This window comes from Diceros bicornis, chromosome 14, assembly GCF_020826845.1.
Source record: "Diceros bicornis minor isolate mBicDic1 chromosome 14, mDicBic1.mat.cur, whole genome shotgun sequence".
In the NCBI taxonomy this organism is placed as follows: domain Eukaryota; kingdom Metazoa; phylum Chordata; class Mammalia; order Perissodactyla; family Rhinocerotidae; genus Diceros; species Diceros bicornis.
The window spans coordinates 11,377,921-11,636,710 of NC_080753.1; the positions used below are offsets into that span (position 1 = coordinate 11,377,921).

The window sequence follows — 258,790 nt, forward strand, 5'->3', positions numbered from 1 at the left end:
AACACAGGGTAAGAAGCAATTGTAGTTAGTGACAAGAGAGTACATTTGTTGGGTATTTTTCCATGTTTTCACTCCTCTAGTGGCCCATATGAAAGTCTTATTATACTCTGTGTGATTCCCAGACTTTTAGATTTCGTAAGCCAATAAAATTTCAAATTTTATGGGCATAAAGTTGCCAGATTTAAAATTTTTTATTCATTTTTGACAATTAAAGACAATAAAAAACAACAACTGCCATCTGCTATCAGTATAATGTGCTGACATAATGCATTTTAATATTAGAAAAAGCAGAAAAGGCAAAACATCAGAACAAAAAAATAAAAATAGTCTTTCCTAAGAAAGGACGTTTTACAATTATATCAATACCTGAGCTTAAATTTGTATACATATGCATCTATCTATCTATTGATGGATTGATCGTTCTATCAATCTATCTTTTTTGTTGTATCATTATTGCCACAACTTAAGTTTTTCTTGTTTTGCCATAAAAGCTTTGCTATGGACTTGTACAAGACTGATAATTAGCATTTGGGTCCTGAGGAAGTGATATTTCATCTGAATTCTGAGGGAATAGGTCTAACTTAAGTGCGTAGATGTGTTCCAGAAAGGTCTTCCAGGGAGAAAGAGCAGCAATGGGAAAGCCCGAGAGCAAGCGAGAGTGGGGCAAGTTTCAGGAACTGAACGAATGCGAACATGACTGAAATGCAACGGCTGGCATGTGATGATGTGGAATCAAGCCAAAAAAGAGGGCAGGGGATGGGGGCAGAGGCTTACAGTGAAATGGTCAGAATTTTTTCCTCTTGTTGACTCTGGGAATTGGAATGGTGAGGAGACGGGGAAGTGTACTTGGCTGAATAGTGTCCTCAAAAATTCATGTCCACCCAGAACCTCAGAAGGTCTCTTTATTGGGAAATAGGGTCCTTGTAGATGTTATTAGTTAAGATGAAGTCATACTGGATCAGGGTGGGCCCCTAATCCAATATGTCAAGTGTCCCTATTAGAAGAGGAGAGAGAGACAGACACACAGGGGAGAAGGTCGTGTGTGAAGAGGGAGGCAGATGTTGGAGTGATACATCTACAATCCAAGGAACACCCAGGATTACTGGTAACCATCAGAAGCTAGGAGAGGCAAAGAAGCATCCTTCCCCCAGAGCCTTCAGAGAGAGCATGGCCCTGCTGACACCTTGATTTCGGACCTCTAGCCTCCAGGACTGTGTTCTGTGTGTTACAAACCACCCCTGCTAATTTGTTATGGCAGCCTCAGGAAACTAACGCAGGGAGGTAAGAGCAGCGGATTGTTTCTTATTGCAAGTTGTCATGCGCTGGATTCATATTCTCTGGGCCTGCAAATGTCCAACATTGACCCTCCCTTTTCTCTTGTGAAGTACTTTTGTGGATTATTCAGACCCGCTGCTGCCCTCCATCACCAGGGCCCTCTCATTTGCTATCTTGATGTAGGTGATGCTTTCACTTGTGATTTGTTTATTCTGTAGAAATTCTCTAAGATTCTCTAAGAATCCACGGGTAGCTTCAACTTCTTTCTACTGTAGCCAGTTCACTCTTTGGGTAGCCTTCGTGGGCTAGGTTTTAACACAACTCACCATACTGACTCTCCCCCATCTGTGGCCCAAATCTGGTCTATGGGAAAACCTCAAATATCTTTTGCTTTATTGAATTCTGGAAATACAGGCCCATCTCAACTCAGCTACCTCCCTTTGCCCCACCATCAGACCCATTAGCCACTGCTTTCTTGCCTTTAACATTTCCTAGGTGGGAGTAAAACCCTGTCCATTGCAACTCCCAACTCTAAGGTGCACATATCAATCAAGGTCTCTGAGGGGACTCCTTGAAACCCTTGTATTGAAGTTTGATGTTAGAGGCAGACGCCCTCCCCAACTCTTTCCCCTGAAAAGGAGGAAGGACTCGCAATTCACCAGCAATTTTCTCTGCTTTTGACCCCTGTCTACTCTTGAGGTGAAGGACTTATGGGATGTTTAACTGGTTTTCATAAACATCCTTTGAAAATTTTTATGTTTGTTTAGCACTCCCCTTTGATGTCTGATATCTCAACCATTTTAAGGTGCTGATTAACATTTCCAGTTATCATCTTTTTACAGGTGATCAGTTGTTTAATATTTGCTTCTTCCTTACATGGTTACTTCTCTGAGAGCACAGATACTTTCTTTTTCTAACAAATGTATTCCCAGTACCAACCTAAATGTCTAACTTATGGTAAGACAATAAATAAAATATTTATTGAATGAATGAAATTACAGAAGAAACATGTTTCCCTGGTACTAAATTTTAAAATAAAAATTTAATGTGATGTTTTAATAGGGCTATATTTAGAGATGGATGATGTTCTCAACAGCAGGGTTATAGAAATTCTAAGCTAATATAGTTTATTTTACATTTTATCCTTAGATCAAGTTTTCTCAAGGAGTATATGGATGGCATGTCCATTGGATTATCTTTTCTAAATAGGTTGTTTCTTAGCCATTTTTTAAAATCAGAAAACAGATTTTTATATTAATTTCTTTGATGAGTAAAAAATGTTTATCTGTAAAGTTGATTGATGGCAAGTACATGTTCTTTAAAAACTGGACCATCAGGTGATATTATTTAACATTCCATTATGAATGTTGAGATACTGACACCAATAATTTTCCTAAATTAAAGGACATCTTACTCATGTAAGAAACTATCCATTGCTACATAAAAATAACCCCCAAACATTTATTATTTCATACTTTCTGTGTGTCAACAATTTGACCCCAGCACAAATAGATGCCTGTGGCTCAAGATCTCTCTTGAGGCTGCAGTTAAGCTGTTGGTGCTGGCTGTGGTATCATCTGATGGTTTGATGGGGGTGGACAGGGGAAAGATTTGCTTCCAAGTTCATTCATGTGGCTGTTGGTAGGCCTTAGAAGATCTGCTTCCAAGTTCTCTCATGTGGTTGCTAGTAGGCCTCAGTTCCTCACTTCGTGAGCCTCTCCAGAGGATGTCTGAATGTCCTTGCAACAGGACAGCTGGTTATTCAAACAAGAGAGCCAGAGAATGAGAAAGAGATAGCACCTGAGATGGAAGCTACAGTTTTTTATAACCTAACATTGGAAGTAATATCCCATTACTTCTACACTTTACTCATTAGAAGCAAGTCAATAAATTCAACCCATACTTGAGGGGAGGAGATTACACTAGGGCATAAATACTAGGAAACTATTTTAGAGGCTGCTGATCATACTTATGAGGACCTAAAGCCAAAGATAGAATTTTCTTGAGGAATTCAGATTTCTACAATGTAGAACATGTGAAAATGCTTAAACAATAATTTAAAAGCCACTCTTACTATTTGGCAACTTGCACATAAAAAATTTTCTATGATTATTCCAAACACTATCTGAGACTGGTAATTACTAGGGTAGTTGTCCCTGAAATCTGTTTATAAATATTACATTGAGACAAACAGCCTAAATTTGTTGAAGAGAAACCTGCCATAATGTTTTGCAGAGATATCTAACACTTCCTTTTCATATTTCTTTCTCTTTATTTTTTTGTAATATATATGGGTAAACTTCCCAGATCTATCTTCTAGTTCATTAATTTTTCTTCAGCTATGTCTTGCTCGTTGTTTAAATCATTTATTGATTTTTTTATTTTGGTGATCATACTTTTTATTCCTATTAAAATTCTTTTTCAAATCCTCTTGGTTTTTTTTGATGTCCTGCTTTAAAAAAAAATTATGGTTTCTATTTCTTCTGTTGTCTAACTATTTTAAGTGTAGTTTTAAAATAGTCTACTTCAGGTGGTTTTATTGCCTCCAGTTTTTGGATGTGCAATACCTCCTGCTGTTTTATTTGATGACTCCTGCTTACGTTAGATTGTTTCCTCATGTGGTTTGTAAGTTTTGATTTTGAACTTCTCTTCAATAGGGATTTTTTTCCCCCTGTTGGAATACTGTGGACCCTAGGTTGTTGAAGTGATGCTATGTAGTCATGTTTGTTCAGTGGGCTTAGGCCTAGTTTTTAGTTTCTAGACTTGAGGCTTCTACTACTGTCTTGGAAGATAGTGTAGTAGCATGAAGTCTTTTGTTTTAATTTTTTAAGGAGAATTTTATTTTTTTCCACTTAGATCCTCAGGCCAAATCAAATATCCTTGTTACTTCCCCAGACTACCCCATGTGTAATTTTATCCCTCTCCTCTGTCACTCAGGAGTCACTCTTTCATTTTCCTAGCTTTTTATAGGGATCTCAGGTTCTACCTCTAACCTCACATATGTCCAGGTCACGTTCATATCCCAAATGGACATTTAACCTGCAGCCCCTAGAAATGAGGCTTTACCTGAGCCTGATAACCCCTTGAACATCTACTGAGTCACTTTACAAATCTCTAGTTTTACACGTCTTTTTTGTTGTTGGCACTTAAGAATTTCTCTTTCTTTTCTTTAAATTCATATATATTTTTTTCTTATTTTGATTATATGTTATTTACTGTTTCTCTACTTTTATAGCTAGAGCGGCTGTTTGTTAGTATAGTTGGCCAGATTGTGGGAACTGGACTGAAAAAATAGTATCATTTTTCATTCAGACAGTTCCTGTATTTATCTTATTTATTAAGGCTGTCTACTCTCCTATTCTTGATTTTCCTTATTTGTTTTGTCCCCATGCTTAGACAACATCATAATTTCAAGTCCCGCCCTAAATGAAATCTGTGTCTATATATAGCCTTTCATTTCTTCTCACCCACCAATTAGTCCCTATATCTGCCTAGGCACCTACTGTATCATTTCGTTTACCCTATAATTTAGAACTGTATACATAAAACACTTACGGGGTGAGAAGGCATAAATCCTTCTAGCTGAAAGAAATGCAATTAGTGCTTTGGGGAATTTGAGTGTGTCATTGCAAAATCTTGTTCTGTAGGGTAGTGGTGTGATTTGGTATAAAGAGAAGTAATACAAATGCTTGTGACAGAGCCCTAGGATATAAAAGTCCCTTTGTGTTTTTCATTACTAGGTCATTACTTGCCATTCTTTACAAAATAAACAGGAGGAATTGTTTCCAGGTTTTAAAGTTCAAGAGTTTTGGGACACACTTGCAAAAGGGAAACTGAAATACTCAAAAATAAAGGACTAGAACTGAGAAAAAAAATTTAAAGACGGATATTTTCATACCAACAAAGATAGGATTACTATTTCTAAAAGCTGAAAGTATGTCTAAACATTTTCATTCAAAAGCCTACAGTAAACTGCAACTTTACGATTTATAGAACCGAAAGGTGGCAGTGTTCCATTTGGTTTCCTCTGGAACCTCATTTTCTAGAGGTATAATTTTCAGATGTATTCTGCCTCTAATTTACTTTTAAAACAAACATTAAGCAATATTACTATTATCAAGCATGCCAAAAGATAATTATGATTGAGAATAAATTTTTTTTGACAATAGGAGCTTTAAAGGGTTTATTGTATAGAATGCTTTAATCTGAGTAGCCCCCCAAAAAAAAATCAACATTTTTAAAATGTCAGCATATGGGTATTTCACATCTAAGATATTTTATTTGTTATTAGATTATCTCTTTGGTGTTCTACTCTGAAGAATATTGATTGATTCATTTTAGAACACTATGCAAGCACTGATTTATTTTCAGGTTTAACTAGTTCATGAGAGAAACAATTTGGCTTTTGTATTCATAGCAGACAATATATTTTCATCAGCATGATTAAAAGTTTTCTTCAAAAAGCAAATAATAAAATTTATGGCTGTTGATGAATAGGTTGAAAATATATGCAAATATATTCTAAAGCTATTGGTATTACAATGAAAGCAACAAAAATAAATAATTGAAAAAAGATTTCAATCCCAAATCCTAAATCTGTTCCAAAATCTTAAATGAAAGCTTACTTGAGGCAAAAATTCTCTTTTAACAAGTATATCCTGGCAAGAACTGACCTAACAGTCAATTATTATAAACAAAGTCCAGGTTTCTTAATTAAAATACAAAATATTGGCTCTCCTCCTTAGCCTGAAATAAGTTATGTCTTAAGGAGACTGCAATTATGGGTGGCGCCTTCTAATGCCACTGATGGTCAGAGCCTGTCAGCGTTTGTATAAAACCCCATTTTTTTAGAGCTTTGCAACAGTGCTGTGGATTGTTACTTTCTTAGCTAAAGCTTGGCATCAAAATTCTAAAACAGAAGTTTAGGGATTTTGTTTTGAGTTTGGTCAGAACACCAAAAGACTTTCATTTTTTATTCTCTTAAATGTGGGAAAAAGTAAACTCTCCTATTTATTATAGTTACATTTTTGGAATTGGAGATTTTATCTCTGTCCACCTACTATATATAAAAGTTATAATTGGCTATATTTGGCAAATAATACTAAATACAAATTAATGAACCATTCGTGGCACTTTTAATTTTCAAACAACTTGTAAAGAAAGCCTTTATGTATTTGAATGATAGCTATTTTTAGTTGGGGAATCAAAATTAGTTTTTATAACTTTTTTTATCAAAATGAATCAAATTTATTTTTCAGTTATCTGTGTTTGTGGCAAAGTCTTTTTAAATGACTTTACTCATTTCTTTAAAGCTCCTTTACCACCTAACCTAAGAAAAATTTCTAGGACAGAACAGGTTTGACTAGTACTAATTTCGTCTTTCTTCTACTCCTTCACGTCCCAACTGAAAGAAGGCAAATGACAGTAAAATTATCTCCAGTTGGTCAGTGAGAGGAAGAGAAAGAGGAAAAGTCGTGAACTGATTTTTATACCTTAGAAAATTATCATCATTTACTTCTATGTAGAATTTCTCAAGGTATTTATATAATTTGAAAAAGTGAAACTATCTTTTCAATTCAAGAAAACTAATGTTAAAAGCACATATTTCTAGATTCATATTTGTTGTGCTTCATCTGGTGTACTTGGTAGTGTCATAGGGCACACTGACATAAGAAAACGTCCTTTAGGAGATAAATATTTTGACGTATTAAATTGCAGGATGCATTTTTTTCAGCTGTGTTATCAGTGTGATACCAGTTTATGTGGACCAGTCACAACGTGACCTACATTTCTTAGACTTTAATACTACATTAGTAAAGTAATAAGATGTGTAAATATTTATTAACATTTGTTTAATAGTTGCTGTTGTTTAGTTATAGGTAGATGCTTAGTAAATATTTTTTAAATAAATGAACACTCATTCTATTGGGCACCTATATGCCAAACCATGTGCTAGGCATGGGGATATAATGATACATAAAAAGAAAATCCTGTCCTTCGGGAATTGGTCACTAAGTAGTGCAATCTAACAGTGCCTGATGTATTATTTATTATGTGCCAGGCCCTGTGCTAAGTCTTTTTACATTTATTAACTCATTTAATCCTCATCAAACCCTATATGGTAAGAACTGTTACTATCTCCATTTCACAGATCAGGAAATTGAGGCAGAGCATGGTTCCACAGCTACGAAATAGTGAAGCCAGGATTCAAATTCAGTCTGGCTCCTGAGCATAGGCTCTTAACCACTGTTTTATCTTGCCTCTCCAATTAGAGCAAGGCACAGATTAACTCCTTCCCAAAATGTGCTGGTTGGAGATCAGTTCTAGGATGTGTTTTGCAAAACAGCAATCGGCTCCTTAAATAAATGACTCAATGGTAAAATTTGTTCAGAAAATACTGCACTCTATAACTCCCCTTCATCACCACCACTCTTAAAATATCCTTATTTATTCTAAATGTGCACTAGCCTGCTAAATGCTTTGGACAATCTCTCTGTAGAGGTATGAAAATTGTTCAGCACACCTCTCAATGACAGTGTTCTGAATAAAAAATGCCATAATGATTGCTTTACACTTATGAAAGAATATTCACATACTATGCCATTTAAGAATCATAACAATGCTCTAAAATAGATATTAATATCCGATTTTTTTAAGATAAAGACACTGAAGTGGAGGTGTTAAGTGATGTTTCTCACGTGTAACGAAGCAGGCCGTACCAGAACTGCTCCTTGAAACCACTCTGATACAAAACCCAATGCTCTCATTCTGCAGAGTTAATGTCTCCCTAGCGGGACCCCACAACTTTGCAGGCTTGCCCACATGCCTTAGATGATCCTTGTTCCCAGCCCTTGGTCATATGTTGTTTACTTCAGTCAAAGCTGAACAAGCTACCTCTTCCTCTCTTTTCACTCACCAAGTTTCCATTAACACTCATGGAAAACCTCAGAGTAGATGTGCTTTTAAAATTTTCTTTGTCGTGCAGTGGAGGAACAGTTAGTTCTTCAAACCTGTTTTTTTGCCACTGCACTGGGATACCACAGGGACAGATTTGAGATGGACTGATAAAACAAGGAGGGGATGTCACCAAGGAGAGAGATGCTTTACGTTCTTCAAGATGTTAGGAGATTGTGCATAAAGGTAACAGCATAAAATCCTTGGCTTTATCTAACTTTGTCTATCTGTAGCCATAACAATCTTTTTGGGGGGATTGATCTTTTAATAGTAATTCTTAAATATTTTTCTCCCCATCAAGTGATTAAACAGAAACACAAGCATTGATTCTCAGTTTATCAGTGTACACCAACCAATGGAAAAGCTTACAAGAATCCAAATTCCATTGGGCCACGAGCCCATGATAATAAGTTATGAAACACTGATTTTTATGAAGCGTTTTCTCGTATATTCTCTCATTTTAATGAGTTCAGCTACCCCATGGTGAAGTATTGTTTTTCCCCATTTCACGGATGAAGAAACAGCTTCAGAAAAGTGACTCCTTCCTGTTACTCCCTAGTTGTATGATTCCAAAGTGACCACTCCAAGGACATTCAGACAGTAAGTGACAAAACCAAGATGTAAATCTATTTTCCTGGCTGACATTCTCTGAGCACATGTTAAGTGATGAGGTGTAATCTGAACGGCATTTGGAGACTTGCAAAGAAAATAGTATACACATTACAGGGCAATGAGTTTTAAGCTGATGCCTGTAGTTATTGATTTCATCCTTCTAAGTGATTTTGATTCCAGTGTATATGGATGATTCAATATTTCAGCTTGGTAGAGGAATCATGCCAGCATATTCTTTGGCTTATAATTATAGAACCAGCCACCCATTAGCATCTGTAGATTTAGAAAAGAAAAAGCTTAGAGCAATGGTCTGCTCCAGAGTTCCATGGAAATAACTTGCGTCACCTAGAGAGTAGCTGGGAATTGTGAATGTTGACATTTGTACCACTCTGTTTAAGGGACATTATCAGATTGGTCTTTGTCTAATGGGTCTTTCTCACTGATTTAAGAAGCATGTTTGAAAATATATGTAAATGAGTAGTATATCTACATGTAAGGAATTCCTGAATTACATTAGAAATTTTAGACGATTTGGCTTAACTTTACTTAAAAATGGTTGGAAGATAACATATGATTGATAAATATTATATCTAGAGAATTTTCCAGAAAAATTCTTAAAAGACATTTTAGAAGACAGTATTGAGTGAGACTGCATATTGGATTAGAGCCTCCTATTAAGAGAAATGTGTCTCATGTCAGAATATAAAAATATTGAGAGTAAGAAAATGGTTTGAACTGAAAGATGACTATCCATTATGCTAAGTGTGGACAGCATTAGGATATAATTTCAGTAGCTATTTAGGTTATTTTCTTGATTTTTCACTATAAGGCTGCATATCTCATTAAAATTCAGAGTTACTGTTATTCATATTATTTTTAACCTTTTGGCCACAAATATTAAAAAGTTGTGAATGTTTCAAAAGGATTTATATCTGCATCTAAAAACACTGATAAGGAGTTGGGTTGATAGGCTACAATATTTTCATCCATTTCTACAGAAGGAGCTTAAAGGTAAAAATGTATTCATCAGAGGGGAAGAATCTTATTATCCTGCAATTTGATGTTATCACTGCCTTGCTAATGAACACGCAGTGATAGAAAATACAACTGTTCTAGAAGGAAGAAGAAAGAACTGGAGATTAGGAGGGGGAAGGTAGGATTACCCTGAAGGAAGAGAGGGGTGGTGAAAGGTGAGAGATAAAGAAAACAGTTACACACTTGAAAGAGAGTTCTAGATAAGGAATCTAGGAGGGATAGGGCTTTTAAAAATGGAGACACCGAGATAAAGAGTTTATTGTAAGATGGAGGAACAAAAGATATCAAGAGACTGCAAGGTTTAAGAGGAGAAAATCAATAGCGTTTAAATACAGAAAGTGCCTGGGAAATGTAGATGGATGGAGATCTCGGGTGAGTGGGAACTTCAGAACTACACACGCACATCTGAGGAGCGCACGCTCACATGCACGCACGCACGCGCGCGCACACACCCCCCTCTAAAAGCCAGGAAAGCAGGAAAGTTTCAGAACTGGGCATATCTAGTACAGGCATGAAAGGCACCTGTCGTGTGAGTTCAGCTGACTGTTTTAAAATTGAATTTTAAAGAGTTACGTAATGGAGCAGGACTTGTGATTCATGTTATTTTATAATCCAAGAAAGAACTACGAAGAGGACAGTGTGATAGACAGATGCCGTTTTGAGAAATACATGCTTATTCATTCTGTGATACAATAGCATTTTGTGTATAAGGAATTGCATTTTGGGCTCAGCATTCAAATACAAATATCTAAAGAAATTGTTCTAGAAACAACTGACCTCTAAATTTGGGAAGAGCAGGGACTGTTTTATTTATTGCTCTAGTAGGTGCTGAATAAGCGCTATTTAGTGTATAAATAGGTGCAAAAGGTTTGCTGGATGCGAGTATTGTGTATTTGTTTAAATAATTTATTACATCATGGAATCTTAGCAGCAATCAAGGAAAAATCAAAGGTCTTGTTCTAATTTGGAAACTCTATTATGGTACTGAAACATACTCTTATTATGTGTGTATTGGTTTAGAGGTTGCCAAGGCTATTTGTTAGGGGTTCTCAACTTCGGCTACATATTAATCAATATTAAAAAAATACTAGTGCCTGGGGCCTTCCTCAAGAGTTATAATTTAATTGGTCTTCAGTGTGGCCCAGCCATTAGGTTTTCTTAAAATTCTTCCTGTTCCCCATTTGTGATTGTAATGTGTAACCTGGTTTGAGAACCTTTGTGTTAGAGTGATATTATATGCTTACAGCTTGAATATTAATAATTACTGTCCATCGTCCTCATTATAAGTTATATTTCATCAGCAAATTGTATCTTAGGAAACAGTTCATATCCTCTCATGTTGCAGAATATTAATGGGTCTTGGGTGACATATACACAAGTTTTTTCTGGTGCTGATGGACAATTTTTGTGACATAGTTGGGGCTAATTTATTAGGCTCTAAATCTATCCTAAAGTTTTTGATGAGGATTCTATGAAATATCTGTTTTGAATATACATTCTATGAAATGTCTGTTTCCCTAAAAAAAAGAAAAGATGCTATGGAAAAGTAGGGCCATTTAATTAAAGAATTGCAGATAATAGTAAGAATGCTATCAAGGCAATTTTGTATTAGGTAAAATAATTTTTAAATTTCCTTCAAATTGTCTCACTTTGAACATATCATGACTAGTGACATTTATGGATTTTATTTTCCACTGAGGATTAACTTGCCGTTCATGGGAATTATTGGGATAAATTGGCAGTTGTACCTTTCTTTGAACTGCAGATTTTGAATTGGTCCATATGTTGGTAAGATGCTTATAGAGTCTTCCATCTGCAAAAGTGTAAAGTAGGAAAAGTGTGGGTTTAATGACTTTTATGTTGCTACTCTCCAGTTTGACTTATCAAGTGCCTTTTCCCACGCTCCAGGAGTTTTCAGACGTCACCTCATCCCAGTGTCTACTGTGTGTCTCACTCTGCATATACCTGCTTGAGCCTTAGGAGGTGTGGTGTTAATTGCTAACAGTTGTTAAACAAAGTGTGGTCACTTTCAGAGCTTCTTGCATTGTAATATGGGTCATAAAAACAGCACCAAAAAACCAAACCAAAACAAAACAAATAAGCCATTACAACTCAAAGAAATGGGGTATTAATTGACAGGAACAGAAGTTGCTCTTTTGGGTCAAGGGCCACTTTAATTCAGTCACCTCATCAGCTCTCCCTGTAATGACAGACCACGGTATTTTGCAAGTGCTAATGTGATTCATTACATGATGCTTTTCCTTCTGAGTCATTAGGATGGTCTCATATTGACAGAAGTGTGTCCTTTGATTCATAACTGTGGGATGAGGCTGGAAAAAGCACATTTCTTTATGAAAGGAACCTTTAGTAGGTTAGGTGAGCCTACCTGTTAAGAGATACAGCAATTCGTCCACTAGTGTGCCTTATAAATCCTTATAGCTATGCTTCCAGAGAGTGTTGCTCTTAAAAAAAAATCTCTGAAATATTGTTCATCTTTGTTAAAAAATCAGTTGTTTGACAAATATTAATTGAGCTGCTGATATGTACTTTTTGATACTGCTGAATAAAATAAATTCAGTCCCTACTTTTATGCAGCTTACATTCTAGCTAATCACTCAAGAAAAATAGAAGTATCTCAATTAATAACCACTTTTACATAATAATTTTATGCTGTTAAATCAGTTGAAGTGGTATCATATGATTATAAACTGTGAGTACAAGAGCCTTGTTTGAATTTTTTTGTTGTATTTAAAGCAGATAACACATAGTAGTCACACAGTAGGCACTGAATAAATATTTGTTGAATGAATAAATAATTCCAAATGTTGGGTTGTTCTGAATAAGTTTTTAAAATTATAAACTGCTCTACAAATGAGGATATTCTTTCGTGATTAACTATATAATTGCTTAACCGTCAACCTATCTAACTAGTTAAAATATTCTGTCCATTTGGATGATGGCATAAAACATTTAACCTAATAATTTGACAGACCAAATGTTCTGGAGTCAGTTAATTGTAGTCTATTTGTCAGATACAATCCTTAGACTGGTATTTCATTAACAGTGTTTGATTTTTAATGATTAAATGCCGGTTTATTCTCTCTTTAACTATTAGAATACCTATTCTCATGAAATAGTGTAAAACAATCTTAGGAACGTGTAATGATACAAAGCATATTGAAAAATCCTATTCACTTAAAAATATTCAATAAATGTCGCCATCCATTAAAAATAATACCATACATTTCAAAAGATTTTGGTGACTGTACTTTATTATTCATTTCCAAGGTTGTCTTAATAAATATTACTTAGGTAGACAATAAGTGTAGACTGCTCACAATTACAATCCCTTTCAGGTTACTGCAGGCAAACCTAAGTCAGATGGTGGTGGTGTAGCATTGCTCTGCCTGCTTTTGGACTACTAGTATGCATACCATATTCTCTGTTTATATATATGCTGTGTTTTTCACTCAGAAAAGAGTGAACCGAAGTCAATTTAATATTACAGATGCTGCTCTGTTCTGCACTCGTGCATGTATTCACCAAAAAAATTCTAGAAGGGGACGTCTTTCTTGAATTCTTCCCCTGCTGCCGGCCTCTTCAACCTCCTAAGTGTTCTCCTTCCCACTCTTGCCCCTTATTCCCACCAGTGCCATCTAAGATAGCTCCTGCGTAAGAATTTTATGATCCCATTCAAATAATTTGGGATTGTTTTCCAAACTTGAGAGATAATTTAGGAATGCAGATACCATTTACATTGGGTATCTGTCTCTCACTGCAGTCGTATCTTTCAATTAGTAATTTTTGTTTCAAGGAGAAAACAACCCAACGACAACAGCAACAACAGAACCAGAAGTGAAATAGAAAGACCCTTCCAGAACAAAATGGATTTACAAATGCTTCAACTTTCTTATGAGCAAGTTTCTGTTGAAAGGTTGGGAAAAAATGGAATCAGTCTATTGGACATAGTTTACATATTCATGGGCTAAATGTGTCAAATTTTAGTGAGGGAAAGAGAAAAATGAACAGAAAGAATGGCAGTGGAGAAATACTTCTCACATGGATTCAGTTGTCTCTATTCTCCACCAGAAGGTCACTTACATTAGTAGATACCCCAGGCAAATACTACATTGTGAGGGGTGGGTGTTTATGAAGGCTCTTCTTGAAATGTATTTATCTTTAAGAACAATTCTTGTAACACTCTCGACGTTTCTCCTGTCCCAACGCCTTTCTCAGCATATATTTATTCAGTATGTTCAATGACTTATACAACTTTTAAATACATGTTCTGAAATTTGAAATGTTTATACCTTGCAGTTGCAAAATACTTTGTCTTTCAAATTGCCCTCCTACTTAGATACAAATCTACTTGGGATTCCAAATGATGTGATAAAATACATTTACTTTTAATTGAAAATGACTCTGACTTTTCCTTTGGTGGTTAGTATTTCCCCTTTATTCCTGGTAGGTTTTTTTCGTCTTTATTTTTTTTCCTCTCGTTGCACATGTTGATCCTTTTGAAAAATGAATGTTTGCCAAATCTAGTCTGAGTTGGAAGGGAAGGTGGAGGGAGGGTGGATACTCAAAATTCTGACCAAGAATATTAGCAACTGATTTCCAATATAGAGGTAGGTTATATGCCTGGTTAAGCAATTAAATTACTATTACACTGATTGATATTATAAATCATGCTTTGGGAAAATGAGTTTATGAGACTTGTCACACCTAGACTCATTTTTATTTTTCACTTGTATCTTAGGAAAAAATCCTCACATGTGGGAGACAGTAAGAATTCTTTCTTCCTCTAACGTGGCCAGTTTTTACTTGTAACTCTATGCTGTGCTCTAGAGGCATGAAGCAAATTCATAACCTTGATAATTTATTTTAAAATGTGGAGGAAAACTGTAGTATACTTTATCTGGGATATGTTTTATAAATGCAGAGGAGAAGCTTTTTGTCTCAAAGTACTTGATTTGAATCTGTACCAATGACCAAAAAATTCTTAGTTTGGTTTGGATATGAAATAAACAATTTCAAGAATGTTAGTGGTTTAAACCATTTCTTATTGAAAAGATATTCCTTCACTTACTTCCAAACTGCTCTACTGTTATTCATGTGATATCAATTTTATAGAGGTGTTTCACGTCTGTCAGTATGTGAGTCTGCTATTGTGGCATCCTACATGGCTGTTAACAAAGAATTTTCAGTAGGGCAAATATTAAACAGCATCATCAAGTTTTAGTGCAGTGAGTTTGTATCCGAAAAAATGGTGTGTACATTAAGATTCTGCAAGCTCTTTCACTATCTTGCCTTCACCAATAAACTGAAGACTTGTGAGAAATATGGCTTTGCTTTAGACACTCAGAGGAAATATTTAAAAAGAAATTAAACAAGAAGCCAGGTGCCTCCAGGTAGAGTAAAGGAAAAACATTAAAATTTCATAATAATTCTAGAATTTGCTCGATAAATCTACACTGGTATCAGAATCCTATCCCAGACAATGAAAGTACTGTGAGCCCTAAGGTTAAATGAGAGCTTGTAAGGAAAATTATAGCTGCACAAAAACATTGCAGACTTCCAAATTTTAAAGGCATTAAACATTAAGGATAAACACGTACTTTGCTCATTTCCTTGGATTAAGTACAGTATTTTAGAAAGGTGTGCACTTTCCCCATTATACCCATCAAATTTTAAAAACCCAAATTTCAATCTGCATGTAGTCATGAAGAATGCTTGACTTGTGTTTATTTGCATGGGTTAAAACAAATCAAAGTACTGAATACAATTTATGGGAAATATCTAATTTGTAAGTCTGTTTACATTTCAACTGAAATGACTTAAAAGAATGTTGATATTATATCTTAGAGTATTTGTATTTCAACTGTACTGACTAAGACAAATATGAATATGCTTTCCTACTTAAAATTTTGATATTTAAAGACTCTTAAAGCTGGGCTATCTAATCACCGTTATTGAATTATTATAACTACTGCTTTGGGAGCTAGAATATATTTACTAGTGATTAATTCTCTACTGTATTTTATTCTGAAAAGATCTGGCTGTCATTAAGAAACAACAAATTAACCTCCATTTACAACCCCTTCTTTTATTTCTTAAGAAGTAAACTTTAATAACTTATAAAAACTAGAAATAACCTCAAATATAGACTGAGTGAGACATATCTTGTTAATTTAGCCACAACCTGAGACTTAATATAGAAGTGTATTAAATATGTACTATTAAAAGAAAGATCTAAAAGAGTACTATATAAAATTGGTGGCAAAATTTTCAGTCTGCTGCTTAAAAACTGGCTTTTCCCCCCCTAGAATTTATATACCCTATGCATCATTGTGCTTTGTTTGATGCGTGGCTATAAAATTGCGAAAATGGAGGCTTTTCTGGTAGCAAAAGGGTTAAGTTCTTTTTGCTTTACCAGTTTCAAATTACAATGAGAAGCCTCTTCTTTCCCAGCAGGGTTGTGCTTACATTACTCTTTAGATCTCCCTTGAAGAGGGCTGGTATATTTGTGCCTGCTGGAGGTGGAATTAACAGTAAGAAGGAGAAAGGGATTGAATGGACTTACAGGAAGGTTTTCAAGTAAATTCAGGGAAACACATTTACTTGAATAGTACAACCTTGAGTCTTATTTTACACTAAGACGATACAAAAGATGTTAAAGTTATCACCAAGCTGCCGGACAAATATATATTCCAACACCAAGGTGCAGATCAGCATAGATCTGTGATTCAGAAATCAGGATTTGTCTTGGAAAGAGCTCAAGGGTTGAGAAGAACTCAAGAGCAAGTGAAGATAACTCTGGGAACTACAGTTTATCGGAAGATCAACTTTCATTAATTCAAATACCAAAGGCCTGATTATCCTAAATTCATATAGGAATGCATAGGTCATCTGGTCAAATAATAATAGCCGTCTCCTGCTACATCAATACAGCAAAAACTCTTAACAACTGTGGATAATTGGAAATCCGAGTTTCAGCTTTCTTAGAACTAACTACTCTTGACATATTCCGAAATATTTAAAATAGGGCAGGAAAATCAGTGAGGATGTTGTGTTCAGAAATGTCACTGTCATGAAGAATAGGTGAATTTGTTTTTTCAGCTACTGGAAAAGTGTACCTCCTAGGAACTTAGATTCTTTTTTTTTTAAGAGGACAAGAAGGACTAAAAATATCAACTTTTTGCTTTTGGACAAAAATGCCTCTGACTGTACTTTTACTTAGGGGTATTGTGGGTTTCCTCTGGAGCTGCTGGGGTCTAGTGGGTTATGCACAAGGAGGTTTGGGAGACAATCATGTTCACTCCAGTTTTATTTATAGAAGACTACGGAACCACGAAAGACGGGAAATACAGAGGGAAATTCTCTCTATCTTGGGGTTGCCTCACAGACCCAGACCATTTTCACCTGGAAAACAAGCTTCCTCTGCACCTCTCTTTATGCTGGACCTATACAATGCTATGGCCAATGAAGAAACTCCCGACGAGTCGGAATATTCAGTGAGGGCGTCCCTGGCAGGAGAGACGAGAGGAGGAAGAAAGGGATACCCAGCCTCTCCCAATGGGTATCCTCGTGGCATACAGTTATCTCGAACGGCTCCCCTGACCACCCAGAGCCCTCCTCTAGCCAGCCTACATGATACCAACTTTCTGAATGATGCTGACATGGTCATGAGCTTTGTCAATTTAGGTATGTTGTTCATTTATTTGTTAATCTATGTTATTACAAAGTCTAAGTTTTCCTAATGGGAAAGTAGCTGCCTGGTAGGTCGTCATGTTTATATAAAGTCATTTTCTTTAATTCTCCTCTCCAGCTTCTGTTTCCTTTCTTTCATTGATGCAATGTAAGATTTTGCCTTAGGCAACAAAGTCATATATATAAATTTTTTTTAAAAAAAGGAAAAGGTAAAATTAAAACACTTATGATTTGGGTAGACTTGGGTCTTTTCAGATCTTGTTAGAATTTCAGCCTTGCTTAAATGTATGAATAAACAAGCAATAGTCTAAAAAAAAAGAATTTATGAGCATAGCTATGCTATGGGCAAAAAATAATGATAAAAATGAAAAAGACATTTACAGATGGTAAAGTAAAAATGACATTCTGAACCATTTTTTTGTTAGTAATTTCAAAAACATATAAGTATATATTTATATGCCACTTACAAACTCTAATTTAGAGGAGGCAACTACTGTGAAAATATTGAGGTGAAACTAAGATCCAATAATATTGTAAAAGATTACTATCAAAGATTTTCGCAGGAGACTGAGAAATTCTGAGAAAAATGTTTTAGGAAAGAAGTTTCAATCTAACATTTCTTAACTGTAATGATTAAAATATATCATACTTATTTGATTTTTTTCAGAAGCAAGAGGAATGTAAAACATGCTATAATGGTCTTTATCTATACAAAACTTTTCTTTCCATTTGAGATAAAAAATTAATTGAAAGTTCTTTAATTAGCAGCATTGTTAGAGAATAATTTTGAAAATTATGTTTTTCTCAATGCTAGTACTGTCATGGTAGTTTTTAAATATTGACAATATCAAATGGTAAATTAGTGCCCAACATTTCATCTCATAATAATATTAAAGAGTGCCCAATTTAAAATGATTTTACAAGGGCTGTAATTTTCCTTAAATGTTTTAGTAGAGAACGAAGGTGAAAATTTACTCTCTTCAGACATTTGAAAAAAATACCATAGAATATATTTATTTTTAAAGACAAAATTTTATCAACAAATTTAATCAACTTCAAAGAATTGACACCATTTTAATGTAAGGACTTTTAAAACTTCGTTTTAAAAATGCAATCTGCTTTGACTTAAAATTGACAGGTTTTATTATACACTTAATTAAAAACTTCCTCATATAATATCACAAAGAAAATATTCTTTGAAAACTCAGATAGCAGCAAATCCTAATAGCACACGGATGCTTTTATAATATATGTTGCTTAATATACTCTGCTCATTTGCTCTTGGCAATTCTAGGGTGAAGGATAAGGTGCCTAATAAATCATATGTTTCACGTTAGTAGAGACAAAGCTCTCATTATTAGTTTTAGTAAGTCATCATTGGTTGCCCTAATCGAGTGTCCTGGAGGCCTTTTCTTCTACATATACTTAACAGGTTTCATTTGGAACTTTCAAGCCATTAAAATATAACTTAATTCTAAATTAGTTTGATTGTTTTTTCCTAGTATAAGTGGCAGGCAAATATGGCTCATGGTATATTTTACTTTACAGCAATTTCTAAAGTATTATTCAATAATTTAATTTAGTTTTAAAACTTTAATAGAAAAATTCCAATCCAGCATGATTTACATATTCATAAAATAAATCACTGAAAAAATTGGTTCAGATCATCTAAAATCCAATAGGGGAGAATGTGTTACGTACTATAAAAAACAATAGCTCAATCATGAATCTGTTCTAATAATATGTCTTATTATAATTGAATATTTTGGTCATTTACAAGAGAAGTGTATTTGCTTTTTAGAAAAGAATTAAGTATGATTTTTGAACCTGTGTGCCATTACCTTTTATAAATCTACATAGAATAAGAAAACCAAAACCAATAATAAGCAGTTTTATTCAGTGACTTCCAGAACCATTTTTATCATTGAAGAATACGTATAGTTTTAGTCAATGAAATTTTGGTTACATTGTTTGGATTATAGTAGCAAAGCAGTTTATTAACTATACCACGAAATGCAATTATTCATTACTCTAGAGAAACAACAGTGGATATAAGCTTCAGAAAATTTTCATTTATTTTTATCAGCCTTGAACTGCTGAGTAGTGATTTATCCTCAATAATAAACTTTATTGTTTTTCTTTATTTAATAATTCTGTACTAAATGTCTCACATGAAATTACTGACAAATTGATTCTGATACTGAGTTTTTCCTAGTAGTCTCTGAGGAAAACTGAACCACAATTTCATTTTATTATCCTTACACCATGCCTTCTAATACATCCAAAACTTGCAACCAATCACTACTTAGTAAAAAGCTTTAACTTCTGTATTTCTTACATAATAAAATAGGTCAAAGCATATTTAGAAAAGGTAAAAATATAACATCAATAACCGCACTAAGAATTTCAGAGTTTCTTAATGTAACATTCATCAACAAATATTATCTGCAACTTGTTTCATGTCCTTATAAGACTCAAGAGAATTTTATTGTATTTTTTTAGTATTTTAAAAGATATGTACCCAGGGAGACTAAGGGCCAATGATCCAATTAGCAATAGGCAAGGGATTTGTACGGAGGAAGTCACCTGGACATATAAATGTGTGGAAAGAATCTGTTGACATTTCCCACAATAGAATGAATGATATAAAAAGGATCTAGTAGGGTCCTTTTTATTAATGCTTGCATGTGTCATCTTCAAGTCAAAGGAAACATTTTCTGCAACTAGTTTGTCATCAGAAAAACATTTTTTTCCAACACCAGTTTTGCTCATAAAGAGCAATTAAACTTAATTCAAACTCTGAATCATATTTAACAAAATATTTTTTCAATTTCAGATGAGATTAGTTTTGTGTTCATAAGTGAAAAGTAGATTAGAATTTACTAAAAAAAGAAGTGAATAACTTGCCCTAAGGCCAATGTAAACAGCTAAATATGAAACCAAGCACATTATTTTTACCTTTAAATTAGTTTAGTGATTTGTTCATTTTGAAGAAGCAAATATTAATTATTACTTATGTGAAGAGACACTTTCCACTCTATTGTATTTATTATTCTTAGGCCAACTTTTATCAATCTCCTAGTATATAGCTTTTACAGGTTGACTTCTCAGTTTTGTTCTGAAAACTGTTGGATATCAGTGGAATCTTTGCTTAGTCAATACCACATTATTTTGTTAGTAAGAAAAATATCTTTCTGGTAATTTTTTTTAACCATCTCTTTTTCAAAAAATGTTAAGGGTTGGTTTATATATCAAATATCTATGCAAATGAAAGAATGATTAGGTAATTTGCTTGCCTTAAGTGTATCTCCTGTTTACATAAAGATAAATACAGAGTGCCTTTCTAAGGACTTTTATTTAGAAACCAATTTTTATTTGATTACTTGGTGATAGTATCACTAAAATGGCATAACACTGTAGATATTTTAGAGGAAATTACAAAAAACAGTAAACACAGGAAATTTACTTTTTATTGTTCTTTGTCTACATGTATTTCTCTGATAAAGAAGAACTTTGGGTTTATTAATGGTTTTTGACACACTGATCAGTTGGCTTGGGGTCAAGTACTTAGACATACTTCAAGAATACGTGTTAATTCTCAAGCGTAAAAGTATATAAATGTGATGCTTACATTTTGTTATATTTTATAACAACATATTTAGCATGTTAAAAAAATACTTTCAGAACTTTAAATTAAACCCTTATCCTTTTACTTCCTCAAGTCATTAAACTCTCCTGGTACTGGAAGGAAAAAATGCTCATGTCCTCAGTTGACAGATTTGAAAGACACCATTGATATTTGTCATTGTTTTTGGCTGACTCAAGTGCCTGGTGAAGAGGAATTTATATACAGATCTACCTAAAGATGCCTATCTATGCAGTCTCTCCAACAGGGTTATTAACACTTGTGTAACATAAACACACCCATAAACACATGCAAGATATTTGTTTGAGGGGGAGGATGGGATGGGAGAAAAGATGATCTCAAACCATTATGGTGCATATTCATAGATTATGCCTCGAATAACAAATGCTAACATTGAGTAAAACAATCATTCTTTAAAACTGTTAACTTTTGAAGAGAAAAGAAGTTGCTGAGGACGGAGACCTTTTTCTTTCTTCAACAAACCTTGGCATTCATAAATGTGACTGAACAGATTCTTATTCTCTTTTAAAGCTATTTTATTGTCAAGTGATGGGCATGGCTGCAGAGAGAGTTATAATCATAGTTTAATTAAAAGTTTTTTGCACATGTTAATAGTCACTCACAAATAGCCAGGTTTCAAAGTTTAATAAGCAGTTTAACAGCTGGAAGTGAGAAGGTGTGATAACACACTCTGGAAGGGCTTGGTCTGCCTTGCCCACCTCCTCCAGCTCCTCCCCTTTCATTCTTCCATTTTTTTACTGTCACTTCGCTCTCTCCTCACCCGGCTCCCCTCACACTTGGTGGCCTTTCCTCTTTGGTTCTGAGGTCTTTCTAGCCTCAGGCTCTCTTGGCACCTCTCTCTTTACTGCCCCCACCCTTCCTGGGGTCCGTCTGTGGTCCTAGTTTCTCCATAGCTGGAGGCTTAGATGAGCTGAAAATCAATTAGTTACAGCTTGATCATTTAGGTACAGTCTCCTGTTTTCTCTCTAGTCGAGAAGGAAAGGTTATGATGTGCCAAATCACCCATCAGGAGAAATCCTCCCCGGGGCATCAGAACAGCTCTAGCTGTTGCCATCCCCTATAATTGTTTCTCCACTGTCCCATTCTTCTTTGCCTCCTCACATCTCCCTGAGGATCCCGTTGACAGAATTTAATTGTTTTTGCCTTTACTCTTTTATAACATAGTTAAAATTTAAAAGGGGACACTTAAGGGAAAGTAAAAACACAACAACACTAATCAAAAATGCCATTCTCTATTAGTTTATAAAATGCTTTTGCTCATATTATTTTTATTTAATACTCATGTCATGTCTGTGAAGAAATTATTCTTTCCTTTTTTAAGTTGAAAAGAAATGATGAGAGAGGATAAAGAGATCAAGAGTAACAGCTGGAGGCAGAGAACAATGAGGATGAGACAGAGAAGGAAATAAAATATTTTTTAAAAAGCCCTTGGAAGAAAGAAAATGAATGAAATGCGTCATTAGAGGCTGGTCTTCGGGCCGTGCAGGTGGAGGATGTGTTGGGAAATCCTCAGTCTACCTCATACTGACACAGCAGCTAATTCAACATCCCAACCACATCAGCTCCAGGGGAAAACCCTTTCATCCTTCCACACTAAAATGCCGAAGTGGGGAGAAGGGAGGGGGTCTCAGTGTGTGTGTACAAGGAACATACAGACGGCTACTCACACGGACAGTCATAAATAATGTAGTAGCACAGCTTGAAAAAACCACAGGTTAGGGGAAGAGGCTTCCCTGACGCACAGAGAGGGGCTGAGATCAGAGGAGCCACTGAAAGGGTTGGAGGGAAACAATGAATCCCTTGTTCTAAGCAATATTTATGAGTGCTTCTTTGCACCTTAAGTTCACATTTTATTGGCTTGGCTGTGGGGTCTCCCCATTTGCTCATCTCTTAAAATAATACCCTTGGCTAAGATATCCTTTAAAACACACCAGACAGCCCTGACAACCAGCTCATTTATTTGGGGGAGGAAGGGATCTGTTGTGATTTTGATGTCAGATTGGGATGTTTAAGATCCAGTTACGGATCTTAACATTATGACAGTAAGATAGAAATAATAGTGGGAGTATTCACCTGCCTTTTTCCGAGATGTTTACAGGAATCCACGTAACCAAGTCGTAACCCCGGATTTGTACGAGCCTCGGCTAAATGGTTGTGGTAAAATTATAATCTAAAAAGCGAGAAACAAAATCTACTAAAGCGTATAACGTTTAAAATGAAAACAAAAAATCATTTGTAGATTCTAAGAAAGATCTTTAGTGGTTTTGAGAGAAAAGAAAACAACAACAAACCTCCATAACCAAAGAGAGTGCGTATCCTCTAATTGGAGTGCATATCCTCTGCGTGAAGGACATCAATATTACATACAACTTAGGGACCAAGACCTTGTATAATGTTAAATCGTTTGATTGATATCGAAATTAAACTAGGGTATGTGTTATTTTGTAGTTTCTAAGATGAAGAGGATCCCTGTCTTCATAATATGTATTCTTTCATTTTTCTTTTCATAAACATTAGAGCATCGGTGCTTGCATTAGAAAAAACAATTCTGGATTTTAGAAATAAATGAACCAATTAAATTTTCTCTTAGAAATGGTGTTTATTTAATTTCTTCTTGGAAGTAAATAACAACTTTTATTGCTCTTGTTGTTTTACAGCTTTTCTGGTGTTGTTAGGAATAAAGAAAATATTTTTTAAAAGTCAGGATTACCAGATGTAAATCTCATTTAGATTTTACTCAGGACTATGAGATATGTCAAAATCAAAAGATTTATTAACATTTAGAAACTGCTTCAGCTATTCTTAGGCTGTCATGGCGTGAGAAATTCAATATTCTTTGTTGTGCACTGTCTCTATTGTACCTTTGTGATTAGCCTTCCTAGATAGGAGGCACAGTATATTTTCAGATCTTAAGTCCATGGCATATTACTGCTCAAATGGCTTTAGGTTTAATTTATAATTAAACCTAATTGCTTGCCTTTCTGTGCTTCCACCACAGAAGCAGAGTAGCACAGAAGAAGCCAGAATGCCTGGACTGGAATCCCATATTCTACACTTTCTGGTAGTGTGACCCCAGGGGCAAGTTACTTAAATTCTCTGCTGCCTTAAATGCCTCTGGTTCCTTATCTAACAAGTGCTGATAATGATAGCACTTTCCTCAATGGGTGTTGAGAGGATTAAATGAGTTAATATGCATACAACTTGAAGGACAGTATTGGGAACATAGTGAGACCTCAATAAATGGCCATTGTTGTTATTAGAGTTGCATTTGTATACGTCATCTGTACCATATTTGCAGGAGCAGCTAAATAATTTGTGGAGCCCAATGCAAAATGAAAATGCAGGGCCCTTTGTTTAAAAATTATCAAGAATTCCAAGATAATGGCAGCAGATTATTAGACCAAGCGTGGGGCCCTTCTGCGTGCGGGGCCCTGTGCTGCTACACAGGTCACGTGCTCATGAAGCCGGCCCTGCGTATCTGATGACTTGTTGTGATGGCAGGAACCATGTCCTGTTTATCCTATTTCATCCCTAGTGGTGTAACAGGGTCCCAGAGGGAAAGAGAGAGCAGGCACAAACTGAATCATTTGAGGAGAGTTCAACGTTATAATGTTTGTAATGTCGTGGGCAGGGCTTTTTGGCAAAACGGGATAATGCAGTGCCTGGAACAGTAGGGGAGCCTTCACCACTCCGGGGCAGGGGCAGAAACAGTTACCAGAAAACCCAGAGGAGAGCTGTATGGGGAGGCTAACTGATAGGAACTGTGTCCTTTGTGAGAGATGCCATGCAGCCCACCCTTAGATACTCAGCAGGGAGGGAGACTAAGGAATGAATACCTAGAGGATACTTCTCTGCCATGCTTCCCATTGGCTGATCCTTACTGAAAGCCAGAGGGCCACGGAGTGCATTTTGCAGCTCATGAGAGTCAGCCTCTTAGTGCAGAGAGCAGAGAAGAGAAATGTGGAGAGTGGATCTTGAGGCACAAACTGAAGATATTTGGCACAAATAGATAAGTGAATATTGGGTGTTAGGTCAACAAGAGTTCTAGAATCACTTCAATTTCAGTGTAAGTTACAGATATATATGTTAACCTTCGTCCTAGTTAATTTATTATAAAATTCAAGAGATAATCACAATGTAGTGTGAGAGTTAGTTGCTTCACAAGTTAGTGAAGTAAATTGGCAAAAACAGGCATGGTATGCTGAAAAAAATTCTTTTTTTTTAAAGTCAATAATTATTTAAGTAATTTCACATGTTGTGGTTCCTTCCACTGCCAGTCACCTTAGTTCCTCCAAAGTTTGAGTCATAATCTTCAAGATAGCCCTTTTAAAAAAAAGATTTGGGGGGCCGGCCCAGTGGCACAAGCGGTTAAGTGCACGCGCGTGCCCCGCTTCGGCGACCCAGGGTTTGCAGGTTCAGATCCCGGGTGCGCACCGACGCACCACTTGGTAAGCCATGCTGCGGTGGCGTCCCATATAAAGTAGAGGAAGATGGGCACAGATGTTAGCCCAGGGCCACTCTTCCTCAAGAAAAAAGCAGAGGATTGGCATCAGATGTTAGCTCAGGGCTGGTCCTCCTCACCAAAAAAAAAAAAAATTTTGCTCAATCCACGGTTGTCATGTCAGTCAGTTCATAATTCTTCCCCTTGGGGTTCTTTGATCCCCACTTGAATATGCACATACTTTAAAAATTCCCCACCTGTAATCTTTGGGATCTAATTTCTTCAACCAATTTACATAAGGGTCATGTTTAGGGTCGATTGATGGATCTGCCTGGTTCTCGATATCAGACACCTTCTAAACAGAAAAAGTTCCAATCATATTCACTCCTAAGCTAGCTCATCCTAGAATAGTATAGATCTTGGGATATGCCAATACTTAAGATAAAAAAAAATTGACTACTAGGTCTTTCAGATGGATCAGTAATTTCACATTGCATATTAAAACTATTTTAGAGCAAAGTGAAATTAAAAACAAAAACCCGGGGGGAAGTACCACTTTCGGATTATAGCGCTAACAGTAGACTATAATTGCTGGTCAAAAAACTCAGTATAGGAAGCACTAGAGAATATGCAAATATGTAGAGCAAATATGAAGACAATACAGGTTTTCAGTCTTTAGGCCTGTTTATTCTCAATTCTATGTCATTCTTCCTGAATTGATGCATGACCGCGTGTTAAAGCTTTTTGAATTCTGAATGGAATTGTGGTATTCTCCACAGTTAATGTTGCAGGCAGAAATAATGTTAGGATGAGGTAAGTTGGGATTATCGTCTTTCCTCTTTGCTACCTTTCTTCTCCTCTGGCAGCGTTGCTGTGACTCACAGAGGCAGAAGTTAGCGGAGGAGCAGGTATGTCTGCTATTTAGTTCTCATAAATAACCCACTGCTAAGCCTTGAAGTCAGAGCCGTCCCCCTGCCCTGTAATCACAAGCATTGAGTAGAAGAGCTCCTGTCTAGTATAGTCTATGTTCCCCTTCAAAGCCGCTAAGGATGGTAATTTTAACCTGATTCTACTTCTATAATTATCAAAAGCAGAGGAAGAGAGAGTTCAACTTGAAAATTGTGTAGGCTCCTCTACAAATAACCTTGATGCAGGTGTTGAAGACTTATTTAGTGGGGAAGAAGTGAAGATCAGTTAAATAGGCTTTACGATTAAAGTTTCATAGATGTTTTCTTTGCTTAGAGAAGGAACTATTTGGTTCTTTATGTCAGTAGGGTTTAAGTGAAAGGGCTTTGGAGTCAGACTGGTTTGAGTACCAGCTTTGCCCTAACAGCTACGTATCCTCAAGCAAACTATTTCCCTTCATTGGAACTGTTTCCTCATCTGTAGAGTGGAGGTCATAATAAAGAATTGTAGTTAAGATTTAATAAGGTTAGGACATAGGCCTTTAAGCCTACACAAGAAAAGTACTCAGTGATCCTTACTACTACCACAGCTGCTTCTACTGGAGTAGCGTCTGTGGCATGCTAATGTTGGAGGAGATCTACACCCAGTCCACCAGACTTTGTCAAATAAATGCCTTGCTGAAATTGTGCAACATTATGCACGTGACTTTTCCTCCCTCCAAAAGAAAATGAACCCTTGAATTTCATTGACTCTGCCTTCCAGTTGGACTGTGGATGGACTGTATTCCTTCGTCAGGATGTCCTGGAAAAGATCAGTCCACGACAGAGCCTTCAGGTGACAGTGGGGCTTCCCTTGGGGCACACAAAGGCAACATGTTCTGTGATGTGCTGCTGAAATGTGCTTTTCGTATTGCCCTTGGTCAGATTCATAGAATGAACCCGTGGCTTTACTTCAGTTTCAGATATTACCTCTTCCATTTCCTTGCTTGTTATGGAGAAGGGGAAACCGATTGCAGGCCAAAGTAAAAACATACAATTAGAAAATATTTAGTTGTGAAGACATGGGCACTTTCTAAAAAACTCTTTGAAAGAAGGAGAAAAAAATGTTAAAGAGTTTTTATGCTGATTTTCAGTAAGCCAACTTGTTTTTTTAGTTTTAATTTTTTAAAACGTGGATTCATGATGAAAATCTTGAGTAAACTTCTGAACTCCTATTAGGAAAGCCACTCTGCTGAAATGGTCATTCAATTCTGCAGCTTTTTGTATTGTCTGTAGGGAATTAGACTAAGTGATTTGCATGCATTATTCCAATTAATCTGCATCTCAATGATGTGGGTAAATATTTTTCTATTCTCATTTTATTTATGTGAAAATTGAGGCTTATCAGAGGTTAAATGACTTACAAATTTCCCCCAACTGGTAAATGGCAGAATCAGTCCTGGAACCATAATCCGGCTACAGAGTTTTTGCTCTTTCCCACTATTCTTTAGCTTAGTAACCACTTTTGAAAACTATAAAAAACAGGTCAACTTTTAACAACAATAATGATAATGGTGTATACTTTCGAAAGCATCTTTATGTATATTATGTGGTTTCATCTACGTTACTGCAGTGTATAGCACTCAGAGAGGTAAATATGATCCCACAATATACATCCGTGGAAACTAGAGTTCTGAAAGGTCATTCATTCAGTCATTCGACAAGCATAAACTGATTACCTACTATTGGGCCAGGCACTGTGCAAAAGCCTGTGCCTGTTTTACTGCCAAGATCACAGGGCAAGAGGAGCTAGGTTTAGGCCCAGAATCCCTGATTCTTGTGCCAGGATTTGTTTGCTCAATGTCACATCCTTTAAAGAAATCACATAAAAATTCTAGCACCAAGTAAAATTAAAAGCACTAACAAACATTATCTACAAGAATGTGTTCTTTTGTTATTTAAATAACCAGGTAGAATTAACCTCCTGTGTATACAGAAAATATTTTTCAAACCTCAATCCCTTTAAAGAAATTAAAAAAGAAAAAAAGCCTATTACTACTAAACAGAACCTAAGGAAGCCTTTTAGTCTGAAAGGCATAAAGCAAAGGTAGACTCAAGCTTCAGCAAGGCTTAGGGACTCTGTCAGAAACCTGCTTGCATAGCTGTAGGGCCTTATTAATATGGAGTCTTCAGTGGTTTTAAAGGAAATACTTAAAAAGAAGGTTTATGTTTTACACTCGATGCTTAGTGCACATTCCAGAGCATAAGTGCGGCCTAAACACTCATTATTTATTTGTGTTGTACTCAGGAAATAAGGGTAAAAGGTCATAGAATTTTTCAAAATTCAGTTGTTTGATCTAAATCTTGACCCCTGACCCTACCTTACTTCTTCAATCGTGTGCTAACAATGTTGTGTTCATTGTTTACTTTGTTACTGTACGCACTGAACATGATGTGGATTCAGGTTATAATAAGAGTCGATGGGGGCACATTGTATGATGTGGAAAATAACAGAGAATTCCAAGAATTGGTATAAAGACCTCTTTAATACATTGCTTTGAATCTACTCAGGATATCGGGCATTAAGGAATTATTACTTCAAGTTGATTTTTGAGAAAAGGACCAAAATTTTACAACTATTTACTCTTTACCAACAATCTGCTGTGATTGTGAAATGGATATTGCAGCAAAATGTGGGTCTAAATCCACTGGTACACCATCACAGTTCTTGGTGTTTACCTATCAATTCATATCAACAAAACACCAGATCATCAAAATGAACTAATAAAAGTAGAAGAAGAACTTAAGACTTGTCATGCTTTCTGCTCTACTGGAAATGCACTGTCTTCCACAGCCAGCATGTATTCAGTGCTCATGAAGTGCAAGACAGTGCGCGAATAGCATTTCAAGTGCTAACATTTAATTCGCACAAAAAGTGACCCTATTTTACAGATGAGAAAAGTGAGACCCAGAGATGTTCTTTGTCCAAAGTCCTACATCTTGTAAGAGGAGGAACTGGATTCAGAGTCTAGGCTCTTCACTGCTATTCTGTGTTGCCTTTGTAAATGCTATTGGGAAGGCTGTCGTTGGGACATTGTTCAAACTCTTTGAAAAATCTATATGTTTTTCAAACATTTCATGTATTGGTTCTGGAATATTTTCACTGCATTAGTAATGCTTTATATTTTAGGGAAAAGTCTGTAATAATGAGTTTACTAAGAGTCTTATCCCTGGAGTTGGGCTCTTACAGGCCTTCTTCTGAACTGGGCTGCTGTGGCCTTTGGAAGGAGGCAATTACAATACTCACAAGGCAGAAAGGAAGAAGTACTTTGCAGACAATAAGGGTACTGACCTTTGTGCCATGTAACCTGACTGGTCAGTAACAAGGAATGGAAAGGTGATCTGTGTTGATTCCCACCTTCAAAAGACAGATGGCGTGAACAAGAGTAACATTTGGCAAAATAGAAAAGAGGCAGAATATTGAAGTTGCAAACAGTAAAAGGCCTCAAAAACAGTGGTTGGAGATTGGAACAAACTAATAGTGAGTTCATTTGGATGCTGGAAAACTGCCAACCTGCTGGCCAGTGTCGAAGGCCACACAAGCAGGGCTGCCCTGCCACGAAGTGTGAGGGCCTTGGCCAGCTTTCCTGACCCAATCACGGATGGGCCAGTAAATCTCATGAGAAACCTACTAAAGTGAGAGTTTGGGCTGCAAGACCATCTATAACCTACAAGTTAGGAAATTCCTGCTGCTGCAGATAGAAACTCTGGCAGATAGCCTCTGCTTCTTCCTGCTAGTTATGGTGGCAATCTCTGTGTTCTATATAATGTTGAACACTCCACATTTAATACACATCTCTGGATTTGTAGCAGCTATGGCCCTAATCTCTTGCATGTATAAAGTGAGTTCTTTTCACATAGTTCTCTCATTGCCCCTGTACCACACAAAAGCTAAATATGTTATTTCTGCTCCTCAGGTATCTTACGAATTAAAGGCTAAGGCCTTGGGATAATTAATTTTTTTTTTCCAAAAGAATATATTTCTGGGACGACAACATTTCTCAGAGCAAAACGCTGAGTGCATGAGGACAATTCAGTTTCAGCTCCCCTCAGCTCTCAAGCAAAAAGGGAATTGTAAAAAGCAGATATCATTGTGATTATACAAACTTTTAGCTAAACTCCTGGGGACTAATCTCTGTTTAAAAAAAAAAGCCAAGGGGCCGGCCTGGTGGCATAGTGGTTAAGTTTGCATGCTCCACCTCGGTGGCCTGGGTTTGGATCCCAGGCGCAGACCTACACACTGCTCATCAAGCCATGCTGTGGCAGCGCCCCACATACAAAATGGAGGCAGACTGGCACGGATGTTAGCTCAGGGACAATCTCCCTCACCAAAAAAATAAATAAATAAATAAAAAGCAAGCCAGGAGGTAGCTGCAGGGTAAAGATAAGCATTTAGGATGTCACCTGCCCCTTCAAAAAATTCTACTTTCTTTATCTCTCTTCTTCCCTTTACCTAACCACTCCTACCCAATCTACCTACAGCCCAATTGTAATGTAGAGAGAAGTGTAAAGAATTTCAGTATCTGATTTCTAATTATTTAGACTGAGAGGTATTTAGGAAGTCAGATGATAAAAATATTGTTTATGAATAGGTCAAAGATCTTGTTTAATTTTAATTCAACTAACTTCATTGACATATAATAACTAAAGCACATGCTTAATCATAATTATTCAAATATCTTGGGCACTTCGATTGTTTACTCTTGTTTTTTTTTTTTTTTTTTTTGTGAGGAGGATCAGCCCTGAGCTAACATCCGATGCCAATCCTCCTCTTTTTTGCTGAGGAATACTGGCCCTGGGCTAACATCCGTGCCCATCTTCCTCTACTTTATATACGATGCCGCCACAGCATGGCCTGACAAGCAGGACGTCGGTCCAGGCCTGGGATCTGAACCTGCGAACCCTGGGCTGCCCAAGCAGAGCACCTGCACTTAACCACTATGCCACCGGGCTAGCCCCTCATTTACTCTTTTTAATCAGAATTCTTTGTCAGTATTTCCTAAAGTGTATTTCATTGAAAGCATCTCTACGTCCTTTTAAGAGGTGTCATCTGAAATTTTGTAGTCAAATAAATTTGAACTATGCTGAAAAACAATAACTTTAATGGGTTTTTATATTTCTAGACAAGCCTTCTCAGTATCTTTATTATGCTAATGAGCATTGTGAGTCTCTGCAAGGAGGATATGAGTTGTATGGTTTCACATGCACATTGGACTCTGGAACTCTCCTAACAGAGCACCATGAGTGCCTAGTGTTACAGAGACCTCCCTCTGAGAAATACTCCTCCATGTGGAAATACTATTCTATAAAAGCCATTTTAGAAATATGGCAAGCAGAGCTTTATGATAATCTAATTCATTGACACTCTGGTCACTTTATATCCAAAATTAAAAAGCAGGAAAAAAGTTATAATTCCATTTTCTAGAACCAATCATTGTTGATATTTTTGTATATTTCCTTCCATATTTTTTAAATACATCTTTTTCACAGAGTTGAGCAGTGTTTATGCAATGTTGTACCCTTGGTTATTCTTGATTTTTAGTATATGACTTTTCTTATTCATTTGTTCTTTATGAGTATGTTTTTAATGACAATAATATTTCAGCTAAATCATCCATTATAACTCACATAAACATTTTTTTATTGTTGGGTATGCAATTTTTCCAGTTTTTACTGTCATATACTCTGTTGCAATGGATATCTTTATACATAAGTGTTAGTAAACATTTCTGGCAATTTCAGATCATTTCCTTAGAATTTATTCTTAGAAGATGAGTTATTAGAACAAAAGGTATGATTCTTTTTTAAGTCTCCTGAAAAAGATGACTAAATTACTTTTTAGTAAATTGGGGGGTCTCAATTTCTATGTGCACGAATGCTAGTGCTATTTTACCAGACTGAAACCTAAATTAAATGTGATATACTAACATTCTTGATAATCTAAAACATAACTTTTTTTAATTTGTATTTCTTCTGAGATTGATTTTTTTTACACGTCTCTTGGCCATTTACATTTTTTCTTCAGAAAGTTTTATGTTGATATTTTTGCTCATTTTTCTGTTTGCTTTATTTCACTATTGCTTATGCTTAGAAATTTTTCCTGTGACTAGGTATATAACAATTATTCAATTTTATTTTTTATATTTTTCATTTTTATGCTTTGATTCCTTACTTTCCACCTAACTTGTCATTTGTATATAACAGTCACAGGAAAACACTTCCAGATATTTAAGAGTTTGGAAAATATACCACCAACTTTACATTCTGAAATAATTGCTCTAAGGTGTACTGTAGCTGATTGCTGGAATAAAAATTAAGAAGAATGGGGAATTCATAGTCTTCAAGGAGCCATAGTTTGAAAATTAAAATCAGCTGAACAAATGGATTTGGTCTAAATAAGCTTATGCCCAAAAGACCTTCTGTAATTTAATTATAAAACATGTATTTACATATGAACTAAGAACAATTGGGATGGTAGAGTTATAATAAGTATCTCATTGATTATCAGACTTAATGGTGGCATTTTGGGATTGGAAGGAGGGAATACTAAATAAATGCACACATTTTTTAATTTACTAGCAATTGCCAACATTTACCCACAAATTATATACTTTCTAGTTTAGTATCAAGTTTGATTGTCGAGTCTAAGCCTTTTTCACAGAACCTCAGGATGCTTTAGAATCACCTCGGCCATCAGGAGTTGTTTAGTGGTCACAGTGATGTGGAATATTCTCAAACCACTTTCATCACCTTGACCTCTTTAGCACCTTCTAGGTTGATAGCTACCTCTGAGGTTATGGCAGAGTGCCCTTGTAGGCCTGCATTCTTGTTTTGGCTAAATCTGGTCTCTAAATCATGGTTTTTCATTACACATGTTCATCTTCTTATCAACCTCTCTTAGCTTTGAAAAGTTTTCAATCATACACAATAACTTTTTGAGTTTCAATGCTGTATCATAGTATAGTTAGAAATCTAAAGAAATCTAAATTTAAGTAACTCCACTGAGGTGACAATCAAATAATTGTATAAATTCTGAATCAAGGAATAAGATATATCAGGACTATACAAGCAGAAGAAAGCAGGGGTCAGAATTTTATTTCAGCAAGTCTACATTTCAAGGGAAAATGAATGACATGGAACAGAACGAGTTGCTATTATGATTGTAAACTATATAAAACTCAGCAAAGCTCCAGCATTGCCAAATCTTTATGTGGAAAATAATAGATGAAAATGCACAAAACAAAAATTGTTACAAGTGTAAGTAAAAATGGGTAGAAACAAAATTATAGTGTGAAATCTTACCATACAATTAAAACTGCATACTAAACCACCTAGTTTATGGTATTAAAAAAAAAACTGCATAATAGAGCGCACACACACACACACACAGATGTCAAGAATATACTTGAATAATACAATTAATAAAGTTAAATTAATTGATGCATCTCAAAGATTGTACTTTGAAATATGTTGATACGTATCAAACTGTGTAAGAATATACTTTTTTTGAGATTCTGTGGAATGTATAAAGAAATCACTTATCATATGATACATAAATTTAAAAATATTATAAAAGTTATGGATAGCCAATAAGTACATAGAATCATGTTCAACATCATCAGTCATTAGGGAAATGCCAGTTAAAACCACAATAAGATACCACTACACGTCATAAAAATGGCCAACATGGCAAAAGAAAAATAAAAAAACAACAAAACTCACACTACTAGGGCTGGCAAGAATATGGAGCTCTCGTAAATTGCTGGTAGGAATGCAAAATCATGCAGCCACTTTGAGGAAATCTTGGCAGTTTCTTATAATATTACACACACACTTGCCATTGTGACCTGGAAATCTCACTTGTAAATATTTTTACCCTGGAGAAATGAAATCTTAGGTTCACATAAAACCCTATACCTGAAACCTGTAGGAGCTCTATTCATAATTGTCTCCAAATGGAAAGAACTTAAATGTCCTCCAATGGCTGAATGGTTAAAAAACAGTGGTACATCCATTCAGTGGAATTCTCAACAATAAAAAGGAGAGAACTATGGAAACATGCTAAAATATAGATAAATCTAAAATACCTTTTTCTAAGTAAAAAATACCAGACCCAAAAGGCTATATATTGTATGATTTCATTTACATGAAATTCTAGGAAAAGCAAAACTATAGGGATGGGGCACAGATGATTGTTTGCCAGGGATTAAAGATAGGCAAGAGACTGACTACAAAGGAGCCGCAGGATGGTGATGGAACTACCTATTCTGTATCTTGATTGTGGTGGTGGTCACAGAGCTGTGCATTCGTCAAAAGCCGTAGAACTAATAGCAGGTTTTATTTGTAAAAGTAAATTACAAAGAGGCAGACATTTTCTACACCATATTTACAATGAAATATTCATAAAATATAGAATAACTATCTTTTTTATATAAATCTCTTGACTAAATTAAGAGAGAAATTAAATGTTTAAAGAATAAGGTTTAGAAAATATCATACACGAAAATTTATCAAAACGTGAGTGCTTGCCAAATCTATACGCTATGAGAAATTTATGCCTTTAGAACTTTTGTACAAAAAAAAAAGGAAATTAATGCAAATTAATAAATTAAGCATTCTATTCAACATGTCCCATTAAATCCTGAAAGGAAGACATACAGAAATAAAGACAAAATTTACTGAATTAGAAAACAAATTGTAGAATTAATTCACCTAAGGCCTGTTAATTCAGAAGACCAAGTAATCAACAAGCTTCTGGTAAATATTATCAAAATACAAAGAAAACAATTAAATAAAAAGTGTAATGATATATTATTATAAATATAGATTTAACAATTTATAGATTACTACATTAACTCTATGCTAATAAGTTGAAAATATTAATGAGATGGCTCAGGAAGGAGAAAAACAAATAGGTAAACAACATTGATGTTATTGGAAATTTGATCAAAGCATTATTTTTTCCAAGATTTGGAGCTTTGTCATTTTGAGGGGAGGAGTGAAAAAAAATTAAGAGAAAAGCAAATGCTACATAAACTGGTCCAGAATGCAAAAAAAAAAAAGTCTACATAGTAATTTTTAATACGTTAGCTAACTTGGATAGGAAAATACAAAAAGAGAGAGAGCTTTTTTTTTTGCATGGCAGAAAATTTAGTTAAAATTACTTGCAAATCAAAACAAAAATCCTGTAGCAAAATCTTAATTATTTAATTGCAAATTGAAATTAAGAATGATTTTAAGCAGTCATTAATCTTTACCAGTTGAGTTTGATCCTAGAAGTGAAAGGATGATTTAGTATCATGGAGTCTATCAATTCAATAAATTACATGATCTTAGTTGATGGCATACCTATTGTATTAGACACTCAGAGTAGATCATTTTGACACCTTGCTCCTCTGTGTGACAAATTGTTTTCAATAATCATGAAATGAATCCAGTAAAATAAGACCACAAAGGAAATACAGTCAAGATTTCTTTATTGAATGATATCTATATATACACATATATACATATGTATATATGTATGTATGTATATCAATAAAATAAAAAATAAAAAAATTACAATATGATAAGAAAAGAGGTGCTGGATAAACACTTTTAAATGACATTAATGCATTTTTTTGAAATAAAGGAAAATAAAGAAAAATATTGACCAATATCAACATTTGGTCAAATACATAAGAAATGACATTACAGTTTTTATTTTCAAGGCGTCTGCAGATTTTTCAATGATGTTGTTAAAAACAATCTTTGTCTATTTATGTTTAGTAGCAGTATAGCCATTTTTGTCCATCTGTCTTCACACCTACTTGATCAAAAAATAATTTTTATAAATTTTAATTTCAAGAAGTTCCTTTCATGTACAGCAACAGATATACAAAAAGTCAAGGAAAGTCTTAAAGATATGGATAAATTTGTTTGAGATCATAAAAATCCAATTTCACCTTTCTAGAAATTGCACAACATACTGTCTGTTTCTTTGGATTGCTTCTAGCAGCTTTCAAAAGTTTTCGTGTTTGAAAATTTTCTGCTAAAATATCCTCACCAGAAAATTCGTAATAAAATTCTGTTGTATTTGGTTAAAACTCCTAAAGTTCATAGCAGTTCAGAATTGCTCAAGCTTGCTCTGGGCGCTATTTACGTCATGCGGTACTACACAGACCTGCATTTGAACAGTAGATTCGGTATAAATATTGATAGCACAGTGATGGTAAAGAAAAAATATAACTGAATTTACAATCTTACCCATCTGCATTGGGATCGACTGTACAACCATCGGTTCTCCACATTAACTTCCGCAGAATACAATGTTTATTACAGGATAAGTAATAAAAATGTGCTAATTTGAAGCTGACATATACATTATGAAAATACGACAGTAATCATAGCAATTTTTTTGAACTTTGATCAACACAAAATTTTTTCTGGGAGGAGTATTTTATCACTGATACTGTTTAGAATTGCTGAGGCATGGTGATAATAAAAAGCAGAATGACTTATAGTTGATTTTATTATTGTCTTTAATGAATCCCTTCCTTCCTGGACCCGTTGTGGATTTCTCCAACTGCCTACTCTCAGTACACCAGTGATCTTAATAGAAAATTAATGGTGCACAATAAAATTCAATTCCCGATACTGTTAGAGGGAACTAGGAATAGAAAGATATCTCACTCACACAGTAAAATCTATCACAAATCAACAGCAAATATTTTAACACTAAAGCCCTGTCTATCAAGGGAAAAAAAGAACAAATTAAACTATAAGAACACAAAAGCAAAAACAAACAAGTGTCCTGGTTTTCACCATCCTTATAACATAGGTCTACAAGTTCTGAAAAAAGCAACAAGTCTAACTGTATACAATTAACATTATTGCTTACTTCAGGAATCAACTGAAAATGTGTTAAAATAAATTGGTTTGGCTAAATGAACAGAAATCAAGCTACAAATAAAAACACACAGATTTCTTGAATATAAACAACAATCAGAAACTATAATGAAAAGATTACATCCCAATGACAGTAGCAGTAAAACCAAACACCAACATAATGGTGTACAAAGTTTAATTGGAACCTTTAAAAATAATGTGTATAAGCTTTATGACTAAAATGTTACATAAATAATAAAGGTATAAATAAATTCAGAGACAAACCATTTCCTGAATGAGAAAAGAGATGTAAAATATTGGCTTTCTCAATGCATATAGATTTACTATTATTCCAATTAAAACTCTTAACTGGATCTTTCTTGATCTTGACAAAATATACTAAAATTCATCTTGAAATGAAAATTAGCTAAGATCTAATTCAAGAGGAAGTTTAGGTATCTTCCTATCAAATCTTAATATACATTGTAAAGCCCTACCAAGTATTATAACATAATATAATGCTATAATAGTAGAAGCAGTATAGTATTTATATATAACAGACTATATATCCATGAAAAAGGATAGTAAGAAAGAAACACTACCATACATAATAATTTAATATGCAATAAATGCATACCTACAAATCAAAATAGAATTAATATTTAATCAATTAATTTAATCTATTAATGTTTATTTATTTTTGACATATAACATTGTATTAGTTTTAGTTGTACAACATAGTGATTTTGATATATATATATATCATGTAATGATTACCATAATACGTTTAGGTAACCTCTGTCACCACACATAGTTACAATTATTTTTTCTTGTAATAAGAATTTTTTAAGATCTACTCTCTTAGTAACTTTCAAATATGCAGTACAGAGTTGCTAACTACAATACTCATGCTGTATATATTAATGTTTATTCTGAAGCAGTCATTGGGGGAAGAAGTTCTACTAGTAATGGAAATGGAAAAAATCTTGGAAAATAAAATAGCTAGATTTAACTATATCACAAATGAGCAATTTCTCCACCTAAGAAAAGGGGAATAGAGTTAGAAGGTCAACAAGCAATTGGATAAAAAAATTATAATAAATATAAAATATAAATTTTACATACTAAATGTAGAATGATCTTAGATAAATTAACATAAGCACTAAGACACTAATAGATAAAAGAGCAGGGAATATATAGAGCTGTGGGTCAAACTACCATTAAGGAATATGCAAGTACATCTGCATATGTTTTGAAAATGTGTTACAAAATGACTGAGAAGAAATGAACCAACCTCCTAAGTAGCTTAATATTTAGGAATTAATTTATATATAATATAATATTTTTAATATATTTGTTAAATTATATATTATTTATATATAGGCTTCATGTCAGGTGAAAATAGTTAACTTTTATATACTGCTTGCCATTCACCAGGCATGTTCTAAGCAATTTATATCTATTATCTCATTTAATCCTCAATAACAAAATACAATATAAATACTATTATTGATCCCCATTTTACAGATAAATAAAATGTAATATAGAAAAGTTAAGTAATTAGTCAAGATTTTACAACTAGTAAATGGCAGCTGGTTATTTTAATCCAGATCATTCAAAGAAAGGTGATGTATTAGAGATAAACTTGAAGTTTTGCTCTAAGTCAAAAACACGAAGAAAAATACAGCACTGACAGATTTTAACAATTACCATGTGTGCTGAAAAAGACTCCAAAATGTTCTTTGACCCTAAGTTCAAGAGGAAACAAGTTGATAGGTCCACCAGAAAATTTAACGCGAGCTTAGACTTTATTAAGAGAGTAGATTATCAAGAGGAGGTGGAAATAGTCCTATTCTAGTTATTGATCAGATAAATGTAGGATTGTTTTCATTAATTTCGGGTCCCCATAATTTAAAAGACGTGTAGAGAAAATTCGATAAGTTCATGGGAGGTGAATACAGGTTGTGAGGGTGTTCTAAGTAATTTAATTAGTTCAAGAGCACTTGAAGGAAATATAAAAGCTTTCCATCACACAGAATAAAATCCAAACTCCTTATTCTGTCCTACAAGGCCCTAAAGTAATCCAGTTTCTGGCCAGCTCTCCTACATTTTTTCCTTATTCTTCCTACAGCTCACTTGACTCTAGTCTGCTCATCATTAAACAAGCCAAACACCATCCTGCCTCAGGGCCTTTGCACCTGCCATCCACACTGCCTAAATGTTCTTCCCCAATATATGTATGTGTCTTACTCTCACTTTTCTAAATTGCCACTTTCTCAGAGACCCCCTTCCTCAACCATCTTATCTAAAATAGCACCCGTATTACTTACTATCCTCTTATCTTGATATGAATGCATGCATGTGTACATGCATGTATGTATGTGCGTATGTACATACATAAGGTGGCACTTATCACCACTTGATGTTATTTATCTATTCATCAATTCTTAATCATTGTTTTACAGTTTTTGTCAGCAGAATATGAATTCCATAAGGACAGAGACTTTCAGTCTTGTTCAGTGCTGTACCCCAATCCCCAGAATTGTGTCTGCCACATAGTAGGCTCAGAATAAATATTGATTGAAGGAAGAAACAACTGACCATTCAGCCTGGAGAAGGGAAAAATACAGTAGGGCTCATCATTACCCACAAATATTTGAATCGCTTTTGCGTGGAAGTGTGGTTGAACATCATCTGGAAGAGTGCTGAGTTACTGGTAATCACGCTTGAGCTCCAGATGAGGGCGGATTTTGTAACAGTCCAAGCTGCCCTGAGGCGAAGAGCACGGTTACAGGTGGTGTTCGTTCCCTGTTACCAAAGATATTCAAACAGCGTCTGCCTCATTTCTTAGTTAGGATTTAGAGGGGACTGTGCTCAGACTAGAGGGACTTGAAGAGCCGGTTTAACTCTGCACCCTTTTATGTCTGGGAAGAAGAGAAAAACGACGCCTGCAGCATCTTTTGTCCCACTCGCTGTGTGGTTCATAGTTACAATCATAACATTTTGGGGCTGACTGACTAGTGATCTTACAGAAAGTGAAGTTGAAAACTAGGAAATACTGTCCTCCTGCCACAAGGCCCTCTGTGGCCGTCCACAGACCACAGCATAAAATCCCAGCTCCTCAGTTATCAACAAATATTTACTAAGCTCCAACTGCATACCAGGCACTGTTTTCAACCCTGGGGTTACAGCAGGAAATGAGATAAACAGGGACTTTCTTCTCATTGTGATGCTATCCATCATGTGGTGGCTAGACTTGCATATATGTGTATATATTGCATTTATGAATAGGACGAATCCATTGAATTATGAGTAGTGCCCCACTCAGCTCAACTTTGTGTGTTCTTACTAAGGACAAAGATAGAGAAGAAAATGTAGTGACTGGGGCGCAGGGCTTTCTCTGTTTACAAACTTGCGTTCTTGGGGCCTTTAAATGATTACACCAAAGTGACAGCAATTGGTCAACCAGAAACCAGGAGTCAGCCGAATTTTTGCAGGATATTTATTCATACATTAGGGTGGTCTTCCAGGAAACAGAACAACAAACAGAACATTTTACAAGCAGTGTTATAGAAACATACACAAAGAAGCTTTCTGGTTGAAAGTAGAAACTTGGGGCCTCACACAGGGAAGTCTAAATGTAACAGGCTACACCAGCAGTTTTGGCTAAGAAAGTAAATAGGAGTCTTTAAAAAGTTGTTTTAAAAATAATGGCTTAAGAGTCAAACTGCATATGTTAGAATCAGTTATCCTTCTAAGGAAAATTAGCTGGAATCGAATGAAAGCACTCTTCACTGAGAAAGTTAGTGGTCTCTGGAAAAACCAGAGGCGTGATGTGATTTGCCCTAGGAGTCTTTCAAAATGTTGGGGTGCAGTTTTCATTTTCACAAATATATCACTGATATTTTGTAAGTGTGGTGCTAGACACCCTGTAATAATAAACATTCTGTGCGATGAAGAATTTTCTGCTTCCTACGCAAATTTCTAATCTCCTACTGGACATTCATGTGGGTGAAAAACCAAACTAGATTCTAAGCCCATTTAACATTAAAATATGAAATATTTTTACATTTTTACATATATTGATTTCTCCATTAATGTACTTATTTTATAAGTCAAAGGATGACTGCACTTCGTTGATTTTGTCTGGAATTCTAAGAAGCACCGTCTTCTGTTTGGATCAATTATATGGCTGATGGCAGTGCAACTGTATCAGCCTACATTTGAGGCTGTCGCATTCTTGGTGATGTAAACTTCTGACTGTTTCTACTGTACATAGAAATTACCTTATAATATTGATTTTATATTGATGTTTGGAAACTATGCGGGTAGGTAGAATACATTATTAAGAGTTTTGTTTCAAGATAGAAAACGACACATTACAAAATATTTAGCATGAAAGGAAGTGTTGGGTCCGCCTGGGCTGAGAAGGACAGAAGATGAGAAGTCATAGATGTTTATCCTGGGTCCGGTAAAGATGGCTGGAGGGGCTCCGCTGTGTTTTAGAATGCATTGACTTTGAATCCCAGTTCCAGTACTTTCTAGCTGTGCAAACTGGGGCAAGTAAATCTCTTGGAACCTCAGATTCCATATCTATAAAATAGGAACTGTAATTCCCACTGTATGAGATAACGGATACATAATGGATATATTGTGGGTAGCAATGCTTGGGACAGGTCTGGTCCACAGTTGGCCCCTGGTGGTTACTTTCCTCTCTCTCCCTTAGAGCAGTTATTGCATCTTGAAACTACCTTTTAACCATAAATATTTACTTTCCTGAAATGAAACTCATCAAAAAATATAATCTACTTACATATAATTGTAAAATATCAGCTAATGCTTAAATGTAATATAAAGAATAAGAAAATAATTTATTTTTAAATATTATATATGTAAAGACTTGGGTCTTACATCAGTATGTGAAACAATAAAATAGCTCCTTGCACCTACTAGGAATGAAAATATTTGAATTTAAGAGACGTGATGTCAGAAGCTATTCCATTCAAAACGCATTGACATGAAAGAGCAGACATTCAGGGAAATATGAGCATGTAAATTAGTGTTAGGACAAGAAATATAAAACTATGCCATTTGCACATGATAAGAGAAAGAGGATGGTCACGTGTATGGGTAAGAGGTCAAGTTTAATTGAAGACAGGATACAAGGAAAAATGAGGACTATTGAAGTGGAGAAAGTGAGAGACTATTATAGTGTCTCAAGTGAGGGTGCAGATAATGTTGTCATGAGCCCTTTAGGTTGCCAGCTTTTCTAGCCTACTGTGGGCAGCACTGCTCTCTGATAACATAATGAGGACCATCCCAAACAACTACTATGTGTCTTCAGTAACAGTAAGTAACACATTAACAAAATGAAAACTATCCAATCAGCACTGGTATTTCCCTTTCCATTTTATTCACTATCAGCATATCACATTTAAATTATACATTGGTTACAGTATACACTAGCAAGTAAATAATTCAATAATTTCAAGACAATGCCTTTATTCCACTTAAGCTTCCCTCTGCATGTTGAACTTTTGCTGAATTACTGGTATTTTCATGTAAGTTCAGTAAAAACTCTTCAGTATTATTATGTGCTAAAGAATGACCAGTTTTTGTTTATGGAGGTTTAGTCTGGTGGCTGTTCAAAGGCTGTGTGGGGCCAAGACAATTCTTCCCAGTGAGGGACTCTGGTGTTGCTCTTCGTGCTAAATGTCAAGGCTCTGTAAATTTCCGAACCTCTCTCTAGGGACAGCAGTGCTCCCTGAGATTCTCTGTGCCTTAGAACACTGGGGCTGGGGGATGGATTTGGTGTCTTCTCAAATACTTTGTTCTATAACGGTATGGGAATGAGGAGTTAAAATGGCTCCTAACGGTACGATCTATGTTTTCCAAGAAGACTGACCTGGGGAAATTTGATAAACTGAGCCCTGAGGGTTCATAGCATACCTTCCAAATCAGGGAGAGAGGAAGCACCATAGCCTTGCTCCCTGTGTGAGAGGAAACTGATTCTTGCTTCCCAGTAATTCTCTGAAAGGCTTCTTGCTGTGGTTTGATGATAGGTCAACCTCATGTTTTAATCCAGGTAAGTATATCAGCTATTTGAGTAATTTAAAAGTAACAGTACACTATTGCTATCACCCATAGACCTGTATGGTAAATAAAAAACATCTTAAAGCTAGTAGGGATCGCTCATCTTTACAACAAAGGAAGTGTTGCGTATCTCCATACTCCATGGAAATCCCTCCACCTTCTGATTAGATCACTACACCAAAGCATCTAGACCATGATTTTGTTTCAAGAGTTGCTCCACAGACCCATTTTAGGTTTCAGGTGAATTCGCTACAGAGTGATTTAGTTACTTGCAGATGTCAAGTAATTTGTATGGTAAAAATCATATCTTGGAATAATTCATAAAGTCCCATGTTTATTTTTTATTGTCTCAGCATATCTGATTTGTTGTGAAAGTTAAATTTCTTGGCAAAAATGTAAATCTCATTATAAATGTCCATTGAAGTAAATATGACAGCTCTGTTTCTTATTATGTGCATGTGCAATGTAAATATATTAGCCATAAAATTTGGTGAATGTCCTCAGGGGATTTCAAACTTTAGTATGTTTCAAATAACTTGCAGAATAGCATTTGTTTATGGTTTTTCATGTGTATAGGAAATAATAAATACCAATGACAGTCATGTACATGGTGAATTAAACTGAAGCTATATGATATATACAAGATGTCATTTTTTCGTTTTTGAAATGGAATTAAAATGAATTTAATGTGTCAAAGTCAATATTTCAAAATGTACATTTTTAGCTAAATGTTTAAGTCTTAGAAAATATTTTGGTAGGTGTTAAACAGCATTATTACTTTTTTCTTAGATAAGTTTTATATCTTGAGTATTTCGTTTGGTAAAAAATCATAAGTATTTTTCTGTAGAATTTCAAAATTACTTATAGCAGGAGTTAAACTGTACATTTACTAGATTTTAAAGGGCAAGAAAAATTTTCTGTAGATTATGTAATTCATAAAATTGTTAATAAAAAGTATTGGTATTCTATTTTTTGAATACGCATTGAATTTTAACCATCTGCTGCGAGCTATTTTGGAGTCTGAAGTTTGGGAAACAAGGTAATCTGCTAATTTGTAGAATTCACAAAATCACTCTCAAGGAGAAAGCCCATTATCAAACGGAAATTACTTCTAATTTAAGTATATAACATCAAAAATGAGTTCACAAATATGCATAATCTGTTGTAGCTATAAAATTGTATAACTTCATGATACTCTATCTTCCCTCTGCTGATAGTTTTTATTTTTAATTAAAAAAAAAAGCATGCTATCTTTAGATTGATGTTGCAAGAAAGAAAACCTGACAATGTTTTTATTCAATTATCCAAATTAGAATGAGATTAATGAGGCACAATGACTGCAGCATAGTTAAAGGAACTGATAAATTGTCAGTGGATCATCTCCAAACCCTGCCTGCTTTTCCTCTTCTGAATGCAAAATCTTAGCGGGGAAAATGGCTTAATCGAGACGACAGAACAATCAAATCCGAGGCTCCTGCTGTGTTTGGAAAGATAATATGATGCTTTATCCAAAGGGTGAGTGGAAACTTCATTAAAGTAAAAGCAACTTCTCCTGTAGCATAAATACTGGTTCATAGGTAGGCTTCTCCCTCCGGGTGTATGTTGTTGGTAGAGATGTGAATGGAGCTATTTAGGGTCATTTGACTTTTTGGAAAAGACCTAGTGACTGGTGCCTAATTAAAATTTAAAGACAATTCCTTTTTACTTAAACAAGAGTGCCATAATCTGAATTTTAAAATTATTCAGAGAATTCAAGTTTCTTTGCAGGATAGTAGGATATTATTCAGGGCAGGATATCAAGAGTACCAATTTTAGAGTCAGGCAAACCTGCGTTTGAGTCTTGGCTCGGGCAGTACTGGAGAGCCTTGTCAACTTATTCAACGTTCATTTATTAAGTGAATACTATGTGTTAAAGATTGCATTTGATATGATAGTAAGCCAGATAAATCATTTCTGCTATTTCAGATTAGTTATTTTTTCTCTCTGAATATCAGATTATTCGACAGTGCAGTGTGAATAATAATTCTTCCATTTTGTTAAGAATAATAATTATATAAAGCCTCCCCTCAAAACTAGTACCTAATTTTAGTTATTATTAGAATAAAAAATTCTACCAAAGTAGAAACTAGTCTATTATTTATTTTTGTTTTTCAGTTATTAAAGTTGAAATTATAACCTGAAAAACAAATATTATATAACAAATTCATCAGTGTGCTCAAATCTTCCTCAGCTAGCAGCTTGACTCATTACAAACCCTTTTATCTAAATACGTTTACAGCTGATTTGGCTTCCACCGTTCCTAAATGATTGTGTTTGCAGAAACACCATGTAGTTCTTTAAAGAGACAAAGCCAGGCTAATCAATGTGAAATCCAGGGTGGATACGTTAGACTAATGCAGAAAAAAATGTAACTTCGAATTTGGGAAAAAAACCTATGTTCATTCTGATCAAATGGTTAAGGTGGTATGCAAGTTTTTGAAATTTTTGCTCCAATGTCATTATAGAGATGTACACTTATACTTTAGTTGGCTATATTTCTTGACTTCAAAATATATTAATTTATATATTTTATAAAATGCTTAAATATGTAAAGGAAAATTTTAAATTTTATACTTGTACCAAGCAATTTAATGAACCAGCAAGTCTGCTTTAAAAGCTAATCATTTATCAGTAAGTCTAAAAATCATATATCCTAACTGAGGTTACTTAGAAAATAAAAAGGTGTTTTTACCTGGTGAAATGCAACCATGCAAATTACTGTTTTTTTTTTTTTAATTGGATAAGCCTACAGAAAAAGGAAATTTGGAAAAGGCTTATTTTATTTTTATTTTTTAATTTTTGGCTTTACAGTTTTCATAAGAATCAGTATCAATGGCCAGGGAATAGAGTTAATAATGTTTATTCTTAGGAGACTGCATCTGGTACGGGCAAGCAATTAGGTTCTTTTCAATCTCATAGCAAAGGAGAAGTAATTAGATGAGTGAGGAAAAATAATTCTTTAAAGTTAATCTATTATTATTTTAGCTCAAACGTTTAAAAAATACATAAATGATATTTTTTCTTCTGACATGACGGACTAGTCTTAGACTTACATCATCAAAATTGAAAAACAAGATAAAGCCAAATAAAATAACCTATGAAACTGAGAAAAAAAATATATGAAGCAACTTTTCTAGGTGTTGAAGAGCAGGCAGTGGAGGCTTATAATCTTCAGTGGAGTGGGTACACACGCGGTGAGACCCACACTTGCCCCGGTTTTCTGTGTGGAGGAATTTTTTGGGACCAGGATGCAAGAAGCTGGAGCCTAAACTGAGAGCAGCAGCCGCTGAGCTGAGGAGGTAGTGACTGGAGACTGGGCTCCTGAGGCAGTTGGAATTTTCAGGGAAAGCTACCATGGACAATGAACTGTGTGGAGGCCCTGAGCTCCCCTCCAGAACTTGGCCAAGGGCTGGGCTCTGCGTGTGCAGGTTGAGACTCCGTGAAGCTGTTGCAGCGATGACTATTGCACCAGAGGCCAGGTCGTGGGAAACAGGGGAGATCAACCCAACCAGAGTGGAGAGACCTTGCTGACTTGCTGGACACTCAGTTAGGACTTCAGAAAGGCCATACTTTAGGAGTAAGGATATCTGGGGTAAGGTTCAGACCCTACAACTAAAACAAATCTGCTCTAAGAAATCATAATCTCATAATGATGAAACTTGACAGGATTAAGAGGATTCATCAGGAATTTAATTTTCTATCAAAACAAAACTCAATAGCATTTAAAGAATGAAAATGTACAGACCCTCTACAACATAGCATTCACAATGATGGCTAAAATAATGATATATTTTAGATGAACGAAAGTGGAGATATTTCAAAGCAAGGCAACCTGCATTCTAGAAAATGCTAGAAGAAAATCTTCAGGGTCAGGCAAATGATATCAGTATTGTAAAGGACAGCTACACAAAATCTACAGTTAACATTATACCAGAAGGTGAAATATTGAGTGGCCTCCCTCTAAGATAGGGAATAAAGAGTATCTATGCTTACCATGTCTATTCAACATTGTATTGGAGTTCTTAGCCAATAAAATAAGTCAGGAGGGAGAAAAGGCATAAAGATTACAAAAGAAGAAGTAAAACACTCTTTATCTGCAGACAACATGAGCATGTACAAAATCCTTTAAAAAATTCTACGCAATCACTAATAGAAAAATTAGTGGATTTTGCAAAGTCACAGGATACAAGGTCAATTTAAAATAGTAATTGTATTTTTATATCCTGGCATCAAACAATTGAAAAATAAAATTTTAAAACACTGTTTACTAGAGCATAAAAAATAAATTTAACAAAAGATATATGAGACCTCTATACTAAAAACTATAAAACATACCTGGAATAAATTAAAGAGATTTAAACAAGTGGAGGGATAGAGTGATTTCATGGATTAAAAAGCTCACTATTGTTAAGATGACAATCTTCTCCAACTTAATTTATACAGTCAACGTTACGGCAATTGAAATACCAACAGTCTTTTAAAAAAAATCTAAATTGACAAACTGCTTTTAAAATATATATGGAAATACAAAAGACTTAGAATAGCCAAAATAATCTTGGAAAAAGAAAAACAAAGATGGAAGACTTGTACTGTTGAATTTCAGGATTTAGCGTAAAAGTTACAATGATCAAGACAATGTGGTATTGGAGTAGAAATAGACAAAAAGAGCCATGGAACAGTGTAGAGAGTACTGAAAGAAACCCACAGAATTACACTCAAAGAATTTTTGACAAGGCTGGCCCCATGGCATGGTGGTTAAGTTGGGCACATTCCACTTCGGCAGCCTGGGTTCCCAGGTTTGTATCCCAGGTGCGGACCTACACCACTCGTCAGCCACACTGTGGGGGTGACCCACATGTAAAGTAGAGGAAGATTGGCACAGATATTAGCCCAGGGCTAATCTTCCTCAGGAAAAAAAAAATTTTGGCAAAGGTGCCAAGGAGGAAAGGCAATTAAATGGAAGAGGATCATCTTCTCAACAAATGGCGCAGAAACAACTGGACAAACATATAGAAAAAATGAACCTCACCTCCACCCCCACACTATACACATACAAATGAATCATTAGAGATGGATCATAGAATTAAATAAAAAAGTTAGAATTATAATACTTCTGGACAAAATAGGGCAACACCTTCATGACCCCGAAAGACTAACTTTCTCTCCACCCCTCCCTCCCTCTCTCTAGCTAGCTAGACTATAGATAGCTAGACTATAGTTAGCTAGACTAAATTGGACTTTATCAAAATGAAAAACTTCTGTTCATAACACACCATTAGGAAATGTAAAATAAAATCATACCCTCAGAAAAAAACATTATCAATATACATATCCAACCGAGGACTTGCATCTAAAATGTGTATTATTTCCCTACAAACAATTAATAATAAGATAAACAATCTGATAATATATGGATAAAAAGATTGAACAGGCAATTCACAAAGAATGAATGGAAAAAACCACGTGAAAATGTATATGAATATTTATGAAATGTTTATGAACGGCAAAAAAACATATGAAAAGGTATTCAATATTATTGGTCATTAAGGAAAGGTAAATTAAAATTACACTCACTAAAACAGCAAAATTTAAAAGATAGCTAGCACCTGCTGTTGGTAAAGAAGTAGGGCAACTAGAAATCTCATACTTTGCTAATGAGAGTGTGAAATGGTACAACTATTTTGGAACATTTTCTGGCAGTTTTTCAGAAAATTGAAAATACATGTACCCTGTGATCCAGCAATTGTACTGCTAGGTGTTTATTCCAGAGACATTAAAAATCCATGTTCACAAGAAAGACTTTTCCTAGAACATTTATAGGACCTTTATTAATAATATTCCCAAATTTGAAATGACCCAAATATCCATCAATAGATTTATCCATTCTAGATATGTAATGGTATATTTACAAAATGAACTAATATTAGACATACTTAGAGAACGAACACTGATAGATACAGAAACAGGAATGAATCTCCAAAACATTTTGTTAAGTGAAAGAAGCCAAAAATTCAAGAACAAGCAAAACTAAACTTTTAAGATAAAAATAAGAGTACGGAAAGAGACATGAGGGAACCTTCTGAGGTGATGCAAATTATATCTTGATTGGGATGTTGGTTGTGAGTGTATTCATTTGTCCACATTCACAAATTGTACAGTTGTACACTTAAGATGTGTGCATTTCGCTGTGTATCAATTTTATCTCATTTAAGAAAAAGTCCCATTAAAAAACTTAAATATAGGAATTTAAGCAATTAACTCCTCATTTTTTTGTGTGTGAGGAAGATCAGCCCTGAGCCAACATCCATGCCAATCCTCCTCTTTTTGCTGAGGAAGACCGGCCCTGAGCTAACATCTATTGCCAATCCTCCTCCCCAAAGCCCCAGTAGACAGTCGCATGTCACAGTTGCACATCCTTCCAGTTGCTGTATGTGGGACGCGGCCTCAGCATGGCCGGACAAGCGGTGCGTCGGTGCGCGCCCGGGATCCCAACCCGGGCCGGGCCGTCAGCAGTGGAGTGCGTGCACTGAACCATTAAGCCACAGGGCCGGCCCGAACTCTGCATGTTTTTACATGAATGTGAAAATAACTCTCTAATTGCAAAATGCTTTGGTATAAGAAAAGTGTGCCAGAGCATACTTTATGTGTGTGTATTGTGTAGGTGTTTCTGTGTGTATATATAGTGTGTATGTATACCTATATGTATATATACATACACACACACGTATGCACAAGTGGTCCTTGCTTTTGGATGGTGCTGAGTTAACTGAAACTCATGCATATCAGAACTGTGTCCTTGCTTTGCACGGTTCCATGGCAACTGAGACCATGACAGATTAGTACAAAGTGAGGACATAGTTCCAATATGCACAAATTTAAGGTGACATGGTACCATGTAAAGTGAGCCTGTGTGTGTGTGTGTGTGTGTGTGTGTGATGGGGGCGGGGAGAGAAAGAGAGAGAGTTTTTGGGTGTGGATGGCCTATAGTAGCTTTTAGAAGGTTGTCATTTTACTGTTTTCTGAGTTTGCTGGAATATCGTCTACTTTTATCCAATGTCCCTCTAAGTCCCCTGTCCCTTTTTTGGCTTCTGCCAATATTTTAACTGATTATGAAGCTTTAGGGAGGTACTTAGGACACTGCCACAAGAAATGAAAAAGTGAAGGCATCTCTTACGCAATGTGTGATCCTCGACATGTCCTAGGAGCTAGGATAGACAGGAAATTGAGCATGGATTAGTGATCAAGTATGAAAACCAAATATCATTCTCTCCATGATTTAATATTTTCCATATTTTTTTGTTTTAGAAAATATTTAAAACCGTCCAATTTACAAGATAAGTTTAGAAAAATCAAATGAAATAATAATTAGTAAAGGGTCTCTAGTGAACAGATTACACTGGGAAAATTGTCAAATTTCCCTCCCATAAATACCGTGGTATTAATAAGATCTACTAGAGAAAGATTTCTAACACTTCATCTATCGAGGCATTTTTTTTTTTCAAAATAGTTCAATATAGTAACACTCTAGGACTTGCCCTTTATGTGATTTCTATATACCTATTTGTTAAAACTTTTTAAAAAATTGTGTGAAATTCCAAAATACAATTAGAAGGAAAATAGATGTGGAACATATTGTTATTTATAATTTATAAAGTTCAACAGAGATATGGCAGCAAAAGCACCATGAAAAAGTGATTCTATAGATGTTTCTATGGGGAATAAAAGGACAGAGAAAGATTTTTTAAAAAGATATAAATAACTTGGAGAAGGTCCAGATCTGAAAAGCACTCCCAGAAATTTTTAAAGTTGTATTTAATGAGACAGCTTAGAAAGACTGGAATGATGTAGCCCAAAATAAACTGTCTATCTGTCTATCTATCTATATTTATCCTCTATCAAAATTAGCTGTATTTTATAAAGATATAAAGGATTATTTTAAAACATTCTAGTTATATAATTTTTAGCAGTTCTTCCCATACTTTGAATACCAAAAAAACCACATTTGATAGCCTTACAAATTTGAAGAACTTTGCTCATAATTAATTTATTTTAGTCTTCCACAATATGTCTTCTGATGTGAGTTTTTATGTCCCTCAAGTTCAATATAAGAAATGTTTCAAAATTGTAGTGTGAGATAGTATTTAAGAGAGATCTGTGAACTTCCTAACACTGATGTTTTACACTGGAACAAGAAATTACAAAAGTACAGCTATGTGAGTCCAGAATTGACTGCACTCTCTGGAATATGTTACTTGGCACCAGTATGGAGGGTGGGAGAACAAACTAGATAAATCTGGGAGGTCTTCGAGAGATACCTACTGATGTGTGTGTGGGGGGGATTAAGGTCTCTACAGCCTAGAGTTTGTCAACTAGGAGTTTATGAAGTCAGCGGACAGAAATCTCATTCTTAGGACTGATTCATTGCATAACTTGGTTCACCAAGAATTATCAAGTTAGATTTTCATGTTGGACCATGGAACTATTACTTCTAGACCTAAACCCCTTTAGAGGGCTGGAAGAAGATTTTTATTTGTTTGTTTATTTTTGCTTGTGAAATAGGCTCTTTAGTCTTTGCGAAATAGTTTTATGTGTGTACAAGTTCTAGGATATGATTAACGTTTGCTACTTTTTTTTTTTTTGGTGAGGAAGATCAGCTCTGAGCTAACATCCATGCTAATCCTCCTCTTTTTGCTGAGGAAAACCGGCTCTGAGCTAACATCTATTGCCAATCCTCCTCCTTTTTTTCCCCAAAGCCCCAGTAGATAGTTGTATGTCATAGTTGCACATCCTTCTAGCTGCTGTATGTGGGACACGGCCTCAGCATGGCTGGAGAAGCGGTGCGTCGGTGCGCACCCGGGATCCAAACCCGGGCTGCCAGTAGCGGAGCGCGCGCACTTAACTGCTAAGCCACGGGGCTGGCCCCATTCGCTACTTCTTAATGCTAACAATTATGTTGCAAAAATTCAATAACAATCACTTTCAAGATTAGTTTGAATTGCAGTTATGGATTTTATATAGTATTTAATTTAAAAATGCATCTATAGCCCTTCATTCATTGCATGGCATACTTTAAACTCTCAACACCAGCTGTAATTATAACAATTGCTCCTTCTCTGGTATTTTTATGTCTTTTTAGATACGTTAATCAACTTCACAAATATGTTAATTTGTTTTGTTTTGTTTTTATTGTGGAAATTGAGCCATGCAGATTACACTTCAGTAAATATTGAGATGGTGTTATGATTCCATTTAATATTTAAGAAAAAAATCCAAATTCCGTAGTTCATTTGTGTTAAATAAAAACGTATTGAAAACATACCAATACTGGTGTAGATTATATGCCTATTTTTTAGTTCTAAACTAGTGCTGTTTAACTTTAAATTCATCTCTCATTTCGTTTTAAATTTAAATTGAAAACTGTGTGTAACACTTTCCCCCAAACAGTTTCAACAGAAAATTCATTTCTTAGTCCCTTACCACTGAAGTGTTTTCCAAGCATTGCAAATCTGTTCTATCTGTGGCCTTTCCTCTTGAACACAATGAGGGCTATAGTTGGCATTCTAGAAAGGAAAAATAGGTTACTGGAAGTTGGACAGAATCCAAGCCTCAGACACAGGGAGCTGGGAAAACAGAACTATATACCCCTGAGCCCTGAACAACGTAGTTTAGTCTTAAGCACACAAGTAGTGTCTGTAATATGTATTCAGCTCCTCCTTTCAGCGCTTCAAGCTGAGGATCTTGTACAAAATAGGTGCTCAGTAAATATGAATGGAACTGGATTTGCAACTTGAGTTTATTTGCAAGATAGTATGTAGTGCAAAAGGTAAAACCGCATTGCCTAACCAAGTCAAAGTGTTTCTGAACACGTGCATTTTAAACCCAAGAGATGATCCCTGCTCAGTTAGGAAGTTTTGCTCCATCCGTGATGTGCACTTGTTTGTGTAAGGTTTTGATGAAATCTTGGGTTTTCTTATCTTTTTATTGTTGAGGATTTGGTGGGGGGAATTTGGGACAGGGTCTTGGTTCTCATACAATTATTTTTTAGATGGTGTATTAAGACGAAGGTGAATGTTTCCCTGCAAATAGAGTTGTAGCAAAAGACTCAATAGAGACTGCTGTTCTCAAGGAAGTCTTCTAAAATTAACTGCACCAGAATTTTGTATCCTTTGTTTGGTATATTCTGAGCACATATAGAATCTGTTTCTGAAGTCTCATCTCTGCTGTCAACTTAAATATATTCTTTTATTTATTTTTAAAAATAAATCAGTGAGGGTATATAAACTATGAGTTTCACTTTTTGGAGGAGTATATTCCCCGTGACACCTAGTATAGTATCTGTCACATGCAAAGGTTCAAGACAATGACTGATTGAATTTTTACAGCCATAACCTAAATGAATGGCTATAGACCAGAAAAAACAAATGCATGAACCAGCCAAGTAAAAGTTTTCCTTTGAGACAATTCAGAATCCTAAAAAAATAAAGACGGCCTTCTATGTCAGAGACAAGAGGCAAGGAATGCTAAACACGAGTATGTAGTTTTACTTATCGATCTAATGCAGATAACATTAATAATATTACTTTCATTGAATTCTTTTCTCAGAATATAACTAGGAGTGAATGAAAAGCAAGATTCAAGGAGAGAGGAAGGGAAGTGCCTGTTCATGAAATCTAACCTAAAGTGGCTTTGGGAGAACAGACAATTTCTTATTTCAACAAGCAAGACATTAATCACAGATGAAAAAAAACTTCTAATTTAATTAACACTAATTTCATGTTCCTTTCCAGGATCTTTATTTCTTCTAGAATCCAGCTACTTCAGAGAGTAATGAGACACTTGACTGCAGGAAGATAACTCTTTCTTCTCTACTCCCCCTCCCTCCCCTCTGCTCCCTAATCTTCTCTGCCTAAAATGGTGGCTGAATAATAAACATTCAATACGCGCTAGCTGAATTTCTCTCTTCTCTCACTAAATACATATTATATTAAATAAGATTACGTGCATTTAGAATAATGTCTCCTAAATGTTAGTTATTATAATTTTTATAATCATTATGATTATTATTATTGACGTTCTGAACATTTTAAGACTTTTAAATATCTATCTAAGCTTTATAAATTCATTAGGGTTCCATGATTGAGTATGGAATATCCTGTATGATTTTGCATAAGAAGAAGGGACACTGTAGCTTCTAATTTCTATACCATTATTAACATAGTTAATGACACAGACTTTGCTTTATTCTTCTGAGGTTGCTGTCCTGTCTGCATGTTCTTTGACATACCTATCTCGAATTTATAAGGTAATGAATATTAATAAGGTTTATTAACACCTTACTCTCTCAGATGCATTCGGTTTTTCTTTCAAATGAATTCCCTTAACCATTTCCATTACCATTGTTAGCTCTCTTCTGTTTAATGATTATTTACATGGCCGTTTTCAGCTTTAGCTGATTACTTTCAAAGGCAAAAATGAAGAAAGCTAGTTATGCCTGGAAATATGTGAAACATAGCATTGAGATGACTTTTGCTTTCACTAGGTGCTAAGAGCAACGTAGAGGGGATTGCTTAGTGGTGTTCATGTGCTTTCAGGAGTATATGCCTTGTTTGCTGTTGAGAACACACATCGAGGAGTGAGAAAAGAAAACAGAACTCGAAGTGTATTTTCTGTTTCTTATACAAGAGCAATTCTTGGTGTACTTAGATGTGATGGTAGGAATAACACTTGCATTTTGCAGTCTCAGCATCCTGTGCTGTGATCAATGCCATGAGGATTACTGAAAATGCTCCCTAGTGTTTGATATTCCAAATCACTCTAAGATTGATTGATTGATTGATTGATTGATTGATTTTTGTGAGGAAGACCAGCCCTGAGCTGACATCCGATGCCAATCCTCCTCTTTTTTGGCTGAGGAAGACTGGCCCTGGGCTAACATCTGTGCCCATCTTCCTCCACTTTTTATGGGACGCTGTCACAGCATGGCTTAACAAGCGGTGTGTTGGTGCGCACCTGGGATCTGAACCCACAAACCCCAGGCTGCCGCAGCAGAGTGCGAGCACCTAACCGCTTGTGCCACCAGGTCGGCCCCTCTATGATTTATTTATAAACGAAAGACGTCCAAAGGAAAAGTGAGAAACAGTCAAATTTTGGAATTAGTGTAAACACTGAGCCAGAGCATAAAGATAAAAGTTCAAAAAGAAATTTAGTAGGCTCTTGGAACTTCTCCTAAGAGGCACAAATGTGGTCAGACCTAGATTTGAATCTGTCCTCCATGCACTACTGTATATTTGAACTTGGATAAGTTATTTTTCTCTACCTTAAATACATATTTTATATTTTATCAGATATTTTTGACATATGAGTAAATGTAAAACCAATTACTATTAAAACTAATAGAAACACAAAGCTAGATATGTAAGTAAAAGTGTTTAGGTGAATACTTCCAGAAGATGAGCTAAACATAGTTTCTGAATAAAATTCTGGTTTAGTTTGCTTGACAGTTTTCTGGAGAGGTAGTGTCCCGGGAATTTTGAGGGTTGCAGTGTGGTGAGGCCAGGTACGGTCCAGTCAACTGAAACATGGTGAGAAGGTACGAGCTTTTCTGTAGTCTCAGCTTCTAGGCTTACTGTGGTCAACAGCCAGCTCTGAGGAGTAGGGCAAAAAAGAAAAAAAAATTTCTGTGGGAAGAAGTGAGTATTCTTGGATGACCTAGGCAGCAGGACTTGGAGGAGAGAGCAGGAACTTCATGAATACGTGTCAGGAAAACTACTTTCAGGTACAAGTCGGGATCAGGTTCACCTAGACTTTGTCAGATTCAAAGGATAGTACGAATGAGAAATGAGATCCTTGTGATGGTAGCCTTAAAATATCTTTCTGCTGAGTCGCACCGTTCCAATATGGACGGTTTGCCTTCCATTCCTACGGCACAGCTGTCCTGAGCTCTCCTTTCATAATCTTTCTGGGAATTATCTTTGTTTCTCTTGTGTTAAACCTTCTCTTTCCTGTAGCCCATGCCTTCGTCTTCTTTCTGGCTTACTTGTTTTGGTGGATCAAATTCTTTAGTAAATTCCTAAGAAATATATTTTGGGAATCAAAGTTTTGATACTTTTATGTCTGAAAGTATCCTTATTACACCTTCATATTTGATGGATAATTTAGTTGAATATGAAATTCTAGGGTGGAAATCATTTTTCGTCATGATTTTGATTTTGTTTTCTAGATTGCAGTGTTGTTTTGTGGAAGTCTAAATCCATTTTGATTCCTGATCCCTATGTATGTGATTTGTATTTTGTTTCTGGAAGCTAGTGAAATCTTCTCTTTTCCACAAAGCAGACATTTTCAATCTTGAAGCTTTTGCACTTTGGATCAGTGAACGGAATTATTTCTTTGAAGATTTTCTTTTTTTTCTGATCTCTCTTTATGAAACCACTATTATTAGGGCTAATTCTGGACTAATCCTTTTTTTTTTCCCAGTCTTCCTCTCCTATTTTCCACTCCTTTGACTAATTGCTCTCCTTTTTGAAAATGTCTTCAACTTAATCTTTCAAACTGAGATTGATTTTCAGCTTTATTTCCAAGAGATGTTTTAGCATTGAATATTTGCTTTTTTTATAGCATCATCTTCTTGTTTCATGGTGCAATAGCTTCTCTTAACTCTCAAAGAATATTGTGATAGTTTTTTAGTAGTTTTTTTCCCCAAAGTTCTTCCAAGTTCCTTTTTTAAAAATCTACTTTTGTCTCTATATTTGAAGGTAGAGAATTTTCTCAGATATCTAGTGATCTTTGATCATTTGCTCTTATTTAATAGTGAGAGATTAAAAAGCTAATTAGAAGCTCTTAGCCTATTGGTGGAATTTGTCAGTGTCATTTTTCTCTTTAATATGTTCTTGCTTTGCCATTTCATGTAAACTTAGTCTTTCTCCTCAGAATGGTTGGATTTCATTCTCTTGTCTAGAAGGTACAGGCCTGGCTGTCAACACTCTGGGAACAAAGTGGGGAAAGAGGCCTGGGATTCAGCACTTGGTATGCATAAGTTTGTTTCCTCTGTTTGCAATATGCCACCACACTCTCAATGGTGCTGGTGAGGCCAGCTTTCCCCCTCCCAAAAACTTCCAGATTTCTGCTCATGTGTGGAACAGCAGCCACTCAGCAGCCCAGATGTGGAGTGCAATCCAAGAATCCACCCGCTTCTTAAACATCTAATACTCAAACATCCTTATTTTAACCCTACGCTCATGCCTGCTCTTCATATCCACTTCTGAAGGTACTAGGTATCACCAGTTCCTGACCATTTTGAGGAATACATGGTTTAAATAAGGTTGGTATTCAGCTTTTCCTGTTGCTGAATTTGGCTGTCTGTGTAGCAGTACATATGGGTTAGTTGGATGGATTATTAAATAATGTTATGAATAAATCAAACATTAAGCAACCAAAGCATCAGAAAATAGGCCATCTGATAATTAATATGAAAGTGGCCTGGAGACTCAGGAAGTTATTAAATTTGAATCTGAGATGAGATCGTCTGACCTGGATCTCAGAAGACTTGTTGTTCCTTCCAGGTGTGCATCCTAAGAAACTTGGAGGATTTGTATAGTTTGAACTCAAAACCAGATACTGCTCAATGATTCTTAGCTGGATTTTGCTCTGAGTTTTGTAGTTGACCTGAAATCCCAAAACAAAGGAAAAGCCCAGGAGTGTGAAACCAGATCGACCAAAATATGAGACTGTTCATATGAATACTCGGTGACCTGAGACCACTAGGGGTCCCTTGACTCTAATTACAATGTGGTCTTATTCAATAAATGTGGCAAGATCATGTGATTTCTTTATTGATTCTGGTATCTGCTACATCTCTATTAAATCTCGCACATGTTCTGAAGTAGGTCTCCAATTATAGAAAACATCTTTTAATTCAAGGTGTTGATTCATCTACTCACCATTTTAATGTTGTGCTATAAAGAAATGTTCAGCAAGTCAAGACGTGTACTATCCGTAAACATACAGACTGACAAAAAGAACTTTCACTTTCAAGGATGATGTTAGAAAAACAAAGCAAATAAAAGCAGTTATAATAATTTTTTTCTAAACAATAAAGAAACTAATAAAAACAAAACAAATTTTTGAAGGGACTAACTATTTTCAATATTTTAGGAAGAAGATTAAAAACTTATGAGCATATTACCAAAGATTTGGTTATATTACATATACATATTGTGGAGGAATGAAATTCTTAAGTGTTTTTGTGTAAATAAGAGAAAAATCAATGAGAACATATCTTATATTCAAACTGAATAAATCTGTCTTCTACAACACACAATTCATTCTGGAAATTATTTTAAATACAATTCTATTAATAACCATAAAATAAGAGCAATGTTATTTAATTTTTCTCTTACCTTTTGCTTCTTCCCAAAGAATAATACATCCATTTAAGAATCATAGAGATTCTATTAGTCTAAGCATATGTTTTTAAGCAACAATATAACTAGTGGAAACTGAAAGTAAGTATATGACATTAGGATTCAGTCCAAGTTATTGCTATTTATTTGAATTTCTTTAAAAGAAGAAAGGAAAAAATAAATATACCATTAGGAATAATACTATTTTGTAACAGGGGCAAGGCTCATTTAAGAGTCTGCATTTACTCTCCTTCTTGTAACAACCAAAAAAAAGAGAAAGAACTGGAACTAAACATATATTCCTATATTCATTCATTCCACGTATATATTGCACATGCATCATGTGCCAGGGATTGAGATGGGAGCCAAGTGTATAGTAATGAACCAAGAAAAGTGTTGTTGTTGTCAAGCTTAAAATCAAGTGAGGGAGATAGATAGCAAATAAGCCCTTTGTAGGAAACAAACATGGATCATCAGCTACCCTTATATGAGTTATCGAGTATGTATGTAATACATTCTCATACATCATTTTGTTCCTCTTCTTAAAAGCCTGTAAAACCAAGTCATTGTGTGTCTCATAACTTTATCCATCATTAAGTGTAATCACATTTCTCTCTGATCTCCTTCCACGTACCAAACTTCACTGATGCAACCCATTTGGCAAAAGAAATTTATAGTTTGCTTTTGTTTCAAATGACAGATTGAACCACAAATTGAACTTGAGTGAACTCTATAAAAGTTATCATACTGATTTAAAAGTTAAAGCAGTTAATTTGAGAAAGATGTTTATTTGTTCATCTACAAAAATTCTCATATCCTTTATACTGTACAAACTCTATCTTAAACCTACTTTGTTTTTTCTCCCATAGGGAAATTCTTAACAAATTTAATATAATGTCAAGTTTTCTAGTTTTTCTTTCTTTCCATTAAGTATAATTTTTTTCTGGATAAAATGTTCCTGAAATTCTCCAAAATGAGCATTGAATACACTAAAAATGTGATATGAAAAAAATCTTTATTATTTAAATAAAAATATGCAGAGCTAACTATTGATACTCTTAGGGTGAGTGGCATCACTTTGACGTCATGTGTATAATGACGTGGAGATTATCTCTGAGTTATAACCAAAGGAAGTGAGAATGGATTTTAGGCTTGGGGAAGAGCGATTAATGGGATTGTAGACTTCTGATGTCTGTCTTTTTACAGGAGCACAATGGCTAATTCCTGTGACTCCTGACCTTTTGGTGTCTCCTAACCAAGTATCGGCATTAATCTACTGCTTATCTGTCACCCACCACATTCGATAGTCCCAGTCTCTGTTTTCAATTATCGGTCATTAGAGAAGGCACTGGGCAATTTCAGAAGAAAACTCGCAAAACCTTTGACCTGTTTTTGTCAGATAACCGCAAATATTCACTGTAGATAAACTATCATTTCATTGTATTCAAGATGTCAGGGAAGTTTCTTTGCTGTATATCGACTTACTGTAACCTCTGTCACCTTCAGGTGGCTAAAAATGGACTGTTTTATTTTACTTATGGAGCAGTAGAATTCACGAGGTCATTCAGTGAAATCTGGTGAGATTAGAATGGTTGACCTCTAGCTGCCAGGCAATCTATAAAGCCCACAGATTTTTCCACTAAAGAAAACATGAGAACTAAATATTTACCAAAAGGTGATTATCAGACAGTTGTGCCTTTACGTTGACTTCTTACAGGCAAACAAACTTCTCTCAAATATTTGTACACAGTGTGATTGAAATCTATTATTTATATGCCAAATATATTCACTCATTATTAAGTAACCATTTTTATTATACAAAATGAATTAATCACATATCATCTGTAATTATTCAAAACTAATTTTTGAAGTTTAATACGAAGATTCAATCTACAAAAGATGAACGTTTATTTTAAATTCCAATTAATAACATCCTGTATAAAATACTTATAGTAAAAACAATAACAAAATATTTTCTACACTTCAGGATGCACTGTTGATTGTTGTCTTCAGGGATAAAAATAACTAAGTGACTTTCAGACTCCTTAAAAGAGGAGTTGTGTCAGAACAAGCAAATTTGTTTAGACTGATGGGCAAGATGTGAAAGTCAAGATACGTGCTACAATATATATTCTCCACTTTGCAGATGTGAAATATCTAAACAAGGTGTCAAGTAAATACAATTGTTTCTATCTGTCCACTGTTGTAGAAATCTAGCCTAAAGGTTTTTTTTTAACTCCACTAGAGTAGTTTTTTAAAAAAATAATAATATTAATCACTTTTATTAATAAACCTATATTCCAGATAAAGAAATTGACATTTTGATAATGAAAATGGCTGTGTTTTAGGTCAGGTAGTAATTTTATGTAATTAAACTTTTATTGACCATTTTCTATATAAAAAGTCCTATTTGGAGTATGTGCAGAAATACAAAGATAAGAAACAAAACAAAAAGAAAACATGGCTATTTCTCTGAAGTTTCTTAATCATAGGGTAAATAGGAGGTGACATAATTATAATGCAAGTGGAAAGTGATTATAGCATGATAGCTACTGCTTTTTGAGAACTTGCTCTGTGCTGGGCACTCTGCAAAGATTCTCTCTCAAATATCATTTAACCTTTACAACACACTGTGGGGTAGGCCTTTTATTATCTACTTCCATTTTAAAGATGGATAAATAAAGGCACAGGAATGTTGAATAACTTTCCTAATACTACACTCTTTACTAAATTAGGGAACTCAGATTGAATTTAAGTTTTTCTCACTTCAAATCTGGCACTCTTAACTATGGCACTGTATCATCTCCATTCGCAAAAGGGAGATACGGAAACAGAGCTACGGGGTTCCCAGCAGGAGAAATTAATTCGGATAGGAATTTTCAAAGTAGTCTTTGTGGAATCAGAACTGGAAATTTTAAGTAGAGGTAAGATTTGGATCTCTGAAAAATGGGGAAAGCATTTTAGTTAGAAGAAAGGGTGAGCAAAACCATCGAGTAAGGAAAGGGAGATGATGATTGAGGAATCATTAATTCATTCAACTTTCATTCAAAACTATGTGTGTGTTGACTATGTGCTCACCTGTGCTAGGTGATACTCATTAAAGAAAATGTTTCTGTCTTTAATTATTAGAATCTAGAATGTATTGATGGGATGGAAATACTGGAAAATATTGATCAAGTCCCAGGAAATTCATACTATTCCTCATATTCCACTCCTGACGCCCTGGGCCCCGTAATGTGCAGTCACAATGAACTATTTATTATTCACTACTTTGGCCATAAACTTTCACATTTATTTTCATCTTTATGAACTCTTTCCTCTACCTGGTAATAATTCTTTAAGACCAAGCTCAGAATGATCTCCTCTTGAAACCTCCTGCACAATGTGTTGTGCCTTCCTTTATTATTCTGCCTCACATTACACATATCCCAAAAAGCCTCAGCACGACTGTATCATAACTGTACTTTTCCATGTCTGTCTTTCCCATCTTGAGCTCCTGTCTCTTTGCTTCTTATGTCTTGTTAACTATTAGGATTTGGCCTGCAGCAGTTATCCAATAAATATTTTGGGATGGAATAAACGTAGAAGTAGCACAGTAGCTATTTTTAGGGTAATCAAGATGAATATATATGGAAGGTGAGAAAGAGAAAAGCAGCCGTCTGACAGACAGGAGATGGACTGGACCTGTCAGCCAGGCATTGAAGTTGCTGGGAGCTGACCTGGCACTCACAGTTGTCCTGTGGAACTTAAACAATTCACAGAACACCAGCATTGGACAAGACCACCCTATGACCGTAAGAGAGGAAGACAAAAATAGGACCACTCCACAGTCATATCTGAGCACAGGTTAAAAACAAGAACATTGTTCAAAATGTTCGAAAATGACCAAACATTCTCTTTCCTGGATAGTATTAGTGACTGTTGCTTCTTGACAAATTAGAGTTTTATCCTACTTTTCTTCTTCTCACTTTCTAGAAGAACTTATTAAAATACCAAATGATAAAATTACCTCTGCTTCCTGAGTGCACCCAGTTCCAGAGTAAAACCTTGCGTCTTTGAACCTTTGCCCAAATCACCTTACATAATCCCAACAAATCCCTTTTACTGGGGCTCCCTATGGCATCCAGGCCATGACATATGTTGAAACAAGTCAATAAACCCAACTTTGTTCATCCATAGCTGTGCTCCCAGTGTTCTATTGTCCAGGGCACCAACACAAAGTAGAGAGAGAGAAATTGAACACACAGGAGGAGAGAATGTGCTGACAATGAGCACAGGATGTTGGGAGCAAGGCTCAAGTGGAAACACCGGCCTTGGAAGGGAAGAGGAAAACTTTTGCCCTGAGACAGAAGTTGTGGTTATTACTGGTTGAAACTCTGGTGCACTGAACTTTAAATTAGGAGTCATAAGGTCTAGATACTTTTCCTGGCTTTTAGTTAACTAACTTTGTGACGTTGAGGAAGTTAATGTTTTTTATCTATACTGTGGGGAAGATAATGGAGGCTCTACCTTATCGGGTCAAATAAGGGAGAAGAAACAAAAATTTGAAATGTATTAATTTTATGAAATTAATACCTAATTTATTGTTATTATTGTTTATTTATTAACTTAATTATTAAATATATCAATTTACATAGCAATGCTTGATATGTATAGCTGTTATCTTTATAGTATTCTAAATAACCACTGATGGCTAAGTGCTGGGCCCAGCAGATCTAAGGAGGGCAGATAGATCATGTGACCATCTTCATCCCAATTCCAAAGCTCTCTTTATATAAGACTTAATTCTTTGTGTCCCTAACTTGCTTATATTTTTTAAAACAAAATAATATATAAATATTGGATCCTTAATTACATTTTGTAAATTTGAAAATTATGTGCATTGCATTTTAAATTCATTTAGGGAATCTATTTGTTTAGCTATCCTATTATAATATTTAAAATTATTTAGCCATCTCATCTTTCTTTTGAGATTTTCCTTCTTTACAAAACTGTATTCATGAAGCATTTATGAGTCAAGTAAAAGTATTTTAACTCTTGTACATTTGAAAGTCATTTGAAATTATTCTTTGAAATAAAACATTCGGGGGACAATTTTCTCTCCTTCAGGTCACACATTGCTGTGGTGTTAAGAGGCTCTTAGGGTTTCTGGAATCTGGAGTTTACCGCACTCTCTGGAATGGTTATCCATTCAAAGAAACTTGTACATATACATTCACTAACCAATGAATAGGCCTTTATAGGACTGAGTATATATTTCTCAGTGGGCTAGTCAGTGAAGAATGTCTTGCAAAGTGATATATCTTGGTAGTCACATGATAGCATTGCTTTTTTTTCTTTTACACTAAAATGCAATGCAGATAAGTAATAATTCTAAGAGTAATCTCTTAATGATTTTTTGCACTCAGCAGCAAACAATGACCTATATTCTTTCAACAGCTGGCTAGGCTCCTGGGAAAGTGCTATCTTTTCCTTGCAGCTACTGATTCTATTTGTGTCTTCCAAGTTACAGCCCTTGTGTGGGAGATTAAGACTGATTGCCCATGAATGCATCTCCTTAAAACTGCAAATAAATCACTAATAGATAAAACTGCAATCCTCTGTTAATTAATTCTACTGTTCAGATATTGTAGATGTGAAAATATTCAGTCAGGACATTTCTATCCAATTTCTGTTAATGATAAAGTCATTCAGAGAGGTGTCTATTTGGAACAAAAAAAAGAGACTGCAATCAATCATTAACTTCTGTTAAGTTACATCTCAACAATAAAAGGTTTCAGTGTATGTCTTTAAACACAGGAAGCTTAATCTTTGCAGAACTTTGGCAATTTAGAACAGTTAGAATGTAGTTTGGTGCTTATAGAAGGCAATCCTGTTTCTTTTCACTCTCAGCCCATTAATCATGGAATGTGAATCTTTCCATTCATATTTTCCCTCTTGTGTGCTTTGATGTTGCCACTTTTTAAAACCAAAATGTAATAAATTCTCTGGTTCTGTCAGTATGGGTGAGCTTTCAGTTGCTCTATGTAGTTCACATAGATGGAAAAATTTGGAATAGACAAAAACCTGCCTCCTAGAAGCAGAAGGAAGTGCATTCACCACCAACGTTATGATTGTGTTTTGAGCGGTAAACAATGAATTTTGATGGCTCATTTTCTGTTAGTTGGTGTGTGTATATATGTATATATGCAATAAAGCAACTCTTTTTAATTTTTGTAGATGACCTTATTGGCAACCAACAGTTTAAATAAATAAACAACCCTATGTTGATAGACCTATTTAATTTTTGTGGTGATATTCATTGGCTTACATCTAGAAATCTTCAAGACAAGCGCGCATCATGAACAGCAGTGGGAGCAGAGCATGTGGTGTCAGTTAACGTGTTGGCCAAATAAAGGCTGTTGATCGTGTTAGACGTGTGAGCAGATATGGAAACAGCAGTTAGTGCAGGTTGCTACGTTCTCTTTTTAAATACAGTTTTCATAGGTGAATTGATTGATACAGGATGTGTGTTTTAAATCTATTTTATTTGCTCCTAAACTCCCTTTTCCATTTCACATGACAGAAATGGGGTCTATGGCATGGGATAAAGGAGTGGTCTCCACTAGAGGGAAGTGCTCACCTCCTGATCTCAGTGTTGTAACACTCGTGTCAGGCTGGCCCCTTCGACGAGTCTGGGTCTGACACCCTCTTGCTTTTTTCGTTTTCTTTTGTTTCATTTGTTTTTCTTTGTTTTGTCCGGTAATTAAGAGAGTCTTTTCTATCACTAAATAGAAATTTAATTATGGTTTTTATGGAGTCTTGCATATTTTAATCTGGTAATACAGGTTTTATTACAAATGATGATTAAGAGGATTTAGAAAACTCATAGTATTTAGTTGATATAACATATAAACCAAAGAATGCATTGAAAGGACCAAATATTTAATGGAATATGAGTCAAAAACCAAAAATAGTATACATTTTTTTGTTTACTTGTTTATCTTTTAAGCTTTTTAAGGCATTTATAATTGCAATCAGTGATAGCACACTAAAATATGGAGAAATAGAATGCTTAATATTTATCAAAATGGTCGCATGAACAAGGCAAGGATATCTCCTATAAAAAGCTTACATGTAAGGAATATGAAATGGATGTATGTTCTTTTTCATCAGTTTTGGGAGTGATGTTTTGGAGATGTTTGGAGAAAAGGTTGGAGTGTGGAGGGATCCAGCTGGTGAGTTATAATTATTTTAAAATATGGTTGTAGTAAAAGGATGACCTTGCATACAAATATATATATTTATATAATATTAATTCAAGTTATGAATACAATCATTTGTTTATTCATAAAAACTTCCTTATATAAGAAATGGAATCAATAGTAAAGTGAATAAAACAATATTTGCTAAGATAAAGATTGGAGGGAGTGAGTTCTAGAAGAATGAGCAGAGTTCAAAAAGTATGGCATCCTCTATCTAGTAGGAGCATCATAGAAGAGAATGAAAGCACTGAAAGAAGATCAACTTTCTTGAGGGACAATTAGATAAAACAAACAAACAAGCAAAACCACATTCAGGAAAAACGAGCAAACATAGTGCTGTGTTGTTGGGGGCTTGGGAATTGAAATCTTGACCCTGGGAGGAAATCTGTTCTTTCCCAATTATACATCCTGGGCTCCTGAGCAAATTATAGAAACTAATGGACATAGGTAAGGTTGTGAGGATTAAAAGAAATACGTGCCAAACAAATGAGAGTTAAATAAATGATCATGCCTTCCACCAATGGGGAATGAAGCAGGATGACGCTGAGTGAAAAGATAGAACCAGATTTTGATCCGTTCATACAGTCTTTCATTTAACCAATATTTGCTAGAAGACTCTGTGCATTAGGCATTGTATTGTGTTAGATGCTGATTACACATTGGAGATCAAACCTCTGATTCTCCAGCCTGTTTTCCACTTTTTTGTATACTGCTGAGAAACATTGTTTATATGCTAACCATGAATGAGTCTCTAAGTACAGAACAGTAAGATGTCATTCCGTAGGTGGTATGGACATTGAACAAAGATTTATAACGAGCTTTAGAAGACAGACATCTGTTACCGCCTAGCTGTCATCACCCAATTTCTTATTCTTAAGTCAGGGATATTAATATTTGACACCTCCCCTAGCTTTACTCTTTGAGGTAACTGAGATTACCTTGTGAATATTTGTGAGCATCATTAGAAGTGCAAGGCTGTATAAATACAAGTTTTATTCCGTTACTCACTCCAACATGTCCCGTGAAATTTACTAGTGCAATTATAATTCAAAGCAGTGGGATATAGGAATTTGAATCATTGGACAAATTTGCATTGCAACTTTATTCTGTGTGGTATATTTAATGTAAAATTTTATTAAACTGTTTGAAAATTTGCCCCTTAAGGGGTTAGGTTAAATAGCCTGGATTAGAAAACTGAAATTTTATAATAATGGCTGAAATTCTAGCTTTCCATTTTATTACACTAACATCTCACAGGGGATTCCAGAACAGTAGATGACTTTACATAATATGAATTCAATACTTATCTGCATTCTGCAGGTGCATGCTTTAGATTGGATCCTAACAAACTCATGTCAAAGCTTTTATTTCCAGGACCATAGTTTTTTTCGGTCTAAATTTCAAATATAAAATTGATTGTAAATGCAAAATTGAATAATGATTGTTATGACTTAAAATTTTGAATATTGACTTTCCGAGTAGAGAAAATATATTTTTGAATGGCTGGTCGGTGCATATATCATAAAGTATGGAACTCCTCAAGCAGACATGGGGACAGCACCACCTAGTCAAACACATGAACATTTCTGCAGCAAAGCAATAAATATTTATATCAAGTGAGATAGAGACTTTAAACAGCCTCAGATCAGTTAATTTCCAGTTCTTCTGCCAAATGATCTTGAAGCCAAACTTTCAGTTTTCAGAGATTTTTGAATTTTGGACTTGTGAATGTGAGATTTTAGATCTTTATGAAAGCATAAATACTTAATAAATTAGGACAAAGTAATTGTCTATCAGCAGAAGCAGCATATCTTGACATTTAACAACCATAGCTTCGTGGCATCGCATGCTGGGATTCAAATTCTTTAGCAAGGTATTTATTTTCTACGCCTCCTCGGTTTCTTCGTCTTCAAAATGTGGATAATAACCGAACCTACCTCCTAGATTGTTACAATGAGTAATATGTTAATATTAATAAAAAGCTTAGTACAGTGCCTGGCATATAAAAGGACTATTTAAATACTGTCTCATAATATCATCTACTTCATTCAACTTAGGATCAGGAAAGAACAAGTTTACAGTGAATTAAATTTTGTTCTCTGGAAACAAAATTTGCGTCTAGTTTTCATGTTCATACACGTCAACTTTCAGTTCTTAGATATGCAGCTTGTAGGTCTTTTCTTCCCTTACACTTTCCCTCTCATGTGGGTCTGTGAGGAGAAAGGACAGACAGAGATGAAAGAGATATGTTCATAGCAGTCTATACTCTCGCCAGCAGAAGTTGAGACAGAAAAGAGGTTTGAATTATGGATCAAAATAGGATCCTAAAAACAGCGTTATTTTCCTTATTTAGGGAAAAGTTATTAATGATCTCCCTGGGAATGGACCTCTCTTGGGACCAAGATAATGATATTTTAGGAAAGCAAAACTTCGTGAGTCATGGGAGGTGGTGTTAGGGTGAGCTAGACAGCCTGAGAGCACCATCCTTGCCAAGCGCCACAGGACTGAAATGCCTTCAGGTGTAGCTTATAGTTTTCTCTTTGCTAGCTTAGATGTCTCAGGGGCAGGTGAGGATGAGCTCCTTGCTCTCCTAAACCACCTCCTACTCCTCTGGGAAAAATAAACCAGAGATTATTTTGGAGAATGAAGGCAAGGAATCGTGGGTTCCTTTGTCATAAAATTCCTCTCAGACGTGGACCCCATCTGGCACTGGAACACAGAGGTCTAGCAGCCTCGGCTCCCCAAAATCACCAGATGATCATGGTCCTCTTCTCTCTTCCTTAGTCTTAATCCTTCCTCCAGTTTAGGACCCCAAGTTTCGTGTATCTATAGCAGTGTTGACGTAATTTCAATTAACCTTCTAAAGATATTTTTGTATCTTAATCCAATTTTTGAAACTTGTGAATTCATTTATACAACTTGTACATTTTTTTATCTTTTTCTAACAAAATTTTAGCAATGAAACGTCATTGAAAACATTTAAAAAACATCATTGTAGTCTATAATTGTGAGACACCTTAAACACAGTGCTTTGCAATGGATTCTTTGTAATCCTGTCCTATATTATCCTAGATAACTGAGATTTTAAGAAACCTACCAATAGTGAGAAACTTAATGCCATCAAATGATATTACATTACTAAAAATGAGCCCTTTCAATAGGTAGTTCCTTTTAAAAAAGTTTTCGATACCCAGTAGGTATAGACTGTATCAGATAATACACTAGCTTACAAAGACAGATTATATAACAACATGCCTGACACTTACTGTCCTGAATTCTTCAACATTCCTTAGTATTCCCAAGAGGAAAAGTTCTCTGGCTTCATTTGGTAGGAAGATTGCTGAAGGAGGAAAATATATTCCTCTCTCAATTCTGAGTAAGAACAGACAGAGGTCTTTGGAAAGCTTTAAGCTGCACCATGGTTAAGGAGGTTGTACTAAATAATCTATAAGAACTAATGAAAATGCATTTAAAAAAAAAAAGAAGAAAAGCATTTCATTGCTGAAAGGAGAAAAAAACTCTTCTGGGGAAGACATTTTAGAAATAATCTTTCTTGTGAAAATGAATTTGTTTTATTTACTTGACCTCTAAAATATCATAAACCCAGTCTTCTGTGCCTGCAGTCCCTCAGTCCTCCTTCCTATTTTCCTCCCCTGGCTGTGCTAAATCTTACCACGACTTCACCTGGAACTCTGGAGTTTTCTATAACATATTCCTAATTTCTGTATGAACCCTTCTGTGTTCTGGTACTTGATGCATACTAGTAATTACTTTGCAACCATCACTTTTTAAAATTTTTTTGGATAGGTTTTCCATTTAGGATCCAGGAATTTGTATAAAACCACAGAGGTTATATGGCTTTTGAACTAAAGGCTGTTGGTTTGTGGAATTTCCTTCAACTGGAAACACGTATGAGCCTGTGGTTTTAGTGTTTTCCCAGTTTTATAATATCCTGCTTGTTTGTTTTTATTTTCAAAGCTGGAGAATTTACCATTAATTTCCATATTTTATAAAGAGCTAAGTTTTCTCTTTCCTTGTTTTTTTTCAGTTGAAAGAGACAAGGATTTTTCTCACCAGCGAAGGCATTACAAAGAATTCCGGTTTGACCTTACTCAAATTCCTCATGGAGAAGCAGTGACAGCAGCTGAATTCCGGATATACAAGGACCGGAGCAACAATCGATTTGAAAATGAAACAATTAAGATTAGTATATATCAGATCATCAAGGAATATACAAATAGGTATCAATTTTATATCTAACATTATTCTAGCAAATAAATGTTCAATTGTAGTAAAATGCATTGATGACCCATGTGATCTATCAAATCATGTTTTCTTTGAGAGTAATGACGTTCAAGGCCAGGTATAGACACATTGAAAAGTAAGTGAGATTGATCTGAAAAGTGCCTCATACATTCCACAGCTTTTCCCTGCTCCTGACACCAGTTTGTGTACTAAATGGTCTCATGCTTCCCCATATGCGCTTTCCAGGCCCATTGTCTCATTTCGTAAATGAGAAAACTTTTATTCTGCACACGTGAAGTTTATAATTGAGATGATGTAAATCACTGGTGTTTTGTAAGTTAGAGAAGAGGGGCTTTATTTTTCACTGGCATAAGTGTAAATTGTATGTGTGTTGTGTGTATTTTGATGTAAGACATTGTATTTGCAACGGGTTCTGACAGTTAACCTGTATGTCTTCTGTCTGTAAAAGGCTTGATTCAAAATGGTACAAAAATGGACAGATAATCGGGAATACTAAATGTATGAAAACCTCAGTTGATAATTACTCCCAGGGAGCCTCCAAATATAAGAGTTAGAAAGGGGCCTTGGCAGTGTTCTCTGACCTTTCGCCTAGTGATGAACTCACTTGGGTAACACCTTTTGCAGGTGATTAGCCAGCCACCTTTGTTGAGCAGCTCTTACATTTTAAAAAAAATTCTTATTGAAATGTTATATTGAGGTGAAATCTGTCTCTTGTAGCCTCCATTCATTAGATCTAGATCTTCCCTTTGATAAAATACTATGTCCTTCTTTGATGAGGCAAATATTGAAAGACAGCTCTCATGTCCCCTCTAAAGCCCCTTTCTCTCTTTGTTGAATATTTCTAGTTCCTGGCGTTTAGATTTTTCTTGGTTTTCTAGTGTGCAGAGTTTCCCAGTGGGTGTTCCATGGAACACTAGCCCCTCACAATACTCAGTGAAGAAAACAATAAAAACCTTCTGAGGTTAAATACATTTGAAAAGTCTCCATGTTAGACCATCCTCTAAGAGATTCACAGTGCATATTAGAATGTTAAGGTCTTAGAAAGACTTTATAGGGAAGAAACTTGTTGATTTTGTTTTACCTAATTTTTCTCAAAACTATTCACTATGGAATCTTTTCATTTGGGTGTATAATATCCTATGAAACACTGGTTCAAAAGGACACAGTAATAAACACTGATCTATATACACTGTTATTTTAAGAGCAGTAATTCCAACGCAGAAAGATCTGTGTTCCTCTCTTAGTTCTAACACTTACTAGCTGTTTGTCTGTGAGTGAGTTTTTGTTTTTGTTTTTTAAATCTCAATCCAGTGGTTTCATTTATAAAATAAGGATATTAATTTTTTTTCTCAGAGACAGAGCCTGGCATCCTTAATACGTTTTTTATACTAAATAATGATGGTGTCTTTTAAAATTAAGTGATGAGAATTGAACATAATACTCCAAATATTATTTAATTATATTGCCGTAATGAACAAATGTTTTATTTATAATTGTCTTTTTTTGTATCTGTTTCCACGCTTGGACTGTGAGCTCCTTAAAGAAAGGATAGTGTCTTAAGTAATTTTTTTTTTTCTAGCCTCAGCACTACTAATTTGCTTGGTATGAATTAAAGTTTTGAAATCATTATTATCCATGGTTGGAATACTACTTCCATTAACATATCCTAAAATGCTTGAACTATCTTTATTTTTGGTCATTCACAACATATCTTTATGCATGTTAAATTTGTAGTTGGTTACTTAACGTCCCAAGTATTTTTAACAGAAACCATTGGTATGCCAAGTGTCTATTATCTGGAATACATTTATTGATTGAATCTAAATACAGACTTTTACATTGATCACCATTAAAGGTCCTAGCTTATATTTAGGTCCATTGTTCTATCTTCTCAGGATATTTTTGACTGTCATCCATTGAACTAGCTACCCCTTTGAGCTTTCTTTCATCTCTATTTTCTAAGTATGTGAACTGTGCAATTTAAGACAGATAAAAAAGATGAAAATAAAGGACTAATAGATGAGTTTATTGATAATAATTTGTAGAGTTATTTCTAAATGAACTCATGCTGATTTTTATTAATAATATATTTTGGAATATTTATGGTATTGATACTTAGCTTATCAGATTTCATAGTTTTGAGAAATTTCATTTCTCTTAAGAGATGGGACATTTGTCTATCTTGAAACTTTGAAATTTCTCTAATTATACCTGATTTTAAAAAATTACTTTCAATGTTTCTACAATTACAACTGCATGCTCTCTCAGTATTCTTGGGTATAAATTGGCTAAGTCCTTACTTATTGTAATATGTCTTTACATCTACTCTAAGATCCAGGGTTTCACTGATATTTTACCTAAATATTTGAAAAAATGATTTCTGACATCTGAAGTACATTTATATCTTTAATTGGTATTCTCTTGCTTTGCCATTCCAAGCTCTAGGATGGCATAGATTGGATAGGTTCCTATCCAACTTACTGAATATTATTTTGAAAAATTCAATTCAGTATTAATTCATTTCTACCAAGTTCACATTTTTGAACATTTACTATTAAGTATTGTTGCTGAATTATGATTTTCATCTTGTAGGGTTATACTTTACCTATTGTCTTCTGTGGTATTTGTTTTTGTTAATGTGTATGGGATGTTTTTCCTCCAGTTATCTTCTCCAATCTCTGAAGCATACAAACTCACACGTGCATACTCTACATTTCAGTTTTACATACAACAGGTGAGAGAATCTCTGACAAATGCCTTCCTTGTCTTTGAAATAGGCATTCGTCCATTGCCAGGGGTTCATTAATCTGCTGTGGAAGAAAATGCAATTCTGTGCCCTGTCATTGTCTATAGAGCTAGGATTCACTTTTTGCACTCCACTTTCTCTTCCAAAGAAAGACATTTGAGGGACAGAAGATATAAAAAAAACAGCACATATGCCATTTTATTTCAGGTTTCTATGTAGAATTTCAAAGTCACCATAGAAAATAGTAAAGTATAGCAATAAGTGCATAGACTTTGGAATTCCCCCACGGGGAAATTGCTGGACATCTTGGAGTCTCAGTTTATAAATCTGAAAAGAATAAATGCAAAAATAAGTGTTTGAGAACAATAAAAAGTATTTCAGATGACTTGGGAAGGACTAATTCTTATCACAGTGCAAAGACCACAGTTGATACTTACTAAATACATCAGTCAATATACACTCGTATAGCTTCATAGAAGAATCTATTTTACTAGAGAGTTTAGAAGATTGTATACAAAGGATAACCAAAAGTAGGTGGTTATTATGATAACAGTAACTACCATTTGCTGACACCTACTTTTATGTAAAGATACAGTAAAATGATGCTAGGTGCCTTTACTTAATACAAAATTACCTGATCTTTGATTCATATAAAAGGAATTGGTATATTTTTAAGCTAATAATGAAATGAACACCGTCCAACCTAATAGCAATACTGTTGGGGCCATCTATGAACTTGTCCTGGAAACACAAGTTCTAGATAGAGAGTTGAACTCATCTTTAAAATATAGTTGAAGAGGTATGGGGATGGGAAATTGCTTATTTATTAATTTACTTACAGAAATATCAGAGATGTAGAAAAATTAGACAAAGATTCACATATAAATGTTTATCACAGTGTTATTGTTTACAATTGCATAAATTGAGAACATTTCAATTTTAAACAGAAGAGATAAAGTTACACTCCATTTCCTGGAAAGTGGAAAAGCTATTCTTCATATGGCAAGTAGAAATTGTGTTTTAAAAATATTCGATAGCACTGGAAAGGGCTCAGATTATACCATTCATTGACCAAAAGCAGGAAACATAGTTATACATATTATTATACTTTTAATAATACATATTATAATTTTAAATAAGTTCATGTGGAAAACAGATTGGAAGGAAAAGCATCAAGTGTTCATTGCAGGCTTGTGGGTAATTTTAAATTTTAATTCTTACCCTTATCTGTACTTTCTAGATTTTTATAATGATCGATATTTTTGTAATCAGAAACAAGCATAATTATAGTTGAGAGATAGAGAAGATAATGAAACAAATTTATGTTACGCATTTGTTTACAAAATAGCATTCACAACTTCTCCAGGTAGAGAGGGGCAAAACCAAACCAAAAGTAAACTAAACAAAACACCAGGATTTAAATAAGTTGCTCTTATTTTTTCTTAAGTTATGGAAGGCATTTTTTCCCCACAGAAAATGAAGAAAATAAATTTTTTTTTCTTTCCTTTACTCTGTGGAAAATTTTCTGCCAGTTGGGAACCTTGACTTTAGTTCATCTAAAAGTGAAGACGAATAGATTAAAAATAATTTATATCATGTGATCACAGTTAAAACTGAAAGAATTTCAACTTGAAAAAGCAATTTTAAAATCCAATTATTGTTATTACTTGTTTAGTATCAATTATCTGTGGTTTCATATATTTCTTAAGTCAAGAACTAAAATGGAGATAGGAAAAGAAACTACTTAGTACCTCTGGCTATTTTCAAAGCTGGGGTCACCTCTTAAAACTTCTGTCTTCAAACTTGTGGATTTTATCTACTCAGTATTGTGAATTAAAATCAGAAACAATTGAAAAGTCAGTGCAGACTACACTCTTTATTGCAATGCATTTGACAATACATACATACGTGTGTGTGTGCGTATATATTTTTTTACATACATATATGTCTAGGAGTGTTGGTGGAGATTCTTACAGTAATGTAGACTGATGTTTTGTAGATAAGTTTTATATTCAAGATGTTGTCTGATCTATTAATCATCTAATATATGAAGTCTTTGACAGTGTTAGGTAATCAAATAAAAAAAAAGATAGACCCATTATGTCATCTTTTTCATACATATTTATCTTAGTGAGACTTAAAACTCTTAATATTAGATATTTTATTCCTACAATTTCCCACCTCCTCCATTTCTCCCTACTTATATTTAAATGTGTGCAATTTAAAAGAGTGTTCTGATATTTATCCAAATCTTTATTTTTCTTGGTAAAAAGTTAACAGACTTTGCATCATTTCACTTATTTAATCTTTTCATATAAGGCTGGCAGCCCCAGATTCTCTATAGAAGGCACTGCTCTTCAGTCACACCTCATATATCTGGCATTATGGGGAAATAAGATTTCCACATGATTGAATTTTCCAGATAATTCAGCTGAGTTCGGTGTGCTTGTGCTGAGTGCCTACCATGGGGCAAGCACAGGGGATATAAGGCCGAGTAAATAAGATCTCAAAAGCTCATAGCCTGAGGGCCAGGGGCTGCGGTGGGCCTGCCGCACACGGACTTTAATAACTGTAATGCAATGTGCTAAGTACTATGATGTAAGTATGTACTAAGTGTTGTAGAAATACAAATGAAGGGAAAATTAATTCTTCATGGAGGGTGAGGGACCTTAGAGGAAGCCAATGAGAGGAGTTTACCCTTGAGTTGGACATTTCAAGATGAGTGAGAACTAGAGAGAGACAGAGACAGAAAGAGAGAGAGAGGTGTATCCTAGAAAAAATATTCCTAAGCATTAAAATGTTTAAATGGTGGCCAGCCCAGTGGCATAGTGGTTAAGTTGGCTGCTCCACTTCACCAGCCCGGGGTTCACTGTTTCGGATCCCAGGCGCAGACCTACACACTGCTCATCAAGCCATGCTGTGGAGGTGTCCCACATACAAAATAGAGGAAGATTTGCATGAATGTTAGCTCAGAGACAAACTTCTTCACCAAAAAAAAAAAAAAAAAAGTTTGAATGTATAAAGAATTAAATAATATGTATAAAATTATCAATGCCAGTATGACTACTACCAAGAGTAGTCGCCAGCACTTATCCATTTAACTGGCACTCACCATGTGTCTGGTGCTGCGCTAAGAGCTTTACTTGAATTAATTTTTTCACAAATATATATATTTATATATTCCCCAAAGAAAATGTGCTATATATAATTCAACCTTTTCCTAATGTTCTGCTAGGAATATAAATTTCTGTACTCCGTTGTAAAAACATTTTAAGCTAGCCTGCTTGATGTCATTAGCCACCTTCGTGACTTGGATATATTCAGTTAAGCTGTCATCATTCCAGTTCACAGTCAGCTTCATATTTACATCATCTTCCCCGTCCTGCTTCTCTAAGATTTGTGATTCTTCTGTGGACGTACTTCAGAATGTGCATTGACAGTCTCCACTCAGGAAGATTTCATGGGCTCTTGAGCAATGTAGCAGAGCAGAACACTGGGATTGTCGACGACGTTTTCTCTAAGTATATAGGACAGTACATAGGCACAGCTTGCATTTCTCAACTGGGGTGATTTGGCCCCCAGGTGACATTTAGCAATGTCTGGAGACATTTTTTTTTTTGTGAGGAAGATCAGCCCTGAGCTAACATCCATGCTAATCCTCCTCTTTTTGCTGAGGAAGACCGGCCCTGAGCTAACATCTATTGCCAATCCTCCTCTTTTTTTTTCCCTTTTTCTCCCCAAAGCCCCAGTAGATAGTTGTATGTCATAGTTCCACATCCTTCTAGTTGCTGTACGTGGGATGCCGCCTCAGCATGGCTGGACAAGCGGTGCGTCAGTGCGCGCCCGGGATCCTAACCCAGGCCACCAATAGCGGAGTGCACACACCCGACCGCTAAGCCATGGGGCCGGCCCCCTGGAGACATTTTTGGTTGTCACAATTGGTAAGGGTAGGGGGATGGGGTGCTACTGGCATCTGTTGGGTAGAAATGCTGGAGTAGTGATGTGGTAGGGCTGCTACTAAACCTTCTTCAATGGACAGGACAGTTCCTCCACCCAATAAAGAATGATCTGATCCCAAACGTCTACAATGCTGAGGTTGAGAAATCCTGCTCTGTTTGAAGGTTTTCTTTGACTGTTTCATATTTTGTGTCACAAGAGTCATAGCATCGAAGAGCTCTTAGAAACTTGCACCGGGTACATGGTCTATTCATTAGGCGGCATGAAAAGTGGTTGGACTATCTATGTAATAGTCTCACTTTGTTCCTTGTTGAATGAGGAGATCGTTTGTATATATATATACATCCAGTGGCGCATGTTTAGATTTCTCTGCAGGCGAAAAATAAGGGATGATGTAATGCCAGGAAGCCTGCTAAACATTAATAATATCTTGACAATTAAAAAAAATTCTGCAGAGAGAAGTGATTGAATTTTTATAGTGGGAATTCAACTTCATTTTCAATTTTTTACCATGCTTGTCATTCATGTTCATCTAATACTACTATTTTACTGATTTGCTATTGACCCATCTGTACCTTTTAAATGTAAATACAGCATTGAATCAGATATTCTGAAAACTGCTACTCTGTGAGATTTATGTCATTTTGTTATTTCACATTTATTTTGGGAGAAAAAATAATTACCATTTGAAAATATCAGTCAGCTAACAAAAATTCTAACACTTTTAAGCTAAAGGTGCTCACGAGAGAAACTTTGATGTTATAAACTCAGAGAATATCATTTATTAATTTGTAGTCCTTTGTTAATGTGTTCTGTACATCAGGTTCCTTAAATGGTCTGGTGATATTTATGTCAAACACCCAGAGAAAGTTGTATGCTTTCTCCTTGTGGCCATCATTACATTTTTACTAGCCTTGATAAGCTATTCCAAGACAAAAGGAGATGGAAGGAGGTGGGATAGTTAGAGTAGAAATTTTGGGGAAAGTGGAGATGTCACTGTGGACTGTAAGGTTCATGCCTCATGGAAATAGAGTTGTATTGCAACTTTTTCTTTTTGGAATTTATCTGTGTATCTTCCAGACGATTTCCCAAAGCTTTTCTTGGCCAGGGTTAGTACTACTTGGCTAGACAGTAGAATGATTACGCTCTTGGTAACTGTTTCGTCTCTCTCTCTCTCTCAATATATATAAAATATATGTGTATACACACATACGCACATATGCACACATATACATGGTGGAAACTAACAATCTGAAGAATATTTCTCTTTCATTTTATCTTTTATTGGTGATTCTATAAATAATTTTACTTCCTTTTGATAAATTTTCAACTTAATTATTTTCATCTAATTGACTTTAGGGACAAAGGTTCAATATGGGTTATATGTATCAAGAAATGTTACTAAAGTTAAAGAAAATAAATGAATTCCTGTATCCAAAATTTATCAGTACAGGTTATTAAAGAATCTTTATAGTAATAATTGCATAGATCACGTCTGACCCTAATTATGCCATCAAACATAGTACGTGTAAATTATATACACGCTTACACGCCATAAATGTGTTTTGGTAGGAAAAAAGCAATTATAGTAATTTGCATAGCATTTTTATTTTTGTATCCTGTTATCCCTGCAATAGATTTATGAGGTGCATATTATTTTAATCTTCATTTAAAGAAGAAGAAACAGTGGCCGGCCTGGTGGCATGGTGGTTAAGTTCACATGCTCTGCTTCAGCAGCCCAGGGTTTGCAGGTTAGGATCCCGGGCACGTGCATATGCACCGCTTATCAAACAATGCTGTGGCAGGCATCCCACATATAGAGTAGAGGAAGATGGGCATGGATGTTAGCCCAGGGCCAATCTTCCTCAGCAAAAAGAGGAGGATTGGCAACCAATGTTAGCTCAGGGATAATCTTCCTCACCAAAAAAAAAAAAAAAAGAAGAAGAAGAAACAGAAGTTCAGAAAGAGGACTTAAAAGACATTATTTTTTCTAATACTAAGCAAAGCGTAAGTATAGCAAGTCATTGTTGAAATTAAGCAGATACTAACTCCACCTATAACTATGATTCTTTTCTTTGTAAAGGTAGACTTATAATGAGGCTCTTAAGAGGACCCATGAGTCCTACACCTTCTGCTCGAGTAATAAGATCCAATAAGAAATGTTTGTTAATCATGTTTATTTATTTATTTATTTTTGTGAGGAAGATCAGCCCTGAGCTAACATCCGATGCCAATCCTCCTCTTTTTTCTGAGGAAGACTGGCCCTGAGCTAACATCCATGCCCATCTTCCTCTACTTTATATGGGACGCCGCCACAGCATGGCTCGACAAGCAGCGCGTTGGTGCGCACCCGGGATCCAAATCGGCAAACCCTGGGCTGCCGCAGCGGAGTGCACGCACTTAAGCACTTGCGCCACCGGGCCTCCCCTGTTAATCATGTTTAGAAAAAAGCAAGCGAACTTATTTGTCACAAGTCTATGATACAGTATCCTTGATAAAACAGATTTCAGCAAGAGATGAACGGGAGTCCCATCCAAGGACTTAGCCAAGGCATGTTAGTTTACCCAATTCCCCTTGCTAAGAAGTCATTTAATTGATAAAGAAGTTTTACATGTGAACTCCAAGGATAGTGTTATAGAGAGGTAACCAAGCATATGCTTATTCTGGAAGATTTTCAGTGTTGTCCATTCAATTTCTTCTTGTGCTGAAATAATGTGAGAGATTCTGTCTCCTAAATACAAATTTAAATGTGTCCTATAAATATCCCCATGTTTCTTACATTAACTAAAAATTCCTTTATTTGATTCTGTTTGTTCCTCTTGCCCCAAATTCTACACTATCTCTCTTGTCCATATCTTAGCCAAGCTCACTGATATAAAATTTTGCTTTAAATCATTTCACTTTCTTATATTTTATTCACCCCTCAACCCACTGCAATTTGATTCCCATAACTCTGCTCTAGTGATCATCCACCAACAGCCTTGCTACCAAATCTTACAGACACATTTTCATTCTTCCTGTTCTTCTCAGCATTTGATATTGCTGATTACCTCCTGTTTAATATGTGAAATATTCTGACTAGGGAAGTATATTAGTTTCTTAGGGCTACTGTAACAAATTACCAAAAGGATGGATGGCTTAGTATAAAATTATTAAATTCTCTCACAGTGCTGGAGGCTAGAAGTCCAAAATCAAGGTGTTGGTAAGGCCAGTAATACTCCCTTCAAAACCTCTAGGGGAGGATCCTTTCTTGCCTCTTCCAGCTTCTGGTAGGTGCAGAAGTTCTTTGGCTTGTGTCAACATAATTCCCATTTCTGCCTCTGTCTTCATAAGGCTGCCTTCCCTCTGTGTGTTTCCGTCTCTGTGTCTCTTCTCCTCTTCTTATAAGGAGAGCAGTCATATTGGATTAGGGCCCACTAGACCTCATCTTAACTTGATTACAACTGCAAAGACTCTATTTCCAAATAAGATCACAATCACAGGTGGCAGGGATTAAGACTTCAACATATCTTTTTGGAGGCCACAATTCAACACATACCAGGGAGTAGGTCAGTTAGTGTTGGATAAGAGAAATAGAACCACCATGGGAAATAAGGGATTTATTACAATGGTTTGACTCTTTTGCAATTGTGGGAACTTGTTAAACCGTTTACATAAGGCTGTTGCTTCTGCATCTGGGGACCGGCCTAAAGTTTGTAGCACAGACAACTGGGAAAGAAAATGGATGTGGAGTAGGAGAGAACAAGAAGAATTAGAACCTGGGAGGATAAACGGGAACCCCAAGGACAAACTGGAACCTATTCCACCTCTCAAACTCCAACTTCAGTGATGTGGGTGACCTGCAGGGGAAGCCGGTTCACTTCACACGAGCCCCACATACCCCTTGCTCAGGATGTGGAGACGCTGAAGGACTTGAGATCCAGTGGACGCTGGAAGAGCTGCAGGTGCAGCTGTTCTCCACCACAAGGTGAGCCAGCAGATGAGCCACAAAGTGTGTGAGCGGTGGGAAAGCCTGGCACTCGACCAAGCTTCTGAGCATAAACGAGGCTGCTGCTTCACCTCTGCTCCTGCACAGGTTTCTCATGTGGCTAACCTTAACACAGAACCAAGCAGGGAAGAGAATTCTGGGATTTTTGGTTCCGGTTTAGCTAACTTGACAAAGTATAAAGCCACAGCAGTCCACGCCTGTTAACTTGGCACGGATATACATCTTTTATCATCGTTCATACTTTCCAAAATATATAATAGTAAAATAATTCTGCTGCCTTTTTATCCATCTTTGAATGTTGTTCATTTCTTTTCTAGCTGAGTCACATCCTTCCTTTGATATCCTGTAACTTCAATACTGAAATATGAGGTTAGCTACTATCAAAACTACTTATGCTAGATGGTAGGCAGATGGGGAAGGGAAGAAAAAGAGAATTGGTTAATATGTATAAAAATACATTAATATCAAAATAAGGAAGTAATACTCATAACTATTACAATCCTCATTCTGCCACTTCGCACATGGGTTGTAGCTGCTATTTGTAACTTCCTTTTTCCACTACGCAAGCCATATCCTCTTTGTTTTCAGCAAGCACGATGGCTGGTCGTTGAGTAAGGTAAACCAAACATTTATTCTTAAAGCGTCCGGGCCATTAGCAATAGTGCCTGCATTGAGCGGTAGTTTTCCATTGACTTTTATCATACGACATGGGAGTACTAAGAGGTGTTCCAGTGATCTCTTGTATTTGAGACTTACTCCTCCTTTCCCGTGTTGTGGTAGTACCAACCTAGTTTATTCTTGATATGTAGGATCAATCATCCCACATTTTACACTAGCCTGTTGATTAGCTTGTTGATTCACTAGCACAAGGAACCCAAAATGACCATGTGGATGTCTCAACTTCTAATTTAATGGAAACATTGGCAAGGCCACTAGTGACAGCATTCCACTGTTGGAGACTAAGAGCTATGAACAAACAGAGCCCAATATCTTGAGGCCCAGCAGCAAAAATTTTGCTAATTGGATCAGGTAGAGTGAGTGCCAGGAGCCACTCCTTTTTCTACCCCTTGATTTCCAGATTCATGAGGGATATGGCTATGAGATAAATAGTCCAAATTGGTTGCTGATTTAGGTCATATAAAACTTCCTGAAGGTATTAGTCCATTTGCACAAGATATTGACACCCAACTGGTGGCATAACTGAGTCTTGAAAAGGCCACTGTCCTATCAGGTCAGCTGCCTTAAGGTGATGAGAAACATGATAAGACCACTGAATTCCATGAGCATGAGCCCATTCTGCACTTCATTTGCTGTTAAATGAGTTTCTTGATCAGAAGCAATATTGTGTGGAATTCCAGGACAGTGAATAAGGTATTCTGTAAGCTCATGGATAGTGATTTTGGCAGAAACCTCAAGGGCAGAGAAGGAAAATTCATATCCAGAGGACCTATTCCAGTGAGAAAAAAATATTGCCCTTCCATGATGTAAGTGGTCCAATATAATCAACCAAACACAAGGTTGCTGTCTAATCCCTCTGAGGGATGATGCTGTAAGGATTTATTGTAGGGATTTGACCTTATGCAATTGTGGAAGGTAGTTAAACAGTCTATGTAAGGCTGTTGCTCTGCATCTGATGCTGGGCCTAAGGTTCTCAGGACAGACAAGAAAGAAAGGTGGATGTGAGTTGGGGGAAACAAGGACAAAGCAGAACCTGTGAGGATGATCTGGAACCCATGAGGACAAACTGGAACCTATCTCTAAGCCTCCAACTTCAAGATACAGGTGATTTCCCAGATATCAGATCCTTCCTCGTAGATGTGCTACATGCCTGCTTCTGGATTCAGAGGAACTGAATAAAGAGATTCAGTAGGATCTGAAGGAGCTGCAGGCCCAGCTGCTGCCGCACACCAATAAGATGAACCAACAGTATATCTAAGCTGCAATAACGTTTGATCATACAGAAGTCTTCCAGGCATAAATATGGTTACTGCTTCACTTCCCCTTTCCAAATCTTACCCAAATTTCTATTGTGGCCAACCCCAGTCCAGAAACTTACAGGGTAGTTCCAGCTTAGTTAAATTAATATAGTGTAAAATCATTACAGGGAGTCAATAAATGTTAAATTGAAAGAGTGAATAAATGAATGGATGGATTTATGAAATGTCTCAGGTCACCCCTTGGCTCCATTTCTGCCCATCTTGTTTTAGGCTGGTGGCTCAGCTCAACCTTTTAGTATTCCAATCCAAAAACCAATGATCTTTCAGTACAAGGAGAGCAATTAAAGTATGGTTTGGGATTAAAGGGAGCTGCCATGATATAAAAGTGTTCTGAAAATGAAATATGGAAACCTGGGTTCTGGTCCTCCAATGGCTAAACCATGGGAAATAATTTGATTTCTCTTTAAATTTTCTCATGAACAAAATACCAGTTTGGCTAAGTAATTTATATCCCACTTAATTCTAGTATTCTGTGGTTTATTTTGGTCACTTTCAGAGTTGGAATCCCAGACTAGCTGATTTCACATCAGACATTCTTGGTCATAATTTTTATTTTAGTCCTATAATGAGAATACTTCATTTATTCATCTGTATAGACAGTAGAGAAAGTTCAAGTTTCAAACATCCCAAACTACATACATAGTGTGCTACTAGGCCTGTTTGTGTACTGTATATGCCTGATTATAAGGAGAACACATAATCATGATATGATCATATAAAAATGATATCCATTTTATCTGAGTAAAAGATCAAAAAAATTAGAGGAGGAAACTGAATATTTATAGTGGATTTGTTTACAGACATAGATATATAATGAATGTAGTTAAATAGTAAAAAAAATAGTTTATGAACATAATTATGTATACATATTTTAATCATATGTTATAGAAAATAGTATAGTCACATTCCGTGTTTCACTCTCAAAATATGTATGTGTAAACTTTCTTCAAGCTTTTCACATGCATGTTTGATATGTAAAACATGTCATGTCATGTCTATCTCTGTAGCCATATTTTGAATCATATATCACAGTATTACCAAGCATATCATCTTCAGGTCCATGTGTGTTGTTTGAAGAATAGCATGTTTTGAATCTGTGTATGATGCTGTCATTGGAGATACTATGTTATCAGAAGCACCAGTACCTACGTGGTTCTTGTTATTGTTGTTTCTTTGTTTTTTAGGACTTGCTAGATGAATAAATGTTATATCCATAATGCAACCTCTGACTCTATGCTTATATAAGTGATTTTAAGAAAGTGATTTACGAAGACAGCCAATAGTTGGATTTCCAAGACAATATTCCCAGGAATAATTACTAAATTTCCTTATGTCTTCTTTTTTTCTGCCTCTCCGTATCCTCTCCTCCCTGCTCCCCCCCATTCTGCTCCTTCCTCTATGCTTCTTCCTCCTTTCTTCTTTCCTTGTAAGCAATTCTATCAGGTAACATCTATAAGCATCCAAAAATAACATCGATTGAGGTCATTTGAAGATAATGTGCCTCCCCAAACAATACCTTCCCAAACTTCACAATTAAGCAATTTAAAGCCATCCATATTATGACAGACCATGTAACAATTCAACCATAGTTAGCCTCTCATCCAGATTGATATTCAGATTATGTTACATTTGGTCTTCACAAAATCTTTTAAGGCAGGGTTTTCTTTTATTTCTAAGATAAAATAAAAGGCTTTCTTTTATTTCTAAAAAGAAAAATAGATATTTTAGTAATTGTGAATTATTTTCATCAATATAAATTTACTTTCACATATTTGATTTTGAAAACATTTCAGTAGTGATAATTGCTATAATTTTTATACATGGGGACACTGAGGCTGAGGAATCCCTTAATTGTTCAATTCTCTGTCTGATCCCCGAATCCTTGTTTATTTCATTACAATACACTGATGTTTATACAAAGATAATAAAAATTAAGTTTTAGCTCTTCCATTGTCATATTCTTAGATATACTGACTCAGTTTTCTCATTCCACCAATCTGTATTTTCAGATGAGTTGTAAGAATGATGATAACTCCAATTTTGTTGAATTTTGTCTCCTGCTCCTCAGTCCTTAGTGAAGTACCTGTCCTTCTGGTATTTTGAGACTCCCAAGTCACGTCTACAAAACTCTTTTGTCTCTCAATAAAATAAAAAGCACTCTTGCAAATCCGTTATCTACAAGCCCACCAATTTCCCATGACTAGACACGTTTAAACTTCTGGTTATGATCAAAGTAAGATCTGCTCAAATGTATTTGTACTGTAGAAATGTATCTACACATATACGTGTTATTTTTTACCTTTGAGTAACTATATTTTTCTATATATTTTGTATTCAATAAGTCTATCTGCATGCTGCAAATGCTTTATCTGTTAAATATGACTCTGTGTTTAACAACTGCATGATGACTTCGTTTAGCTGTATAAGAAATTATTATTCTAATCTATGGCATAGTCAAGACAAATGTTCAAATTCTATCTGAAAAAGAAAAATAGAAATGTTAGTAATTATGAATTATTTTCGTCAATATAAATTTACTGTCCCATATTTGTTTTTGAAAACATTTCAGTGTAGATGATTGCTATAATGTCAACAAATGCAGAACATTCACCTCCAGGATTATTTATGCCATTTTAAAAAATATTTTTAAATAGCATTATGGGTTGAATTGTGTTCCCTTCTCTCTCGCAATTCATAGGTTGAAGTCTTAGCCTCCAGTATCTCAGAATGTGACCTTATTTGGAGGTAGGGTCTTTAAAGCGATAATTAAGTTAAAATGAGGTCAGAGTGAGCCTAAGAGTGAGCCTTAATCCAATATGACTGCCGTCCTTATAAAAAGGGGGAATTGGGACACAGAGACACACATAAAGGGAAGATGATACAAAGAGACAAGGAGAAGATGGCCATCTACAAACCAAGGAGACAGACTAAAGATCTTTCCCTCACAATCCTCAAAGGAACCCATCCTGCCAACACCTTGATTTTGGACTTCCAGCCTCCAGAACTGTGAGACAATAAATTTCTGTTGTTTAAGCCACCCAATCTGTGGTACTTTGTTATGGCAGCCTTAGGAAACTAACACCATACCATTCTGAAATATTTGCTTGCATACACCCATGTAAATAGACTTTATTTCCTTTGCTAGAATTCAGATTTTCATTTTAGTTTCATTCTTATAATTGTACAAAATATACATGAATTATATTATGGTTTAATTTCTGCTATAAATAAATATCTTTTTCTACATATATATTTTCTCTCTACTGCATTCCTTTTAAATGCATTAATATTTTAAATTTTCTTTTATTAGATATTGTAAGAATTTCTATAAAAAAAGTCAGGTACAAATGGTAAGACAGGGCAATTTTAACAAGTTTATTTTATACTGTTCATAGGAAATACTTAGTATTTCTACTCTTTCCAGTGATATAAGTGCCATTTTTTAGTGGAGTAATTTTATACTTCAAAAGAAATCACATCTAACTTTCTACGGAATGGGTGGGAATTTATTTTTAAGATACTGTTATGAAATGTGCTACATGAGGGAAAATCACAGAATTTTTACTTTCATGATTATTAGTAATAATAGACTTGATTCTCCCACAGCATATTCTGTTGTCTGTAGGTAATGCAGAAGAGCTTGTTATATAAAAGAAGAGAGGAGAAATTAAAGAATAGAAGTTATCAGTCAAAAATAAAATAGCTTTACTCAAGAATAGGAAACCATGGAGCTCATGAAAGCAATTGAACCTTCATAACTTTTCAGAGGTGAATAGAAGTATATGGATTTCTCAAACCATACTATTTGCCTAGATTTATCTTTCAATCAATTGTGATTTGCATCACTGAAGTTCAGATATTTAGGGCTTGCTTGAATTCTTTGGCTGGTGTTTTTTCTAAATATATCCATTAAGGTGGAACCCTTTTCCTTATAGATATACTTGAAAGTTTTGAGACTTGAACGTGGATAGTTTGGGGATATTTTTTCTGGAAAAATAGCACAATTTAAAAATAATAGAAACTATCACCTAGATAACTACCTAAAGATAGTTGTTAACTAGTTGGAATTGCTCTCAAAATTTGCCTCTTTGTCCTTTTTTGTTTTTCAAGTGCTTATTTATATTATTCCAAGGGATGGCATTATAAGCTTTGCAGAGTTTATTAGAACATTTTTACCATATTTCAAATGAAAGCATCATTGAAAGCAGGGTAGCACTTGAGTATTTCCCAAGTTACAGGGTGATTCCTTCTTCTGTATAAGGAGCTAATAATGTAAGTTAGTTCCAAGATTACAGTCTGAAGGATATTTACCAAATATCTCAAAATTTTAAGGGTAATTTGTATTTTCTTGGATTCTGTTTATGTGGTGGGTTTTCCAATTTAAGAGGAAGAGGGAAAATTTGATTGACATTCCATCACACTGTGAATATAATGGGTGCTTAAAATTCAGATGGGGACTAATTGAATCTTTTCATTGTGTTGCAGTATATGCTTGTCATGTTTGCAGCATTTCAAACTGAGTCCTCTATGGGATATGAAAAAGTGTCTGCAACTTTTCATAGCCAGTGAAACACTTGGTAAACACTATGATTAATATTGTGAAGGAGAATGAAACTTTCATAGTTTGGAGTAGGGTAGCTGGATGATTTAATTGATCGTAATACATTTATTTTAATTTCTCTAGGTTAATGGAAGAATGACATAAATCAAGTTAAAATAAAGAAATGACGATGTAGCTTCTAAAATATTGACTGAGATTCTTCACTTCTATTAAAAATAGTTCAATTTTCAAGTATAATAGAGTATTTTTTCTAAAGAAATAATATATATGCATAATTCAAAATTTGCTTTATACGTTTTGTAAGAGACCTTTGAAGTGACCTCAGAAGCAGATAGACGGCAAATGCATTAGAACAGTATTTAACATAGCTTATTATGACGTAGCTCTGATTTTCCTAAATGAGTAATATGTTCTTAAACACATTCAGCACAGTATAAAAGATCATAAAAATGCATAATAGTGTATTTCTATTCTACTTTGAAGGAGTTCCAATGTTTTGCCATTAACCTATCTCAGCCTCAATTTCAACAACATAAGACAGCTATTGTAAAGAATAAATGTTAGAAATATGTAGCATTTAGCTCAAAGGCTGCCTATAGTAAGGAAATAAATAAAATAATTCATTATAATTCAACAAATATTCATACATTTGTAAATTTAATGCTAAGATTAAGATCGATAAATGTTAATAACAGTAACACTGTGGAGATTATCCTGAAACATACAAGATCATATTCATAGCCATTACTGTCCCCAGGGCACTTAGGCATGAAGAAGATGTTACAGCAAGTGACAGTAGATCTGTGGCTGGGAATTTATGGGATATATCCTTTAATCCAGTGGTGTACCATGTGACCCTCTCTTGACCTTTGGTATCCATAAAATAGTTATGTAACAAAAATGGAAAACGAAATAAAAATATGTATATAATGAAAATGGAGAACTATCTCTAAAACGGATGCTTGCATCACATCCTGCCTGTGCTCCATGCCTTTGCGAATCCATATTCATTCAAACTGGGGAGAAGCTACGTTCACTTGCATCTCTATTCAGTTTAATCCTATCAGTGAACTTGCCAGTGAGGGCTACTTACACATAGTGGTTTCGGGGAGCACTGCTCGTCAGAGACCACACCAGGACCACTAAGTCAGCCTGTACAGACCAGTGAAGAGCAGGAAAATGGAAATTACTTTCAGATATTACTAATCCGCAGCAGGTTTGGGTTGGGAGCCTCGCAGTAAAACGTTCTGTATCTTATTACTCATCACTTGAGTCACTTGTTCCCCTTGTTCTTTAATTAATTCCTGTTATTTTAAAGAGTGCTTGAGGAATGTTTTCACTTACGTATAGGAAATGATGATCTTTGTTTAAACCTTTAACTTTGTTTGTTCTTCTTCTCCATAGGGATGCAGATCTGTTCCTCTTAGACACGAGAAAGGCCCACGCTTTAGATGTGGGTTGGCTTGTCTTTGATATCACTGTGACCAGCAATCATTGGGTGATTAATCCACAGAACAATTTGGGCTTACAGCTCTGTGCAGAAACAGGAGATGGTAAGCGCTGAATTTCATATGTTTTTTGTGGCACTGGTTTTGACACATTGAGAGTTACAGCCTTTGTCTGATTTAACCAATATGTGTTTTATACTTACGAGATGCAACATAGCGAATTCCACAGGATAGTACAATATATTAATTAGTTAATTGATTTACGAACATATTTACTCAACACATGTTTATTGTTAGGCTCTGTGGTGGGGGTGGAGGGGGTGAAGAAGAAGTGGGTACTATTCTTGCTCTCAAGGAGTTTTTAGTCTAGTATTGAAGACCTGTATACAAACAAGTACCACTACAGTAAAAGGAAACTATATACAAAGTACTATGGATCTGCGTCTTGATTGTGGTGGTGGTTACACAACTATATAATTTGTAAAAACCTATAGAACCGTACATTGAAAAACATGAATATTATTATATGCAAGTTATATCTCAAAACCTCACTAAAAAAAGAACAAAGAAATATACATATGTTTAAAAGGTGCTAGGGAAACAGACAAAGGAGCTGCCAATGACACAAGGGGGAAGAGACGATGGGGATGGAACAAAAGTCACGAAAAACTGCAGAAAATAATATCAAGTTACATCTTCACCTATTGTAATATTTGGTCAAAGACAACAGCTTCAGGATCACCTTTGGAGGAGTCCGTAGGAAATCTTCATTTTTAAGATGCTCTAGAAGTTTTCTTTCTTTCTCATACGCTCGCAAGTAATCATTGAGCAACTATGTGCTGTGTGCTTGGCCTGATGCTAGAGATAAAATATGAGCAAATGCAGGGGTGGCTTCCTGAGGCTTGCAGTGGAGTGAGTCCCAAGGTAGTAGTCACGTAATATTATGGAATGCGTGTCACTACACATTGAGAAGAGTCTGATGGACTTCTAAGTATACGAGCTACAATCTTAAAGATCAGGAAGATGTGAATAGGAGAAGTTAGGGGGCAGGCATTTCAGACAAATGGAACAGAATTTGCAAAGACTGTGGTGAGAGGGGTCTTGGCACATTCAATCAAGAGGCCAGGGAAGCCAAGGCCAATTTGTTCAGAGCTTTGTTGTCTTTTGATCGCTCAAAGAGTCCAAAAATCTTAAATTTAAATCAGAACTTCCAGGTCCTTTAAAATTATAATTGTGATGACAGGCGGATAGAACATAATTTATTTAATGATTTGTTATCTTGATTAGTACTTTTTAAATATTTAGAAGTAGACCAAGTGGGCCTACATTATGCTCTTGCCCGACACTCTGCAAATGTTAGGGCCGGCTTAGGGAGGGTAGTTTTTAAAGGGATGATTAGTTAGAGAACATGCCTTATTTAAGTTTTATTGCCTTTGGTTTTTCGCAGGATCAGGCGACAAAAACATTAGCCCTAGAGTCTGCTCACTCATTCCTCCTCGCTGTATTACACTAAAGCCTTGCTTAATAAACCGTAAAGTTAAGTAAAAGTTGAGTCTGTCTTGAGTCTCTTTCAAGGGTTTCATTACTATAAGCAATAGGACTTCACAGTGGTGTTGTTTTATCTACAACCACATCCACAGCCTAAGAATAATACCATAACCAATGTTGTTATTCCAAGAATTGTGTATATGGAATGAGGTTGACAGGCTCAGATTAAATATATTCCAGAGTTAGTCTAGTGAAAGTTTCATGTGCCTCAGATCTTGAGCTAGAAAAAGACAATGCTTAGTGAAAAGGTTATAGATAAGTTTCATTTTCCCCCCAAATCCAAACTTTTCCATAGATTTTAATTATAATGCTGAATTTGAAAGTTTTTTATAAACAATTCAAATATTTTGAATTATAGGTTATTTTCCAATTATGGCTTTGAGATTATCATTAAAGATTTTCAAAGTTCAAGCATTATAAATGTAGACTGAGAAAAGCACATATTTAAATAATCTTCCAAGAATTCCTACAATGTTAAACTACTGTACATTTATGGTCAGAAATGGGACTGGGAAATCGGCACTGTGGGGGTGAGCCAGTTGTTTCTTCCCTGGTATGTGGCCCAAACAAGAAAAATTAAATTAGTGGTATGTGCTTCTCCCAGTCTTCTCCTTGGGGATATGCTTGAAATGTCTAACTAAACAACTCAAGAGATCTGTGAAATATGATCAGCCTGTTTCCTTTTAATTCCCTCCTACCTCCCCCTACTTGAAAATTCTGAAATTTCTCTCTTTGGCTTTTCATTCTTTCTCTTGTATTGGTTCTCTTTCCTTTACTATCTATAAGATTTAACTTCTATCTTGCTCTCATATGATCTTTTTCTCCCCAAGAACTCCTTTATACTTTGAGTTTCCACTCTCTCCTTGATTTATTTCTCTTATATTTTAGGGGTAATTTTACTTTAAATTACTGTTGTATTATTTATGGGTTTTTTTTTTTTTTGAGCCTAAATTAAACTAACATTTCACTTTTTTCAAAGGTTTCCAAATCCTTTAAAAGTTAGGTTTGAGAAAAGCAGCCTTTTGTTGCTTTTCTTTTTCTCTTTAATATTGTCTAATATGAAAATATTAAAAGGGTTAAATATGTTAGGCAAGCTGGCTTATTGCCTTTAAGCAATACTTAAAACAGATTTTAACCAGAGGAAGAGCGTATACACGGCCTTGAAAAGCAAGTGATCCTTCCGGTACCGCAGTTTTATTAACTGCAACCTCATGGAACGTTTACATGTGACATTTCTCTGTAAATGTGAATAATCAGATGCTTCAGCTTATTACTGCTTCGTTCATTGTTACTGCTGATGTTTTCGATGTGATATTGCGATATTGCTTCAAACAGAGCAGACAGACCATCTTTTATTTGAAATAATGGAAAAGTAATTGGAAGTCATGAAAGGATGATACTCAGGATAGCATGCTTTCACATTCATTTGCTGATTATTCATTTATACATTTGTTCAACACAAAATGATTGACTACCTATATATGCAAGATGATATGTTAAAGAACATAACGTGAGATACAGACATATGTAGCTAAGTTTAGAAAGAATAAAGTGCCCTAAATGCTAAAAATAGTGATACAATCAAGACTCTATAGGAAACCAGAAGAGAGATGGTTAAGTCAAAAGGGGACAGAGCCAAAAGGACCATGGTCTTGGTGGCTTTTAAGCTAGGTCAGCTGGATAAGATTTCAAGAAATGGAGATGAGGTGTGAGGGTGTTGTGGGGGTATATGGAGTGGTGGTGGGAATAGGAGCAGAGAATCCATTCCTGGATGAGGAAACAATGTGAGTAAATGCATAGAACGGCAAATGGCATGGTACAGTCTAGAAAAAGTCAATAGTCCAGAATTGACTAGAGCAACTTTCATGTACTAAATATGATTACAGATGCTGTTAGGAAAGTGATTTGGAGACAAATCATGGCAGGGACATGAAATCTCACTTATGTATAATATATATTCTTGTAGCTTGATCATACGTCATAAAAGAAGTGGACTTGCTGCTTTAATTAATCACAGTAATACCATCATGATTACATGTTTGAATGAGTATCCATTTCATGAGGTCATGGGATGTGTGTTTCTCATTCACAGTTGTACCCTCAGTACTTGGTACAATGTAGGTTGTAGGTGTTAAAGACGTCTTAAATGACCATGGAATGAGTTTGTGATTTAAAAGGCCCTTACAGACCATCTGCCACTGAACAGGTAACTCCTAAGAAGACATTCCCAACTGTGATTTTCGGGTGATTATTAACTGAACCAGTTTGGTGTAACTTGGGAACAGAGTTTTATACCGCAAACCACAGTGCAGAAGTTAAAATAGTTTCAATCGTAAGGTGAGGAGAAAGTCAGTGATGTGTATTACTAAATTTTGCTTATCCTACCCCTGCAAAGAAAAAATAGCAGAGAGGCCTAAATATATTTTGGAACTCAAAAGACTGTTGAAATCAAAAGTAGCATTATGATTCCTCAGAGGACTTGTGGAAAATATGTCAGTTTGTGAAATGTGCTTTTTAGAAATTTGACAAATGAACTGTCAAGGACTTGGCAGCAGAGTTTAAAGATATCCTATTGACATTTTTTCCTGCAGAATAGATAATTCTCTGAGCTCCATCTATTTGTTTCAGCAAAATGAAGTGAACATATGAGCAAGCAAACAAGAAAGAAACATTGCTGCTTCTTAATGGCCAAATCTAGAGATTCCAGACAAGTGGTTGTATCCAATTGTGCAAAATCAAAGTTCTCAAGCACTCTCTCATGGTGGTTAATAGACTTTTATGAGAAAATAGGTACTCTTTTTTTTAATAGTAAATTAGTAGCTTAGGTCTCTCCTAATTTATTATAAGATTTTCGGTTCCCTAAATTATAAAGATACATTAATTATCTGACTTATTAAGTCTTTATTAAAATTGTTAATAAACCTATGGTAATTATTATCCTTTACACATATATGCACACAGAGTTTATTACACAGATAGCAATTTAATCTAGCTGTTAAGACTTGGGGTTTTCCCCCCAAACACTATAATTTTCCCATTGTTTGATGCTTTATATACTTTAAACCTTCCAAGTAAATTAATTTTTTTTCTAACTTGGTTTTATAGAATAATTTAGAGATGGAAAAACAAAGATAGTATTTTTGGGTTCATTAGAATGTCTTTTAAAAAACCCTATGCTTTCAGACATTTTAGGTTTGGCAATCCTCAGAATGAATTTTGCCAATGACTTTTTTCCTTTCTATTCAAACCCACTTATACGTCAAGGAAAATTCAATCCGTATGTTTCTGATTCATTTGTATTCAAGTCATCAAAATGTTGTTTTGTCAGAGTGCTGTTTAACGTCCAAGAAACATTATAAGTTTCTTTTTTTAATAAGACTGTAAAATCCATTTTTTTTCGAACAAAGTTGTGGCATAATTTCCAAGTATCAAGGTAAAAATTCAGATTTAAAGTCAGAGATTTCAAAGTTTCACTAAATTTTGTAGCCAAATCAGAAAAATAGATTCAGAGGTATTAAACTATCAAATTAGATTCCATTATAATTGATGCTTAAATATAAGATAAAGAAATTTATAGTTATTGCTGTAGGTAACTTAGAAAAGTTTTGATACTTAATTTAAGTAAGGAGGATAAATAAATAGAATAGCTAGCTCCTTCTGGAAATACAAAGTCTAAGAAGAAATCATTAGGCAAACTAGATTCAGATCTTGTCTCTGACATAATAACCTATATTTTAGCCATAGCATCAATAAAATTAGTGTAATAGCAATTACCTTAGAAGGACAGTGTGAGGCTGTATTAGATGATAGTACCTGGCATGTGGTAGGACAGGAATAAAATAAAGGTCTTTATGCTGAATTGGACTACAAAATGCACAGAGACTTTTCACTTACTTCAAGTGGCACTGCTTTAATTTAGGATCAGGTCTTTTATTGTGGAGGTTGTACAGATGACTTAAGGGAGTTTTAGATACATTCACAAATGATAGTCCATTGGAGAAAGGTAAGATTATTCATGTATGTTCTTAAATTTTGAGTTGGCAGCACAGTGTATAGATGGTTATGTTATTAGACTCATGTCTAATAACTTTGGTTGATAAAACGATTATTGATAGGAAACTTTTAAATTTATTCCAATCTAGGGTATGAAGCCAAGAGAAATAAACATTCAGAGATATATGTCATGATCAATTGATTGCTTATATTGGTTAGTTATTTATAGGTACCAGAGAATATCAAATTATTAGTACTTAATGTGGTAGTTTTCTTGAGTCCCATCCATTTTATTCCTAGAAAAAATAACATAGTTATTTTGGGGATAATTAATTGCGTCAATGAATATAAGGGAAACAAGTTTCTTGTCACTCACTGGGGCTGTACATAGGGATAATTGATTAAAGGCTAGCCTGCATTACCATCAGAAAAATTTTCCAACCCAGAGATGTCTGCGTGTAAATTACTAGTGTTTGCCTTAGTAAACCTATTAGCAAGCCTGATGCATCAAGATGGCTTCTTAAAAAGATTGTAGAATTACAAGCAGTATTTTAGTATTCCTAGCACACATGGTTAAAGAAATAGTGATAGTCTTTGCTCAAGAGTGGGGCCCAAGAGTTCCTAATATATGTTGTGCTGATATTTATAAAAAATTGCATAAAGTCCCCACTATATAAATGACATTTCTTATAAAATAATCAGAAAGTTGAAGATACCTTATGAATTCATTGGAAGAACATCAGAGCAGAGCTCCTTGAAAGTCAAGGAAATAAACCATTGCAATTGTTGCCTCCTTCTCAGATTATCACCCATGCAGCTGTATTTCCCAGACATTGTAAGGGGTAAAGTTATAGCCTTTTTCTGCTTGTTGGTACACGAGAGTTTTCTCTATTCCGTTTTTAGAAATCATACGTATCAGAGCCTTTCTGAAAGCACCAACAATTTCATCCTCTTTTATTTTGACCAACATTATTTTGCAAGCTTAAAAAACGTCTTAACTTTAGTTATTAGTATGATTAAATTGAAAGTGTGTATTTTTAAATTTTTATTACCCAGGGTTTTGCCTTGCTCTCTACTCTTCAACTTGTAGGAGTTTTATTGTTCATTCCTGGAAATTGACAACTGCTACAACTGCGTTAATAAGAAAGAATGGGATTAATCATTTTTTTATACCACCTTGAAATGTTTTTTATTGCTATTGTTCCTTACTGTGTACAGCATAATTGAACATACTGATAAAAATTTTCTTCAAAATCGCCATATCCTGTGATATCTTTTAAATATTCTGTGTTAAAAAAAGCAGATTTTTCAAAAATTCCATGACATCTTTTGAATTATAGAATATATATTCCTAATTAGAAAAATATATATTCTAGTATCTAAAGTCCTCCTGTCATTATATATTAAACAAATGTACAAGTTACTAACTTGATTTTTTTTTACCTTTACTAAATGTGAGCGTGTTTGTGTGGGAGAGATGAGTTCTTAATGTAATATCTGCTTAAATTTAATAAGTCCTGGAATCTGCTGTTTTTAAATAGAAGTATCTGGTTAAATAAGTTTGTTGTATTATTCTTAGGATCCCTAAGACAGTCATTTTTACCTCAGGGGAAAAATCTCCAAATTAAGCCCCGTCTTGTCAGATGACTATTTATCTGTGTCAAGGGTCAGATGATCTATGTGGCTGGTTAATCTGAATATCAGCTGACATAGTGCTAATAAGTAGCAGAAGAAATTCAGAGATCAAGGGTGATATTTTTCTTTTCGTCCTGCTGTTTTGACTACAGTTTCTCATTATTATTTATCTAAGTTCAAAAAGTTGAATTATGTCCACTTATCAGAGGATCTTTTAAACATTTTAAGATTTGATAATATTCTCTTCCCTTATCTGAACTTTATCTTATAGAGCAATTAAGTCATTTTTGTTCATAAAACCATATGGCTCCCTTTTGCTGAATTTACGGTGATGACAATTGGTTTCAAATAAATAAATGAGAGAGTCTCCTCGTCCAAGAAACTGCAAGAATCACATATTTTGCTAAATGTTCACAAAGAAAAAAGGAACGTATACTCCTACGATTTGTTCTAGGTAAATATTAGTCTAAATGAAGTAGTCCCTTATGTAGTGCTTCACGTTAAGGATAATTGAGCAGACTTGCTTGACTTTTGGATGAATATTTAAGGATAAATTAGGAGGATAGTTGAAGAACAGTTATCTTCAAATATTTAAATAAATAAAATGAATACGTAAAGTTGAACTCTTCCCCATAGTCCAGAAATTAAATCAATGTGCAAAAAGGGCCGATTTAAGACACAAGGAAAAAAGTGCCTAAGAAATGGCAGTTAATGGCTATGTTTGTACTGTGAGGGAATGAGCTATATGTGCCTGGAAGAATTCACCAGGTATTTGACCTTTTTTCCAGGGAGATAATTTCTCAGGTAATTTTAACACATAAGCACATATTTACACGTTAAAAATTACACGTGGATAAATATTGTACTCAGGGAGGGTACAATGAATAGAAATGTACCATTTTAAAGGAGCCTGGTATTAAATAGTTACTTTCAAACCAAAACTCAAGATATATATAATCAGAGATAGAGAAACTGGTAAAGAGAAGCAAGAAATGTCAGATACCCCATGAATTTTCTTTTGGGAGAAGCGCGCGCGCGCCTGTGTGTGTGTGTGTGTGTGTGTGTGTGTGTTTGTGTAGAGGGGGAGTATCCAGGCATAAACACATTCTCAAGTAATCATGTGAGGGATCAGATATAAATTCATAGTTGAAAATCTACAATGATTAAGGTATCTAGAAAGCTCTTGTTATAGCATTTAGTAGGATTATATTTTCTTTAAGTGCCAGGGTGTTTTCCAGAATCGTAACGAAACATAAAACTTAAACATTTTATAGTGGCTTCTGTTTCTATCATATTTCTATAGAATTTCAAAAACATTAAAACACAAATTAATTTATGGCAATGCATTTGTTTCTAAAAATCATTTTTTTAATGAATCAAGCCATGGAGAGGTCTTTAAAAGATGTCTAAAAGAAACAATTGCATTGGTTATATTACGTGAATGATTCAGAAAAGCTTCCATTGAGAAGAATTCCTGTGTCTTTATGGTAAAAATGACTAGATTTCTACTGAAAATAAATATGACATAGATTTCCCTTAGGGTTTAAAATCAGCATTTGTTAATTTTCCAAACCCATGTAAGCTGTGACCTATGGGTTTTCTAACTCATGTAATGTCTTAAAGCACATCAGAGAACATAAATCTTTCCTGTATGCTTTAGATTTGTGCCATTTTCCCACTGCATAAAAATGAGTGAAATCATCAATATGCCTTTCATGGCTGGAGTGGCTAAACATAAATATTGGAGGACTGTTAAATTTCTACTTTGTTCAACCCCAAATCTTATTAATTCTCTTATTATTCATGTAAGATTTTCATAAACTATACTTCACGTATTTTCAAACTCACTCTATTTATCAAAACTTTATTTTCTGTCTATATAAATATCTGCTTTTTATACCCTGACTTTGGCAGTACTTCTTACCAACATCGATTCTTCTTCCCTGCTAATATTTCATATTTTTTAGTTCTTCATGATTAATCCAAGTTTTACTTCTTAGGTACATCATTAGTTCATGTTTAATAAGCATTCAAACCATGTATTTGCTGTGATGGTCAATCGAAATAATATTAATAACTAATGGAAACTAACATTGACTGAGAACTTACTAAATGCCAGGTATTTTGCTAAGCTCTTGAAATGGAATGTCTGCTTTATTTTCACTATAATTATCCCATTTTGTACATGAGGAAACTTAGCCTTAGAAAGTTTAAGAATCTTACCCATGAAACTAAAAATGATTTGTTTTCAGAGCCATCTCTTACATACTGTGACTCTCACAAATTATATGAATTTTGTTTAAATTCCAAACTGAAAACAATAAGTGTATTTTTATCATTTCCAAATAAAACCATACTATTAATAATGATTGTTTTGGGACAAAATTGAATTTTATGTTGGATTTGTTGGGGAATTACCTCTGGGTTTTTATATTTTCTATCTGGAATTTAGTTGTGATCTAGCCCACAAAAAGTAACAGCATTTTTACTATATTTTTTGTTTTCTAAATCTAAGTATTTCAATATTTCTTTTAGCTCCTTGCACAATTATAGTTAATTTGATAAATTCATAAAATGAAAAGAAGAAAAAGTAACTTTTCATCTGCCAGTGATTCACTTCAACATATAATTAAATTTAGCTAAATTTAATTTCTTTGTTTTGAATTTGATAATGAACTACCCCCTCCCTTTGTGCCCTATGTCGCTCACTAATGTATTTTGATAGGCTCTCCTCCTCTGTTTTCTCTCCTTCTCTCTTTTACTCTCCCTTAATCCATACACCCCATCATGGAGTCCTCATATCTACCTCCCTCACTGCCCTTTTTAAGTGTCAACTGGTGCCCAAGTTTGTAGTTTAAACAAGGGTGCAGTACACTCACCCTGAGGCTAGTCAAGCATACAGTTTCCAAAATTTATTAATTTACCATTTTGCAACTAGCCAGTATCAAATTTATTCTTTTTCTCCTCTTACCATCCCACCTCCCAGCATCAAAACTGGTAGTAAGTTGATGTTGTTCCAACCCTAAAGAGGTCTTGAACTACTGGAATTGTGTTTTGGGGAGCAACACGTTAGGGTAATTTTTTTTCCAAAAAATTGAAAAGAAAAATCTCTGGCAGGGGCTGGCCCAGTGGCGTAGTGGCTAAGTTCGCATGGTCTGCTTTGGTGGCTTGGGGTTCACCGGTTCAGATCCTGGGCATGGACCTACGCACCACTCATCATGCCATGCTGAGGCGGCCTCCCACATAGAGCAACTAGAAAGATGACTATGACATACAACTATCTACTGGGGCTTTGGGGAGAAAAAAAAAGAGGAAGATTGGCTGCAGATGTTAGCTCAGAGCCAATCTTCCTCAAAAAAAATTTTTAGAAAAATCTCTAGCAATAAAACTCATTTCTAATTTGTCAGTGTGCTTGCCTTTGTTTTTTTCACCATAAGCAGAGCTTAATTGGGTGAACTATGACTGCTTTTCTAAAAACCTCATATTTTGAACAATGTTTTGAATGTAATTTACAGATCCCTTAGTTCTGTTGAAAATGAAGAATCATGACTCTGATTTCTTTTTAAGGTCTGTATCTATTTTTGGTATCTATATTATATTTTTCTCTGATCAGTACTTTGAAATGGGCTTCTCATAGCCTAGTCTAGTCTTGAATAATGAGTAGTAGAAAGAAAATAATTTTTCTTTATAGATAGATGTTGATTACAGAATATATTCAGTAATAAATTGAAAAATTTGAATTTGCTGTTTTACTATGTTCATTATATATACAATGTTTTAAAACTAGGTTTTAAAGGCAATTTTCTTTATTTTAATTTATAGTATGTTTATATTTGAATGAGAGCCATATGGTAAACATAATTTGCTTATCCAAATTTTAGCATCACGACTCAAAAACATACATGAAAAAGACTTTTGAAATCAATGATTTAAAGTAAACAGAGACAAACAGGAGTTAGTCTTGCTTCTTTATCTGGTGACAGATGTATTTTACCATTTTTTAGATTTCCCTTAATGAAAAGGGATATGAAAGTGTTTGGCTAAATCTGTATTTCTGTTTTCGATTTTCCCTAATTCAGAACAGTAACCATGGTGCACCAATCTTGCCAAACAATTGCCAATGTCAGGAGCAGATTCCAGTTTTTGTTGTTTGTTAAATTCTCTATTCTAGACTCTAACTCTGGTTTAAGTAATGATCTGAGGGGTAAATATTTTCATGGTAATACCAAGTTAGGGCCATGAAGAATATGAGATTCTCCTTATTCTCGTAATGCACTAGAGTTAACTCTGTCTTTCCCATTGTTCTTTCCACTGTAAGTTTAACTTATTGCTGGTACACATTTCTTAAAGACATATTGTAAAAATAATAACAGTGCTGGTTTTGCGTCATGAGCCAAGAGCACAATGGGGAGAAGAGAGAATGTTTAGTTAGTATCAGGCAGGATCAGTCAATTGGTTCTTTTCTGCTGAGTTAAACTTGGGCACACCTGGTGTAAGCTCACAGGGGATAGAAAACCGAAAAAGAAACAAAAGCATCTAACAACCAAAGCCAGTAATAGTATGCATTGCCAGTGGTGATCAAAATTTGAAATTACAGGGAAAATGCTTTAATAGGGAAATTACATATCCCAGCTCCTTAAAGATGCATACTAATTTCACTGTAGTGTGACAAGTTTCAATTTAAGTGCAATAGAAACTGGGAAAACCACCTGCCCTTTCATGGCTGGTAAGGAATGTTGAGTCCTTATCTTCCTACTTAGTAAGGAATGTCCGATCTTGAACTTAACAAAACAAGCAGCTGTAACTCTGTTCTTGACAGACATAATGATGGGTGTGTCCCTGGCAGATCTGTGAGCTAGATGCTTTTCCTCCTGTCTTCTCAAGGTGGAAAGCACAGACCCAAGACGAAAGCATCAGCCCTAACCACTCCCAGCGAAGGGGAACACTGTGTACTTGGAGGAATAGCCTACTACTTTAGGATTGACAGGGGGGCTCAGTTAAAAATCTGACCCTTCCCTGAGCCTTATTTTATGCATTTTTAGAATATAACCAATGTCTTGTTGTAAGGAGTAAATAAGATGATGTATGTAATCAACTGTAAAATACCTAGCTTCAATAGATGACAGCTGTTGCTTCTGTAAAATCTCGATTCTCAATTTCCCTGATCCTTCCGCAAGTCATGCTTGTTATTGCTTTTGGGTCAGCTATATTTATATGTGGAGGTATTCACATGATTTCTCTCTGAAGTAATACAACTGACAGGAATATGAAAGTTCTACTTATACTATGAGAGCAGATGATGCTGCTGGGCCAGGTTGACCAAAAGGTAAACACTCTTGGGAACCAGCTATTATTTTGCATGTAGACAGCTCAGAAGGATGCTTTCATTCTGGGGGCCACCATGGCATCACGGTGGTGTGAGATCTCATGTTGTGACTGGTTCCTTACGTGGGGCAGGCCAGTTTACATTCTTGACATAGCCAGAGATGTGAGAAACTGGTGAAGAACAGTTCTGCTTCTCTTCACTCAGAGGAATGTTTTGTGATCCAACCTTCATATGTGAAAGAAAGAATTAAGTCCTAAATGTCTTAACTCTATTTTTGGGGGGCAAAAATAGACACTTATCATGGTATATATATTAAGTATCTCAGTATCAGCGCTTCACTGCATATTTTGGAAAATCTCTTTTCCTCTCTTCACTCTTTCTTCTTATTAGGTGTCAAAATAATTTGTTTGTTTTCCATTTTGGTGGTACGGACTAGTCTAAAGATTCTGGAAGTAGCTTGTGATCATTTCACAGTTTCATGCATCAAACTGAAAGGAAAGGTCAAACATTTAATGAACCATGCTTTTCTGTATGATAAAAATTCTTTTGAATAATATATCATATAAGCTGGCAAAAAAGACTGTTTCCTTTAGATACTCATAAATTTCCCAAGTAATTGCATTAAGTTCACTTCAAAGACCACTTTCATCCACTATAGATAAAATGCAGAGTATGAAATTAAATTAATTTCACTACCATCAAACAAACTAAAACAAGTTTGAAGTCAAAAAGCTTTCCTCGCTGATATCTTAACACATGGAAATAGTTTTTAAAGACTTTTTGGTCGATTTCTGCTGAAACTCTGCTTCCTTATAGTTTTATTTAAATTCCCTATGATTTTAAAAGAAAGAAGTGTATGTGTATGTATACTTTTTATTTTAAAAAGTCACATAATAACTGGAAAAAAAGCTAAAAATAATTCACTCTTTCCATAATTTTGTGAAAAGAATGTTTCTGCTGTCTTAAAATAAATGAGGGTTGTAAGACCAACTGCTAACCAATCGTTTAGGGGCATGCCACAGATGATGTCTGTAAAGCTCATAGGGTCTCAGGGGAAAGGCACTATATATAAAGAGAAGAGCTGTTAAAAAGCAAGTGCGTATGTGAAGGTACACTACCGTTCTTAGTTTGTGATTCATATTTCCACTAGCTAAAAAGAGGGCCCGAGCAAAAGGCGTGCTGGGCTTGTCACGCCTGAGACGTAAGCCTCCTCATTTCAGACTGATGTCCCGTGGAAGGAGACTAATCGTTTTCCATCACCTCAGTCCCACCCTCAGTGCAATAACACATTTGAGCTTTCTGGACAGTTTCCACAACTAGGCACAAACCTCTGGCCCTGTTCCTGTATGGTTCTCAGCCTTTCTTTCCCCAGTCCCTCCTTCCTGGAGTCTCAGGAGCTTCAGTTCTCAACTATTTGCGTTTTTCCCCGTCACTCCTAGGGTCATCATGCCAGTGTTTCTGACCAAATATCTAATTTTCGAATCCCCACCACTTTCTCAAACTGTAGGGCATTACAGTCCCTTCTGCAAAATTTTTGTAAAGAATTTCAACTCTTTTAAAAATCTCTTCCTCCTTTAAACTTCTCTACTCTTCACAAACCCCGATCATAGAGGAAAATGGATTTCTTCTACTGCTGTGTTACCAGGAATTGTAACCACATTTCTTGTCTACAGATAGCTCCCAACTCACAATTCATAGCAGTGCGTCAAGATACGGTTCCCAATGGCCCTTCTTCCATTTCATACCCTTTTCCCCTTTGTTATCAGCCACAGAATCCTATCCACAGTCACATTTATTATTACATTTGTCCCTTCTTTTGTTTTTTACACTTTTTAATGATGAATATACAATTGTAAATATGTGATATCTCATATAAAACAAAGTGGATATGTTTAATTTACTCTTTTAAATGCCAATATAAGAAGAGAACAGAAAGATCTAGTAAAGGCATTGCGTGAAGAGCCTGGCTTGTTATACAAAAACCCAGAATTGCTATGAAGAATCACTCAAAAATTTTACTACCTTGCACTCAAGTTCAAAATATTTTTTTTTCAAATACCACTTTACTGTGAGTTTCCAGTGTCACTGAAATAGTTTAAAATCCCAGTTTTTCCTTGTTGTTGTTTGAGATTATAAGGCAATGTAAACCATCTTAAAAATTTTTACAAAGTTCTGAGCACAAATGTAAAATTCTGTTTGTGATATTTCAAATCCATGTGCTTATATCTTGCAATACATCTGTGCTTTCACTATAAAACTAGAAACTATGCAAATTTTTCATCAAATTATAACCGAGTTGAAATTCATAGCTAGATTATAATGTGCTTAATTTAAGGTTACACTGAGTTAAAATTTATATGGGATTTAAGTAGACAAAATTCTGTCTTCCCCACATTCCTTAAAATCTGATATAAAAACGATTTAGTCTATATGCTGGGCAGAGAATTCTGCACGTTTTAAATCATCTGTTTCTAAAAAGGGTAAAATTCCAGTATAATTTAGAGTCACAGAAACTATAATTTAAGAGCACCAGAATCAAATTTAATCACAGATTGAAAATAAGCAAAGATCAGGAGGATCTGTGAATGAGAAACAATGCACTGATTTGTTTTCTGTGAAATAGTCCATAAAAGCTGCTGCAAGAATCTGTTTTGAAATGAAGGAAAGGTAATTTGTGCACAAGTTTCATCACAGGTGTTTTGGGTTAAGCAGTCAATTACTGTGGGTTTATAGGAGAAAAACCAAACTGGAATTTATGCTAACATCTTAGAGATATCAACGTTTAGTCTCTGATAAATCCTCAAATGAATGTTTTTCAAACTGTGTATTCTGGAGGGAAACTAAATGCTCATATTTGGAAGCACTTATCCTTATAACATCAACATGTCTCTAAAGAGCTGTTTTATGTCAGAGTCTCCTTTAATAACCCTGTTTTTAAAGAAATAAACATTTTGAAAGTCACATTTTCCAAAAAGAATAGTCTGAAATACAAAACCAGTGAGTTGGGATGGATCTTTGGTTTGCCAGCCTACCTTCTCTATGACTCTATATTTGAAATTGTTAGTTGTGTTCTAGGCAGATGTGAATACAATACGCTAACCCCCGGGCTTATACAAAGTCATCAGCGTCAGAGGTGCAGATCTGGAAGTCTTGAACCTCCAGCCTCAGTTACGGCAAAATTAGTAGGTTAGAGCCGCAGCCTCACAAACTTCCCTCTTGATTCCTGTGTGAAAAGAATAATCATTTCTTTAGAAGACGTCATCCTACCCCTATCTTAATTCACTCTGTAGTTAATAAAACTGAGAAATAATACACCCATATATTTGCTGTTCAAATTGTTTCTCTTCTCTCAGTATCTGTATCATAATTTTGAGACAAAAACAAGATGGCCAAGGTATGAATAGTTCTAAAAAAGTTTGATATGCAAAGATTTAATGGGTGTTCTTTTTGTAAATGCAGAAGACAATACCTCTGCCAATACCAAACTGTGGACTCCTACATTTGTTCTCATTACCCCTTTCATTTTATAATCCAAGAAGTGTATGATACACAGACCTGGGATAATTGCACACAAACGATGTTTCTTTGGGTCTAGCTGCCACCAGCGAAATCACTGGAATGCTGGTGTATCTTTCAAGGAACCTTTCCTAACTCCTCTCGCCTCCCATTTGTGTGGAAGAACCCAAGTGTATTTAAGCTTGCACAGTCCCCAACAACCAAGCTTCTTCTCCCTCTCTTGTTATCACTCCACTCATTTAGCAAATCACTTCCGTTCCCCCTTCCTAATGCACAACATTGGAACATGGATATTATGTAAGAGAAGTGTCCTCTTGCTCTAAGAGCCACTTCATCCCATCACCGGCATTGCCTCTCGCTTTGGTACAGTTGTTCGTGTACCTTAAAACTCCCAATGCCATCAGATTGCTGCTCTGCTCACCTTTGAGCTGCTACCACTCCCCGAAGCTAATGCTGCTGCTGGTACAGGAGATAATCTTGGACCTATGTTTGTTGCTGTCATTCTGTGCCAGTGTGGAGCTGTGCAGAAGCCACTCTTCTGAAGTGGGAAGAATCTTTTTCTACCACTTGGTCACACGGTTATCCAAGTTCCAAAGTAGTGCTACCTTGCCCTCCCAGTATTTTACAGGGACTTTGGTAAAAACAGTTCTATTAGATTTTTTGAATCCCTTTGCTGTTTAGGAGTTAGTCGTGCAACCGTTGGAGCGGTGCCAAATGAACTCTGAGTTACGCAAAATCACTGCTTCCTTATACCCACTGGGATATTGTTCTGAATCTATGAGTTAGGGGTTCACCTTTCCTTTAGGATGAGTTGTTTCCCATGAGGTTGCTCCATACTCATTCAAATATATGCCTGGTGAGTTAAGCCTACCAACGTACTAGCTGTGCCTGGACATGTCTGCATCCTAAGGTGACTAAGCTTGGGCTCAAATTGGTATCCTTATCACCCTTTTGATACTCTTTTCATTTCCCCACCTCACTTTCATTTTCACTGCTTATTCAATGCTTGATCTTTATATGTTTTCTATTTATCATTCTATTTTTAACTAGAAATCAAAAATAAGGATCAACTTTGAAAAGTAAATCCATGGTGCTACACACTCCCATATAGTTTTCCTAAATCAAAATGTTTTAGGTAGGCTTTTTATTTATATATTTGCAATATCTAAAACATACTGTACATTTAATAATAAAATTCAACAAATTCAAGTAAATTTATAAAAGATTCACTATTTTCAATACATGCAATATAGTCTGGGTTCCCAATGACACTTCTAACAAAAGCAACTGTTCAACCATTCAAAAAGTTTAGGCAACATAATCAACGTAGGTATGTTGTGCCTGAAGGAGTAGGTCAAATAGTTAATGCTTCTATGGTGTAGCTTAAGACCGAGAGTAACTGAGCAAGCATTAACTTATGGAATCTTAATAGTCACCTCATTGCTGAAGTAAAAAGGAAACCGAGAGGAAACTTAATAATATCAAAAGTTATTTTAAAGGGAGTTCACATTGGTTTGAAGGGTACTTTGCTTCACACACAATATCCACCTTTGTAAAGCCCAAGAAACCCATATTTGTAACATACACACATCTTTACAGTTTTCAGAACATAAATCTTTAGAGCAGTATTATTTCTCCACAGATAAAAATTAAAATATTGAAAGTCTTTAGAATAATAATAAAAGAAACTCTTGCAAACCAAAGGAAACTTGGAACTTTATGTTAAGTGCTTATTTAACTATAAAAGGGTCAGTGTGTGTTATAATGAATGGAAAACCGATCTCAGTGTAGTATTCCATTTGTGAACATTTCGTAGCAACCTATTTCGGTATTAGAAAGATGGTATATTAAAAATGATTTCTGCAGTCATCAATATAGACAAGTAAAAATTTAGTTCCTGTTAAATTAACACTTCATTAAAAAATCAAAATAAAAGCTCAACAAATACTTTTTATGTTGTACTCCAAGACAGAAAAAAAAATCAAAAATTAGAAGAACAGGTTGCCAGTTATTCTATTCCATAACAGTTAAGTTTCTCAGGTCTTTTTTTTTTTTCTTTTGCTGAGCTCTCTGTCACTGGAAACATCTTAAACCAATTTCAAGTGCTACACCTGAATAAACATGTTGTAAAAGTGTTTATGTATTGAAGTGGGTCAGTTCAAGGTATGGTATTTGGCTGGAACTTCTAATTTCTCTTTTTACAGCAAAAGGGCTGCCAGAAGGAGGAAGTCTGAGCTGAATTAATACATTTGTTACAGTGGAAGTAGAATGGAAACTGCTCTGACCACAAATCAGACTGCCTCTTTCATTTATGCCAGTGATAGAGTTTTTCTAAGAAATATAGACTCTGGCCTAGAGCCACTGTAAGTTTGCATTTGAAAGAGAAACCTATATGCTTATTTGTTTAAGGTTTACTGCTTTGATTATTTGTAAGTTCTTTCTTCGGTAGGACTGAGTGTAGTGGCATTTGTAAGGCCGATAGACATTTTAATACTTGTAGGAACCAAATAAGTTTTCCCAATATATTCTAGAACAGTTGTTGAGGATGCCAATACCGTCTGCATTGGTTCACGCACTTTTTTTTTTTAACCAATACCACCACATTTAAAAGACCTCTATGTCCCTCCCAACAGCTGCACAGCCTCACATGACACAGTCTCATTTTCTGACGGTAGAAGGTCTCTGCACAATACAAGTATACACAAAAGTGTTTATGCTGCCAAAATAAATTTTGTTAAGAGCAAGAGTTTATTTGCTAAAATGCATTGATGCTGTTTCAGGCACTTGCTTTCCTTTTCTTTCTTCTAAGGTGGGTCAGGTCTTATAATGGACTGAGGTTGCTCCACAGTCTTTACTGAATAAATATTTTAAGAAAACATGCACATCTCTCAGGGGGCAAGGCAGAGTCAATCATGCACATATTTCAAACCACATTATATGGTACTTTTAAAAGACTGGTAACTTCTGTATCTAGAGTAGAAACTTTGCATGAGTTTTGAGTAATTCTCAACTAAATTTACAACATAAGGTTAAATAGTTCATCCTCTTTGGGTGATTTTCATGGAACTAAATATCAGCCAATGGTTTTCTTTATAATGTATATATGGTTTTCTTTATATATATATATACACACATATATATATTTTTAAATTTATATATATATTTTTATACACATATATACACACATATATATATTTTTAAAAATTTCAGTGATAATTATTTTAAATTAGAAGAGCATAACAAGAGTGAATTATAAAAAGGAGAAAATACTAATACCTAACTCCTAAGATATTTGTGGAATCAAATTAAATAATTCATGGAAAACACTTAGAAAAATGCATAGCACATACATAGCAAGCACCCCAAACATATTTGGCATTATTATAAGTGTTATTATTGGTACTCCAATGGGAAAGGTACTTCATCCACGTCTACTTCAGTCTCCAGGACACCCTGACTCCTAACTCGCTCCTGTACAGGTCCTGGCTGCACTCATTCTCTGATACACAACCACACCAACAGGCTCAGAAGAGTCTGGGTTGCAGCTTGGTTTAGAGACAAAGGTGAGTCTCCAAGCTCGCCTAGAATTTTTCTCCTTTCTGAGAGTCTCCAGGCTTGCTTTGCATCTTTTGAAATCCTTTTGATAAACGTTCAGGTGTCAAAACTCAGAGGGGTAGGAATTCTGAAATGTCCATGTTTACTTCAAAGTAGTTCACGTTGAGAAAGAACTGAAGCTTAGAGCAAACCTCCATCCCAGACAGGGGCTTCTAGAATGACCTGTGAAGAGCTTTAAGTAGAGCATAGCTTTGTAAAGTTTACTGGGCGCAGGCCGGTGGTGAAGGGGGAAGGCTATCAGCACTAGATAACACTTGAAAGGCATGGAATAAGCTGGAGAAAACAGAAAGGCCCAGCCAGCCATTCAGTTTTTATCCCTTAGAGGAAAATTATAAGGCACTGAATGCAGAAGAGCCCTCAGCTGATATTTTTAAAATTGTTATTTAATGCAGACATTCCATTTATAATATATAAATATATTCCGTTGATAATATAAACATTTCCATTTATCATACTGCTGACTTCCAGGTCTGAGAATTATCAGTGAAGGCAGCTCGAGGGTGTTCCGTGGTGGACGAATGATGCAAAATGAAAACCAAGCATGGATAATTATCTGTAATAGTAAACTTTCAATGTTTATAAGAATCTTTGGCCTGAAAAGAAAACATTCTGATAATGTTTTCAAACTTATCCCTTTTTCAAAGTACCCGCAGAGTTCATTCACGTCAGGTAAACGTTCTCTTTTTCTCGTGAACCAAGTGCTTGTGCGTTCTGTTCTAGGACGAAGTATCAATGTAAAATCTGCTGGTGTGGTGGGAAGACATGGGCCTCAGTCAAAACAGCCGTTCATGGTGGCCTTCTTCAAGGCAAGTGAGGTCCTTCTTCGATCTGTGAGAGCAGCCAACAAGCGAAAAAATCAAAACCGCAATAAATCCAGCTCTCATCAGGACTCCTCCAGGATGTCCAGTGTTGGAGGTAAGATAAAACCAGTTGTGCATGGAGAGTTATGGGGTCATATGTTGCAAATGAAGTAGCCACAATAAATTTACCCTCTGGATATACCTTCATTTGGTCTATTAAATCATCCAGCGATGTTTCCAGCATCCCCAGAATGCTTCATCAGTGAATCACTCAGTAATTCATTTTCAAATAAGTATGACTTGCCTTCATATGTTGAAAGATTCAGTTCAAATTTAATTCAAGCTGGCAGTAATGAAATTATGAAATGGCTACATCAACAAACAAAGTCCAGCCAAAATCAAACTACACAACTTGCTGAGCTGACTTCCCCAGGGCCTCTCAAATATGGATGGGTAACCAGGTAAATTCAACAGAAAAATATTTCTTTAGTACTTAATACATGCGAATCATGCAGCTTAAACTTTTTCTGACAATAAAAGCAGGATTGATTGTATGGGAATTAAGATAATATGTATATTTCCAATAATTATTTGGAGGGCTATTATCTAGATAATCTGCTTTAAGTGTGTGTGTGCACACATATATATAAAACCTAACAACAAAATATTACAAATGCACACTTGATCTCAATGTGCTTGTAATTTAATATATTAATTGATAGAAAAGGAGATAAAAGTACAGTTGATCTGAATGCATCTAACTGCCAAAATCTGAAGTGGTTTAGTCATATTATTTATACCAAGAAGTATCTTGTTTAGTCCAGGCTGCAAACAGATTTTCATAAGCTGTTGTTAGATGAAAATGACGACTATTTTATTCCAAGAAATTATCGTTATCTATAAAAAATAAATCCATTCGAAGGGGAAAACTTACTCTTCCAACTTTGTACAACATGTTCGTTCCTTTGTAAAATATGTATTCTTCTGTGTTAATGGCCACCATATGCAGAGGACTTGTGAGGCACGATGGATGGGCTGGTGAACAAAAGACCCTGCATCTGGTATTTCAGCAAATTAGGATGCTGCACTCTTCCAGACAGACACATTCACAGGGATTGCCATTATTCCTGAAATCTTCATTTCTTCCCAAATCACTTGAAACTGACAAATCATGCCGTGATTTTTTATTAAACATGTATGAGTCTTAGATAAGAATGATTATAAATAAAACAAAAACCACATAAGTTTTTTGTTTTTGTACCTGGGACTCTCAACAAAAATACTAAATGGAACTCATTGGAATCTTCCTAAAGTATGTGCACAAGGAGAATCATGTTAGAAAGAAGTCTGGGGTAACTTGCAACAGAAGCAGGCAGGAAGATTTCTATATGGAATTACATTGTACTGAGTTACATGCTATGTGTAAAGTGATGTTTTAAAATGACTTATCTTTTTCACTTGAAAGTAAAATATGATATTAGTGCCTTATTACGAAGCTATTTTATAAAGATCTTCACAAGATATTTAGTTTGGCAAAAATTGTAATTGCCTAATATGAAAGATGGAGAAAAATAACTTTCTAAGACCTTTTCTTCCTTGTAAATACTAGCCTGTCAAAGTTGTATATTTTTCTTTTCATGTAGAATGGCTCTGAAATTGGTTGAAATGTTTTTAATTTAATGTAACAGACTGCATTAAGGAAAAGGTTTGTTAAACCTTGAGTAGAATGGTAAATAATTTTTGAGGAAATTACAAAGGGAAAATTATAAGTCGCATACTTATTACTAGAGCTCGTAACGACTCTGGCAGAGGCGTTCTGGAGACTGAAATCATCAAAGTCCTTTTCCCTGTTGCTGAATTCTATTTATCGTCTCTTCCTGACCACAAGTAACAAATGTACTTCTATAACTAGAGATGAATAAAACACATGGAGTAGAAATCACGTAACTTTTCACCAGTTTCCTAACACCATTTAGAGTACAAAATTATTCTAATATAGACCAATGTTTTCTTTTTAAAAAGTTTGTCATTGGCAACCATTTCTGTGAAATATGTGGTAGATGGTTTTGGAGCGTGTTCATATTTTGATAATAAGAAAAAAGAAAGTAGCTGGTTTGTGTCTATGAGACTTAGCTTTGCAATAGGTAGTAATCAAGCAGACAGGAAAAAGTCTCATAGGATTTGGCCTAAAAGACAGGGGTTTAAGGAAAGGGAAGGCTAATAGAAACACAAAATTTGATACTTAGGAGACTGGAAATGCCAGTGAAATTTTAAAATTATCCAAATGTAAACAATAAATGCTGTAATAGTACTAGGCTTTTACATTAAGATGCTGTTTGAAGACTACACAGCCAAGAGAGGGGTGGGGAGAGAGTTGTATGAGATGTTTGCCTGATTGCATTTTTTCTGCACAGCGTATCATCAAATGTTGAAAGTCTCAGTGCAGAATTAAAATCCAGATCATTCTTGCTGTTTTTATCCCATTTCTTTCCTATTTCAAAGATTCTTGCCTTTCTACTTCTCAATGCCCCTTTATTCTTCTATACTCCTATGGAAGAGCCTAGAACAATGTCTAGCACAAAATGGGAACCCCCAAAATATTTGTTGAATAAATTAATGAGTTGATTGTATGGGAAAAACTAACTTCCTCTTTCAGGTGAAAATGCACAGAAACACTGCTTCCAGATTATCTGCAGAAACTGTCCCTCCTTGCTCCTTTACAGGCTTTTGGCAAGAAGGTTGAACAGACACGATGTGGAGATATTGCTTCTTTCACGATAAGGCCCCACAATGTATGTTGATTTGAATTTGGGTGTGGAAGGAAGGAAATAGGGGGAAAGCTAAATTTTAAGTTACCTACACTTTAAGATAAAAAGGCTCTAAGTTGATAAGATTTTAAAGAACCTACTGAATGCAAGATGATGTTCTAAGGAATATATCAATGCTACAAAGAATAGAGTATTAAGAATTTGGAAGAACTAACAGGGAAAATGGCAAGCCCTGGTTCCCTGCAGAACTGCTTGAAAAGATTGCTTATTGTGTGCAATAATACTAGGGATCTATATACTAATTGATACTAGGGATCTTTGAAGGTAAATTCAATTATTGGTGGCCCTGCCTGAAACCGTGGTGATTTCTTAGATCAAGTCTTACACATAGTCGTTGAAATAGAAGCATTCTGCACTTATTCTCAACTCTGATAGGCACTGTCTCTTGCTTAATGGATACAATGTAAACTTATGCCTCTTGGACAAACAGATATTAATCAAAACCAGGAAGAACAATTAATTGGAATTATTTCTTTAGAATGTTTTATATTATATAATTAATATACATTTTCATTATTTAAACATGATCAAATCATAAATAAAGCTAAAGTTCTCCCATTATCACATAACCGTTTTGAGATAGATTACCTGATACACTGATAACATGGTACGTCCACTTCCAAATCTTTTATATATACGTCTCTTTCGGAGAATGTATTTTTGTTTTGTGGTTTTAATTACATGAATGATATATCTTATGTATTTTTAAAGACTTTTTTTTAGACGAGTTTTAGGTTCACAAAAAAACTGAGAGGAAAGTAGAGAGATTTTCCCATACCCTCTGCCCCCTCACATGCATAGCTTTCCCCATTATCAACATCACTCACCAGAATTGTGCATTTGTTACCAGGGATGGATCGCCATTGAGACATCATAATTTTCCAAAGTCTATAATTTACTAAACCTTAAGGTTTACTCTTGGTGATGTACACTCTGTGGGTTTGGACAAATGTGTAATGACGTATATCCATCATTATAATATCATACAGAGTATTTTCACCCCCTAAAAATCCTCTGTCCTCTGCCTATTCATCCCTCCCTTCGCCTATCAACCACTGATCTTTTTATTGTCTCCATAGTTTTGCTTTGTCCAGAATGTCATATAATTGGTTTTATGTATTCTTTTTAACAATATGTTTCAGCCGTCTTTCAAATTGAGCAACCTCATTCTTTTCAATGCTGGAATATGTGCATGTATCAGAGTTTATTTAATCATGTCATTCTTTAAAGACATTTTGATTGTTTCCAAATTGGGGCTCTCAAAATCAATGCTGCAATGAAAATCCTGCAAGGCTGCACATGTGAGAATATTTCTAATTCACATGATTTCTACAATAATTAACACTAAATGCTGATATCTGTGACCTGAATCATGCAAAATTGTGGCAATCCCTCCTAAAACAACAATTATTTTGGTGCATATAATATCCCGCTCTCTCTCTCACTCTTTCTCTATCTATCTATCTATACATCTATCATCCTCTGATTTAATCCTGGGTTCAACACGTACTAGTTGTATAATCTTGGACAAGATACTTCACCTCTCTCTGCTTCTGTTTGTTCATCTGTAAAGTGGGAATATTAATAGTACCTGCCTCAGAGGGTAAGATTACATGAGTTTTGAGGATTAAATAAATTAGTATGTGTAAAGAACTGAGAACAGCAGTATATGCTCATTCAGTGGTAGCCATTATTATTGTTCTTTTTAAAATAACTTCGTATGGTTTGGTTTTTTAGAAATGGTACATAAAGAATTCAGACTCTTACATCATAGAAAGGTAGAGGGCTCTCTCTCTCTAATAAGAACCCATATCCCTGGTCACCTATTGAGATTTCTTGGCCTTTGAGACGTTAGAAGCAAGAGAGATTTTAGAATCTTTAATGTAATTTGGCCAATCTACCTGGGCAATTAATTATATAATATAAAAAAATTTGTCAATAGACATTAATGCATTGTGTTTGTTGTCAAGTTTCTGTCTAGAGAGAGTCCAGAGAGAGAATATACCTGGGCATGATTTATTATAAAATAACATTTATTCAATATTAAATAAGTACCCATTATGTGACAAGAACAGTATTAACTATATGCTGATAAAAGAGGGACAGCATAAGTTCTTGCTTCTTAAAAAGTGCTCACATAGACAATGGGAAAGACATGCACATTAGTAGTTACTGGGAGATCAATTCTATTAGAGTAGGTATAAGGTAGGTTGAGAGTAGGAAAGTTAGAGCACCAGAAGGCTTCAAGAGGGTCTTATATGAGAAAGAATAGACATTTTCCAGAAATGGAGGGGTGGATGAAGACATTTCAGCCTGATGTACATGGTTATAGGCCATGTACCAGTGTCAGATGGCTGGGTGTGCAAGTATTCTTGTGTGCGAGGGGTGTGATATCAGCCAGAAAATTATGCAGAGACCAAATCATAAAGAGTAGGGGATGTGGTAGTAGGAGCCATGGTGTCTTCCTGCAGGCAATTGGAAAAAGGAGTGCCATAATCAGATATGCATTTAACAAAGTTAAATTTGGCATCAGAGTGAAGGATGGGATGCCAAGGGAGGAAACTAAGAGACTAAATAATGATGAGAAGTCTAGTCCAACCCTCCAAGCAAGAAAGATCATAGATTGGAGAGAGGGGAAGTGGAAACCTAAACATGTGATGGGGCCAGTAGGGGGTGGGTGAGACAGGACTGGGGATGGGAGAGTCAAGAATAAATGGAAGGTGTAGGAAAAAGATATAGATATGAGCCCAAATTGTTAGATGAAGCACAGGACTTGACAGTGCCACAGAAAACAAAGTAAAAGACAAATATCAAGGATGGAGACTCCTGTGGGAACATCAGCACTTTCAGTACAGGCAAAGGAGAAAAAGCAATTCCATTAAAGAGACAAAAGACTTAGGTCCAGGATGTAAGAGGAGAGCGGGGATGAAGTGTTATCCTAGGATGAAGTTACCAGAAGAGGGTGTTGAGGAAGAAGGCGATAATCAAGAATGCAAAGGGCTTCCAACAGGTCAACTAGGCTCGAAATGGGTCAGTTAATGGGGCTTTGTGGCCCAATTTAATGTAGGACAGGAGGGAGAAAGAAAGAAAATCAAGAAACTTATTAAATTTTCTGGCTTGGGCCACTAGATGACTGGTGATCCTGTTAATCAAAAGAGTGAGCACTGAAGGAGTGTGAAGTCAGAAGTGAAAATAGTGAGTCCGAGGTGTCTGGGAAACTTTCATTTAGAGATACCTGGCAGGCAGTTAGAAACTCAGGTTTGTGGACAGGTTTTTATGTCAGTGAGCTGTAAGGTGTAGTTGGATTATCCTCATAGACACTTTACTAAGCAGAGTTAAGCAAACACACCAGTAAGTTATTATTTTGTGGTGTCTGTTTTGTGTCACAAATTTGTACATAGACAGACACAGTTATCCCTACACAAATAAATAGTGGTAATTCCTGCTGGGTTGTGCATAAATTCAAGTGAAGAATTCACTGTCTGTGGAAGAGGGTGATTAAGTTAGAATAGCAGTAGCATTTTGAATCCCCCATCTTTTGGGGAGATTGTTATTTGTTTTGGGCTCGTTATGAATTTCTCTACCCTCAGCGCCTTATTGAAATGTATGTTATTGAGTAGTCTACTGCAGCACCTTTCCTGCTTCTTTATCTCTTGTACCTTCATTCATTTATCAGTTTCATTTTCTATAAGTTAATTAAAATCCTGATGCCATAGCTGCTGACTTCCTTTATCTCCTTTTCCTTTTGGGAATTAAGCATGAGAATGCTGACATCTCTTTTGCTTTGAAACAAAGTATCTCATTATATTTGGTTTGTTTAAGTTATTGCCATGTTTAAATGTTAAATTCTATTTTGGATTCTTCTTTTCTTTTATAGATACATCTATATCGCCTCCCTTAAAGAAGCTAATCCTAGATTTTAAAGAAAAAGAAACCCAAATTGGCCTACGGAGTTGTTGAGATTTGATTTTCTTTTGTTCCCTGCATAGCTGTGCTAGCCCATGTTTATTTATTTGGTTGTTTATTTCAGGGACTAGTAGACAGAACAGGAAAGCCTGAACCCTGATGTAGATTTCAGGATTTTTTTTTTTACCACTTTTTTTATGTGTGTGTGAGGAAGATCAGCCCTGAGCTAACATCTGCCAATCCTCCTCTTTTTGCTGAGGAAGACTGGCCCTGAGCTAACATCCATGCCTATCTTCCTCCACTTTATATGGGACGCCACCACAGCATGGCCTGACAAGCAGTGTGTTGGTGTGCTCCCGGGATCCGAACCTGAGCCACCAGCAGCGGAGCACATGCACCTAACCGTTACACCATGGGGCCGGCCTCAGATCATTCTTTTTTGTTGTTGTTGTTGTTTTGTGAGGAAGATCAGCCCTGAGCTAACATCCATGCCAACCCTCCTCTTTTTGCTGAGGAAGACTGGCCCTGAGCTAACATCCGTGCCCATCTTCCTCCACTTTACGTGGGGCGCCACCACAGCATGGCCTGACAAGCGGTGCGTCGGTGCATGCCCGGGATCCGAACCTAGGCCGCCAGCAATGGAGCTCGCACACTTAACAGCTATGCCACAGGGCCGGCCCCTTTTTTTACCACTTTTAACCGCCATGTATTTTTTTTCACAATCTTTTTCTACGACAAAATAATTTTTTGAAAATCAAACAGAAAAAAATTAAATTTACACTGTTTCTGGAAATCGATCATCAAGAAATTTGCAATAAGGATTTAACAATACTTTCAATATTTTGGCACTGGCTTCTCACTGTTATTGCCATTAAGAGACAAAACAAAGAAACGCTGCATTTATAGCACCTGCGTGTTGGTTGAGTCATGTTAGCATGCTTTTCTAGTGTTGACTGTGGCACCAGAACGTTTTAGTAATTTCTGGCATGACCCTTCATTTGTAGGCAGGCTCATCAACAGTTACATTATATCCATTTCATTTTAACATCTGAAGGGCTGCCAATCAATATTTTTTAAAGATATAAATCTAATTTACTTGCCCTTCCTCCCACAATTTATTCTGCCAACCATTTGTAGTAAACCTAACTGCAGACTTTGCTGGTTTGGGTACAACATTTACTTCACTCAACCTCCATTAATTTTTATTTCTGACAGAATAAACATATGGTCCTAACGCTCTATGAAATCAGACTCTTGGAACCAGATTCTGTTATAAATTTCATTGCTCGTTACCTTTATGTGATGTTACATTATATACATCACTTAGCCTGCATGAAAAGCTGCATAGATGGAACAGATATAGCTTGACTTTTAAGTTTTACTTTCTTTCTTTTCTTTATAAACATGGAATTCAAATAACCATATACGTAGTTTATGGCTTTTCACGTATACTTGTGTGTGTTATTGGCGACAATGTCTTTATTCATATTCAGTGTTTTTAATTAAGACAAGGATGAATGAATAAATATTCTCATTATTGTCTAATGCAGGAATTGGTAAAGTAAGATCTGAAAGCCACATGCAGGCCGTCACCTGTTTTTGTACGGCCCAATTGCTAAGAATGGTTTTTACATTTTGAAATGTTTGAAAAAGACTCAAAAGAAAAATAATATTTTGTTTCATGTAGAAATCATATGAAATTCAAATTTTGGTTACCATAAGAAGAGTTTTGTTGGAACACAGCTGCATCCATTCATTTACATATTGTCTATGGCTTCTTTCATGTTACAGTGGCAAGATTGAGTAGTTGCAAGGGAGACCACATAGCCTAAAATATTCACTATTTGTCTTTTTAAAGAAAAAGTTTGCTGAGCCCTGGTCTAATGAGTAGACTGACTTTTTTTTTTTTAATTCTAAATATCAAGAAGTTAATGCCATCAAACTAATACCAGAATCAATCACTCCTTTTCCCTAAAAATGATACAGGGAATGTATCTGTTTCATGTTATTGTACTTAGTGTTATAGCGTGCTTGTCTATTGCCTGGACAAAGTTAACTCGTTGTGCTATTCCAATTAAGGAAGAAGTTTACTCAAACAATAAGAGAGCTGAATTTCAAATAAATTCTGTTTCCACCATTTTCCATCATTATCTACATATTTAATTTGTTTTAATGAAGGTAACTGCACAATAGGAATAACTGATCTAGAAGTAAAAAGTCTCTGAGTTCAAAATTTAATCATTATCTTGTTTTCTAGACTGACGTTAAATAAATAATTAAAGTAACTGTGAAAGGCAGATGACAGGTTCCGCTAAGACAGGCCCCTTGGATCTTTGCAGTGACTACATTTTCATCAGAGGTTGAGGGTAATTAAACTGGAAGGTGACACCTTAAGACAATCTGCTTCTATGTAGTCAACTGCTACATTGATTTGCCAAAGGCGACTGTCAGAGTGAATGTAGCATTCATTCCTAGAAGAAAAAGTTAGCTGTCTTCTTTGAAAATAAATTATTTTGCTGGCTCTCTTACCCTAAATTTTTCCCTCTTTCACATTTCATATTGGAAATAATCAAAATGGGTTAGCTTTTAGAATACTATTTGTATAAAGTGTGAACAAACTCCAGAGAAGACAATATCGAAAGATTTTCTGTAAAGTTCTGTCTGTCTTCGCTATTTCACTTTATTCCAGATGCAAGACTGGGGCTCTTCATTTGTCCTTAATCCTTTCACACAATTATAAAGGTTATGGGTTTTTCAGATTATATTCCAAAATATGTAGTGGAAATAATGTGTTTCTTTTGCTTCTAATCATTTGTGGAACACTCTGAGGAATTCATTCATTCATTCCTCAAATATTTTTGGAGTACCTACTATGTGTCAGGCACTGTTCCTGACTCTTGGCATATATCAGTGAACCAAACAGAACCAAACAAGATTTTTACCCTTGTGGAGCTGACATTCTCCTGGGAGGAAACAGGCAAGAATCAAAGTACATAATAAATGAGGAAATGGCATAGCATATGCCAGAGATGATAAGTGAAATGGAAAAAAAAGTCAGAGCAAGGGGAAGGAGATCAGGAATGTCAAGGTGGGAGCTGTGATCTTAAACAGGGTAGTTAGTGAGGGCCTTATCGACAAGATGATGGTTAAGTGAGCAGTTGAAGAAGCTATAGGCGTTAGCCATACAGATCTCCAGGGGGAGAGCATTCTAGGGAGAGGGAATAGTGAGAGTGAAAGGCCCCAAGGTGGGAGAAAGCTGACCTCTGTGTGAAAAAGCAAAGAGATGTCGTGGCCAGAGAGGAATGAGGGAGGGAAAGATTAGTAGGAATGAGTGAGAGAGGTAATGGGGCCAAACCATACAGCCTTGTATGCCACTGTGAGGCTATTTCATTCTTAGTGATATGGGGAACTGTAGTGGGACTTTTTGCTGGGAAGTGACACAATTTATTGTTAAAAGGTCCACTTGGCTGCTTTATTGTAGGGGGGCCAGGGCAGAAGCAGGGAGAATAGCAATGAGGATATTGCAATAATTCAGGTGAGAGATGATGGTGGCTTGAACCAGGACCAGTCATGGAGGTGGTGGTAGGTTTTGAACCTATTTGAAGGTAAAATGTGTAGGATTTCCTGATAGATTTGATGTGGGAGTGAAAGAAAAAAGCGAGTATGTTTTGACTCCAAATTTTTAAAATTAATTGTTTTCTGCCTAAGAAGCTGCCATCCGTCAAGAATGGAGAGGTCTAGGTGAGACAGGTTTTAGGGCGATGATCAAAATGTCAACTTGGGTTTCCCGAGTTTAAGATATTTATTAAAATAAAATCAACTCTGTAAGATCCCAGTTGGTACTTTCCCAGTGTCTGCCTCATGGGAGATGTTAAAAAATATTGTATGAATATTTGATATATGTAAATATATTAAGTACCACTATAATGTGAATGAATTAATGAAGAAGCATCCATTGAGCAGTTGGTACTCATGAGTGGCAGGCATCAGACTGTACACCATCACATGAGGGGTCTAACCAAATCCTGGTTAGAACCTCACAAGGTAAATGGTAATGTTTACGTTTCACAGAAGAAGAAACTCAGGACAAGTGACTTGCTTGAAGTTCACATGGTTAGCAAGCAGCTCTAGCTTTAAAATTCACATTCCTATTTTACAACTTCACATACAGCCTCCTATTTATTTTATTAGTGATCTCACACAAGAAATATTAATATACCTGGTAAGCTGCCATTTGTGGAAATCTGATTTTTATCCTCAGATTATAATACAAGTGAACAGAAACAAGCCTGCAAGAAGCATGAGCTCTATGTGAGTTTCCGGGATCTGGGATGGCAGGTAAGAACGGACAGTCAACTTAGATGCTTCTTCTCTGCTTCATTGTAAATCCCAAGTTGCTCGTAATCTTTGTCAGTAATTTTCCCCATCAGTAACTGGTTATTTTTGACATTACTATTCAGTATATGGATTATCCATATCATTTTTATTTCTCCATTATCCTTTCACCTTTGAAACATAGTTATTAGACTTGACAGTAAAAAATAACGATGCTAAAGAAGAAATGTAAGTCTATGATATTTAGAAAGTAGAAAAAGGAGCTGTTGTTTAAATATCCTAAACTTTTAATTTTAATACCAATTTTTCAGATTAACTCCAGCAATTCCATTTGCCCTTTGTGGTCCCAAACTAGCAGATTAGGCAATAGAATCCTCGACTATACTGTCTCTGTCATAAAATAAATACAGAAAAAATTTTTTTTTCTTGCACTTAAAAATCTTGCTGCTGTCTTTTACATATGCTTCACAAACAGCGTGAGGAGGAGGATTTAACCAAAATAGTTTTTACTGGCTCTATGATGTAACAGTTTAAATTGAAGGTTTTAGATTACATTATCCCGTTAAATGGATCCTCAGAATATGAGCTATCTTATTGAGAAGTAATATTAAAATGTAAACATTTTCAAATTTATGATAAACCTTCAATATGCAACATTCAATAATTTTACATTTGGTCCAACTTTTACCTCTCTGGGAAAAAAATCAGGGCAAACATTAGATGTGCCAATTTTTTACTTCCTAAAATTTTTCATGTACACTTTTCAGGAATTTGCTTCAATTCATTTCTTCTAAAGAGACTATAAAGTTAATGCAGGGATGGGAAGAAAAACAGCACAAGAAACAAATATTAAAGCTTTAGGAGGTTGTCAAAATTCTAAAACCAGGAATGAGTTATTAAGAAGTAATGAAAATTATCTCAATTAAGTTTATTCTTTTCCTTTCTCGTTCAGTTGAACTTTCCAGAGTTCATCATTTCCTGTTTAAACAATATTTAGAATGCTGTTTCATGATTATGGTTTTATTCATGAATACACGGATTTAATACATACTATGAATATCTTACATAGCGACCTCTTGGGAGAAATTACAGAGGACAATTTCTTGTGAAAATATTTATACTTTTGTTGTAAACTTCAACTTAAAAATAAATTAAGGGCTTGGAGGAGACTGTCCTATTAGAATAATTGTTGGACCAAGGAGAAACCTAGCCTGATTAAATGTCTTTGAGTATTCTTTAAGAATTATTTTTCCTTATTTTTATTTTGGTGATATTATCTTTTCTTCTTTTTCTGTGCATTTTTAGGACTGGATTATAGCACCGGAAGGATATGCTGCATTTTATTGTGATGGAGAATGTTCTTTTCCACTCAATGCCCATATGAATGCCACCAACCATGCCATAGTTCAAACTCTGGTATGCTTTGATTTTGTAGGATTGGAAATGTTTTATGATGCAAGCATCACACAAAGTTGTTTTAAAGGAAAGGATCCATTTATAGTTATCAATACGTTATCTTCTCTTCTCAAATTCCTTAGGTACTTTTTAGAGCCAAAGTGACAAATTATAGGCATAGTCAGGAAATTCAGGCTGGTTTAAAGAATAACCCTGATTCCAGAATGGAGAGAATTCAGCTAGGAAACTTCGAGTAATCACATGAAGTGGTCACTCTGCACTGATTTCTTCACTACACAATATGACTATCCAGCAGGTTCCCAGGGACTGTTTCTAACCTAGCAATTCATTAGTAATCACTGCAAAAATATTGAATAATCGCTGTACTGAATTTCATCTGAGGGCTTTTACTCTATTTAAGATAGTTCCATGTCATACTTTGGTATTATGAAAGTTCATCAATGTAGAATATAAGTAGAAGACTTATTTCTATTTCTTGATACTTTTTTTGGTAATCTTTAAGGTGGAAATTAATCTTCATGTTTTTCCCTTCCACATTCAGGAATTTAGCAGTGATTTAATCTCTAATAACTTAGGCTTATTTTTGTGAAGAAGATAATGAAATGTTGATTTCATGGCCTCTACATGGTTTACTATATCTGATGAGCTCATGAAACGTCTTGAGAGTCTGATGTATGCCTTATGGAGTATGACTTATAGATGTGGCAGAGGGACAACCTCTGGGAGACTGAGAGGCTCCTAGAAGGTGCAATAGACTATGTGACATAATTCCAAATTAATGTTTGGGTTAACGTGAACATTTTAACTATATGTAATTAGGAGAGAAGAAAGGGAACAAATTATTTTAGATGCAAGTTTAATGATGGGATGGATGGCCATTGTTGGATGGCAGTAAGAGAGCAGTAGCTATTAGGAAAAAAATCTGTCTTTGTAGGTGAGGCTTGTTTATGACCAAAAAAGCCCCCACATGAGTAACTATTAGAATTTATGAGGAGAATTTTGATTCTTAAGGAGGTTACTCCTTTTTTCACAATTAATTGAAAGTGGATAGAGTATCCTAGTTTCCTTCTGAATAAGGAACAGTATCTATAAATTGACAGATTAAATCTTTGAATGACTTGATGTTTTGCTGGCATCTTCTGACTTCAGAGGTACTACAGAATAGCTAGACACCAAAGATGCACATCGATGGCAACTAGAGCATGAGAATTGTCAAAAACGTTGGAAATAGCCTTGGAGTAAGGAAAAACAGACAGATAAAACAAACACGTATTTTGAAAGGTAGTCATTTATAAATGTTCTTTTTATTTAGTCTTGACCAATGAGATTGCCTACTTCTGTGCCATATACAAAGTACAGAGTAAATTCCTGGGGAAATTTTAAGGTCTGGTATGCCTCCATCTTTGCTATCCATAAAGATAAGTCCTTCTTGATACAGGATATCATTTCTGGGGGATGGGGAGCAGGTATGCTCTGCAAGGATGGGTGTGTTGTATTCAAACTTCCATCTGTACCAAGAACCTCTATGAAGTCTAGCCTTCTAGCCTTGTCTATGAGAATTTGCACGACCTGAAAGCTAGTCACATAGAGAAGAATGCTGCTGTTTCATGCCTTGAAGGGACAGTCATGATCACTATCTTTCTGTAGGGTCACAGAGGAACAACCACTATTAGCTTATAGAGAAATGCCACTTAATTTCTCAGAAAATTCTTTGCCTCTTTTAACTGTCATTTCAATGACTCAGAATGTAGACTTTTGCTTCCTTAGATATGTATCTAATGTATCAAAGGTTCCCTCGGGCTAAGCAATGCTTAATTATTGAAAAAACTCTTTGTCAAATACTCCCCCTTTCTCTCATTTTTCTTTTCCTTTTTTTCTTATAAATATGTAACTACGTATTGTCAGCTTTTAGGGCTGTAGTCTAGAAGGGAGTGTCAAAAAACAAACATTTGAAAAAAATCTGACATGGACTTGGAACAAGCCCCTGCTCTGCATTACTGTCCCGGGATGTGGGATATAAGTCAATGCAAACCTTGAAGCCTACATGGGAAGTTTGATTTTTTTTCCTGGCATTGTGCACTCTCTACGTTTGTTCTGTGAAGGACATGAAACAAGAAGACAGGAGTGTTTGTTGTTAAAGAAAAGCATGTTTGTGACTAATACGTTTGAGAAACCGTTCAAGAACAATCCATTTTTTCCGAGCGACTGCTGCGTGAGGCTGCCAAGGCCGTTGAGACAGGGAGTTATCAATCATGTATGTATGGGTCACGGAAGACAAAGCTGATGAGGGACACAAGCTGCATCTGAAATTTGTAGCAACTATCCAACTTTTAGTTTTGTGAGGTCTTAGGAAATTTCAAGTTCATGTCAGATCACCTCATTTTTCCTGCTGTTTTTGTCCACATGCAAGGCTCTTTATATCATTTCAGCCAGGACATTGTGCAGCCAAAACTCCAAGAGGCCGTATTTGCTTTTTGTCGATCTCTTAGGACTCATCAGTGGGACTTCCCATAAACTCCTTTGGGGGAAGCAGCAGAGTAGGTGTGTGGGAAAGGGGGAACCATGTTCTGGCTCCTTGCTCAATTATTGCAAATCGTAGGCAGACTGCCAGTCAGATCAAAATGAGAATAAACCTTTTACTTAAGCATTTCACTTTCCATGTACAGCCGCCTTTTTAGGCTTTTGGGGGAGATGAATATTCAATTTGTGAAATATCTAGGCTTCTTGCTTCTGATTTAGCTTTAGCCTGCATTTTGGCATTTGTCTTGGGGGGAAAGAAAGTAAAAGGATATTAAACTCCAGCCAATCTGGTAAAAAATTCTGTGGGGAAGAGTTGAAATCGTGGCTTTAAGGCAAGTATTGGATTATACCTGGAGTTTATTTTGCTGTGATGTTTATGCTTCCTTTATGATGGAAAATTAAGAGTTGGTAAAACTTTTATGATTTATTGTTTAATTATCCTTTTAAAAACAATTCTTAGATCCACATCTTTCTACAGTCCAATTGTGTGGCTTCACTGATTTGCGTTTATAACTTCTGTATCTCTCATGAAGTAAACAAGCAGTTGTTCTAACCCAAAGCGACTCAGTGCTAGTTACCATGTTCTTTCCTCCAGGAAAGTTTCCACTGAATATTCCATAGAGGGAATTTTCCTTACTTGCTAGAATATTTTTCAAGGCCCCAACACGTAATTAGAACTGCTGGGTTCATTCTGGGTGTTCACGCTTAAGAATACATCTTTCTCTACCAGACTCCCAGCCCCGCCCCAGCCATTGAACATACGAAAGTAGGAGAATGGTGGTCAGCTTAAGTAAGCGTGTGCTGATTATGAATGAGAAAACAAGCATACTATTTTAAAGCTGTAGACAAAATATCTACCTTATTTCTTAAAAAAACAAAACACTTTTTCTTTCCCAGGTGCATCTGATGTTTCCCGACCACGTACCAAAGCCTTGTTGTGCTCCAACCAAATTAAACGCCATCTCTGTGCTGTACTTTGACGACAGTTCCAATGTCATTTTGAAAAAATACAGAAATATGGTAGTGCGCTCGTGTGGTTGCCACTGATTTTAAATAATAATGGTAATCAGAAAAAGATCTCTATTAAGGGCTATGACTACAATAAAAGGTATACTTTCAGACAAAAGGGGAATTTCGTAATATTAGTCTGGCTCATTTCATCTCTCTACTTTTGTACAATATCATGTATATAGTCACTTTTATTTATTTAAAGGTATATATTCTCCTTTGAGGTTACCTTATCAATAAAATCTATTTTAGAGGTCATTACATTATACAGTAGATTGCCCGGTCTAACTTTTAACGGGATACGCTAAGTCCAATTCAATTCCATTTCAACATTTTTTCTGATACAATTTTTATAAAATTTTCTGAAATTAGAACTCCTTTGACTGTTAAATATTGTTGAAGGAAATTGAATGTATTTGGTTATGTTGTGCCAATGAAAACTATGATAGGATATTTATTTAGAAATAAAACTGAAAAAAATAACAACCCAAACAAAAATGCTTTGATAAACATAATTTTCTTTTAGAGTTTCTGCTTTATTAAAGTGAAATGTTGAACTGGATTTGAATAAATAAACGGTAGGCAGAGAATAGAAGCTGAAAGATTGCACATAATTGTTATAACTGCTTGCTTTAACAGAATCCGTGTAACTATAGGAGTGTGTTCCTTCTTGGCTTGTGGATTGTAGATTTTGCAAAGAGCTCAAAGCTTCAGGAATTCTGTGGAGACAGGCTTGAGCCTGTGTCCATAACTTTCCAAGTTAACACTAAAAAATTGTAGTACAACCTTCTTACCTCAAATAAATCATGTCTGCCTATTATCTAGAACACTACTGCTGCAGATTATTTTCAGATTTAAAAACAGTCCAAAATAAAGAAACATTTACATGAGCTCCACTTCCTTCCCCACAGACAAAGTCACTGCATGCGTAAAATATCCCGGAGCAAAGATGCCGACAGAGCCATTTTCTCTAGCTCTCCTTCATAACTGAGTTTGCTGATTGATGTGATGCAAGGGATTTTATTTAGAGTAAAAGCACTGAAACTAAACTGGAGGAAATTACCAAAAATCCCAGAATGGCTTGACAGAATTGCCATTTCGAGAGAACAGCTGAAATCCATTTTTCATATCTTTGAGAATGAGCTCAATGAAAACCTTATTTTGTAAAGGGATTTTGTAAGCCTTCCTCCAAGCACAAATAATTCCAAACGAGAAGGTTCTGTTGTGTGTATGTGCATGTATGTCCTTCCCTCTGAAATTAATTTATTTTCTCTCTGTTTCTCTGTCTTCTAATGCTTTTCTCTAACACATACTGACTTCTTGAAGAATGACATTTAGATGGATAACTTGCTGTTTGTGGTGGCTCTACGGCTAGGCTTATTAACAGTTCGTCTAAAATATTTATAAAGCACCATTTATTAATCACCTTTTTGGATCTTTCAAATAAAACATATCAGAAACAGCTTCAAAAATGTTATGGGTTTGTTTGTAATTGAGGTCTATGGCAATGTTGTTTTAAAATGCAATTTATCTTAAAGAAAATTTGATAATTATATTGGGGGGTACGTTAAGTAATATATTTTTTAATTAATGATGTACCATTGTAAGAATAAGAAACGGAAGTCTATTATATTATTCTTTAAATGTGCTGTTTAAAATATATTTCTATATTTTAAAATATATTAAACTTATGCTAGTTTCTACTGTGCTTCTTGATTTGGCTTTTTATTTAAGAGAGATACAAAATGTAAGGATGTCATAAACAGAGACTATAAGAATATAAGATGTAAAATGTTTGTGGATTACATGATTCTTTATGTTGTTTTTAATTGCCAAAACTAGTTTTTGTGTTGTTAATAAATATCTCACTATTAAATGAACAAAACAAGGATCTATGAATTAATATACTCTTAATCTGTTAAAACAACAAAGAAATTTTAAAAATAGCAAAAAATGATTAGGATAGGAAAATACGTCTCTTGTTCTCTTTGATTAAGAAGGAACATAATTGGCATCAGTATTTTCACATTTTCTCAATTATATATATATGTATATACATATACATGTATGCACAGAAGGTCAGTCACATTATTCTCAAATAACTATTATAATAAATTCTTAGTATTACTTTGGTTACCAGAAATCAGAATAACTTTGCCTATTTTAATAGGATCCGAACTACTCAGGTCTTTTTAGCTAGTTATGTATTGGCTTTTTTGTTTGTTTGTGTGTTTGTTTTTAATTTTTCTGCTTTATGTGGATTTTAGTTTGTAAAGTGGCCCTAATCCTTTTTGAAAATAGAAGGGCATACTCACAAATACTCAAGTTCTTTAAAACTAAGGCAAAAAGAAATCATCTACATTGAACTAAAGAAATAAGGAAAATACAAGAAAGGAAATCCAAAATTACTTTTTTCTCAAGTAAAGAACTGTCATTTTATAATCCCTCTATCACCATCATTGAATCTGAGCCAGAGTCTACTGGCTACTATACAGTCTGGCAAATATCACCTCCCAAGACATTTACAACGAAGAATTAGCTCATGCTGCAGTCCCCTTCAAGGCAGAAGAAATCCTCATTCCCAAACACGAGTCACCGTCTCATAACCATTCAGCCAAATGCTCAATCTATCATCCAATTTCCATCTCAGATTACCTGCTTTTCTATGTTTTCTCTTTTGCTTTTCTCTTTTTTTTGGCCTGAAACTTTTTAAAGTTAGAAGTGAAGATGCCTTTTCTGATAAAGCATCTACATTGCATCTATACATCTGTATTTTATCAAGTTTCGTTAAGATCATAATCGAAGAGAAAGTAGGAAAAATAACAACCAATGCCAGTATTTATTCTTATTTAGGCAGAAAAGTGATACTATATCCAAGTTAGTAATTTAAAAATAGCAAAGGTTTTGCAAAAATTACTTCAAAGTCTGTTGTAATATTTGTTAAAGGCTGTTTACAAGATGGAGATTTCCAGGACAGGAGAGACCGGATCAGATATAGCCTTTTAAAATTACAAAGAAATTTCAGACATGCACCTTGACATTTGCATCTTGGTTTCAATGTGACGGAGGCAGCTATGTATGTGTGTACGTAATGGGGAGAAGGTGGGTAGATGCACCAGAGCCTCACATTCTGCACCTTATAGATAGGAAGATGAGAGAGGTAACGCTGCATGAACAAGGCTTTTTTTTTTTTCCAGTTCATTGTGGCTACCATTCCATGGTGGAATATAATAGAAACTACTTAAAAAGTTGGACTGTGTTTATTTTCCTGAAAGTGCCTCTGGAAAACACCTAAACTAGGAAAATAATTCTCTACCTTGAACCACAAGGTCAATAAGATATCTTAGATTATCTTTATACTTTTGTCAATAAAACACAAATACATACATATTATAAATAAGTATATTTTATGTGTTTTAAAGAAGAGAGAATAAAAATATGAATATAAAATATTTTAAATGATCCAATTGAACTTCTGGGAAGGAAAAATATAAATGTAAACTTTATGGGATGTGTTAAACAGTGGCTTAGATGTCACCGATGAGAAAAATAGTGAGCTAAAAGGTAGATTTGAAGAAATTATGTAGAAGGCAGCATTGAGACAGATAAAGTGATGGAAAATCTAAAAGAACTTAAAGTACATGGGGGTTCTAACATCCATTTAATCAGAATTCCAGAGAATTGGGGACTTTGGGGCTAACAGCTGACCTCTCCATCAAAGCTGGCTTCTCAACTTGCAAGTCAGTCAACAGGTAATTATCATCTTCAAATTGCTAAGGAAAAATAACTGTTGTTTGGAATTCTATATCCAGCAAAACTATTTCAAAAATTAAGGCAAAATAAAAATATTTTCAGGCAAATAAAACTGACAGAGAATATACCATCAACAGCAAAGCCACTGCTAAATGTTATACCTCAGGAAGAAAGAAAATTAACCCCAGAAGGAAATATATACAAAAATGATGAGCAGGAAAGTAAATATGAGCATAGACTCAATATGAGCATAGACTAAAATAAATAATCTCTAATAATTGTGGTTTAATAAAACAAAAGGGAGTTAAATGGCATTAAATAGGGTTAAATATAGTAAAATACGTTACAACAATAGAACATATGATGGAAGATGGATGGTTGGAAATATAGGTTTTGCATATCACTTGATGATGGTGATTAAATTAGAATCGTTAACCTCAGAATGCAAAATAATATATTTTAAACCAGGGTTGGCAAACTTTTTCTGTAAAGGACATGATAGTGAATATTTTAGGCTCTGTGTTTCTGTGTCAACTACTCAACTGCTGCTGTAGTGTGAAAGCAATCATAGACAATACATACACTAACATGTGTAACTGTATCCCAATAAAACTTTATTTACAAAAACAGGTGTTGGGTGGGATTTGGCCATAGGATGCAGTTGGCTAACCTATATTCTAAACCAGTAGAGAGAATAATTGCCATGAGGTAAAATGCAACCAATTCAACAAGATAAAAAAGGAGAAAAGGATAAAAGAAACACAGCAAAGGGGAAATATTAGATATAATAATATGATAGAACTAAATCCAGACACAGTCATCTAATACTAATGTAAATGGACTGAAAAGATTACTGCTAGATCAGATTTAAAATAATAACTTCAACCACTAGCTACATTTTGTCCAAAAGAGGCACACCTAGCACTTAAAAGCATAAGAAGGTTGAAAGTAAAATGAAGGTAAAATATGTACCAGGACAATATCCACCACAGGAAAACTGAGTTAACCATATTAATAAAGTGAATTTACAATTTAATGCAAAACAGCCATTACTAGAGAAATGAGGATCAAAACATATCAATAACACCTCTAATCACTATTCTCATTTCTAAGCTTACATGTAAGACATAGTATTCTATGTCTTAGAACTATATAAGGTAAAAATTGATAGAACTACAAGGAGAAATTAAAAGTGCACCTTTTTAGCGAGAAGTTTTAGGAAACCTCTCTCCTTAATTGATAGATTAAAAGGAAAAAAGATCAGTGAGGATAGAGCAGATGTACCCAATTAACAAACATGACTTAATGGACATGTATAGAATGTTTACAATATATATCGTTTTCCAGCAAATATGGAAAATTTGGAAAATTTCCAAATATGGAAAATCATTTCAACCAACTTCAAAAAATAAGTTTGCTAAGTCAAACCACTTTTGTGACAAGAATATGTGAGTATATTGGAACAATCTAATTTGTCTTTGTCTTTGAAATGTGCAAGTAAAAAATGAGCAGAATGTTCTTTAGAAAGATTGCATCTGTGAGTATAGAGTGCCCTCTTTTTATTCACAAGGACGTACTATGTAAGGACATACTGTTGTTGCCTATTCAATTTTTGGCATATCTCTCGCAAAATAGTTTCTAGAATGGCTTTTAAAATTACCCGTTTAGGGCTGGCCCCGTGGTGTAGTGGTTAAGTTTGTGTGCTCCACTTCAGCAGCCGGGGTTCACAGGTTCGGATCCTGGGCGTGGACCTATACCACTCGTCAGCCATGCTGTGGCAGCGTTCCACATACAAAATAGAGGAAGATTGGCACAGATATGAGCTCAGAGCAAATCTTCCTCACCAAAATAAAATAAAATAAAATTACTGTTTAAAATTAATAAAAAAGGATTTCATCTTGGCATATAATGTCATTCCCTTCTTAAGGTTATTAAGACTAGTGATTTGGAAATCTCTTGTCTTAAAGATGAAAGTCTACAGTATTGTACTCAACGATACATGTCAATGTTAGTAAGCCTTTCTAAGGTGTTCCGCTTAGGAAATTAAATGAAGCCTGTATGAGAGAACAAGCACTTCTCCAAAGATGTTTTGATGAAAAGGAAGACTCTTTGAAAAATCTTGGCTATTGAACTTAATGAGTCCAATGACTCTCACCTCACACTAGCCTCCTATTATCAAGTGAAAATAAAGTTCTTTCTGTATCCACAATGCACTAATACAGCTTCTGGGTCTTGATAACATTTTTTCATTCGTCAGAAATGCCCTCCCTGAATTCCGCCTGCTGATATTCTACTGATTCCTGGAGGCCCTTCTCATTTGCTACTTCCTTCAAAAAGACCAAATACTTGAAACCAGATGTGTTTGATCCCTCTAATAAACCACTGCAACACTCTTGCTTCTGAGACAAGCATCATGTTATACCAGCTACTGTAGTTATTTGGAAAAATCTTATACTCCTTCCACATTGTAAGGTGAAGAAATCCTACCGTGTTCACTCATTTATTAATTCCTTAAGAATTATCATAAAGATATTCTCAGAGTCGATGTTCTGTAAGTGATTTGGAAATGAATAGAAAGTGTCTTAATTTATTATTTTAATGGAAAATAAACAGGGAATACGAAAGAAAGACTGTCAAAATTGAGACAGTGAGGGGACTGAATTCCTTCTCTTACAACAAATGTCCCCAAGGTATCCTTCACTTTTAGGGCATTCTAATCTGCATTTCATTAAGGTTTTTTCCTGAGGTTTTATCTTATTCTTTTGTATGAAACATACCCCCTTTTTCTTCATTTTGCTTGAGGCTCTGTGTTGGTTTCTATGCATTAGATGAAACAGCCACCTGTGCTAGTCTTGAAGGGTTGGCCTCAAGTAGGAGATGAACCTTATCCTTCAACGTGGCCCTAGCTCTTGGCTGTCTCTCAAACCTTTGTGTTTGTCCAAGCAGCCTATTTTACTGTTAATTGTCCCCAGTAGTTGAGGATGTGCCAAGACCCATCAGTGTCCCAAAGGGGAGGACCTCAGTCAACACCTAGATTCAGCAGCTTTTAAAGAATGCAAGTAGGGGCCGGCCCCGTGGCTTAGCAGTTAAGTGCGCATGCTCCGCTACTGGCGGCCGGGGTTTAGATCCCTGGCGCACACCAACGCACCGCTTCTCCGGCCATGCTGAGGCTGCGTCCCACATACAGCAACTAGAACGATGTGCAACTATGACATACAACTATCTACTGGGGCTTTGGGGAGAAAAAAAAAGGAGGATTGGCAATACATGTTAGCTCAGAGCCGGTCTTCCTCAGCAACAAGAGGAGGATTAACATGGATGTTAGCTCGGGGCTGATATTCCTCACAAAAAAAAAAGAGAATGCAAGTATATACGGTCCTATGGGACCACAAGTGTAAGCCTTGTGGCCGCCAGAGCCACGTGATCTGGAGATGTCCTTTGAGCAGCAGTCACAAAAATCAGTGCTCCAGATGAATGTATAAGCTCCTTTCTGGGAGATACTGGAGAGCTGTAGCGAGGCAGAGGAAGAGCACAAAGTTTGTGTCCCTGGACTACATTCCCTGAGAGCTCCCTAGACTAAACCTGAAGCCTGCCCCTCCGGCCAAAGCTCCTGGGACAAGCAGATAGGCCCCCTTCTCAGGAAGACTGCCTGTTCATGTCTGCTGTCTGTGCGGTGCCCTGGGGTTGGTAGTTGGTCAAGAATTGTCTCTCTGATTGTTATAGTCCCAAGGAACTCAGGAACACAAGTCCTCCTGGCCTCCAGAGCCAGGAGGCGTCCCTTGGGTGACAGCTGCGACAGGCATCAGATGCCTGTAGAAGCTCCCCTCCGAGTGATGCTGGCCCTCTGGAGAGCAAAGAGATGGTGCCCACTGGCTGGAGCGAGGCAGGGGGGAAGTGCAAAGATGGCACCTGTCAAAAAAGAAAAAAAAAAAGGAAGAAAAACCAGGAAAAGTAGTAAAAAAAGAAAAAGAAAAGAAATAAAAGGAAAAAAGAAGAAAAAAAAGAGAGGGTGCCCTCCAGCTTTAGCAAGGTAGGAGGAGAGCAGAAAGATGTGACCTACCAGCCTCTGTCCACAGAGAGTATCCCAGAAGGCCCCTGCCCCTCAGACCAATGCTTTAAAATTAACAAATGAGTCTGTTTCACTCAAAGTCTGGGTGCTCTTCAAACGGCTGCTTCTGTGCTGAGCCTGGGTAGTGAGTCTGTGTGCGGGCCCTTTAAGAACTGGTCTTCACACTGCCTGGGGGGGGGGTCTCGTGCCCAAGAAGGGCCAGAGTTTTGGGGGCTCATCTGTCAGGTGTGGGTCTTAAAATTTGGGGTGCACGATGTGGGGAACAAAAGCCTTTGCTGCTCAAGGAGAAGCTCCAGGTTTTGAGATCCCTCCCGACTGTGGGTCACAGTGCCTTGGGCAGGGTTTATGGCGACATTGTTGCCATGCCCGTTTATATGTGGTTTCTCTCTTGTTGGCCCGATGTGAAGGGGTCTCTCTGCCAGTTTGTAGGGTATTTTTCAGAGGCAGTTGTTCCATATGGAGCTGTAGATTCAGTGCGGCCGTGGGAGGAGGGAGTTCAGGATCTTCCTACCTTGGCGGCCTGAGCTGGAACCTGGAGGGCATTCTAATCTGGAGAAAACAAGGAGCGCGATCTGAGCTCACACGGTGATTTAGTATTTCTAAATTGTAGGAGAACAAAAAAAGACCTCTGTAAATGCAGAAAGTGCTGCCTCATGCGTACAGTGGCGGTACGGAACGGAACACGGAGACAGCAGGAGGGAGGTATGGAGATCTCTATGGGAAGAGCATTCCAGGCAAAGGCAGCAGCAATTGCAGATGTATGGCTGGCATTTCTGAGACCTTAGCAAGGAGGCGGTTGTGGTCTTGGCAGAGTGAGTGATGGGGAGAGAGCAGGGTCATGAGTTCAGGCTGGTAGCAGAGTAAGATAGGGTAGGGCTTAAAGGCCACTATAAGGACTTTGAATTTTTACGCTGAGATGCAAAGCCATTTGGAGAGGTTTTGAGTACAAAAGGACATGATTGTGTTTTAAAAGGAATATCGGCCTTTGTGAAGAGAGCCCTGGGTAGGACAGCAAAAGCAGAAGCAGAGAGGACAGTTGAGGGGATAATGAAATAATCCAGTCTTAGAGAGTATGGTAACTTGGACCAGTGTGGTAACTGTAGAAGTAGGTAGAAGCAATTAGAATCTGGAAATATTTCAAAGGTAGAGTTGATAGGATTTGCTAAGGGGATGTGAGAGAAGACTAAGTTAATAAGGAAGACTGCCATTAATATGCCCTGAGGAAATAAACGGAAGGAAGGAGGAATCATTCATTTAATGAGCTTCAGCATAGGAAGAGGAGGGATTGCACCAAGGAGTTGAGAGTTTGACTTTGAGCATGTTAACTTCTGAATGAGATGTCCAGCAAGTGGTTAGAAATATATGTCATGAGATTACAGGAGAAGTCCTGGCCAGAGATATAAATCTGTAAGTCATCAGAATGTGATGACATTTAAAGCCATGTAATCAATGAGCTCACCACTGCAGATACAGGTACTAGTGGTAAATGAGAAGCCTTCTCCAACTTTTATCACCCATAGCTTAATCATGCCTAAGGTCTATCTGTGGAAACAGGTATTGACATGAAGACAGTCGACTTAGTTCTGCTTCTGTCTGCCACAGGGCTGTATGAATCAGGTTATCTCTGTTCACTGAGAAAGGTCAGTTGGAACTCCCTGTAAGTTTTGCAGAAAATAAAATTTAGGTATTAGTTTACGAAACATCTTTAATTTTGTAATACTAATGCTTGCTGTACATCTAAAATAGTCCAAGGAGCTTTGGGAAAGTGAATATGGCAGTGAGAAAAAAAAGATGTATGAAGCTAAGTATCTGGGAACATTTATATAAAACATCCTTGGCAAAAAGCTCTTAAGGAAAACAAAAAAGTAACACGTTATTTTCCATCAATTCTGTATATGTAATGCGGAGGGGAAAGGAGCTTTAATGGTATCATAAAAGGCTTGGGAGAAACATAAGGAAGCCATCTCTGATTTAAAATGCTACTGAATATTAAAATGTCTCTCTAAGAAAGACTGAAAAACGCTTCATATGAGTACTGTTGATTTTTGATCATCCGTATCTTTCAGCATTGACAAGGTACAATTCTGCCTTGAACCTTTTGACTGTAAGTTCCTTTGCATGTTATTAAAATTTCTTTCATTTACATAGCTTTATTTTGGGCTAAAATTATAGCCATTTTCTATTTGTAAAGCTGAAACTTTTTTTGCTTTAGGACGTAGTTAGTAAAGGAGACTGTTTTCTAGAGAACTGTGTATACTAATACAAAAGAATTTACATCACAAGGAAACAACGTGAATATTAGTCCAAAATTTTCTACATGTTGTAGTATTCATGTAACTATTCTGTAGGTGGACAATATTATTACTGGGTTAAAATCTTTAATTTATCTTTAGATAATCATGTGTCATGTGTTAATACTAATTACAAAAATAGAACATATTAACAATTTTTTTCTGATAACGTTTCTTTAATCTGTGCTGGTTGCTTTTATTTCAATTTTACTAGCTTTAAATATCAGTGCCTCAAATTTTGTCTGTATTTTATCTGTTTTATTATTCAAAGTTTCTAACAGCTCTCTTAGGAAGTGCTGTATCCTTGATGATGTTGTGGGAGTTGATTTAGAGGGGCTTAGCCAAGTCAGTTGCATGTTGAACTAGGAGGAACATTTTGAAGAAGTCTGTTTTCTTGCTTTTCCTTTCAAGCGTCTCCTCACTAGGATGTGGAGAATGCCAAACAATCAAATCAGGAAGACAAATGCTTAATCTGTTCTGAAATAAGTGTACCAAACCAGTTTACCAAAATATTAACTGTGAAAAAGAAAATTAAATTTAAAAAAAAACTTTTCATGAAAAAACAGTGTAAATTGACACATGTGATTCTCTATGGTCTAAAAAAAGTAGCTCTCCATGATGAAGAGTTTTGACTTCCTACTTATTAACTAATTTTACATGAGACACACTCTAAAGATAAGAAGACAGAAAAAACTAAAACAATGGATGATAAAAAGTATAGGAACAATCCAATAGAAAAATGAATAAAAATATGAACAAACATTTCCCCAAAAAAGTAAAGAGCAATGGCCAAGTTGTATATGAAACAATGTCCAACCTCAGTAACATTTATGAAGAGGCAAATAAAGATCACAATGAGTAACGTTTCACACCAAATTGGGAAATAGTTTTTAAAGAATGTTTTAGCATTGACTGTTGGAGAGAATATGGATCATTCTGCTGCTAGTGGGAACATAAATTGGTGAAACAATTGACCATAATCATGTAAAGAACATTCACAGACTCTACCACCCAGTGACTTCTCTTCTAAATATTCATCATGGAAACACTCGTGGAGATCTGAACTAGGAAATTATATAAGAAGGTTTATGGCAAAACTGTTCATTTTAGCAAACAATAATAAACAAGTAAAGGTATGTATGTTACAACTAAAAACCCAGACAGGACACAGATGTTCATCTACAGAAAATGGACTAATGTATCGTATTATATAGCAGTTAAAATGAATAAGCCACGACTCTATGGATAAATCTCACAAACATAATGTTGAAAAAATAAAGTACACCATAGAAGATTACATATGGTAATGTATGATGTATGATGGTACGATGTAATTTTTATAAATACCAAAATAAAGCAATGCTAAATTATCTATCTACATACACAGACATTATAGAACAGCAAGGGAGTGATTTTAAAAATTCACAATTCAAGATAAAGGGAGAGGGATGGGAAAGTGATTTTAATTGAGGAGGAAGCTATTTATAATGCTATTTCTTAGTAGGAATTGTAATAAAAATGATTGTTTATTAACATTTTAAAAAATGTATGTATCGTGTCTCAGCTTTTGCTGTGTAAAAGAATACCTGTATATCTTAGTCAGTTACAACAATGATTTATTAGCTCACAATTCCGTGTATCAGTGATGTGGACTCGGCTCAGCTATGATTGTTCTGCTGATCTTGCCTGGACTCCTGCACTGCGGTCAGATTATGTAGCTGCTGGGGCTGCATGGTCTGAGATAGCCCCATTCACGCCTGGCGGTTGGTGCAGGCTGTTGGTTGGTGCTGGCTGTAGCTAGGAGTGATAGGGGTGGCTAGGCTGCACGTCTCCAGTAGGCTAACCCAGGCTTGTTTCCATGCTAGTGGTCACCGGATTCCTAGCAGAAGTTAGAAAGCATAGCCTGATGTACAAGCCTTTTTCAGGGTCTTGTATCACATTTGCTACTGTCTCTTAAGGCAAAGCAAGTCATATGACCAAGCCTGGAGTCCATGTAGCAGGGAAATACATAAGACCATGAATATAAATAGTCATGAACAAACTGGGGGCTATTACTGCAACAATCTGTCACATTTTTGTACTTTCCGTTGCAGATATTCAATATTTCATAATAATTAAAGTCTTAAATTAAAGAAAATGATTAGCCCCTATAGAGAGACATAAGTAAAGAATTCAGTATACTTAATGGAGGAAGGGTTATTCTGCTTGAAGCAATCAAGTCAGGCTCTATAGCAGAGGAGGCGTTTGATATGACTTGATGAATATGTAGACTTAGGGTTTGGGAAGGTGAGAATGCATTACAGTCTAGCAGAATAAATGAGCTTGAAGCAGGAAAGGAAAAGGCTGAAGAGGGATTTGTTTATTGTTTAATTTTACTGAAACAGTAAGGTTTAAATGACAGCTGTTGGAAATAATATTCCGTATGCGGGAAGGTGTCAGCACGGGGAATTGAATGATAGGAGGAAGGGTGTGAAACTTATTTTCTGGGTAATTAAAATAATTGGAAAAAATATTTAAAGGAATGATATATAAAATTTAAGGAAGAATTTTATGCCTCCTCCAAATCTCTTCTCCTCTTCATCTTGGACGCATAACTCCCCAGCTGAAAGCTGTATTTCCCAGCCCGACTTGCAGCTAGTTCTGGCCTCATAATGAAGTTCTCACCCAGGAATGGGAGAGGAAGTGATGTGTGCAACATTTTCCTCGTTTGGATCAAGGAGGTTGATCCCTGGACTCCTTCTCCTTCCCTACTCTTCAACCGGAATGTCGGAATGTGGGATTTTTGAGCCAGATTCCAGAGAAAGAGAGAGAGAGGGACTTTATTTTTATTTTGAGTTCTCTTTGTTACAGAAGTTAGCCATTATTGTAATTAATGTAAACTATCAGGCAGCAGTGTGAGAGAAAGTATTGGTGGGAAACCCATCTAGAAGGTTAAAACAAAATCTTAGCAAAAAAGAACAGCAAAAAGGATTTTATATGCGTGTCAATGCTCATATAGTGGTAAAGTCTGCCTGGGAGATTATTTATTGAGAAAGGTCTTATGGTGAGTTTGCTCACGGTTAAAAAGTAAGAGAAGGGGCTGAAATCCCCTAAAAATGCCACTTTCTTAGTTCTAGTTCCTGTTATTTCTCATCACTCCTATTATGATTGCCTCCTAACAAGCCTGTATCTCCATTGTTGTCTGTGACAAATCAACTAAGGATTACATAAGATCTGTCACCAGAATAATTTATCTAAAACGTAACTCTCATCATGACGTTCACTTGCTTAAAATCGTTCAATTACTCCCCATCTCCTAGAGAATAAAATCCGAGGTTCTTAACATGCCATACAAGACCCATAATGTCCTGTCTGGAGTCTGTTTTCTCATTTTTAATTGGGAATAATAACAATAACTATCTGATTGTTGTTGTGAATATTGCTAATAGTATTTCAAATAATATAGTATGGTTCTTGGCACAAAGAGAGAAATTAGTAAGTGGTAGCTATAATTCTTGTGGCAAAAGAATCCTGAGCAAACTCCACCAAAAATTACCCTGGGGTATGACTGTAGTAAGCAAGAAATTATAAAGGCAACCAGATCGCTCACAGAGTCCACTGCATACAAACTGGCCTTAGAGAAAGCTATTGTAATCATGGACAATAAAATAAAAGCTATTTTAAACAGCACAGGATCTTTAAGATGATTTCTGAAACAAGAATCTGATCTAGTCTCCTGAGTTTCTGCATCTATCAGGATATAATTCTACTCTTATATGTCTTTCTCTTGCATCTTGAACAAGTTCTTGGAACCTTCCTCCTGTGTCCCTGAGATCCCAAGTCCATGTTGAACAGGCCAGTGAAAAGAATGTGAAGATGATCCTTTATCTCCTTCAAATGAACCTACCTGATCCTTGAGAAAGAAACATTACTTAAAGAGACAGAACTTGTGCTTTGCCAAACATTGCACAAAACGCTGCGTGAAATGGTGGGAAATTGGAAAAGCCTGATACTGTAATTTTATTCATGATTATTGTTAGGATCCTTGTGAAAGTTATAAGCTGATTATAAAAACTTTGGAATTGGAATCTAAACAGTTTCAGGGGGAAGAGCTTATTGTTCAGATAATTGTGGATAAATATTTAAATTTGTTCAAACTAAAAGCAATTGCTAAAACTATTGAGATTTGTTCATCTTCATTGGTTACATTCTGTCATAGCAGACGTATACAGCTCTTAACAAAGAATTTAAAAATGAATGGGGGTGATGCAGTGAAGAGAACAATTTTAGAAAGAAAAAGTCAAATATAAAAATTACTCTAGCTGCAAGGGATGGGAAGCAGGAAGACCACATGGGTGAATGTCTATTCCCCACATTCTTTGTTATCCTTTGCTACCTGATTATTGCATTCATGCTGTTGTGCATGGGTGTCTACTATGGCCCCTCATTAAAAGAAGGTGCTTAATGGAGCCGGCCTGGTGGCATAGTGGTTAAGCTCGCGTGCTCCGCTTCGGTGGCCCGGGATTTGCAGGTTTGGATCCTGGCATGGACCTATGCACTGCTTATCAAGCCTTGCGGTGGCAGGCATCCCACATATAAAGTAGAGGAAGATGGGCACGGATGTTACCCCAGGGCCAATCTTCCTCAGCAAAAGGAGGAAGATTGGCAACAGATGTTAGCTCAGGCCTAATCTTCCTCACACACACAAAAAAGAAGAAGATACTCAAGTGCTGACCTGTGGCACCAACCTTTCTCCAAAGAAGGAACTTCGGATACCACCTTCCCTCAAATCTCTTCCCCGAATAGGTGGTTTAGAAGAGGTGTTTTCTGAATGGTGCCTTTATGGATCAAGAGAGGTTTGATTATATTAAAATTAATTGTGAATGTTTGCGTTAAGATGCTAAAGTGATGAACGGTATTATATATGTTTGGAAGTGAATGAAAACCACCAATAACAAATGTGACGGCTCTTGGGGCCCACGGACTTAGAGAAGGAAGCTGTAGAAGAAGCTGGACAGACTCCTGTGTGCTACAGTGGAGGTTATGGTAGACTGTGTTAATAGACCCAGTTGTTCACCCTTCTCTGTGTCCACATCCTTTGTCATTGGACTGAAATTCTTCTCAGTAAAAAGATGAAGTGTATTTGTTCAATCCTTGCCTCTGAACTTGACCACATAACTTCCTTTTGTCTAAGGAAGATTTGTGGGTGTGACATGAAGAGAGCATTGACAAGCACTTGTATGGTTGTGCTTCCTCTGTTGCACATCTGCTAACACAATAAGGATAGGTTTAGGCTAGCCTGCTGTTCCAGGAAAAGGATAAGTGACTCTTGGAGCTAAGGATGCACAGACATATGAAAGAGCCCAGTCAAGATTAACAGAGCTGCCGAGTCTTGCCCAGTTTAGATTAGCTGACCCACAAGAAGCCTCAAGACTTGTGAGTAAATAAATGCTTATTTCCATATCCTGTTGAGATTTTTGTGGTTGGTTGTTATACAGCATTATTGTGGACTTTGCTTACTGATACAGAGTGATAAACATAAGGTAGAATTTTGTTCCAAGGGCTCTCTTCTCCTTTTCAGTGGTGAAACACACTTAGTTGATATAACAAAAGCCCTGAGTATGGGTATCATTATGCTCTGGTTTCTCAGAAATGTTAGCTCTGGGCAAGCACAGAGATCTGTTTTATACAGCTTATTTCTAGAATGAATATAAATGTCCAATATCTCTCAATGTTTATTATTTTTCCATGGGAATTAAACTCAAGATTTACTTTTAGGATTACATCCCACATTACCTTATGATAAAAGAGAAAGAAACCAAAGTTAATTTTTGTTGTATGTGTCAAATAATTTTCAATGTGGTTATCAAATCACAAAGGTAATTATTATTATTATTATTATTATTTTTAAACAAACAGCACTTGCTTACAGTTGGAGTTATTTGCATGATTTCTTTTCTTTTAATTTTGCAGACAGTAAATATATAGTACTATATCATATACTTTATTTCTCCTTAGTCCTCATGGCAATTAAGAACAACTGGTGCATTTCCGTTGAAAGTTCCCAAATTGTCACTCTGGGGAGCTGAAGGTCAAGTTATTTCTCAAGAGTAATAAGAAATTTCTCCCTATTTTGTGTCAAAAGAATAATTACTTAGTAACAATCTTTAAAAAAAAATGGATAGTTTATAGTTTAATTACATGGTAGAAATATCCTGATTCTGACAGTATCTCCTACCAGCTGATATATTTTGTTTCATGAACATCTGTATAGTGGTTGGCTATTGTTTTTTATACATTCTAATTAACATCAAGTTATGTTTTGACAAAAGTGGTTCATTATTTATCCTCTGGTTAGAGATATATGATAAAAAAAATTCATTTTACAAATCCTTATAACTAGAAACTTTTCCAGAGGAGCATACTATGGTGAATAAAATACATTAGAAGAGTATTTGCTGTGTTACGTCCTCCAAGGGCTGATCTTGAGAAATATGGTAGAGTAGAAAGACTACATTGCTCTTCTCCTGTCCTCCTCCGTCTTCCTGAATATTTTCTTCTTAGAATATCATATCAATTCTGGTACTTCTCTGCAGGTGCCTGGAAGGCTCATAGACCTCAAGAATCCAGTTTAGACAAGGCTGCATGGGTTGCTGATGCAGAAACTCCTTTTGCCTCTTCCCTGCTCTACTTACGCAACCAAATACCATATACTACTGTGTACCGTTTTTGTTTCGTCCTGCTCTTATTATATTTGTGTCTGGAAAGTCATAAGGGTAATGTCACTAGTTTAATGTCTCATTATATATTTCAGCAATATATTTCAGTTTCAACAGGTTAAAGATTCAATTTGTGGATATAAACTGTAGTTAGAATTGAAAGGGACTCGTTTGATAACAAAAATCACAGAGACTATTCAGTGAGGAAGATATTTTTGTAAAGGTGGGTCATATGGAGCTACTTACTGTACTTTCCTTGTCCAGGGCTCAACTCTCAAGGACTTAATCTCTGTAACATTTGCCTTGGACCCCTGACTATATTGTCCCTCACAGAAGTCCAAGAAATGGCATTTTGTCTGACATTTTCTACGACAAAAACAACATTAGCAGTAACAACAACAATAAATAACCTCCAAAACAACAACAGCAATGATAAACTGTTGAGACTTGGTTAAAAATTCTGTATGCTGTATAAAACCAATGAAAAGGGAGTTCAATATAAAATAAATGCCTTAGCAGCCTTTATATTAGCAGAGAAAAATAATACTGTATGTGCTGAAGAGAAGGGTGTTAAAAGCAATACAAGAAGAGCAATAAGATATTGATAACGGGGCCATATATCTCCTTTACCAAGCATCTCAGTTAGTAGTTTAATTTAGATGAGGATCCTTTACAAATAATGTATTAAGATTAAAATTTTTTTTTTCCCCCCTGCTCAGGAAGATTTGCCTTGAGCTAACATCCATTGCCAATCTTCCTCTATTTTGTATGTGGGTTGCCATCACAACATGGCCGCTGACGAGTGGTATAGGTCCACACCCAGGAACCAAATTCAGGCCACTGAAGCAAAGGGTGCCAAATTTAACCACCATGGGGCCAGCCCCAAGATTTCAAAATTTTGACTGGAGTAGTTCTGGCTCACAAAAGGGATAATCTAATTTAGTCACAATTTCTCTCACGTGATTTCAACATAGCTAACTGAATTGACAAACCAGAGCTCTAGAGCTGATTTATAAACATTTTATTATAACACTAAAACCTCAATTTTACCCTAAGATCTTTGAATACAATTTCAAGTCCAGGAAAATTAAGTATAAGTGCTTTGGATTTAAGGTTGAACTTTGAATATCTTCAACGAAAATCCTTATAATCAAAGAAATGTAACTTGACTCAATCACACTAAATAGATACAACTTGAGTTTGTTTTTTAATGGGAATATAAGTGAGTATAGTTTACAGGGTAAAGAAGTAGTTTTATTTTGTCAATGGGATCCTTATTTTAGAATCAACAATTCTAAATCTAAGATTGTACCAGTGTCAATATGAAAAACCAATTTCAAACCTCATCTCCTGTACCAATGAGAGTTTTGAATTCCCATCATGCAGTTACTCGGGTTCCATGTTAATTTAATATGAGTAAAATGAAAGATGGGAAAAATAATAAACAGATGGTTAAATCTTTACACATCTAAGTACCACATTGATGTGATGAAATAGACAATGACTTTTTCATATGGTGAAGATGATACATAACATACTTTTTCTACAAAAGCTGATGGAAACTTCTTTGTGGAATCAGGAAGAGTGTGTTGGTGGGAAGAAATTTGTTACCTAGACTGGATATTTTGACTGTCCTATATTTTCAAGGTAATTATTTGACCAAACACAATATCTCTTGAGCCAGTTTATCTTTAATGATCTAATTGCCAGAATTGTGGTTTTTTTTTTTTTTTGAGGAAGGTTGGCCCTGAGCTAACATCTGTTGCCAATCTTCCTCTTTTTCTTTTTTCTCCCCAAAGCCCCAGTACATAGTATATCCCAGTTGTAGGTCCTTCTAGTTTTTCTATGTGGGACCCTGCCTCCACATGGCTTGATGAGCGGTGAGTAGGTCCGTGCCCGGGATCGGAACTGGCGAACCCAGGGCTGCTGAAGCAGAATGCGCAAACTTAACCACTATGCCACTGGGACCGCCCCCCAGAATTGTATTTTTATCAGCTTTAGCCTAATGAGGTCAAGTATTTAATTAATATATTTAATGTATTAAATATTTTATATTTATTCAATATATGTGTATCTTATATTTAGGACTCTATATCTGTCCTACAATATGAGACTGTAAGTTTCCTGAAGGCAAAGTTTTTTTGTGTATGTGTGTAGTATTATCCCTGTTATTTCTAGTTACTGTCCAGGTGCCAATGCAGTCATGAGTCACTTAACAACAAGGATATGTTCTGAGTTGTGTGTCATTAGGCGATTTCATCATTGTGTGAACATCATAGAGTGCTCTTACACAAACCTAGATGGTATAGCCTACTACACGCCTAGGCTACATGGTACTAATCTTATGGGACCACCATTGTATATGCGGTCTGTTGTTGACCGAAACATCGTTGTGTGGCACACGACTGTATATTAACGACATCACTCAAATATAAATGAGTAGATGAAAGAAAGAATGAATGAAACAACCCCATTTAGGTTTTTTCACTTAGGTAAAGGGCAGAGGTTTAGACTTCAGGATATGTGTTATTGGAATTATTCTTTGAGCTTATTATTTAGTATTTAGATGTGTGTGGGGGGGGGTGGTGGTGGGGGGTTCCTGTAAACTTTCCAAATCTAGAATTACTTCTCAGTCTTTGATTTCTTTATACCATTTACACTGTTCCCTAGCACCAGACTCACAATACCGCAGATCTTTGACTCCAAAGGGCACTTGACTACAGATGACCTTAGATAGTACCTGTAATCAGGTGCCATCACTTCATGTGAGGAGCTGTTTGATTCCCATCTTGGAATATTAATGAGACTTTCACTGCCTTCTACCCTATTTCAGTCGGATGACTAATACCAAATTCCTTACATTTTTCTGAAGGTTTTTGTCTGCAATCTATTTGCTATGTTGTTCAAAACTTATGTTGCAAGAAATAGAAACTGACTATATCTTAGTCAAAAAAGGACTTTTCTAGATATAAAACTAGAAATTAGGGTCATAGAGAATCAATTGATTGCTGGAGATCTAGGCTTGGAAAATGGACATTTAGAGAGATATCACCTCTCTAAACTCCTGAACACGTAATGGCAGAGTTTCTAAAAGAAGATTAAGTTCAGGGAGGTATAATGAACAATGTCAGTGCTGCTCTAAGAACCCTTTTTACAGATTTGTGTTTTCCTCACCTCAGGCAGAGAGCCAGAAATACCTGGGAATTTAACTATAATTAACAATCAACAGGGGCAGGTATGCAGTATCCAATCTTTAGGCCCCACGCCTCAGGTGGAGATGACTCTGAGGCGGTTCTTACCCCCCATGGTGCTGCCTTGGGATCAGGCCAAAGATGCTCTCTCATAGATTTTGCCTGCAATTTCACCCTTGCTTGATGTATTAGTTTCCTATTGCAGCTGTAACAAATTACCACAGACTCAGTGGCTTAAAACTATACAAACTGAAAATTAGAAGTCAAAAATTGGTTCGTTTGGGCTAATAAAGTGTTGACAGTGCTATGGTCCCTCTGGACGCTCTAAGGAGAATTGTTTCCTTGTCTTTTCTAGATTCTAGAAGCTGTCTTCATTTCTTGACTTGCAGGCCCTTTCTTCATCTTCAGGCCAGCAAGGTAGCATTTTCAAGTCTCTCTCAGTCTCTGACACTCCTGCCTCCCTCTTTTACTTTTAAGGGTCCTTCTGGTTATAGTTAGCTTGCCTGGATAATCCAAGATAATCTCTCCATCTCAAGATCTTTAACTTAATCACAGCAGTAAGGTTTCTTTTGCCATGTAAGGTAACATATTCATAGGTTCTGGAGAATAGAATGTGACATTTTTTGGGGGGGTATTATTCTGCCTATCACTCTTGGCATCCTCCTTCCCTGCCCCCCTACTCCATACTAGTTTCCTCTAGCAGCATTTCCTCAATAAATCCCTTGACAAGGAATCGTTATCCAAGGATTTGGTCCTGGGGAACGCGACCAAACACAGGGCATTTGACAATTAGAAATGACAAATATCTATTAAAACCAATGTCTGTAATTGATTCAGAGAAGCTTCCGGTTTACATGTTTACCTCTCTTCCTACACATGGATTCATTGAAATAATGGAGACCTACATTTCAAGTAAAGAATCAAAACACAATAATGTTGGAAAACAGGAAATAGAGCTACTAGAGGACCAGAAAGTTTAAACAAACTCTGGAAGCTAAAAAACGGGTGTGATGGAATTAATGGAGAAAACAGAGCAGAAGAATCCAAGCCAAGATTCCAGAAGTGGGAACAATCAATCCTCCTGGAGCCCATGAGAAACTCTAAGATCAGTGACAATACGAAGACTGGGAGAGGGTCCTAGGAATCACCAGGGAAATTAATTAATTAAATAACTGCTTTAGGAATAGCTGGGCCTAGAGAGACCTATTCCCTCTCCTCCCCCTCTGCCATACATGCAGTTGACATGACTGACAGCAGTAGTATTTGCCTCCAGGCTAGAAGCTAACACCTGTGTGGGGAGGTATTCTAGAATGAGTTTAGGCCTGTGAGAGAAGTGGATAAGTATCTGAAATAACTCCAGACTTTTACATCAGACACTGAGAAAACATTTTAAAAAAGAAAGAGAATGAGAGAGAGAGGGAAAAAATGAGAAGAAAAAGTAAGTTCCATCTGGTAGGGAAATACAATAAATTACTTTATCCCCAGAGTAAAAGTCTCTTTAATTTGATAATTGAAGGGAGCTCTAGCTGCCTGATCCGTGTCCAAGTACTCTACAATGGTATTGATCTGTTGACATGACCCCACTATCTAACAGAGAGCAATCGTTGGCCTTCTCATTTAAGCGAGAAGCTCTTGGGAAAATAGACAAAGACAGCTAGAGAGAAGATCCATGAATCAACTTTGCACTTTTTTGTGTAAACGTGAAGGAAGAACTAAGATCAAAACATATTTGGAAAACACACACACACACAACATAAATAGAAAGAAGAAAACAAATCTACTAACTTCAGAGGAATCAAAAGTGATATACGGAACGAAGAGAATTTTTGATTTCTAACATATATTTCAGAGTTTTTCACCTTTCATACTATTGACATTTTGGGCCAGATAATTCCTCTAGGGGGCTTTCCTGTGAATTGTAGGATATTTAGCAACATCCCTAACCTATGCCCACTAGATATCAGTAGCAACCTTCACAACGGTGACAAACAAAAATCTCCAGATGTTACCAAATGTTGACTGGGGGGCTTATTCATTTGAGAAACACTGGGAATAGTCAGAGACACTTGGAAGACTATTATATAAATAAATCAAGAATAAATTGTCACTAAAGAATGAACAATTAGAAATCAAAACAGAAATTTTAAGAAAAAATTTTTTTTTCCAAAATTCAAACAAATCAAATGAATGGTCCAAAGACTAAAAAGGATCAGGCTAAAAAAACCGAACTAGTGATCTATAACATAAAAACAAGACTCTCTCGTAATGCAGAACAGACAAATATGAAAACAACATGACAGAAAATATGAGAGACAGGGAAGATAGACCTAGTAAGTATTAAAAACGTGTAGAAGCAGAGAGAAAGAGACAAAAAGATGGAAGAAACTAATCAAATGAGTGATAAAAGGAAATATCCGCAAGCTACAGCAAGACACAGCTCTTCAAATTGACAAGACTCATAATTGCCAAAGAGATGAACTAAGAAAGTCTTACACATGAATGCCTCCTGGTGAAAAACCAAAATGCTAACAAAGAGGAAAAAAATTCCAAAATCTTTTGAAGAAATAGATTAAATACAAGAAATAGATTGCACACTAATGAGTTAAAGACGAATAAATGAATCAAAGATAACATTGGGCAAAGATAACAATAGAGCAATGACTTCAATTTCTTTTAAAAAATATTTCATCTTAGAATTCCATACCGAGCCACATTATCAAGAAAGTAGGAGGACAAAACAAAGACGTTTAAAGATACACAATAACTCAGAATATTTCCTGCTCAGGTATCCCTAGTAAAGATAAAATGAGTCAAACAGAATGAAAAAGAGCACTATAAGAAGAGTATGTCTTCAGGTAAAAGAAGAGTAATAGCTGATTCAGACCATGAAAGCAAAAAGAAAGCTGAAAACCTTAGAAGAGAAGATTGGACCTTGGTATTGGACACATTCTCCTTTGAGTTTCAGGAACTTCGTGACATAGGAATGCATTTTCATCTCTAGGGGTTTAATTTTATTTCTTAATTCTGCATTATGTTACAATTATATTATCATAATACACTAAAGTTTGTTTTTATTCTTTATATATTAAAATCAATTATTGATCAAATCAAACAAAAGTATAATTGAATTTCTGACCAGAATGCCGAGACAATAAAACTTAAAATATAGACATAACAGTTCCAGTCACCTACTGCTGACCCACAACCTAGTAGCTTAAAACAATATTTTGTTCTTATTACATCTCATGGTTCTGGGGATTGGCTTGACTCAACTACTCTGGGTCTCATGTGGCTACAGTCAGATGGTGGCTGGGACTAGGGTCACCTCCAAGGCTTCCTCACATGTCTGGTGGTTGATCCTGGCTGTCAGCTAGGACCTCAGCTGGGCCTGTTGGCTGGAACATCTGCAGATGGCCTCTCCTTGTGATCTGGGTTTCTTGAGAGAATGGTGGCTGGGTTCCAAGAAGGAATATCCCAAGAGAACCATGAGAAAGCTGTATTGTCTTTTACGACCTACTCTTGAAATCAAGTAGCATCGCTTCTGCTGTTTTCACAAGCATGTGAGATTCAAGGGGAGGGAACGAGCATCCTACATCTTGATGAGAGGAGAGTCAACGTGACATTGTAAGATGACAGTTGGAAGATCTTAGCTTGGAAAATACAATCTGCCACAATCATCAACACACTTGAGATGTAAGTGGAGGAGGGTAATGGAGTGCAATTTTGGTAAATTCCTCATCTTTTATAGTGGCTCAGCAATAGGTATATTCTACATCAAAATAGAGAAGTAGAAATATTATTTAAAGTCATAGCATCAGATGATGTAAACAACAGGATTTGCCAGTTCTGAGAGAGCACCTGGGGGTAGGGAAAGGAGCAGTGGAGGTTTATTTTTAGGCTCTGCCAGTATCACTCTTTTGAAATGTTATATGGATTTTTATTTAGATATATAATAGAATATAATAAATTATATGAACTTTTATTATTATAAAATAATTTCATAAAATAGACAAATGAGATAAGGTCAATATTCAACAATTACAGCCATTTATTTTATCTCAAACAAAAAATATTCATTGGGCACTAACTGAATGCTTGTCACTGCATTTTAGGTATAGGTCAGGAGATTTTAGGTATGGACACAGAATTGGAAAGAAAGTTAACATTTATTTGGTCTAATTTCTTAATTTTTGCACTGGGAAACTATCTAAGGAGAGATGTCTGCCTCACCCAGTACCATGAAATTTTTTGGTAGTAAAACTGTTATAGGCGGTATTCTAAAGGTGTCACCCCCAAGCTTCCCTTCCCTAGGTTATTAAGTCAAACAGTAGTCTAAGCACTACTGTTAGGGAAGTTTGCACATGGAATTAAGGTTGCTAGTTAGGTGACTTTAAAATAGGGAGATTATCCTGGACCATCTGGATGGGCCCAATTTAATTCCAGGAATTCTTGAAAGCAGACGATGAAGATGGAAGAGCCAGACAGGGATGCAGCAGAAGAGGAAGGCTGGAGAGAAGAGGCAGGAGGGGAAGTAAAGTGTGAGAAGGCCTTGATCAACACTGCTGCTTTGAAGATGGAGGAGGGAGGGCATGAGTCAGTGAACACGGGTGACCTCTAGAACCTGAGAACAATCACCAGCTGACAACTGGCAAGGAAATGGGAAACTCAGTCCTTACAACCACAAGGAACAACTCGAATGACCTGCCAACTACCTGAATGACCTTGGAAGCAGATTCATCCCTACAGCTTCCTGATAAGAACCTATCCTGCTGACACTTTGATCACAGCCTGGGAAACTCAGACAAGAAAGCAGTGAAGTCAATTGAGACTTCTGACATACAGAACATGGAGATAATAAATTTGTGTTGTTTTAAGCTGCTAATTTTGTGGCAATTTGTTGTGGCAAATACTAAAACTGAAACCAAGTTCTTCTGACACCTTGTTTTGTTCTCCTTTAAACTGACAAAAACTAGAAGAGATAGTCTCGTCACTGGAATTGCTTATAATTTAGTTTGCTAGAAAAAAACCACATGTACCTCTGATAAGAAAATGTCAAATGAGGTAGTTGAAACCAACAGTCCTTTACATGCCAGACTTTCTATAGGTCACCCCTCAGTAAGTTCCATAAAGCCAGCCTGGGACAACAATACCCTACTAGATGATCATTCACAACCCCTCTCTGCTTGGCTTCCATCTACTTTGCCCACCCCATTTTCTATGCTTCTACATTCTGATATGTCCTCTAGTCTCCTGATGTTGACTCACTTCTTTAGCTTACTAAACTCTATTTCCAGCTCAATTCTTGACTCCTTAAACTTCTCTTATTTCAGTATGCCCTACAGCTTTTGGTAAACACTTGCTTTATCTGCCCATCCTCTGGGATCCAACGAACAGGCCCACTCCCCTCCCAAATGCGGGTATTTGGTCAATGAACAAAGTTTGATTAAAGGTTAACTTTTACAATTATGGCTGACTTTTTTTTTTTTTTTTTTGGTGAGGAAAATTATCCCTCAGCTAGCATCTCTGCCAATCTTTCTCTATTTTTTGTATGTGGGATGCCATCACAGCATGGCTTGATGGGCAGTGTGTAGGTTCTCACCCAGGATCTGAACCTACAAACCCCAGGCTGCCAAAGCGGAGTACATGAGCTTAACCACTGCGCCACCGGGCTGGCCCCTAATGGCTGACATTCTTGAATACAGGAAAGGCTAGACGATAGAATGTGATTTTAAGTCAATAGAATATTTCTAAGACAGGTTACATTTTCCTTTGTGCAACTGGAATTTTTTTTTTTTATTGATGTTTTAATGGTTTCTAACATTGTGAAATTTTTGGGTTGTACATTTTTGTTTTTCCATCACCATATATATGACTCCCTTCACCCCTTGTGCCCACCCCCCACCCCCAGTGCCCCTGGTAACCACAGTCCAGTTTTCTCTGTCCATGTGTTGGTTTATATTCCACACATGAGTGAGATCATACAGTGTTTGTCTTTCTCTTTCTGGCTTATTTCACTTAACATAATACGCTCCAGGCCCATCCATGTTGTTGCAAATGGGACGATTTTGTCTTTTTTTATGGCTGAGTAGTATTGCATTGTATATATATATACCACATTTTCCTAATCCAATCGTCAGTCGAGGGACATTTAGGTTGCTTCCACTTCTTGGCTATGGTGAATAATGCTGCAATGAACATAGGGGTGCATAAGCCTCTTTGGATTGTTGATTTCAGGTTCGTTGGATAGATTCCCAGTAGTGGGATGGCTGGATCATAGGGCATCTCTATTTTTAATTCTTTGAGGAATCTCCATACCGTTTTCCATAGAGGCTGCACCAATTTGCATTCCCACCAGCTGTGTATGAGGGTTCTTGTTTCTCCACATCCTCTCCAACATTTGTTGTTTTTTGTCTTGGTGATTATAGCCATTCTAACGGGCGTGAGGTGGTATCTTAGTGTTGTTTTGATTTGCATTTCCCTGATGATTAGTGATGTTGAGCATCTTTTCATGTGCCTATTGGCCATCTGTATATCTTCCTTGGAGAAGTGTCTGTTCATTTCCTCTGCCCATTTTTTGATCGGGTTGTTTGTTTTTTTGTTGTTCAGTTGTGTGAGTTCTTTATATATTATGGAGATCAACCCCTTGTCAGATGTATGTTTTGCAAATATTCTCTCCCAGCTGGTTGGTTGTCTGTTCATCTTGATTCTGGTTTCATTAGTATTATAAAAGCTCTTTAATCTGATAAAGTCCCACTTGTTTATTTTTTCTTTAGTTTCCCTAGTCTGGGTAGGCATGTCATCCGAAAAGATTCCTTTAAAACCAATGTCAAATAGTGTGTTGCCTATATTTTCTTCTATGAGTTTTATAGTTTCAGGTCTCACCTTCAGGTCTTTGATCCATTTTGAGTTAATTTTTGTGAATGGCGATAGCACATGGTCCACTTTCATTCTTTTGCATGTGGCTGTCCAGTTTTCCCAACACCATTTATTGAAGAGACTTTCCTTTCTCCATTGCATGTTCTTAGCACCTTTGTCGAAAATTAGCTGTCCGTATATGTGTGACAACTGGCATTTTTTAAGCAAGGTCACACTACATAGATCAAAGACACTACAGTGTATGCTTCAGGGCATTCTATTTTGGCATGATTTACAGTCATGACTACATTTTTGTACTGTGACTGTGTGTATAAACATGCAGAAATGGATGTATAGTGTGATTTCAATCATCAGTCTTCTAAATTTAAAAATGTAATACTAATTTGTTTGACTTAAGCCCAAACCTGTATATTGTTGAAATTTTCACAAAGATAATGCTGTGCATATAGAAATAGGAAGTAACTATGGAGTTTATTAAAAATTAGAATAAACATCATTAATAAATAATTCAAAAAAACTAGCCAAGTATTAAAATAAATGTGTAGGACTCCACTATGTTTGAAAAGAACAGCGCCTCTCCCAACTTTTAGAAATAACTTTATCCCTCCCTTTCTCCACTCATAAGCTTTACTTTGTCAAATATCCTACTCTAGTCCCAGTCTATATTTATATTAGTAATATAAATGTATTATTAATAACATTTGCATAGGAAAGAAGGCTGTGTGGAAAGCAGTTTTCAACAAGCAAAAGTGTGTAGTCCAAAAATCTGTACAAAATCAGAGTTATTTTTCTCTTTTTTGTCCCATCTCTTCTTTTTCCCCCTCTTCCTCCTTCTTTTGTTACAGAGTTCCTTGGAGATACTTCAAGGATAAAAGAGTGCCTGGTGCTGCCTAGTGACTCTTGATGTTTTCTTTTTTTGTGTGTATGAGTAAGATTGGCACTGAGCTAACATTTGTTGCCAGTCATACTCTTTTTGCTTGAGGAAGATTGGCTCTGAGCTGTCATCTATGCCAATCTTCCTCTACTTTGTATATGGGACTCCACCACAGCATGGCTTGATGAGTGATGTGTAGGTCCGCGCCCGGGTTCCAAACCTGCGAACCCTGGACTGCCAAAGTGGAGTGTGCAAGCTTCACCACCATGCCACTGGGGCCAGCGCCGATGTTTTCATAGTCATTCATATGTTACGCCTATGTTAATTTCAGATAATTTAATCATTTAGACGGGGATAAAAATGTAATTTTTCCCTCACTATTAGAGACATTCTCCTTGGTTCTGATGCTTCTTTGATGGAAGTAGACATCTTCCTTTGACTCTTCTCCCAAGGAACAAAATAAGATAGACCTAAAATTGAAAATGACTTCCTGTCTTTGTAGTGCTGAAGGCTTCCATTGGAGTAAAGAGTTAAGAGTTTGCAGACTCTGTATTAACACATTTGAACTGGTTCCCAATCAGTAGCATAAGGATTCCAAAACATTGTGTGTCCAGTTCTTATGTTTTTGTGTTTATTTCTGCCTCCCTCACCACTTGCAAATCACCTGGTTGAAACTCAATGAAATAGCTCATTGTTTTTCCATCAGATATTTTCTGGTACTAAAAAAGTTAAACTTTAAGCTGGTTTGGTATCCAAACATATACTCTAAGAAATATTTCACTTATATTCATTCTGGTTGGTTGTATAAATAACTGATACCTTTTGAAGGAATAAAGATGACCCATTATTTGCAATTTATTTCAGTATTTTATTCACTTAAAACATGTTTTCTTTAAATAACCTCTGAGTTAATAAAATATGTGATCTTAGGAATATCACAAATAATTAGCATACTCATTGCTAAATTCATATAGAAGCATCTCTACCATGGCAACTATATAAAAGAATGAGACCTATTTTTAAATGTCAAATTGTATTTCAGAATGAATGTTATCATCATTTACCCAATGAAGTCCTTTTGAGTAACTTTGATACCGAACCTCTTAATCTTCAATTCGTGTGCCCGATGCACAGCAAGCCAAACACTGAGACATTGGTGCTTAGAGATGCAGAAAGATTTAGTCAAATTGGCCAAAATGAGAAGTCAGGAACCTGGGTTCACTCAAATCTGCCTTCCCAAGAACAGAAAGCAAGGGAGTTTTATAGAGCTAAGGGGCTTGGCAGGAGGAGCTTTGGGGAAACAAATGGGTCCCTCCTGATAAGCCTTGGCTGCTGAGGGCCAGCCATCCAGTGATCACAACCTCCCCAAAGGCATTCTCTTTTTTCTTCAAAACAAGCTCACAAATCCTCAAGACCCAGGTCGCTTCTCAAGTTAAACAAGAAAACAGCAAATTCAGACAACATTCATCTATGACTGTGTTGGGAACAACGTCAAAAGGCAATCATGTTCTTATTGAATATCTACAGTAACCCTTGGGTACCCGGCTTCAACTTCAGCAGTAAAAAATTCACACTCTTTAAGAACAGATTTTCTTTACAAAAATAGACTAAGAGAATTGAAATCCAAATTTGAAGAATAAAATTGGAGGTCAAATTCATAACACTCTTTGAGGTCAACAATTAAAAGATGAGAATAATTTTCTTTTGTGGTTAGTGAACTATTTAACACCATGATTTTAAGTATAGAGATTCTCCAGGCTGATACTAGAGAGGGCAACATACAATTGTTGTGCTGGATTTATGAATTCTGTTGATTTAATTAATTTAAAGCAACATTTTTTGGTTTTTATATTACAGTCAGTTTTAGACAAGTCAAACTACAAAACATTTTTCTCTCTTTAAAAATGTACATTGAATAGAATTTACCTCTCAATTTAGAACATATGTTTTTAATATAAACAAATGACAAAGTTCTACATGGGTAAATAATTTAACTATTTAGAATTCATTTCCTTGACTTTAGCTGCAAACCGCCCACTGAATTATATAGGTATAATTACAACTCTTCCCCATGATTGCTTTCTCTACATTCACATTTAACAACAGAAATTGTTGTAACATAGCATTTCCTAGAGTATTATTGCACAGAAAACCACTTCCACAGGACATTAATATGTGTTTCAGGGAAAAAAAAAAAAAGATTTGACATATGTATTTGGGAAATACTGAGTTAAAGAAATTTAAACAGGTTTATTTACTGTAGGATTCTCAGGGCCTTTTAACAGACTGATGTGCATTTTGGATTTCTAGTAAGGAAATGTGATACTATACATCCCTCAAGAATATTTGGCAATGGAATTCTTTTACCACAAAGACTTTCAAGGTAGTACTATTCTTTTGAATACTTTTTGTGAAACACTGATGTAAGGAATAACAAGTGTATGACTAATTTATTCATTCGAAAGTAATTCTTGGATCATCTCTTACAAGTTTAGATAATAAGCCACAGTCTCTGTTCTCAAGACTTTAGAGTTCACTGATTGAAACAAACACAAAACACACTTAAAAATCATTGCGATAAAAATAATAATGTTTAAAAATCTAGTGCAATTTATACAAGAAAGAAAGAGAGACCAGAATAAAGAAGGCCCGAATCTGGCTGAAGAAGACAGGGGACATTTCATCCAATAGTTGGTGCATCTGCTGACTCTCAAAGCATTTCCCAGAGAAAAGAGAGGAGACGTTTCACGTGGACGAATATAAAATGTTTTTGCAAAGTTCAGAACTACAAAGGGCCTAATACCAAAATACAGTTCATGTATTAGAAAATATTCACCTTTCTAAATTCATTTTCTTTCTGTTTAGAAATTTAACCACTCACATACCTGTCTAACATACTTTTTAATAACTGGTATGTTGAATATTGAGAAACCAGAAAACATTCGAAAGCTCCATGCAAGTGATTAGAAACTCAGGTTAAAGAAAGACGCAGATTATATGAATATTCAAAACAATTACTCACAAAGCTGGTATAAGAACATAGATTTGTATAACAAAAGACATGGAACTTTAGTACTTGTATATTTAACCTGATGGCTGATATTGGTCCTCTCACCACCTTACAATTATGGTTATGGACAAGAAATCCAAATTCTATATTTCATGTGATGATAGAAAGATTTTAGACCATTGGTCTCCAAACTTTTAAAAATCAGGTACTCATTAAAATTTGGAGCATGAACACAATACATGTATATTTATTTATATATAAATGATATACATAAACCACTGGAATAGCAGACAATAAACATTATGTAGTATATAAAATATACATTTAAAAGTGAGATAAATTTAATGAGTTTAAAATAAATAAGATTTTGAAATAAATTGATAAAATTTGGAATAAATTAATACATTTGAAGTAAATAATATTTTAATGAATTTTTAATTTATTTTATCTATTAACGGTAGGAACCATTTTATTCGATACTAATATTACAGTGAATGTAATGTAATTGAATTTAGTTTGTTTTTAGAATCTTTGTTTAGTAATACATGAAACAGCAATTTGAATGTCTGTTCTGATTTCAAGGTTTATTTTCAATCTTGGTTTTGAAAGTGTCAGCTAAAAAAAATAACTCACAATGATGAATAGATCCAAAATTCTTGCTGTAACGTGGCTAGTAAATTCCATCTTCCTTGGTATGGATCGGTTTATCTTGCAAACTATTTTGGAGTTGTACCATTTTAACAATTTTAACAAATTAAGTACCCACTGAAAGTCTTCATTTGAAATCTTTTGAAAGTAGTTAATAAATAGCTTTTGATGGTGCTCACGGCAAGCTGCCCCAGGAAGCACCACTCTGGTGTGCGGATTATTTCAAGCTGAAGACAATAAGGACATTTGACCTCCCCAACTAACTGCCTAAAAAAAATCTGACATGGTGGCTCATTCCTGGAACAGATCTTCTATCATGATGGCTATAAAGATAATGTAAAATAGATGTTACAATGGGAGGGGCACCAAGCCCCTTTTATCAAAAAAACTCTGTCTCTCCCTGACCACTTATCTATAGATGACCCCGAAAAGAATTGTCCTCCTGCCCTCTGAAGTCCCAGGCCACTACCCACCCCCAACACGTTCCTTCGCCTTTAGCTGCAATACTTAAGCAAGCAGCTTAGACAGAGGGACGAGTTGCTCATTTCTGAGCTTCTCCCATGTATACATGTTATTAAACTTGGTATTATTTTCTCCTGCTAACCTGTCTTGATTATTTGGCCAGCCAGAAGAACCTTAAGGGAAAGGGCAGAGGGAGATTCTCCCTCTTCCCCCGACACTTTTTTCATGTTTTTTTATATGTACATAATTTTTACATGTGATACTCATTATTTTTGACCACAAAATCTTGTGATGATTAAAAACATTTTCTAAAATGAATTTTCAGTATTCTTTCTTATGTTCTTTTTATAAACATTATCTTTATCCTGAAGGTAAAATGTTCCCCACCACCCAATCCACTTGTGTCTTTGACAACATATAAGTATTGGCCATTTATTATTACAGAAAAGGTCAGCAAATTTGTAACACTTATCTTTTTTGGTAAAAAACAAAAACAAGAAAAGAACTTAATTCATTCTCATATTTTCTCTCTGTCTCTCTCTCTCTCTCCACCTGCCTTTCTTATTTGTTTGGGGAGGGGGTAATTTTTTAAATTATGAAGTACATCATATATACAAAAGTAAATAACACTGTACAGGTACAATTTTAAAACAATATAAAAAGTACATCTCCATATAGCACCTACCAAAGTGGAAGGATAGAGCCTTATACTCTAGAAGCTTCTTTTCTCCTCCTTTACTAGCCTCTTACAATGCCATTCCTCAGTCTCACTCCCAACCATCAGGCTGAATTCACTTGCTTTCCTCGCAGATTATTTATGTTCACATTCTCATGGGCATTTAGTATTGAGAATTGGTGGGCGTGAAATAGTATTTTCCTGTGGTTTTAATTTTCATTTTCCTGATTACCAATGACATTCTGTTACTCAGTCAAGTGGGTTTGCCTCCTGGTAAGTTAAATAAGACTCTACACCAGTGGAAGTTGTCTCACAAAGTAAAGTGTATTTGTAGCAAATAGGAGACCATATGAAACATTTCCAAAGTCATGGCGTCCTCCAACAAAGGGAAGCAGGGACCTTTATTTCAGATGGGGAATGAATATTCAAAAGAGAGAGGCAGGTATTCGCTTGCGCAGGCTCAGTTAGAAAACATGCTTCCACATACACTGCAGGTTACGGTAATGAGGGCTAACCTCCTCCTGGGGAGATCTTAGCATTAAAAGTAAGGCAAAGGTCATGCGCGTAGCTCTAGTGGTGAGGCTTGCTCTCTCTCAGGCTGGTTGGTGGTTACATCTCTTTAACATAACAAAAGGAAAAAAACAACTTGGAAAAACAGTTAAATGCTTCCAAATCCACCTTTGAGTTCCTCGGGGCACCTAGAGGGTGACAATTGGGCATCTTATATGTTTAGAGCCATTTTTCCATCCTATACTGTGATGTTCCTATTAAATTTTATGTATGATGATGGTGGCTATTTAATGCTTTCTTATTGATTTGTAGAAATTCTAAATATACACGCAGAATACTAATCCTTAGTTATTTGAGTTACAAGTGTCTATTCCCAGATTGTTGGTTGCTTTTTCACTCTTTTTTTATGGTATGGATGAGTCTAAATTCTTAATTTTTAACATAGTAAAACATATTGATCTTTTTTATGCTTTTTTCTTTCTTTTTTAAATTCTTTCTTTTGGGTCAAATTCACAGTCAACAACTCTTTTAAATATTTTGCCACACAATACCCGATGAACCTATGTGGGATAAAAAAGATTTTTCCATTTTATATCAAAGAATTGTAAAGATGTTATTTGTAATAATAGAAGCCAAAAATTCACATAAGCAAATATCAATGATCAATCTGTAGCAGATATGCCAAAAACGAATGCTCAGGTGTGAGCTCAACTCTTTACCCTTTAGCTTTGTGGCACTTGTCGGGGGAAGAGCGAGAATCCCCCTCTGCCCTTTCCCTTAAGGTTCTTATGGCTGGCCAAATAATCAACAAGACAGGTTAGCAGGAGAAAATAATACCAAGTTTAATAACATGTATACATGGGAGAAAGCAGGGATGCTGCGTTTCTCAACACAATAGCAGAAATTCTCATCTTAAATACCATGTTCAGCCAATGACACAGGAGGATGTTGGGGGTGGGGGATGTCAGTTACAGGAGATTACCACTAAAGAACAGTAAACAAGAGTAAGGTTATTATGCAGATTTAAGACCTCACCTTCCACATTGATAAGCCTCTAGAAATGAGGCCATCCCCCCCTCTTCCCAAAACAGAGAGGGAGATACCTTTACAAATGGAGATTTCCCTTATAAATGTAAATGATTGTCTGGCAACTCCTCCCACGGCCATCCAGAGAATGTGGCCAGAGAGACAGAGGATAAGATGGGCTTGTTGGTGCCTTTTCTATTGTAACCTCTATCCTACATTATCTTTACAGCCATCCTGATAGAAGATCTGTTCCAGGAAGGAGCCACCATGTCAAATTCTTTAGGCAGTTAGTGGGGGAGGTCAAATGTCCCTCAGAGAAAACAATCAAGGTAAGGAAATATATTTCAGGGTGGCCAAATCTTGATCTCCCACACACTCTTCCCTCAGATTGACTCTAATGCTAGGTATTAGGGGTCTTGGTGTCAACGTATACGTTGAATATTGTAAAAAAATGTATTTTCTTTCTATTTTAGATCAAAATACAAATATAATGTTACTTTATTCCTGCACTTCGGTGGATACGGATGGTTTTGTGCATCTTTTCAGGTTCATCTCACTTTGGAAACCACTGTTCAAGACCAATCAGATTAAAACTAGGGCACTGAATCCTCTGATTCTGGGCTGGTGCAGACTGAGATGTTTTAAAGGACATATCAATCTCCATGTCCTCAAATTCCACTTGTACTGTTGTAAAAACGACTGTGCCTGGACAACACATCTTGCTGTTACTCCTTTCCAACTACCCCTTTCACAATTGCCCTTAAGCCATATTGTAAAAGAAAAACATCCCTCTCACCCGTCCTGAATCTTAATATGACAGATTGCTTTTAAGGGTAAAAACCTCCCTCCAGGCACCAAATTTTTATAAGTTTTTTATTTTTTAATTTTATTTATTTTTTCCCCCAAAGCCCCAGTAGATAGTTGTACATCATAGTTGCACATCCTTCTAGTTGGTGTATGTGGGACGCGGCCTCAGCATGGCCAGAGAAACGGTGCATCAGTGCGCGCCCGGGATCCGAACCCGGGCCGCCAGCAGCGCAACGCGCGCACTTAATCACTACGCCACGGGGCCGGCCCTCCAGGCACCAAATTAAGGGACATTTGCACATGGGGATTAGGAATTGAATATATAAATATTCTTATGATTGAATAATAAAACTTTTTATAATTCAAGCAGCTTATTTTCTTGCAATAAAATTAAAAAGGACTTAAATGAGTTGTAACCTGGTACATTATTAAAAACATTTTTATGTATATTACTCTGCAACTTTAGTATAAACCTTGAGAAAGTACAAAAAAATTAACTGAAGTTGTTGTAGCTGGACTTCTTTTATCCCTATCTGCATATTTAGAGATAACTAAAGTGGTTACATAAAATTTACATCCTCAAATATGAAAACTAGTTATATACTTTATTATGAATCCTGTTTCATTCTAGAAATATAAAAGTATACATCAATGTATACATTAACTAACTTCAGAATCACACTAATTTTATTAAGCCATTTCCAATAAAATTTTATATTTATGTTTAATAATTATATATTAACATATATGTTTGGTATACAATTACACATTAATAATAATCTGAATAACTGAATCCAGAAGAAAACATCTGCAGTTAGAGAGTTATAACCATAGAAAATAGTATTATTTAGATTTTAAATTATATATGTACTTTAATTTTAGATGTTATGCTAGGGTGTTCCATATTTATTATAATTAGATAATATCATGTTTGGATAATATTTTGGGGGGCAATTAGGATGGAAGCTTGATTTCAAGGATAAAGAAAATGGATGATGTAAAATTTCTGATTGTCTTTTCGTGTATTTTTAAAATGCATGATGGTGAGTACTAAATAGCTATGATATTTATGTTCAATTAGTTATATTTAAACAAATGATTTAACAATTTAATTTTAAAATGTCAGTATTTGCAAACACCAACCTCTTTTGCAACTATTTTAAGCTATTAATGCAAAATCAAAAGTGTCAATTTAAAAATAAGCAAGGACTGTTTTCAAACATTTTTATAGGTTATGTGCACAAAATGTTGAAGACAGAACAATCAAGTAAATAATCTATGCATGGTATAAGTCAATCAATGTTTAATAGCAATGGTAGCAGGGTCAGGGTTTAGAAGTACGTCTGTTTTTAGGGAGCTTACAGCAAGTAGAGACCTAACTTATTGAAACGAAATAAATCTGAAAAAGGCTATCTTAATATTTAACATCCACGTTTCTTTCAGTTCAAAGGGAATTAGAAGTTATTCATCTGGCCTTCATTTCTCCTCAATCCTACAAAACCCAACACTTTCCTAGAAAAAAGGAGTTAAGTGTTGTTACCAGTGCTCCTTAGGGAAAATGCTTATAGGTCTCCACTAATCAAAACCCTGGCAGCTAGCTTTTTTTCATTATCCTTTCATAGTTTCTCTAGAATGTCTAAGCTTTTCTTTTATAAACCAATTGACAAAATTTTATACTGTCATATACTTAAATATTTTTTCATATCTCTTTTCATATTCTTTAACTAGTCTGAGAAATATGAATCATACTGAACAAATTATTTCATCTCTTCACTCATCCATCCCCAAATAATCTGGGAAATGTAACTCTCAAATCTGATTCCATCTGTATTCCATATGGCTCCTCAAATCAGACATTTTTATAATGTGGTGTTCTTTCCCTGACAACAGTTGCTTGATACCAAAGAGGAACCCAAGGTGGGCTACTCACACAGTAACCTCCAGTGATTGGTCTAAAGATGAGCTTTACTTAAGTTTAACCAATCAGAGCTCTTCTCTGCCTTTGCGTCCCAGAAAGTTGAGCCATTCTCTCTTCAGTGAGTGAATCTGTAAGAGGTTTCCCTCCAGACCTGTTGGTAGCCATGTTTCCCTCCATGCGGACCAGAGCAGCTGAAGCCTTTAGTCTTCAGAGAGAATCAGAAAAGTGAAGCTGTGAAGCAATGAAGATGAAAGGAACTAAGTTATGGTACATGCTACAACATAGATGAACCTTGAAAACATTATGCTAAGTGAAAGAAGCCAGATGTGAAAAGTCACATATTATATGATTCTGTTTTATGAAACATCCAGGATAGGCAAATCCATGGAGCGACAGTAGATTAGTGGGTGACTAGCCCTTGAAGGAAGGAGAATGGCAAGTGATGGCTAAGAGGTATGGGGTTTCTTTTTGGGGTGATGGAAATGTTCTGGAATTACATAATGGAGATGGTTGCACAACGTTGTGAATTATACACTTTAAAAGAATGAATTTTATGGCATATAAATTATATCTCAAGAAAACTGTTATTTAAAAAAATGAATGAAGTAAAGATTTTGGAGCAGGAGGGAAAAAGAAAGAAAAAGAGAGGTTTGATGACAAACAAGCACCACAAATTGTTCACAAAATTGAGTTGGTTTTCTTTCATTTCAAATGAAAGAGTCTAACTCATGTTATCTTTATTACTCTGATTTTGCATATGAGGAAATTGAGCTCAGGAAATCTAATAAACTTGTCTAAAATAAATGGGAACATATTTCACTCCATAGTTTTATTTAAATTTACTTCTATTGACCTCTTTACAAATTTAAATCTATTATAAATACACTTTTTTTTTTCACATTTACTATTCACTGATAATTTTACTGCTCCTCCCATTTCCCAATGTAGACTATTTTGTTCCTGGGGAGAGTTTTTCCTTCTTGCATTTTTTTTTTTTTTTTCTGCTCTTGCATTAATCAGTAATCCTCCATTTATGTTCTTCACAAAAAGTACATTTTCTTGGAACCGCTTCTTAAAGTACAGATCCGAAGCAAGACTAAGTAGCAGAAACTCACTGTGGCTAGTTTAAGTAGGAATTAATATAAAGATACTACGATATGCCTCATGGAACCAGAAGGAGAAATGTAGCCATTCTATCAAGGTACAGGGCCGAGGTCTTAGGAAGCTATTAGCTTTCCTGTGTGTACATCTCTTGGGAGACTGTTTCTTTCTCCTTTTGCTCTGTGGACCAACTATCCCTGCTCTCCAGGCCACAAAGAACACAAATCTCATTCCAATTCCAAAGATTATACATTTCTTACCTTAAGCCATGGTTTCTAACCTTGGTGCTATCAACATTTTGGACCTGATCTGTTTTTTTTTAATTGAGATATAATTGACGTATAACATTACATTATTTTCAGGTGTACAACACAATGACTTGATATTTGTATATATTGTGAAATGATCACCACAATATATCTTGTTAACATCCATCACCACACATAGTTACAATTTTTTTCTTGTGATGAAGACTTTTAAGATTTAGTCTGTTAGTAACTTAACTTTCAAATATATAATACAGTATTATTAACTATGATTAACGTGCTATACATTTCATCCCCAGGACTTGTGTATTTGATAATTGGAAGTTTGTACCTTTTGACCTCCTTCACCTATTTCTCCAATTCCCCCCCCACCCCCCCACCTCTGGCAACCACCAATCTGTTCTCTATATCTATGAGCTCAGTTTTTTGCTTTTGTTTTTTTAGGTTCCACATATCTGTGAGATCATACAGTACTTGTCTTTCTCTGTCTGACTAATTTCACTTAGTGTAATGCCCTCAAGGTACTTCCATGTTGTCTCAAATGGCAGGATTTCCTTCTTTTTATGACTTTATGACTGAATAATATTCCTTTTTATGTATGTGTGTATGTGTATATATATATATATGTATACATTTTCTTTATCCATTCATCCATCGATGGACACAGGTTGCTTCCATGTCTTGGCTATTGTAAATAATGCTGCAATAAACAGGGCCGATGCAGATATCTTTTTGAGTTAGTATTTTCATTTCCTTTGGATAAATACTCAGAAGTGGAATTGCTGAATCATATGGTAATTCTATTTTTAATCTTTTGAGGAGCGTCCCTACTGTTTTCCGTAGTGGCTGCACCAATTTACATTCCCACAGACAGTACACAAGTGTTCCTTTTTCTTCACATCCTCACCAACACTTATTATTTCTTGGCCTTTTGATAATAGCCATTCTAACAGGTGTGAAGTGACATTTCATGGTTTTGATTTGCATTTCCCCGATCATTAGTGATGTTGAGCATCTTTTCGTGCACCTGTTGGACGTCTGTATGTCTTCTTTGAGAAAATGTCTATTCAGAATTGGTCTCTGCCCATTTATTAATTGGATTGTTTGTTTTTTTGCTATTGAGTTATATGAGTTCTTTATGTATTTTGTATATTAACCCCCATCAGATACATGATTTGCAAATATTTTCTCCCATTCCATAGATTGCCTTTTCATTTTGTTTATGGTTTGCTGTGAAGAAGCTTTTTAGTTTGATGTTGTCCCACTTGTTCATTTTTGCTTTTGTTGCCTTTGCTTTTTGTGTCAAGTCCAAAAAAATCAACTCCAAAACCAATGCCAACAATCTTATTGTCTATGTTTTCTTCAAAAAGTTTTATGGTTTCAGAAAACTTTTTTTAATAAAAGGGAACATTTAGAACCATTTTAAAGCCTGGTTGTAGGATATTGGTTACATAATTGTGGTTCATCAATAATTCTGAGTCTCAGAAGAATATGAAACCCTGTAAATTCAATTAAAAATAAAAAAGAAAACAGGTAATAAGAGAGTAGATAGACTTAAAAAGGTTTACTATCTGGAAGGTGGAAACCAAAATATTAACTGTGGCTATCTTTGGGTAGTGGAATTACATGTGAGATTTTCTTTGTATTTTTCTAGTTGTCTTTACAAGTCATGTATTGAATTTTAATCAGAATAAAGTTATTAACTTGGAAAGCTAAATTAAAATAATATTCATTTAATGAACTCTGTAGTTAAATGCTATTAATTTCTTTGGGAACTTATTGCTTAGGTTTAAAAAATATGTCAGTCCTGAGGTAGTTTCAAGTGAGGTGTGACCTCTGGATGGTCATTTCTCAAGTGAACAAGAAGGGGGCTAACCTCTAGTGAACAACTGGAATAAAAACAATAGATTTCCTGAAATACTGCAAATTTATTTAGTCTGTGTCTGTGTGATACCCGAGAAAAGTCAGTTCTGTCAAATCAGACAATCCAGGAGCCAAACTCAATAAAATGTAAAAATCAGCCCCACGAGGTTTTCGACAGTTGTGAAATCTAACCTGAAATTTCCTTTATCGCCTTGTGTTTGACAATAGCCTAAGGAGATAGGAAAAAGAAAATAATTTGGCTGGATTATATATTTCTTTTTCAACACAAAAAGAGTCTGTTAAGTGATGTTTTTTCTTAAATGTTAGAATAAGCCTCATTGTACCTATTTTTCTTTCTTATTCATTAACTTTAAAGAGAAGGTTCTAGCTTTTACCTGCTATCAATACTCCTTAGGGGAAAAGATGCAAAATATGCTTAGGAAAAACCCAAAATATGTATAAAATAAAATCAGATCTTCTTACTATAGGCTTGAAGGCCCAGTGGAAATTAGTGCTTGCCAAGTTCCCCGAGCTCCTGTGCTCTGGTTATGCTGGCTGTCTCTCTGTTCCTTGAACACATCAAGCTCATTCCCACCCGGGACCCTTGCACCTGCTGCTCATTCTGCCTACACAGTTTTTAATCCGGGTTTTCCCATATTTGATTCTTTTTCGTCATTAAGGCTTACACCAAGAGACACCAATTTCAAGGATGTCTTTGTTGACCTGAGACCTTATCCAAAGCAGGCTGCCCACCCACCCCAGTCACTCTCAGTCATCATATTACTGGGTTTTATTGTTGTCCTAGCGTCAGTCACTACTTGGAATTAACTTATTTATTCATTCACGGCATGTCTCTCCTCAGTAGAATTTATATTCCATCTGAGCCTGCAGAGTTCATTCATCTTGTTCTCAATTGTATCCCCAATGCCTAGAATTGTGCCTAGCAATTAATAGACTATAAATGATATTTATTGAATGAATGAATGAATAATCTTCTCTGAACAAATCACATTTAAAGGTATCAATAATAAATATAAAATTTCACATGGGATATTGTATGAATGTAGATTATCTTTCCTAAAAATCATATTAATAATAACATTGATGCATAAGAAGGGAAAGAAGAAAAACAAATTGAACAATAAAAATTAACTTCATGAGTTAACACATTTTAAAAGATATTTTCCCAATTAAATTTTTTTCCATGACAATTTTCTTCTTGTTTAAACTTTTGGCATTTTCTCTGAGTACTATTCTCTCCTTGGACAAATTATTGAAAATCTATTTTAAAATACTGTGTGTGTGTGTGTGCATGTGCGTGCGTGCGCTGTTTTTAGCCTTCGTTTTCTGATAATACAACTGCTGGATTTGGACAGATGGGAGATTTCCTCTTTGCATTTCGGCCACATTCAGCCCTGATTTGTTATTGTTTGAAATTCTGAGAATGTTTTACACACGTTTACAAAAGAGAAACATTTGGCCTCTGATAAACGAATGACAAGCATGATATAAACGCTTGGGGAAGATCCTTGAGGATCTGTGCAGGAGACCTGCACATCTGTCTCCAGCTGTGCAGCTAGTCAGAACCCAAATGACTAATCCCAGTTTGGCCAAAGTCAGTAATTATTTTACTGTTGATCTGCAGATCAAAGGTTATTCCCAGGAAGTAAGGATAGGGCAATGGACTTTGTTATCTAAAACAGTGGAGATTTATGCAAGCTATCATTTGGTTCACGGCATGCCCATTAACCTGGTGCTAATGCATATGGATGACAGCAGAAATGTAAACAGCCTTGATGTAATATTAATTATAATTGGCTAAAAGTAAATTAATCTACTGGTTTTGAATCATCTTTGCCCTTTTGCCTGGCCTCACATCCTGACCCCAAATGTTAGGAAAATCTACAGCAACTACGTCACACTTTTAAAAGAAAGTGTGTAACTCTATGAATCCTTGTTACTATTCAAAACTTTTTGTGAACTCTCTCCTTATTAAAATCATTTTATGTTGAAATCCCTTACTTAAATAACTTCCACAGGTGAGGACAGTCTAATTCTACCTGTAAATTCATGAGAAATCTTTAAAATGTAAGTGTTCAATAATATTTTTTCATCAAGGAGCTATTTCTTGCAGTCAGTTTATGAGATGTACCTATATTTTCATTGTTTTCTAATATCAAGCCAGACCATCATGAAAGGGAATGCTTAAGTAAAAAATAATGAAGTAGTTTTCAAGGACCTGCTCCATCTGGGGCACATTTATAAACATATACATATACTATGTTATGCATATGTTAAACATACACATATACCATTAAAAATTATTTTAACCTTATCATATGTCATATACAAGAGGAAAATCATTTATGGTTAAGAACAAAATAGTTTAAATTTTAAGAGTGTATACTTTATATGTGTATAGCAAACTACTCAACTTTGATGGGAATGTTGGAGCCTATGTAAACATTGAAAAGGACATAAGGATTTGGGCACATACCATACCTAATAGGGACTTTTTTTCACTTTAATAAATTGTATTAATGCATTCATATTTTAGTTTGTCATCCTTGAGAAAACAGACAATTTATTTAAAAATTCCTTTTACACAGTAGTGAATATACTCCTAAGTGTGAATTTAAAATATCTATATTTAACCATCTTAGAAATAGTGCCAATAGTATTTATTTCTCATAAAATCTCTTATTGTAGTAAATTCTCCTTTGAAATAAAACACTCCCACAGTCAGCACTAATCTTGGTGTCTATAATATGTTCAATGTAACAACATGTAGAGTGGGTATCTCAGCATTGTAAGTGGCTAGATTTGTTATCTACTTAATATTATTAGAATTACAAAACTAATCTAAAACTCTTCTCCTCTCTATTAGTAATTTATCAATCTTTCTAACTTTATTTAAACTAAAAAGTCATTTATTGATGAAATAGGTAGGGAGGAAAGAAAGATGGCCATGTGGTTAATTCTCTCTCTGAGTTTACCATTTTAGCCATAACATTTGCTCCAAGAAAGGCTGAGATGTTACAGGGATTTCTAGCTACTTTCAGGCATTTTTGGCTTTTGTTTGGCAAAATGCTATCAGGTAAATGGACAGTTAAATATTTATTTTTCAAGAATTAATGACATTTAGATATATTTGGTATTTATTTTTCTTGGAGTTTTTTTTTTTTTTTTTAAGTTGAAGATACTGAAAATCATTTAAATGCTTGTTAATATTATGGGCTTTCAATTGTTGTGAAAGCTTGCGTGGTGCCATGAGTTCCTTCTCATTTTGCTTATGAGCAGTAAAATTATTAAAGATCCCAGATTTACAATCAGGGGTTTAAATTTTAATGGATAGCATTTATTTAAAAATTAGCATGCAGTCATGGAAACACCTTCTTTGACTGAATAGTCACAAATATATCTAGGCGGCCAGTCTCTCCTCACCATTCCTGTTCGTGTGACTTGTTACAGAGAATCTGAAATGTACTGGTCCTTTTCCAGACGGAGAAGCTTAGCAGCAGAGAGCTCAACTGAATGTAGCGTATATTCTGCAATCCAGAATCTGCTTCATAAACCTGCCTTTTGAATCCGGAAAAACCATGTTAGTCTCAAAAATACTTGAATTTGATTTTAAGATTTTAGTTGATTATATTTAAGAGTAAATGTTTTGTCTACAGCTGCTCTTCATTTGTTGGATTTCTCACTCCGTGTTCTCACCGTGGCTTATGTTTCACCTCAAGAGATGTGTTAGTGTCTCAGACATATTATTGTAAATGTTATCGAGAAGGTGCTCTTTGACAGTAAGTATACGGGACTATTCTCTTTTCCATAACTCTTTAACTCTCCAGGTAAAGGGGAGTTGAGGAGACATAGAGAGAGGTGATGGAGCTCACGGGGCTCCGTTATATTTTCCTCGGTATTTTGTGGATCATCACCACATGCCTGAGGAAACCAGCCACTAATCATGGGTGCATAGGTCCACACTTTTTCCAAAATGCCTATAATTGACTTCTTGAATCATGGAGTGAATCTGTATTACTTGGCCTATGAAGTAATCTGTCTATTCATGTTCAGGCCTTATATGTATTTGATATGGTTTACCAGGTACACTTTCTGGCTGCATTGAGAATATCATCTCCTCCCTCACTCCTTCTCTCACCCAAGAAAGAAATTGCAGGTGGTGAACCAGACTCATAAAAATGCAGCCCACTCTCATTGCCACCCTCCCCACTCATGTTTCTCTATCATATCTGGTACGTTTCCCTGAAATTCTGCATCTAGCTAATGTGCGACATTGCTTACTTCAAAGGATTTGTAGCTGAGGTCTCAAATACAGATCTAGTTTGGATCTGCCTATCAGTCTGTTAATGATGGCTAATTGCTATTGTGTGTTAGACACCATGTAGACTTTTAATATACCTTATTTCTTACAACTCAAGGTGGGTATTATTGTCCTTAGATAAGTAAATTGAGACCCCTAAATGATAAGTAAAGGACGAGAAAAGAATCTACATCTGCTATGATTCCAAATAAGTCCTTTATAAACTATACAATATGGTCCCTAGCAAAGTCAAAATGATGATTTTAGTACTTATTTCTGTAGTTATATTGGATTAGAAAATCTAGCCTGTTCTTCAGTGAATCTTTAGTTTTTTGTTTGTTTGTTTTGATGTAATTACTACTTTAAGATTGAGAACATTCCATGAAGGATACAACTTCCATGGGTGGCTATATTTTTCCTCAAGTCATTACAATATAAAATTTATTTATCTAAGCTTACACATGAATTTCATCTTCTTGGGAGGGACATTCTTCTTTTTTGAATAAAAATTTTGTTTTTATTTTTGTAGCCCTCATAGTGTCACTCATAGAAATTTGCGTATAACGGCACTCAATAAATTCAACAAATGTTTATACAACAAATAACAATTCCAGTTGACTTTACAAATAGGTCAAGTAGTTAGAAAACCATTTGACTTTTTTCAAAAAATATTTCTAATTGTTTACATAGAGCAAGTATATATGAACAGAAGATTCTCTCTATTATTTGTTCTATAATTCACAATTTTAAATCACTCTTCCTAGGACTTTTTTCTGTGAGGATTTCTTTGATTTTATCAAGTTCAATGAAATATGGAATCTTTTGTGAAAGTGTGGAAGTGTATTGCTTGAGAAAAGGTTTTGTGGGGGTAATGACAACAGGGAACAATTGATTTAGGTAGAAGCAAAGCTACATGAGAAAAAAATAATGCTTACCATGGAACTCATTGCCTAGTGTAACAATTTATTGAGTAGTATGAGGTGACATCCTAAAGACGTAAGGACATCTTATCTCCCCTCCTCCCACCACACACATACACACCTACAACCACAAATCTCCTTACCCAAACCATATACTGTAGTCCCCCTTTATCTGCAGGGGATAACTTCCAAACCCTCAGTGGGTGCCTGAAACCACAGATAGTACCGAATCTATATACACTGTTTTTTCCTATACATACATACCTATAATAAAGTTTAATTTATCAACTAGACACAGGAAGAGATTAACAATAATGACTAACAGTAAAATAGAACAATTATAATAATATATTGTGATAAAAGTTACTATAGATCTTAGCAACCTCAGCATACAAGTTTTTTTCTTTCCTTGTTATGGCAAGAGCTTTCACCTTTTCACTTAAAGGAAGCACTTTACAGTTTCTTTTTGGCGTATCTGAATTGCCAGTATGACTACTCTTGCACTTTGGGGCCATAATTAAGTACAACAAGGGTTACATAACACAAGCACTGCAATACCATGATCGTCCATCTGATAACCGGGAAGGCTACTAAGTGATTAACGGGCGGGTAACATATACAGCCTGGATACGCTGGACAAAGGGATGATTCACGTTCCTGGCGAGATGGAGCATGACTGCGGGAGATTTCATCATGCTGTTTAGAATGGTACACAGTTTAAAACTTGTGAATTGTTTATTTCTGGAATTTTTCATTTAATATTTTCAGACCACGGTTGACCGCGGGTAACTGAAACTGTGGAAAGTGAAACCGTCGATAAGGGGGAACTACTGTACATTACAGATTTTCCCAGGTACACATTTACTTGAGCTAATTAACTACTCTCGTGGGATACAGCCACACTCTCTTTTTCCATTCAAAATCCACTAAACATTTACTGAGTAACTACTGACGGGCGCTGTGCCAAATCCTGGGGATTCCACAACGAATGGCCGTAGCTCTCAAAGAGCTCGTGGTTCCACAGAAGAGACAGACCACTAAAAGATTATCACAAGATACTATTTTTAAAATGCTATGAGAGATGATAATGGGAGCATTTAGCAGGGGCATCTAACCGAGGATCATCATTCAGGGAAGACCTCTTGGAGGAAGCAGCATTTTTGCTGAATTTTGAACCTGAATAAATTGTTTATACTGCAGTGTTCAGTTGTTTTAAGTAGCCTCAGCAGAGAACGAAGCTTTAGTGAATAGGAATTTTAGTTAGAGGAAAGTGATATGAAATGCCTCCCCAGAGCATCTCTTAATCTCTCACACCACCTTCCTAGACCCAGATAACATCTCTCCTGCCTAGATACTGTACAAGCCTCCTGTCTGGTTATTTGATATCCACTTTGCTTCTTGATATCTGCTTTCCACACCGCAGTCAAGTACTAATCTGGCATATCTGTTCATGTACTTTCCTGCTTAAAAACCTTTCAATGACCTCCCAGTGTCCTTAAGGTACAGAGAAAACTTCTTCAAACAGCTAACAAGCCCTGTGATCTACTCCTTTCCCACCTCTCCAGCCTCACCTGGCACCACGCTCCAGTCATTTTCTGTGGTTGGCATACCTGCCCTTCCAATCCACTGTGTTTATCATTCCAGCGGATTGCTGGATTCAAAGCCCCCTTGGTCATCTACCTGCTCTTTATCCTTGGGCAAGTTGCCTAACTTCTCTGTGCTTCAGTTTCTCATCTGTAAAACGGGGATAATGATATCCCCATTTACCTCACAGTATGAAGATTATACAAGTAAATATGTAGAAAGGCACATAATAGGAACTAAGTGTTTAAACTATTATCATTTATTGAGAGCCTGTGATATGCAGGGAACTGTATTAGACATTTTGCATATTCTACTCATTGTTACATTTAATCTTCATTCAGTCTTTCCTTCCTTTACTAGGTCTATGAATGCGAAAATCTCCTATACATTGCACCCCTCCAAAAAAAAACAAAGCAAAAGAAAACAAAACAAAACAAAAATCAAATGGATTCCCAGACATTAGACAAAAAATTTACTTGACATTTTTTTCACTATCTAATTTTTTTTTTTTCTTTGGTGAGGAAGATTGTCCCTGAGCTAACATCTGTGCCACTCTTCCTCTATTTTGCATGTAGGACGGTGCCACAGCATGGCTGACGAGCAGTGTGTAGGTTTGCGCCCGGGATCTGAACCCATGAACCCTGGGCCGCCAAAGTGCAGCACGTGAACTTAACCATTATGCCTCTGGTCCAGTCCCACCATCTAATCTTTTACATCACGTACATAGTCTAAAGGTAGATAAAATCACAAGTTTTTAATACCATAGGCTTCTGGCTCCAAAAGAGTTGTCAGATCAAGATTGGCAATGGTTCCAGACAAGTTTAAAGAATGTTCTCGAATAATTGCCAGCACTTCCTTCCAGAAATGTGTTAAGTACTTTTCAAATGGATAGTCACTATTATCCCCAAACTTCATAGTATGGAACTTATTTGGACTTCCGCCTGGACTAATGTTTACCTACATTTCTGAAAAATTTGCACAGTTTCCTAGTTAAGTATCAGGGAATCTGAAAAATACTATCTCCTTTTTAAATTTAAAAAAAGGCTTAGTTATAAACCCAATCTACCTACTGAAAAGAATCCTGAGGCTTATGTGCAGTTGTGAGTTTGAGTTGAACACTTGCTAGACAAATGCATTTATGCCTGGGATGAAGCATAAAGGCAAATTTCAAACAAGCAGAGCATCCTAAGAATGGAAAAATTAAATAATTGTGGCGAAACTCAGCCTTAATTTAGGCTAATTTCAAAGGAGACTAAAACCATCCTTAAGAAACCTTACCAATCAGCACATAAGTGAGTTAGCAATCATATGATGATTTTGTCTGTGTGTGTGAGTATATGTGTGTAGTTATGAAGTGAGCTTGACAACTACCTATAAGATTCTGGGAAATAAAAGCACGCATATCCATCTTGGTGCCTCTGACTTCCTCTTGCAGCTTAACTGAACCCAGCAGTGCAGGTGTTTCCCTGCATTACTTACTACTTACACTGTAGTAGGCCATAAATCCTGGGAGCACTTCCTCACTCTTTCTCCCATTTGCATCACATCGTCCCACTTCTCCCAATCTTACTCTCCCCCTTGCCTGCCTTTGCCTCATTCCTTTACCTGGTTTCAGTAAAATTCTTCTTGCTGACTTAATGGGTAGAAGGCATTGATTAATCTCTTTAAAAACATAGAATTCTCAAAGTAAGAAGCATGAATTTGGCTCTGTCACTGCTGTTGAACAGAACAGTAGTGTATGCGGTTTGACATTAAGGCAATGCTGTGGGGATATGGAATAGGCTAGTGGAAGGAGTTATGAATGTAGACCTATATCTAAATTTCAGAAAGGTCTTACCGCAAGTGCTTTAATCATGCCACTTTTCAAAAGAATCAGTGTATGTTTCTTCTCTCTATAAAGAAGATGGGTAATTCACAGGTGTTATGTTTTCCAACTCCTTTGAACATGGTAGTGAATGGCTTTTCTAATGCTATACATTTTGTGGTAGGACTTCATACATTCTACATAAAGCACGATAAATAGACCTTTAAAAGGCTGGAAAAAATGTGGAGAAAGTTTCTTTCTATTACTCCTTTTATAACATGAAAAAGCTTGTTTCCTATTTTGTGAGCTTTTTACCACCATCAGGCTCAGGCAACCATTGCAAAATTTTAAGACTAGGATGCCAACGTTCCTTTTCTTTTCTTTGTTTTTAAAATCTAGACTGTATTCCTGTTCTTGAACACATTGAAAATATTTCAACTAATGAGAACAAATAACACTGTGTTAAATTGAATTTTATTTACTTATGTGGAAATGAGTTACATGGAAGCGTACTACAAAAATACTTAAAGAATGTTGTTTAAAAGATAACAGATCATCTGTTTAATAGATCAAAAACCTTAGTAATGAGGAGTAAAATACTGCTCAAATGGATAGAAAATATTAAGTCCCTGTGAAAGAGATTCTGAATTTATTGAGGCTAAACCAAGTCAGGTGTTATAATAAGAAAAGACCAAGAATTTTGGATATATTGTTTATGGTAGTTTCTAAAATAAGTAACCTTTGAGGTTCTCATTTTATGAATAAGAATGCCTATTGTCTTCTAATATAATTTCACAAGATTTTTTAGATTTATGAAAACTATAAAAATAACTTTAAAAAGTAGTGATTTTGGTTAGGTGTTAATATCAGAATGGAATTGTAGAGAGAGGGCTATATCAAGGGCAAGGGAAATAGATACTAGACAAATTGAAGAAGGAAATAATTTAAATGTTCTAGCTTTAGAAAGAAGGCTTTCATAAAAAATGAATATCATCCACCAAAAGATAGCATTTCCAGGTCATACAAATATTTCTAGGTTAAATGATGGATCCTAAGTATCTTTAAATCAAATTAGTTTCACTGTTGTAAAGGAAAAGCTAATTTGTCATCTCCATCATTGCACAGAGGCAGGAACAGCCTAATGTGAAAGCTGAACAAGCAATTTCAAATACTTGACATAACATTAATATAATTTATATCTTTTTGTTAAGCATTACCCTCTTTAGAAACTGTCCTTAAAGTCATAAATAATCCTGGAGAGTCCTTGATAAGGAAGGGATCCTGGAGCAATATGAGGGATTCTGAAATGGAGAAGTCCTCTGAAGGGGACCATGGGAGTTCCAAGCAGACTTTTCATTTGTCCCAGAAGTTTTTACTAGGGTCTCCTCTGCTGGTAGACATGGGGATTCAGGAGCTGGTAGTGATCCTGACTGGGTGTGACATTTTATAATTTCTGTGCCTACTGAGTAGGAGAAGGTAGTACATCCATATATCCCTTGAATTATAATAATAAAATAAAAAGCCAATGTCTGCTAAACAGAATGTTTATTGATTTATTGTTTCCAAATCGAAAATATGGAATTAAAGAGTTTAGAAGTCATTTTTGGATTAGAAGACACTTTGGAAATAACCAAGCTAAGGAAACTTTGAGCACTGGTAGGAAGAAAGATATTTTTATCATGGAAACGTTCAGAGCTTCATGGCTTTTAACTGGGGTAATAATAAACATACAGTTGTGATGGTTTGGTCCTAATTCAATAGTTGAAATGGAAAACAGAAAAAATAGCTCAAGTTCCAGAGTTGGGATGTTTCAGTTTGTAAAATGCCCTAATACCACGTAGGTATGAAAACCAATACTCTCATTATGTCTTATGTGGAAATGAAGTTCTCATGAGCTAATTTTACTCAAGAGCAGAGCACAATTTTCCAGTGATTATCATCAACCGTCCATCCATTGTGTTTCCTTCACCACCTGAGATGTACAGATAGCAGGTATAATCACAGTAAACTGTTTCCTGGCAGTTTTATCCCTACATCTTTTAACATAATAGCAGTTTCTTTTCTTCTTTTGAAACTGGTAAGCTTTCTCTATTGTGTCTTGCAGGAAAGAGGTGAGGTCTTATGCTGACTTATTTCTTTGTGTAGTTTAAATTTTTTGTAATGCTTCCTCTCTGCCATAAAATCATTTTCAAATAATTTCAATGCTGCTTTATGTAGATTTGAATCAAGAAACAGGGATCAAATGCTTGTTTTTTTATTTCACACATTTGGCGATTCAAGGGTAAGTATATTTTTAGCTGGACTTTCTAAATTCTGAGTCTTATTATGCTTTGGGAAATGGAAAAGAAACTTGCATTGGCATTCTACATGGTGTAATTTGGATCCTTGATATTCTGGCTTCAATTCACATGCTAAGGATTTGGCAGAGTGAGGCCAAGACCATTATAAATAGACCCCTGGCTTCTGAAATACTGGGAGCATTATATTCATAATGCAAGGAAGCTTAAAAACATTGCTTTCATTATAATTAGAGCTGCTATAACAATCCTGCAGATGTACTGTTTATATATGGATTTATTTTCCCCAATATTTCTTTGTAAAAGACTTACATTTTTATTTTGTAGATGGCTGAAAAAAAATGGTTAAAGGAAATCAAGATGCGCTGATGCCAGAAAGATGTGTAAGCAATGAAATACGATGACTTAAAAAGTAGGCTTTGTTCCTACATCATCCGGGCTTACCACTTACACGATTCACATACATTGGATACCTGCCATATTTCTACTTTCCAGTAGGAAGAACTGGCCCAGAAGCTTCCTCTTTATATATTTATGTGGGTGGGAAAGGAAATCCTCTGGAAAAGTTACTCTGGTAAAAGTTATTGTAATTTCTGTGCAATGCGATCTCAATACTCATAGATAGAAAAATTTGCTTTATAAATTGATTTCTATTAAACTGAATTGAGCTGATAATTGAATATCACATGGACAGACTCAGCAACAAATTTGGTGACCCCTGAGATGTTTCGCTTAAGCATAATATTTCCCCATTATTGCTGACACATATTCTTCTACACTGATCAGCATTTACATATTCTGCTCTGACACCAAGCCTATGACACCAACTAGGTGTGCTACAATTCAATCTAATTCTGATGTTGACTTCCCAGAGTTAGTGCTGACCCCACAGGTTAAGGGCAAAGTCCTTCACAAGAGTGCCCCCACTTCAGACGCTGTCTGCAAGTCTCGGGGCCAGCCGCATTTCTGACCGACCAGCTAAAAAGTCAGAGGTTCCCACAACCACCCATCAGGCTTGATAGTTTGCTAGAATGACTAACAGAACTCACCCAAAGCACTATATTTATGATTGCGATTTTATTAAAAGGTAGAGATCAGAAACAGCCAAATGGAAAAGACACATATGCAAGATCTGGGGTAGGGAGTGGAGGGATGCAGATTTTCCATGCCCTCTCTTTGTGGAATTTAGGCATGTCACCCTCCCAGCATATCAATATCTTCACCAACCCATAAGCTCCACTGATTCCGTTGTCCAGAGTTTTTATTTGGTTTCATTATGTAGGTATGATTGATTAAATCATTGACCACTGATGAACTCATACTGCAGCCCACTTCCTCTTGCTAGACTTCGGCCTAGCCCAAAGTTCCAAAGCTTTAATCACAGGGTTGGTCTTTCTGGAGACCAGCCCCCACCCTGAAGCTATTTAGGAGCCCACCAGGAGTCATCTAATTAGCATAACGATGAAATTCCTACTCAAAAAATTCCAAGGTTTTTCGAAATGCTATGTCAGACAACAGGGACAAAGACTAGAAATTCTTTATTATACCATACATACATAAGTTTAACTAAAAGTTATTTGATGGATGCTCTTCAAGACAACTTTTTTCCTCAATTTTTTTTTATCTCAATTTATTACAAAGAGACAATAATAGTTTTCTAGTAGGTCTTCTAGAATTATTATACTTGAATTGAATTATCAGGATAATAAAATAGAAAATTTGAATATAATCTTGAGAACTAGAAACATAACATTTTATGTCATATAGCAAAAATGACTGAAGAATGGCTGTTACTAGAACATGTTTCCTGTATGTAACATCTCTTTGCTTTTCCTTTTTGTTTTACTTTTCACAAGTTTGCTCAATAGAAGTATGAAGCCATTCATTCTCTGGCCACTAAATGCATGAACAATATCCAACTGTTCATTATTGGGAACAAGTCGTGGTTAAGAGTATGGGCTGTAAAGTTTTGCTACGTGGGGTCAAATCCCATCTTGGACACTTAATGGTTGTATAACTTTGGGCAGTACTTAACTGCTCTATGCCTTAGTTTCACCTTCTGAATAGCAGGATCAACATATTAAATCCTCATAGCCATGGGAGGATTACAGAGTGGATGTAAGCAATAAACACAGTATAAGGCACCTGACCAAAAAAAAATTGTAATATTTATTATTGCTTTCTGTAGTAGTAGCATTGATGGTGGTACCAGTAGTAATGTTACTACTGGCTCAGGTAATAATTCAAGTAATAATTTACTCAAGCAAGTAATTCACTCCATTAAATAAATATCGCCATGCCACATGGTTCACATTGTAAGCAGACATCCACCTCCAAAATGGGTGAACATCCAGCTAGCCACAGCTGTAAGCTGCAGTAACAAAGATGTATGGATCTAGGGAAACAAAACTGAGCTTGTATTATTATCGTATTAGAAGAGTTTTTCTCTGGAATTGAGTACTGATGTTTATCACCCTCTGAACCCTGCCTCAACCAGCGAGGAGGAATCCATAGGCCTAGGTGAATGACTCTTGGCTCATGTACATAATGTGAAACTCTGCATTCACAGGGGCTTTAGATTTGCTGACTTGATGTGTTTTTTTTTTGTGCTGGCCAGTACCAACTGCCTGGGCAGCTAAAATGTGGTTCTCAGCACCCTTTTAGAATAGAAATGTCTGTGTTGAGATATAAATTCTATGTTCATGCTTTCGTAAGCTCTTATAATAGGAATGCCTATCAGTGAAGACAGAATGTAAATGGCAGTGTGTATTAAACCATTTGAATGTGTTTAAAAAATTAATCTCCTTTTCACTAGGCCATTTTTTTCCTCTTTCTTTTTCTTATAGGTTTTACTTACTTTTTAAATATGTTTGAACTAGTGAAAAAAAGAATTTCCTCTTTCCATCTTGTTTATTACTCTCCAGTTTTTCAATTCTTCTCTTATGTGAGAGAAAGTATAAATACATCAGTAAGAAAGTTTGAAATTGCAAAAAGATTTACTCTCCCCTGAAAAACTGCATTGTTCACAGCACAGCACCCTTTTCTGGGTTATCTGATCTAATTCTTTGGGGGCTCTGTGCCTTTCACTGCCTTGGAGTTATTTCACAACTCTATAAATTGTGCCTAACAGTGATGGAAAGCAATTCTTGTCTATACACATGCAAATAAATTCTGTCAGGTGGAGGTTCAAATAACTTCCCCGCTCCACTATGGAGGAAGCCAGTTTTGTGTCTATTCACAAATTCGTTTCAATGTTCCTAATACACAAATGTATGTGTTTTTTGGCTTCTCCTTTGAACGGGTTTAACATCTGCCTAATTACCTGATTAATAACAAGTTAAATAAAATATTTTACAGATGTTCATTTTATATCTGTACGAGAATCATGACTTTACCTTTTTTTGGAAAATTATCCTTTAGCAGAAATTATCAGGAGATTGATTATGAGGCCTGGAAGAAAGGGGGGATAAAGCAAAACAAATGTGGTTAGTTAGTTACTTTCAAACTGTGACCAGCAAGTTGAACCACCTCAGAAAAATCTGTTTAGCAATGTAATTATTTGGTAATTTGTATTAATTGTTTAGTTCAGTCTTTCATTAACTATTAATTTATTAATATTATTATATACAATAATTTTATTTACTTAGTTAACTAAATACTTATTATTACAGATTGTAGTTAAGATGTGGGTAAGAAATTCATTTGAATGGCAGAATGCTGTTTACAAACAGAAGGGATCCCTTATATAACTATCCTGTTAAATCAAAACATAATTTTTAGGGAAATTCCTTGAAAATCATCTATAGGCTGATAATCCTAACATAGATATCTCTAGCCTCGCTTTCTAGCCCTAATTTTAGATTCCAAGACTTTGAGCCCAAGCAACTAGAAGAACGGAATTGTCATGACTGAGATGAAGAAGACTGCAGATAGAGCAGGTCTGAGGATGAACATCACAAATAATTAGATATACGAGGTTTGAATTCAATAGCAAAGTCTCAGTAGAAATAGAAATTGGGAACTGTCAGCATGTATAAGGAATTTATAGCTAGAAGACTGGATGAGATCATCAAGGGAGTCATGTAGACAGAGAAGAGAAAACAAAGAATGAGCCCTGGGATTCTGTACATTAAGTGTCTGAGGCTGTGAGGTGAAACCAGCAAAGAAAGCTGAGCAGGAAGAGCCAGCAAGTTAGGAGGTAAACGAAGAGATTGTGATGTCTTGACAGCCAAGTGAAAAATGTGTAGTAAGAAGATCAAATGATCCTGAGGGGTCAATTAAGATGAGGATCTAGAATTGACTACTGGATTTACCTATGTGGAGGTCATTATTATCCTTACCAGGAAAAAGAGTGAGGGCAAATACTCCTTTATAGTGGTTTAAAAAGGAATGCGAGTAGCGACAAGTGTAGACAACTCCGTCTTTTAACTGATCTTGTTTATACCCTTGTCTCCTGGTAGACTTTCCTCAAGACGGAAGCTAGAGTGATCCCTTTGAAACCAAACTCAGATGTGAGTTTCCCGTCTCGCTAAGAGTAAAAGCCAAAATCCATACCTGGCTCCTCCGTGATCTTTCTGACCTGATCTCCTCCCCCTCTCACTAGTTCACTCACCTCCAGCCACCCAGGCCTCATGCCTAAAGCCTCATGCCTCAGCGACTTTGTTCTTGTTCCTCCTTTTAGTTGAAATTCTCTTCTTCCATACATCCACATCCTTCAATCCTTCCCTGAATGTCATTTCAGTAAGGCTCTTTCTGGCTATTTTATCGAAAATCATGATCCCCTCTCTCAGCTCCCACACAGATACTTTTTGGACTTAAATTTTGTCCTAAGCACTTATCACCGCTAGCATTTTTTACATATTTATCTTGTTTATCGTTTGCCTCTCTCTCCACAATGTTAGCTCCGTAAGGGCAGGAGTGAAATTTAGTTTGTATCCTAGTGTATTTCCTGTACTTGGAACACCACTTGCCACCCAGTGGGAATGCAGTAAATATTTGTTGAATAAGCAAATGAGATAGATGCCATTCAGCTCTGTCTAAAATAAAGTAAGTCTCTGTTGTAGTTTTCCCATAGCAAAGATAAACACCAGCAAATTACATCATAGTCTATTTTAAAATCATCAGTGAAACAATTATGACTACCTTAAATGACATAAACGTAAGTAATCATTGGTGAACTTATTACAGAAGATCTGTGTTTTGAAGGAAATTCAAAGGTAAAATAAAGAACAGATTAAGGTGCCTTGAAATATACATACGTAAAACTACAAAATGGTCTTATAATTTGAAAACATTTATTAAAAGTGAAAAAAGATGTTCAAACATAAGATATGTGGTGATTATCTCTGCTTCCATGAAATTAGTAAACAATGGGGGGTAGCATTTTTTTGGAGACAGTACTCGGTACACACTTAGACTAAAAATGATCTGAAATGTCTTTTCAATCATAAGGATTGCTATCAGAAAGAAATGTTATTGAATTGTATAACAACATGTAAAACAGAAAAAAGAATTAGATTCCAGGAAATATAAAGATTTCTGTAAGTCAATAAGAAATACTAAAAAAAAAAAAAGAAAAAAGCTAATAGAAAAATGAATGAAAAATATCATAAGCAAATTCCAAAAGAAGAAACCAGAATGGTTATGAGACTATTGACATGATTCTCGACTGTCCTAGAATTCAGAAAAATGCTTGTTAAAACAATAATGAAATATCACTTTATATCCAGATTGACAAATATTTAAAGTCTGGAAATGGCGAGTTGGTTGGAGATATGGAGTAAAACTCTGTTGGAAGGAGTATAAACTGATACAACCAATTGGACAGTTTCTAGAAAAGCCGAAATATGCATATCTTATGATCCAGCTTTTCTATGTGAATAAAGCATTGTGGTCACATCTTAAAATTCCAGTTAAGTTGACTTGGTTATAATCCTAGGGAAGCAGGAATGGAATGTGTTTGGAACCCAGAAAGCTGAAATTTAATTAACTCTGTTGTAGCGTGTTTGGAGGCTTCTGAATTAAGAGATGATAATCAGTCAGCATGGAGGGTAGAAATAGAGAATATAAAAGTAAAAAAAGTATTAAAGTACCTCCACTACTTCCTATGAAAGAAGATAGATGATCAGTTAGGATAAATTGCCTGAATCACTGGGCTAGCGTACACCTCTATTGCGGGGTTTCTAAATCTTGGCTCTGTGGACATTTGGGCTGAATAATCCTTTGTCGTGGGGGCTGCTTCTTATGCAATATAGGGTGTTTAGCTGCATCCCTGGTCCCTACTCACTAGATGACAGTAGAACTCAATCGTAACAACCAAAAATGTCTTCAGACATTGCCAAATGACCCTGGAAATGGAAGAATTTGGCTCCCCTATAGAGAGTCACACTTCTTATCAAATGCCATGAATATTTCATTTAGCATGAAGGTAATAGCTCTGATTCCGTAAAATGGCATTCCTACTAGAGTTGATATTGTTCTCTCTGAACCTTATGTTCACTAGTGAAAGTTCAGTTTCTTGACTTTCAAACCTGGGGGCCAGAACCTAGACATAGTGAGCACATCCACGTGTGGTCACTCTTTCAATTCTGCCTGTATGGCTGGCTAGTCTTCCTGGACAGCATCTCTGTGTCATAATTCTTTTAACTGCAATGCAGCCAGTGAGATTTTGACCCCCTCAGTCCCTTCTAGGAATCTAAGGAAATAGGGAGAAATTCGGACAAAGATTTATGTACTGAGAATTCATTGCTGTATAATTCATAATAGTGGTTATATTAATCTTTTTCTACCACTTTCATTCATATGACAAAAACCCAGTTAAATCTACAAAAGGAAAAACAAAAGAAAACAAAACAAACAAAAAACAAAGGATGAGTAACGTATTTGCACATTCAACAACATTGTGGGAAGGGTAACAGGGAGCTGGAGGTGTTCGTGACTGGATCCAGAAACCCAAAAGATGTCAAGACTCCCTTTTTCTAACTCTGTATCTCCTCTTTGCTTCTATAGTGTCTTCTTTCAAGCTGTAGGTGAGTGTTCCCATATGGGGTGGAGCATGAATACTATTAAAAAGTATTTTTTAAGTCGTCCAGGATCCAAAGATGTGCTCTACAAACAGTTTTCCTTCCAGGCTTGATGTATTTAATCGTATGAACACATAACCCCTGAATAAACACACACAAGCATACATAATTATTTGAGGAGCAAATTGGGTATGTATAATTTTGTAGCCTGCTCTATGAAGATTTCTTTGTTATTAAATTTTATTTGAAAGTGATGTTCAAAGATTGCCCAGTGTTTCATTCTATCTACCTTTATAAAACCATTTTCCTGCAAGGTGTTTTCAGCATTTAAAATGAGTTCAATTTTTCACTAATATAATGCTAAATAAATGCTGAAATAAAAATAATCAGGTACAAACACCCAGCTATAAAATAAATAAGTCCTGGGGATGTAATGTACAGCATGGTAACTATAGTTAATAATAATGTATTGCATAATTGAAAGTAGCTAAGGGAGTAGATCTTAAAAGTCCTCATCACAAGAAAAAAAATTCTATAACTATGTATCGTGACAGGTGTTAACTAGACTTATTGTGGGGATCATGTTGCAATATACACATATATACATCAAATCATATGTTGATTATTGAATATATATATCAAACATATGTCAAATATATATGTCAAATCATTATGTTGTACACCTAGAACTAATATAATATGTCAATTATACCTCATAAAAAAAAAACATAAACACACATTTCTGATCATGTCCTAGAACAAATTCCTAGATACAGAATTAGTGAGTCAAAGAATATGTACATTTTTGAGGTTCTTAAAAATAATTGCCAAAGCGACTTTGAGAAAGTTGTTCTGATTTAAACTTTACCGGCACTATATAAGAATGATTTTATTACTACAAATCTGCTAAGATTAGGTGCTATAATTTACAAATATTTTTTCAAACATACAAATGCTTTAATTTGCTTGAATAGTTCTTTATGTGTTTATTATTAATTTGCATATCTTATTTTGAGAATTGCCTAAGCCTGCATTTGCCAATCTTTATTGGGATGTTTTACCTTTCCTTATTGATTTGAAAGAGATATTTATTTGGCAAATTTATTAACTCTTTATCATATATGCTTTTTTTCAATGTGTTCTTTGCATTTTAATTTTGTGATATTTTTGATATATAATAACTTTGGATTTATATGTAGTCAAATTATCATTTTTTTCTTCTCCACTTACCACAGCCACCAATACCCATTGTCATATTTAGACATTACTATTATTACTGCAGTATCTGCATAGATCTGACTTCAGACATGCCACCCTTTTCAGCTTCCAACTCACTCCCTCTGATACTCTCAACTCTAGTAATTATCTTTCGCTACAGGACTTTCCATCCATCAACCTCATTACCTTTTGCTCTCCTTCAAGTCCTGATTTCCCTCCTTACCCAGCAAAAAGCCCATCAAGACAATAAATCCCTAGAATACATCTTAAGATCCCTTTATCCTCTTATTCTACTTTTTGCCTATTCAACAAAAACCCAATCTTAAATGGATTCAACTCTAAATTGTTTGCCACATGACCCAACGTGATGGGAGGAAAATGCGGCCATGTTAACTAGTTTCCCAATAAATCAATGACCACCAACCTCATCTGGACCTTTTTGCTGCAGTCACACTAGAGTTCCTCAAACCATTAACACTCTTCTCCCCTCCAAACTACTAGCTGATGATCTTGCTTCCTAGTTTACTAAGGAAATAGAACGAATCAGCAGTGGATGGCCCACATTCTGTAACTACCACACCTGTCAACTTGCACGTATATGCAGGAGACACATGGCCAGACGTCTATTCCTTTGGACGTCCTTTCCCTGTTTCTATGAAAGTCCAATATACATTTATTCACTCAATCCCAGTTCTTCTTCCCTGACCATTACTTAATTCCAGAAACAGTTCCCTCTCTCTACTGCATTGTGATTTTATGTAAGTGGTCATTGTCCAGGGACCAAATTACACTTGTGAATCTGCAGCAGCAACCAGAATGGATGTGGCCACAAGCTTTGCTTCTTCACCACATTAAGATGGCCCAAGTCCCTCATTTCTTCTATAGATTCAGACGAAATACTAGAAAGAAGCCAGGGATGGGAGTGAGTATTTGAAAGACTGCCTTTCTCCCCAGAGTCTGAATCATCTGTTAAAAACTGTGTAAACCAGAAGATACTATCATACCTTTCTTACAAAGCTTGAGTCAAATTTTCTCTAGTCTCTTCTATTTAGCTTGGTGAAGACATTTTTTTGTTAGCACCTTTGAATAGTATAATAAATTTTTAACACACACTATGTATTTCTAGTTAAAAAAGTACTTGAGTACCAACCTTCTTATTCTGTCTGAACAGTATTAATATAAACTGATAAACAAAATGATGTAGGTTCCAACTTTCAGTGAATGGAGGTAAAGAAATTCCACGAGTACTTTCAATTAATTATTTCTAGAAAATATTTCTGAAGAAATACTTGAATTCTGAAGTAGAAACTTTATTTCTATAATAGTAAATATGAGGATATTTATTGCCACACTTAGAAGAATCTCTTATATGTATATTCTTTAATAACCTTAATGAATATCCTCTTTCGGAAGTGTATATGACCCACCAATCAAGGTTAAGGTAGGAGTTAGACATAGAGTCATTTGTAACAATAAATATGAACGACAAAGTAGAAATGCAACCAAAAAGGGTGTGTTTAGCATATAATATTCTTGAATATAATAATATTAAAAAACATACACATTTCAGCATTGGAACTCATTTTTGTGAAACTATAAATTCATACATGTCTTTTCTTTCTACAGCATTTTTGACTGATTTCCGTAAGTTTCTCTTTGTTATTTATTAATAATCCTGTGAACATGTATAAAATTTCCTAAGTCTTAACTGGCCAACTCATTCTCACTACATCTATTTAGGATTTGGGCAACTTGAACTTTAAAATTTTAAACATGATCCTAATCATTGTTGCACATCATGAGAATAAACTAGCCCGTATTTTTTTAAATAGAACTTTTATACTTCTCTTTCTGATTCATTTCCTCCCCACATCAATCCACTGCAGTCTCATAGGCCCATCCGTAGCGCTTTTAGCTGCATCATGGAAAACTTTTCACTTTATTACTGGTCACTGCCTAACGTTTCCAGACTCAGTTCGCTAAAAAGATACTATTCTTCCCCAGAAGAACCAGCAGAGAATTTGTTGTGGGGTACAGTGTCTTCAGTTTGCTACCTTGTCTCTTCCTCCACATCACTACCACTCAACCTATGGCTTTATCAGACTTTTTTCAAAATTTGGTGGTAATTATAGGGAATCAAATCACAGGAGATGAAGAAAACATAGGAGAACTTAATTTTATTGTTAAATTGCCCTTCCCCATGCACTAATGAGTTTACTTTGTGGGGTACCCATTTTTTAAAGTCAGCTTTCTCCATTGCCAATCCCCTGCTACACCCTGCCCAATGTTGCTTTTCTTTTAACCTCTATCGTATGAGTATCTATTACCTTTTAGGATACTCCACCTTCTATCTTCTTTAGGATTGATTTGCCCCAAGATTCATCATCTTCCCAGGACCAAACGTTAATCAATCTAGAGATTAATGATTCTAAAGTTCCACATGATTGGCCATTAAAAACCCATATCCTCTGAATGGTGTGGGACATGCAGGACTTTGTCCTTCTATGTCTCAACAGGAGACCTGGACATAATTCTGATACCATTGACATCTCTCCACCAGTGTGATTCTTAGAAGCTCTTTATTCTCCCCATAGTCTAGAAAATAACTGTAGACCCTCCCTACACTCCTCTGTCCTAAAGATAAGTGTTAATTTCCAAAGCAGTCGAGTTTAATTCCATAGTGAAGAAAGACAGTTATCTTTCTAACTGCTTCATAATTGTTAAAGTATTTCCCTCAGAGTAGGAGTTTGTCAATCTTGAGGAATGGGTGATGACAGACGTTTATAATGTAAACTTTTAATTTAAGTCTTCTAAAAATTATTCAATTAATAAAACAAACCTTTATTAATTACCAATTACCTACAGGCACTGTGTTCTAACGGTGAAAACTTTGGTTAGATGCTCTTCTCAGGTATACTCATAGTCTCCTGTACTTCTCAGTACAGTATTTGGGATGCTACACTGTAATTGCCTTGCATGAATCTTCCATCAGATTATACACACAATGAAAGTGGGGATTTATAGGTTCTTTTTTTCTCTCTTATCAAGAGCATTTAGCACAGTGCACACTACACAGTGTATATTACATGTACAATGTTAGCATATTCAGAGTAGTTGCTGAATATGTATTTTTGAATGAATGAGTTGCGGATCTCATAATGAGGTCTTTGACGTAGAGAAAAAAAACAGACATCTCTGTAACTGGTTAAAAATTGTGTGGTGGGATAATACATTGAGAGGTTATTTTGTAGTTTATTTTTGTTGCCATGGAGACAGGAAAGCATCAGAGGCAACTTGCCTCCTTGAAAGAGCCCAAAATTGTATATATTGACTTGTGTCCTGTATTCTAGGCTCCTTTTTAGTGGGGTAGGAAATAAATGCTCATTTGTGTACCTCAGAAATTCTTAATAATAATCCCTACGCAGTTTGTATCTTGGAGATTGAATCCCATTGAGAAACTCATTCTAGGAATTAAGTGGAAGGTGCTAATCTGGGAGGGCAAGACCAGGGTTCCTCCCCTTCAGGGTGTCAGAGGGACAGATGTGTGCCGTTCCTGGAGGCTGGACGCCCAGCTATGGTTAGGGAGCTCAAGACTTCTACTTTGTATGGGAGGAGAAGAGCCATTTGAATGGTCCTGAGGGCCCAGGCCTTCTCATTGAAGACAAGACGACCCTTCTCTGCCCAGTCTAAGTCCCTACAAGTCCTTTATAGCCTCAGCAGTTCCCTAGTAATGGTCTATATTGGGATCTCCTGGCAATTGAGGGCTTGGAACCAAGTTTAATGTGCTGCAAAGTACTCTGAAGTAACACAACCTCATTAACTATAAATAAAGTGATTTAGGAGAGGGCAGAGAACAATGAATTGTTTCCAGAAACTTTAGTGTTGGAGAGAGAAATGTAAAGCTTAGAAGGAATCCGTAAGCTTCGATGGGAAATAGAAGGGGAAAAGAGCATTTGAGGAAGAAGGAAGAGAATAAGCAAATGTGTGGAGGTAAAAAATGTATATGTAAAAAATATATGTTTGGTGTGACTAACGCAGTGCTTACCCCTATTGGCTGGGCGTGAGAATAATCTGTAATATTGTCATAAAGGGTACATATACCAGGGTCCTAAGTGAAATAGTCTGAATCAGAAGGTCTGGAATGGGGCTCTATTATGTGGACTTTGAAGAAGTTCTACAGGTATGCCTGATGCACACAAAAGGGTGAAAAACACAGGGATAGAGAGGTGAGTCAGCAGGAAAGAATGATGGGACTTTAGCTAAAATCTAGATAGATCTGGATTTGTAAGAATGTTGAACAACTTGCTCACAAGTTCAGCCTTCGAATGGAGGGAGTTCCATCTTTCTCTGTGTATTGCATTATATTTTATTATATGGGTAGGTGCCATTTTTGTATTTTATATTGTTACTCATGTTTATCATTTATGAAAAGTGCCCCCACATCCTTATTCCTTCCTTCCTTCCTTCATTTATTTAACAAGCACATATCAGGCACCCATTATCTGTGAGATACAGATATATGGATACGGATATAAAAGATATAAAGAAGTTCTTAGTATGTTTCTCTTAATACTTTACTAGATTCAGTAAAAATTTTATCATTGGTTAACAATTTAGAATTTATATCAACTAGTTACATATGGAGGGAAGCTTAACCTATTTCCAACCAAAAAACCATACGTTCTCACAAAGACATTGAACATTTTTACTTCTGAAAGCAAAATTCTGCATTTCACAGATAGCTAAAGGTGCAAAATACTAACCTAATTAAATCATAAGATCATTGTAATGAAATTCTAAATGAACCTTCTGAAACCCTTACTATCCTGGTTGGCCTTTCTCATTTAAATATTTACTACACATGGTAAATATCTTTAAGAAATTTCACTCTTTGTAGGCTCTTAGAGAGGTGGTTGAAAGTAGTTTTTGACAGTGATTTGTTCTACATAACCTGATATATTTAATGTGTGTGTGTGTATGTGTGTGTGTGTGTGTGTGTGTGTGTGTACACTTCCAGGCAGAATTACAGTCATGAATGGATTTGGCTTCAGATTCAGATCTCAGAAAAGGACTTAATACCATACCCTGACACTTTCCACTGTTATAGGTTAATCTTCTATAAACTCATTTTGAAAAGATTTGTTATAGTTATTCCAAAACTCCTTAAAGTAGAAATATTTCAAAAGTATAAAATGTTAATCGTAAGAGAATAAAAGAACACATTTCTTCCCTCATGAAAATTTTGGTCAGTCATGAAAAGGGGAAGAAATATATTCCATAAAATGCTGAAATAACATATGGAAAATCTGTGAAAGTAAAAACCAACACATCATCTAAGTTATATGCCCATATTTATTTATATAATGAGAGCGACCCTCCATGTATAGAAAATCTCTCTTTGTTTTTGGCTGTGGTTTTCTTGTGTGAAGGAACATTGTGTGGCCTGTATTCTACTTAATTAAAAGTAATAAAGGGCCTTCCCAGATGTTAAAAGGACCTGAGCTCAACAGTGTGTTGACATCAGATGAGTGGGCAAGGCCACCTGCTAGCTCCTCTCTTGACTTTGTGGATGATTTGCATTCCTGTGGCCTGTTGCTCCGCATGACCACTCTCAGCACTTCACAGCCCCATGGCCTGTTTAATGTCATGGATGCCGTCCAGTCCTGAAGTCTCTCTTCTGTATCAACATCAGCACACAATAGCAAGGGGCTTGTTCCATGGTTTCTCTGCTTAGAGTATGATGTTTTTACTTAATTTAGGCCACATAAAAGAAAAGGAAATGCTTTTCTACAGGCTGGATTAAGATAAAATAAATTTCTTCTTGCCTAAAATCATTAACAGATCGTTTGTTCTTTCATGAAGGTAATGGTCCTCATTTTAATTGGCAAATAGTGTAAGTTAGACCAAAAATATCAATCTTAACATTTTAATATCCACAAAATGTTTCAATTTTGTTTTTTTAATTTTTTTTTTGTCAACAGAGTAAATCACTCAAGTGCGTTAAGATTAGACTGCAAAGGCTGTGATGGTAGTAGTCTATAAACCTAAGAAATTTCATGTTTCAGAGAGGAGAAATCTTGAGTGGCAACAGAAGTGAAGGGAATGATTCATAACATTGCAATCTAGAATATATTAAGGAAACAAAGAGAAAAAGAAGGATATTATCAAAGGAACTTGCCAAGCAGTTGATTTTAAATTATTTTAAGAACAGTGAAACTAATGGGAATGTACGTAGGTAGATTTGGTGCATGGCCTATGAAAAATTGACAACAGCTTATACCAAGCACTAGCAGAGGTATTGACATTACGCACAGAATCCATCTTTGTGTTTTTGTAAATAGTTAAGGCTTCATATTAAAATGGAAAATTCATATTTAATTTTGTACTTACAAGTTAAAATAAAATATGTTTGATTAATAAAATACCTGAAACATTTTGTGTATATCTTTGTGGGTTTGAGGTACAGTTATTTAAATTGAATCAACAATATTTAAAATACAAGTGATCTATGAGTGAAAGATTTCACTATTTTGGGGGTTGTCTAAAATGTCAATAATTATCCGTATGTAAACCCCTTATCACAAATTGAGAATCCGTAGGTGATAGAAGATGGCATTTTCAGGCAGCGTTTAAACCTAGTTAGACATTGATTTTAAATAATGTCACCTGTGGCCTAAATAAGCATATATGTGCTAATAGAAAAATTGTATAATAAATTTAATACTTCAGAATATGTTTATAATATTGTTTTAAAAATAATCACTGCCATTTTTTTCCAAAGGTAACCCATTTGGACTTTATCAGTTATGGGGTAATTAAAAAATTGATATAACTGAAAAATTTATGTAATGTTATTATTTATATTTATTACATAGAATATTGTTATTTTTGTCAAATTTAGTTTTCAAGGGATTGTACATTTCTTTTGATTAAGTATTATTTTTAAAATTTTCACTCTGAATTATTTCTTTGTAATTTAGCCATATATTTTTCTTTTTGAAACACTAAGTGGTTTACTTGTTTTCTTTTCTTTTTTACAATAACTCTGAGCTTGTAATAAATATTTTTAAGTAAGGCTATTAAAAGAAAAAATGTGAAGTAAATTCGGTCCTAAGAATGGTTTATTCTTCTCTAGTTTAATTCTGTGTCTTTTGCTTATTTCTTTGTGGGAATTTGTTTTTAACTATAGTGTCACATAGGAAACCAAATTGAATTCTGGCAGCATGGTAGAATGACTGAGGCAGATAGCTTTCCAACTTCTACAAACACAAGAAATATTGGATGAAGTAAAGCTATTAAAAATGCATAGCTGAAATTTCCACTTCAAGCCAAGATGGAATAACAGAGACTGGAATTATGCTCCAACCTAAAATAGCCAAAAATGGACAAAACATATGAAACAATGTTTTTCAAGACAGAGAACATCAGTCAAAGAAGGAGAGGGATCCCCGAGATACAGGATAAAAATGAGGTGAGTCCTATGATTGCCCCAGTATACTGCCCTGAGAGAATTTCTAAGTCACAATGCAGGGAATAGGAACCCAGAAATTTATATCCAGCTAAAATATCTTTTAAAAACAAAGGTGAGTGAAAACTTTATTGGAATCCAAAAGCAGAAAGAATTCATCACCAGCAGGTTCACGTTACAAGAAATGTTAAAGGAAATTCTGCAGACAGAAGGAAAATGACTCCAGATGAAAATACAGCTCCACACAAAGGAATGAAAATTATTGGACATTGTAACTACATGGGTAAATATACAAGATTTTAAAAACTTAAATCTCTTTAAAGGTAATTGACTTTTTAAACAAAAATAATAGCAATATAATATGGGGTTATACGATATGAATAAGTAAAATCTATGCTACAGTATAGTCTGGTAGGAAGGAAATAGCACCTGATTTTAAGGTTTTTATACTGTATGAGAAAGAGTATAATATCAGTTGAATGTAGACTGTGATACCTACTATGAATTCTAAAGCAACCACTGAAATAATCGAGTTATAGCTAACATCAATAAAAGAGATAAATTGGAATTATACAAAGTGTCCAACTAATCCAAAAGAAGGCAGAAAAAGAGGACAAAGAGAGCAAAGAACAGATGGAACAAATAGAAAAAAATTGCTAGATGATAGACTCAAACCTAACCATATCAATAATCACATTAAATATAAATGATCTAAACACCCCAGTTAAAAAATAGACTTTGTCAGATTGGGAAAAAAAGCAAGACTCAACTACGTGCTGCTACGAGAAACAACCTGTAAGCATAAAGAAACAAATAGGTAAAAGTGAAAGGATGGGGCCGGCCCCATGGCTTAGCAGTTAAGTGCGCGCTCTCCGCTACTGGTGGCCCGGGGTCGGATCCCAGGCACGCACCGACGCACCACTTCTCTGGCCATGCTGAGGCCATGTCCCACATATAGCAACTAGAAGGATGTGCAACTATGACATACAACTATCTACTGGGGCTTTGGGGAAAAAAAGGAGGAGGGTTGGCAATAGATGTTAGCTCAGAACCAGTCTTCCTCAGCAAAAAGAGTAGGATTAGCACGGATGTTAGCTCAGGGCTGATCTTCCTCACAAAAAAAAAAAAAGTGAAAGGATGGAAAAAAGCGTACTCTGTTCACAGAAGTAAAAATAAAGCTGGAGTAACCATATTAATATTAAATAAAATAGATTTTAGAACAGAGAATATTACTGGGATAAAGGGAGTCATAATATAAAGTGATCAATTCATGAGAGGACATAACAATCCTAAAGGTTATGCTCCTAATAACAGAGTTTCAAAATATATGAAGCAACAACTAATAGAACTGCAACAAGTAAAAGACAGACCCACAATCATTGCTGGAGATTTGAATATCCGTCCTCAATGAGTGGTAGAACAAATAGAAAATCAGCAAGGGTATGGAAAACTTGAATACCGCTATCAACCTACTTGACTTAACTGACATTTATAAAATACTTCACCTAATAACGACAGAAAATATATTATTTTCTATGAACCAGACCGCATCTGGGATATAAAACGCTTCTCAACAAATACAAAAGCATTAAGATGATACTAAGTATGTTCTCTGACCATGGTGGAATTAAATTAGAAATAAATTAGAATAAATTAAGTTAGAATGACATCTGGAAAATCTCCAAATATGAGGAAATAAAATAACACACTTCTAAATAACTGATGTTTCAAAGAAGAAGTGGAAAGGAAAATTGGAAATTATTTTTAACCAAAAAAAGTGAAAACACAAGATGGCAACATCTGTGGAATGCTGCTACAAAATGGAAAGCAATGCAAAAAGGGAAATTTATGGCACTAACGTTCTCAAATTAATGAGAAATTAATTTCTACTTTAAGAGACAAATAAACAAAAAGAATAAGAAAGGAAATAATGAACACTATAGCCAATATCAATGCAAAGAAAACATAAATAGTAGAGTAAACCAATGAAACCAAAAATGTTATTTGAGAATGTTATTAAAATTGGTAAACTTCTAGCCAGTCTAATCAGGAGTGAGCGAGAGAGAAAACACAAATTACCAATGTCTAGAATGGAGAGGTAGCACAACTAGAGATTCTACAGATGTTGAAAGGACAATAAGGGAATATTATCAACAACTTTATGCCATTGGATTTGTCAAATTAGATGAAATCGACATTTTTTGAATGACACAAACTACCAACGTTCACTCAAGAAAAAATAGATAACTTGAATAGTACTATGTCTATTAAAGAAATTAATTTCTACAGGAAAACTCCAAGTCAAGGTGGCTTCAGAGGTGAATTTTACCAAACATTTAAGGACAAAATAATACCAATTCTACATAGATTTTCAAGTTCCCTAACTCCTTTAGGAAGGCCAGAATTACCCTAATATCAAAACAAAACAAAAATATTTAAATAAAGCAAAATTACAGACCCCTATCCCTCATGAAATAGAATCACAAATTCTGAACAAAATTTTAGCAAATTAAAAACAACAATATATAAAAAGGATAATGCATTACTATCAATGGGGTTTTATCCCAGCAACGGAAAGTTGGTTTAACATTGCAAAGACAATATAATTTACCATATTAACAAACTAACAGAGAAAAACCCTGTGATCATCTCAATAGAATCATCAAAAATTTTTGACAAGGGGCGGACCTGGTGGTGTAGTTGGTAAGTTCCCGAGTTGCACTTCGGCAGCCCAGGGGTTCGAAGGTTTGGATCCCAGCTGCAGACCTATGTGCCGCTCATCAAGCCGTGCTGTGGCAGCGTTCCACATACAAAATAGAGGAAGATGGGTACAGATGTTAGCTCAGAGCCAATCTTCCTCAGCAAAAAGAGGAGAATTGGCAATAGGTGTTAGTTCAGGGCCACTCTTCCACACCAAAAAAAAAAAAAAAAGGTATTTGACAAAATCAAACTCCCATTTCTGATTAAAAAAATATATACAAAGTGGAAAACCTCTCACCAAAATAGGAAAAGAAGTTTATTGTCAAACTAATAAAGGACACCTACAAAAAATCATACAGCTAACATCATACTTAATAGTGTTAAATGTTTTTACACTAAGATCAAGAACAAGACATGAATGTCAGCTCCCACTGCTTCTGTTCAATATGTACTAAAGGTTTTAGACAGTGCAATAAGGCAAGAAGGAGAAACAAGATGTATCAGATTAAAATGGAAGAAATAAAATTATATTTAAGTTAACACCTTCATTTACATAGAATATCCAATAAAGTTAAAAAAGCTGCCAGAACTATTGAGTTCATCAACATTACATGACACAAGATCAATAAAAAATTCAAGTGTGTTCTATATACTACTAATGAAAAATGGGATATTGACATAAAAATAAACAATACATTGAAAATATGGGATAAATCTTAGGGATAAGTCTAACGAAAGATGTAGAAGATCTGTAAACTGAAAACTATAAAACATTGTGGAGAGAAATTTAAAAATACAAATGGAAAGATATACCTTGTTCATGGCTTATAAGACTCAATATTGTTAAAATGCGAGTTCTTCCCAAATTGATATACAGATTCAATACAATCCCTATCAAAATCTTTGCAGTCTTTTTATTAGAAATTGACAAGCTGATTCCAAAATTCATATGGAAATATAAAGGTGTAAAATAAGAAAAACAATTTTGAAAAAGAACAAAGTTCGAGGATTCACATTTTCTGATATCGAGACTTAGAAAGCTATAATAATCGAGACATAGTATTGGTATGAAGTAGACAAATGGATCAATGGAACAGAATAGAGTCCAAACATAGATCCATACATATATAGACAAGCAATTTTTGGCAATGCCCAGGAAATTCTGTGAAGAACTGATAGTCTTTTCAACAAATGAACAATTGTATACTCACATGCAAAAAATGCATTGTACACTTAAGTAAAAAACATAAAATAAGATAACATCATGAGACAAAAATCTTTGTGGTCTTGGGTTAGGCAAATGTTTCTTAAGTATGACTCCAACAGTATGACCCATGAAAGAAAAAAATGGATAAGTTGTACTTTATCAAAATTAAAAACTTTCGCTCTTCCACAGAGACTGTTAGGAGAATAAAAAGACGTGCTATAAATGGAGAGAAAATATCTGATAAAGGACTTGTATCCAAATATGTAAGCTCAATAATAGGAAAACAAACAGCCCAATAAAGAAACGGGCAAAAGATTTGAAGTGACACTTTATCAAAGAAGACATGTGGATGGTAACTAAGCGTATAAAAAGGTGCTCGACATCATTAATCATGAGGTAAATGCAAATCAAAACCACAATGGTTACCACTACATCCCTGTTGGGATGAATAAAATTCAAAAGTTTGACCATACCTAATGTTAACGATGATGGAGAGCTACTAAATCTCTCACACACTCCTGGTGGGAATGTAAAAGGGATATAAACACTTTGGAAAACAGTTTGGCAGTTTCTTAAAAAGTTATACATACATTTATAAATATACAAACACCCCCTGTTACCGTAATTCCAACAGTAGGTATTTACCTGAGAATAAAGAAAGCATACAAAGACAGAATCTAGACAGAAAAGAATACATAGTATATCACTACGTTTATATAAAATTCTACAACATTCAAACTAACCTAAACTAACAGAAAACAGATCAGTGCTTGCTTAGGGATTGGTGGGAGGCACTGGAGGAAACGATTACAGAGGGGAAGAAGGAATCTCGTGGATGATGGATATGTTCATTATTTTGATGGTGATGATGTTTTCATGGGTGTCTGCATATGTCAAGACATTAAATTGTACACTCTAAATATGTGCAGATATCTAAATATGATATTATGTCAATCATATCTTAAGCTATTTTAAAAAACTAAAAAATAATCCCACAATGAGATACCACAACATATACACACACATATATACATATCAAATTGTGCACATTAAATATGTGCAGTGTGTACTATGTCAATTATATCTCAATAAAGCTGTTAAACAATCTGTAGCTAAATTCATAAGGAAAGAAGATGAATCTCTGCATGCCAAAAGCACGGAGAAGGTAAAGCTGGGGTGCTTAGGGGAAATTGTCAGAGCACAGCTGCCCCTCATGGTTTCAGATCAGATAAGGACATTGGGATTGGGGTTCTGGTAGTCATCCCAGTATAGGAGACTTGCTGTGGGCTTTTCTGTGGTGGGGAAATTTGTCCACCTGCTGGAGAAAAGTGGGAAAAGGAAGCTGGAACTTTGGTAGTGGAAGTGTCATCTGTGAGAAATCGAAATTACAGGCTTGTGCTATCTGACATTATTCAACTACACAGAATCAAAACTATAAGAATTTGCTATAAAATCTATTTATGCAGCACGGAAATCCTTGAGGTTTTTGGTAAAATCAAGCACCAAATAATCGTGTAGTGAAACTTCCACAGTCCAGAGCACAGTATTGTTATGTGATACCTTCATATTTAAAAGGAAAAAAACCTGGAAACATAGAAGTCTACACCTAGTGAAGCCATCATTCAAGAGTGAGTGTGAAGTACAGGCGTTTTCAGGCAAAGTAAAAATGCACGAAGTTACCACTCCCAGGTCATCACTGAGAGAATGACCAGGCACTGTGGAAGGCAATTGTACCCAGAAGGAAGGAATAGAAAAAAGCAAGAAGCAACAAATTATAAATATAAAATAAACTTTGACTTTTATGTACATTAACAATAACAATTGCCAGAGGGTATGAAACAAAGTAAAAATAAAATACTAGACAACAATAGCACATGGATTAGGAGTTAAATCTTTTTAAGGCCCTTGTATTCAGTAGCAGGATAGAGATATTGCTTAATTTTAGGCTTTGTTAATTTTTAAAAAAATGATACACCTTTTGAGCCATTACTGAAAGAATAGAAATATAATGCATAATATACAAAACACGAAAAGGAACTTAAAAATTCAATCCAATAAAAGACAGAAAAGGGGAAAAATAGGGAGAAAGACAGGCATAAATAGTTCACATATTTATCAAGTGCAAAAATTGTAAATAGATCATAGACATCTGTTAAAAGATGGTTTCTCAAAAAAAAACTGGATTGGGATACGGATAGAAAAAACTTAACCAATTGTTGAAGCTAGGTGATGGATAAATGAAGATTAATTCAACAATATTACTCTCTTCATTTTTGTATGTGTTTGAAATTTCCCAAAATAAAAATGTAAAAAAATTAAAATTTTCCCATTATAATATTTTGCTATGAACTTTTAAAATTTAAAATCAAAACAACAAATAGATTGGCTTTTAAAAAATTCTTGTTAGATTCTTTTTACAATGGCACCTCCAGAATGTATTTTACAGATTGTTTGTAAGTAAAGAGAAAGAAAAAATACCAATCAAAAGCTGTGGAAAAATTAGTTTTTGAGAAAAATGATTATAAGGTTAAAAATAAAGGTATCAAGTTAGTTACTACCTAACGAGTAACAAAAAATTCAATAGGAAAATAAATTTTATTAGTGATATTACCTCATAGCCGTGCTTTTACTTAAGAGAAAATAAAATGCTTAAAGGCATGAAGAAGGTCCTGGTCTGCATTTTTATGATCAAAACACTCTAACAGTAACAGTTAATTTCATTATTTCCACCATCGTCATGGCCACTTGGGAGAAAAATTAAAACAAACTTAAAGATAACTAAGTTCAAATAGTGGTTACAGGTGATAGGTTTCATTAAGTGTCTAGAGGACACAGACAGAATTTTGGTAGGAGCATTAGAGGGATCAGGGGTTCAAAATGGAGGAAGCACAGTGGCGCTTTGCTGACGTTTGCTCTTTCTGATACTTGGAGACTCCAGTAGGGTGAGAAGCAATTTGACACACTGGCTAAGAGCTCTGCAGTAAGACAGACCTGGGCTTCTATTCTGAGTGCGTTACGTACTAGCCCTGTGACCTTGGACATGTTGCTTAACCTCACTGACCCATAGTTTTCTCTTCTGTAAAATGGGGATCATGTATCTACTTTACAGAGTTATTGTGGGCACTAAATAAGAAAACAAAATGTTCCGCAGAGTGTAATATTAAAGCTGCAATATTGTGCTGGACAAAAAGAGGCTGAGAAGGAAGAGATGTGAGCATTGATCCAAGAACTGGTAAAACTATAATAATAAGTTTCTGGGTTTGTTCCTGTTAATTTTTTATATAAAACTATTTGGGGGACAATTATTCTTACTCTGAGATATTTGTAGTTGTGAAAAAATTTTTTAAATGTAAATTTCCAAAAGTAGAGAATTGGCTATATAAATTACGACATAAGAGTGCAGTGGGATAATTTGCAACTCTTTTAAACCTGAGTTGTTTCATCTGAATAATGAGGATAATTCTTACTCCTTGAAGTTGTTGTGAGGTTATACAAGAAAAGTATTTAGCACAGTGACAAAGCAACCCTGTATTTTATAAATTAATGTATATATGCATAGAAATATATTTGGAAATATGTAAAATCTGTAGGTATAGATTATGGTTGACTTTCTATAAATAGCTTTATAACTTTTTAATATTCTTCCTATATTTGTCAAAGTTCTTATTCTAACGATAGAACCATGATATGTTATTTTATTTTATATTTTTCTAATTTCAACAACAGTAATTGAATAGACTCAATAAACCAAATAATAAAAAAATAAAATTAAAGAAAAGGATCTGTTATTTGGGAGAATTATCTTACCCAACCCCTCTCTCTATGTTCCACAATTTTTTTCAACCTATTGTACCTGCTCTGACAATGCGTTAATATTTTTAAAATTTATAAATTTTCATTTTATTTCCATTAATGAGTTCATATTTTACAACTCTTGCATATAACATACATATTGATATAAACTAACTTAATGTGACTAGTATAAATAGGGGAAAGCAATAATATTTGAATGAAAATGAAATTGAAAAAATCAAACAAGTATAAAATCTTTCAAAACAATAAAGAAATCTGAATAAAAAGTCAAAAGAGATTATAAAACTTCTCAATGATGCTTCAAAGTAACTAGTGTGTGAGATAAAAAAAGTGACTATTGATTCGTTTCTTACCAACTAGTCATTTTGACAAAAACCTGGTCTTATTCAACTAGTTTCTTCTAAATTTCTTTCAACCTAATTGTATATCCTCATTTTAAAGTTGGAGAAAATAAAATAGAGCAGTCAGGAGACTTGTGTCATGGAGCAAAGCAGCACTCATGCTTCATTCCAAATCTTGCAAGTTGTGTTAATAAAAATGGGCTGTTTTCTAAAGCAGTAGAAAGCACTGAAGGTTTTATTGGGCAGGAGAGTAACATCAGAAATGTGATATTTAATCAAAATCGCTGTTGGCGGTGTGGTCAATGGACTGGAAGGGACCGAGTTAATTGAGCTGAAAACCAGTATTGACGAGCAAAACTCCTTTTGCGGTTTACTTTACGTGTGAGGCCCTCCTCTTAGGTTTGGTTTAAGGTAACAGGACATTCCTCCTGAAAAAGTTGTTTTCATACCAGAGGGCTGTCCCAGAGGTACTTACAGTGTGCCTAGCATCATTACACATGGAATGTCTGAGGATAGAAATTCTCTTTCCCATTTGTCTGCTTCATATATTTGGATATTGACTATAGAGAGGAATGAGGGGTTTCACTTGAAAAACAAGACAGCTGCTGCTAAGACTCATTTGAAAAAATCGCACTCCTGTAGACCTGTAGCGTGCAGGTGGACAGCCCTCAGTTTCATAATTCCATGGCCTTTGTTTGAAGCTTCCATCATGAAACAGCCTTTTACTCTGCTTATCGTCTGTCTGGAAGATACGGTGGGGCCTCAGCTTACTCTAGCACAGCTTCCTTTTGCCATAAGTCACTTTGATAATACTATCTGCTTAGAGTGGGGATCTTATTCTTTGAGGATGTAAGTCCTCAGTAGAAGTTTAATTAGGGAAAATATTTAACCTCTTTACTACAATCTATTGTGAGAAAGGAAGAAAGATGCTATTAAGATCTTCACCAAGCTAGTATGGATTGCTTGAAGCAGTGCTACTCACAGTGTGTTCTCTGATCTCCCTGCAGCCCAGACCTGCTAAATCAGAACGTGCATGTTAACATGATGCCCACGTGATCGTGTGCCCAGTGCAGTTTGATAAGCACTGCTCTAGAGAACCACACGGGCACCTGAGTCCGGGGAGTAAGATTCACGGACATGCATGGAGCATATTGGTATTATTAGGAGAAACTACATTCCACTCAGTGGTAGAAAACACCAATAAATATTCAATAATGCTTATGTGTTGAGGATCTGTTTGTTCTCTCTCTTTTCTCTTTTCTCCCCCCTCTAATTTGTTTTCTAACTGGTCAATACAGATAATTCTGTCAAAACCTTGTCTTTTCTCAGGCTGTGTCTAATGACAGTAACAAACTGGAAAGTCAATGAGATTATTGTTTTTCTAAATGATATAAAACTAGCTTTTGGTTTTGTTTTTTTCAAACTAAATGACTGAATTAATGAGTTAGCATCACATAGAAACAGCCACCTTCTCTTTGTGGCCTCTCTTCTTTTCTTCAATGTCACTAGACGGATGAGATTTCACAGGCACCGTAACTGACAATCTAGGTGCCATTTTACTAATACATCAATTCCAGTCATCGCACATCCGCCAGCCCCCTTAAGACCATAAATCAGATTTATTAGTAATTTATTCCCTGTATTTACTTTTATTCTATGTGCTGTTTTTTTGCATGCGTGATAATATGCATTGAGACTCTAAAAGTGTGTACTGTTGACTTTTATCTGTCTCTAGTAAATTCAAAAGTCTTTGTAGCTATATCTCCATTTTTAATTCAGGTGAGGAATAATGATAAAGGACTTGGAGGAGAAAGGTAAAGATAGATCTGGAATGATCTTTCCAGAGTAAATATATAGGATGGTGTCAAGCATTTAAATCCCTACTCAATATTACCTCAGCTATAGCTCTGGTTTCTCAAAATACCAGGCATCCATGAGCCAATGTCCTGTCCCAGAGTGATTAATAATTCTTCACATGTGGTAGCTTTCTGGCTATTAACACATCCCATAGATGTTTTCAGCGTGGCATTATGGGAAGAGTCTGGAGGCTGGAGTATGTCCATGAATCTAGTCTGTACAAGGACACAGTCTCAACTGAGTGCCTGGGGATAAGTCATTATTAACATCAATATGGTTATCGTTGTCAGACACTAATATTAAGTCTTTACACATGACAGATGGAAGCATTGAGTCAGCCAAGATGTATAAAATGTGATGCCTTCTGTAGTTACCTCATTGGATAAATGTGAAAATGAGATGAGATGAATGTGAATGGCCTTTGAAAACAGAGCATATGCCACTGTGATGGTATCATTTGAAGGTTGTGTTTTACTTCACACTTACTCTCAATGGAATATACGATTGAGCTTGAGTAGATGCAATTAGGTTATTTAGCAAAATAAATACCTCTCTATGTAATCATTTGATGGCAGGTGTAGTCTAAAGTAGGAATTATAGCATTCTGTGACACATTTTAATGGAAAAATTACTGTAGCGGAATCCCCAACCAGAGAAATTTCAAAAATTCTTTTGACTCTAAAATAGCAGCCCATATGTATAAAGCAGTTTTTAGTATTAGGAGAAAAACAATTTTTGGTGTTAGAAGTATGAATTTTAACGGAGTAAATTTCTTCTCAGAATATATCTCAGGCTTTAAAAAGTATTATATAGGATATATTTTGTAAAGTTATATCCTTTAACTGTCCTGTTATCTGGGCTTTATCAAGCCCAGAAAATAACAATTATACAACATTTGCTAACACTCAGATTATATCTACCACAATACTGCTTCTCTCCACCATTCTAACTATGTGCTAACTGCCATGGCTTCCAAGTACATGAAATAATAAATAGGCCCTGAGCGCGAAGCAAATGCAAGAGCAAGCAAAGCATTTTCCTTGCATATGGGAACCATCTCTTAAGAACTTAACTTCGATCGAGAAAGCAGTTTGAATCGTTTCTCTGTTTCCTTTGTTAAGAAACTACTTTTATTCTTAAAAACAAGCTTTTGCTTTTGGTTCTTGTATGAGAACAATGGACAACTAGAACATTTTGCAAACGGGAGCATTTTGGTACACAACAATTGTTTCAAGCATTTTTGAAAGAAAGTGTATGGAGATTATTCTGACTTTGGATATTTCAAGGGCTGTAAAGATTAGTCTCAACCTTAGGTCCTATGCTGTCCCTGCACTGATGTTATTCAACTTACGCAAATGTGTAAAAACAGTGAGGGAAATGATTGGAAATGGGCCATGGAGGAGGAGTGAGGAAAAGGGAGAAATTTAGGCTACACTGTTGCTATCAGCACTTCCTCAGTGCAAGGCTGTTTAATGAACTTAACCTTCCCAGATTTTTAGTGGTGTTGAAATTTTGGAAAGCATATGTTTGAATATTCACACTATTTTGCTATGCTATATTCTTGTAAAAGGGGAGAAGAGAAGAAAATTGAAGGAACATTTTCTCCACCTCTCTCTATTGCCAATTCTTTACAGTAGCTGAGACGTAGCTCCATGTTTTTTGTTTATCTTCACCCATTTTTATGTTGTACATTAACTGGGCATGAGAATATCTGTTTCTCTGATGTGCAGAATTGTACTTTGATGGTCATTAAAAGTTTGGAAATGAGTGGTGTTTGGTATTAACCAGCTGTGGCCTTGAGTGATGAAATTCTAAAAATATGTAGTGTGCCTTCTCAAAAAGCATATGCCTTAAATATGTAGAAGTAATCAAGCACATAAGACCAACCTTTAGGCAAAATTGGCTGTAGGTGATATACGCATCCAGTTCTTGATTCCAAGGATTGCAGTTCAGAAGCTGGAGAGTTTGATATGTTTATGGAATGACTGCATTACTAACAATTCCAAAATAAGCAATAAAATTAAAACATTCCTATTTTATTTTATGTTCAGATATAATAAAAATTAGCACACAACAAAGAATGATATAATTAGGTTATATTGGTTAAAGAAGTCTTAAGAATTTCAAAAAGGGTCATGCATGACAGAAGAGAGCACCAATGACCATCACTACGTATGTTTCCTGCCTAAATTCATTTACTACTTGTTATTTCATATTGTTGCCCTTTCAAATGCCTTAGGAGCCTTCCAAGAATCACAATAAGATAGCTAGTCATTACAGCCTTTAAAAAAAAAAAAACAATCTTTGATATTTTGGTCAGTTTGAACATAGCCACTGACACCTGAGAAAATTCATAATTTATTCCAAGGATGGGAAACTTTTTATTGTTACAGGCAATGTCAGCATCAGTTAACTCAGAAAGATAAGAAAAAGACCAGACAAAAATGTGCGTGTTTCCTGGCATTTTTTTCTTTTGCCTGTGTACAAACATAGAGTTTATTCTTGAAACTCCCTGTAAATAGTTTTCAGTACATCGTGCGTCTTAATCATTCCAGTGATTAAGTTCTACCTTCGTCTGTGTTTACATGGAACTTTGAATTTAAATACTTTGATCAAAAATATTTATTTAGCATACTATCAGATGACGCAACCAAAAATACTTCTTACGCACAAGTAAATGTTTTTGTCTCCTTGCAGAATGTATTGGCGTGACTGGATTTCTGTCTTTTAGGAAATTGTTTTAATAATACTTTCAAACATTAACTCATGGATTTCTTCTTTTTTTTCCACTTCCAAAAAAATATGAGGTCATTATATCAACTCAGCAGATGTCAAACCTAAATTTCTCTTGCCACAACTGAAGCCTGTCTCCCCTTGCTCTTGGTTCACTGGAAACAGAGAACAGCTGTTGGACATCACCTCCTTACGATAATAAGTCCCTCCTTAACTTGCTCTTTTTCAGTTCATTTAAAAACCCCAAGCCCCGAATTTTTCCTCATAGGTCCTATTATCCTTGCTAAAATTGTTGGATGCAATCCTATAGTCACATTGTCATTGCCCACATGTGTGGAGCCACAGACTGAGAAGAGTAGTCCCAGGAAGACCATACTTGATCACAAAGGTATGGCTGCCTACCTCATTTGCGTAACATTCCAGGTAATTATGATAATAACATAGAGTAAAGGTAAATTTACAGATTCTGTGTGATCCTTGATTGTTTTTCATGATTTAGTAATTTTGTATTGCATATTGTTTAAATTAGTTATTCTTATTACCTATGGTCTATGTTACGTTTGATATTTTTCCAATCATTTATCCTATTTTAAATTAGGCATCTCATTTGTAAGTAGAAGTCAGAGTGAGTCATACTTGCTTTTCCTTTATATAACATGACAACATACCCTATTGATTCACTAAAGTCCCTGTAGGAATCAGGATATATTAAAAAATGGCATCAAGAGAATAATTTGATAATGGTGACATGTATTTACACCAGTTTCATCTACAAACATTGTGAAATACTAGTAACTTTTGAAGCAATCTCTTTCTTCCCTCCTTACTCTCCAACTCCTGGATCTCATTCTTCTATTTGTATTGATAGAGGTTAGCTATATACAGCAGTTGTTAAGAGCATGTATTTTGAATTTTACCTTGAGCATTTGTTACCTCTCTGATACATGTGAGAGTTCCGAATATTTTCAGACTTCAGTCTCTTCATCTATAAAATGGCATAACCAGAATTGACCACAACATCACACGGTGGCTGTGAGAATTAAATGGAATGATACATTTGAAATACTTTGTAAAATATCTGACACATAATGAATATACAATAAATATTGCTAGCACTGCAATTATATTATTTTTTTATTATTATCATCTTCCCTTAAGTGACGTCACCACTAAAACAGACTTCTGTTACACACTACTCACATCTCATTGGTAGCATATTACTAATCTTAGGAGTACTTTAACATGACTGCTTTCCAATCCTATTTTTTTTATCATTGTTGTTTATTCACTTGTTTAATTCTGTTAATGGTTGTTTACCATCTTTCCACAAGCTGTTTATTTGCACTTGTGCAGATTTAAAACATTATTTCCATCTTGGTTTAACATTTTTTGGTCACACTGCATCATTTATCTTTATGTGGGTAGTTTTTGTTTTCATTTCTTTTAAGTTGGATAATCATTGAACACAGAGGGAGGGCAACCACGACATAAAACATAATATAGGCTCACTGAAGCTCAAAGGCAGAGGCTGGCAGGATGCACACGGCTCTCCACAATATGTCTACTTCGCTTCTAGACAATACGCTTAGGTCGAGTGTGGCTGGATTCCCCACTAAGAAGGGGACCCAGTTTCCTGCCTCCTTTGATATTTATACAGGAACTGTGGGGAGGCAGATCCTTGCTCAACAGAGTTGGAAAACTCTGGACTTTCATATTGACTTTAAAATCTTGCTGGCATGAGAAACACTTTATATTTAGACAATGACTCCCTAAGAAGTTTGCATATTAGTATTTATGTCACCTGGAGGCCTTGAAGCCCATCCTGCTAAGCCGCCTTTTTCTAGATCTCCTAAGGAAGAGCTATAAGGGTCATCGAGTGGCTAAACTGAGTTGTCAATAATGATTGGCAGTTGGGAAAATTGGAAATCTTAATCCTACAGAATTAAAAAAGAAAATCCAGTATTAGTGTGCCTAAAAGTATTCACGGTAATGTATAATTTGCACTTATAATCAAATAGTGCTTATAGCTAAATCAATCATTTTAGTTTTAGCATATAGAAGTACTAATTATTAATAACATAAAATGGAAAATTCAAGTAAGATGTAGACTCCTATAAAGAGTAGGATCTATAGTCTATTATAATACTATACATATATACGTAATAGTAATTTTAGTGAGGTATATACATGTTTGAATAGTACTTATGTTCAAGGCTGATAATAGGAACAAGACACTTAGGTGAAAGTCAGTTGCAAAGCATCTACATCCCAACTTGGCTTTGCTGTTCTTTTCCATAATCGCACATCCTTGATCTCTGAAGGAAACAGGGTTTTTCATGAGGAATGGTGTATCTCTGCCCTCTGGCAAGAAAATGCAAGACGTGTTCAAGGAAAGAGAAAATTTTTCCATTTGATTTTAACAGGAGGCTTATTAAGAAGGACAATAGTGTAGGTTAGGAAGGTAGATTAAGTATAAACGGTGCAGAATCTGGAATGCCAAAACAAGGAATTAAGGTTTACTCTTTAGGCTAAGAATTTGAGCATAACGAACATGTTTTTATTTTATAAAACAAATTCATAAAATTAATTTATGTTTATTCTAGAAAACATGGAAGACAAAGAAAAGTTTGCTGACTAAATTTTAAGGAATCAGAAAATTTTAAAAGTAGTATACTAGTTTATTTCTCTTTACTTTCTTTTCTATAAATGTATTTTTAGATATGATTGCGATCATATGGATTTTTCTTAAGATTAAGGTTAGTTATTGCCATTTGAAAAGGTACTATATTCTCAGAGTTGAAAATTCAAAAAATACAGAAGGGTTCGCACTGAAAAGCTCCCTCTCAACTCTGTCCCCTGGCACCCAGTTTTGTTCCACAAAGGAATCAGTGTGTATTATCCATTTACGCACCCACCCAACTAATCAAGAGCATATGGACACACAAACACACCCACTTACTTGCTGTCATATTTTTCACTTTCGTTTGCACCATATCTTTTTCAACAACTAACAATCTATCTTAGAGATCATTCCATATCAGTCTATAGAGAGTTTTCTCATTTACCTAATGTCCATATGGAATTTTATTATATGAATATTTTGTAATTATTTAAGCAGTACCCTGTTGATGGACTGTATTGACCAAAAGAAGCTAGATGTTGCTGCAGTAACAACAACAAAAATCCCCAGGACTCAGTTGCTTATATAACAAAAGTTGATTCTTCAATCGTGCTCCATATCCATTGTTTGTTATCTGGTGACCTGACTCCATATATTTCTTCCTCAAAGGATTGAGTTGAAAACCTCCACTATTTAAATATGAATAAGTGAAAAACCTCAAGGTTAAGTTCTTATATATCTTTGCCAGTTTTCTGTCTGTTAGTTCTATCTATTTCTAAGAGAGGAGTGGTGAAATCTTTAACTAGAGATTGAAATTTCTAATTCTCCTTTCAGTTCTGTCAGTTTTTGCTTTACGTCAAAGCGTTTTTCTTATGTGTTTGTATTAGTTTTCTGTTGCTGCGTAACAAATTACCACAAACTCAGAGGCTTAAATCAACTTCCATTTGTCACCTCATAGTTCTGTAGGTCAGGAGTCCAGGAGGGCTCTACTTGGTTCAGAAGAGGGGAAACAATTGTAAATTCACCCCAGGGTTGGCGGTACTTTGAATTCCAGTGCATTTCCTCTACCCACCTGTTACTATCTACTTTTCAGAGTCCTCAAAGTATGGCATATTCAATCTGTCCAGATTTTATAGTTGTGTTCAGTGAGAGAGACATGGTGGTGTGTGTTTACTCCCTTCCTATCCAGAACAAAAACTCCCAACTTGGAGTTCTTAAACGTAGGCAATAGGAGGTGACTCTGGCTGATAAGGAAGAAAAAAAATTTTTTTTTTTTTTTAAAGTTTATTAGATAACTTACAGAATTGTTGGGAGTGTTGAAGAATCAGGCTAGAGGCCACGCTTCAGGAACAGCGCTGCTAATCCTGTCATAGAACAGCTGTCATAACCATAAGAGTTGGCATTTACCAGAAACTCAGATTTTCCACAACTGCTACTGCTGTCAGTAGGGAGTCAATCTCCAAATCCAGAACCCAAACCAGTATGCATCTTAGCCTCAAATGCCTTCTTGCTCAAGTTACTCACTTCTAAATCCAAGTCACTCATAGGTGAATCTAGTTTATGAAAATCATATTACGTGCCTGTATTTTTAACACTGAAATGTCGTAGAAGTGAATTCTATGGGTTCTACCAAAAGTCGTAGAAGTGAATTCTATGGGTTCTGCCTCATGGAGGGTAATCCCCCAAGCATAGCCAGGGTAATCAAAAGGTGCTGGGCAACTGGAAATGTGACAAGTGTTGATTGCATAGAGTATAATATATACGGCAAAAGACACTATGGTCCTGCTTTATTTACTAATAATGTGTGATCAGTTATGCTAGTAAAAGTACTAGTTTGTTTTATATACCTAGAAGGTTTAACGAAATTAACTGGTATTTTAAGTGCTTTTATTGTGGCATTCAACATGAGTAGAAAAGGAAAACATTACATAGATACTGGTGTCTGTATTGCGCTTAGAATTCATAATGACATATGTTCCCTTTTTAGGACTGTGCTATAAACAAACAAAAAAACTACAAACACGAAACACAAACTGAATTCTTGTCCTCTGAAATATTTATGTCTTAATATGTAGTGGTTAAGGACACAGGCTCTGAAGTGAAAAAACCTGCATTTGTACCCTCTCGTGTTACTTAATAGCTGAGTAGCCTTGGTCAAGTTACTTAGCTTCTCTGCATCCATACTTTCTGTCTGTCAAATGAGGGTGGTAATATCAGTTCCAAGCTCGTAGACTTACTGAGAGGATGAAACAAGGGAAATGTAAAGCCTGGTCCATACTAAACACTCAGTACATTTTAGTTATGCTTAGTATTATCTATGTTTTTTTCTTAAATAAGTTAATAAAATGTAGTCATTTTACCTTCTAAGATCTTCAGTGTTGAGTAAAATGAAAACTACCTGTTTACAACTAGTGAATATTTTCTGATTCATGATGCATTCTTGGTAAGTGATCAATAAATTAAAAAGCTTCCAAATGTTGAACGTGTCCACCTTCTCCCATGTGGTGGTCTTAGCAGGTACCTAGAATCTGGACCGTCTCTACTGGAAACCCACTTATGCTTATCTTCAAACACAAGTCACAGTGCTCTTCCAAGTTAAGAAGACAGGGCAAAGGTCAATGGAAACTCAGCTCATGATTTTTATAACCCAGTCTGTGTAAGCACATGATGTACAGAAGTCCAAACTCTTGGAAAAAACTGTGAATGTTTCTTGGCATCTATGTACAATGTTATAAAAGCTACCCGACTGCAGTGTCTTTGGGTGCACTCCTACATGTCTGTTTAAGGGGTGTTCCATGCAGTTCTGGCAAGTGATATTTCCAAAAATTGTGAAACGCTTAACTGGTGGAGCTTTCTAAACTGGCTGCTACCCATGCAGTAGGATTTGTTTCCTTTTGATATAAATCAAACATTTAAGACGATAACTCAGAGAAAATAATTTGAGTTTTATTGCTTCGGAAAGAATATCTGTGTGAGTCCTTCATGCTCGGTTAGTTAGAAAATATTAAAGTAAAATGAATGAGTCCTGCTATGAATCGATGATAATTTGTGGCCTGGTCTCCCATAATAAAAAAATAAAAACTCTAATCTTTACAAGGCTTTAACATGTAATACTAGATGTAATAACATGTAATTTCTTTCTCTCACATGGAGGGGAGTGAGAAAAGAGAATGTAACTGCTTTTTCTTAAAATCTTAGAAAAACTACCTACCCTGACTAATTCAGGCACTTCACGAAGTGCAGTAACTAACTTCTGATACTTTGAGTGGATTAAAAAATCTGTTTTTCCATGAAGAGGGTTAACTTATTACTGAGTACCCTGTGGGTTAATTCTTGAAATGCGATCCTATTTTTGGCATATTGTACAGTCTCAGTTAATGCTGTTTTTAAGCCCTATTTGTAAAAATTATTTGTATGGCTAGGTCATGTTGGTTCCTTTACTTTTTAGCATACAATTGGGACTGAAGAATCCACACTTGATTCAGAACTAAAAAAGATCATTCCTGTAGGGGGAAAGCTTGTGATCTGAAAAGTTATGAACATAAGGATTCCTTTCCTCTGCTTCTCTATGTTACTTCATTCTCAGAAGCTTACGTTCTAGTCAGGGGAGCAGGAGTTTCTTGTATGGTTATTGTGAAGCAATGTGGTCCTTCCTGTAGGTTCCAGTTGTATAATTAATAATTTGTCAATTTGTTCAACTTCACAGTATGTATATTATATTAAACTTAAAACTCAGGAAAACAAACATTTTAATGAAATATTCCATCTATTGACCTTGAGAAATTTTGGAGTAGGCTACATCAAGGATTTTTGACAATGATTTAGATAATTACCTCATGTAACGAGTTCAGTTAACATGAAGATCTTTTGCACCACGGTAGAGATTTGAGACAGATCACTTTTCAGTAATGTTGTAATTCCAGTTAAAAGCCCAAGAGGATTTCCCAAGAAGAATAAAAAGAAGAGTTTGGAGCTGGCCTTGGATGGGGATGCAACCTCTACAGCTGCAAAGTCATCGTGTGGGTGAAGGTGCCAGTGAAATTATCAAGAGAGGGGCACCACTTGTTTCTGCGTTGGGATCTCTTCCTAAATCTTAAATTCGCAAGTCAACTATAAGCTGACTAACATCTTCCTGTCCAAAACATAAAGCAACAGCCTAATTAAGAAAATGTGTGCTTAAAAACCATCTTGTGGCTCCTCTGATGAATGAAAACTTACAAATGACTCAACAAGGGAGTGTATTCTTACTTTACAGGCACACCCGTGTTTGGAATAAATCACATTACCTAACTTGATTCTCCAACATTCTCTTCTGATTCTACTTAAAAATATACTTCTCTGCTTCCAAAAATCAAACCAGAAACAGCCAAAGGATTGCCCATAAAGACAAAGTTAAAATTTTCTTGCATTATTTGGATACATGTCTAGCCTCTTAACATAGACATTAAAAAATATGCAGAAGGCAGCTCCTAAGTGGCCCCCAATGATTCCCATTTCCATGTATTCACAATCTGTATAACCCCCTCCCCTTGAGGATGGTCTGAACCTATTAACTCTCTTCTAAGGAATTGCATGTCGTAGAAGTGAGGGGATGTCACTTCCAAGTTTAGCTTATGAAAGGACCATGGCTTTTTCTTGGCCTCTCTCTCTCTCACTCTCGCTCTCGCTCTTGTCTACGTCTGATCACTGGCTCTGGGAGAGGCCAGCTGCCATGTAGTGAGGAGCTGCCATGTGGAGAGGCCAACGTAGAAAAGGACTGGGATGCCAAACACTATGTGAGTGAGCTTGGAAGTGAATCCTTTAGTCCTAATGAAGTTTTGAGATGACTATAGCCCAGCTAACAATCTGAACTCATCTCAGAGAGTCCTTGGGCCAGAGGCATTCAGCTAAGCCTCGTTCATATTTCTGACCCAAAATAATTGTTAAATAAATATTTGTTGGTTTAAGGCCCCAAGTTTAGGGATAATTTGTTACATGGCAATTGGTAGCTAAATCAAATACTTGATTGTTTAAAAATATAACATTTAACTGTGTAGACACAATGTTAATAGTATATTCACTAATGCATATATATATATGTTTTGAGAGGTTCGGGGGATTCTATCAGAGACATAAAAGAAACTTTCCAGTCCAAACAAATGGACTGAAGGTATATTTTATTATAGAGAGGAGAGTTAAGGCGATAGTCTGCAAACAGATCCAAATATGTCAAATAATAAGAGAGAAAAACACCAGCTCAATCGGAAAGGGAAACACCAGATCCACTGAGATAGCAGCAGATTCGAATAGGTCATATAATAAGAGGGAAAAACATCAGATCGATTGGAAAGGGAAACACCAAATCCACTGAAGGGAAATGACACAAATCAACCAGAAAGAGAAACACCAGGTTGACTGAAAAGAGAACACATCAGATCGGTTACCCACAACATCCATGCCCCACTGCTGGGGAGAATCCCTTCAATTGACACGGCTGGGCAGGAATTGGATCATCAGAGGTCCTGGGCAAGGCGTCCCCTCCACAGGTAAGACTCTTACCAGGCCTCAGTTTCCAACAGTTTATACAGCATCAGTAATTTCCAGAGCAAGCAGTTACAGAATTTACAGAGCAAGCATTCAGTGTTCCCATGCACAAATGGTTATCAGTGCCGTACGTGCACTGAGCCTCCTGGCTATCATCCCAGCCCAGCAGTTGTGCACATGCATTGTTTTCCCTGGTTATCATCCCAGCCCAGCACAGATGGCCAGTCTGCCCCGAGCTACGACACCCAAAGAGCCTTGAAATGTTTGCAATTATCTCCGTGGGAGAAGAGCCAGTTCCCGGGAAAAAGGCCAGTTCCCACCACACAGAAAGCAGCTTTATATCTCTTTGTGTGCTCGTGGTTGTAGGTCAATGGAATGGCCAAACATGGCTGTACTCATGTCAAGACAACATATATATAATTTATTTATCTTTGTTTGTAGTTAACAGGTAAGTTTCTCTCTCATCCATGCTCTCTATTATCCAGTGCCCTTACCCAGAGGTAACCACTGTTACTATATTCATGTATCCATCTAGGGATAGTCATTATATATACAAGTAGGTATAGTTGTACATCTTTAAAAAATACATAATAGCCATCCACACAACCATTATACATGTTGCTTTTTAACTTACTGACATGTTTTGGAATCAAGTTATTAGGTGCCTTATTGTTTTTAACAACTATGTGCCATAGTTTATCCATCAAATTCCAAACTCACGACCGTTTTGATTTACAGTATTTTGCTATCACAAACAATGCTAAAATGAACATCTTCTATCTATGCCTGTAAGGTAACTTCTTGAAGATGGAATTGCTGTGTCCAAAGATTTTTTGAATTTTTAATTTAGATAGATACTGCCCAGTTTTCTTCTATGAACTTTGCTCCAATTTACATTCCCACCAACAGTGTAAGGCAGTGCTCACTTTCCCACAATTGTATTAACATTGTTCTCAAACTTCTATATCTTTGTCTGTCTCAAAGTCTAAATAAAAAATAGCTCCCTTTGCCCTTAATGTTCCTTAGGTCTAATTTTAATTTGGAGTGAGGTTGAACTTTTCCTAGGATATTTAAAAGCTCTTTGTATTTCTTTTCCTATGAACTGTATATTCATACTCTTTGCCCATTTCTTCTTCTTTTTTTTTTTCCCTGAGGAAGATTCACCCTAAAGTGACATCTGTTGCAAGTCTTCCTCCATTTTGTATGTGGGTCGCCACCACAGCATGGCCACCGACCAGCACTGTAGGTCCGCACCTGGGATCCGAACCCAAGCAGCTGAAGTGAAGTGTGCCGTACTTAACCACTAGGCCAACGGGGCTGGCCCTGCCCACCTCTTTTTATAGGATCACCAATCTTTTTGTTTGTGGTTTATAGAAGTATTTCATATATAAGAAAATTGGCCTTTTGTCTATTATGTATGTTTTCATTTTTTGCCCCAGTTGGTTGTCTGTTTTTACAGTTTGTTTATGAGCATGTGGACAGGGAAGTGAGAGAACTGAACCATCAAAAATTGGTTAATGGAAGTTAAGCTGTGCTTAGATCACTTTGTGTTTATTGAGAGCCACCTAAATGTGTCAGCAAAAGGGATATCAGATGAGAAAGGGTTGGTGGCTTTCCTTTGCTGATGTCACTGTGGAGGGGCTTAGAAAAGACTTCTTACAAACACTGTAGTTCATGGTTTATTTTAAAGAACAGCCACAACCATAACCAGACAACACTGTTCAGCAGATAGAGGGTGAGGGGGAAGAGAGACAACTGAAAGCACATGAGCAAATTAAAAAATAGAAAAAAAGAAAAAGCAAAGTGAGAGTGCAGTAAGTATATCTGGCTTTGTCCCTGACTTTCTGAGACATAGATAGCGCCCTGAACTACTTGTTAATTATGTAACTAAACTTACATAACTACTTACTAAATAGTTGTTACTCAATAAATATTTTTTGGTCATGCAAGGGTGTCAGCAGCATTGATAAGACAATTCAATTCACTAACCAATTGTTCAGTTGACTCCTCCCTGAATTTGGGGAGAGTCTAGTTTGGATGAAAATACTAAAAGATGCATCTACTTTTGATGTAAAATTGCCCGTCTATGCCACTGGTTACCATAATACCCTGTGAAAGTAGTGAATTAAATAAAATACTAATTCTGCATCCCTAACCATGTGGTCAGAGAGTGGTATTTCCAAAATGTAAAGGAAGATTAGTAACTATTTGATCTTGCAGCTACCTTATAAACTGCCACTTCTAGGAGGAAATGCTTTGGCAACTTTATGTTTAGAGGATATTGTAGGGTAATTTACCTCTCAGTTGTATTGAGGAAGGAATTATCTAGTGCCCCATAAAGCATAAAGTGAAGAATGAGGATACATGTCTGTGGAACCTCACTATTATATATGGAAATCAACATCTCAGAAAATGTGAAAAATTTAAATATATACATAAATCAGTCAATGAAAAATTATACTTCATGTACTTCTCTTGAACAGAAAAAGGAAGAATATGATAGATATGTGAGAAGTCTGGAAAAATCACTTACTTCTAATTGCATTTCCTTCTCTCTTCAGTTACTTGACAACTACCAATTAAGCAATTATACCAGTTATTTTCTTTAGCATTCACTTGACATCTAAGACATGTGTTTCTGATTCTATCACTGTAGAGTGGATTGCCCCTTCAGAGAGAGAGAGGAAATAAACTTAGTTTTTCAGCCCTGAGAGTTTTTGAGACTATAATTGAGACAATATCCAATAAAGTCATAAACTTTCAGTTAGGGGCTATATCATACAATTCTATTGTATTGTGCGTTTGACAAATAGTCATTTGCTCTCTCCTGCCCCCATTTTCTATTTTTTTTCTGTATTATCTCTCTCAAGGAATGACATTTCCGTCCACTCAATTACATAAGCCAGAAACTTAGAAGTAACCCTTGACCTCTCTCTCTCTCAACACCTATATCCACCCATGTGTGATAGATTATTTCTCCCAAATACCCTTGCATTTGTTCACTTCTCTTCATTTCCCCAGCATCACTCAAGATCACTACCATTAACTTCTGTTTATTCCATTTTCTATATGTATATATACACATATGTATAATATGTGCATACATACATACGCATATTTATAATACATTCTTTATCCATTAATCTGTCAATGGACACTTGAGGTTGTTTCCATATCTTGGCCATTGTGAATAATTTTGCAATGAATATGAGAATGCAAATATCTCTCCAAAATTCTGATTCCATTTCTTTTGTGTATATACCCAGAAATGGGATTGCTGTGTCATATAGTAGTTCCATTTTTAAATTTTTGAGGAAATTCATACTTTTTTCCATAATGGCTGTATGAATTTACATTCCCACCAACAGTGTACAAGGGTCGGTTTTCTCCACATCCTTCCTAACACTTGTTATTTTTATCTTTTGGCTAATAGTCATTCTAACAGGTGTGAGGTGATATTTCATTGGGGTTTTGATTTGAGTTTCTCTGATCATTAGTGATGTTGTGCACCTTTTCCTATACCTGTTCATCATTTGTATGTCTTTTTTGGAAAAATGTCTGTTGAAGTCCTTTGCCCCTTTTTTAATTAAGTTATTTGGTTTTTTGCTATCGAGTTGTTTAAGTTCCTTGTATATTTTGGATATTAAACTCTTATCAGATATATAGTTTGCAAATATTTTCTCCCATTCCATAGGTTGCCTCTTAACTCTGTTGATTGTTTACTTTGCTGTGCAGGAGCCTTTTAGCTTGATGCAATCCACTTTGTCTATTTTTCCTTTTGTTTCCTGTGTTTTCTGGGGTCATACTCAAAATATCAATGTCTAGACCAATATCAAGAAGCTTTTTCTTTAAGTTTTTTTCTAGTAGTTTTATAGTTTCAAGACTTATATTTATGTCTTTAATCCATTTTAAGTTGATTTTTTATAAAAGGTGTGAGATAAGGATCCCATTCCATCCTTCTGCGTATGGATATCCAGTTTTCCCAATGACATTTATTGAACAGACTGTTCTTTCCCCATTGTGTGTTCTTAGCACCCTTGATGAAGATCTCTGGACTGGAAATGCATGGATTTATATTTTAGGGGCCTTCTATTCTGTTTCATTGGTCTATATGTCTGTTTTTAGCCAGTACTATACCGGTTCGATTACTATGGCTTTGTAATATATTTTGAAATCACGAGGTGTGATGCCTCCAGCTTTGTTCTTTTTGCTCCAGAGAGATTTGGCTATGTGGGGTCATTTGTGTTTCCTTATGAATTAGGATTTTCTATTTCTGTGAAAAATGCTGTTGAAATTTTGATAGAGATTGAATTGTAGATCATTTTAAGTAGTATGAACATTTTTAAAATATTAATTCTTCCAATCTATAAACATGGGATATCTTTCCATTTATTTGTGTTTTCTTAAATTTATTTCATCAACATTTTGTATTTTTAGTGTATACCTCTCACCTCCTTGGTTAAATTTATTCCTAAGCTATATTCAACAGTGAAAAGCTGAAAGCTTTTCCTCTAAGATCAGGAAAAAGACAAGGATGCTCATTCTCACTGCTTCTATTCAGCGTAGTAAAGGAAGTTCTAGCCAGAGCAATTAGGCGAGGAAAAAAAATCAGAAAGGAAGAAGTAAAATTATCTCTATTTGCAGATTACGTGATATTTTATATAGAAAACTCTAAAGACTCCACCAAAAAACTGTTAGAACTAATAAATGAATTCAGTAAAATTGTAGGGTACAAAATCAAGATACAAAAATTAGTTGCATTTCTATACACTAACAATAAACGGTTGGAAAAAGAAATTACATAAACAATCTCATTCACAAATGCAATTGCCTTTTGACTGCTCCCCCTCAACCAACTTTTACCAGTTGCCCCTAGTCTTTTTCTCCACACAGAAGCCAGAGTAATCTTTTAAAGTTTAAATCATATTGTGTCACTTCTCTGCTCAGAAACTTCCAATAGATAAAATACTTGCTTTAGGGGAAGAAGAAAAGCCTCTGTGTTTTCACACAATAATGGTGTATTTCTGGCCACAACGCAATTCAGTGGGCAGTATTTCTTGTGGTGATTCAGAGACCCAGATTCCTTCTGTGTTGTGGCTCTACTATCCCCTAGGGACTCAGAATCTTCCATTGGACCTTCTGGATCTGACCAACAGATAGACAAAATGAGAGAGATGGGGTAGGGGAGAGGGAAGTATTCAAGATGTTTAAGCGGCCAGGCTTGGAAATGGTGTGTATAACTTCTACCAAATAACTCAGTCACATAACCCCACCTAATTGCAAGGGAGCTGAGAAATATAGTTTAGCTGTGAGCCCAGGAAGAAATGCAAAAGCACAGATACTGGTGAGCACTAACATTATCTGCCCACAAATTGCAAAATTTTCACCATGGCCATAAAGTAGGACTTGGAGAAACTTAGAATTAGGTTAGGGGAGGATATGGTCAAAAATGATATCTAATATCTGACTTGTGAAATGGGTTAGATAGGTAGAGATGTTATTCACAGAGAGAGGAGGAGCATCTTTGGAGGACAGTTTGAGTATGTTCAAGTTGAGCCTGTGATGAGATATTCAACTGAAAATTCTTGGTAAGAAGTTAACATTTCTAACTGGTGAGTTTAGGAGAGAGATCATGGCTACATGTATTATTTAGGAGTTATCAGTATGTGGATAGGAATGGTAATCAAGAGAATATACGGGATTAACTAGAAAGATCAAGAAGAAATGATATTTAGAACTGAACTAAGTAACAGCAAATTTTAAGGGAGGGCCAAAGTATAATGAGGAGAAGGTTAAGACAGGAGTTAAGCCAGCAGAAAGTGACGCGATAGGAATAGATGGTTCTGAAAAAGGGAAATTGTTAAAAATTTCAAATGCTGTTGAGAGGCCACCTAAGATAACATTTGAGAGTTATTTAATAATTTAGCTAAAATAAGCTGTTGCTAACTTTGTCAAGAGCGCATTGTGGACAAGTATTGGTAAATCTTGAAGTGGATAGCAGATTTCAGTGAACTGAGGAAGAAATAGGGGTAGTTAGGCGGGAAAAGGGTCAGTATATATTTCTTTCAATATGTTAGGGTGGTATTTGTAAGGAATCTCAAGGCCTAGGGAGGAAATCTATATCTATCTATCATCTATCAATTTGGTGAAAAAAATGCTGCAGCATGTGTAAATGTTGGGAAGAAGCCAGTAGAAATAGAATACGAAAGAGAGGACATGACATCCAGAGTGTGGCTGAAAGGATTTGCCTTCGGATGAGGAATTCTCTCTAATTTTAACAGGAAGCTGAAGAAATGATACACACTTATTAAGGTAAATGTATAGATTTTGTGAGTAAATTGATTTAATCTCTGATTGGTAGATGATATTTTCTCTAATAAGTAGGAGGAAACTAAAGCAATAAATAAGTAGAAATATCAGAGTTCTGATAAAAGTATGATAGGTTGAAAATATATTGTAGAGAATTGAAAACGTAGCTTATTAGGGAAGTATAGAAATATTAATCAGCGCAATTGAGAACTCAATTTAAGCTGGAAAACTTAAATTTATAATACAGCTAATTTGCATGATTTTGAAGATTTCTCTAACAGTGCTCAGCAGTTGTGTGTGTAGGTGCAAAGAGGATTCAAGTTTGATTCAAGTTTGGAGTGTGAAGATTGGATCAATGCAAGGCCAAGCGCACCTGATTTAAGGATATGAGGAAAAGAGGAGTTGACACAATTAACCAGTCTGAAGTGGATATTGTAAGAAATGAATCTTGGAATGAGTTGACAGAGAGGAAGAAATTTGAGGTGTCAAAATACTTGATATCATAAAGAATTTGAGGACAAAGTGATATGAGCAAGTCAAAGGATGGGAAGTGGTGATGATCAGATCAGATTAATTTTAATACTTGAGAGATGGAGCTATCTTGGGTGTTGAAGTAGGGTATGATCAAGAACTCTGGCAAGGTGGAAGTCAAAGAACTAGGAAGCTGTTCTGTTGGATGTATCATACTCTGGCACTGAAATTACCTAGAGATGACAGAAGTTTTAGTGGAGAGAAAAATAATGAACCTTATGCTCAAGTCTTTAAGGAACCAGAGTGAGTCAATAGATGATCTTATGGTAGATGCATGCTCACAGGCAACTTACTCTGTTGTGCAAAATATAATTTTCTTTATATTTATAAATAACTTTAAGTTTTACCTTCAAGTCCCTATTGAGTTTGAATCATGAACTTTAATATTATAATAAATTATATAAAATATATATTTATATAATATTGTCATATTACAGGATAAACACAGTTAAGCTGGTGAGTATTCAAAAAGTTTCATTATAAGTGAAGTCCAAATCAAAGTTCTGTCCCTTCTCCTCCTCTTCCAGTTTCATAGATTTATGAATTTTGTGGTATCTGGGAAAGACACTACTCGTACATGGTTATCAGGACCTTTTCATGCAGGCTTTTGCTGAAATGTACAACCTGGGGAGTGGCCTTATGTTGTTGGCATTTGTCCTCTGTAGCTAATACTCAAAAGACTGACCCATTCCTGCCATGCTCACCATTAGGATCCTGCCCTCCTTCTCCTCACCATCAAGAATCTCCATGGCGGCTGGTCACCTCTGTCAAACTCAACATAATTATTTTGAAATATGAAAAATTCTCAAATATTTCTCTACAGGAAGTCCTCAGGAGCCTCAGAGGATTCACACAGGTCTTCTCTTTGCCCAGATATACTGGGTTCCATTTCTAATCATGTTCTTTGCAGCCCTTCTGGAAGGGTAACTTCTCTAGGAGATAAGCTTTTCCTAAGGGGCTTCCCAGAACACACACTAGGGTCCCTCTTTTCTGAATTCCCTTCAGCCTCATCCAGGGTTCCTATTGGTTACCCCTCAATGCCTCTGCCTGTGGCTGGGGTGAGGCATGGGGTACCTGTTTAGAGACCCTCAACAAAGTTTATTTAATTTTATTGTTCATCTTTCCCAAATTTTTTTCTTTCTTCAGCTAGATAGACTTTATCTATTTTAGGTGTCACACATTTTTTGCTGTCCTGTGTTTATGATGTAAATTCTACCTACGGAGAGAGCCCTTTGAACTTTTTGTTATTATTTCAAGACTTTTTTTTTTTTTTTTGATAATAAGAAAAAACGTTTCCTTTCCAAGATCTGGCTCTTGAAAATCCAAACTCTTGGATTTCAAAAATGTTGTTTCTGATCTGGACGTAATAAAATCTATTTAAAAATTCAATTGGTATCTTCAAATTCTTTGAGTTCCTTTGTTTGCTTCTGTCCTAAGAGTGATGAAGACCTTTAGCTCAGGGGCAGATATTGCTATACATCAAGAAAAATGTTGCAGAGAAAAATCTTTGTTATTAGCTAAGAAATTTATCTTGCCATAGTAGAAACAAAGAAGCTGAATGGCGTGAACTTTAGGAGAGCAGATTTTTTTTTTTTTTTTTGAGACAGAGATGGAGAAGTAATGGTACGGAATGGATTTCAGAAATCAAGTTGAATATGGATGTCATTCTTCTCCCTAGGAACATGGGTTTTCCTCCACAGAAGACTTATTGGGAAAATGGCGATTTCAGAATAAAGTCAGTTATTTGAAGCAAATAAAGTGAAGAAATAAGAAATGTCCTAGTTGTTTCGTTAGATGAACTAACAACAATAACAAATTTGCATGCAGATAAATGAATGAAGCTATTTAGGGTTATAGGATGTTTAGAAAGAAAGACATAGACATTCTCTGCTCCCCCAAGTAGATGGGGTTTGCATAAAGGCTGATTTGAACACGATTTCTGAAGACCATGAGATTTGTCTGACCTTCCACTCTACAAAGTCAAGTTCTGTGAGGCGGAAACCATGACAGACAAACTGCAGAGCATGGGCATCCTCAGCAAACCTAACTGTCTGCAGAACACCTGCAGAACCATTCAAGAATTCCTTACCACAAACACTGATATCTGCTTTGTATGTGGTGAGGAATGTTGTATTCTCTATTTTCACAATAGCTTATGCTCTTAAATTGTTTTTCTTAAAAATTTTTCTTGTATAACAAATTGAAGTCTCTAAATTTTGTGTAATTCACTATCTTTCACAATAACCTAAAATATACACCACTATAAATGTATTGATTTTGTCACTGTTGTTAACCAAAAACTTCTCTTATTTTCTCTTTCTCTTGTTTTCTTGCTCAATAATATCTTATAAAAAGCTCTCCAAGTAAATTGGTATGGCTCTAGTACATTTTTTAGTGGCTCTATGATATTTCATAATGTAGATGTTCTTTAATTCTTTCAATCATTCCTCCATTAATGAGAATTTATTTATTCTTGTTTTGCTTTATAAACAATAACATAATGGACATCTTTAAACATATCTTTACTTAACTGTGCTTTTAAAAAAAATCTGTTACATTTAATCATGACTGTTGGATTAGAATTCTCATTAAAACAACCTAAAGGTAAAGAAAGTTTGTTTCACGGAAGTAAAATTTTAAAATATTTTATTAAATAGTATATACAATATATAAAATGTAAATTATGTAATACGATACATAACATATTATAAAATTTATGATACACATATAATATATACGTATGATGTGATCAAGGTTTGAAGAATGATGTGACATGTGCCTACCGTGGTGATACAAATCCCCAATGCATTTGAAGGCTCTTGCCTGTCTATCCCCAGTTGTAGTTCTTTCTTCTACCTCCTTACAGAGCTAGTGATAGATGCTACCTTGAACATGAAGTTTTTCATTTTTATTAATTAATTTATATATATATTTAAATAGAACAAAATTTATAGCTTTATATAAAAGAATAGTACTGTACATAGTTTTCTATACCTTGCTTTTTTTTATACGTTGCATTTATACAATTCATTCATGTTGAGAGGCAAGTCTGCAGTTCATTAATTTTTATATTTTGGCACAGTGTTCTATTGAATAAATAAAGTATGATAAACTTACTCATTTTCCTGTTGAGGGACATTTACTTTCTTTACTATTTATATGTACTGCAGAGTGAAGTTGCTAGAATATATGAGCTTCTTCAACTTTGTGAGATACTGCAAAATTCCTCTCCTCCTCTAGTTCCTCCTCCTCCTCCTCTTTCTTCTTCTTTTTCTCCTTCTCCTCCTTCACCATTGTCATCATTGTCTTTCTTTTATATAACAGGTGAAGGAAAACTAGAAGAAAACAGAGAGAGGGAAAGATTATGCTATAATTGTTAGCTCCATTGAATTTGTGCCTCACAATTCCTCTAATGTCTGAAACTTACAACATTTATACCATTCTTGAAAATGAGTGTGGATTCTCTGGTGCTTTTTGCATGGAGAGCAGCAGACTGGAGCTTGAGTTTACTCTATCAGTCCTTGCTATGTGCTCTTGCATGGTTATTAGTCTCAGTTTCCTTATCATTAAGGTAGAAAAATATAATTGTGACTACCTACTCCAGAAGTTTAGCTCCAGAAAGACCAGAAATATGTGTGTTGGCTCACCACTATATTTTCAGTATCTAGAATAGTGCTATCTTCTAGCAATATTTAATAATTGTTAGAATGAGTTAAAGCATGAAATGATATAGCCACTGGAAAGATCTAAGCAAGGTGTCTGGCACATAGTAAAAGCTCATTAAATGTTTGCTAGTAAGTCATCGTCCTGCTGGTAGTAGTAATAGTACAGAAAATGTTGTCAGTAAAAGTGGTGGTGCTGATGCTGGTGATAGCGATGTTGTTATTAGTAATAACAACAGCTACCATTTATTGAGATTGTACTATACGTCAGGCACATGAATTATTTAACTCAATCACTCACCAGTCCTTTGCAGTAGGTATAATTATCATCATTTCATGAATAATAAAACTGAAACAAAAACATTTAAATACCTGTTACCTATAATTATAATTATAATTGACTACGTGATTACATAGTAACTAAAAAATTAGTCTGTTTATCTTTCAGATGTTGTAAATGTTATCATTTTGCAGTCTTTGCTTGGGCTGCTGGGAAACCTAGGTTTAAAATTGCCGCTGACATCTATCAATATTTAGGGCCATATGGTATAAATTTAGCGTTTATTATATTCCTAGTTTTATTTCCCTGTGCTATTTTCCATTTATCCTAATTCCCTAAACTATTTAATTTGTCTCTTTTACTCTATATATTTTTGAAAGCTACCAAGCTACCTACAACAAAACAAAGTCAGGATATGTCGAAATCAATTTCCCCGACCCTATTTCCTGTCGTTGGTACAAGCCCCCTGCAGACTAGACAGGCTTACCATTCACATTTTACAAAGGAAGAAACTGAGTTTTCAAGAAGTTAAAGTGACTTTCGTTAAGATAATAAAGGTTGACAATGAAAAGCCCAGGACTTAATTCAGGTTGAACACTTTTTTTTTTTACTTTGTTGTTTTGCTTTTGGGTTTACTTTTCTAGTGTTGAACTGCCATTTGTCATTTAAGGTAGTTCAGGAAGCAAAATACTGATAAACTCTTCCTGAATGGGGAAAAATCTCTGTTTCTAAATTACGTTTTATTTCTAATTTCTAATATCACTTTGTCCTGCTCTGATGTTTTGGTCTATACTACTAACAAAAGTGTAATAAAATTATCAAGATTACAACAGTGACATAATTGTATCAGATTTAAGCATCAATTCTAGTGTCAAAGTTAGTTAGAGCGTGTTTAAGCTGAGTTTTGTAGTTTCAATGTTTGGCAATAGTGTGCATAAAATAAATTATGCTTTGGGCAGCCACTGTGCACCCTTCCACTTGTGCCTTCTCGCTGCCCTTTGCCTTGGGCTCACAATGCCACTGTCGTGACAAATGGTTTAGTCCCAATTCTCTACTGGACAATTCTGTCAGTTATGCTGCATGTATATGTATGTGTGCAGACACACACATCAAATTGTAGAAGAAAGACCAGGGGAACGTATGTTTCACTTTGATATTCATCCTGTGCATTCATTATCCTAGGAAGACTACATCTAAGAGGCTATGTGATCAGATGTGTTCTCTACTCAGAGGGATGTATACTAGTTCTTTGGCTGAGACATATTAATGAGTATTAACAATGATGTTCAGAGAAGAGAACAGATTTCTTGAATATGTATATTTTAAAAAGAGAATTATCTTTTTTATTTTTATTTGTTTTTTGTTGAGGAAGATTGGCCCTGAGCTGACATCTGTGCCAATCCTCTGCCATTTTGTATGTGGGACTCTACCACAGCATGGCTTGATAAGTGGTGTGTATGTCCGCTCCTGGGATCTGAACCCGAGAACACTGGGCCCCTGAAGTGGAGAACACGAACTTAACCAATATGCCACCAGGCTGGCCCTATTTTTATTTCTCACTTGACTTTTTTTTAAAGACAATTTTAAAATGTGTAATTTCATTATCACACATTTCAACTTTTGAGGGACAATTGAATCAGGGTTTTAAAAGTTTATATCACAGCAGGAAGCTCCTTTTATCATCCTTTACTCCAGGTATGCCTGTCAGAAGTAAATAATGAAACCAGGAACCTTCTTTTTAATCCACCTTCTTTTGCAGAGCTTGTTTCCTTTTATTAAATTTGTTAAACAGTTCATCACCTTGGTCTCTAATCTTTTTTTCTTTATTATTGTACAGATTTAAAAATGATACTATTTTGTCTGTAATTGTGATGAGAAAAATACATGGGGGACCTGGTGTGAACGCGAGGCACCTCCTTTGTTTGAACTCTCTTGAGGCATATTACTCACACGTTAGTTTAACACATCCCCACAGGCAAGAACTCATTGCTTAAAGTTAAGAAATATGAATCCTAACACTAAGCCATAAGTTATTTAGCTTACCAGCAACTGAATTTAAAAGATTTAGGTTGTGAGCCCAGCTGTAATACTGGAAACAAAGCATTTATAGTAATAAGGACATATGGAAACATGAGGGAGCTACCACTGGCATAGCCAGGAAACTTAGACCTTTTGTTCTTAGTGAGAACACGTTTCTGTACATTTTACTCATGATTCATATTAACCTTCAAAGTTCCATTGATATTCCATCACCATCTCTATGGGAATGTTTATGTATACCTTATGCATGGTATTTACAGACTATTATTGACACATCAACCTTTTAAAATGGTTTAAAATGTTTATTTCTAATTTAAAATGCTTTTAATCATCATTTATCATTTATCTTCTTCATTCATCTTCTTTTAATCATTCTTCATTCCTTTGAGATGGTCTCAGTTTTATTAATGTATGGGTAGGTTCTGCGTGATGTCCTGAGTCACAATACTGATCAGTTGTGGAAATGAAGCAAGTGTCCTAAAGGCCAGTGCTACACTTGATCATGACATTTACAGTTCCAGTGTTTCAGAATGGAGTCTCGTTCTATCCAGGGGTTCCAGACACCGTCAGAGGACTTCTGGCTGCCTCCTATCCAACTAATGTAGGGTCGGACGGCAGGTGATGCTAGCAGACGAGCAAGGTTCTCACAGCAGCTTCTGTGATCACTTCTCTTGGCCGCTACCAATTCCCCAAAACCTTAACTGTACTTCTCTGGTCACACTTCTTATTACACATCGCCATTCTCTGCATGCAGCAATAGCCAGGGTCAATGAAGCTGGGACAAAGAATTTTCCTTTCAGAGCTTCTGCCTTGGCACGTGAGATCCTTTACTCGTCTCCTGTCCCACACCCCTGGTGAGGTAGTAAAGAGGAAATCCTGCTGTCGCTGCCTGGCAAAGGATTCAAATGGACCTTCTCCATAAACTTAAGCACAAGCTAAAATTGACCCTCTGTAAGGATGGCATCTAATTGACAAGTAGTACATTTTGGAAAGAAGATACATAGTCTTAGTAACTTGATATAATTATCAAGTCAACCACAGAAAATTAAATATAAAATGTATGAAATTTAGTTCTTTCTTTTCAGCTAGTATATTCCACTAAAGTGAACGGAGTTTTCTCACCCAGGACTCCTGGCTGGGGCCTCACGACAGTCAGGTGTTGGTCTTACCTAACTCGACAGTCTCTAGTTCTGTGCTGTTTCAGACTAAGCAATGGGTTGGCTCTTTACCTAGTAAGCGTTTCCCTTAGCTATGTAATGATGCACAATTCAAAGCTAGGTCTCAGTTGTCTGTTTACCTTACTATTAGACACGGACAGAGAGATAAAGTTTCCCTGAAAAAAATTCCATGTATACTTCAATTTTTCTGTTTTTGTTGTTATGAGTGTATGATTGTTTTTTCTGTAAGTTACTCATAGTTCTTGAGAATGATGTGAAAACATCTCTATTAGAATCAGATCATTTTGTCTATCCAGACAATATAGTTTTTAGTGTTTTGTCGAGGTCATTTTATTTCCAGTTTGTAGGCATATCCAACTCTCCCTTAGGGAGGTTTGAGTTTTTATATTTGGAGGTTTGTGTACTTGGAGACTCAAGATATGTGTGTCTTAACAGATAATAAACTGTCAGTTATTTTCAGAATATTTAGAAATCCTCATCTTCAAATTGCCTTTATAGAAGCAATTTTCCACCCTTACATTAAGCAGTGTTTCATTTTATTCACAAAAGGCCCAATTAGGTGGTGAGTAAAACATATTCTAGGGAATAAAATTCTCCTCTGAGGAATCTTCCTTTTCCAGGACATGATTAATGTACCACATATGGATGAGTAATTTACTTCAGTGCCGTGAGGGTTCTTCTTATTTCAACCAAGTAAGGTTTTAGAATTTGGGAAAGGTGTCAACAGATTGATCTACTTGGGATAGAGATGTGATGCATTTACAATCATTATCACGGGCATTCAGCTGCAGGAATGCTGGGAAGAAGCATTTTAGTCATTTTAGAAATGTCATTTATTACTTCTGGCTACATGGATTAAGAGGTTCCAAGTCATTTCTCCAATCCCTCTTTGTCTTAAATTCCTGCTGGGTTCACAGTAGTAATCAGGAAGAAAGAGTGCTAAAGTCAAGTAGTGAAAACTTACTTGGGGACTCTGAGGTTTCAGACATACAATTTCTATTTTATCTCCTTTTCCTTTTCATTTCTTCTGTTACTCATGCTGAACGTTGTAGCTGAGCAGATGTTTTAGCAAACATTACACATATACACATGCACACACGCACACACACATTTTCAGTAGAGATCTAAATCTATCAATTTTTTTAATATCTGTCATCTGGCTAATGGCCTCCCTACTCTCAACTGCTGGTTGACACTTTGCATCAAGGACACCACGTTGTATCACTCCTACTCATTACACATTCAACATTGCTTTCTATCTTTGATGATGGGACTTTGGTGTTATTTTCAACAAAAATTTCACCTTCTTTAAAAAAAAGATAAAAGTATAGACAAAAAATAAGTTAAAAATATAATTCTTTAATAAGTCTAAAAGGGTTGACAGCAATAAAATATGAGAATACATAATTGATCCGAGTGGACTATTTGGTAAAAGACAGGCTGAAGCAACTCTCAAAGTGAGATGTGTTGATATTTGCAAATTTGTTCAGAATATATTTCCAACACCTGAGGATACTGGCTTAACAACAAAACAATTTTTTGGCACTTTTCTCTCTCCTTCCTCATATCCAGTCACCAAGTTTGGCAATAATATAATTTCAATGTCTTTTAGATTTGTACACGCCTCTTTACTTCTCATTGCCCACAGTTTAATTAGTCACTTCAAAGGTTTTTAATGATGATTCTTGCTGTAAAATTTTAATCTCTTTAGTCTGTTCTGCTCACCAATATTGACTTACTCTTTCTAAATCACGATTTGCTTTCATCACTTTCTGTTGCTGGAAAACCAATGGTTCTTCCCTGGTGCCTGCTGTAACAAGGTTGAATTTCTCACATTAACTTGAATGTTTTTTTTTGTGTAGTAGAGTTCCTCTATAGCTTTCTTACCTTATTTTCCATACATCTACCTTCCACTTGCATTAAATTGGTTTCTTCATTGTTCCATAAGTACACTATTCTCATTTCAATATTTATTCCTAAGTTATGCTAATTTATATGCTTGAAATTTTCTCTTTGCCTATTCAAACACACCCTTCCTCTGAGACTGCTCAACATATGTCCCCTCCATGAACAATTAATGACTAGACCAACCCACACTGGCCTACTCCTTTTTTGATTCCTGTAACTCAAGGGCACAATTGACCATATATTAGACCATAGGCATTCTCATATTTACATTAGTGGTTTTGATCTGTGCAAGATCACAAAAGTCCGTGTAATTTTTCCGTGTAATTTGGTGAGGCATAAATTTGAGTCATACATGCCTTGAGGCCAGTGCTGGCTAGTGAGTCACTTACTAGTGAGCAAACTGGCCAACACTTTAGTCCTCTGCTTTATATTCACATTTACAGTCTTTGGTAAAGTAATAAAATTTTTATTTCATGTGAATAAGAACATCCACCCCAAATGCAAATTCTTGCCAATATGGAGATCCAAATGGGACTCCAGATGATTCTCTCAGAGATCTCAAGAGCCTATGTGCCTTATGTGGTTTCCTCATTGCTTCGTGTATAGCTATCTGGTCTCTCCAGCTAGTTAATAAAATCCACAGGATAATGAACTATGTGCTGAAATTCTCTATCCCCAAAAATCTTCTAGCAGAGTCCAAGGAGGAATATCATTATGCCTTTATTAAACCAAAATATATTGATTACCTACCAGGCATGGTACCTGTTACTGTGACTATTTTACTCACGCTCAGGAGCTCACCATCCTTTATATGATATATGCTGTAATATAAATATGTACAAAATTCGCTGTCTCTCAGTTGATGTGATGAATAGGTCCATTAGAAAGATAAGTACTTCCAAAAAACTTAAATTGATATGAATTTTATTATAAAAATCTAAAATAGAACAAGAAATCTGTTCCAGTATGTTGAATCAAAATGCCAGGCTTGCTCTTTTTCTTGATATTTTATATAAAAGAATAATAAATTTTGAACTATTCATAAATATATATACCTTCATATAAAATTTAAATATTACTAATAAACTACATATATAATACAAACATATTAAAATATGTTCATTAAATTGATAAAGATGCCATGACCATGCCCAGATTATTTTAGTTTATGATGATTAGCTATATTATTTTCCATTTTCTCTCATTAAAAGAATTCTTAGATATGAAGGATTAGAACCTTATTTAATCTTTTCTGAATTTCAATATATCATACATTTTTACTAAGGTGAAATGTGAGGCAATTATAAATGGTCCTCTAGGCTTTTCTTTGTTTTAAGTGCATCCTATGGTAACCTTCGTCTTGGCTCAAATGTTGTTAGGCTTTTCTCTGCTTCTTTATCTGGGGGCTTCCTTGAGGTATTGATCCATTTCAGTCATAGCTACAGTTAAAAATTTTGAAAACAAACAAAATCTCAATACTTCGGAAATGCAGGAGTTCACAGACACTAATCTCAGCACCCCTTCCAGGAGGATGAGAAAATAGGTAAGGCCAGTGGACTACTTTTCCTTAAAGAATTCTGCCCTTTTCTGCTCTTCAGTGCCTCCAAACTACTCTGTCAGCATCAGACCTGACATAGCAGGGTGGGGAGCATAAACGTTATTATACCAAATTAATTTATGTGTATTTAAAAATGTATTCATTTATCATGCTGTACTTAGAACACATGAATCAATTCCAGACTGATTTGTGGAGGTGGTGCCCAGTAGTAGTACAGAGAAAATCAATAAATTGCTACATTTTAAAATTTGTAAGACAATTGTTCTAACAACGGTATCTTTTAGTTCTGGTTTAGAATCAGAGGACCTGATGGGAAATGCACCGTGCTGCCGGGAGTTGTGGCACCAAAGCAGGGTGCTGGCTGTCCCCGAGCTTCTGAAAGGCTGTCCAAGGATCTTGGCTTTTGGCAGACAACCATGATCTTAGTGTCTGTATAGCATTATTTTTTCCTGGGGAAAATGCTCATGGTTATAGTGGTATGAATAATTCATTATGAAATATCCATTAATTCCGTGGTTCATGGAGGAATCAAATGCATGTAATTGATCAAATTTAAATCTAGATAGCCTACAGAAACCCCCTACTCTTTAAATTTTGGTTTGGTTTTGAAATATCTGAAAAGGCATTAAAATCAGTAGCCTTATTAATGCTGTAAAAATATAATTTACAGTTTATATTAAAAGCAAAATCACATTTTTTGAGATACCATTTTATAGGAAGTGTGCATTTAATGCATTACAGCACAATTCTTCTATACTAAAACTTTTTTCACTACAGGTACTACAAGGGTTCAAGCTCATAATACATGAGTATACAGAACCAAACATGAAAGTTCTCTTCTGTCCCCCTCCACGTGTACCCGATGCATCCAATGGTCTGTCAATTTCATCTTCTTTGCGACATCCCTCTTGGAGTCCTCCCTTCTCCCACGCCAGGTGTGTCAGCTTGCTCTGGAGGCCTGCTGACCTTCTCCCTCATCCTGCGCTAGATTTGTTGTTTCCTGGAATCCACGTTTTTCTCCCTTCCTGTTTTATCTTCTCTTTGGAGGAAACATATCTGGTAACTTCCTGAGAAAAGTTGCATGGGCAGTTAAAACTTTAAAACCTTGGTCCTAAGAAGGTCATTAGCTCCTTCTCATACTTGATACACATTCACTGGGTGTATAATTCCAGTTGAGAATTATTTACCTTCCCCATTTTTTTTTTTTTTTGGTGAGGAAGATTAGCCCTGAGCTAACATCCATTGCCAATCCTCCTCTTTTTGCTGAGGAAGATTGGCCCTGGGCTAACATCCATGCTCATCTTCCTCTATGTTACATGTGGGATGCCTGCCGCAGGATGGCTTGACAGGCAGTGTGTAGGTCTGCGCCTGGGATCCAAACCTGCGAACCCTGGGCCACCCAAGCAGAGTGCACGAACTTAACTACTATGCCACTGGGCCAGACCCTCCCTTCCACATTGTTAAAGGGGTTAGCTTTCAGTGCTTTTTAACTTTCAGTGATCTTTAGCTTTTTAATATCCAGTAAACTAAAAAGCTACTGTAGTTATGAAAATTACTTAAAAAGTAACTAAAAAGTTATTTATGCAGCAGTCCAATAACATTCTTACTCCAGATACTTTATGTGTGCACTTTTTTTTCCTTCCCTCTCCTGTCTGTAAGCTTTTAGGATCTTTGTTTCCAGAGTTGTAAGCTTTCAAAATTATATGCCCTATATCAGTCTTTTTAAAACCATTGTGCAGTAATCTGGACTATTAATGATTTTTTCTGAAAAAAAATCTTGAATGATTTCTTTGATAATTTCTTCTCTATTTCCTCTACTCTCTCTTTCTTAAATGTCTATTATTCATACTCACATTCTTAAACAGATTTTCAAATCTTGTTCTTTCCCTTCGATTTTCTTTCTCTTTGTTTTATTGTTTTTTTATTCTAGCAGATTTTCTCAATTATATCTTCCAATATTTCTATTCAGTTTTCCATTTCTGCTATCATTTTTTAAATTTCCAATAGCACTTTTTTATTCTCAAAGATTCCATTTTTATAACCTTATCTTCGTGTTACATAGTGAAATATCATCTCTCATCTCTCCAGGGACATTACAATTTTTAGAGTGTTTTATTCTTTTGTCTTTATTAGTTTTGTTTTCTCCTAGTTCTTAAAGAAAATTTTTTTATCTGTTTTGTTTTACTTTTCTAATTAAGTGTTTTTCTCATGTGTGAGTTAAGACTGTACTTGACTTTTTTTTCCTAGAAAAGAGCTAGGTCCTGTAAAGCTAATAGGAAGTTCCATATCCAAAAAGGGGTCTTATTCCATAGTGGGTATTACAATAATTGGTCAGCTAGTGTCCAGTTAGTTTTTGTTGTGAAACAAGTCATCCTCAAAATGAATAGTTTAAAATAATAAACACTTATTTTGCTCATCGTTCTGTGGTTCAGGTGGAGTCTGGGCTGGCCCAGCTGATCTCTCTGGGTTGGTTCATGCTTTTTTGATTAACTGCTATGTTGGCTGGTAGCTGGATGATCTAGGATCTCATGTGTGGTGGTTGGTAGACTGTTGGCTGGGGCATCTTTGTTCTCTTCCTCTCATCTTCCAGCAGGCTAGAATGGGCTTGTTCATATGGTGGTCTCGGGATTCCAAACACATCAAGAGAGCACGCGCCAATGCACAAGTGGTTTTTAAGCATCTGTTTTATATTATGTTTGCTAATGTTCCTTTGCCAAATCAAACCACATAGCCAACCCAGATTTAGTGGGTGGGGAATTGTCCCCACCTCTTGATGAGAAGCTCTGCAATGTCACACTGCAAGATGCAGGGAGGAGAATAAGTTGTTATTTTTTATTAAATAAAATAATTTTTATAGTTTTTTATAATCTACCACAGAAATGTTTCCAGCTGTTTTCTTGGGCATTTACAAATGTTGGGTTCTGTAAGTTTTTTCTCTTAAGAAAATTTTACCCATAAAGAAAATTTCAAGGGAATATAAGTCTAAATGCTGCTGTTTCAAGTAGGGGGATGGGCTGGAAGGGTCTTACGAGTCACTATGCCAATTTTCTCTTAAACTTCCTGTATTCATCTCGATGCTCCACATTCATCTTTGTCTATAGACCCTGAATCAAGGGACCATCTGGCTTAGTCTCCCCAGAAAGTAAGCTTCCACTCTTCTGTTAGCTTGGTGGGGAAGGAGTTGTTTGGCTGTGTAGACAGTAGACAAAGACTTAAATAGAAGAAGAATGTACCTATGATGCAATATGTTGTAGTCAACAATGAAGTGGCTTTTAAGCAGGATTTACCTGGTACTATTGCTCGGAAAGAGTCTATGGGTAAATCTATCCCTGATGTACAAATTTTAAATGTTTTACATTCCATTTATCAAACATTAAAGTTAGTACATGTTAAGTCCAAGACGTTCCACAAAAGTCTTGCCATCGTAAGTACACTGGATCAGGTAATTGAGTTGGGAACTCTTCTTAAAAAGATTTCCTGCAACCACTTCATCTTCTGCACCACATGTGTGCACACTTTTTTTAGAGGCACCAGATGCCTACAACCCTGGAGTCTTACCAGTGTCTGCCGCGCTGCTCTGACTGCTGGGTTTTCATTTACTTTTGTCTGGTGTGCTGGGGCAGTTATCCCTCCTCTGCACACATTCTGGATTTCCACATTTTGTTGCTATCGTCTCCTCTCCTGTTTTCTTTGTTTCTGTGGGTTTTAACCATATTGTAATTTTTACAGGAGAAAGTGGAGGAGATAGACATGCTCCTTTCATTTTTTTTTTTTTGCTTTTACAATACTGCAATAACAAACCATTTACATACAATCTGGTGTTAGAAAACCACTGTCTGGATTAACCAAAAGCCAACCCAAAATGAAATGTGCCCTCGGTAAATGACAATAAAATATAGTTCATGATTATTATTTCTATTCATAAATTTATTCATTAGAATTTAGCATGAAATTTTTCCATCAAACATTTACTAGAGAAACTGACCATATGTGGGGATATTTGTTGCTGTTGCTTGGGCTGAATGATATGTTTTTTATTGTAAATATTCTTGAAGTGTTACAATTCTAATCTTAAGATTAAATGTTAGAAAGTTATATATTAAGTAAGCTATAGAATTTGAACACAATAAAAAACCAAACTTTCTTTAGGCCAAGGTGGGTTAACAACGAAGATAAAAATACAAAACTCATAGATACCTCCAAATATTAAATTAATTAGAAGAACTTTAACAGAAATTTCATAAACTAGAAAGATTACATGCATGTGATTAGAATTAGTCCGTATTGTAAAAATATATTTTAATTATGGTGTCTTAGTCAACTTGGGCTGCTATAGGAAACTACCACAGACTGGGCGGCTTAAACAACAGACATTTATTTCTCACAGTTCTGGAGGCTGATAAGTCCAAGATCAAGGTGCCAGCAGACTTGGTGTCTGGTGAAGGCCCTCTTCATGGTTTGCAGACAGCTACCTTCTTGTACCCTGTGTATATATCAGGGAGAGGAAGAGAGAGAGAGAGAGAGAGAGAGAGATCTGTCTCTTCTTATGAGGGAACTAATATCATCATGAAGGCTTTACCCTCATGACCTAATTACCTTTCAAAGGTCCTGTCTCCAAATACCATCCCATTAGAGGTTAGGGCTTCAACATACGAATTTGGAGGGATACAATGATTTCATAGCCTATTGTCATTTTTAATGCAATTTATTTATATATTGCATCTACACATTTCCACATATAGGGTTATACATATTAGTACTTTTTATTATGCTTAAATGCAACTTTAAGAACTGTCATTCAAGCCGATTTATTATACTTTAGAGTTTCCACAGGGTGAATTTTAGAAATTATTTTAAGTGAGACCGGAAAGAAGACAATTATTGTTCCTTAATTTCCACACATGCATTGGATGAAAAATGTAGGAAAAGAAGAGTTATCTTACCATGATGAATTGGGCTTTTTTTTTTTTTTTCCTTTGTTTTGGTGCAATTACTCTGACTGGTCTTCTTGGCTGCCCTAAAATAAACTTTCTTTGGATTCGAGTTAGCTTGGTGCCCTCTTCTAAATTCTTTTTCATTCTCAGTACCTTTATCTAAAGAATGTCTGATTCCCTAGCAGAAATACACACATGTCAGCAGGGTTTCCTTTCAGTCTGGAGCAGAAACTAAACATCCACAAACTTCTCTGGAGCCACTGACTTATCCACCAGTAAACTTAGAATTTATCTCTAGCAGAGACAAGTGCAGGGTGTTGACTTTCTCTAAAGATGATATATGTAACTGTATGTAATTGTGTCCCATGAAGGAAATAGTAAAAGATACACTATAAGGCTTTTGAAGGAAGGTCAGAAGTTAAGTGGTAGCAGCAGATTCTAGTTGAATGAGGAAATGGTTTAGAATGAGACAAACTCTGTATAGTAATTGAGAAAACCGGGGAGAGTGCCAAGATTTATATCCTAGATGTTTACTAAAATCAGAAGTAAATTAATGTGTACTAAGAAGATGGGAAATGGTCTTGGTCTAGCAGGAAGAGGGCTAGAGTTAGCTGCATTAAAAGAATGAAACTATTTTTTTAAAATATTGCTTTTCATATAAAAGTAGAAGTCAGAATTGGAGGGACAGGAAGGCTGACTTTCTCTTCAATTGACAAATATTTAATGGCAGAGGTAGAACTAGATTTCAAAGAATCTTTTTCAGGTTGGGTTCCGAAAGAAGCAGATTTCTGAGGTGGCATTTAGCATGCAGGATGTTTATTAAGATGTGCTCTTGGGATCAACATCTGAGAAAAGGGAAAGAAAGCAAGAGCAAGTAGAGGGAAAAGCGAGGCCTAGTCACAGTCACGGCTCACCCCAGAGGGAGCTCTGGTGCTAGAATGGTCTTTGGCATTGTCCTCAACTGGGCTGAGATACCAAGCATTTAGACTCATTCTTTGATATAGAAATATAGATCATCCTTTTTAAAGATATCTGCCAAAAAATTCTTAGAAAAATTGGCTTAACTATTGGTTTATACCATACATAAAATTAAATGAAGAACTGTAGTTAAGTGGTCTATGAAACACTGATTGACTAACGGAAGAACATTGGACCAGGAACCAAGATATTTGGGTTCAAATCCTGCCTCTGCCGCTAACCGATTGTGAAAGCTCGTGGTTCTTAGTCTGTCTTTCTAAATGTAGGGTGGTCTATCAGAGATATAAAATATGAAAAGATATTTTTCTACATAACTTTAATGGGTTATTTGTCCCAATTATGGAAATACGTTGTGTGTATGAAAAAACCACCTAGATGTGTCAAATATTATTTTTTTAATTGTAATATTCTTCAACCAAAGCTGTAATCAGAGAGATAAACTTCATTCAGGAGCTTGAATTCTTGTTTCTTATTTCCCTTACTATTGGATGCCTAGGCCTTTGATAACCCGCACCTTTTAGTCTACCCCAAAGAAAATTATAAAATGAAGACCTTATACTATTTCAAAAAAGTAAACAGTAAAAGTTGTACTGAAATTGCAAAGCACGTATGACATTGATGAAAATGTAATCCCAAGGTTTATATAACAGGAATGATTTATGAAGAAAACAATAGTAAAACATTTGAAATGAATTTCTAAGTCAGGGGCTTGGGGCGGTGATTCAGAGGATTTCTGCAGTGGCAATTCAGATCACTCGTCATTGCAGAAATTGGCACTGCAGAGAACAGATAAGCAGATCACCAATCTCGAAAGATTTACTATTGGAGATTTACAATTAGAGAGCTATTGTGACTTTTCTAAATCAAGATATGATAAGTCTTGATGATAGAATATGGAATACTAAACCAAAGCAAAAATAGCCATCAAATAAAAAAATCATATCCATTAGAATATTAATTTTCAACAATACCTACAAATATGTGTACAAGGATGTTCACTGAAACATTATCTAGAGTAATTAGAAAAATATGTCATAGACACAAATATGTTTCATTATTATGCAGTGTTCCAGGTTAGGTGCTCTGAGAAGCAGATTCTGAGATGGAGTATGGTGCATAAGATATTTATTAGGAAGTGTTCTTGGAATCAATACCTGTGGAAGGGAAGGGAGAGAATCAGGACAGGGTAGAGGGGATAGTCAAGCTGCAATGTAAGCCTGACAATGGGCTCGGGAGCCAATATGGCCAGCCAGAATTGGCCCGTCTTGGATGGAATGGCCAAGTCTTTTTAGCCCACCTCCATCATTCGCTGGAGATAGGCTGCCCTGGGTGGGGCGCAGCTCTGTGCCCTGAGGCAACCCTTGCAAGTGCTGCCAGCTGAAGGCTTTCTGCCACAGCATTTCTAGCAGCTGGGGCTAAAAATTCTGAATTGGAAGGATCTGGATGGCAGATCTCCTTGTTCACGGCGTATAGAGCACATTATGGGTTTAAATATCAACACATTAAATAACATAAACCGAAGTACATGATGGTTGTTTAGCTAATTCACCTCTGTGTATTTTAGTTTCTTCATTTTTTAAAATGGTCACTTCTACAAAGAATTGTTGAAAATTAACACGTGTGAAAATGCTTAGAATACTCAGTGTAATGTAGTGCCCACTGTATGAATGATAGTACTGTAACTTGCTGCATTCAGAGAGGGTGAAATCTTCATAGCTGGTATCATCCTAATAACCGTTCTGTACATTTAGGTTTTCTGCCAATTGGAATGTTTTCAAAGAAAACATTTCACTGATTATTAACTTATAAACTGAAGAAAACCTTAAAACTGCAAGCTTTGTATGCCAGTAGCCCTTAAAAATTCCATTGTTTTTTCATCATGTTTTTAATATGTCCCCCTAGCATAAGTATCATGGTTTCTACACTAATATTTAAAAAATTCTTTTGTCTTAATCAAAAGCTTTAGGAAACTAAACGCACAATCTTTGAAAATGTAATTTTAAAATTACAAAAGGTAAACCTAGAAAACTTGAGCTATATGAAAGTTAACTGAAACTGATCTAGAAATATAAATTCAATCTTAAGGCTTAAAATGTAGTTGGTTATGTGTGTTTGCCACATACTTTGGCAGAGGTAGGAGGGGTTTGTTTTGTTTCAAAATAACTACAGAAGTTAAAGAATGTGTATGATTTTCTTTGCCTCAAACTAATTTATATGTAATATTTGTTTTCTGATGAATTGACTTAAAGGTTCATATTTCAGGGCTTCTTTGTCAGTAGGAAACTTGGCAAAGAGCTCTGCAGATAAAACATTTACTGGTGGTGGAGCCTGCAGCTTCTGGGCCAGATGCCTGCCCCACTTGACTTTTCTTCTCCTTTAAAAGAAAAAAGGGGAAGGAAAATTTTAGACGAGACAATTTTATGAATGACCTTTCTCCCCACCAAACTCTCTAGACACCCAACAAACTACTTTCTCTGGAAATAGATATTGAATCAATATAACTTTTGTATGTACTTATGGAATAAAATCAAGTTACATTTTTTTACTGAGACAACACTCTAACTTCGATACACGATAGGACCAAGAGGCTTCCTGTGCTTTTTAGTTTGCCCCTACTAAGAAAAAGTAGAACATCCTTGTTGGAGAAATCACAAACTGCAAGAGAAATTGCTGATTTTTTAAAGTACATTTTAGAGAAACATAAACATGCTATATAACTTTTGGTTTTTCAAAGTTAAGCAAGCCCAGTGTCCTCATAACTTTCAGACTGGTGAGATGTAATAAAAGACGAAGTTAATGATAGGCCATAGGAAGGATACCACCAATTTTTCTGCAAGAATACCTTCTGCGGTGACACAAAACTGAGTAAGCTGGTGGCATGGATATTTTCTGTCCCCCAAATCATAAAGTCAATGAATCAAATGTCAAGACCACCGAGAAGACTTTGGTATTCAGAATCTGTACATTCCCGTGTTGAGTGAACTCAAGAGATTATATCAGCTAAAATGGCAAACTATCACATTTCTCCCAAACTGAGCAATGACAACCCCTGATATGAAGAGATATGCACAGGTAGCAAGAGTGCTTACAAATATCTCCCAATCTTATACTTAAAAATGGAGTTTATTCACTACAGACCTAGAATAAATTATAACATAAATGAACATTAAATAAAGTAGTTCAAAGGATAGTACCAAGTATCTGAAACTATCAACTAGGAATGAGTTAGGGACATGATATCAACACTCTGCATGGGGAAATTTAAAACTTCTCTTAGTTATATAATCCTTAATTGCAGCATCTGCTGTGAGAATACCACAGATAGATAACCAGTTTTCTCAAGGTGCCTAGAAGATAGAGCAATTTATCCCAAGAAGTGGTAGACAGGAGACTCAAGGATAATGAGTGATATAAGTTTTATACTATTTCTTCAGTCCCTCTGAAATCAGTAATTCTCAAAGTTTGGTCCCTGGACTAACAGCAGCATCATTACCTGGGAACTTGTTAAAAATGCAAATTCTCAAACACCACCCCAAGCCTACTAAATCAAAAACTCTGGAGTGAGGCCCATCAATCTGTGTGTTATCAGGCTCTCCAGGTGATTCTGGTGCAAGCTAAAGATAGAGAACCACTGTTTTAGAGAAAATTACATGCTTTTTTAAAGAAATGTCATTCTACTAAATTATATGTGTATCTCAATTTTCATACATTTGAATTTCCGATAAAATGTACTTTAGACATTAGCTGACTCGTTACCAATTGGTTTCATCATATTGTGATGTCAACAGTTCATCTTCCTTGGGATCATTTCTTAAACTGTATGTAAGTATTTGTTTGTTCAATTGTTGAATATAATTATTTTTATTACATTTTACTTGTTTTCTTACAGAAAGAGTGCAAAACAGAAAAATACCAAAGTACTGATACTACTTACTGAAACAGAATTCTTATAAATATTATGTAAGTGAAATAATACCTGAAATTGTTAAGTGCACCAGAAGTTGCAAATTTTTAGTCCCACTTGGATGCTTATGAGACTTAATCTTATTGATTTTGTGTTTAATTGTGGAAGAAAATAAAAGCAAGTCAAGAGAATGCATGAAATGCTGGAAACATCATCAAAGATTGTGATTTAAAGGAAAATGTAATTACAGGTTGTATAACATTTTTTGGCTTTCTGGGAATGGAAATACTCTTAAAACATATGTAGAAAGTTCCTATTTTTCCTTATAGTTTTAGTCATCATTTTTTGTGTGTGTGCATGTGAACAACATTCAATCAATTGTTCTCAAACCAAAAGATCTATGAAATTTCTTTTGGCACCAGAGACTCGAATATAAAATACCAGCTCTACGCTACTCCATGCACTGCACGGTTTTTGTTGATTTCATTATTTGACTAAGGGTATTCTTTTATTGTAATCTTTGTATATTTTATTTTGCAAGCCAAGAGATCTAGAGCCAAATGAAAAATGTTTAGAGGTATAACACAGATATATTATTAATAAGATATTATTACACATATTTATCCTCTTTTAAAATGGGGAAACTTTCGTGGAAGCTATAAGGAAAGACCTATAAGGGAAAAACGTTAGGAGTGAATTGGTTGCACTTGTCTAGATTGAAAAAGAATGCGTAGGAAAATAATTGCGCAAACAATAAGAAAACATACTAAGCTTAAATCATATTACTTATGATTTAAATATTTATATTGTAGCCTTTAATATGAGAAATTAATATTATAAAACATACTAATTAAGAAATTTGTTCAAAATCAGTGGTTAATAGCCAAGTCGATTTTCTTAAACATTACTTTATATCCCATTCACCTTTTAATCAAGAACATTTTACAATTAGAATGTGTGCTGACTTACTAAGAAAAAGACAGTTTTTAGAGCTAAACTGCTTGAATCTCTGTGTGGCAAGTTTATTGCAAAAAAGGGCACGATTCTCCATTTATTCCTGTATTCATCCCCTTTGCCGTGTGACTCACTAACTTAAGGGAGGAAAGTCCATATCCTTACCCTTTGAATTTGGATTAAACTTGGGGCTTGCTTTAGCCAATAGAACACTGTGGAATTGAGGGTGTGCCGGTTAAGAGACCTTGTGTGCTTCCACTGTTGCTCTTTGAAACCTTCCCAGCCACTATGAGAAGAAGCCAAGGCTATCCTATAGAATAAGAGTCACATGTCCCAGCCACCCCAACAGCCACAGTCAATAGTTAGCAAACAGCTGGACAAATCAGTGAGGCCATCTTCAAATAGCCAGCCCTTAGTCTTCCCACCAACTGAATATAGATGCTGGAGAAAGCCCACATTAGATTAGCCAAGCCTGGCCCAGATCAGCAGTGTCTGCAACTGAGCTGCAGACACAATTCACAACACAGTTTGCATTCACAAGTGTATGACACTGAGCTTTTGCTATTTGTGGCCATTTGGGTTGCCAGATTTAGCTAATAAAAATCCAAGATGCCCAGTTAAATTTGAGTTATTTTTAATTAGCTGTGTATATCACATTGCGATAAAATAAAATTTGCACAGGGCATGTCTATACTAAAAATTATTTCTTATTTATCTGCAATAAATTATGTTTTTATATTACATACATTTTTCTTTAACTATATTTCCTTGATCATTTGGCTCTATTTAACAGTTCCTTGTTTTGCACAGTTTGCTTATTAAATTCCTTGCAGTTACAGTCTATGCTCCATTTCTACTGTAAGATAGCTTCTACCATTGTCATAGCCAACTTATTTTGTTCTTTGGTCCATTGAACACTCATTAATGAAAAAACACACTCAACATTAGCATTATGAGCTAGCATACTGAACACTTACTGGCGTAAAGTTCACAATTCTGAGAACTGATTTTTAATTTGTTTCGTTGAAGCACATAGTACTATTTTAATGGCATAACTTGCGTTTGCATTCTTCAAGATGATGTTGCACACCTTGATCAACAACTTTATAAAATGTTGTCCACTAACAAAAAAGAGCATTGTTATCAATTTTTATTCCATTCTTCTTCAACATTAGGCGTTATGATTTCATGTTCTCATGCTGGAAGAGTATTTTCTAATATCCATATACACGAATCTAATTCTTTAAGGGATGAAATGCATTTCAAAAGATAGTCATCACAAGTACCTTAACAATTATACACTTCAAATCGGAATTTATTTTCCATTCATAAGTGATGTTGCCTCTTTGAGAATAGCCTTGACACTTAGGATACCTTTTTCATTAATTCTTTCTTCAACACCTTCAACGAGTTCTTCTAAGCAACGGAATAATTCAATAGCAGTTTGCTCTTCCTTCAACTGGCGTGATCCCATTGTTAGAAAGATAGTTTAGGCTTCACTCAATGGATTATTAAAAATGTCAACAAGAATTTTGAGGGCCTTTTCTTCAGAATTAAAACAGATTTCAGAGCTTCAAATAAATTGAGAATTCTCTCAATTGCATTTGTTAAAGAGAACCATAAGGGTTTTGAATGTGAGAGAATTAAAGAATGCTGAATGCCAGAGTCATTACAAAAATTCTTTAATCCTTCAGTTTGAACAGCACAAATGCTGAAGTGAAAGAGTAATTTTATAACATTTACTTCAGGGTCAATAGAATGGACGTCCAGTGATGCTTGAGGAGCATTATCAGAATATGGACAAAAGAGCCAACACCTTCCATAGAATCGCTCATGTTTTGCTGCAACTTTGAATAAGCACTGTCTTCACGTTTAAGCAAACATTCACCAAATTTATATTTTTATTACATCCACCAAACATAGTACATTTTTTCTCATTAACTACTAACTTAATAAGAGAGTCTCTGCAAAATTTTCTATTGTTTCTCAAGTTTCATCTTATAAACAAGACTTTTTCACAAGAAAAATGTTGCATGGGCAAAGGGAAAATTTTTTTCTGCATTGTGGTTACTTGTATCCATGGCTTATGCTGTAAAAAGTGAGATATTTGTATCTTTGATAATGTCTATATTAGTAAATGGAATTGGTCCTTTTGTCCCGGCATTTGAAAATTTCCTTGTGATTTTGGAATCAGAAAATACTTCTAATAGTAGGACATTCAGTTATTTGAGCTGAAAAATTGATGAAAAAATTCAATGTGAAAGGCCATTACAAATTGTTTTCTTTATCTGAATTTCTCTTCATAAAAATCTTTGTAATTTATCTTTCTTTGGTACTAATTGAAGATGTTAGCTGGAATATGTTGGTCTATGTCTGATTTTCCATCATTTTCAATATTGAATTAACAAATGCATACTGCTCAAAGAGCTTCAAGAATTCTTTTTCCTTATTTAATAAATGTCCACTGTTGAGAAAATTTATCCCGAAATTTACCGTTGCATTTTGGGGTACTATATATGTAATATACAAATAAAAACTGGATAATAGCAACCAGCGCAAGTATTGAAAAGATTTTGCTTGATAATCTCACAGTTTCATTAGTGCATCTGTTATTTCAGGAGTGCAAATTTGTAACTCACTGTCATTGGGTTGAACCATTGAAGGAGTTGCAAACTAACAATAAGTGACTTGGATATCTGATGCAAAAAATGGTTAACCTCTCCTTTGTCTGCTTGCAAGAGAGCTGTATTTTAAGATACCAATGCAAAGCCAGAGTTGATCTTCTATAAGGTTCTGGAAAGCCTGCAGTTCCAGGATTTGGTGGACTTTCAGAAGCGGGCATGTTTTTGATGGACTTTCAGCTGTGTTAGTGTAGGTCACAGGAGTAAGGCTGCCTTTCAAAGTCACCCGAGTGACGCACTGGCTGATTGGCTGTTGTCTAGACTCGTCCCTGACTAGCTGACTTTCAAAAGCTTATCATTCATTTGCTAACTTTCCAAAGCGAGACTGCTGTTGACCAGCTGATTTTAGAGCATGCGCATAGACTCGAAGTGATCTCTACTCAACGGTGGTTACTTGTCATGACTTAGAACTCTGGCCAAAAACAAAATCTTTTTCTTTCCTTTCTTTGAATACGAATAATAACTACTTTTAATTCTCAGAGCCCCCTGTTGATCGTCACTCAGCCAAAACTTTCAAGTTTTGGAGAAACGTTCAGGATTGTCCAGATCTTTATTAATGAAGGTTTGACTTTCAGCTAATGTTGTCATTTAAGTGATGTAAGTACCAATTACGGGGGTAGAAAAATAAGTCTGTCATATTTTTGTAATTTTTTGACAAAAGCTGAATAAAGGGCATTTAGGGTATCCTATCAAAGTTAGTGCAGGACACAGAACAAAATCATTAAATACAGGACATGTTCTGTACATGCAGGACATCTGATCCAAATTCTCATCTTTGCAGTCGCACAGCACCAGTCTACTCCTTCCACAAGGCATTGCCCCAAACATTTCCTTTTAGTTTCCATGCTCTTTTCTGAGATTTGTCTTAAAGTGAAATATCTGGATACTCAACTCCATTTCTTTGTCATACCAGGCTAATAAATGTATCAAAAAAAAAAATGAGTTTAGTTTAAAATGACTTATTTTTGTGAAGTTGTGCCGGCCGTAATGAATAACATTTCTATTTTCTGTACTTACCAACTGTCCCATTTCTAATTTCGGCTAGCGTCTTACCTGGAATTAATGTTTCAAGCCCTTAGTTTTGAAAATAATTACTTCCTTTCACCATTGTCCTTGGTAGTCCCTTCTTTCCTCAGATAATGGTGTAAGTGAAGGCATTTGATTTTTGGATTTCCATAGAGTCAAGACATATAGTTTTCTGGGCCAGGAGCCCTGAGCTCTTACAACCTCTTCCTTTTACAACTTCTTAATATATCTTGTATTTCAATTCCCTCTTAACAACTTCTGTACCCTTTTCAATCGCAGTTTTGAAAATCTGGGATTAATTCTTATATAAGAACTGTTTTGTTATGGAAGAAGGTATGTCCTCCTAGACAGAAAACAGCTGTAAATCATATTTAACCATTTATTTTAATATGCTTTTAGTACTCTTGTGATGAAAGGAGAAGTCTCATAGAGGCATCATATTTTGTACTTTATAAAAGTATGTATGATTCCAAGATTTTTTCAGAATTTCTTTATTAAAGTATTATTAAGTTTATTGACATGGTGTTTGTAATGAAAGCCAAAAACCACAATATTTTTACTTCCTTTTGTTAGGTTCCAAGGAAGATCTTACATTATTCATAACATCTAAATGCTGCAACTTGACCTTGAAATAAAACCCAAATGAAATGTGGAAAAGCAAATGATACCCACATTTTGTTGCTGATCAAGAATCATTGCATTTCACACATAACATTTTAGTTTTTATGCATAACATGTTATTTTAATATATTTTTCATTTAGTTGGTAGTATTTAATTTAAATATTTTTCCATGTTGATAAGTTAACAACTGGCTTTAGTTATGGGCTATGTATATTTTAGTATTTGTTATTGACTTTCAGTATCCACATAGTAAATAGAATTGTCACAGCTGTTTTAAATGTAAAGTGCTGAACTTGGCATACAATAGTTTAATGCAAAATTGAGCTTCTAGTGATATAAACTTCATGAACTAATTGCTGATAATGTATTTGAAAAAAAATACATGTATGTAATTAAAATACATAGGGAAATATACTTGAGAAGATTTTAAAATGCAAATCGATGAAGTTCTCAAACTTTCCCTTTTTTTAATTCATAGTTCTGCCAGAGACATTTTGAATTATATCAGAGTTTTCTGATCTTATGATATTAAAAAATCACACATAAGTGTGATTTTATGAAATTAAAAAAAATCACACATAAGTCCTCAATATATATTCTACTTACTTTTGCTGTGTAACAAACTACCTTGAATTTAGAGCTATAAGCAACACTATGTTATTACCCTCATGGATTCTGTGGATAAGGAATTAGGACAGGGCACAGAGAGGACAAATGTTTCTTGCTCCATGATGTCTGGAGCCTCAGCTGGGAAGACTTAGGAGAAGCTGTGGCCTTGAACAGCTGGGGCTTGGAGACTTACTTCCAAGATGGCTTCTTCACTCACATTCTGGCATCTGGGATGGATCTCTTGACTGGAGTACCTATGCATGGCCTGTCCATGTCATGTGGATTCCTCGGAGCACGGTGGCTGGGTTCTGAAAGAGTGTGTCCCAAGAGGGGCTTCCAAAGAGCGAGTGTTAGAAGCGAATCAGGCAAAAGCTGCATAGCCTTTTCTGATCTAGTCTCAGAAGTCACAACACATCACTTCCACGGGGTTCTACCAGTTAGAAAAAAGTCAACTAAGGTTGGCCCTGGGTCAAGGAGAGAGGACATAGACACCGCCTCTGAGGGTAGGAGTATCAAAGGACTTGTGGACATATTTTAAAACCACTGCCATGTATGAGTAATATGGGATCGTACAGCAGCACATTCATTTTTTTATTTTAAAATATCTAATATCACGTTTGTCATGGACAAACCCTAAGTTGACACCCAGTGATTCCCATCTCCTGGGGTTCACATCTTTGTGTAATCCCCTCTCTTTGTGGGCAGAATCTGTGACTTGCTTCTAGCTGATAGACTAAGGTCATGGAATGTCATTCCTGGGATTACATTACAACATATGAGGTGCTGACCTAGCCGGCTGATGCTACAGACTTTCCTGTGGGCCCACTGAAATATGTGGCCACGTTGGAGAAGCCCACAATGGGTGGTCTCTAGGACCTGAGGGTGGCCTCCAGCCTCCAGCCAGCAAAAAGTCAGGACTTCTAATCATATAGCCATAGAAAAATGGATTCTACCAACAAACTGAATGAACTTGGAAGTGGATTCTTCCCCTTCAGTTGAGAATACAGCCATTTACCCAGATTGCAGCCTTGTGAGACTCAGAGGAGAGGACCCAGTTAAGCTATGCCCAGACTCCTGACACACAGAGCTGTGAGATAATAAATGGGTGTTGCTTTAAGCTGTTTAGTTTGTGGTAATTTGTTACACAGTGACAGAAAACCAATACAAACTTATTGCAGGTTCCCATGTGTGCTGTGGTTTTAATCATATAAAGTGACTACGTGATTTTATTGTCCAAATTGAGACCCTTTTGAATTTGAAAAGTACACTAAAAGTAATTAAAATTATATAAATTTTGGAATATTTATTTATTGACCAGCATATTGGTGCACCTATAAAATAGCTCTTTTCAAAGAATAGTTTCAGTTTTCTTTAAAAAATAAAAATATACACCCAAATGTATTAAAGCAAATAGATTTCATTGTAGTAATTATCTGAACATTTAAAAAAACCTAAGCACTACATGAACTTAATCCATTTGTTAATCATATTTTGTCTAATAGCGTATCACTGATATTTTCTAAAATGTGTATAAATGCTTTTTCAATATAGAATATACATCAAAATTTTCCAGAACATTTCCACATTCTTTTCCAAAGATATGTATTTTGCTTAATAAAATTGAAATTTTACCTCTTTATTAGACTCTTCTCTATGAATCATAATATTTTTTTAATTGAGAAAACATTTTTATACAGGTGCTGAGGTCCTTGGTAAGCTCAGAAAAAAATCTTCTAAATAGAGAGAGTTCTCAATTACTATTTTTTTGTTCAAATTTTAAAATATTTTAACCCAAAGTACTGTCTTTTTAATTGCATTTAGAATACTTCTGCTTTCACAAAAAAATTTGCAAAATAAAACTCATCAAATTGTCTCTAAGAATATTTGTTATTCTATTCAAATTCAATATGTCTTTCAATATCAATATCAATATCCTATTCAATATCTATTTTGTTGAATATTTTACAAATTAAAAGCTGTGAAAGTATAAACCTTCTCATTCAATTCCCATATAGAATATGAATTTATTCAAGAAAACAAGAATTTTATCAAAAGATTTTTCCCCAAAGTCAAGAAATAACAAAACTCAATTATAGAATTTCAGACAAATCTTATACGTTATTTAACTTGCACTATTTTGCTTGAAGTAGTAAAGATAAATATTAAAGATTTCTCCTTGCAAGCTTTATTTTCTATAATTACAATTTGCTAAAATTTTCAAAAGTTGAAGTCTTGGGCACTCTATTAATTGAACATATGTCTTAAAGATTTCCAACTCTTTTTGAACAAAGTGCCATCATGATCAGAGGAATCTTTCACAAAAATACTCAGTGCATATTAGAGACTGACATTGATTTACGGTTGTTCACAAAGGCTCTAATAGTCTAAAATCAGATCAAAGATGATCACGGAAGAAGGAATGTCACACTGCTATGTTGCAGTGTTTGGTTTGGTTTTTTTCCAGCATCAGTTCATTGCAAAAAAATGTGGTTCAATGATACACTTCCTAATGTGTGTAAATTTTAACATCCATATCTTCAATTGTGATTAATAGAATATTCCTTCCAGTTTGGACACATTCATGAATTATTTGTACTTGATAATCCATTCCAAATACATTTTTTCTCCATAGGTTCTTTAGTAAGAACACTGCTTTTACTCTACTGCTGTGCTCCACCAAAATTTTTATTTCTATTATTGCAGCAAAAAAATAGTCTTCAATGTTGAACTTTTAACTGAACTTACAATAGCATTCACAGTAAAGTCAGATCTTTTACCTTGGTAGAGTAAATTTCAACAGCTTTACTCTGAGTCCATGAATCAGATGAAAAACAAAATCAAACTTCTGTCGTAATTAGCTGAGCTGCTTTTCTATTTGAAATTTCTAAGGACATTGTAATAAACAGGCCTCACTTACGAGTTCTCTTCCTCATGGAGTGAATATACTAACAGCCCTTTCTTTACTATCCACATGTGCAAATGCACACACGAACACACACACACACACAACCCAAAAATTCCTATAAAGTAAACAGGGAGGATTAACGTAGAATAGTTAAATGAAAAGTCATGCTTTATAGATTGATATATATTCCACCTCTGCACTTGCAAGTGTTTACATGTTGTCTTTGGGCATAGTCTTCCTCAAATGCTGATGCTTCTGTTGTAGACTTGTGTCTTCTGATTTTCATGTGGTCAGTACAACCTTCATGGTAGATGGTAACTGCCGAAATGCACTTTGTTCAAATTACAAGTGCATCATCAACTTTCTTGAGAAATGGAAATTCAGAACATTATTTTAAATGCAAATTTCTATTTTCTCATGAGATTGCTATCAAAAGATTTTATTACAGGGGCTGGCCCAGTGGCGCAGAGGTTAAGTGCGCGCGCTCTGCTGCAGCGGCCTGGGGTTTACAGTTTCGGATCCCGGGCGCGCACGTTGCACTGCTTGCTAGGTCATGCTGTAGTGGCGTCCCATATAAGGTGGACGAGGATGGGCACGGATGTTAGTCCAGGGCCAATCTTCCTCAAGAAAAAAGGGGAGGATTGGCATCGGATGTTAGCTCAGGGCTAGTCCTCCTCACACACAAAAATATTTTATTGTAAAATAAAAGGTATTAGCATAAACAAAAATTCAACAAACAGTTGTAGATTTACATTGTACAATAAATTTTTCAAAAACCCCACAATGCCCAAAGTGTTCACTGCTTTCTATACTCCATAGCAGGAGTGCACAGCCTCCACTCTCTTACATAGTTCATGTATGCTTAGCCCATGATTTTCAATATTTCCCTCTGATCCAGATGATTGGTATCCTGACAACTTCAGGCATGTCACAGACTAGGAAGGGATCATAAAACAACGAACTAGCTGGTAGACCAAGGGACCAGCAGGGGCTGATGGCTAGATTTCTTCTCCCACTATCACCAGGCAAGACCAGAGGGAGTTAGCTATTCCTCGCTGCTTCTCACAAAGCACATTTCACTTCTCAGCTGGCACCCTGCATGCTGTCCTTGAAAGGGAGATAGTAGTTATGTTGCATCTGGAAAAGATCAAATAAAGAAAGAGGCTTGTTGCTGGTCATCTTACAGATTTAACCACGTGTTAAAGTGAGAATTCCATTCTTGGAACAAATGTCACACACTGCAAACTGAGATTATGGCAGAAGCTGGAAGTACAATGTGGAGGTTGACTTAACCCATCCTGGCTTATTTTAATATAATTATTAAATAAAAAATCTTTGTTAAAAATGAGAAATTCAGGGAATTCTAAGTAGTACAGGACTCGAGGACGAGTATAACCGAGGACTGAACCAAGCAAACTAAGAAATTTGGTCTCACTGACATACATGATGGGAAAAGCATGGAGGACCCAGATATTTAAGCTAATGAGAGGGGAAGAAGGACAATAAATTAACTGTCTAAGTAGTAATTTAGAATCACTGGATTCAATATCATTTTTATAATTATTAATTCATTTCTTCATAAGATAAAATCCTTACCCTCTGCTGCCAAGAATCTCATAGATGATACAATTTTTAAGAGACCAGCTACATTTTTTCTACTGTGTCCATGTAAGATAGATTTTCTAATTTAATTCATCTATCAACTAAAATGAGGAATAATATAATATGTGGTGATAATTCTCCCACTCTAGGAGGGCAGTATACATAAGTGATACCAGCACAGCTTTGGTTGCAAACTGCTTGGGTTTATAAGCCAGCTAAATCATTTCCTAGCTATGGGACTTTGTTTAAGTTCTTTACTCTCTCAGTGGTTCCAATTCTTCACTTCCAAAATGGGGATATTCTAGGTACCTACCTAAAAGGTGTTTTTATGAGGATCAAATGAGTTAATATGTAAAGAACTGTTTCATAGTACATAGAAAATAGAAATCAATAATAAATGTAAGTTAAGTATAGGTTATTATTATTTCAATCAACTTTCCTAGAAGCTTGAAAGGAGATGATATATACCATGTATTTAATATTAGATAAATTAATTGTGCTTGAGTAGATATAAAACTTGGGTTATTAGATGATATTCCTTTTAACATTTTATAGTCAGCCTGAAATGAATTAAAACAAGATTTTAGAGCAAGAAGAAATCACATTTTCTGCAGACACAGTACTTACAAAGGCTAAACCTTTATAGCTATAAATATATATATATAAACCTATATAAATTGTGCTGTATGATAGTTTTTATTTTGTGTGAAAATATCACCTCTGCCACACACAGTTAAGATGGACAGGTGAAAAAAAGAAATCTAATTTTTGCTAGCTATTGTTTGTAAGAAGATAAAAAATGATATTTGAATGCTAAGGGATTTGAATGCTAAGGGATATAGGATAAATCCTATAAACTAATTTTAATTATTTTCTTCTGAACTAATGATAATAAAAATAAACAGATCCTCTTAATGTTCAAATGATGATTATAAAGTAATGCAACATGTAAGCATCCTTATGATGTTCGTGGGTCTCATACTCATGACTACTGTTTGGTCAGGATGTGATCCCAGGAATCGAACTCCTTGGCCCGAGCTTTAAATCTCCGCCTGGGAAATCTGGTCTTTAATGGAATTTCAACAGCAACAGGAGTAAGCGAATAAGGGAACCTACTTATCTGGATAGGTTTTGAATTTGTAGGAAGTCTATTTTCCAAGTTTTAAATGTTTCAAATTATGGAAAAGAATTTAAACCTAAAATGCTCCACGTTTTTGATGATTTCATTCTTGCTTAGTGTGATTTCAGCAAAGCACCTATAGCCTGACAATTAAAAACGTAGGCTCTGAAGTCAGACTGCTTGGGTGTGAATTGCAGCTGTCTTTCTAACTAGCCTTGTGATGCTGAGTGATTTAGTTAACTTCTCTGTGCTCAAAGGGTCTCATCTGTAAAGTGGGAATCACAGAACTTTTCTCGTGAATTAGATAATGTGCACTTAAAGTGCTTAGAATTGTTCCTGGCACATAAATTCCTTGTCATCATCACCATCATCATCATTTACAAGACCAGTGCTCTAATCCCTGAGCTCTGGAGCCGCCCTCCCATCTTCACCATTTAAACCACTGGTTCTCAAACAGTGGTGATTTTTGCCTCTCAGGGGACACTTGGCAGTGTCTGGAGATAGTTTTGGTTGTCATGACTTGGAGGAGGCTACTGGCATCTAGTGGGTTGAGGCCAGGGATTCTGCTGAAATTCCTACAATGCATGGACAGCCCCTACAGCAAAGAATTATCAGGCCCAAAATACCAATAGTGCTGAGATTGAGAAACACTGATTTAAGTTATTCTGCTGTTGAAGATGAAGTTTAAAGGCCAACAAACGTTTTCAAAATGTTGCAAATAATGCTGATTAATCCCAACATTAACTCTGTATCGCTTCTGTGAAGCAAACTTAGAATAATCAAGAATCAGAAATCTCCATGAATATATAACCATGGTTAGGGAAAAGTTTCTGAGGGAATCATAGAATAAATACGGTAACAAGTGTGTTCCTATGACATAGAATAAGAAGGTGAAATAGAAGACATTGGAGGAAAACTAATGGGAGCAGGAATTGAGAAGGAAGAGGGGAATCTCTAAAACATGATTTTAGGGCTTCTGTTCCTCCAGTCCCACTCACCCCACTTCCAGGCCTCTGGTGTGGGTTTATAACTTTTCAGTTAATTTCAAACTATAAATGAATGAGTGAAAAGTTATCCAAATATCACATATGAGATTTTGAAAGTTATAAAAATCAATATTGCATTACACATTGACTATAGATTATTGCCTTGAAATTTTATATGATTCCATATTGACATATTTCCATTTGTGAATTTAGTGGAGATTTGAGGCTACAAAAATGCAGGGCGTTGAATAATAATGCCAGTTATTAAAGCACTCTCGACTTTCTGCCCTTACAATTTTTAACTAAAATGTTCTTGGAGTGATGGCATTCTAGTAAGAAAGGGACTCTATTATCCAATCAATTGTGAATTCTTTAGAGAATTGTACTTCCAAGAGAACTCTGGGAAACTGTCGGTAAGGCAACTACATTTCCATGATGGAAAAAATTCCTAAAGTGGTAGAGTAAGACTTCATTAGTTCAGGAGAAAAAAATACCATATGATATTAGGGGAAATATACTAATGAGTATGGCAGGTTATAGAGGGAAAAAAACAATGAAAATAAATAAAGAAATGACCAGGAACTCAAAAATCATAATTCCTATCAGATACATGGATGTTTTTGAGCCATAATAAGTCCATGGCTTGAATGGCTTATAAAAGAGACACCCCATCACCACCAGCACCACACATGATTATCAAGATGAAGTACCCTTCCGCAAATTTTCTTTGAAGACCTAGAAGTGAAGCTTAAACTCTAGAATAAGCCAGAGCATACGTAGCTACTGAAGTTATTAAGAGAGTTCTGTTTCCATGAATGGTACTTTTAATGTCATCAAAACTGAAAGGTCCTCGAGTTTCATAGTTAGGACAAGACTGTTTCCTCCACATATTGTAGAAATCTCATGGAATGCAGAGTCTGAAGACTGAGATCAAGTCTTAGCTCTAAAGAACCTCCCCTGGAAACATTTTAACCTCTCTGAGTAAGGGTTTCCTTTTCTAAACTATGTTATGAGAAACAAATGACTGTGTATGTGAACAATGTCTTTTTATTATTTATTCTTGAAAATCATGAAATGAAAAATAAAGAGCAAAGGCTTTGACAGACACAAATTTGAATCCACCTCTTACACTTCCTTTTTACTTTGGCATAGTTGTTCATGGTCTCTGAGCCTCAGTTTCTTTACCTGTTAAATGGGGATAATTCATACACATAGTTAAAATACCCAGCAAAGTGCTTCATAGGTCTAGTCACCTAAAAATATGATCTTTCCTCCTCTGGTCGTGGAGAATGGGTATAACACACCTTAAAAAAACCTAAAGCTGTATATAAAAGCCTGACTTGCAAAATAAATACTTTAAAATTAGTCTCTTTAGCAGCTCTGGTGGATTTATGTGTTTTGTTCATCTGTGGCAAAATTGAAAATGACCATTTTACCTATAATAGCCACAGGGAAATAATCATGGACATAAAAATATCATTAAATCAGGTACTTTTATGAAGATTTTTATTTGAAAGTTATTTCCATGTCTTGATAGTTGTTGGTAGTAATTCAGCCTGTTATCAGTTGATCTTTCCCTCCTCTCCCGGCCCCTTCCCTTCATCATGATATGCGTGGTCTGCCCAGCCCTCTCAAATGGGCTTCCTTCCTGATGTCTTCTCTTATTTTCCCCACTGAAGGTGGAGTCTGTTCTCTTTGCTTCTGTGATCCTCAACCTATATTATCACTTGGCACTTGCCAACATTCTGCTCTATCGTAGATATTTGAGCAGCGTCATATTTCACTACTAAATTAGAAGTTTTGTGTGTTAAAAACTGCCTTGTTCATCATTACTCCCCACATAGTGGTATAGAGCCCTATATTTATAATGCAATTAATTACTCAACAAACATTTGATGAACGTGCAAATTCTGCTATAAATAAGGTCCTTTTTTATTCAGATTCTACAACTTTGGAATTTAATTTCTTACATTCCTCTGATTAGAATGCATCTGCTACATCCAATATTTATAATTAGGTAGTGTTCTTCAGATGCCGCCACGGGAATGTGAGGTCTTCAAAGTCAAGAAGACAGATCTTACACCTCTGTTCATATTTATTTCCCATTAGCTGTTATCAAATAAAAAACTCAAAAATCTCTTTAGTGAGTTAAAGGTCTACAGAATTCATTAAATTTGGGTTTTACAGATTTCCTTAAATCTGAACAATGTCACATGTATATTCTTAACAGTAGACTGATTTGATTTGAAAAGAGGAAAAAGATAGAAAGCTAAGATTTACTGAGAACCTACTATGTGCAAAGCAAAATACCAAGTGTTCTGTACTTGTAATTGATATTGACTTGTTTTCTTGTTCAATAATACTTGATACACATTCAGACAATGATGCTGTCCATGAGTAAGAGAAAATACAGTTTCCCTGTTAAGGTCACTTTACTATAATCCATCAGAATATATCGACTGATTGATAAAAACATTTTCCAAGTAGAGTCTAAGTTTGTAGGTAATGGAATGAAAAGATACTTTTGTATCTATTGGCAAAAAAATATGTGCACTGCAGCCATCTAATACACTATAATAGTTAATGAACAGTCAATGTCTGTGTCTTTCGTTTCACAATACAGTTGGCAAAGCTAATTCTTTTGGATCCTTCTGAATTATTGAAAGAATAGACTCCTACATCTGGAGAAATATGGTTTGCAGCTTTGTTCTGATTTCTGTATCTAGTGCCAGGTATCCATCACCTGGGGTGGGGTGTTATTTTGGTAAAATAGATCTCATTACTTATTCTCAAAAGAATGCTCTATTTCAGAACAATGCTAGTGTTAATGGAACTTTGATTTTAGTGACCAAATGCCAAGAATGTTTTTAAATACTCTGTTATCCTTCCCATCAATTTAGATCAGCCAGATATAACATATGTGAGACGTTATCTAAATTTTTCAGCAATAAAACTGAGATGATGAAAGCTTTGCTTCCCCTTAGGTATCATCCAGTATTGATAACCAAGTTGTTTTCCTTCTTTCTTTTTTATTGTTTAGGGCTGGAGCACATTACTCTTGTGATACTTGCCAAAGTTCTATGGCATCACTGCTTGAGATTTACCATATGTGTCTTTGATCCCTGCCCAGTAGGTGCCTTGGCTACAAGCCTGTTTGGCACTTCTTATTGCTACAATTTTGATTTTTTCACTTGCTTCTGATTCTATCCATGCTGTCATCATACAGACCCTTAAATAGCCATCTTTGGGACCAACGGGACTCACAAGATATCAACCTGTTTTAACTGGACCCTTCTCCCCCAAGGAATTGCCACTTGAGAGAATTGATATGGTCAGTCTACCTAGTTTTGGGTTGACTGCTCTCTAGAATACAAACCCCTCCCCATTTTGTTTTTGAGAGCTTTTGTTTAGGATACGGGCAAGATACAACTCTGTAAATTATTGTCATTTTACACAGAGAAGAGATAGGGAAAAGGATGGGAATGGCTACAGAGAGTATGTGGCTTCCTTGTTTTCTTCCTTGTGGATTAGTCAAGATGTCAGAACTATAGCAAGATTCTCAGGATCTCCGAGTTAAATGTAATGTTCTTAGTTCAGTTCAGCATCTCTGGGTTCCTACTTTTACTTTCCTAGAGGTGATAGGAACTCCAGAATACGCTGAAAAATATGTGCAAACACAATAATCACAGAAAAAATTTCAGGTTAGAATTCTCGTAAATATGGAGGATTAAGCTGATGTGAGAGATGCTTCTCCTTCCTCTCAAACACTGATATCAAGGACATAACTAGGGGATAAAGACTGCCAAGAAGCTCACAAGAGGGTACAGGTCTGGATAGCCAGAGGCCAGGCCTCTAATCCCATGGGAAGGAACATCTAAACCAACGGCCACCTGAGGACAGGGAGCTAACTGAGCCAAGATCATGAACCTCTGGGTCTCCAAAGGGAGTTCCATGTATCAGAAATGGAAAAAGTTCACCTGATTCTGTGAGTGAGAAATTAAATCCCTACAGGAAAACTGAAGCCAAGTTCCATTGTACATGGTTTCAAGTTCCAGATTCATAACATCCTTGTGGTACCCCAAGCTAAGATGCTAACAAAAAAAATAAATCCTAGAGCTGTCAAACCAAACTCATTAGAAATCCTGGCCAAGCAAAAGTGAAACCATTCTTTAAGGCTGTTCCAATAACCCATAGGAGATTCCCAGAGGAAAAAAACAAAAAAAACCTTCACCAAAGATAAGCCTAAACAAGCAAATTACAAACCACACAAGGAAATACTGTATATATGAAGCAAAACTTTGTTAAAAATAAAATAGAAACTGACAGAAACACAACCACAGTGGAAGATTTCCACTACCATGCTATTTTTGGAAGATTAGTTAGATAATTATTTATATAACCATTCACATGATCATATTGTAGCTGTCCATCTCCCTTTCAAAAATAATTAAAAAACAGGGCTAGCCCCGTGGCCTAGTAGTTAAGTTTGGCACGCTCTGCTTCAGCAGCCCAGGTTCAGTTTCTGGGGTGGGGGGGACCTACACCACTGGTCTGCAGCCATGCTGTGGTGGCAACCCACATACAAAATAGAGGAAGACTGGCACAGATGTTAGCTCAGAGCAAATCTTCCCCAGCAAAAAAAAAAATATATATATTAATAATAATTAAAAGGCTATACTTTAGAAAATTATTGAAAAATGATTTTGATTATATATGTATATACTAATATTGCATAGCCATTAGCATCCTAGTTTCGAAGAATTCAAATCAATGTTAAATGAAAAGGGCAGAATAAAAAGCACAGACAGGAAAATATTAGTTTATTTTCTCTCTGAAAGAAAATATATTAAAATAGTTCTAGCATTAGAATGATGGGTGATTTCCTTGATAACTGTAGGCATCTTCTGTATTTCCCAAAATGTCTATAATGAGCAACAAGATTAGAATGATAAGACAGCATGGGAGAGCCTTAAAACTTTGGGAATTATACATAATTTGATATTTCTAGAGTTAAGGATGAGTTCAAAAAACAGACATGATTTGAGACTGAAAAGGTAATTAAGAGTCCCATCAAGAAAAATTGAGTGTGTCACTTTAAGAAACAGCTTCTCTGCAAAGGTTATGGTAAATCGCTATGAATTTTAAGCTTAGAATGTTAATCAGATATACATTTTCAAAAAGCGCTCATGTTGTACAGTGTCGGTTTGTGAATGCAAAATAAAACAGAAAACCAGGCTACAGTAGTAATAATAGCTAACATTTATTGGAGGCCTACTATGTGCCAGAGACCATGTGTTGAGCACTTTATATATTCTAGCTCATTTAGTCTTTGTTTCAGGTAGGAACTTTTATCATCACCCTCGTACAGATCAGGAAACAAAGGCTAAAGAACTTGCTAGAAGTCACTCAGTAAGCAGTGGAGTCAGGCTCCCATCGCAGGTAATCTATAACTAGCACTTTGGCGCTCCCTCCCTGAACTATGTTGGTGCCTTGCAAAGAGAAGTGCAGCAGACAGAAGTCAATAGAAGAACAGAGAGAGACAATGGATGGGTCCAAGAGGTTAACTAACATCTCTGGTTAACAGATTGGATTTGGGGTAGGAGGTTAAGGAGAGAAGGGAGTCAGGAACAATTCAGGAGAGACAGGTCAACTTGAATGTCTTGGCACATAACCTAAAAGTTACTTAAATTCACTAGAGAAAACAAGAAATTTAATTCCTTTTAGTTTGCAATGAATTTTTGTATCTTCTTATATTTGAATGATTGAAATGCAATGAAATATAAATAACTCAGTCTTGTGATGCAATGAGAAGCGTGTAGAGTGCAGATCAGGATATACCACAAGCTTTC

General features: G+C 35.6%; 1 protein-coding gene across 1 annotated transcript; it reads left to right on the forward strand.

The window, feature by feature from the left end:
- The first annotated feature begins 16,466 nt into the window (after window positions 1-16,466).
- BMP5 (bone morphogenetic protein 5) lies at window positions 16,467-126,209 on the forward strand. Its single transcript, XM_058553923.1, has 7 exons — window positions 16,467-17,580; window positions 70,327-70,519; window positions 89,198-89,346; window positions 109,595-109,789; window positions 120,670-120,746; window positions 122,049-122,159; window positions 125,577-126,209. Exons 1-7 carry the CDS (start codon window positions 17,091-17,093, stop codon window positions 125,724-125,726), a joined length of 1,365 nt encoding a protein of 454 aa, XP_058409906.1. The 5' UTR covers window positions 16,467-17,090; the 3' UTR covers window positions 125,727-126,209.
- Window positions 126,210-258,790: the final 132,581 nt, after the last annotated feature.

Excerpts from the sequence above, each read along its gene's own strand:
- BMP5 (XM_058553923.1), top strand. The coding sequence starts at position 17,091 with ATGCCTCTGACTGTACTTTTACTTAGGGGTATTGTGGGTTTCCTCTGG. Across the intron at positions 17,581-70,326 it reads CATGAGCTTTGTCAATTTAG|TTGAAAGAGACAAGGATTTT; the intron begins GTATGTTGTTCA and ends GTTTTTTTTCAG. Across the intron at positions 122,160-125,576 it reads ATGCCATAGTTCAAACTCTG|GTGCATCTGATGTTTCCCGA; the intron begins GTATGCTTTGAT and ends TTTCTTTCCCAG.